Source organism: Callorhinchus milii, unplaced genomic scaffold (genome assembly GCF_018977255.1).
Source record: "Callorhinchus milii isolate IMCB2004 unplaced genomic scaffold, IMCB_Cmil_1.0 Scaffold6, whole genome shotgun sequence".
NCBI classification, from domain to species: domain Eukaryota; kingdom Metazoa; phylum Chordata; class Chondrichthyes; order Chimaeriformes; family Callorhinchidae; genus Callorhinchus; species Callorhinchus milii.
Window position 1 is genome coordinate 5,660,433 of NW_024704747.1, and position 243,793 is coordinate 5,904,225.

At 42.3% G+C, this 243,793-nt stretch overlaps 2 protein-coding genes and 1 non-coding gene across 9 annotated transcripts in view; all 3 read left to right on the plus strand.

Moving 5' to 3' along the window:
- Nucleotides 1-66,447, plus strand: part of zeb2b (zinc finger E-box binding homeobox 2b) — a 122,289-nt gene extending 55,842 nt beyond the window's left edge. For 3 of the 7 annotated variants that reach the window (XM_042336082.1, XM_042336083.1, XM_042336081.1), the window contains 9 exons: nt 31,872-32,120; nt 43,134-43,205; nt 47,408-47,596; nt 51,079-51,156; nt 53,857-54,071; nt 56,803-56,911; nt 58,218-60,226; nt 62,718-62,898; nt 64,213-66,447. In XM_042336082.1, coding sequence (XP_042192016.1) covers nt 31,872-32,120; nt 43,134-43,205; nt 47,408-47,596; nt 51,079-51,156; nt 53,857-54,071; nt 56,803-56,911; nt 58,218-60,226; nt 62,718-62,898; nt 64,213-64,790 — 3,680 coding nt within the window. In that variant the 3' untranslated portion in view covers nt 64,791-66,447. The remainder of the gene's footprint in view (nt 1-31,871; nt 32,121-43,133; nt 43,206-47,407; nt 47,597-51,078; nt 51,157-53,856; nt 54,072-56,802; nt 56,912-58,217; nt 60,227-62,717; nt 62,899-64,212) is intronic. The other 4 variants (XM_042336084.1, XM_042336086.1, XM_042336085.1 and 1 more) reach the window with 4 other exon arrangements.
- Nucleotides 66,448-76,508: 10,061 nt separating this feature from the next.
- Nucleotides 76,509-238,205, plus strand: gtdc1 (glycosyltransferase-like domain containing 1). Its single transcript, XM_042336284.1, has 10 exons — nt 76,509-76,577; nt 115,636-115,845; nt 130,918-131,085; nt 141,308-141,481; nt 207,584-207,958; nt 213,383-213,492; nt 214,147-214,291; nt 225,650-225,720; nt 227,332-227,423; nt 235,644-238,205. The coding sequence occupies exons 2-10, from the start codon at nt 115,655-115,657 to the stop codon at nt 235,725-235,727; spliced, it is 1,410 nt and encodes a 469-aa protein (XP_042192218.1). The 5' UTR covers nt 76,509-76,577; nt 115,636-115,654; the 3' UTR covers nt 235,728-238,205.
- trnav-cac lies at nt 193,733-193,805 on the plus strand. The gene has a single exon. It is a non-coding gene; the product is annotated as a tRNA-Val (tRNA).
- Nucleotides 238,206-243,793: the final 5,588 nt, after the last annotated feature.

Below are 243,793 nucleotides of genomic sequence, written 5' to 3' on the forward strand. Positions count from 1 at the left end.
TGTTATTTGCTGATGCTGAGTCGCTGGTTATTGCTGTAACGGCTTTGATGGAGAAAGGCCAAATTAACAATTACACTTATAATGCGCACGTCAGATGTTACAAGCAAGTAATTCAGTGCTCACCACGTGATCGATTTGTGGTCCTAAAAGGACCATAGATTCATTTGCGAAATACTACGGAGATCTGAACTGAAGAAAGAACCCCATCTTCTTAGCCCGCAATTAGCACTTAAGTGCTTCACTGAAGTGCAGATTGTTTTAAAAGCCTTAGACTTCATTCATTTCTGTGGCAGTCCGTGTGCTCGGAAATGACCTAACCCGGAGATGTGCGTTGAAAGGAATGTGGCTCTGTGGATGTAAGGCAAAGACAACAACAACAACTTGCATTTATATAGCGCTCTCCATGCCGGGGGGCGTCCCACAGCACTAATTAAGACAACATCCGTGAGAATAGTTTCCTTTTAAAACATGCCGCTTATGCAAAGTGCATTTGCTGTGCGCAGTTGGCTGCCGCGTTTCGCGCACAGAATGTACAGTAATTCACTTTACTTATTATCCTGTGAAGCGTTTTGAGAGGTCTCGAAGACGTGTTAAGGCGCTATATCAAATGCAAGGATTGTTATGATATATTATTGTTGATATATATCGTTGTTCGAAGAAAGGCTCGTGGAATGGGACTCGGTTTTTGATCCGTGCTTGTATCGGCGTGAACTACCAATGCCTCCTGTGCCGCTGATACTTAGTGGAGGAGCAACGATTTATCAGACGCTGAAACGTGTAAAACAAATTCTATTCTCTGACTAGCCACCAGGAAGATTCACTGGCGATGATAGTGTACACCATAATCTGATTTGAATATTTGACGACATTATGTTTACCATCGGCACATTTTTTTTAATTAAGAAAGGATTTGTGCCGTGGCAGGCTTAGTATATTTGCCTCTTTTAAGTGTCTATCCCAAATAAATGCGCAGAAAACTGTGGAAAATCAGTTACACTCTTACGAGGAGTATTTTGCTTAATTCTGTGGATTACCATAAATTTCTGGCTTGGAAGCCACATTTTTAAGAAGCCTCGCTGGGAAACAAAGCTGTCTTTTATTTTCAAGGCGAGTAACGTTTTTTGTTCTCGAAGCCACATCGTACGTAAGATTACACAGGCTGCGTTTATACTTGTTATTAACGAAGGGACAAGTCTTGAATAAATTGAAAACATTTGATATAAAGTGTTGGAGTTCTGAGGACGTTTTGTCTCATATACCTGGCTACTTTTACACTGTTTCTTTAATAATTTATTTTCATGCAACTGATGAATTATGATCGAGAAGTAAGGACACCTACAAGGGCCGTCCATCACTTTTAAATCCACAACATTCTGCATGACACACTTACTTCAGCATCTCTGTCAATAATTTATATCGTCTGCTCGTGTGTTATGGATATAATAAGATTTGAGGCAATGATATTTCCTCCCATCAGCGGATAAAGTCGTCTGCATGTTCCAGCATCACCTCACTGTCTTGAATGCAAAGTGTTCACAGCAAGGCAATGCTTTGTGAAAAAACCCAAATCTTTTCAGACTCAAAGCTCTTTTGGGATGTGAAATGCAGCTGTTCGTAAGGACTGGCTACAAGAATAATAATAATAATAATATTAATAATCCTTGCATTTGATATAGCGCCTTATCACATCTTCCAGATGTCTCAAAGTGCTTCACAGAATATATTGTAAAGTGAATTGACTGTATGTTTTGTGGGCGAAACATGGCAGCCAATTGCGCACAGCAGCGTCCCACAAACAAGTCGTGGCTTGAGTGACCAAATTATGATTTATTTATTTTTTTGAGAAGGGATTATTACCCCCGGAAAAGCAATCCGCCAATCGATAACAACCAGATTGTTACTTGCTGCTCGGTGAACAGAGGTGTGTGGATTAAGGAAATTTGCCCAACGAATCGAACTAAGATCCTCTCGCTTGCGAGGCGAGTGTTCTTAACCACTAAAGCTACTGAACTCCACAATGTAGCTTCGCCTCTCCGCGGATCCTCTCTTCCCTCCCCGTCTCTCCATAAAGGTGGAAGCAGGGATATTCTGGCATTCAGTACGTACACCAAAACAGTATTAACAGGGCTGGATAATTTGCCAGCCAGGGAGTCCTGATGTAATTTTTAATGTAGTTTTAATACAGCAATTGAAATATTAAACACTCCACTACGCAACAATCTGCCTATTGTACTCTTGTTTGCCAGTGGATTCAATCACAGCAATGTATTCTCTGTGCATTTATTTGCCTATTGTTTTTAATACTCGGCAGGAAAAGTGGTAAAAATTGATACGACTGGAGTCACAGCTCTATTGGGATATAAATCTACCACCAGAATTCCAATATACCTGGACTGGCCTTTTGTTTAATACTCATTTGATTTCCTTTAGATTTCTCCCTTCCAAATATTTACTCTCATCTTTTGAAGTTGCTCACTAGTGCTGGCCAGCAGTTTCAGTATTCATTAAATATCTTGCTAAGGCACAATTTTTCACGTACTTGTCTCAGCCGTTGATTTAACTCTGGAAATGTTGCTGCCAATCCTGATCCTATCCTGCTCTCACCACAACGCTCACTCAACAACAACAACTTGTATTTGTATGCCGCCCCTCACCCAGGGTAGCGTCCCAGAGCGCTTCCATTAGGATTACAAGATTGGACGCACAACAGTGCAAACCCTCGAATGTCCAGGCATAACGCCTCGGGACATCCTACCGACATGAAAAGCTCTAAAAATGGAATTTGTCGTTGTTGGTGGTGCAACACAGAATGCATTTACCCATCATTGAGCCACCAGGAACATTTTGCTTAAAAAAAAACAGCTTGGGAGGTTTCCCGAGTGAAGAAATTAGGAGGAGGAAATAAAAATGATAAATAGTTTCTCGCAAAATGCCTCTGAAGCTTGTGAGGTGATGCTGTCAATATTTAACGTAATCAAGTGATCAATATAAAGTCCGTCATTCACTCATTCATTCACTCATGGATGTTTGTGGGACTTTGCTGTGTGCAAATTATCTACCGCTTTTATCCGCAAGAATACAAAGTTGTTGCACTTTACAGTCTGTGTAAGTGCTTTGAGACGTCTCGATAGCGTGACAAGTTGCTGTGTCAATTGCATGGATTATTATTGGTTATAATCGTGCCATCGATTCTGTCTGTGCTTCTAAGGGTAAAAATTCTGTCAGGTAGGAGCTGTGCGATTAGAATAGAAAATCCCATTAGTGGCTAACCTAGCATTTTTCCCACTAATGCATTTTCACTACTTTTAATTTACAACTTTTCTGTCCAACACAAATAACATTTGAGTGTTGATTTTGCCTTTGGGCAGCAAAGGTGCCAGTGTTTCCAGTTCAGACCATTACTGGCTGTTCCTGGAATCGAACCTGTTGCTCTCCATCCATGGCCGGGGAATTATTGAAAAATGCTCTTTCAAAACTTTTACTGGTAGAAGATGTTTTTAAGGCTGCCTTTGGAAACATAAAAAGCTAGGTTCTATTATGCATGTGGTGTTTTACATAGGTTCTATTACCAAAGGAGCCATGGGTGATGTGTCACACTGTATCAGACAAGTGCTTTATTAAGAGGATTTTATCACTGCTGTTTCTCCATCTTGTCTGAAACCTGGGAATTAACTTTTTTTGTGTTGATATTCAGAACTAATGCATGCAAGCATTACTGGTCGGTGTTTGAATCACCTGAACCAGCTTAGCTTTTCTAGTACTTTTTCCTCCCCTGTAAAGTTTCATTGTGGAGTCCTGTAGCTTAGTGGTTAGAGCATTCGTCTCGCAAGTGAGAGGACCTGGGTTTGATTACCGGGCAGGGTGAAACGTTGGGCAAGTTTCCTTACTTCACGCGCCTCTGTTTACCTCGCAGTAAGTAGGAATCCGGGTGCTAGTCAATTGATGGATTGCTTTTCTAGGGGTAATAATCACTGTAGACCTCTGGATAAAAGTGTTTCCTGTCTGTTGTCGTGTTTTAATAATAATAATAATAATCCTTGCATTTGATATAGCACCCTATCACGTCTTCCAGATGTCTCAAAGCGCTTCATAGAATATACTGTAAAGTGAATTCATTATTATTTTGCGGGTGAAAAATAGGTGTTAATGAGGGTTATGGCCAGGTTTGTTGCAATCGAGCACCTCTAGAAGCTCATGTGGCTGTTTCTCCTCAGTGCTGGCTGTCACTGGTGCTCAGCTGAGCTACAAGTCGTTCTTCCGCTGCTCATCTCATGTACTCAAGTGCCAGTGAGCACAGCTTCCATCCCAACATCCTCTCCCGCCCATAAGAGTCAACTCCAGGCAGAACAAACTCCTTGTCCTTTTGTTCTAGGGTATCGCGTTGAAGCTGTAGCGAACGGAAGCACTTTGGTTCTGTGCTATACACAGTGGTCATGTTTATTGCAGGATCCTAGGCCTTGCACGATTCTCAAATGAAAAGTAAGTGAAAGTCAACCCTAGTCTTCTTGCGACAAGAGGTATTTTTAAAGAAAACAAATGGGGAGAAACTTGCAATCAAATTCAGCAATCAGCTGAATAGGATAATTACCATATTGAATGTCTTATGAAACATTGCAACCTTGTAAACTCATTTAAAGAAAAGTAACAGACTCTCCTCGACTTTCAAGTGTTTAGCCACCTGTTCTCAAGGTACCAGGCTATGACAGCTCTCCTGTAATTCACACAACTGGCCATTATTCACATATAGATAGGTCTAGCAGTGAATGATGCTAGGCTAGTTGACTTTGGGTCTCACAGACAAGCCTTGATCTTGTTGTTGGCTATCGCCTGTGTACTTCCAATCAGAATCGCAGAATAGCAATCATTGCAGGGAATCCTGGCTGATTTCCTAGACCCTGCTTAACACCGAGGACAGTTCTGCATGGCCAGTCACCAAGGCTCCAATCACTCAACACCCAGCACGGAGCAACGAGTCAAACCTGAAACATTCTGGTCAGTGTGGCTAAGCGTCAACCGTGTCGCGCATGTACCCACTAAAATATTTCACCCGCTCTTCTGTCTTGAAAACACTGGCTGAGGTTTGGTTGCTTGGGGGTGATGTTATTCCTCCAGTATCTCACCTAAGTGACCATTCTTCACGTCAGCCTAAATAGTGGGTGCTGGCATGCTGTCCTCACTGAAGTCTATCTTCACTTTCCAAGTGTTGGATCCAGAAAGACTGTCAATTATAGTATAGTCACAGCTGAATTCAGCTAAATCAGCACAGATTTGATCCAAGTGACCTTTTTGATCTATTTGGGTCAGTTTCACATTGAGCAAAGCTTTTAGCGAATGAGCCACCAGAGAAGCATGGCTTATCTTTTGGTGCGATGTACAGAACTATTTATTATCTTAGTGATTTCAGTGTGGTTTTGCATTCATGAGACAAAGTTTGCAATATTGCTTGCAGTAGGATAGGTTGTGAAACACTACAGACTGTATCCTCTGTGTTGTAAATAACACACAAAGTCCTTGATCTTCTCCTTGTTGAGATTGCACCTTTTCCCCTAAGTACACGTTGTATCACGATGCTCAGCCAATTTAATCATTCCTGGGGATTTCAGCAGATCATGTGGTAAATATCTGGCTTCTAGCTGAGCTTAATGGCTGGAATTGATGAGTTCCAAAAATGCTTTAAGATCTCCCTGCAATTTTGTTTATTTTATGATTAAAAACAGTCCTATACGTGTTGAAGGACCTCATTAAAGTCCAATCAATTTGCTTATTTTCCAGATTCCAGTTTGTTGAATCTCAACTCCAGGGGATGGGATTAGACAATGAATTAGTACACTGTCCTTTTCAGGTCCAGGAACTGTCTGATGATGATAATAATAATAATCCTTGCATTTGATACAGCACCTTATCATGTCTTCGAGACGTCTCTAAGCGCTTCACAGAATATACTGTAAAGTGAATTATTTTGTGGGTGAAACCCATGGTTTCACTGACTCCCCTAAAGTTTATCAGTCTGGCTTCAACTCACTCTAGCACTCGATTGACAAAGTTCCAATGAGTGCAATCCTGACCATAACTCAAGGAGGTCATGAGAAGCAAATCAAGGGAGTTGGAAATGCCACACTTTCTGGTAGACATTATCCTCCGAGGTTTAGGGTAGAGACATTTTGTTGGGCTTTTGCAGAGAAAACTACAATGCATCTAAATTATGCTGTCGCTGACCTAGGTGTGACTGGTTTCTGTGTTTTTTGGTCAGCCGGCTGTCTTGATACATGCGGAAACCCATCACCGTGCTCAAGAGCATCCAAACCAAGCTGAGATTTCCACGCATCCCACCTACACATGGAAATTCCAGAGATAGGTTGTTAGAATGGAATGTGCACTCTCTCCCTGGAGGGAGGCATCCTGCTTACTTAATTCCGGAAAGTATTAGGCACAGGTTGGCAAGAGCCAAAGCTTGGGGATCCCAGAGTGTGCGTTGGGGTAATTGCTGGAGTCTAACCAGCTAAAACCGCATAGCTTGCCATTGATATCACTGTCTGACAAACAGGAACAGAAATCCAACCTCTCACGTTGCTGGAACAAAGTTCACAGCGACAGTGGGAAAGAAATTCAGGTCCCGTTTGTCACCTCGAGTGAAACTTCACCACAGTGCAGTTGTGTGGGTGAAACGACAGGTTCACCAGTATCACTGAACTGAGATGGAAGTGGTTTTAAATAGAAGTCTTGTAAGGGTAAGCATTGTAAGAATTCAGACACCCAGCACATTTTCTTCCACTGCAAATCCATGGACCAGCCATGAAAAGTTCTCTTTATCTTGTTAAAAAATGCTGTCGTCATTCCATTCCGAGGAATGTATAGCAGGGCGACATGCAGAACAATGCAGAATGATTCTGGCCTCGAGAACTGGAATGCTCGCTTGTAATGCGGGAGCTTAGAGGTTAAGTATTCCCCAAGCATAATTGAGGCAACACAAAAGAAAGTGTGAAAAATAAATCAAGATGCCTACCTACCTTCTCTCGCTTTCTGTTGAAACAATGTAGTGCGTTCTGTGCTGGGGCTTTTTTTTTTGCCAGGGAAGATTGGGTGGGGGTTGTGAGCTGGGTGTTCTCTGGCCTTGTCCAGTTTCAGGTTGAAACAAATTGACACTGATGCAAATGGAGCTGGCACCTGGTCAACTCAGTGGGATGAGTCTTGCCACTGCAGCAATCCTGCAGGTGGTTGGTTATAGACTATGATAACCGGTGGAAAGTGATATGCACTGTTACTTCATGGATAAAATTGAACGCAGTTGCTATTCCCACCGGTCGAAGAGGGAGGAGGAGGGGGTCCTGCTTATTGATTTGTTTTTATTACTTTGCTGTTTCAGCCTGCCTGCCTTGTCGACTGCTAAACTTCTGATGGCACTTGTTACCCAGAGAAAACTGTTCTCTGTCACCTCACCGTCACATCCATCGTCCCCCCCCCGATGAACAGTTAGTTCCCCTCCCTGACGCAGCATTTTATTAGGCAATTGAAGGTGATGGTGTGCGCGGAAGGAGACACGTGGTCATACAGCTAGGACAACACGCCAGTGCAGTGCTGGGATTGCACTGCATTGCCTGTTCAGGTATTCAGGTGGATATTAAAGATCGCATAGCACGATTCACAAAGCGAGTTTCCCCTGGTGTCCTAGCCAACATCTCCCCCCCCAATAAAATAGCTCATTTGTCTCATCGTAGCTGGTGTTGGACACATGGCTGTGAGCAAAATTAACTGTGACATTCGCCTACAAAACAGAGGGTCTCTACATTTCGCAATCTGTGAAGCGCTTTGAGTCATTGCAGTCTCCTGATGTGACGAGATGCTACACCAAATCGGTCACTCAATCCACAACTGTTTGTGGGACGCTGCTGTGTGCATTTGGCTGCCACGTTTCACCCACAAAATATATAGTCAATTCGCTTTACAGTATATTCTGTGAAGGCCTTTGAGACGTCAAGAAGACGTGTTATGGCACTATATCAAATGCAAGGATTATTATTATTATAATTGTTTTCACAGACCTTTGTGTTGCGGGTGGTCTATGGAACGGTGATGGTGGGGGGAGGAGTGGGGAGAAGGGGAAGGTGTAGGTGACGGATCAGGCAACCTTGTGGAGAATGTCAAATGCAATAACTCGTCCCTCCCGAGTTATTCAGTTGCTGTTTGATTTACACGCAGTCAATGATTGATGGCACCAGGTGATATAAAAGGTACATTACCAGCGTTCACTCTGATACGTCTCAAGTGTGGGAAACTGAAGACAGGAATTTGGATGATTCAGTTCAAAATAGAGCAGGTAGCGCTCTTATTACTGAGAGTGAAATGATATTGTCAACCCTTGCCCACTGCAGAATTTGATCCATGATGTATTCAGTATGGCGTGCGCACAAGACTAAAATCCCACAGAATAATACTCATTGCAAAGCAACGACGACGACAACTTGCATTCGTATTGCATCCTTCCTGTAGGATAATGTCTTGGAGCGCTTTACACAATGACGGGGTTGGACTCTGAGCGGGGGGAGAGCGCAGATGGGTGAGGTGATCACAGGAGTATTCAAAGAGCTTAACCAATTGATCCCTGCTGTGCTCAAAGCACCTTATCACATCGTCAATGTCTCCAAACCGTTTCATAGGATTTACTGCAAAGCGTAGCGACTGTGTGCATTTGTAGACGAACGCAGCAGCCAATTTACTTACACATACCAATGCCCCACCAACAGCCATGACCAATTGCACCTTGAGGTGGTGTCACTTTGGTGTCGATGTAGTATAAATATGGCTGCGGGGCAACTTTGAAATCCAAAGTTAATCTGCGTTGCTGATCTCCACGTAACAGGAGCCCTCAGTACGGGTGTCACAACACTTTTGATTATCCTGGTCCTCTTGTATAGCTGGATTCCCCGCCTTGAAGGCGTTAGACCCACACTCAAGAGTACCACAGCCACCCAACACACCTACTGAAAGAGGAGGAGAGAGCTTAGCTAGAATCAGTTCAAATTTCCAGTCTGCTTCAGTTGGATTGGAAGTAACCCACCCAACTCAAACTAGCAGCCAGAACCCAGAGCCCTGAAATTGCTGTGTCAAAGTCAATAGTACAAGTGAGAGCTGGGCTCAGCTCCAAGATGGGTTTCGGATTTCTCGAAGAACAGGATTTTTTTTTTTTGCCATTTTACAAGAAACATGAACAGAGATGATTAAAGCTTTGGGTTCGTCTTGACCCAATCAAGATCGACTCCAGTTCTGCCTGGTGTTTTGAGACATGAGTTTGACATCTTCACAGCATAGGAAATGCCACGTGAGAGAGAGTGAGAAAGCCAGCAACATTCAGACACTCTAAGGGAACCATTTGATTTCCACAATGTAGCTGCTGTTATTTGTAACCGTTGCTCCATGTAAAAGTATTTCAGCTGGTAAAATGCTTTTTATTGCTGTGTTTCCGTGGGGTTATATTTTATTCCTCCTTCCCCGTAGGCTCGTTTTTTTTCTTTTTTTCAGAGTCTCTCCTCTCCCAACAGTAAACAAAATATTAATTTTTATCTGGCCTCAGGCTTTCCGAGGGAGATTTTCTGCACGTCTGTTTTCTTCGACTTGTAAATTCTCGAGCTGTAAGATGTCGTGTTAGTCGACTGCAGGGTTTTTGGTTCAGTCCCACACTCTTTTACAAACATGTCATCACGAATCTGCGAGAGGGAGAGCAATTCTCCCCTCTGGCATGCGTTGAAACCTGACGTAGGGCCAGGAAGGGGTTGACTCATTGTGCCATTTTTACCCTTTCTTCAAATCATATGTGCGTCTCAAGTGACAATGATTTTTTTCTCAAACGGTGGAGGGGGGGAATGTAAAATTTACGCCCTACCTCAACCATTTTTAACTTCCCCTAATTTGTCTCCTGTTTGACCATAAGAAGGAAATCTTTCAGGTTCTCCTACCTTACTGTTTAAATTATTTAACCGCAAAGAACAGAATTCTTTTCTGCCTCTCCAGATTAGAGCTTGGATTGTAAAGGCTAAAATTGCTTCATCATGCCAAACTGAAAGTGTGCATAAATTATTTAGTTAAACCTGAGAAAATCTGTCTCCTCCCGGGAACTGGTTCCCACACTGGATGCTTCAATTTCTAAAGCGTTTCTCTCTCTCTCTCTCTTTCTCTCTCTCACTCCTTCTCTGTGTTGTGTTTGTTTGTGTAATAAGAGAAATTGCAAGCAAGAGAAAAAGTGGAGTAATAACTGATTCGAGGGATTAATTTGTGGTTTACCCTTCAAAAGCAGATAAGAGTAGCGGAAAACCTGTTTGAAGGAACTTTCCTTTAATTTGTGAGAATGTTCTGTGACAGAGGACAGAATATTTGAGTGGGGAGGAGAGGAGGGGTGGGCAGTGGGGGTTGAACCTTTTTAGGAGATAAAAGTTATTAAGAAAAAAACCTGTTGATTAGATTAAGTGGCATTTGAAAGCCATGTATTTGCCACTGTGTTTCTGCCACGTGAAAGCGTGAGACAAGAAATACATCCTGTTTCTGTTCTCATGTAGTGCTTTTTACGTTTTAATTTTTACTCACGATTCATAGTATCGTAGTGATGTTTAAGGTAAATATCACCACAGAAAAAAGTGGTGCGGATGGAGTTGGGGTTGAAAGGGATGTGACCTACTACTCTGTCATATTCTTTGACATAAAAATATGTCCTGCAAGCTATAAGTAGCGGCATTCATTTCATTCCCTCCCCACCCCAAATATGCATGCGAGATATGTATGCTGTATGCATGCTAAAGAAATGTAGAAGCTATATGAATGTACTGTATTTAGATAAGGCTCCATAGAAAGCTATTTACTCCATCCTGGATTTTGTTTTAAACATGCTGTTATCATAGTGAGATGACAACCAAATCACTTCTTCCAGTATTAGGTTAAGATATCCTTCTATCACATGCATGTGAAGATTACTAGTGCAGTGGATCACTGACACAACAAATTTCCACTTGCTAACCCAGTTTCAAACACTGGCAATACTGTACTTTGCCAGCTGATTGCTGCAAACAGAATCACGCTGTCTTGTCTCTGAGCCTGAAAATAAAAAAATTAAGTATGGAAAATGTGATATGGCTTTATTCCCAGATTCACTGTTGCGTATACTCAAAACAGAACTAATAATGGTAATAATTCTTGCATTTGATGTCGTGCCTTATCACATCTTCGCGACGTCTTCACAGAGTATACTGTAAAGCGTAGTGACTATATTTTGTGGGCGAAACGCGGCAGCGAATTGCGCACGGCAGTGTCCCACAACCAGTCGTGGATTGAGTGACCAAATTAATATTATTATTATTATCTTTCCGATATATTTTCCACTTGGGGAGTGCTATCTTTCTTCCCACGCCCCTCCTCTCCCTTCCCCTTTTGACACTAAAATAATAATAATGATAATAATCCTTACATTTGATGTAGCGCCTTATCACGTCTTCGAGACGTCTCAAAGCGCTTCAGAATATACAGAATACACTGTGAAGCGAATTGACTGCATATTTTGCGGGCGAAAAATGTTCTGGACCGGCAAATTTCATGACTTCAGCTGATGGGACCGCTTTGCAGTTAGCATGTAAATTGTGGTCACATAACTATGTAGATAGAAAATGCTCGCTGGTGAAAATTGAGGCCAAGGCGAGGCCATAGAGATATATATATTTTTAAAAACCAGGGTTATTGGAATGAGCTACCTCACCGCGGTTCAAAGTGCTACAGGTCCATAATATTCTGTTTTGATAGAGTCAACTGCTGTTGTTAGTGCATGGAAGAGCAAGAGGTTAGTAGCCACAGAATGTAATTTCTTCTGATCTGACAGGACTGCGGATTGCAGCTGGTGGGTTTCCCCTCAGATTTCAGGGAATTGCTTCATGGTGACAAATGATTAGTTGTTATCTCCAACCGAATTTGATTCCTACAAGCAGCTGAGTCAGGTAGGTAGGTCTTAAAAAAAAGGGTCCGAGGGCTTTTTTTTTGACAGGAAATGAAAATGGCTTGCCAGTCGCAAGAGACCAAAAATATAATCTTCCCTTTCTTGAGATAGACTCCCCCGCGCTCTCATTTTTGGGGGCTAATTAGACACAGGTTTTACCTCATTGCTTTGTTTTTTTGGAGGTCAGTGGAGTTTCTCTCTCTCTCTCTCACACCAGGGTTGTACATTAATCCCCTCTGCAGGAAGGTGGGTGGTAGAAGGCGAATTGGAGGAAGAAAGAGGAGAGAGATGGCGGGCGGGAGGGTGGGGGTAGTGGAAGCTTCGGACAGTATATTTCACTTGCCTTAGCCCTTTGCATTTGGAACGAATCTTGTCAGTTCTGAAACTGGAAGAAAGCAAGCACACCCATATATAAACCACATTTTGTTTTTCTCCATTTTCCTTTTCAATGCAAACGCAGATGCCCTTGACGTGTGTTGCTGTTCGACTAACTCGAGGCAGTGGCTGCTTTCAATCCGGTGACTGGACAGAAACTTCTGTCGGCCGGATTCTAATTTCAGTTTCCAAAATAAAAAGAACTTCTCCACAAAATATGTAGGCAATTCACTTTACAGTAAATCCTGTGAAGGGCTTTGAGACGTCTCGAAGACGCGATAAGGCGCTATATCAAATGCAAGGATTATTATTAATTAATAATTCCCTACCTCCTCTCACCCTTTGGAAAATTGTCATCTTCTCTGTTACTTTCTCCCCCTGAGATGGTTGTCTCACAATCGCTGGGCACGTTATAAACAACACATATGTTTGCATAAAAGGATTATAGAGGCTGTTGGTTGCCCACACAGGATAGATTGATGTTTTAACTTGTGTGGCACTTTTTTTTATTGTTTAAAAAAAAGGAAAACACAGAATCTCGGCTTTCTCCAAAGCGGCAAGTGAAATGATCTGAAACTAATTTTAAAAAAAACTAGTGAAAATAGCGCTTAAATTAAAAAAAATGCAACGCTGTTTTTTGCGAGTGCTTTAATGATTGACAATGAACGCTGACAGGGTGAAGGGGCATTTGGTGAGGAAGCGAGTCGAACAGTATTTTTCATAAATAAAAACAGAAGTCGCAGGGCACACGCAGCAGGTCAGGCAGCACGTATGGAGAGAGGAAAATGAGTTAACGTCTCGTCAGAACAGTATCTTTCACGTGTTTAAAATGCAGCCCCCGATAAGCTATTTTAGAAAGAGCTACTCTCTTTGTAACTTGCCACTAGGTTCTTCTTGGTTTCCTGTGCTGAAAGAAGCAACGAGCACTCCTGTAACCACGTAAATGGTTCATTTTTCCTTTCCTCCTCTACTTTTGAGGGGGAGAGGAAGAATAAAACCTTCTAGCTGCCTGCCGGTATCAGATTAAATGCTGAGATGCAGACAGGAAAGAAAGCTGGAAGGGAAAACAAAAGACAGGGGGGTGGTGAGAGTTATCAGGTTTTCAGCGGAACTGGAAGCTTGTCGGACTCCCAATTTACAGAATCCAAACAGATTTGAGTTGACACAATCTGCAATCATTACTGCCAGAGCTCAGCTAATTAAGAAATTACCTTCAGCAATTGTTTGCCTGCTTCTTATGTGATGAGTTGGTGAATAAAGTCCTGGTGGCTTGATGTACCTAACACATTCAGACGTATTCAGCTACACTCGTAAAATACTGTATTTCGTTTTTTAGGGAGGGAAGGAAAAGGGGTGGGTGGTAGGGAATTGTGAGCAGTATTTAGTCGTGCAGTAAATGACGAGTTGGAAAGATCTAAAATATTCTGCAGTCATAATCAGTTCTATCCAAATATTTGACTTGCTTTAGGCTATCAAAACAATCCTAATCAGGGAGAGGTTTAACCCTCACTTTGCTTGTGGCGAAACCTCAACCCCTGTTCCCCGTGCTCTCTGTCCCGTCCCTGGTGGCGGATTCAGCGCGTTTCGTGAAGGCGTTTCCAGCCATGACAATCTGATCGATTGTGCTGGAATTCTCTCGGCTAAACTCCTGTTGTATTTCGAAGTAGATCTCCTCCTTGCCAGCTGATGTCCGTGATCGCATTTCTTGTCTTTTTAGCCACCGCTCCCCGAAGCTTTGGAACGCTCTCTCTCAATCCCTGCACCTTGCCCCCTCCGTCACTTCTCTTAGACCATGGCTGAAGACCTTCCTCTGCGATTGTGCTCACTCGGTCACCTCCTCCCTCCCTCCCTCCCTCCCTCCCTAACCGCCAGCTCGGGCTCCGCCACTGTTAAGCGTTCCGAGATGCTGCCCCGAGTGAAGGGCCCTGTGGAAATGCAAGTTGTTGTTGTTGGTCTTCACGCAGTCTGTTAAAATGATTCATGATAGATGCGCGTCGGGGTTAGACTGTGAACCATACCAGGTTGGCCAGGGCCTTTGCCAAGACTGAATCAGCACTCCACGTCAGTCTCTCTCGCTCTCTCTGTCGCTTTCACTTCCAAACCTGACAGCAAAATCCCTCAGCCAGAATGTAGGGCTTTAAGGTCTCTGTACGTCTCTTGTAAACCAGTGTGGGCCCTACTCACATGAGCTTTAGAATGGCTCCTGTCCAACTTTTGGGCTCAAATTACTTAAGAAAGCGTTTGCAGTCATTGCGCTTTTTTTTAATGTGCCCTTTTTTGGCACAGTCGTGGGATTGTCACTAAAATGTAGATATGTTATATAATGTATAATTTCAGGGAGTGCTGAATTATAAATCTGGATTACTCTCGATTTCCCAAATTCCAGCAGAGTTGTGGGTGATGAAAGCCGAGTGTGGCTGTTACAAATCCCAGCGTGGTCCATGTTTCAGACATTCCACACAATTAACTGTATACTTATTCCCAAACAATACTCTCAGTTGTTAACTCAGTTCAAAGTAATTTGGCCTGAGAGGCCTTTAATGCAGTCAGCAGTGTTAGGAGGAGTTCCTGTTCAGCTCAGATTTGACACCAGCACAGCCCTCGACTCTCAGGAGTGGGAATAATTTCATTTCCAGCATATCTTAGGCTTCAGGAAGAATTAGAAACCCGATACAATGCATCCAAGTACTACAAAGTTTTAAGTTGAGATGTTCGTACCCTGTTGTTAAGCATTCAGAACACTTTCGGGTTGTTGTTTTGTTTTCGGATGGGGTGGGTGGAGGGGAGGGGGAGGGGCAGAAGAGAGAGGGGAGAAAAAAAAGCTTATCCGAATCACTTCTTCAGACATTACCCATGCAAAAAGAAATGGAACCAATTGAACCAAACCTCTGTCTGCTGCTGCTCAGAACCACCTCAGACACGTTCATAATAGGCTGGTTAAAAATGTAGCAGCCCCCTTTGTGTATGTGGGTGTGTGTATGTGTATGCGCGCACCAGAGAATTGTATTTAGAGTAGTTTACAGAAACCCCAAGTGCCACCCTATACGCCATCTGTACTGGGTTTGATCTAATACCTATTCAAATCAATATTGAACTTGGGTCCTTAAATAAACAGCTTTATAGAGACAGTAGCTTTCTTTCTTGTGTCGAGGTTACACTGCAGACTCATTGTCGATCCGTGTTCCGAAACAAAACTGCCTTGTTGGGAACTTTTTCCCCCTTCCCCACACCACCCAAAAAAAAAACCTCCCCTCCCCTTATTATTTCTTGGAAACAAAGCCATTCATTTCGTCGGAATGTTTTGCCCCTAGTGAGGGCAAAGGGTTAATAAAAATGACAGCTGCTTTTTATTTGGTTTTGTGTCTCGATTCCAGCCTCGCCTGTGCACTGCTACCTCCTTCTGAATGAAAGTAGCTGCCGTTTTAATTATTTGGTGTGTGTGTGTGTGTGTGAGTACAATCTTGTGTACATGAGAGAAGAGGAGGGGGGGTGGGGGGGGGGGGGTGTAAACAGGATAAGAATGAAGTGTGAACTTTTCTTGTTTTCAGAATTGGGCCGCGAAGCAATTTTCGTGGCTTTGCTGGCGTCCTTCTCTTTGTTTTTTTTTCTCGTCGCCTCTTCTTTTCGAATAACAATAATAATAACAATCCTTGCATTCGATACAGAAATATATATGTTTCTCTTACTTCTTGCATGACAATATCAATTCCCCCCCCCCCCCCCCCCCACCCACTTCTCCGCCTCTCGTTTCGGCAGGCCATTTTATGAAAAGGAACTTTTTACGCACAGGTAAATTTCTTTCCCCCGAATGCCCTGTGACTGTGAAAGGGAGCGTACCCACATCGAGAGCAGAGAGGGTGGCAGGCAGTTGAGACTCACAACGAGTTAGATGGACAGGCGTTTGGAAATGCAGCAATGTGTTAGACAGTCTGTTAAGTCAGTGTTTGGCACAGTTCATTCCGGGGGCTGGGAGAAGAGATGGTGCATTCAAACAGAGAGAGAGAGAGAGAGAGAGAGAAGTCACAGCAAGGCAGCCTAACAGACCGTGGTCCACCTTGCATTTAGATTAACGTAACGGTTCTCTCCCCCCGCCCTCCCCCCTTTTCGTATCAGCTTAACCAGGTAGGTGAGTGTTCATTAACGGAAAGAGAGAGAGGGAGAGAGAAATCTCTTTTGAAGAGTAAAAGAAGAATAAACAAGTCAAAGCATTTGTTCTGTGTGTAATCTACACATCAATTATCCTGCTGAGCTAATTACCACTTTCCATCCACCAGGTACCTAAGCATTCACTCATATCCAGTCTTTCCGTGCGCCTGATCAAAAAAGGAGTGGATTGTGAAGATATGGGGGGTGGGTGGGGGGGGGCAGTGGAACCTGGGTTTCCTCGGCAGTCGCTCATTTAACTCATTGCACAGAGCAGGAGGATGAAAAGGAAAGCCATTTCCTGCGTCTTGTTTGATACCTGTTGGGGGGGCTGCCATTCAGGTGACAATGATGCTGTCACTGATTGGGGGGAGGAAACAGATGTGCTTTGCTCTCATTTCCATGTGAATAAAATCGCAGATAGGACTGAACACAGGGAGGGCCAGCCTCACCTGGATAGTGTTCCTCTGATCTTTTGGCCTCTCAAGACCAGAGTCTCCTGTGACCGCTACTTAAATTCACTCACACTCTTTTTCTCTCTCTCTCACTCACACACACCCCCACCCCACACACACACACCCTTTCCCTTGTTCTCCAGCTGGTGGCTCACACTTTCGAATCACAAAGCAATCAATGTAGCTTAAGGCATGGATCCCGAATATGTCTTCACACTGATTTCTTCCTTATTGTCTTTCAACTCTCGGATCGGGAATATTTCCAGGAAAAAGAGAGGGGGATGGGTGGGTAGGTAGGTAGGTAGGTAGGTAGGTTGACTTGGAACAAATTGTTTTGGAGAACTTCCACGAAGAACTGGTTTTGATAGAGTTCTGTTGTACAAGCACCACTGCCTCTTATCAGACTGTAGCAACAGAGAGAGACACACACACACACACAAACACAGCTCCTTCAGAACCAAGACAATACTGTGCTATATTAACTTTTATTTTCAACTAACGTTCATTTCAAGATCGATTGGATTGGGTCGAGGCAAAACATTGCACCATGTTCGAATTTATCCATTTTTTATTTTTCCTTCCGCAAATTAGATACTGAACTTTTCTTTCTGTCTCTCTCTCTCTCTCTCTCTCTTCCCTCTTGCAACCCCTCAAAAGCAAACAAATGGAAGTTTACTTTTAAAAGTATTGAGTTGCAGGCTTTGACCCCTGCATCCGTTTTCTTTTAATCTGGTAAGTGTATATCACCCGGAAACCTTTTCCCCAGTGCATCATTTGTACAAATGTGCAAGGCATTGAAAACATAGCGGCCTAGCCTAGCCCCGTCCAAAGCAGGCCAGGAATACTATACGCCACAGAAATTGTATTAGTTACAATAAGAAACAATAATAATATCTTTGCAAAGGGTAAATAAGGGTGGGCGGGTGCTTTTCATTCTTGACTGGCGCATGTATAATCTGCGTGGACAGGCAACGAACCTTCAGATTCCAATTAATAATAATAATAATCCTTGTATTTGATATAGAGTCTTATCACGTCTTCGAGACGTCTTAAAGCACTTCACAGGATGCACTGTAAAGTGAATCGACGACTAGTGTGAGTTTTGTGGGCGAAACGCAGCAACCAATTGCGCCACAGTTAAGGTCTCGGAGGAATGTGCAGAGAGCTCTGTCTCTCTCTTGCACCCGTTGGAACACATTTACGGTTTGACGTCTAGAGGTATGGCCCCGTGTGGCTCAATGACACCAATTGAACGCTGAATTCCTAAAACTTTTTCCCTCGAATTCCTGGAAAGTACCCGTCACGCACACAGAAAGAAGACAAGGTCCCGGAGGGGGTAGAGCCTGGCAATGGAGCCGCTGTTCACAGAAGTGTCGTTATTGCAAGCGAATTGAATGAACAATAAAGGCGTTTGCTTATTTCCTCTCCGTCACCCCCCCCACCCCACCCAATCACCTCCCATGACTCACTTGATAAAAAGCACTCGCTGCTTAGAGTTAAACTCAGACAGTCAGCCCGGCCCCGCTTTCGATCTCTGGCCTTTGCTGAGTTACCTCATTTTCAGTCGGGACGGCAGTAAAAGGCTCTTAAATTGGCCTCAGCAGACTGTGCCAGGCAGCGAGGTGATAACTGGGGCTAGGGTTCTCTCTGCTGATAGCTATCTAGTTACCCCCTGCTGGAAAGGAAAGCGTTGCTGGTGTGGATGTTGACTGAGGACACGATTGGCCTCGGCTGGTGATGTCAGTCATTATCTAGGCCCAGACGTAAAGGACGGCCGGTCGGCCAAAGGTCCTGGAGGGCGTCTGGCCATCTGTTGAACCTACAACCCCCCTCCCCCTTCCCCATCCCCAGCATGAGTCAGTAACTGTGTCGGAGCACAACAAAAATCACAGGAAAAAGACGGGTTTTCATTCGTGTAGCTCCTTATTCCCTATCCCCCACAACAATGAGGGGCAAAGTCCCAAACTCTTCTTACTTGTTCAGCGAGAGGACCTGAGTTCAATTCCAGGCAGGGCGAAACCTTGGGCAAGTTTCCTTACTCCACACGCCTAATAATAATCCCTCCAAAACAAAACAATCATAAATTGGTCATTTTCAATCCACGACTGTTTGAGGGACGCTGCTGTGCGCAATTGGCTGCCGCGTTTCGCGCACAAATATACAGTCAATTCAGTTTACAGCATATTCTGTGAAGCGCTTTGAGACGTCTAGAAGACTTGAAAAGCACTATATCAAATGCAAGGATTATTATCATTATCATTATTATTATTATTATGGTGATAAAAAGTGCCCTCCGTTCCACTGTCAGTGGCCGCACTTTCAGCCACTATGCCCCGAAACTCTGGAAAATTCTACCTCTATCCCTCCACCTTGCCCTTTCCTTCCTCCATCTTCCTTCCCCCATTCGTGAAACCCGCTCGTCACTACTTCAAAAAGATCGGACGATATCTCTGGACTAACTTGATGTCCTGACCAATAGTCCTCTGGTTATCTTAGTCATTCACTTTATGGCTATTTGTGGGATCTTGCTATGCGCAATGTGGGTACCAGGTTTAAGCCACACAAAAAAACAGTCACTACACTTGGCAGCGATTACCAGCAAAACACTAGCTTTGGCCCTAGGCCCCAAAGCTCTTCACAGATAATTGGAAGGATTTAGTATTCGTTATTTAATATGATTTTTATGGTTCAAAACGTGTATTGAGTCATGTCAGTTATGGTCGTCAATGTGATAATAATGATTAAAATGTAAAATCCTTGCATTAGACATAGCTTCACAGGATTTCAAAGCGCTTCAAAGGATTTCACGGTAAAATGTAGTGACTGTGTAATTTGCAGGGAAGTGATGCCAGTAATGCGGGTATGTTGCACAGTGCAGTCAAATCAAGAAGCTTCATTAAATAGTTCCCGAAAGGAATGCAAAACAACCTTGAATAATTCAGATTGTTTTCCAGCACTCTGTCTGTGATATTGCCACATTTCAAGGAAGGTAAATGGAATCTGTGGGAAACAAAATACTGGGGCCGCTCTCTCGTGATTTTTAATTAGGTATTGTGTTACAGATTTCAGGAAAATAAAGAGCAAAAAAAAAGCAAAAAAATTCCAGCACTTCAGTTCTTGTTTCGTTTGCATGGTAAAAGGAAGTAACTGCTATTAAATCACGGGTTGAAACATTCTTTACTTATAATTCAAATTCTGTGGAACCGTGTTGGATCGAAACACTGTTCAACATATGCTTGATGTGTTAGCGTCATGCATTAATAATAACAATAATCCTTGCATTTGATATAGCGTCTTATCACGTCTTCGAGACGTCTCAAGAGCGCTTCACAGAACACACTGTAAAGCGAATTGACTGTACATTTTGTGGACGAAATCTAAAAGAGTCTTTACTAAATATATATTTAGCCAGCGCGCCGAGTTTGCAACATGAGATTAACAAGTTATTCAGGGCGGTCAGTGCATTCGTGGAGCGCTGTAAATGAAGATTTGAAAAAAAAAGCCATTTTATTGATACAACCACACAATACATTGGGTATAAGTCGAAAGCATCCATCGATACCACTGGACTGAATGATTTACTGTGGTGTGGCAAAGTTGTCCTACATTATGTTAAAATTAAGCACTCTCCTCTCTCTCTCTCTCTCTCGATTGTCTCCCTTTTTTAGCTCTTTGACTAGTTATGAGGAGACTGTTCAAGCTTTAAGAATAGGTTGATCTTCCCTACAGCTCCCCGGTCTTTATCTTTCGCCTGCTGTTTGACCTTCCGGAGATGCATTTTAAAAAAAAACAGACTTGAGTAAACTTCTGTTTATTTTGTGCCATGGTTTCTCTGTGTGGATGGGGTACATCTCAACGTCTATTCTAGTTATCAGGCCGTTCAGTTCGATGGTAGTGATTCTGCCTCACTGGACAGTGAGTTGGAAGCACATCGGCGATTTGCCAAAATGTTTATATCTTGTAAGAAAGGCTCCCGGTATCAGTGTTGACTGCTTTTGTCTAAGCGAAAAAAATAAGTCAGGCCTCTTTTCAAGAGAAAGGGAGCTGATAACAGTAAACTGTGACTGTCTGAATGACTTTTGCCACACCCTGTGTTTAGCTGACAAGCAAGCACCAGTGTACTGCCAGTGTCAGCAAATTCCAGTACCTGAGAAAGAGATAGGGTTTAGCTGGCTGCTGTTGGCGTAGCACCCTGTTAGGAGCAGCTGAAACCTAAAGGAAAGGGAATTAAGTCCGAGTGGTGTAAGAGGTTCAGCTTTAGAGAAAGACCACGGATAAGCATTTTAACTTTCCAACCATCGTGTCAATAAACAGCTAGATTCCTACAAAGGCGTATATGATCTGCTGCAAGCGAATGTTCGCACTGGTGCTATAGTTAAGTGCTGTGGAATGGTGTGGAACCATTTGGGAGAGGTAGTAAAAGCCATTTGTTGCGACCAGTTGAGAGAAATGCTGCAGCAGGCGTGAAAAGAGCAGATGAAAGTTTGTGCGAAAGCTGTTAACTTAAACACAGACTTCAAACCCGGCTTTTTCTGGGCTCTGCGTGGTCAGAGAGAAAGCTCGTCCATCAGAAGAGCAAGAATTGAAAACAAAGCAATATAAAGAAGCCTTTTTTGCTTAACAGCACAATATCTCATTGCAGGGGCTCCACTCAACGATATCAGATCCTTTTCCTTCATGTAAACTCCCCAACGTTTATCCAAACACTCGTTCAGATTTACACGTTCATTGTAAGCAGTAGGTAGGTTATAATAATAATAATCCTTGAATTTGATACAGCTCCTTATCCATGTTATCAAGATATCTCGAAGCATTTGACATTTTGTGAAAAGTGCACTGACTTTGTATTTCTAGGCAAATGTGGCAGCCAATTTGCTCACAACAGCATCCCACAAACGGCCACAAAGTGAGCGAGTGACCAGTTTTATTCTGGGGGGATTGTTGGCCAGAACACGAGCAGAAACACACTTCTCTTTACAAATACTTTAATAAATGGGACACTTTATCCCCGACTGTTTGTGGGACACTGCTGTGCGCAATTGGCTGCCCGCGTTTCGTCCACAATATATACAGTCAATTCATTTTACAGTATATTCCGTGAAGTGCTTTGACCCGTCTCGAAGACGTGATAAGGCGCTATATCAAATCTTTAAATATAGGGATATTTAAAGTCCATCTGAACAGGCAGACTGAGTCTCAGTTTACCTCTCAACCGAAGGATGGTATCTCCATTAATGTGTCACCCCCTTCCCCCAGCACATTTGATATAGCATCTTTCACATCAGGAGGACGTCTCAAAGCACGTCACAGGATTTTACTGTGGAATGTAGTGACTGTATTTTGTAGACGGATTAAGACTGAATTTAAGATTGTTTTGCGCAATTAGGCGCAATCTTAAATTTTAAGACAAAATGGGCTTATAGGCTAAGCTTAGTTGGAATTTCTCTTCTCTCTTTATCTATATGTTAATATATATACACAAGAGTTTATTCCATAGTTTTGACTTTATTTCTCCTCTAGCCTGGGACAGAGTAGGAAAGGGGAAGAGAGAGAGATTCACAAATACACAGAACACTGTTTTCATAAGCACAGTGGTCCCCGTATTAGTGTGGATATTGGGCTCCTGTAGTAATGAGAATTTTTCCATTGCAAACACGCGGAGACCTGATAACTGCCACGTTTTCATATACACACTGACCCTCATGATTCCTGGCAGGGCGAAACGTTGGGCAAGTTTCTTTTACTCCACGTGTCTCTGTTTACCCAGCAGTATATCGGAACACGGTTGTTAGTCGATTGGCGGATCGCTTTTCCGGGGATAATAATTCCTTCAAAAAAATAAGAAGAATTGGTCACTCAATCCACGACTGTTTGCCGGACACTGTTGTGCGCATTTGCGTTTCGCCCGCAAAATATACAGTGAATTCACTTCACAGTGAAGCGCTTTGAGACGTCTCGAAGAAGCGATAAGGCGCGATATCAAATACAAGGATTATTATTAATATTGATTTGCTGATAGCGAGCGTGTGGAGTTTGAATACTCATTGCTCACATCCTTACTTTTCGTTTTGTTTCGATTTCGGGGCTTTTACCTGTTGTGCGTAATCTGCCAGCTTTCTCGCTGTTTGCACCAGTGTATCGAGGGGAGGAGTTCAACAAAAATACTGATTAAATTATGCATGGGAGCAGATAAGATACTTAATTTAGTCGCTGCCTTTTTTTAAAAGCCCCAGGAAGCTAAAAAGAGACCTTTATTTTCGCAAAAGAAATTGGCCCCTTTTGTGACAGCAAAGTACCAGCTTGCACCCAGACAAAACTGTAACAATTTTATATTCTTAGCGTTTTGTGTGTATTTGGTTAGTTACAGTAATTATGCCCAATAACTGACAGACGAATTCACGTAGGGGAAAGCAGACTGCTTTCACGCTTGGGCCCTGCTGAAGAACATCTGCTGAGAGATTTGCATATTAATTAACCCATATTAACTCTAATTATTCTGGGAAATTATCAAATAAATTGAATTTTCTAATTTTAACCTTTCCTTTGCTTGATGCGTGTTAAGGCTGATAGGATGTTGTAGCTGGCTCACCTGTGTGACAAGCGAGAGGGTTTTTTTCCCTTGCTCTCTGGACCTCAGGGAGACCTGGGAGCCTTTGTGCCTGTGTTTTTTTGGCTTCCCCTTACTTGCTGGGGCCTCAGCCCATTTGTTGTGAGATAGAACATGTGTGGATGTATGCACAGATGGCTGGGTATTACAGGGTGAGGAAAGGTGGTACCTCAGAACAGTTGAGTAAACCTTGCTCTGCCTGCCTGTTGCTTGGGAATGAACAAATAATGGGACTTTAATTCAATTAAAGTCCGGCTTCAGTCAGTGGCTCCCGACAGAAATTATTGAATTTCTCCTCCTCATTGTTCCATTTACACATCGCTGAATTTCCTGCTTTTGTGCTTGTTTTCTCTGCCACAAAAGCATCCCTCCGGTAATGTGCAGAGCATCTGTGCGTGTCTGTCTGTGTGTCTGTCTGTGTGCCTTTCACGTCTGGCACACAGTTACTTGCCGGCCCAATTTGGTGTGGGCCAGTGAGGTGAGATCGCTCCCGGATGCAGTCGACTGCATCTTTGACACTTTCGCAACAGCCCCCCCAGAAACCAAGCAGACAACGACCTCATTTCACAACTTCCAAATGCGCCCACTTCCCTCCCCTTCGCCTTCCAGCCATTCAGGTGATTAAAGATCCTTCGAAGAAAAAAAACTTTTTGTTCCCCCAAACACACACCACACACACAGACTAGGAAGTGGCTAAGCTCCATCCAATAAGGTGAATGTCGTTGCCATTACCATAGCTGATGGGCTAGAAAGAGGCACATACACATCGCCTGTTAGCTGTGCCAGACAGAGAAGGCTCTAGTTGCTAATTCCCCAGCACCAGAACTAAATAGGATTCTTAGCTGAGAGGATTACAAGGCATTTGAGCCTTTAAAGGCTGTCCCAACCAGGAGTGAACTTTGGATTTTTTTTTGCCTGTTACCTGCTGTTGCTGATGGAAGGCATGGATTTCCAAACTCTAGCTACATAAGCAGCAACAGGGTTCGTTCGTGACAAGGCATTTCCTCATGGGTCCAGCTGTCATTTCCTCAGTAAAAGGTACAGTTTGGGTTTAGCCACCTCTTGTATAAGCTGTCCGTCCATCCAGCAAAGGATGTACCCAGTGAAATTTGATTCAGTGAGGGAAAAAGGTTGAACCAAATGTGGCTGAACAATTTTCATTACTGTTACTTTTGGATGTAATGCTTTATGCCTGCAGTGAAGGGAAAGGAGCACCAACGAGCTGACTGGGCTATAAATTATTCGTCGTAATCTACGTTTGATTAAGTTATTGGAAGAGTTTCTTTTTAGGGGTTGCATTGGTTACTTTTAAGCATTTAGCACTGCTGCTAACACTAAAAGAAAATCATCTCTTGAGCCCCTGGGCAGCCTCGTGCAATTTGCACGCACATTAATCAACTTTAAGACCAGGATTGATTTGAGGTTTTGTAGGTGTAGATTATCTGATGGTTCAGGTACTGCTCCCTTTGGGAGAGTCAGAGATGCCACGGAGCACAAGTGAAGGCAAATGCGAGCCTCTCCAGAGAACAGACATACTTTTTTTAAAAAACAGTGAGGAGGCCTTTGATGTAAAAACTTCAATCTGTCCTTTCAGTGTTTAGCAGAGGACGAATATATTTCGCAAGTGCTTTTAGCATAATTTAAAGGTTGATGAGAAAAAACACTGAGATTTTTCTTGTGGTGGAAGAAGCACCAAACGCCAAAAGGATCAACAAACGATAAATAAAGGCAAGACAACTGATTTCAAATGTTTGGCCATTTAAAACAAAATCGTAATGATTAGACAACAAATAATAATAATCCTTGCATTTGATATAGCGCCTTATCACGTCTTCGAGACGTCTCAAAGCGCTTCACAGAATATACTGTAAAGTGAATTGACTGTATATTTTGTGGGTGAAATGTTGCAGTTTCCCTGCTTTACTTTTCTTCCAGCATTTATTTGGGATTTATTTAAAATCCATTCAGTTGAAGACAATTGAATGGGCTGCCTGCCCTCTCTCTCTCTCTCTCTCTCTCCTTACAAGCCTGCAATTAATTTGTTATCTTCACACTTGACATCCCCATTGCCATCTAATTTTCTCGATCGCAAGTTGGAAAACAGTTTGGCGCAGTGACGTCTTTGCTGGGTTGCCAACGTCATTGAGACGCCCTCAACCCTGCACTTGAGGCCCATGGGGGTGTCATCATTTGTCCTGCCCCATCCCTCGAAATAGCCTGGGACATCCTGGGAGTTACATGACCAAGTGACCTGCTGGGCTGACGAAAGCCCTTTCGGGCTGTTAAGCCAGCCGAGCAAAATATTTTGACAAGGCCACCTTTTTAAAAATAGGACCCAAATTTCTTGAGTTCTCAACTCCCCCAAGGAATGTCAGGCAACTGAGGATCCCAGCACTTAATAACAATAATCCTTGCATTTGATATAATGCCTCGAAACCCTCCTCTTCGACCATGCCATCGGTCACCCCCCTTCCCCTCCCCTCCCTTCTCCCACCCTGACCCCAGCTCGGGTCTGAAATGCTGTACACTGTCCAACGCCTTGGGACATCCTCCCGACGCAAAAGGCGCTATACAAATGTAATCTTGTTGTTGTTGTTGTTAACGCGTCTTCGAGACGTCTCAAACCGCTTCACAGAAGTGAAGTGAATTGACTGTACATTTTGCAGGCGACACTTCCTGTCAATCACTGTCCTGAACCTCGCTTTGGATCAGTTGTCCAGATGATCTGGTTATTGGAGCCACAGCTGGATGGTGTTGAGGGGGAGATGGAGGGAGGGAGGGGAGCGAAAGAGGGAAGAGGCACAAATCATTTAGTTTAATTATTCGATTTTTAACTGATTATTGAGTAGCACCGGTATCAAAGAAAAAATCAACAGGCCTCTCCCAAACTCAACCCAACCTTCTGGCAAAAGACTTTGGTGATGGGCAGTTAATATGGGAGAAATGTTAGGTGGAAAGCTCGATAAAGTTACTGGGTACTTTTTACTCTTGCTGAAATTTAAGTCATTAACAATTTTGAGTTGTGACTATGTCCTCAATTTCCCCTCATACACACTCTGGAAATCTCTTCCCATATCCCTCTGCCTCACCCCGACCGTTTTGATTTCCGTTTTAGTTTCAAAACTCATCTAGAAATGTATCCTATTGAGCTTTCTGCTACCTCCTCCGTAATCCTCCTGTCTTCTTCCTCTCTCGGGCTCCCACCTTCAGTCTTTGAGACCTTCTGCCTCCCTAAGTGAGACGTAAACTTCTTGTCGTTATTAGTTGTTTTAAAGATTGTTTCATATTTGTTATTTACTGACCCTGTTTCCGAGCGATCACTCCTAAAAACCTTCCTCTCTGGTATCTCTAGACTCGTGGTTGCATGAGTTAAAAGGACACAATGGGGAAGCAATTAATAATGCAAATGTTATTGATCTCTGTGGCTAGCACCTTCCAAAGAAAGTGGGAAAGGTGGGGGAAGGACGTGAATTGCTCCAACGGCCCCTTTGCCAAGTCAATTTCTGTCAATTTCACATCCTCTATCCATCATGGTTTTGTTACGCCACACACACATACACTTTAACTGAGACATAAGACAAAGAGACTGAGGTTTGATGGCTGCTCTGCTCCCTGGACTCGCTATGCTTTGCCTCAGTTTGACCCATTACTTTATGCCTGATGCTCCGTACATTTTTGGCAAATAAATCAAACCTTGTGAGGTTCGGTGAGTTCCATGTGCCGTTAAAAAGAGGCCACTGTCCCCACAAGGATGTTTTTGGCAAACCTCTTGTTTTCCAACAGAGAGAGAAGCCGTGTGCCATTTTTGTCACGGTGAAATCAATTGGAAGCGATGCAACAAAATGCCTTGATTTAGGTTGTTGCTTATTTGGCAAACACGTGGAAAATGATTTCTCTGAAACACCTTTTTGTGTAAAGGCAACCCCCAGTTATAACTCGCTGTAGGCCTGGGTACCAGGAGAAACTTCCTTCCCTTTTCAAGTAATATCATTTATTTATTTAGCGCCCACCTGAAAAGACAGGTGGGACTTTTGTTTAACATCTCAGTCAAAGGACAGCAACCACGACAATGCAGCATTCCCCCAGCACCACACTGGGGTGTCAGCCAAGACCAGAAGCCCAAAATCCTTGACACGGGTTTGAACCTGAACCCATAATTTTCTGGCCCGCGGGCAAAACTGGGCCAGGTCAGGCTGACTTGTAAAAAAAAATATTAGATGAATGTAAAATGCCATTATTGAGAATGGAATAAATCACTCTGAGGCCCCGATGGGCTCTTTTTCAAAGAAGCTTTTTCAGAATCAATCAGACGCTTCTCTCTCTCTCTCTCTCTCTGATAACCTCACTAAAGCCATTTTAGCTGATGTAGGTGTCTCGTTGGTTGTGTCTGAATCTGTACACTTGACAAGAATGTTAGTGAGAACACAGCAGTCTTAAAATGCACGGCAAGTCTGTTCTTTCATTGTAACATTTTATCTTATCGCAGTGTACGCTTTGTGTGTGTGTCTATGTGTGTGTGTGTATGAAAAAACAAAAGCAACAAGCACGCACAACCTTCAAGAAAGTATTTCGTTTTGTTCTGTTTCATGTATGCGACACGTCAGCAAGTAACAGCCGGAAGGAACGATTGAGACACGTAAAACCTGCGTCGGTTCCAGGAATCGGGAGTTTGCACCATGCTCCAAGCTTTTGAAAAAGAGATCTTTCTGCCTCCTCTCGCCCTGGGCGAGAAACACTTTGTCTTAAAATTTAAGATAACACAAAATTAGGAGGGGAAACATCTTCCAACTCAGCGTCGAGTTATAAGCTGTTTCAACTCAGTCCTGAAAAAAAGCCAGCTTCCTGATTGAAGACTGCTCCCCAATTCAGTTAAATCTTAAATCTTAAGGCAAAATGGTCTTACTGGTTAGAAGTCGGTAGAATTCTGAGCCACTTATCTACTTGATTTAATATATTTTAGATCAAGGTGCAAGGTGGATCTGGACTATATCATGACATTTTTTTTCACGCCGATGTGACTTAAATGCCACTTTATCGCACTAAAACCATGAGTTTCGGTTCTGTTGGCTGGGAAATGTTTAGGTAATTAATCTTGAGAGTTTTCGTGATGTTAAAACTGTAAATTCAAAAGAGAGAGTCATACCGTTTGAGACTTGATTCCTTTAAGAACATATTTTTTCCCTTTCTGGTAGCACTCTATAAAGCTTACCGTCAATATTTACAACCGCAGAGCAATTCTGTAGCAGGAAAAATAAATAAATAAACAAATATCACTAAATATTCCTGCAGCCCCTCACTTCAGCCAAACGCATAGTGAAGAAAAGGCTTTTCACAAAGATGTTGGGAGACATCAGCGATAAAAACTCTTTATCGGAGTATACAGTGTATTGTAAGAGCATTAAAGCAGTTTGGCGCCAACAGAAAATGTATAACATTTTTTGAAGGGTTTCCCCAAGAGTGAAGGAAAAAAGGCAAGTTTATTGCTGAAACGTCTCGCTTAGTTAGTTAGTTAGCTAGCTAGCTAGCTAGCTAGCTAGTTAGTTAGTTAGCTAGCTAGTTAGCTAGCTAGTTAGCTAGCTAGCCTTGGCCGGATCGGTTGTGAGAGTAACTGGGTCACGGCAAAGAAAAATTCTCTCCTCACAGATCCTCGTAAGATCATTGCGTTTTCAGTCTGACGTCCATTGCGGCAATTCATTTTGCTTTGTCCAGAGTCTTAATACCGGGGGCTTTGTTTATTCCAATCCAGCGATTGGACATCTCTCTCCCTGCGACTGTTTACAAAATAACTGAGGAATTCTGAGCGCACCCACTCCTTTGTAGAGCTGAACTAATACCTTGTGCCGTTGCCAACAAGCAATCTGATGACTAAATGGTGTCAACCCCCCCTACCCCAACCACACTCTTCCCTAGACCACATGTAAGGAATGACATAATTCATGACAAAAGCAATTGCGGAAAGATAGCTTAGCTTTTTTTTATATGCTTATCAACGCAAAAATAAAATAGGGAGATTAAAACCTCAGCTCATTTTTGAAATGATACCAAAAAAATTAACTTGGTACTTTTTATAGTTATTTACAGTTGTGGCGTAAAAATTTCTGTCGACTAAGCGGAATTGCTTTGGTTGTTTTGAGGTTTCTGTGGCAGAGGAGACCCACTTCTAGTTTCTCGAACTGTTGCGATTAATATTCTGGAGTTTGAGGGGTAGAGATTAATGAACAAATAATTCTCGTGTCAGATCAATTCTGTCGTCGTTATTCTGATTTGCTGATAATCATTTCGGTGCGATTCGTGTTAATGCGGGTGATGGCAAAGCTTGTTAAAAGAATACAATGACACTTAGCACCATTTTGCTAGCTGGCTCGCAGTTACTGAACACTGTGAGGCGAGGGGCAGGCTTAGTAGTTTCTGCCCTTTGCTTCGAGGAGAGAATCTTGACAGAGGCCCTTGTAAAGCTGAAATTTGTATTTATGAAGAGAACAATATTTACTGTCAACTAGGTCTTGTAGGTTGGGAAAGAATTGTTGCCCTTTGAGGGTGATATATGTTCCACTACTGCCCCAACACTGAGACATGACTTCATTGCTTGTTTAGCTTGTGCTGATATTGGTGAGCGCTGTAGCCAGTGATTAATCATTTATCGTTCTTTTCTCTGAAATATTTGAATCACACTGCAATAGGAGCGTTCACGTGTCATTCAGAAGAGAAAGCCACGGACAAGCAAAAGGCCTTAAAAGGCATGTGTTTTACGGAATAAAAGCCTTTTAATGCTTGTCCAGCCTTAGATAATTTTATTCACTCCTTCGAGACCTCTCTTTATTTCTCTTGCACCCAGAGACCAGTTTTTAGGGGTGGGTTGATAGCTTCCCAGGGCTCGGGCCTTTTGTTGTAGCCTGAGACAAATATATCCAGTGAAGCCTTGAACCCTTGTGCTATAAAGAATCTTCTGCATGTTGCTAAGAAATGGTTAAACTGCTCTCGCAAAAGAAGGGCACAGTCAATTGTGCCAAGGTATATCTGGACCACACAGCTAGAGTGAAGACCAATATCCCTTTCTAAAAAAAAATTCATTTATTTCGAAGGGCATTACCCAGCCTGAACTTGCCTAAACCCTTGTGGTCACACCTCTTGAAAAGGTTTTGTCTCACACGTCAATTGGTATTCAAACCAGGTCAGCGTTTCTGTTTGCCCAACTTTGCTGCCGTTTTCATTTTAATTTGCACCTGTTCTGCAGTTGTTCAGAAGGCAAGTGCAGACCCGCGGATTATACAAAGATCATATTATGAGCAGATATGCACAGTGTAATCTTTTTTGTCTCGGCCCAACATATGTGGAAAAAAAAATCGTCCTTGTTAAATTTTTTTTTAAAAAAACTCACACACAAGACCCTATTCCAGACACTGTGTGCAAGACGGAAATACAACGGCCTTTTGGAAAAGCGGAGTTGTAAATAGAAATGATTTCAATGTTTCATGAATTCTCGAGACGGGGGATTTTAAACCTGAAACGAGCACAATTCTGTTTCTCCCATTCCCGTATAATCTGATAGCTGGTGGGAGCCACATGAGATGGTTTCACTTGATAACCAAATAAAGAATTTCTTTATTGAGAGCTCAGGAATCAAAACAAGTTTGAAAACTGTTTGAAGTGCATTAGGATCTGGGTTTATTTTCTGCTCTCTCCCTGTTCCCAAGTTTCTTGTGAGCTTGGTTACAAAGTTTTTTGGCAGTGTTGCGTTAGTAACTGATGGTCTGTGTCTGTAGGTAAGCTAATGTCCCTATATTTATTGCTCTAATCTTTCTTGTCTCTTGGTAAAGTGGACAATTTATGTACTACCATGCGCACATGGAATGACTTGGGAAGACAGACTAATGTAGAAGGAACCACCTTCAATTCAGCTCAAAGAGCTTATTTATAAACTGTCTATTTTAAGAAATGGTTTAGTGTGCGTGTGTCTGTGTGTGTGTGTGTGCGCACATATAATAATAATAATCCTTGCATTTGATATAGCGCCTTATCACGTCTTCAAGACGTCTCAAAGCGCTTCACAGAATATACTGTAAAGTGAATTGACTGTGTATTTTTGGGGGCAATATCAGGATTTGTACAGCAAATTACATCGGTTTAGTTTAGTTGTTAAGATCAGTCGTTTAAAGCTGTCTTGTATAAGTTTTACCAATGGGCTCAAGAATTTGGTATTTCAGGGTTTGGAAGAATTAGGCTTTTCATTCAATGAAGTGATCGTTGCTCTTTTGGCTTAACGCAAAGAGTGGACATTTTTACCAAACTGAATCCTCTTGTATTTCTCTCTTGTTTCTCACAGTGTTGAACTATGAGAATGTAGTGGAAACGGGTTCAGAAACAGATGATGAGGACAAGCTCCACATTGCGGAAGATGAAAATAGTATCATCAATGCCTTGGACAAGGATTCCAGTCCGGTGACTATGGCCAATCATGATTCTTCCCCCCGTGGGAGCCAAGCAGTATTACCAAGAGAGGATGAGGAAGGTGAGAAGAGGGATAGCGGTACAGAACACACCTGGCATAACAGAGAGGCAATAGATGGAAATGGTAAGTCTTAACTTCTAGTCCTGCTTGTAGTGTTTTCAACCTAGAGAGATTACAATAAAGTAGTGTTTTGTCTTCCGTGATATTCCACACCTTATTCAATCTAATGGACTGGGTACTAAGAGAAATGTGTAACAGATGTTGCATGTGAAATATCCGTTGGGTTATCCTTTGTGAGTCCCTTCAAAAGCCAGTGTAATTCCGTGAACACCATTGGCAACTAAGCATTCCATTAGCGACCGGAAGTAAAGTTGAACCATGCAGACATTGAGGGTAGGATTCCTTGCCAACTCCAGTTTGGATTCCCAGATCTGAGTTAACTGGTCTCAGGCAGTAAGGATATTACAAACTAGCCTTAGCACCCTGGGCTAGGCAGAAGTGATTACTGTCTAACGACTCCTGCTGGAAAGTATTCCTGGCTTGAGGGCAGACAGGGTCAGGCTAGATTGTGAAGCCCTTCCACCTGAATTTCACCTTCCAGCCAATTGCGTACAGCAGTCTCCCAGAAACAGTCGTGGATTATTATTATTATAAATTATTATAATTTATTTTATTTTGACACTAGAGTTTGGGGTTTTAGTGAAACAATGTCAAAAATTCTTCATTGCTAATTCCTGGCTATACCAGATGCCGAAATGAGCGATGCAGAATGCAAGCCAGTGCCATCTCTTTTACAGAAAGCTTCCAGAGAGAGAGAGAAAGAGAGTAAGAAAACCCTCCTTAAATGTAATGCATTTGCAAATGTGATTTTTTTCGGATCATACTTTATTTAATACCAAGCATTTAGAAGCACCACCTTTCTTTCTGGGACCCTGCAGCTTTAATATTGACTTTCATTTGTTAAATGTCTGTGATTTTATTGTTAAGGTCATTGTTGACGTGTGTCTGCTTCAAGTATTCTGCATTCACAGAATGTCACACTAATAATCACACTTCAAGTAAAAGAGTAGCCCAAACCGAAATATCGGGTAACGCTACTCTAGAAGCGTTTTCTTCAAATCTAAGGCACCGTCCACTCCATTTGTGTATCTATCTGTCTGCTGAATGCACCATTTGAAGCTACGATGTCTCATCAAGATTTTTTTTTGTGTGTGACAATTTGCTGCGAGTTTTACGATTCATTGCAGCAAAAAAGCTTACTCTGTAAGTGCAGATTTGACAAAGAAACCAAAGCCAGTCACTTGGAGAGGGAACCTCACCATTGCTGTAACTTCCGAAATATATGTTCCATCCCTGCCCTCATACTGAGAAGTGATTGCTTCATTTGTACTGGTGTACATAAGACTGATCAGCAGAATGGGCAGATAGGTGGCAGACGCAGTTTAATATTGATAAGTGGCGTTCTGGGTGTTGTGTGGACTCCATTCATTGTGTATGTGCGTAGCCTCAGTGCCAGCTGGCTCTTGAGCTCAAATAGATGATTTCCGGGTATTAGATTACGATTGATATTCACAGCTAATAATAATACAATTAATCCTTGCACTATGATGTAGCATCTTTCACTTTTGGAGGATGTCCCAGGATTTACTGTGAAGTGTAGCAACTGTGTATTTTGTAGGCGAACCTGGCAGCCAATTTGCACACAACAATGTCCCACAAACAGCCGTGAAGTGACTGATCAATTTTATCTGGAGGGATTGTTGGCCAGAACACCGGGAGAAACTCCCTTTGTTTAGCTGTTTGAGTGCACGTTGCAGTATCAGGGCAGCTGGAGGAGAGATGACTGCAGCAGAATTAATTCCCCCACATCACTGCATTTTGTTTGATGCCAAACAAATCTGTTTCATCAGACATTTACTACCCAGGATTGCAGCAGAATCTGACTCACAAACTCCACTGAAGTCTCAATGCAAAATAGATCAGTTTCGTAACTAATGTGAACCTGGAGGATCGTCTGCATGTAGGAAAGTTATTGATAGAGACACAGGTCTTGTGACAACACCCAACTTCTGCTCCAAAAACATAGTTCTGTCTTGGCTTCCACGGCACTTTTCTGCTGTAGTAAACACACTGAGGTTCGCCAACGCAAGCAAATGTTTTGTTCTCTATTTCTCATGAACAGTAGGTTTGCTTGCATCAGCAAACAGTTTATGTTTGCAATACCTGGTGTAACTGGTGTCTGGTAAGGTAATTTTCCTATTTCATTCCCTTGATCAGAATTTGGTAAAATACCCTAGTGCAGGACACTTGAATTGTTAACAAAGCCCGTTTAATTGTGCTTCCCGTATAACTTTATTTAGAGCAGGGCAAAATCAGCCATACGCTTAAGATTGCAATACTGGATATAAGCTTCTGCTGTTCAATGGTTAACTCATCAACATGATCCTCCTGCAGTATTTCATGTCGTGATTTAAAGCCCTGAATGATGTGTTTGCTTTTGGCAATTGAATAATCAACAACCACACAAAGTTTCATTCTTTCACTTAAAAAAAACACCTTTTCATTTATTTCTTTTCAGTGAAAAGTTGTCACGATTCTATTTGTGACAACTTAACAAAGTTTTGATCATTTAAAGGTTAAACCGTAATAGAGAAATAACTGAGTCATAGGTAATAGAATGATAAGCACCTTTAATTAGGGCGGAAGCTGATTGTTAAAGGAAATGCACCTCCTACAGACAATTCTGCCATCCTTAAACATAATCTTTCATACTGAAGCCTGCTTACTTGCATGATGGAAATCAGTGGTTCCCAGCCGCAATGAGAATGCAAAGGGCTGATAACAAGATATGTTGACTGTACTGGTTAAAAGTTCCCGCCTGGCAGTTGAAGCTTCGAGTGAGGTAGGAGACTATGGGTTGCAGGATATAGTCTTGGGTCTCTGTTTATTGGTACATTTAGCACTGAGCTTCACTAGTGTGAAATGGTTCAACCCTTTTCTGCACATGTATGTCGTGCAGAAAAGCATGTTGAATATGGTGGGGGTATTTCCAGGCAGTAAGACTCAGCAAATGTTCAGATGATCTAGATAAATCCCCTATACAGCTTATGCATCTGTGTGAACCCCTTCACACGTCGCTGCCTCTACAAACGACACGCTAGGCTTTCCGCTGGGTGATAGTTACCGAATTTTCGGATGTGCTCATCATGGGGTAGAAATTACACCTGGGTCGAGATTTTCTGTCCTTTCTTGTTATTTCAGAGTGTGCTGGGATTTGGCAAATTGTTGAATTCAGCCACGACATTCAAGTCTTCTGTTGTAGCACTTTTTTTAAAAAAAATTATGCAACGGAAAGACTGCATTTAAGAATTTGTTAAATTTTGCAGGCTCTGAAATGCTGAGAAAATACAATATTACAACAAAAATAATAAAGAACAACTTGGTTTACATAGTACCCTTCACAAAGAATAATATCTTAGAGTGCTTATTAGAGATGATGCTAGACACCAAGATGGGTGAGAGGAGAAAGGGGGCTGTGGGTTTAGGGTGTCTTTTGAGAGAGGCTGAGGTGGTGGGGTTGAGGGAGGGAGTTTCAGAAGGTAGGGGCTTAGTGGCTAAAGGCTCGGCCTCTGATGATGGGGCAGAGGAGAGGAGACGCAAAGCAGGCCCATGTACGTTGAGCTGAGTGGTGAGCAGAAACCAAGGGATTTGTTGACGAGTGCGGGAGATAAGGAGCCTGGTGGGGACAGGGGTGAATAACATGCAAACTTTCACGTGGATAAGAATGCAGGTGGTGGCATTATAATAAATAATAGTAATAATATTATTATGAATACGTTGTTGCTTTTGGATGCCAGGGTTGGGAGGCCAGTGAAAAGAGCATTTGAGACATTTGATTCTGGAGGTGACAAAGCCAGCATTAGGGATGAAATAGGGATGGAGGAGGGAAATATGACAAAGATACAGAAAAGCAATCTTGGTGAGACCGGATGTGAGGGAGGAAAGAATGCTGAGAATCAAGCTGAACCCATTTGGGTAAGCAACCAGCTTTAACACGTGTTCAACGATGACCGAAAGTACGAAATAATCCCAAGAGTCACCAGGCAATCATTTTCAAACTAAGTCACATTCAAGGGTACTAGTTTCGTACCTTTACAGAGGTCAAAATGTGGGTGCCACAGGAAAAGAGACTGATGACTAGGTTCACTACAGCATTGCAGAAAGTGTTCACTATGATGGTGCTAGGGGTAAGAATAATCACTGCCACACTGTGTGGACCAGCTGTGGTGAAAGGATTCATTGAGACAGCCTCAGCCATACTGACACCGACAGCACTGTACACGATGATACTCACTTTATCGTTGCTGATGGTGTAGGCTACGGCAATATTAAACGTAACCCAAGACAACGGTGCACTTTGCTAACAATGTCTGGTGGCAACGACTATAGAAAGGGTTGTAAGCATAATTAATTTCCCTCAGTCCCGAAGGACCCTGCCCTACCTTGCACACTCACAAAATCCCCAAATCCCAAGATTGGGCTGGATGAAGAAAGCTCTTCAGCTACATCCAATGTCATCCTACGTTCCCCACATCACTGCATCAAGCTGCGTTTTAAATGATTATTATGCCCTGGCCTCCACCACCTTTCCTGGCAACCTGTTACAGTCACTGACTGCCCTCTATGTAAAGAAAAACTTCCTAGTCTCTGCCTGAAATTGACTCTTGACAACTCTAAACCTGTGTTCTTTTGTTCTTCTGTCATGATACCACTTGAAGTATTGATCGGGGTTTACTTTTTCGATCCCCTTTAAGATTCTATCCACCTCTACGAGGTCCCCTCTGAATCATCTTCTTTCAAGTGTGAACAATTCTAGCTTTTCTAGTCATTGCTCAAAGCTCATTCCTCTAACAGTGGGGATGATCCTGGTTGATTGCTCTTCTCTGCGTCTCGTCTTGGAGCTAGACAGCCCGCTTGTGCCGCTGTGACCAGAACTGTATGCAGTATTCAAGGTGCAGTCCGACCATAGCACTGCACAGCCCGAGAATGATGTCTGGGGATCTATACTGATCTCATTTAGCAATATAGCCCAGCATCCTGTTTGCTAATCAGCAAATGGTATCTCCAAAAGTAGGGGTCAGGCACCCGCTGTCTGGCGGTTGCCAAGTCCATTGTAGGCAACATCTTGGAGGTGCACAAGAGAATCCCAAGACTTGAGAGGGGAATTGGAAAGATTTTTAAAAGTTAACTTTACTTTAAAAACTCGTTGCTCACAGAGGGTGTAGCTGGCGTTCAGGCTTTCAGACTCAGTGGCCCCAGTCAGCTCTGAAGAAACATTCTATTTCTGCACTTATTACTTGCACCGCTCATACTTTTTGTCACTTCAGCCAGTGCATTACAAAAGCCCGAAGGGGGGTGCGAAGTTCCAGGTTACATATTGTCCTCCCGACGTGAAAGGTGCTATACAAATGTAATTTGTTGTTGTCAGTTGGCCAAATGCTTGATGTTGGCTGGGATAATTTTGATGAAAGAATGCCCCCGGTTTGATTTCATCTCTCCAAACTTTTTACAAAAAGATCTTCATCTGTGAGGCAGAAGTTACAAGAGTCTCATGGGTGTGCAGATTATAGTTGTGCTTGATATTGTACCTATAGCATTGAAACATCTTGATGCGCTTTACAGGTAATTACTGTCAAGTAATAATAATAATCCTTGCATTTCATTCGAGACGTCTCAAAGCGCTTCACAGGATATACTGTAAAGTGTAGTGACTTTATGTTTTGTGGGCGAAACGCGGCAACCAATTGCGCACAGCAGTGTCCCACAAACAGACGTGGATTGAGCGACCACATTCATTTTTTTAGTGTAGTGATTGTGCATTTGGCAGCCAACTTGTTTACGGCAAGGACTCACAAATGGCTACACGGTCAGTGAATGATCAATTTATTTATCTGGTGGATTGTTGGCCAAAACAGAGGGGGAAAACCCCCTTCTCTTTATGAATGGTGTAATGGTGGTCTTTTACATCAACCTGATCAGGCAGGTGGGACCTTGGTTTAATGTCTTATCTGAAAGACAGCACCTCTGACAATGTAGCAAACCTCAAGTACTGCATTGGAGTTTCAGCCTAGACGATGAGCTCACGCCCTGACATGAAACTTACGAGTTTCCAAATTTCTGACCGAAAACCAGAATTCCTCCAACTGAGACAAACTGACACCTGATTAATTGTTGGCCCGCCATAAAATTATAAAACCAAAAATTGCAAGTGGAGAGCTGATTATTTGCACTGATTGGAACTGGCCTCATTGTGGTTAAGCAAACAGTGTGAATAATTGGTCATCACGCAAAATACAAGTTGGCTACAGGGGTAACCCAAATATTCTTTCATCGGGAGATATATTGTCATTGTAGTATCACACTGTGCTGCCTCTCTCCCTCTCCGACGCTTTCTTTCATTCTCACTCTCTCTCACTCTGAGTCTTTTTCTCTCTGAAGTTTCCACCTCACTCTTTCTCTAACTTTCTCACTCTATCTTTGACTTTCTCTTTCGTTATCTCATTCTCTGACTCTTTCCAGTCGCTAAATTATTCACTTATGTTTGCACTGCCATTTCGCAGCAGGGCAGCGTGGGGTAAATTGTGAACCTCGTAACCTCGTAAGTACACACGTCCAATTATATAGTTGACTTCCATATCGGTACAGATAAGTGGATGCGTGGCATTGTACTGCAATATAGAGAGAGAGATGAACTGTGACTCGATTTGAGCATTGTGTATAGACCACATCTCACCAGTAAGTGCTAACAGCAACATCAAATTACATTTGTGTAGCGCGTCTAACGCTAGGAGGACGTCCCAAGGTGCTGGACAGTCAGGGATCCGCACCCAAGCTGGTGGTTGGGATAAGGAGGGGTGGAAGGCGGGGGGAAGAGGGTGACTGAAGGCACGGTCGAAGAGGAGGGTCTTGAGACGGGTCTTGAAGGAGGCAAGGGAGGGGGCGAGGCGGAGGGACTGTAGGATGGAGTTTTGGAGGGGAAGAGAGGCTGAAGGCCAGCCAATGGTGACTTCAGAGTGGTCAGGAAGCTGCATGATAAATGTAAGGGCCTGAAGTGAGGTAGAAAGCAGTGTGATCTGGAACACTGAGCGAGGCATTTAGAATTGGCACTAAAGCAATGATAGACTGGAGCCTCACATGTGGACAATCCACATGCAGTCTACACCTACACACGTGAAGGTATGCCACTGAAATACATACCAGCCACACTATGGCTGGGCAGCAATCCAGATTTTTACTAAATACAATGGGCCAGTGAAAGGTTAAGCAACACCCACAGCCAAGCTGTCAAGGCTACATTGCAGATAAAACGGTCGGTCATCAGGGAATTGTTGGTCTCTGGCACTACTCTGCTTTAACCCTTTTCCTGGCCCAAAGGCGTCTTTTGAACAGTTGACGGCAGCAGCTTGAACAGTGTCCGAGACATCCTGGGTTGATGATAAACGTTAGGCAAAGGTCCAGGCCAGGGAGGGGAAGTGCAAACTCCTTCAGTTAAGTGCGAGTGGAATGTTGACCTGCTTTTCCTGCAATTCCGAGCACAAATGCCTTTTCTTTACAACTTGGAGTGGACCAGAGGCGCACAATATCACCTCATCATTGCCTCTAAGACCATTTTGTCGTCAAAACAAAAGATTGCGCAGAATTGTGGAACGTTCCCAAATTCAGTCTTCCATCTTGAGGCTGGTTTTCCGCAGTTCTCAAGAGGAACCGGATTCCAAATTAAGAGTAGAGTTAAGAATTTTCCAGGGTTCTGCACAGTCTTACGTTTTGTTTTGGGCCAATAGGTTCAGGCCAGATGGAATTACTGGCCACTGGAGTCTCAAGGAACCCAATTTTCATTGGCCAGTGTGAGCTTGCTGAATTTGCAGTACAAAATTGGTCCGGGAATGAACTGAACCCATCTCCAGCATGGAGAGGGGAGTGAGTGAGGATGCCTTGGTGTGCCCCAAGTGAGGGCAAACAAAACAGAGCGTGATCAGCCGCAAGTCAGTCGGGTCGGGCATTTGAGGCACTGGGACTCATTAGAGGCTCAAGCAACTGTCAGTGGGGGAAAACGAACGGTCTTGCACTGAACAATTACTGGTCTGCTGGAAGCATCCTCGGCTAAACAAGGTTAAAGATGATCGAAGAGCAGAGTATTATATGTGGGGAAGGGTATTGGGAGGAGAAGGGGGAAGGAAGGGGTTGATATTTCATCATCCCCATGTTACAAAGCACGCAAAGTCGATGATGATTACTGATCTGTTTAGCCCCAACAAAGTCATCAGCAATGGATGGGTCTTCACGAAGCAATAATCTGGTGGGGCCCCTCATTCACTGCAACTCGCAAGTTGAAGCGATGAAAGAAATTGTATTTTTCTTTAAATGATCGAGTCTTACTCAGTTTTAAATCGTTTTCTTTTTGCTGAAAGGAATATTTGGAACAAGTACTGCGGGTTAATGCCCTTGGAATGCCTGTATCCTTGAGATGCCATGGGAAACATTCTCCCTCTGTTATGTAGCAACTATACAAAAAAAATTGTACTTTTCTCTCAAATACGCCTGCAAGATACGTAGTCAACGCACTTTGCAATAAATCTTGTGATAAGCTTTGAGGCGCCCTGCTGACATAAACGCTGTTATATCAAATGCAATAATTATCATTATTATTTATTGCTAAATAAACTTTAAATCCCCCCCCCCCATTGCTCTATTCTGAGGTTGAGGCTAAGAGCGGAAAAGTTTGCATTTCCATGTCCAGCATTGAAAACGGCTATAAGACAGTAGTCCCAATCGTGGGTCCCAGGTCTTGAGACTTAAAACGTTTTCTTTCAACTCATTTGGAATCTTTTCTCCCAGAAATCCTGGTGGGGAAGCCCCTTTCTGTAAGCCTTCATCCGAACGAGCGTTCCTTTAAACGTGACAAAAACCAAAAGCGGTAAAGCACGGTGCCAACCACGGCGCACAATAAAGTCTACTTGACGATTCGTTCAATTTACTGTCGAACTCCTTTTCATCCCAGGGCTGGCTGGAGGAGCCTGGTACATTGAACACTCCAAAAGTCAGCCTCCTCCCCGCATACGCATATTCGCTCTGTTGATAGGACGCCACATACTTGCATTTCATTCACCCCCGCGCCCCCCACCCCACTCTCCACCCTCCCCGCCTCAACCACTCACCACTGCACACATACGTGTTGATCTTTATGATAGGTCATTGTTTACCGCTAACGGGGCACAGGGCCCCCACACTACATAGCCGCCCTATGATCTTTCTCTGCTTCATTGCTGGCCAATTTACATCCAGCCTGTTCTATCCTCATTGCTTTGCTGGGACCCGGCATTGAGCCAGGCTCGCACTCTGTTGAAGAATTGAAACGTCTCTTTTATTTTCCCCTCTCCTGCGCTGCGATACTTTGTTAGCAGGAAATGGGTTCTCGACTGAAGAGCATAGTTGACCTGTTCGAGTTCCTTGCTGTTCCTTCCGGTTACAGCACAATAAAAGTTTTGTGTTTTGAATTGTCCTTGACACTCTTTTATCCTACAATGGGTGGACATACTGTGCTGGAAAACATGACATCATTATCACTGACAGACCCTCAAATAAATCACCTGCAAGTGTGTGTGTGTACTTCTTTTGCTTGTTCAGTCCTTCTCGTCTGCTGGTCCTTCTGTAAAATTTCATCCAAGCGTGAGAGACAATAACAGCCTTCAATTGTTTTATAAATTGGACCAAAGTCCACCACATTCCCCCCACTCCCCCCTTAAGCAGACCACATCTCTTTGATTGCAGAAAATCACAGCAACAAAGTGTATTCTTTTCATCGAAACCCTCTTCCCCCAACTTCCTCACCATAAAAAAGTATAATTGATCGTTTTGTTACGGTGTTTCAGTCTATGAAGTCTGTGAGGAATAAAAACTTTATATTGTAACGAATAGTTTGGGATTCCCCCAGACAAAGAGGTCTTTCTATTATTGGCAGTGTTGTTGTTCAGTGCACCACATTTATTATTTTCAACTTGAACATGAAGGTTATACGAAAGAAAAGGTTATATGCTTCTATTTTCTTTATTCTCTTTCACTCTTATCTCACACACTCGCTCTCAACCAGCTATCTCCCTGGTGATGAACCCAAAAAGCCATGGTTCCCTTCAGTCCATCGGCACGATTTTCTGTTTTGAATCTCTTGTTTACTTGTTTACGCAAGGCCTCTCGCTTGTTGGGAGTTTTTTTTAAAGCGAAAGGTGCCATTCAGTCTACGCAAGGGTGGCAGCAAAGGTTAACGAGAGAGAGAGAGATCTGTAAACACTTCCTATTTACGAAGTTTGGGAAGCCAACAAGATAGTGCACGGCTTCATAGCTTCACCCTTTACCTAAAAATGGCATTGAGGAAGGAAGTGAGGCAGAGATCTTGAGAATTACTGGTATTATGCAAAAATGATGTACTTTCCCTCCCCCTCCCTTCCACACACACTCTCTCCCTCCCATGCACACTCACACTCCCTCCCATGCACACTCACACTCCCTCCCATGCACACTCACACTCCCTCCCATGCACACTCACACTCCCTCCCTTGCACACACACATTCCCTCCCATGCACACACACACACACTCACTCCCTCCCATGAACACACACACACCCTCCCTCTTCAGCTGGGTTGAATGCCCTCAGATGCAAAAACATACAATGCTTGTGACTCTCTTCTATTCAAAGTCACATGAGATGAACGATAGCTCAGCACAATACTGCGGCTATATTTATAACGTGTCTCTCCTTCTCAGAAATACCTTCGCTCAGTTTCGTGTTGAGACCAAGGGTGTATTGCAAAAGGCCCAACTCTTGCTGACACCTCACTGAAGCACTGACATATTCTTTTCTTTGTTGCCCTCCTCTTTCTACCGCCCCAAACCCTCCCAGTTGTTCTTACCTCCCTTAATGATAATAATAATTCTTGCATTTGATACAGCGCCTGAAACAATCCTTCCTGACGTTTACCTTAAAAGAATTCCTTGTTTTTTCCCTGCAGCCAACAGGGTGCAAAATCATAACACCATAAATACTGAGCCTTCTTCATGTTCCCCTCCTCTTTCTTTGCAGATGAAATGAAGGAAGACTATGACACTATGGCGCCTGAAGCCACACTTCAGCCTGGTGGGGGTAACGCAACAGGTGAGGGTAACATCAGACGCTTCTCAAGTACACTCAGCTAAAGGTGCTTCACCAAATGAATATGGTTTCTATACTGAAGCCCAGCTTTATACCCCAACACTGGAGCTGAAAGGCATATGTTATCTGAGAATGATTGGTTGCCATGTTTCGCCCACAAAAATACACAATCAATCCACTTTACAATATATTCTGTGAAACGCTTTGAAACGTCTCAACGACGTGAGAAGGTGCTATATTAAGTGCAAGGATTATTATTATGATGGTAATGAATAAAATGTTCTGCTATGACTGAGACAATGATCAGAAACTTTGATCAGGTTTACCACGGACTAAAAGTACAAACCTTGAGCATTTCCCATCAAACCAACTCCTATTCTTGGTTATTTTTTAGCCTCTCTCTCTTTCACTCACTCACTCTCTCTCTCAATTCTTAGCTAAGTGAGAATGGGTTAGTTCCTTGTGTGTGGCGTGAAAGAGGCAGATGTACGAATGTTTGTGTGTCTCAACTCTTTCGCAGTCCAAATTGGTTTATCCTTCATGTAAACACCATTAAATTGAGGGAGAAAGCAAGAGAGTTACGGAGCCGAGGTTTGTTTTAACCTCAGCCTGGGCTGTTCAGAACTCTCCGAGCCGAGACCCGCGCCTGGTGATTGTAGACAGGGCTGACAACAGCACCTGCAGAAAGAAGCACACTTGTGGGCATTCCGAGAATCTTCCCTCCTGAGTCGAACCTTCCGTCAGAGCCCCGACCACAGCTGTATACAGTACATTTAAAGCACCTCTTTGTGCAGGTGGCAGCAGAAGGGGCTGGTTTCTCTCTCTCTCTCGCTCAACTCTATTTGTTTGTGTGTGTAACGCTGCATCGAGGTGTTTTCCAGAATGCAAATCAAAGCTCCAGCGCAGAACCACAGAAACGTATGTTCCAGCCTATGTTTAAAGTCAGGAGGGAACTTTACAAGTACCTCGGGTCACTTGATGACATATTTTGCTAATCTTGTAAAAACTGGTCACAGGTTTTAAAATAAACAGAAGCAACCAGCTAAGCTGTCTTAGATTTTGCAAGAACATCAAAGTCACGTATTCTTTGTTTCGGGGGGGGGGTTGGGGGGGAGGGAATCTATTTACACCAGGCTTTCTGTCTCTCATTTGTCTGCCTCCCCACCCCAGCCTCCATAAAATGGTACATTTCCTCATATCTTCAGTGAAATCACGTTCTCTTTCTACCACGTAAATAAAATCGTTTATGTTGCACCGGTCGTTTTTATTTTTAAATGAATTATTTGCTTTGAGTTTTTGTCATTTTTTTTAGGCTTTTCCCTGACACATCAGGTAGTTAAGAGTTAATCTTTCTGAAAATGGTGATTTTTGTTCAAAGGGTGAAATTTGTTGGAAGTATTTTTTTTCTTTGCAATGGTTGATTTGGTTGCAAGTTGAACAGCACAACCTTTTTTTCCCCCCAATGGATAGCACAGGGACTCCTAATGTAGGAATGAGATATAAAGCCCAGAAAGACATAGGTTTGATCCTTGCCCTGAGTCAGTGCTGAGTTGGCTAATTTCAACTGGAGCCAGTGGAGACAGAAAAGTCATCCAAAGATTCCTGTTCTGGTTTGCAATCTATCTTTTATTTTGGGGGCAGGTGGTGGTGGGGTGTGTGGTAGATAGAAATAATGGGGGCTTTAGGAAGGCAGAGTTGTTAATGAGAGGGGCAAACTGCATAGCTGTGTATCATTTCTTATGAGAATGTCACTGAGGGCAGTGAATTCTCCCTTTCAGCTCCTGCTCCTGGAATGGGCGAGAGAGTGCCCATTCCATTCCAACAATCTTATCTCTGGGATTTCCACGTGTACGGGGGAGATGCGTGGAATTCTCAGTTTGGTTTGGATACCCTTCCAAGCATGGTGATGGGTTTCGGCGTGTGTCAGACACCCAGCTGACCAAAAAGAAAATGAATGAGAATATCAGTTCAACCTCATTGAGGTCATGGTCTAGTTGTGTTCTGAACCGTTTTCAGGCGTGATTCATCTGTTGATCAGGGGCTGAAATTCTAGTCAGACTTCCGCGAAGTGACTTCTACGATGGGTGTTTACGATGCACTTCTACGATGGTTTTCATTCAGAACCCAAGATCTTCCAATTTTGCTTCGCGTTACGGAGATTCAGCTCCTCAATACGGTGGAGCATATTAGAAGCAGCAGTAACTGAGAACTACTTCTGCCTTTGCAAAACACCACGGAGCATAAAATGCAGCAATCACATCAAAATGCCAGTGTTGTGCAATCACTTCTCTTGCGAGTACGGTTATGGGGAAGGAAAGTGGTCGGCTGTGTTGACCGAGAACAGAAAATGCTGATGGGCACCTTGAGGACACAGTTACTGGTAGCCCCGAATGTTGAGCAACCTTAGACACACTTCCCTTATACCCTCTGAAACTTTGTCAACATGGGGAATCTTCATTTGTGAGGAAAGTTGATATGAGACCACTGTTTGGAACTCTCCTCCCCCAAAAGGCTGTGGATGCTGGATCCATTCAAATTTTCAAGACTGTGATGGACAGATTTTTGTTAGGTAATAATAATAATCCTTGCATTTAATATAGCGCCTTATAGGAGTCCTGTAGCTCAGTGGTTAGAGCACTCGCTTTGCAAGCGAGAGACCTGGGTTCGATTCCTGGCAGGGTGAAACCTTGGGCAAGTTTACTTGCTCCACACGCCTGATAATAATCCCTCAAAAAAAACAATAATAAATTGATCATTTCAATCCACAACTGTTTGTGCGACAATTGGCTGCTGCATTTCGCCCACAAATATACAGTCAATTCACTTTACAGTCTATTCTGTGAAACGCTTTGAGACGTCTGGAAGACGTGAAAAGCGCTATATCAAATGCAAGGATTATTATATTTATTATATTATTATTTTGTGGGTGAAATGTCTTCCCAATGTGAAAGGCACTATATATAAATGTAAGTTGTATTGTGTAAGCAGAGTATGAGCTTAATAGATTACTTTTCTACAAAAATAACAAAAAAAATCCTTACATCTGGTGTAACGCCTTTCACCATTATTATTATTATCACGTTTTCGAGTCGTCTCAAAGTGCTTCACAGGATATACTGCGAAGTGTAGTGACTTTGTTTTGTGGGCGAAATGGTAATGGTATCAAGGGATATGGGGCAAAGCGAGCAATTGGAGGTGAGGTACAGATCAGCCATGATCCAATAGAATGGGCTGAATGGCCTACTTCTGTTCCTTTGAAAGGAACAATTGCTGGAGCACTCTTCACCTCCAGACTATTTTCTCAACCTTCTCTCCTTTCCCATACTTCTGGCCCATGTGCTATTTCACCAGAATGAGTCATGAGGGCAGTATCTTCTGAGTGTTTTCCAAGCTGTGTCTGGGCTGTAATCATTAGAAGATGCTTCAGAAGTAGTATCAGGATAGTTTGCCCACTCGTCTGGACTCTTTTCCTGTGTGCAAGCGCCTGGCCTCCACTCGGCAAACTCCCGTGATAAACCGGTCACGCATCTTTGCGATGGAATCGCCAGCCCAAAAGTCTGCCTGTGGCACTCCACAGTGCAGCGGGTTGGCGCACCAAAGTTGGCGCTTAACAGAACGAAGAGAGATTCCCCCATTTGCGAGTACGGCGATGTCACAGGTGGTCAAGTTTTTACTGAAAAGGAACAAGTTTCTCTCGTGGCGAGTGTTGCGTTTTTTTTTCCGCTCTAAATAGTACCTCGGCTTCCTGTGAAAGTTTGAAACGTCGGCAAGAGAGAAAAAAAAATAATTTAAGGAAAAACCCTGAAAGATAACAAGGCCGAGGAAAACAGAAGTAAAACTTGGCATGCCAACAAGTCAGGCAGTTTAGGCTTGTAATCAGCATGTACCAATGAGGGCCTGTCATTTCCTGGCTAATGAAGGCTGTGGTTTTATTTGCTTTGTTTGTGATTATTTCAGCTATCTCCACCTAACAGTTATAGAGTTCCCATAAGAGCTAAACAGTATGGGGAAGCAAAATTCCGAGTAAAATTGCAGTCCTTCGAAGCTGTGCAATGTGACCTGAGAGATGAGAGTCACTCAATCAGCCTTGCGGCCAGAGTGGGAGTGGGGGGAGCGGGGTGGGGGTGGGGTAGAAAGGAAAGATTGGGCTCCTGGTAACTTGACATCTCCCTGACATTCTTCTGCTCTCAAATGTGTTGTTTCAGGAAAGACTGTAGATTGCACGTCAGATCTGGAGGAGTATTTTGCCAAGAGGAAGCTGGAGGATGGAGACAGCCATGCGGTCAGCATCGCCGAGTACCTGCGACGCAGTGACACAGCCATCATCTACCCAGAGGCTCCAGAGGAACTGTCAAGGCATGGAACACCAGAGGCCAACGGACAAGAGGACAATGGTGAGCCTCTCCTCTCCCACACCCATTAGCCATCAGCCTGACATTTGCAGCTGCTGCATCGTGAATTCATCGCATGCCTCAGTGTTTACCTTTTAAACTTGGGGGAGTTTTGTTACAGCTGTCAGAGGCCTGCTATCAGATATAACATTTGAAACGCGTTGCCCATGGGCTGTCAAATGAGTCATTTTAAGCACTTAATTTTTTCACGGCGACGTGTTTTGGTGCCTCACATTTGCTCTGAAAAACTCTTTTACTTTATCATTTGTTTATACTGTGAGCCCTCACTGTTTAGATCGCCCACAAAGTACGGGCAGTATAGAAGTGCTTTATTACTGTTTACTTTATTACAGTTCTACTCCACTTAAGTGTCAGCCCATTTAAAGCAGTTTCAAAAGGTGCTGAAGCCTGTACGAGGGAATTTTTCTCTTTTTTAAAAAAAAGAATAGAATTGACATTTTTTTTCCTCTGGGGACAACGTTTGATATATACAATAATAATATAATATTGATATATACGTTTGATATATATATAATAATACAATATTGATATGCACGTTTGATATACCACCCGCATTCGATCTTAATGATGAATAAAGGATGGGCCTTTCTAAGCTATGTAGGTGCAAGTCCACGTTATGTGCAAAACATTTCAATGAAAGCAGGCAGGACGATTTTTTGCAGCTACTGGTATCAAAGTTGATCACATTGCAAGTAGGCCGGAGGCAGACCGGTAGCACCATTCTTAATGGAGGGAGAGGAGACAATCAGGCTCATTGGCACTGGCTCACTCGTCTATTTGGTTAGTGGGACACAACTAGTGACTGGAAATACCTTTTTCCAAAGCTCAAGGCAGAGGTCAAATGAACTAAACGTGGGACGTCCAAGTTGGGGGTAAAATCACTTCATGAATTCTATCACTGATATGCAACATAAGCAGCGTAACCCATTTTAAACAGTCATCGCTCTCCACACCCACTTGTACAGCTTTGTTTTCTGTACACACAGCGCCTACTTAACACTTAAGATTATTCATACCTATTCCTCCTCTCACTTCTCACCTTTATAATTGTGAACCAATGTTAATCATGTCTAAATTGGTTTGCGCCTTTAAGACCCTCTTATGCACTCACTGCAGTTTCAGTCTCTCCCAACATAAATGTCATACAGCACTTACGTCTAACTAAACAGTCTGGCTACCGAAAATATAAAACGCCCATTTAAAATAAATGTCTTTTAGTACTGTGGTGTACCCACCTTCTTTTATTGATATAAGTTAATACCTCTTTTTTCTCAGAATATCATATATAAGTGAGGAGGGATGTCAACCTGCATTATTGGAAATAATCCGTCTCATAAATGAATGTATAAATGAATTTGAGTGTGTTTGCTGTACACGGAACGTAACTAGGTACTCTAGCGAGTCTATAAATTTGTGCATTGGAAAATTGCAGCCCTATCAGAACAGGGAGGAAGGTTGTGGGGGGATTGGGGGGAATGGTGCACTCATGGAGCTAAATTTAATTGAATCACTTGTTAGATGTGATAGAGAGGTTTGCGGAGATACATTTGGCTCACTGCAAGCTTGAATCACTGGAAGTTCGCAATGTGACTCACTAAATAGCAATTGAGACTTTGCTAACGACAAATTCCTGCCAGTAGCCGGTAGAACGTCACAGCCCAGTTACAACAACAACAATAACTTGCATTTATACAGCGCCCCGCATACAGGGTAGCTGTCCCAGAGAGCTTGACAGTGGCGGAGCATGACACCGAGCCGGTGTGGAGGGTGGAGATGCCCGTAGGCACGGTCGAAGTGGAAGGTCTTCAGGTTCAATCTGCAAATGGTGAAGTAGGGGGCAAGGCAAAGGATAGAGGAAAATTGTTCCACAGTTTCTGGGTGTAGTGGCTGAAAGGGCAGCCACCAATGGTGCAATGGAGGGCACGAGCGACATGCAGGAGGCCGGAGTCAGTCGAGCGGAGGCGGTGGGTAGTGGGTTGGGGAGTTAGCAGGTCGGAAAGGTAGGGAGATGCCACGGCATGAAGGGATTTGAAGACAAGTGTGAGGATCTTGAAATCAATCCGTTCGGTGATAGGAAGCCAGTGGAGCCTGGCTAGAACTAGTGTGACGGGGCTACGGAGTTTAGCTACAGGGTTCCCGTGATCTATTTCTGAGGCCCTGAAAGAGGGACAATCTATACCATTCCTGACTTGTCGACCTGAGTCGCTGTTGCTGAATCCTGTTGCTTTTTTCCAATCCACTGACGAGTGTGTGCCAACCAGAGAAGCCATGTTGCAAAACACAAATAACTTTTCAAGAGACTTTACTTATTTATTGAAACCCACCTCTTCGGCCTGGCCTACTGTCATCTCCTCATTTCCGTCTCTCATAGATACATAGGAACAGAAGACTATTCAGCCACTTGAGCCAGTTCCGCCATTTTATAAGATGCTGGCTGATCTGTACCTGAAGTCCAGTTACCTGCCCTTACCCTGTATCCCTTGATAACCCTGACCTAACAAATATCTATCCACCCCAGTCTTGAAAATTGGAATGGATCCAGCATCCACAGCCTTTTGGGGGAGAGAGTTCCAAATTTCCACTATCCTTTAGGTGAAAAACTGCCTCCTGATTTTATTCCTCAATGGTATAGTTCTAATTCAGGGTGAAACATTGGGCAAGTTTCCTTACTCCACATACCTCTGTTTACCTAGCAGTAAGCAGGAACCCGGTTGTTAGTCGATTGGCGGATCGCTTTTCCGGGGGTAATAATTCCTTCCAAAAAAATCCCAATAATAAATCAGTCGCTTCAATCCATGACTGTTTGCGGGACGCTGCTGTGCGCAATTAACTGCCACGTTTCGCCCACAAAAATGAACAGTCAATTCACTTTACAGTATATTCTGTGAAGCGCTTTCAGACATCTCAAAGACGAGATAATAAGGCACCATATCAAATGCAAGGATTGTTATATCATTATTATGATTATTATTAAGGACTGCTGCCCTCGCCATTTTCAAATCGGGCATATAGGTTTTCTTAATCACACGAAGGCCATGGAAATAAAACACGGATACATAAAGCATTTCCAGAAGCAACAGGAAACTGGTATGATAAATAGTGAAATAGTAGCTGTTGGAAGTTTTCTTTTAAGATTGCTACTACATTACATTGGGAACAGAACAGGAGAGTGATTTGACCCCACCCCCAGTGGGTAAACATAATGATCAGCAATTTTGCAAGTCTGATCATCATTAGATTAAAAGAACATCCTGCAGAAATACAGCAGTACTGTATTACGTTACATTCCAAGGCCAAAATACAAATTTCCTGGGAGTTGCCTGTTTTTCACTCCTTTCCTCTCCCTCCCCAGCAAAAAAATTGCACCCCTCCCCCAACACAAAAAATGTTCTTTGTTGTCGCACGCTGGTTTAGTCAATACTGTTTGATGGGTCAATACTCTTAGACTGTTTTTTTCAAATAAGCAGGCAAAACGAGTTTGCTGAGGAAGTCAAAGTGGAGATCAAAGCCCTCTCAAAATCTCGGGAGGACACGTTACTGGGGTGAGGTCCCTTGTGCTAGTTTATGTTGCTTATGCCCTCTGTCTCACTCACACCTCGGGTTCAGGGTGATGTGAAGTCTTTACAATACTGCATGCTTCTTAGTGAAGTCTGTCCTGGAGCGAGTTCATGGATTGGAAGGGATTAAGTTGCCAGCCCAATACAGCTAAAATCGACCCACGGATCTGTATTACACATTTACAGCAGTCTGATCTGACTTTCCTGCTTCATAGCTCCCTACATCCTATAGATAGTTCATGCGCAGAGCAGCTGCCTGACTGTGGCTGTGCATTTTTGAAGACATTGTTGGCCTCGGGGGTTTAAATGGGGGACTTTTACAAGCAGGAGGAAGAACCCACTGTGACCCCAGAGGCAATGGGGCTCGTTTATGAAAGAGCTTGATGCTGTAATCGGAAGGCAGAATTGTTGGCGTTCTGGAAGGATGAGATCAAGTGGGCCGAAGGGCCTTTTTCGATCTTGTGAGAACATGGCTGTCACTAACCCCACCCAACGCCCCCCCCTACCCAGCCTGGCAGATTAACACTTGAACTGCTCTCACATTATACATTCTCCCACAAAATATGCAGTCAATTCACTTTACAGTATATTCTTGTGAAGCGCTTTGCGACGTCTCGAAGACGTAATACGGCGCTGTATCAAATGCAAGGATTCCATTGTCACTGCCTTCCTTCTGCCCAGTTAAAGTTGATCGGAGGAAACGGGAAAGTAAATTACCAACAAACAGTGAACCTGGGAGGGTGAGAGCACTATTTGAGGGGATCGAGCAATAGACACTAGAAAAGCACGAGAGACACACATCGAGGGCAAGACAGAGGGATTGGGGGAGAGAGTTCCAAAAATTCAGGGCCTAGTGCGGCCGCTGATGGTGTAGCGGAGGGGCCGAGGGACAAGCAGGAGGCCAGAGCCAGCCGAGCGGAGGCAACAGGTAGTGGAGTGGGAGAAAGTAGGTCAGAAAGGTAGGGAAGTGCAAAGGCGTGAAGGGATTTGTAGATGAGTGAGGATGGCGAAATCGATTACAACAGCTCCGTGTTGCGACAGAACCCAAGTTGGCGTTTATTTATTGAGGGAGCTCAAAATTCCAGATGTTCATAGTTGCAAATAGGAACAGGATCACCTTTCTTTCCCACCGCTTAGATCTGCTCCCATTAGCGACTATAAATAAGTCTTCACAGTTCATGTGAAGAGGGCAATTACTCTGAAATTTAACCAGAGCAAATAACTCCCAACCATTTATTCTTGACCACGGCAAGTTTGTATTCAGGACATGACTTGAGATAGTACGCCAGGGGTTCATGTTCAAGAAGGGATCAGTCTATATTGAGAAATGAATGACCGTACTTGAGGCTTGATGAGGAGCAAACAGACGGACATTAGATTGCTGTATCTGAACATCTATTAACACTCGGGCAAATCCTAAGGCAGTCTTCAAATATACAGTACGTAGTTTGTTTGTGTGTACGTGTGTGTTTTAATGGCCCAACATTGACTTTCATTACATGAGCTTGGTATTGATTACATCTTTTAATATTCATTATTTTTCTTCTTAATGTATCTGTTTTATTGATGGAACACACAGAGACACACATGGCAGGTTCTGCCCTATCAATTCCTGCGTATTGCCAGCGTATTTGAACGACCTGGGTTTCAGTCAGTCTATCTCGACTGACTTCATATGATAAAATCACTCCTGTCACGCCCACTCCCCTGGGTTGGTGTTTTTTCCCTGCACAAGATATTTCTGGCTCTATCCACTTTCTTATTATTTTCTTGTCACCCCAGTCAGAGCCAAGTGCTTGTAGCTCCCTCTAAAGTGTTCAGCGCAATCCAAATCTCTACAGATTTCCAGTCCTGTTGAGTCTAAGCAGTGACTGATATTTTTAATAGTGGTTTTATTGCAAAATGGCTCCTCTTGAATATTTCCCTGGGAGAAAGTGCATTAGAATCGGATTGAAACCATCTTATTGCCACTCGTATTTACAGACTGCAAAGCAACTATTCACTCATCGCTCTCTCTCTCTCTCTCTCTCTCTTTCTTTGACACGGTCAGAAAATGCAAGGAGTGGAGATCGGGTTTTGATGGTTTACTCTACATGAAATTGATCTTTAAATTGTTACAAGGCTAGAGATAAAGAATCTTTGCATGAAATCGAATGCAAACTGTGAAACATTGTGGAGTGGTAAACTGTGCTCTGATCACTAACATGTCTCTCACCGGATGGAACACTGCAAATTTTTTACACCGTTAAAGTGACGCAGGTTAAATTTGCGGTTTACCTTAATCCGTTCCTTAAAATAGCGCCAGTGTTAAATTAACCAAGGGTGATAGTTTAAGAAATACATTAAAGAATACTGCAAACTTAGCCCTGAACCTGACTCTTACGGTATTAGAAGGCTGTTGACTTGTTTTTTATATAGATCAAATTCTAAGTTGACGTTCCTGAAACAGTATGAAATACAGTTATGTATATGCTTAGTCTGTGTGTGTTTGTGTGTGTGTGTGTGTGTGTGTGGAAGTGGGGGGTGGGGGGAGTGATCCTAGTGTGCAGAGGCCACTGTAATGATGGCACTTGAAGCAGCAGATTGCAGCGATTCCTGTCATACCATCCGGGCAGTCATCCCATTAAGTGCCATTGATTGCTGACCTCTTGGCCTGTGCTCTCTCTCTCCCCTCCCTGGCTGTAGACCTGCCACCTGGAACTCCAGATGCTTTCGCCCAACTGCTGACCTGCCCGTACTGCGACCGGGGCTACAAGCGCTTGACATCGCTGAAGGAGCACATTAAATACCGGCATGAGAAGAACGAAGACAACTTTGCCTGCCCTCTGTGCAACTACACATTTGCCTACCGCACCCAGCTTGAACGACATATGGCCACGCACAAGCCAGGAAGAGATCAGGTGGGACTCAGGGATGGGTATGGGTAACCCTTAGAGGATAAATATCATTTTAATTGCCAATGGCTATTAATTTTTTATGGCATTTTGAAGATGCAAATCTTTAATGGTAATAGCACTAATTTAGGTTTAAATGGTTTTTTGATGGTCTCTTCCAGGATGATTTAATGTCGTGTACTCACGATTGAATGAGCATTTTAATATCCAATTTAGAAACATTATCAGCAGCGGAACTCTTAAGTTTAGCTGAAGTTTGGGGTTTTCCCATCATTTTCAAAACCTTGTTAAAGTGGTGTTTCATTTCCGCAATACCATCGTGAACTTGCCTTTTAATTGAATGAGCTGATTTTAGCAACATTACCGGCTCAAAGTGGAAAAAAGAAGCATCACCTCTGCTCACCAGTTACTGCTGATCACCGGCTTTCACCTGCTATCCTTAGTTATCATTGTAATAATTAACTCTACCCGCCTATACTTTCCCAGTTGTTTGGTACAGTTCCACTGAACAAATATCTGAGCTATCCCAATTCAAAGATGTGTCTTAATTGCGCAAAGATTTCGATTTCAAAATCGTATCTCCTCCCCAACCCCCCCCACCCGCACCACCCCTCCAAATAAAAGTAATCTTTCACCAGATATTTATTTGAAAAGGAAGCTCGCAGCTTTGTGTATTTGTGAATGTAATGCTCTGCTCTCGCTAATATGCTCTACGGATTTAATTCCATATAATGGCTGGTGGGAAGAGGTAGGTCATACAAAACTGATCGCAGGTCTTTGGCACAATATATCCCTCTCAGTGGAACACTGACTTGGATTAAACGCTGCTAAAACATTTGTGTTATGTGTTGCAACTTCCTCTCATTTCCTCTGGGAAATGTGAAATCCTATGTATTGCAAATGGTAAGAGAAAAACATTACATCTTCCATTGTTTTCATTTTAAGGGAATGATTTAATTTAAATATTTACCTTTGCACATGACAGCTCCATTATTTTGAAAAGTTAGATAACTACCCTCTGGCGCTATATATATATTTCTTTAAAATTCCATTGCAAACTTTAAAGCATCAATACATCGTGGATTGTTTTGCTTTCCTTTGACACTTTGAACAGGCATTTTAAACGCGTTTTAAATAAAACACTTGGTGTTTTTTTTTAGCTGTTTTTTTTCTCAAATAAAGTCATCCTTCAGCCCCTCAGTTGTCAGGACTCCTCCAAAAAAAAATCCCTATTTTTAAAATGTTTTCAGAAGTTATGGTAGAGGATTTTTGGTTATGATGTGAACTTGGTTTATCTCATTAACATCTCCCACTATGATTTGCACTGACCAGACTTTTCCATAAAGGGCTCAGGTATACTCATCCTCAAACATAAACATAAATCTTCACATTCAGAATATTAGTATTCTTGTGTCTACTGATGACAAGTGAAATTGATATGGAGCACTGCAAATTTGACACCATTCTGTCAAAATCCCACTTAAGATATTTTACGTTGAGTATTGATGAAATTGAACACTGACCAAATGGCTGGACCACTATTTTATTTAAAGCTTTGGGAACGCTAAAAAATAATATATATTTTTAAAGCATATAGAAATGTATATATTATACATTATCTGTTCTTGTCACAGAGTAGCATTGTTTGAAATGTGCTTGGCTCCTTTCATCTGCACCAAACGTGTTTCCGTGTTGTGCGTTTTTTTTCCCGAAAGAATTTTCTTTTCCATATGTATTCTCCTCGTGCGTCAGCATTTTAAAAAAAAGGTCTTTCTAATTTGATCATGACACTCTCACTTAGTAATTACAAATGATTGTATCATATTAACAGAAGTGCAACTAAAGTTTGCATCAGCCCTCTAAGGATCGAGGAGAGACAAAGCAGCTGTTGATGTTTGTTTATGCAGCTCAGCAACATACGAGCACCAGTCTCTCATTGGCGCTCACTCTGCTGGCCAGGGTTTGCTTGATCTTTGAAGGTTGCTGCTGTTTGAACAAACCTCCCTGTGTCCTGTCCAACACCATCTGTCTCACCAGGAATGTGGGAAGAGTCAGTACACCCTAGCAGTTGTCACACTATTCAGCGCTGTTCCCTCGCAAAGCTTTTGTATCTCGCTACTCTTACGGAGCTGACCTCCTTACCTTGAGCATCCGCGCAGACATCGATTTCGTTTCTCGCCGGTTAATATTCATCTTTTATTTTCTGCCAGATGTTTTAAGAAAGGTCAGCCCTGTTGAGGTTTCAACTTTTGTTTCACACGGTACAGCAAAGAATTGAATATTAATCGCTTTTAACTGTTAACTCGCCGCTGTCGAGTGAGGCCGTTTCTACATTTCCCAAACGTAGCGAATGTAGAATTTGCACTTTTGATCTCCGCGCTCTTCCTGTGACATTTGACTTCAGTGTGTCAGATGGTAAGGCTCTTTTGTGGGGGGGGGTAATAACTTCTGTGGCATGTTTTTCCCTTCGTTGTTTCTGCCTTGAGGCCTGAAGTGGCCTGAACTTCTTCCAAAACCCATTCATGCCAAAGGCAAACCGATTCAGAAGCTTGTTGGTTTCAAAGAGCGTTCTGTACATAAAGGGGGGGAAAGCCAGGAAGGGGAGAGAAAGAAGAGTGAGTGGTGGGTGGGGGGGGGAGAGGAGAAACCATTTGGCTTGTCTGTGCTGTTAGCTGTGACTGTTGACAAATCTCTCTCAGCTGTGTGTAAAGCTCATTTGGGTATCTTTTCTCTTTAGCACCACATGCTGACCCATGGTGCCGGTAATCGCAAGTTCAAATGCACAGAGTGTGGCAAAGCCTTTAAGTACAAGCACCATCTGAAGGAACACCTGCGAATTCACAGTGGTAAGGAAAGGTCCCCTTTGGCACGATGGCTCCAAAAACGTTTTGACCCCCAGGAATAGTGCGAATTAACAAAATCAAGAAAATAAAATAACATTGAGTCACCGTGCATTATTTTTTGCATAATTGATGTATATCCGGCTCACTGGCTGCTCACAGACATTACAACATTTTTAATACCGTTATGATAATCATCAGCGCCTTCATCTTAGGAGGGGACGTCCCAAAACATTAACAGGATACACTGTAAAATAAAGTGCAGTGACTGCTTTACGAGACTCCTAGTTCAGGGTGATACTCCAGTGCAGTGGTAGGGGAGTGTTGCATTGTCGCAGGTGCCATCCTACGGGTAAAACGTTACACCGAGGTCCTGCCTCGGTTGCTATGTAAGTGCATGTTGTTGTTGTTGTTGTCTGCCTCTTCAGGTGGACATTAAAGATTCCGTGTTTGAGAAAAGAAAGGAGTGTATCTGACCTCCTGCCCAACAATCCCCCAGATAAAATTGCTCACTCACTGGCTGTTTGTGGAGCAATGCTGTGCACAAATTGGCTGCCATGTTCACCTACAAATCCTTAGTTACTACACTTTGCAGTAAATCCCATGTAAAGCTTTGAGACATTCTCCTGTGGTGAAAGGCGTTACATCAGATGCAAGGATTTTTTTTTCTTATTTTTGTAGAAAAGTAATATATTAAGTTGATACTCTGCTTATACAATACAACTTACATTTATATATAGTGCCTTTCACATTAGGAGGATATTTCACCCACAAAATAATAATATAATAAATATAATAATCCTTGCATTTGATATAGCGCTTTTCAAGTCTTCTCGACATCTCAAAGCGCTTCACAGAATAGACTGTAAAGTGAATTGACCGTATATTTGTGGGCGAAACGCGGCACCCAATTGCGCACAGCGGTGTCCCACAAACAGTCGTGGATTGAAAATGACCAATTTATTATTTTTTTCTATTTTGGAGGGATTATTATTAGGCGTGTGGTGTAAGGAAAGTTGCCCAAGGTTTCGCCCTGCCTGGAATTGAACCCAGGTGTCTCGCTTGCAAAGCGAGTGCTCTAACCACTGAGCTACAGGACTCCAAATATACAGTCAATTCATTTTACGGTGACGTGCTTTGAGATGTCTCAAAGACATGATAAGGCACTATAGCGAATGCAAGGATTATTATTAATATCTCAAAGTGCATGTTGTATGCTGCTCACATTTTGCTGAAATTATACAATATTTGAGGTGATCATCAAGCACACAAATATTGACGTGGGCCACCCTTTGTTTTTGGTTGTTTCCAGGTGAAAAGCCATACGAATGTCCAAACTGCAAGAAACGCTTCTCTCATTCCGGCTCCTACAGCTCCCACATCAGTAGCAAGAAGTGCATTGGCCTGATCTCGGTCAATGGACGAATGCGTACCAGCCTGAAGCCGGGTTCCTCTCCTACATCGGCCTCTTCCTCTCCCACCAACTCCGCCATCACCCAGCTGAGGCACAAGCTGGAGAACGGCAAGCCCCTGAGCGCCCCCGAGCAAGCAGGTCTACTCAAAATCAAGACTGAGCCGCTAGATTTCAATGACTACAAGGCCTTAATGGCTTCTCATGGGTTTGTGGGTGCTGGCTCTTTCTCGAATGGCGGAGTAGGAGCTAACAACCAATTGTCAGTCAACGCTTCTGTTCTAAGTTCGATGCAGCACTTAGGAGTAGGGATAGAAGCACCACTACTAAGCTTTGCTAATTCAGTAGGTAGTAACTTAAGCGAAGTCCAAAAGGTCCTGAAAATTGTCGACAACACAGTTTGCAGGCAGAAAATGGACTGCAAACCCGAAGAGATTTCAAGACTCAAAGGTTATCACGTGAAAGAGTCAGCCTCGCAAGCTTCCTTGGCTGAGGAACCAGGAGTCACCTCCCCTGTTATGCCATCTGTTGGTCTTCCAGTTGTCAGCCATAATGGTGCCACTAAAAGTATTATTGACTACACACTAGAGAAGGTGAATGAAGCCAAAGCCTGTCTCCAGAGTTTGAGCACAGAATCACAAAGGCAAGTGAGCAATTTGAAAAAAGACAGGTTACGTAGCATGGGCTGCCCTGTGTTAGATCTCGATACTGAGGAAAAGACATTCGACAACAGTAACACATCTCCCTACTCCTGCCAATTCTGCAGGGAGTGTTTTCCTGGTCCAATTCCTCTCCATCAGCATGAGCGCTACATGTGCAAGATGAATGAAGAAATCAAGGCTGTGCTTCAACCTCACGAAAGCGTGATCGCCAACAAGCCTTCGATGCTGGTTGAAAAGCAAGCCCTCATGCTGTCTTCCCTCCTTTCGGAGAAAGGTGTGACCAGCCCTGTACATGCTTACAAGGACCACATGTCTGTACTAAAAGCTTATTATGCCATGAACATGGAGCCAAATTCTGAAGAACTACTGAAAATTTCCATTGCTGTCGGCCTCCCTCAGGATTTTGTAAAAGAATGGTTTGAGCAAAGGAAGGTCTATCAGTACTCCAATTCCAGGTCCCCACCACTGGAACGGACCAGTGCTGAGATGGTGTTGGCAGCCATCAACTCTTCCATAAGTAAAGACTCTTTGTCAGCCAAGTCCCCAATGTCAGTATTGAAGCCTCATGTGGACATAACATCGCCGTTGATAGCAGAGCTACATAACAGTGTTACTAATTGTGATGCACCTCTCAGGCTTATTAAATCTCAGTTTATCAGTATTAAACCGATTGGTGATAAAATGGACCACTCAAGGAGCAACACTCCTTCTCCTTTGAATCTTTCCTCCACTTCCTCTAAGAACTCCCACAGTAGCTCGTACACTCCAAACAGCTTCTCTTCAGAAGAGCCTCAGGCTCAACCTCTGGACTTATCTTTGCCAAAACAAAAGAACGAACACAAAAGCGTTGTTGCAGGAAGACTAAGAAATAAAACCAATAGTATTATCATTGACCATAACAGTATATGCTACGCATCGGAAAACCCAGACGAGCCTTTGAACTTGACTTTCCTGAAGAAGGAATTGCCTAATTCGAACAACAACGCCCTAGAGAAAAGCACTAAGCCAGTATTCAATATAAATCCATTTAGTGCCAAACATTTGTACACAACTCTTCCACCACAGAACGCATTTCCCCCAGCCACTTTTATGCCCTCGGTGCAGTCTAGTATTCCAAGTCTTCGACCCTACCCAGGGCTAGATCAAATGAGCTTCCTTCCACACATGGCCTACACATATGCAACAGGTGCAGCTACTTTTGCAGAAATGCAGCAGAGGAGAAAATACCAGCGGAAGCAAACGTTCCAGGTAACAGCAACTGACCCCATGTGTCATGTTCTTGATATGTTCTAACCAGAGACTTAGCAAAAGGAGCTTCTAGGTGGATGCTGTGAATATGATGGATTGATGCACCCTACTGATGTCCTGCGATGCGACAACAAAACCCTTGCTGGTTACATTGCCATTTTCTTTTTTCTTCGATCTTGTAAAAATCCAGTCTTTTTGTGAATAATAGTATTTTAATCAACAGAAGAATGCTTCAATACCCCAAACCCAAATGGCGTCTTTTCATCCCTACAAATGACGTTGAATAGCCAAACCTGACAGAGTAAAGGTATTTAAAAACAACAATAGGCATTAAAAACAAAGTTCTTTATAGAGAGGAAAAAATCCGCCACTTTCAAAGAAAATCCAATCAAAACATCCCTTTATGTTCACTCTAACTTAACTGAAAACCCAAACCAAATTCTGACTGACTGATGGAATGAATGCTGACTTTACCAAGTAAGCATTGTTTACGTTCAAGGGAGAACATTTTCTGTCTAACACATGGTTACGTTTCGTAACCACAGAATATTTTGGTAATAACAACAAATTACATTTTTATAGCACCTTTCACGTCGGGAGGACGTTCCAAGGCGCTGGACAGTCAGGGATTTGGACCCGAGCTGGGGGTTGGGATCAGGAGGGCTGGAGGGCAGGGAGGATGGGTGGAGGGTGACCGAAGGCTTAACTTTATTACAAATAACACAAAAAGGGTTCTGTTGAATGAAACGTATGGCTATTTTTTTCCTTTTGTTTACTGTGCATCGAAACAGGAAAGATTATAAAGGTTAAAATGTTTCATTTCATTTCAGCAATCTACTGAGTAATAAATCAACAATCTGAGAACATTTGCCAATTGATTTTGTTTTTGCAATGTTCCGTACGAACAGTAGCGGAATGAGAGTTTTAGTGTTTTTGTTGTGAGTACCCGGTATTGAATGATAATGTATAAAAGTTATACTGCTGTGTTTATAGGTGTGTATGTCTATTAAATACAGAGAGACTCCAGCTATCCAACAAATGCAAGGTTTCTTGTCTGGTCTGCCGAGCCAGAATTTCTGGTTAAGTGTAATTACAATAATAATACTCCTTGCATTTGATCACATCTTCAAGACATCTCAAAGCGCTTTCCAGAACATACTGTAAAGTGTAGTGACAGTGTGTTTTGTGAGTGAAACGCGACAGCCAATTGTACACAGCAGTGTCCCACAAACAGGCGTGAATCGAGTGACCAAATTATTAGTATTTTTGGGGGGAGCAATTATTACCTCCCCCCGGAAAAATGATCCACCAATCGCCTAACGACTGGGTTCCTACTGACTGCTAGATAAATAGAGGCAGATGGAGTAAGGAAACTTGCCTAAGGTTTCGCTTGGTAATGCAAGTTATACAGTGCTGGAAAATGCATTTTCCGTCACTGTATATGCATTTCTGCAGCTGTGTGTAAAAAAACATAGTCATTCACCCAAGCGGACAGCGGACACCGTAGAAAGGGTGGTGAGGCAGGAAGCTGTGGGGTGATGTGGGCTGCTCAGCACAGCAATGACACATGTTAGGATAGTCGGGCTGACAGGAGTTTACACGTGGGCGGAAATTTTTAAAGATTTTTGGGGGTTTGGGGGCCGTCTGGCTAGGGCTGAATTCCGGGTACCCAGAAGTCTGGTAAACCAGGGGATTACTGTATAAAACAATAACTAATCCATACTTGTTCAGGTGCTCTTCCATTGTGACAATACAGTTGGCTTAGTTCATTAATATAATGAGTGTAACCAGTTAATTTTAACTTATTCAGGTATTAATTAATTGATGGATCTCTGCAGGTGATGTGTCATAGCACAAAAAAAAACCTGGGAAGGTGTGTGTGCAATTTTTGCACTTTACGATTCGGTTTTAACACTTCCGTTCAACTCATGCCAACTTGAATCTTGTCGTGCTATAACGCACCTCATCATGTTCGTTACAGTTAAACCAGATTCTGATTTGAGGTCCGTACATTTTGATGATAATTACGATCCCTTTTCTTGCTAGGCTTGCTTGCAGTCAGAACAAATCACAACCATTTGGGATAAAGATATTTAATATAGCCACGGCAAGTGTGTAATCAGCACTGATAATTTAGAGGAATGCTACCGGGTGATTACTGACAAGCGGATTGCATGGCAAATGCCATCAGTAACCAATATGTGTTTTTCCTGCAGTTTCCAGTTAGAAAAGGGTTATGCATTGAGGCAACTTCTTCAACAAAGGCACATGTACACACACTGAAAGCTCTGTGCGTTTAGTACATGTATAAATCTCTTTCATTTGACTCTCAGGCTTAATGCTTTTCTTTTCCAAATTTTGATCTCTGTAAATGATATGCTTTTTTTTATAGCTTTGCATTTACGTATTGTGAAATCACAAGAGACAGCTAAAGGTATTTATTTGCGCTGGAGGTTGGTAGGTTTTCTAATAAAAATGTATGTTATCTTAGGGGGAATTGCTTGATGGAACCACAGATTACATGTCAGGTTTGGATGACATGACAGATTCAGACTCCTGTCTGTCCCGAAAGAAGATCAAGAAGACTGAAAGTGGCATGTATGCTTGTGACTTGTGTGACAAAACATTCCAGAAAAGCAGTTCCCTTCTGCGACACAAATATGAGCACACAGGTATGTTCATTTCATTTTCCTCCTAGTTTTCCTATTTCTGCGTCCGTCCCTCCTGATTCTCATTCCTTCATTTCGTTTGTTCCAAAATAAAGTGTCGGACTGTTGCTTTTCCTCTCCTGTGGCGGTCCTGCTTATCTTATCCCTCTCCCGCTCACACAAAGAGGTAGTTTAAAACGTGCAGTGTTAAAAGGGGGCATCGCTGAGCAATCGTTTTATTATGAGGGGTGGTGGGTGGGGCGGGGGCGTTGGGGAATGGAAGAGAGAGAGGTTTGACATTACATCCCTGGGTGGGGTAATTCACGATATGACACATGCACTGTAATTGACATGATGACTTTGCGCTTTCCTATTTTGTCCTCCGCTCCCCACCCCCACCCTTCATCCAGCCATTCCTTTCAACGCATTCTGCATTTCCTTCACATTCCCTGTCTCTTTCCTGAGTTTTATTTTAAACGCGCGCTTACACACTTTCACCCTGTTGCATCATTCTTGGCTTCTCCCTCACCACTCCCACCCTCCCCTCTGACTCTCGCTCTCTCTCTCTCTCTCGATCTGCCCTCCATTTTGTCCTGGGGTGTTAGACTGACAGGGATTTAGCTGTCGTGTCTATTTTTGAATTCATGCTATAAAGTATTGCAGCTATGGAAGGTGTTGAAGGCATTCCAGTGCTATTTGTGGTGTGGAATTAGCCAGATGTTTGCTTGGCCAAACGTTCCAAGTTCCAAACTCTGGTCACACGTTAGCTGAAATGCCAAAGGAGATGCTCTCAATTACAGAGGCTAAAATAAAGTGTTTCTCAAGACTTGGTGTTCTGGAAGTCGTTTCGAAGTATCCCCGTTATTTTTCTATCATTCCAGCTGCAATGTGGAACCAAACAAAAATTTTTTTTACCACTATTGACTAATGCGTCCATTTCTCTCCCCCCGTTAACCCCCACGAACTAATTCGAGAGGCTTTGTGGCCAGTTGTCTTGTCGCTAAGTCACTTGTTTTTAATTAAATCTTAAATAATTTATGATTTTTTTCGAGAAAAAACTGGAGCCAGACGCTCGCTCAAAACATTTATTAGCTTAGGGGTCCGGACATGATCCGTAGTACTTCTGACAGTTTTGATTGATAGTAATTCGGAACACTTGACGACTCCTGACACATTGACAAGCGCTCGCAGATGCACCAAAAGTGTCGGGATTTATTCGAAGGCTGTTCAATCTTATTAGAGCATTTTAGCGCCATCCACTAATCCTGTGTTTCTTTTCTCTTGCTCTCTCTCTCTATCTCTCTCTTCTCTCCCCCTCTCTCTCTCTCTGGATTGTAGGAAAACGCCCACACCAGTGTCAGATTTGCAAGAAAGCTTTCAAACACAAGCACCACCTTATCGAACACTCGCGTCTGCACTCCGGCGAGAAACCGTACCAGTGCGACAAATGCGGGAAGCGTTTCTCTCACTCGGGCTCCTACTCGCAGCACATGAATCACAGGTATTCCTACTGCAAACGGGAGGCGGAGGAGAGGGAGGCCGCCGAGAGGGAGGCCCGTCAGAAGGGCCACTTAGAACCCGCGGAGCTACTGATGAACCGGGCGTACTTGCAGAGCATCACCCCGCAAGGCTACTCCGACTCGGAGGAGCGGGAGAGCGTGCCGAGAGAGTTGGAGAGCGAGCGCGAGCAAGAAAAGGAAGGCGAAGAGGACGAGGAGAAACTGGCGAGGCAGGGAGGAGGCGAAGAGGAATTCGAGGAGGAGGAAGAGGAAAGTGAAAATAAAAGCATGGATACGGATCAGGACACCATAAGAGACGAAGAGGAGAACGGCGAACACTCAATGGACGATAGCTCGGTCGACGGGAAAACGGAAACCAAATCAGAACACGAAGACAATGTGGAAGACGGCATCTAATAACTACTGCATTCTAGCTTCCTTACTTCTTCCAGTAGTATTGTTACTTGCTTGAAACACTGCTGTGTTAAGCTGTACATGCACGTGCCTGATGCTTCCTGGAAGCCTGAGTGTTGGACAGATGGGGCAGTCTGTCGGATGCAAAAAAAAAACCCGAAAAAAAATTCAGATAAAAAAGAGAGAGAGAGACAGTGTTAGGAGGAATTAGTCAAGTTTGGGGTTGTGAAGAGTTGCATTATGCAAAAAAAATGTTCAGTGTTAAGGCCTAAAAAATGTGTGGTTCCAAGCAGCCTGAATTACCCTTCTGTTAATAGTTTTTTAGCACAAAATAGCGGAGTATATCGCATTACATGCCACACATATTACTACACGAAAATCTAAAAAATAAATGTACCGTCTATGTTTCTACCTATGTATATTATCACACAGCAGTAACTTGAAGATGTAATGCCTGTGCTTCTTTCTACCCATACCTGTATTAATACACAACAGTATTTTAGTGGATTGTTTGTAGTTTGACCCCGTTTCAGGTCTGTCACTGCAACCACACAGTGTTTTAGGCCTCGGGAATTTTCTTTGAAGGATCATGAAATGATGCATGTGTGATAATTTAGACATTGAAGTCTTAAAGTGGCCCAGCTATGAAGGAGTAGAGGACGGGAAATAAGAAAGAGAGAGAAATAAGAGAGAGAAATAAGAGAGAGAAATAAGAGATAGAGAGAGGGAGGTGGTGGTGGTGGAGAAAGGTGGTTTTAAAAAGCCTTATATGCAAACCTTTTAATCTGTCTGTTCTGCAAGTGCCATCCTTGTATAGTGCTAAAAAGGTAACTAAAGTTACTTTGCACCAGCTTCAGTGTTAAACAGCTCACCCTGTTCTTTGAAGCACCCATGTCAGTATTAGATTATAGGCAGCAGTTCCTTAGTTTACATATGTTTGTGCAATTTTTCTGTACTTTTATTTTTTGTTCATTAACTTGTCAGTATTACACCAAACTTTTGCAACAATTTGCATTCATTTTATTTTAGGTCAAATAACATTTATTTATGTTGCTCATTTTATATTTCCTAATTTTATTTATTTCATACTGTTAGTGTACAGTATTATAGTTCTTCAATATATAGATATATTTTAGTAAAAGGAACATGAGGTTGATCATTTGGGCAAATTTTACGTAATGAGAAGAGCATTTATTGTGTTTTCAAACATTAATTGTGAGATGCGAATTTTCAATTTATTATTTTATTTTGTTTTCCAATTACTGGATTCCAAATTTGAGAACTTTTGATACGATCTTGTGAAAACACTGTATTTTCGACTGAAAATTCCACTTTCTTCATCTGTTTTTTAGCTAAAAAAAAAGAGGGACTGTTAAAAATACAATGTATGATACCATGACAGAAATCTTTCCTGAATTGTCTTTGTAAAAGTATTATTAAATTTTCAATTTGTAATTTTTTCTTTGAAATGACCATGCTCGAATAAAATGTAGCCAAACTAGGACCTGTATGTGCAGCTTAAGGTTCAATGGACATCACTGCAGTAAACTGATGTGCATAATAATGTATAGTGTTTCCTTCCTAACTGTAGGATTTGTCTTCAAAAGAGTTACAATTTCATCCACAGCATTGTTAACAAAAAAATATTTATTAACTTAAATTTATATTGTCGTCCTATTTATTTCAATCAATGTCCACTTTTATATTTCTCTCACCATCTCAAAATAAAACAAAATTCTATGGTTGGATTTATTTCATAAGCTTGCTGAAGGGAGAACGACAGTCTAGAATCGAGAGATAAAGAGCAGGGCGCATGGCGTGAGGGAGAGGTGCAACCCTGAACTTAGTCTAAAGGTGGCCAGAATCAAATCGCATCCATCCTTCTAATAAGGTGTAATGGGTGATCACAATACAGTATGTAGCATGGTTCCTACCATAAAACATAGAGACTTCTTTTAAGTAAGCCAACTACACTTTATTAACAAGACTTAATTTAAAAAGAAAATCAATGCCGAGCTTTTGATTATGGACAGAGTGGATTGAAACTCATCTTGTAATAAGGATTGCGTAAGCTAACAAAAAGGGACTGCTGTCATTTTAAATAAGGGCCGTAAGAGTTTTTTTTACCCACAAATAGGCCAGTGGTGCTTAAATCAGTGGGTTCGTGAAAACTAACTGAGATCTGGTTATTTATGCCCACTAAATTTCCAGTGTGCAATTAAGATACATTACACGTAATGAAGACAAATCGGAGATCAGATAATAACTAAAAGACCAATGATTGTGATTGACATGCAGTTTTTGAACTGCCAAATCATTGATTCTGCTGCGGCTTTGAAAGCTTCTTTGAGTTGATCTCAGGAATATACCAATTTATCGATTGCCGTCTTAAAGGGGAAAAAAAACATCAATTTTCCTACTAGAGCAGGTTGAGAGGAAGACTTTTAAAAGACATCCATTATAAAATCCAATTTAAAAAGATAATGTCAGGCTTGCCTGGGGATGTAAAATTCTTTTCATCCATTGAGCTCCATAGCTGTTAAGCAATACTCTAGCCTTATTATATGCTTAAACATATGATCACCACCTTAGATCAACACCCTCATATTATTCTTAATGTTCATATCAGCAGCATTCACAAGTGGTAGTTTTTAAATTTAAATCATTTGTGATGCTTTTCAACAAAAGGTATCTGTTCATGCTAATTCACCCCCTTTACCTTGGCTTAAATGTTCATCATTTCATTTTAGAAGCACTGAAGGCTCCTTCAAATGGACCCCACGCTAACCCAGGACAAAATGATCCCTTTTGAATAAAGTGTTTCCCTCATCCTTTCTTATGGCTTGAAACTGTTTGGAATTCATGAAGGGGCAAAGCACTGAGCCCTCCCCTAAAAAGAGTTAAACCTTCATTGTAAGATCACAAATTCAATCCAATTCCTGACACAAAACAGCACAGCCCCTGCATTAGACATGAAACCTGATGATACGTCTTGAATTCAAAGCCAGTGAAACAAAAGTTGTTTCAATTGCAACTCAGACAATACCTATTTAAAGCTGCATTGCATTTCACAAAGTGGTGTTTGGCATTTTTTTAAGACACAAGCCAAGATTACGCAGGCAAATTATCTGAGGTGAATCTTAGCTGTCGACCTGTCCACAGGGAACATTTTAAGAGGAAGTATCCTTAAACTATCATTAGCAATTTTTAACGTGTCACTTTGAACGTTCGGAGTCATCGGTTTCGCATGGATCAGCAACCGTGGCAGGTTTCTGCTTGTCTAAATCTGACACCATTCAGGGGATGGTAATGCCGATAATAATACTTGCATTTGACATAGCGCCTTACCACGTCTTTGCGACGTCTCACAGCGCTTCACAATATACTGTAAAGTGAATTGAGTATATTTTGTGGGCAAATTCCTAATGTCACCAGAAATGGTGATACATTAGCAAAATAGAATGACGTAAATGTTCCAAAATATTTTTCCCCGCAGGATATTAAAATATCATTTTCTTTTTTAGATATATATAAGTGAATTTGTATATTAAAAGCTGGTATGATATCATTCGAAATGAGAGCTAATATTTGACTGCAGAATAAAATATCAGTAGGAATGTGAGGCGTTTACACTGTTGGTACAGATGCTTTCTATAGGTCTCCAAAATAGCTTAGACACCACTGTCTGCAAAAATAAAAATAGACAGGATTATCGTAAGTCTGTTGGAGAGACGTTCCAAGCATTTCGATAATATTTTTATTAAATATCCACTGATGGGAAAGCATTTACAAAAAGGACAGTTGTAAAACACACGCATGTTTCATTCAAAGTGCTCATAAAGAATCAAAGTAAAGCTCCTAAACCTTTTTTGCCTGTGTGAGGTTTATTTTTTTTCATTTCGACTCCATAATTTGTTTTACGATCGATTGATTTTAAAATAACGCTGGCCTGGGAAGAATGAGCACACAGGAATCCTTGAGAATAATAATAATATAATCTCTAAGGAGAGTAAAACATAGCTCAATTGATTTCTTCCCCTCCCCTGCCCCCCCTGAAGCTGACTCTTAATACAACAGCCAAATTCCTCTTGTTACTGCCTATACTTACTATAACGTAAAATATTACGTTAAATAACCTTTGGGTCACTTTAAAAAGATAAGTTGAATTCCCCACCCAACTGTGGGAAATCACTGAACAGATAAAACATTAACCGCCTCGAAACAGATAAGCAGTTGCTCTTGCTTTCTCGTAACATACAGAAGGAGACGTTATTTATTTCCATCCTTCGCCATGTTTGTCAGCAGGACACGTATAGCAAGATTTGTGTAAGGTGTAAAAATAGAGGTCAGATTTGAAGAGTCGATCAGATTTTGTGTGGACGTGTCGGGGAGCATTTTTTGAGGGAAGCTTAGGATTGCTGTCATTAACACATTTAGCAGGAATGCAGTGAAGGGCAGAGTTTATAAATAGTGACCTAATAATAAAAGACAACAAAGAAAAATCTCCCTGTCCCATCATATTTAAAAGAACTTTGGACACTGAGCTAAGCATATGGTAACAGGCATAAAATCAATGTTTTGTCCAATTTTACAAAGGCCCAATGTGTGTTCAGTTCCACTGAACAACCAAACTACATTTGAGATCCAACCATGAAGCTTATATAATTTAAACAAATCACATGACTTTTTTTTCTGTCCGGCGTAAAAAAAGATCAATAACACATCCAGAAGAAAGCACCGAATAAATGCACCCTCCCACAAAGTGCACAAGTCAATTCACTTTACAATATATTCCGTGAGGCTCTTTGAGACGTCTCGAAGACGTGGTTAAGATCCCATATCAAATGCAAGGATTATTTTTATTTTTATTCTCTTCTGGTGTGAAGACAGAAAATATCGGGATCTGTATTTTCTGTTACAGGTAATTAGCCGGAGTGTTGCCGCCAGAAATATTGGAATTGTTATTAGAATTCCAACCTTGGATCTCAGCATATCGCCACGTCACAAGAGTTAAATTAATTTTACAGTGGGACTAATGATGTGCACCCAACTGGAACAGAAATGTTAGTGCAGGATTGATCGGCACTGAGTAATGTCTGAAACCGTGATCCAAATCATATCATGCCGGCTACTATCTCGGCCAGAAAGTTGCTGTTATTTTATATACACTGCATGCAGTCGCTGAATGCATCCAACTGTAATCAATAAAGCACAATTAATATGCACAACATTGACTAAATACTGTTAAACCACATAAGACAAGTTATAAACAGGGTCAGTTCAGTTTAATCAAATGTATAATTTCCTCTGAGAGTGACTTCCTTGATGAGAAAAGTGCTGTGTTTCAGACTCAACTGCTTTGACACTAATTTATTGATATTATAATTTGTAGGACATAAATATTTTAGCATTAATTGCACCACACGGTAAAAGCAATTTAAGAAACGTCATTAGAGCTTTGTTTCTCTCTTAAAAAAGCAGAGGAATCGGGCAAGCATTTAGGGAAGATCACTTGAATTTTCTAAGGAAAATAAAAGACTGCATTCGAAAACTTGGGAGTCTCAAGCGATAAATGGGGTCATTTCAGACTCATCAAAGAAAATTTGCTCACAGTGTTTGTTACAAGTACTGTACCGCATTCTCTCAAATCCACGAGGTGGGATTATTTTCATCAAATAGTTTCACCATAAACCAGTGGGGATTAAAATTGCAGTGAAGATCTTTTTCTCTTCCCCAGACTCAAAAAATCTCCCTGCACCGCAGTAAATACTGTGTTACTTCCTTTTAAAAGTCTGCTCAGTAAAAATAATAATAACCCTGGTCTTTGATATAGTGCCTTATCACGTCGTTGAGACGTCTCAAAGCGCTTCACAGAATATTGTAAAGTAGATTGACTGTATATTTTGCAGGCGAAACATGACAACCAATTGTGCAAAGCAGTGCCCCACAAACCGTAGTGGGTTGAGTGATCAATTTTTTTTCTTTGGAGGGATTATTACCCCTGAAAGCGATCCGCCAATCGATTAACAATCGGTAAATAGAGTCTAAAAAGTCTTTCAAGTCTTACATTCAAATGGACTTCGACAGCAAAATCATAATTCACATGGCCGATGGGTCACATAAATACCCTTGTCACTGACCTGTGCCGATGAGGATACTTTCCCGTTCAACACACCTTTATTGCGATGACACATTGTCTCAACGGTGTCTCTATGCTACCTAACGAGGTGAGCCATTTGCACACATCAAATTTAAACTGGAAATGGTATAACCAGAACTGAACATGGTTTACTATATTATAAATAGTGTTCCGTGCTGACACTATCTTCTGCTCATGTTCACCTGCAGTAATAATAAGAATAGTGATCCTTGCATTTGATGTAGCGCCTTATCACGCTGTTGAGACGTGTCAAAGGGCTTCACAGAATATACTGTAAAGTGAATTGACTGTATACATTCAAGCACAATTTATTGCTTGATTGTCAGCTCCCATATCACTAACAACTCTCTAATATAGTTTTGAAACCACCTCGATGGATTACGCAAGGGTAAAGCAAAGTTCCTGACTTAATGCTTCGAACCAATAGCTGGAAGTCAGTTGAAGGCAGTAATTCGATCTCGGGGTTCTGTTGACTTTGATAAATTGCTTGACCTTGGCTGTTGACATCATCAATTAAATTACCAACTTGAAACCCTGCCATCTATTATCTTAAAATTGAAATAGTAAATGATTCTCTTGGGGGAAATTGAGAATCCAAGAATGAACTCTTATTTCGCCAAAGAAAATGTTGCTTGTACTGAAGAATTCTATACACGACTTGGCTGATTTGGCTCATCCCCAATTCCTTTCTGCACATTTGCAGTACTAACGACTGATAGACATTGACTGTGACGAGCGCAGTGGTTCCACTTGTGTCAGTGGGGCCCTGGTGAGTGCCACATTGGTAAGGAACAGTGAGTAGCGCATACGCTCACTTATCTATGTTCTACAGCTGCCTCTGACAACCCAATGAACCTCAGTAGAGTTGTAAAAACTCAACACAGGCTTCTCTTTTCTATGGATAGCTGTGCATCAAAGATTTGGGAAGGCCAGATAAGGTGAGCGTCTAGGGGTCAGGAATCCAGCACCGTATGCACTGTCTTTGAGATTACCCATGGCAAGAGCGATCTATTAATACTGTGACCAGCAAACCATCCTGTGACTGGGAAGCAGAAAATGTAGGTGAGCGATAAATTTCATAGTGGGCAGTTAATACACGGGATGACAAGAGGATATACTGTCATTACATACTCCCTTCTCATTGAGGAGAATACACTTTATTACAAGGTTGAACCATTTCAAAGGCTTATCCATAGACATTCCCATTCATAAGGAGTCCATTTTCACTGCAGTCATTAGCAATGTTGCAGTAACTTCGATAATAACAACCAGCTTGAATAAGAGAAATAAAGTTTCTCCCTGTGTCCTGGCCAACCATCTCCCACCAAAAATAGTCATTTGCATCATACCTGTTTGCGGGACATTGCTCTGCGTAAATTAGCCACCACGTTCACCTACAAAATACACAGTCACTCCACTTCATTGTAAATCCTGTGAAACGTTTTGAGACATCCTACCGACGTGGAAGGCATTACACCAAATGCAATTATTATTTGAGTAAGACTGCGCTTCATGTCTTGAATAAATCCTCAGTAGGTACAGATACATTGCAAGAAACGAAGGAGCAAAAAGGCTGTCATTTCGGATTCTGCAATTCATTTGTACGTTGCATTCTCTCTGCAAACTTTGGAGGGTGTGGTGAAGTTCTTGGCAGGAGAATTATAATCAGAATAAGAATAATCCTTGTATTTGATACAGCGCCTTATCACGTCTTCGAGGCGTCTCAAAGCGCTTCACAGAATATACTGTAAAGTGAATTGACTGTATACTTTGTGGGCGAAACGAAGGATTAAAGGAAGAGGGGGGGAGTTTTTGTTTTGGTTTTTTGCTACGTAAAAAAAAAACAGAGAAGGCCAATCCGACGTAAAACGAATCTGCCCACAATTTCAAATAATGCGAGATGAGAAAAAAACGTCACTGCCACGGATTTCAGCAAAAACCAGGAACCCTGTCACCATCCATTCAGCAAGGAGTCTTGTTGTGCCCGCTTTGCTGGGGAAGCCACGATCCATCTCATTCAGGGTCTGCGAGTTTCTCCTGGAAGACAACAGCCTTTTGCTGTTGAATGTTAATGCAACAGGCTGCCCTGGATCAAGTGCTCTGGGACGCTGCTCTGTCTGCGTGAGGGGGTGCTACATAAATGCAAGTTGTTATTGTTAACCTTTGCGTGGGTTTATATGTGCGAACAAAAACTTTGCAAATCCCTCCAACACACACACACACACACGCACTGTTCTTTGCAGAATCTGTCAGAGGACCATTGCAAAGAGAAAAGAGGAATAAAAAAAAGGGGTGGGGGGGGGAATGGGTGGTGGGAGAAGAAAGAGAAAATAAAAGAGAGAAACGTGCAATGAAGAAAAGCAAGATGTTTTGGTTTACTGCGAGTCAATTTCACTTGTGTTGAATTCCAACAGATGGATTCGACACAATTTCATTCTTCTGCTGCGCATTTTATTTCTCTCTCGCTCCGATCTCCTTTCTTTTCTAATTTCACTTTTTATTCCGCATTTCTCTCTCTCTCTCTCTCTCTCTCTTATCCCGTTACACTATTTTCCTTCTGCCCACTCTCCTTCCTTCCTTCTCCCTTTTTGTCTTTTGTGCGCTCCCAAATTAATAATAATAATCCTTGATTTTGATGCAGCGCCTTTTCACTCCGTTGAGACGTCTCAAAGCGCTTCACAGAATATACTGTAAAGTGAACTGACTGTATATTTTATGGGCTAAACACGGCAGCCGATTTTGTCACTCAATCCACGACTGTTTGTGGGATACTGCTGTTTAATTGGCTGCCGCGTTTTGCTCACAAAATGCACAGTCACTACACTTTACTGTATATTCTGTGAAGAGCTCTGAGATGTCTCAACGACTGATAAGGTCCTGTATCAAATGCAAGGATTGTTATTATTATTATATAGTGTGATTATACGGCCAGACTACGGCACTACCTCACCCCTCACGCCGCTGAAACTCTGGTTCACGCCTTTGTCACCTCAAGGCTGGACTATGGGAACTCTCTCCTCGCCGGCCTTCCCGCCACCTCCCTCCACAAGCTGCAGGTCATTCAGAACTCTGCAGCTCGTGTACTGTCCCGCACCAGGCTTCGCGATCACATCACTCCACCCTCGCTCGCCTCCACTGGCTCCCCATCCCCCAGAGGATTGATTTCAAGATCCTCATCCTCACCTACAAGGCCATTCACGGCCTTGCTCCCTCCTACCTCTCTGACCTACTATCCCCTACCTACCTGCCCGTACCCTCCGTTCCTCCGGCTCCGGTCTGCTCCACGTCCCCCGCCCCAACCGCCCTACCATCGGTGGTCGGGCCTTCAGCCTCTCAGCCCCGAGGCTCTGGAACTCCATCCCCCAGTGCCTTCGCCGCCTCCTCCCTTTCCTCCTTCAAGGCCGGTCTCAAAACCTTTCTCTTTGACCGAGCCTTCAGCTCCCTCTCGACTCTCTTCCCCCTCCTCGCTCCCTCCCTTCCCTCCCCTCACCCTGACCATTTCCCCCCTCCTCGCTCCCTCCCTTCCCTCCCCTCACCCTGACCATTTCCCCCTCCTCGCTCCCTCCCTTCCCTCCCCTCACCCTGACCATTTCCCCCTCCTCGCTCCTTCCCTCCCCTCACCCTGACCATTTCCCCCTCCTCGCTCCTTCCCTCCCCTCACCCTGACCATTTCCCCCCTCCTCGCTCCTTCCCTCCCCTCACCCTGACCATTTCCCCCCTGCTCGGGTCATGACCCAACTGTGCAGTGCCTTGGGACGTCCTCCTGACGTGAAAGGCGCTTTATAAATGGAATCTTGTTGTTGTTGTTGTTGTTGTATATACTCCCTGGTGAGTAGATTTGAGACACAATTTATTGCAGGGATGAAGAAGCACAGTCAACTAAATCATCAGACCTTCCCATTCAGAGTCAATTTTTACTTCAGTAATGTTGCAGAAACTTTAAATAATAGACGATGAGACTGCTTGAAAAAGTGTAGTGACTGTGCATTTTGTAAGTGAAAGCGGCAGTCAATTTGCACGCAGCAATGTACTACAAACAGTCATGAAGTCATTGACCAATTTTTATCTGGAGGATTGCTGGCCAGGTTGCACTTGGAAACTTTTTCTGCATTGTTTGGGATTTGCAGCAGAGGAAGATGCACAAGCCTTAAACGTTTGAATTAGTTATAATTTTGTTAAATTAATTGCTTTATTTATTTATTTGAAGAAAGGTTGCACTTTTAAGCTGTTTGCTTTGCCCTTTCTCACCCGTCCCGGTTTGTGTTGTGGGATTTGTAGTGAGGGAGGTGCTTTGGGGGAACCAAAACCTTTAAACCAACTTTATTTTTTTTATATTTGAAGGAAAATTGCTTTTATTTAAAATTGATGGTGGTGGGATTTGTCGGGTTTGGGCCCAGGGGTGGGGGAAAGTTGCCAGGACTTTGGAAGAGAGTTTTGAAACTTTTAAACTTGTGTTTGGTTTTGTATACATGCATATAAATAAATGTAAATAAATGATTTTATTTTACATTTATAAATGTAAATAAATGATTTTATTTATTTGAATTGAAGGAAAAGATGCACTTTAAACTTCTTGGTGGCATTTGCAGGAGGCAGGGAGGCCAGAACTTCGGAGAAGGCATTTGAAACACGTGAACTTTGCAATTTGCAATCGAAAAACCTACACAAAGAGTATTTTTTATTCATTTGAACTGTTGAACTGAAAGAAAAAAAGTTGCACTTTAAAACTTTTTTCTTGTGTGGATGGTGGTGGCGGTATTTGCAGGACAGAAGAGAGAGCTTTGGAGCTTTGGAGGAGAGATTTGAAACACCAAAAAATTGCCAGTTGTAATATATAAAAAATATACATGTGGAAGTTTTTTCTAAGTTTTGCATCTTTTGCAATAAAAAAAAGTTGCGCTGTTAACTTCTTCTTGTTGCCGAAAGTGGTGGTGGAGGCATTTGCATTTGCAGGAATAGGAGACCGGAAGATCGGAGGAGTGATTCGAAGCGTGCAACATTTGCAATTGGCAAGCATATATATATATATATATTAAAAAATACATTAATAAAATAAGTGTTTTTTAAAAAAATATATGGAATTTGAACTGAAGCCAAAGTTGCACCGTTAAACTTCCTTAATGGTGACGGTGGTCGTGGTGGTGGGATTCGCAGAACCAGAGCTTTGGGAAGAAAGATCCGAAACTTTGCAAACAAAATTGCCTTTTGCAAAAGATATACCTTTATATATGCACATATATCCCTAAAAATATCACCGAGAGGTTTTTTTTTAATTGCCCCCCAAAAAAAATAATAACAATAATTATTATTATCATTACAATCGCCCCCAAAAAAAAGCAGAAAGAGAAAGACAGACAGAAAAGAAAAGAAAGGAAGGAAAGAAAGGAAAAAAAAGTTGAATGTCTTCTTGGTGATGGAGAGGAGGAGGAGGAGAGGAGGAGAGGAGGGGGCGGGGCCGAGGTGGAGAGGGGGCGGGGCCGAGGAGGAGGAGGAGGGAGGGGCGGGGCCGAGCAGCAGGAGGAGGAGGAGGTGGTGGAGGGGGCGGGGCCGAGCAAGAGGAGGGGGGCGGGGCCGGTGTGCGTCACAGAACAAAGCGATGGAACGCGGCGGCTGTCATGGTGACGGAGCAGGTACCGGTGAGGGAGGGAGGGAGTGAGGGGGTGAGGTGGCGGTGGGGTGGGGGGGGGGGTTGTGATTGACAGGCGGCCCGGGACCCGGGCAGCGCGCGCGCGCTCAGGGCGGTGCAGTGCGGTGCAGTGCAGTGCGGGGGAGGGGGAGGGGAGGAGGGGGCGCGAGGGCACCGCCGCAGCCTCTCGTTTGCAACCGCTCCTCGTGCAACACTCACACACACTCACACTCACACACACGGGGAGGTGTCTCCTGTGGCAATGCATTGCAAACCCATCCCCCCCCCCCCCCCTCCCCCATACACACCCACCCACACAGGTCACTACACTGCCCCGACCGAGGCTGCATTTGCAAAGGGCCCGCAGCACAGCCTGGGCGTTGAGTAATCCATGGCAACCCGGACTGGTGGTGCTGCTGCCGGGGGTGGGGCGGGGCGGGGTGGGTATGGATGGGTGTGGGTGGAAGGAGTGAGCCAGGAGCCAATGCATTGCGACCCCCCTCCCACCCCCAACCCCAACCCCACACACTTCCCCCAAACGCCCCCCTCCCCCTCATTGCACAAAAGGCTTAAACACTGCAAATGCTGGAAATCTGAAACACACCCAACCCCTCCCCCCCCTCCCCACCCAACCCCTCCCCCACCCCCCCCCAACCCCTCCCCCAACCCCTCCCCCAACCCCTCCCCAACCCCCTCACCCCCCCCCCCCCCAACCCCTCCCCCAACCCCCCCAGAGGGAGCGGAGAGCGGATACGCTCCTGAGGAAGGGTGGGGTTGGGGGAGGGGGGGGGGTTGGTGTCGTGGACCCCGAAACGTCGAATGTCCTGCGCTCCCTCTCCGTCTCTCCGTAGATGCTGCCGTTCCCGGCCGAGCGTTCCCCTTCCCCTCCGGGGTTTTAGTTGTAGTTTTTGCGCCTCGTTCGCATGGTGTCGGCCGTCGCGGTCGCCGGGGATCCGCTCCTCCCGATGGCGGGAGGTTTTTTTTTCTCTCTTTTTTTTTCTTCTTTTAAGCAGCGCTCGAAAGTCCGCCCATGGTTTTGGTTTTTTGGGACGTCAACGAGACGTCTCAAAGCGCTTCGCAGGGTATCCTGTAAAGTGTAGTGACTGTGCGCGGTGCGGGCGAAGCGCGGCAGCCAGTCGCGCGCAGCAGCGTCTCAAAAAACAGTGGTGGAGTGAGTGCGGCCAAATTATTGTCATGTTTTTTGAGAAGGGATTATGACCACCGGAAAGTGATCCGCCAATCGACTAACGACTGGGTTCTTACTTACTGCTCGATAAACAGGCGTGTGTGTGTCGGACATCCGGTTGAAACCCCCCCCCTCCCTTGAAGTTGCGGGTTCAAGCCCCACTTCAGGATTGCGACCTCAAACAGCCTCTTCTCTTCGGCCCGTTGGGATGGACATTAAAGATCCCGGAGTGAGACGGTGGTTTCTCCCGATCCCCTGGCCAACAAATAAAATTGGTGACTCACTTCATAGCTGTTCTCGGAGCGTTGCTGAGTGCAAATTGGCTGCCGTGTTCGCCTTCGAAGTACGCAGGCACTTTTGCGGTAAATCCTGTGAAGCGCTTTGAGATACTTCCACACTACATCAAATGCAAGGATTATTCCTGACATGTTTGAAATATGTGTGGTATGAGCATTCCCACTAATACCTATAATTGCAAGAATTATAAGAACGTCACTGTTCATACATCACCATTTGATAGATCTCTTTCCCTACATGTTAACAGAGAAATCATCGCTCTGTAAATTGCAGTTAAGGTTTTAAGATCGCTTTTAAATTTAAATTAGTACAAGCTACAAGGAATCTGATAAATCCAAAACCAAATAACATTTTGAAAGCTGTAGTTTCCGCAATAAAAACTTTGCTCGGGAGGCATATATTTGTAATTATTAGACATCTGCCTTGTCATTCTTCCAAAAATAATTTCTGGAAGAATTGAGCAGTCACCAGTTCCTGAGGATGTGGCATCTTCCACAGGTTTACTCACCACTAACGCAGATGACAGAGCAGAAATCCGAGGCACTTATTCATTCATTTGAAGTGCTCCGAGATGCGACCTCGCGTGAAGAGAGTGATATCAATGCAAGTTGTTGTTTATTGTTTGTTGAGTGACAGCCTGGACACTCGGACTTAGGCTGTTGACATTGCTTGCGGCCCCGTCCCACGTTCAGGTTTCTATAGTCCTTTGAAGGATTATAGTTTTCTGAAGAAATTGATAATCATTACAGATAACATGTACTTACTGTGCATATGTACAAGAAAATGTGGGATAAGATTTTCTTCCATAGTTAATGTTTGCTCTTAAAAACTGCAGAGATTCTGTTGTCCCTTTATGGTGTATTTCTGGATTACGTTAGAAAGTCTGATATCCACATTAATGGGGACTGACGTTTTTGTGATTATTAGGTCATTTGAAATGCAGAATACTGCATTGATCCTATTTAAAGCAAATTGCATCTTAGCCACACACACACATACACACACACTGTCTTTAGCAATCTTAGCAAATGTGCATCAATGAATACAGGATGTACATAAAGGTGAAAGGGTTCAATGTGGTTAAAACTATGAGAGAGAAATAGAATTTTACAGGGCCAAGGTTTGGGTAGATCTATCCCACTGACATTTGTGAGAGGAGCTTCAAATTATAGAATTTCTATTTTTATAAAAGTCATTTTTTAAATTCTTTCTGATGAGGTGACATCTATGCACCTTGTTTTAAAGATCACAGTGTATGCTGTGATCAGGCGCTATATCAAATGCAAGGATTATTATTGTTATTATTAGATGAAAATCAGGTTAGGAGCCGACAGCAACACATGAACAATCATTAAATTATCGACCTGCCGGGTTGGGAAGCCGGCGATCGCTGTTCTATTGCATTAGCTTTTGGAAAGTTTCGGATCTTGCCTGTGCCACACGGAGCCATTTCTGGAAGCCCCAAGTGTCACAGTTTGAATGATCAGTGCCGGATCGACATGCAGAGGTGGATTGTCCTGCTGCAGTTTAAATGGTGAAAGTTATTGTGTCAGTCATAAACCCAACACCTTGCAAAGTCAAATTCACAGCTCCGCAACCCCTTATATGTTTAATCCCAACCCAGTCCCACCCTCCCAATGACACACTTTTGATGCAGAAAATGCACAAATCTATTTCGACTGCCCTTCCCGGTTGCCTGTAACTGGATTCTGCTGTGTTTAATAATTCTAGGTCAGTGTTCTTGGGAACTCTTGACAGTTCTCTTGAGTTTTCATTTGAATTAAAATGCTGGATTTTCTTTTTCCCTGGTAACACTTTAAATTGTTATAAGCAAATGCTAGTTTGCTGAAGGATATTGCTAAGCCTTATGACTATGACTAATCACTCGGCTATTTTAAACTCAATATGACAGTGGGCTTAGTCTTACAGTAGGGACCTTTGTTTGATCTCCTGTAAATTCCCAGCATGGGCTAGAGGAGCCATATTTCTATTAAAAGACACCTGTGGTTTTAGCTTGTGAGTAAAGGTAACATCATTGCACATGACTGAATTATCATTACAGCAGATGGTAAGTGTCGGGCTGAAATGCATAGTATTAGAGTTTGTTAGAGTTTGTACTGCTATCAGAACTAATACCAAGGGGAACAAATGGGATTTTGACACAAAATTACAATGAATTTATCCCGCTCCTGTAACATCAGTCTAATAGCAGCAAAAGGGAAAGAAATGTCAAGGGAAGGCAGAACACATGTGGGAAACTACCTTGCTGAAAAGACTACCTAGAATGTGCGTGCTATCTGTCATCAACTTACTATTTGACTTAAAGCCCTGATAAGCCCTCGCTAAACTCAGATTGCGGACAAGCTATTTTACATACTTACCTGTTTTTAAGCCTTTGAATGTTCCAGCACGGCACGTGCTGCAATAAATACCCCAGTGTCATCGTTATAAAGTCAGGACCGAAGGTCTGTTAGTCCTATAAGGGAGAGAGCATCGTGACTTTGACATATCTGAATTCAGTCTAATGGCCATTGTGCACTGAGCTTCTGGGGATGTAAAAAGTGTGATACAGATAAGTGCAAATAATAATTTTTAAAAATCCTTGCCTTTGGTATAGCACCTTATCGCTTCCTCGAGACAACAACAACAACAACTTGTAACACTTCCCTCTCTCGTAGCGCTTTATAGACTATGCTGTAAAGTGGATCGACTGTATATTTTGGGAGCGAAGTAGTTAGGCGTCGGCAGGCGTGGCTTTTTAAAGCCTATAGATTGTACGAGGAAGGGGATGCTGAGCGAGCTGAGGAGTTCCATCCGCTCAAGCTCCTCAGAGAAAATCAGTTGGGGGTTTTGAAGAGAGTTGCAAAAGTCAACTTCAGCATAACACAGAGAGGAAGAGGAGAGAGATGCAGGAGTATGCATTCTGCAGTTTTAAGAGGAAAACTCCAGAATGTATACTCCCTGCATAAAGGGAAATTATAAAGCAATGAGCATAGATCAATCCAACAGAAAATAAAGGAAAAGATCACAGTGGAGCAAGGCCCCGAGACGTAATCACGAGAATAGGGTGCGTTTTTCTTGAGATTAATGGAACGCAATATTGTATGGAACGGGTGAAAGGGAGAGAATAATTTTCAAGAATGTACGTTGTAAGCACCTCTTTTTCCTCAAAGCAAAACAACTTTGGTGCATCAAGAAGGCTGAACATCTGCAAGAGTTTATTTCCATATTTGGGGGTGTGCTTTTCCTCTGCATATTTTTNGACAGATTGAGCATGTTAAACTAAAAATGTTTTCAGGTGAGGACAGGATTTGGGCTCAGCTGTGATGCCCCCCCACAGTTGAACCGCCTGCCAAAACTTGCTCTGTAGACCCACACAACTACTTGGATGAGCTTCTCTCGGCTCCAGGGATCCGTGACTTTGTGGAACCGCACATGGGCATGAATTGCTGCCTTCAGGAGAAAAGAAAAGTTGGAAAAACACCCTCTTTTGCTTCAGTATTAGACGATTATATAAGGAAATTGCAGCGAACATCAATTGATGTTTTGTAAAGGACAAGGAGTCAAATTGCTTATTAATGTAATTATTAGATGATCTGTTGATTTTTGTCACTGGTTTGAATAGTTAAAGAGTGGCATAATGCTGCAGTTTTTCAGACTGTAGTTGATGCACAAAAGCTCTGTTTACAATAAGTGAAATTGGTTGCCTCACATGATTTCACTTCAGATTGGTTTAGGAGATCTGCCTATTAATGGTGTTATGAATTGTGTCTTGCAAGTCGGAAAAAAAAATATGTCCACGTGTTGTGCGAAAAGGGAGTTAGCTGCAGTTTTTACAACAACAATATTTTGGGACAGTTTCAAAAGCTCGGACTTTATATAAAAGTTTCCTCTTTAATTAAGATTAAAGTCACCAACTTAACAACAGATTTTGAAATCTCCTGCGGAAACTGATGGGAAGTACGTGAGTTCTCAGCCGTTGTCAAAGCATTGCTTCTTGTTAATGTCCAGGTTACATGGCGTTGCTGGGGGACAATTAGAAATGATGTCCATTTAAGTTTTTCTACATTTGCCATGGTTGAGATGACGTTATATATTCCCAGATGCTATGATGATTAGCCTTTAAAGTTACAGTGCGAAAGGAAATCAGTGTGATTTGCTCTCTGGAAAGATGAAACGTTTCGTCCGATTGAAATAACACACGGAAACAAAAAAAAAGAATGATTTTGCTGTGAAGTTCAGCAACTTGCATCTTTCTCGATACAAAAGTGTTTGAAGCTTTTTTTTCTTGCCAATTTACTCCTCCAATTTTCTCCCGTCTTGTTCTGAAACTGTTTGACTCATTTTTTTTATTTCTTGGTTATGGTTCCACAGTTGCCCTCAACTGCCTGCCTCGCCCATTATCCACCGACACACACATCCTGTAGGGACCTCTGGCTGACAATCAGAATCGAGAATGGTAGCTAATTTTTCCCCTCCTTAGCTCGGAGGGGGAATGGAGTGGAGAGGGCTATTTGCCGTTCCCCTCGTGTTGCTGTAATGTTCTATTCAGTATGAACTGGAGCTAAACCTGGAACCTTCCCTACTCGTTTGACGTTTTCAAAACTGAACAAAATCTTCAACGCAATTCTTGAGGTACGGACCTGACTCCAACCGATTTCATTTCGCTTTGCCATTTTTATGCTCAAAGCTGGTTGCTCTTTATGCGGAATAGTTTTTATCTTGGAAGCTGACGACGTTGCCCTTTTAACCCCGGAAGAGTTGAGATCTATGGTGCAGTTTGGGTTGGAAGTACAGAGTACAGAAAGGCACTGAAGAGAGTATACTTTATTGCAGTGACTGACTGGCCAGTTACTTGATTACGTGCGTCTCCCAGCAAAGAGGGACTTGGGATTGACCACACTGCACAATGCTAAGTATTGGCTGCCACGTTTTGCCCACACAATTTAGTCAATCCACTTTACAATATATCCTGTAAAGGGCTTTGAGACTTTGCAAGGTTGTGATGAGGCGCTTTATCAAATGCAACGATTATTATTGTTATTATTATTATGGTTTCTTTCCCGAGATGAACCAATTGGCTGGAGAGACGAGATTTACTCTGACATGAATCTGGAGTTAGCGACCATATTGAAGCCAGCTCCAATCTGTAACTTGCACTACATGGACTCTTGAGTACATTTTATTCAAAGAGGGCAAAGAAAATGCTCTTTTTTTTACAAATAGTTTTTCCCAAAGTCCAAGACATTCCTTTTGAGAGGGATGAGTCTTAGAAAAGTGTCCTCTGAAGACTTCACATGTTTGCCTTCTGTGCATTAACACAGCAAAGCTGTGCTAGGTCAACAACAACAGCTTGCATTTATGTAGTGCCCTTCATGTGTGGTAGCGTCCCGGAGTGCTTCACAGGTCAACTACGCTATGGCACAGAAAAGGAAGGGTTAAGTGATTGCTGCTTCCAGTATGATCCTGTTGCACGGTTTCCCCAACCCGATGGGTTAACTAACCCGTCTTGTACAAGGACAATAGCCATTTGACCCATTCACAACTGATGGTGCTGGGTATTTGATATTTTCTCCCCTCTAGTTCTTGGCCCTGGGATGATGGGCTGCAGCGATTATGCTTTTACTTGCGTGTTTTTTTGTGGTATAATTTTTGAGAGTGGGGAATCCTTATGATCACTGTAGGTACGTACGATCCTTTGCGGCGGAGTGGATATTGAAGTGAAAGGATAGCACAAATAATTACAAGAAGCATTTGCAGTAAATAGAAACGTGCGTTTTATCCCTACAGTGTTTTTGTCTAGAATAGTGGTATGGCTACTCGTGCTTTCATAGACCTACAAATTAAACAAAGGGGGCCAGACTTAGTAATTAATCCCTGCTATGAAGAACATCGACTGTTTTATCAGAGGTACAGCACTATTATGGGCAGTTGGGTTGAAGGTATGCAAAAATAATCTAGATGTTGCATTAATTGTACCGAATTAGAGAATAAAGGTTGGATGGGGCTCAATTTCAAGTCAGTAACACAATCACGGTGGTTCTGAATTGAAGTCATCAGGTCTCTGAGATTGTGTTACAGCCTGTAACAAACTCATCTGTATTTTATTTATATGAAATTATACAGTCTTCTATGTTCTTTGTTATTGAGCTCATCTGTTCTTGTGATTAACGATACCAGCGTCATTAGTGCTGGTAAGTTTTGTGTCGTTATGACAGGTAATAGGAGAAGGATTTTGTCATGTGAGAACAAGAGAAGGGAGTTTCTCCTGATGTCCGAGCCAAAAACCCTCTGGATATAATTGGTCATTCACATCATGGCTATTTGTGGAACCTAGCTGTTCACAAATTGGCTGCCACGTTTGCCCACAAAAATACATAGACACTACACTTTACAGAAAATCCTGTGAAGCGCTTTGAGACGTCCTCCTGATGTGAAAGACGCTATTGCAAATGGAAGGTTGGGGCAGTTTTACTGCAGAACAATACATTTGCATTCACCGGAACAGACTCAGTCCTGTGTGCTATATAGAGCATAATGGATATCTTTAACTTACAGGACAGCAATCCAATCAAGTGGTTAAGATGATGTCAAGAACTAGGAGAGCAACAATCAGCCAAAGATTGTTTGAACCCATGGATTGGATTATCACCATACTGTACTTTACACTGTAAAATCCAATGCATAAGCTGCGTCTTAGTACAGGTATTAATCAGCTCTTGGAGTGATCGCTCTTTTGACCACCCAGAGTAGAATCTGCAAGGATAATGCTTCATTGACGTTTTATGGGGAAGTTTCTCTTTTAAAACAATAAGTTTCTTAATATTGAGAGGTAGACTATTTGGTGCAGAGGTTTTCTAGCGCATTTGAAAGAGACTAAGAGGATTAGTAACTTTACAAATTAAGACCTGAAGGGTTTATTGGATCACATGCTAGAAGCAACAGTATTACCTTGTTTTACAGAGCAGAATGTGGGCTATCTTCTATGTATCTTAAATAACAGATGGGGTGAATTATGTACGTATATGGTCTGAGTTACTTTTTGGTCATTGTACAATTCCAGTACTAATCAGCAACCTCATGCAAACCTGTGATTCATCCCTAAATTTCTGTTAATCTATATAATTCATACATGCTTTTTTTGCCCCCCCTCGAAACATGTCTGGCAGCAAATTTGGTTGATTGGGTAGATTGCAGTCATGGATAATGTGTCAGCCTGGCTCAGTTAGTAGCAGCCTCCCCTCTGAGTTAGATGGATATGGGTTCAAGCCGGGACTTGGAGCTCACATAGTCCAAGCTGACAGGCTTTGCAACCCTATCACCCCCATTCTTGCCCGACTCCCAATCACTCACAGGATACAGTTCAAGATCCTGGTCCTCACCTTCAAAGCCCTCCACGGTCTTGCTCCCCCCTATCTCCATAACCTCCTAACTGCCTACCAACCTGCCCGCTCCCTCTGCTCAGCAGGCTCCAGCCTGCTTCACGTCCCGCACCTTGCCCGCCCCACCATTGGGGGTGGGCCTTCAGGCTCTCTGCCCCTACCCTCCGTAGTTCCTCCGCCTCGCCCCCTCCCTTGCCTCCTTCAAGATCCATCTCAAGACCGTCCTCTTCGACCGTGCCTTCGGTCACCCTCCTACCCCTACGCTCCCCGCCCTCCACACTACCTGATCCCAACCACCAGCTCAGGTGCGGATCCCTGACTGTCCAATGCCTTGTGACGTCCTCCTGGTGTGAAAGGCGCTGTACACATGTAACTTGTTGTCATTGTTATTGTTGACATTCCAATGCAGTGTGCGTTGTTGGAGGTGGTATCCTTTGGATGAGACGTTAAACAGCCAGAAGGTAAATGACCAATTTAACTGGAGGATTATTGGCAGAACACCAGGAAAAACTCCCTTCTCTTTTCTGATAGTGTTGTGTGTTTTTTTTAATGTCCACCTGAACAGGCAGATGGAACCTTGGCTTAGCGTCTGCTAGGAGTTTAGCACAGGTTACGGTATTTTGCTCTTCAAAATGCCATCATTAACTCTACGAACGTTTGATTGGAATTGTTCCCTTATTGGGTATTTCAGAGACCTTGACTACTGTAAAAGTGAAAGGAAACAGATGGAGACAATTGGGCACTTATCTGTTTGAAAGAAAGGCCAGGGCAGAAATAGAAGAGATTCTCACCGCATTTTAGTCACTGGAAGATCTAATAACAATTTAGCAAAATACAGAGATTCACACCTTGTTCGATATATAGTACAGGATTGTCCACAGAGTCCTCTTAATTCCCCCGGTTACAAAACAGCCATATAAGACTGTGGAGGACCTGAAACAAGCTGTCAGAGATGCATTTTGTCTCATCACTTCATCCATGTTATGTAAGTGTCACATCGAACATGGCGACGGATCATTATCTTCCACGAAAATAATGGCGCTCACACCAATCCTCTGGATGTCCAGGGAATCAATGTTAAACACTTGTGGTGAATACGATTAAGCGCTTCTAAATATCATGATCATCATTCTTCCACGTGTTTCAGTTGCACTGTAGAAAAAAAAGGGGGCAACGGCACAACTGAGCAGATAGTAATAGGCAGATACTTTGCTCCAATATCTCCACAAAGTTTTTGTTTGGTCAATCTCTCCTGGTTGAGCAAAAGAAAACTATGTGGAAGACTAAAGTATTTTGCTAGGCATCTCCTTACGAATGAATTAACCTATCCTGTAGCTTAGTGGTTAGAGCGCTCATCTCGTAAGCTAGAAGACCTGGGTTTGATTCCCGGGCAGGGCAAAACCTTAGCGAAGATTCCTTGCTCCACACACACGCCTCTGTTTACCTAGCAGTAAGTAGGAACCCGCTTGTTATTCGATTGGTGGATTGCTTTCCGGGGGTAATAATCCCCCCAAAATAGTTATGGTTTGGTCACTCAATCCACGACTGTATGTGGGGACACTGCTGTGCGCAATTGGCTGCCACGTTTCGCCCATGAAATATACAGTCGCTACACTTTGCAGTGTCGTGACTTTGAGATGTCTTGAGTACGTGGTGGGGCTCTATATCAAAGGCAGGGATTATTATTATTTTGTAAAATGGAATTGAAGCAATGTGAAGGTTTGTGGGTTGATTTCTGCACAGCATTTCCTATATTAACTACATTTCCATTTTGTGCAAAAATAATAACAATCCTTGCATCTGATATAGCACTCTTCACTTCGGGAGGACATTTCAAAGCACTTTCACTGCAGTGTTTTAACAAAACGTTTAAAAATAGTCTTCTCGATTTTAAAGTTGGCGTCTGCAAGGGAAAGTGAAAGTACGGGACATCCAATAGAGACAATTTCCCCATTACAATAACCATGTGGTAGAATGCATTGCCTCTGAAATAAAATGTGTTATTTATAGCTCCCCAGAAGATTCTGAGTCATTAGTGTTAGGTAATGTTTCCCCAAAACTCTCAGGGTAAACTACTCATTTTGCTAAATAATTATTAGTACATTGGAGTTCCCAGCACTTCATTGTAACTTGCCCTTCACTATAATACTGTTTCTTATGGCTCCCACAGGGCACATTATGACAAATGATTGCTGTATTAGTATTCAGCAAATAAACTGAAACATTTTAATAGTGCCATGTTTTTGGATGCAATGAAACATGATACTACGTCTGAGTTTTGATTTCTATTAAGTAAATTTCTGAATCACCTTTGCAATAATATTGTGCTACATCCTGTGCTCTGCATAGGCAAATGCACTTTTTTTTATTGAGCTTCCTCCAAACAAGGTTTTACTGAGTCTTGCCAGGTGTGTGTAAGCTATTAGGACTGGAAGCTGTTTCGGCTATTAGCAAAGATTGTTTGTGGGACATTGCTGTGTGCAAATTGGCTGCGCTGTTCGCCGACAACATACACAGTCCCAAATTTACATTTATATAACGCCTTTCACTTCAGGAGGACGACTCAAGGTGCTTGTTTAACAGTCCATCAGCTGGGAGTAAGGGGAGGTGGGTGGGAGCCGAGGGCGAAAGATGACAGAAGACGCTACATCAAACAAAGCCATATCACTTTACAGAATGTTCCATTGGTGCTATATCAACAGAATCAATGTTGTAAGACATCTTCTGCCTCCCCCTCACACCCAAATAGTTCTGCACTAATCTTAGTGTGTGAAATTAGAACAATCTGATATTCAGTCTTTGGTGAATCAACCGACTGTTGTTAATAGTAACGGGAAGGAAGTTGTTAGTTTTTTTCTGATTGTTTCGAGGCCCTTCTAAAAACCTCTAAACAGAAATTACAGTAGTTTGAGTTAAGGCAAAGAACAAATTTAGTGGCTCTAGGTTAGTTTGGACCTGTGGCATAAATAATAATAATAATCCATGAATTTGATATAGTGCCTTATCACGTCTTCGAGACGTCTCAACACCCTTCACAGAATATACTGTAAAGTGAATTGACTGTATATTTTGTGGGTGAAATTCCTTCAAATAAATAGCATTAGTGTAGGGATACCGGGAATGGTGGGGGTTTCATTTGATTTCACTTACTCTGCTGAACTCCGTAATTGTGGAAGTGATCAGGTGGGAGAAAGAGAGAATATTTTGGGGTTTTTTTTGGGGGGAAGGGGGTGTAGTTTTGGTTTTTGAACTTCCACATACATGGGCTGGAAGTAAGACAGGTCCAGGAAGAGTGGTCGACTGAGATTCAAACACAAAACAAAGGGAAGATGTGGAAATGAAAAGGTAGCATACCTTCACAACTTCATTGACAACTGTTGTCATCTTAAACAGTAATAACAGACTGGCTGCTGTCTTCGTATTTCTTTAAGGTCCTGTTTATCCTTGGAATAATTGGTTGATTTATTGTTGTCATGACCGGCACTACCTACCACCACCTCCGCAACATTGCAAGACTCCACCACTACCTCACCCCTCAGAGGATTGAGTTCAAGATCCTCATCCTCACTTTCAGGGCCCCCTCCTACCTCTCTGACCTGCTGACTCCCTACCAACATGCCTGCTCCCTCCGTTCCATCGGTGGCCGGGGTTTCAGCCTCTCTGCCCTCATACTCTGGAACTCCATCCCACGGTCCCTTCGCCTCGCTTCCTCCCTTGCCTCCTTCAAGGCCATTCTCAAGACCCTCCTCTTCGATTGTGCCTTCAGTCGTCCTCCCACCTCTCTGCCTTCCCTCATCCCTCCCTCACCCCTCCCCAGCATTGCAATGCTCGGGTTCTGACCCCTGACTGTCCAGCACCTTGGGATGTCCTCCCGACGTGAAAGGCACTCTGTCAATGTAATTTTGTGTTGTTGTCCAGAGGCAGGCCTATATTCCATCAGCAGCTCTCAACAATGATCCCTGACACATTGCAATGCAAAGATAGTTTGGGGACTTGGAGATTCTGAAGCAGGAGACGTGTTGAGCTGTTGAAAGTGTTCGACTACAAAATACAGTCCCTCCACTTTACAGTATATCCTGTGAAGCTCTTTGAAATGTCCTCCCGATATGAAAGGCGCTCTAATATATGTAAGGATTATTATTATTATTATTTATGTTAATATGATGCATTCCATTTATTAATAAGATACAATGAGCTGCCGGCTAAATTGGCCTTTGATTACGGAGGGAATAGGGTTGATCACTTGGTAATCTTGCCTTTTAATAAGGAAGAATTTTGCAATAAAGACAGAGGATACCTACACAGCAGAAATGAGTATAAATAAACTCATTCAGTTTTAATTGAAAGCACTGTAGGACAACAACAACATGCATTCATATAGTGTTCGTCACTCAGGGTAGCATCCCGGAGAGCTGCAAATAATACTGATATTGAAACAACCATCCTATCATAAAATGTGACAGAAAGTATTATAGCTGTAGTGTACTACCACTGACGCTGTTGCCTTCAATGACACTCCATCATCACCTGATAAGAAGCATGAATTTTGAGTAGGGTGTATTCAGTTCTATAATTCCCCTGAACTTTCCGGATATGTAACTACTTACTAGTATATAGCACTCCGAGCCCATCAAGACAAGTGAGCTTGAGTGAGTGATAGTCTGAAGATATAAACCATGTGATTTTTACTGTTGGATATATCAAACTACTCTAGCAAATTGACTTACTACAGCATTTGCACAGAAGCTGAAGGGACTCAAACTATGTAGTGTCTTTTTTTTATTCACAGAAGCATTGTTGCAGAAATCTCCTTGCCAAGTGCTTATTAAAAAAAACAACTTCACTCTATCTCCACTTGTCCCGACTCGTGATAAAATTCAGGACTGTTTTTAATTAAACAGTCAGGGAACTGATTTTAATCTGTCCTTCGGATGAGACGTTAGGTTCTTTCAAAGATCCCCCGTTAAAGATCCCATGGCACAATTCGAAAAGAGAAGGGAGTTTCTTCCCGTGCTCTGGTCAGTGATTCCCCTCCACAACCCCCCCCCCCCCAAATAAACAAAATGGTCATTAATTTCAGGTTTGTTGAACTTAGGCAAGTTTCCTTACTCCTTACTTAGGAACCTGGCTGTTAGTTGATTAGAGGATCACTTTCCAGAGGTAATAATCCCTTCCCCTCAAAAAAAAATAATTTGGTCACTCCATCCATGACTGCTTGTGGGACACTGCAATTGGCTGCCATGTGTTTCGCCCACAAAATATAGAGTGAATTCACTTTACAGTATATTCTGTGAAGCGTTTGAGATGTTTTGACTTGATAAGGCGCTATATCAAATGGTTTTGACTATAAATACACAGTCACAACACTTTAACAGAAGTGCTTTGAGGTGTCCTCCTGGCGTGAAAGGTGCTGTACCAAATGCAAGGATTATTAAGATTAATTCTATTTGTAAAGATATTAGATTTATTTTTAGTGAAACAAAGGGTGTTGATGCGTTCCTTTTTTGCCTCAATAGTCAAAAGATTTCCCCATCAAGAGATCAACAGCACGTTTATAGTTCTGTTGTCAGTCCCTATGAAGATTGAGAGGAACTTTTAAGTGAACTTTCTTCTTTTGGCACTACGATGTCCTTGTGCATTAGTGCTAGGAACATAGGGTGAGATGCTGGAGACGTTTGCTGTTTGTGTCAATGCACTCACTCATTGCATCAATGAATCGAATAAATGCAACAGTGCATCAGTCACATACATTACCTTCATCAAACAAATTCAGCCCTCAAGCTACTTGTGTGTAGGGTTGGATGAAAGCGGGCACCGCAACTGATAAAGAGCCTTGTTCCACGGTCTCCAGTGCTGGAGTGCTTTTAGTGAATGCGGAGTCTTGTAGCTCAGTGGTCACAGCACTCACTTTGCAAGTGAGAGACCTGGGTTCGATTCCCGGCAGGGTGAATCCTTGGGCAAGTTTCCTTACTCCACACGCCTGATAATAATCCCTCAAGAAAAAACAATAATAAATTGGTCACTTCAATCCACGACTGTTTGTGGGACACTGCTGTGCGCCATTGGCTGCCACATTTCACCCACAAATATACAGTCAATTCACTTTACAGTATATTCTGTGAAGTGCTTTGAGACATCTATAAATGTAATTTTTGTTGCTGTGGTCTAGAAGACGTGAAAAGTGCTGTATCAAATGCAAGGATTATTATTACTATATAAAATATTAGCAAAGTCTTTGAATTTTAATTTGACAATAATAAAGCAGTGTTTGATGTTGCAGAGCGGTAGGACAAACAGCTGGATAAAAACGCCAGGGAACCAATCCACACATTCGGATGGAGATGGAGATGGAAAACGGTTCTTTTTATATTAGAAGGAGAAAAACTAAAAAGAAATTGAACATAATTAAGCTGCTTTAAAATGAGAAATAGGCTTCAATCGTTAAATTTCGTTGAACGCACTCGGGCTTCAGAGGAAGTGTATTTGCCGCAGTGCTTCAGCTAATACTTTGGGAGTCCAAACCAACTTTAATGGTAAAGCATAAACGTTTTTTTAAAAAAAACTATCGAACTATTTATGTAGTGGTGCATTGGTGTAGTGCGAGATCTTATATCTGTCATTGCAGCCCAACAATAACAAGAATTTGCATTTATATAGAGTCCTTCACAGTGGCGGAGCAGGACGCCGAGCTGGGGGGAGGAGGAGGTGACCGTAGGCACGGTCGAAGTGGAAGGTCATCTGGCCGACCCGAAGATGGGGAAGGAAGTAGCAAGGCGGAGGGAGAGAGGGAGAGCTTTCCAGAGTTTCGGAGCGTAGTGGCTGAAAGTGTGGCCACCGATGGTGGAACGGAGGGCATGAGGGAGTAAGCTGATTGGAGAGGTAGGGAGGTGCCAGGGCATGAAGCATTTACACTTATATAGTGCTTTTCTCATCAGGAGGATGTCACAAAGTGCATTTGTGTAAGTTTAACTGACGATGATCATTATCTGGCATTGTCACCGTGCTTCATCAGCAAAGGCCTTTCGGTGCAGTTAATCGTGTCCTTTCAGAATGCCAATTTTTTTCACCATTTTCACTTAGCTTCTCTGGTTTCTAGCTGTGCTGTAATGCAAGCTGGAGTTGAGCAGGCTGGTGAAGAGAGAGTTGATGGCAAGTTGTTGAACACCGAATTCATTTCATAACTGAGAGAGACTGAATACGCTGTGAACATCGCAGGCATTGCAGAAACATTACACCCCAGCTCGGGTGCCCATCCAGCATGTGAAACAATTTGAGATGTCCTCCCAATGTGAAAGATGTGATAAAAATGTAGCTTGTCCCTCGTGCCTTGCGTTTTGCTCACAAAATATACAGTCAATTCACTTTACAGTATATTCTGTGAAGCGCTTTGAGATGTCTAGAAGCCTTGATAAGGCGCTATATTAAATGCAAGGATTATTATTATTATTATTACTATTCTTCCTCCTACCTTCACTGCTCAAAATGGGTGAAATTTTGTTTTTATCTTCCTGCCAAGAATAGTTGGTTTATCAAAATATAAATAGACAAAGTGGTAGTCTCGAAGAGACTTCCTCATAGTGATAATAATAATCTTTAGATGAAAGTTATAACCCACCAAGCTTTCTTCGTATAGTGTTTAATGATATATTCAGCTACCAAATACTCAAAACCTTTCACAGGAGTAGATTGTAAAGTTGATTGACTTGAGTATTTTGTGGCCAAATATAGCATTAAACGCTATAAGAAGAAAGCTCGGTAGGTTATAACTTTCATCTAAACACGAAGGATAGATTACACGTTCGAGATCATTCTCACTTTTATTTGTAATAAATACGGTGGAGCCTGTGGGTGTAGTTTTGGGTGGATTTAATTTTTTTCCGACAGCAAAATATACCCTAGTTGGCGATGGGCATTTGACAAGTAGTTAATGATAGGTTAATAAGAGCGATGTAAATGTTTTTCCACAGTTAATTGCTGGCATGTGGCACACACATTGGGGCAGAAATATGCGATATTTCATGACAGATGCAATGTGATAAATTGTTGTAAAAAGTTACCAATTTCACCCCTATATATAAAAATATAATCCAACATTTTATTTTAGCAACATTATGACCAGCAATAAATACATTATTCGAGTAAGATTGCATGACGGACATTTGTGTGTGAGGTATTTAGATAACAAACTTTAAATGCAGGCATTTAAACGCTTTAAATGCTTATCACAGACCATTAACCAAAACCATCCCCTTCCCACCTGCCTTTAAGACAACACTGTGTGTAACATAATTGTAGCGTATCTAACAAAGTAGTTATAGTTAGTACAGGGTGAATTATACGGGCTGGGGCTTTGCCTTATGCAAATCTATTGCTTACAAAAAAAGAACCTGTTGAGAAGTTTCAGTTTGCGGCAATAATCTGTAAAAATGATATGAGGTTTTTTTTTTAAAAAAAAAGGCCCGTTTTTATTCCTGGGTCGGAATATGAAGTGTGAGTCGTGTAAGTTTTTAATTGCTGGTCGCTCCGGTGCCTCGCTCAGGAAAAGCAATGTGCACTTTTTATAGACTTGGGTCTGTACTGGATAAGGTGCCGCGAGACAAAGGGACGCTGCAGAAGTGACTTGAAGTGCTGATAATGTTGTTGGGGTGGTATGTCTTTGTGGTAGACGAGCTATCTGTAAATTGCAGCTTGCAACGTCATTGGAGACTGTTGGCAAAACAAAGTTAATTTTGACTCACCTTCTGCTTCCTACGAGACTGATGGGCTGCAGTTTGACATGTTGTTGGGACAAGATATTGTTTTCTTGGAAAGCCAACTGTTGAGTCCAGACCTTTTTGACACTGCACACAGTGTTGTTGTGAAATAATTTGCGGATTCCCCTCTCCGTCCCCCCGTTGCCCCCACACTCCAATCATCCTCCCCCATCACCCACATGTCTACAAGTATTATCAGGGCTTGATGCTTGAAGAAATAATAAACCGTCGTGCAAAAGAAAATTGTATGTGTAAACATGACTTGAGGATCATTGAATATATTTTACAGGGGTCCTGTAGCTCAGTGGTTAGAGCATAAGCGAGAGGACCTGAGTTCGATTCCCGGGCAGGGTGAAACTTTGGGCAAGTTTCCTTACTCCACATGCCTCTGTTTACCCAGTAGTAAGTAGGAACCCGGATGTTAGACGATTGGCGGATCGTTTTCTCGGGGGTAATAATCCCTTCAGAAAAAATAATAATAATAATTTGGTCACTCAATCCACGACCATTTGTGGGACACTGTTGTGCGCAATTGGCAGCCAATGTTCTGTATTCTGTGCTCCTCCTTCCACACGCTGCAGATCACCCAGAACTCTGCAGCCCGTGTCCTCTCCCGCACCATGCTCCGTGACCCTATCACCCCCATCCACGCCCGACTCCACTGGCTCCCCATCACGCAGAGGATACAGTTCAAGATCCTGATCCTCATCTTCAAAGCCCTCCACGGTCTTGCTCTCCCCTACCTCTCCGACTTCCTAACTCCCTACCAACCTGTTCGCTCCCTCCGCTCAGCGGGCTCTGGCCTGCTTCACCTCCCCTGCCTTGCTCGCCCCATTATTGGCGGGCGGGCCTTCTGCCACTGTGCACCCACCCTCTGGAACTCCATCCCTCAGTCCCTCCGTCTCGCCCCCTCCCTCGCCACCTTCAAGACCCACCTCAAGACCCTCCTCTTTGACTGTGCTTTCGATCTCCCTGCTTCCCCCTGCCCTCCCCTTCCCCCACCCCGACCCTCAGCTCGAGTCCGAAACTCTGCCTGCCCAGCGCCTTGGGACGTCCTCCCGACGTGAAAGGCGCTATACAAATGTAATTTTGTTGTTGTGTTGTGTTTCGCCCACAAAATATACAGTCAATTCACTTTACAGTATATTCTGTGAAACACTTTGCGACGTCTAGAAGACGTGATAAGGCACTATATCAAATGCAAGGATTATTACTATTATATCACTTTGTCTTTTAATACATTAAGTTGTTTAGGATTAAGATGGGGGAGGGAAGGGGTGTTGGGGAAAGTCAGCGATTCAATGAAAAAAATACATTTAAGGAAGAAGAAATTAAATACTCGATTCATTTCAATCGAGATGGATACCAGTTGAGTCCTATTCTCTCTTTCTCCCCATAAAAAAGTCTTGTATGTAAATGCTGTGTATCAGCTTCACCACAGAGTTCTGTGTATCTTCAATCTGCTCAAAGTGGATGCAATCTGCTGATATCAATTAAGAAGAGGCTCCCAGGTCTGTATCAGCTTCTCACCATAGGTGTCGGATTGTTGGGTGTGTTTTTTTACACACTGGTCACAGGCATGTTTATCCCCTCTTGATTAATTGCTCTCTCCCTGAAGTGTTGCTACGTTCAGACAAAAAATGAACCTGCGAAGGTTGCAAAACAACTTTTCTTGCAACGAGAACAGATAAGGACCTGTGGTAGGAAGCTTCAGAATCAGGCCAAGAGAATGGAGGAGGAACAAAGCGGTGCAGGGTTGAGCATATCAATCTATATCAAGAACAACTTGCATTTATATAGTGCCCTTTGCGCAGGATAGCGTCTCGTAGCGCAATAGGATGTTTCTGCACAGGTGGAGGCCATTTGGCTGATTGTGTGCCTGTGCTGGCTCTCTGTAAGATTGGTCGTTTCGTCCCACTGCCCTTCCGGCCTTTTCCTTTTATATTTTTCCTTTTCAAATATTTGTCCAAATGACCAGGTCCCTTTTAAGTGCTGTTACCAAGTCTGCTTCAACCATCGTTTTTGATAGGGCATTCTAATGTCCTGATAAACCTCTGCGTGTTTTTTTTTAAATCCTCCAAAATTCTCCCATTTTTGGGGGGCCAAAATTAGTGAATAACCCACTTAAAGGCTCGCTCCCGTGGAGTTTCTTTAGACTTTTTTTCACAAGATAAAATCACCATTTAAGAAACATGACAGAATAAGGTTTTCAAGCCAATTAATCAGTTGTTAAAACTTGCAGGTGTTTGCCCTCCACTTTAGTGGATTGGACCAAGTGCCTCTTGTCTGTTTACCTTAGCACAAATGTTGACCACAAACTTTTTATAGCATGTGTCAACCACACGGAACGCTTCAGAGCATGTTTGAGCACTCTAGGAAATTTCCTGATGTGGTTAGAAGACTGGGCAGTCTATTTGGCCTTGGGAATTGGCCACAATTTCATATTTTAAGACACACTGAAATTGGAAAGTCTTTAAATCTTTCCCAATGGTACTCAGTGCCTGTCTCGGAGGTGGTAGCTTGGTAATGTTGCTAAATACGTAACAAAGACAACAATAATATAATAATCATTGAATTACTCAATTCAGCACCTTGGGATGTCTTCCAGATGTGAAAGGCATTTACAAATGTAATTTGTTGTTGTTTGTGGGACATTGCTACGCACATATTGGCGGCCACAAAATGTCGAGTCAATTCGCTTTGCCAGTATATTCTGTGAAGTGCTTTGGGACATCTCAACGACGCGATAAGACACTATATCAAATGCGAGGAGTACTATAAGTTCATAAATCCCCTCCCCTCCCACCATTTTGCTTTTAGTGGCAGCTGTCCACATTCCTCGTGCAGGAACTGATTCAGGGATAAGGAAATTCCAGTCACTGTTCAGTTGAATTATTTTGATGGCATTGGCTTCTAATGGGATTTCTTCCATTGCAATCACGCATCGTGAAGTTACCTGGAAACGCAGTGGAATTCCGGGCCTTTGCAACAGGTCAGACCTTTCGTCTGTTTGGCTATGGATTGGCTGTATGGTTGGAATAACCCAAGATGAGGGAAAAATTGTTAATAACTGAGAAGTGTGCGCGTGTGTGTATGCGCGTGTAGGGGGGAAGGGAGGCTAGGGATACAATACAAAATGACATTTGTGCAGCGCCTTTCACGTCGGGAGGATGTCCCAAGGTGCTGGGGATGAGATTGAGTTGGAACAGAAGTCAAACGGAAAGGTCAACATTCTGAGGTGTAACTACTTGTGGGCTGAACCAGTAATACTCCTGCTTATACGCTGCACACTTTTGCTGAGATGGCATTTAGTCCAAGCTGAATGCAATCTCCGAGGGTTTACACTGTGGACTGCCAGCATTTATTTCGTGTGCTGGGTGGTATTAAATCACCCACCTGACGCATGAGTTGTCCTTTCCTACAGAAATTGGCAGGAGATTTGCACCGGCTGTTTACACCAGCTGGATACGAATCTCCCGGCTTTCTCGCCTCGGGCCAAATCCAGGGTCAAGAAGTTTGGGGTTTTATTTGGAAATCCAATTGGAGTAAATGGCTGTGTACCATGGCCAAGGCGATATACAGTGTGATTCGGGTGCAAATAAGAAACCAGTGTGAATTTCCAGCTCAGCTGTAAACCATGCTTCTCATTACAGTGCGACCAGATATATAATCCTGCTGATTTCTATTGTTTAATATGTACAATAGTGCCTTTGAGGCATTATGAGACTGCCACTCACCCCAATCTGCAAGAGCAAAGCTCGAGTGGGTTTCTACAGTCAACAGGCGCCCCCTCTCCCCCCCTTCCCCCATTTGAATTACAGCCTTTTGTCCCCAGATATTTGTTATTTATATAATCTAGACCTTTGGGGATATAAAGCTTTATTCTATTGAGCAATAATGATGGGAATGCGGTCCACAAACTCAGTAAATTGTTTATAAAAATGCCTGAGAAGAGTTGTGCAGAGCCAGTAACATTCCTTAAAAAGGTCTTGGGCACTTTTCTTTGAGACTTTGTGGGAGCCTGTAAAAATGCTAAATTGGACGTCGCTGTGGATTTTGAATAAAATGGGAAAGAGAAGTTGCAGAGGAGTGGAACTGGCTGTTTTACAGTAAGAGCTAGAAAGGTTATGATGTGGACGAACGACTTTTAACGCTTTTGACACTGGCCTGGAGGATAATTCTGATTATTTGACAGTGAGGTTTAATCATTATAAAATCTACACCGACTCTTTATTTTCTGGTGATCAACTAGATTATCACTCAATACATTTACTCTGACTACGTCACAGCAAATCCTTCAGCAGAAAGGCACACAGGGGATGAACGACACACAGTACTTGGTCATAGTAGTTCCCCATAAAATTTGCTGTCTCCCCAAATGGTATTAAAAGTCAAAAAATCCCATAGTATATTTTATATATATATATATATAAAAAAAACTCACAGTTCAGATGATGCTTGTAATCCACAAGACCTGGGTTCCATTCCTGAGCAGGGCGAAACCTTAGGCAAGTTTCCTTACTCCACACGCCTCTGTTTGCCGAGCAGTAAGTAGAAATCTGGTTGTAAGTCGATTGGCGGATCACTTTATGGGGGTAATAATCCCTTCGCAAAAATTTGTTTTAAATGATAATAATTTTGCTCATTCAATCCATGACTGTTTGTGGGACACTGCTGTGTGCAATTGGCTGCTGTGTTTCACCCACAAAATACACAGTTAATTAATTCACTTTACACTATATTCTGTGAGGCGCTTTGAGACGTCTCAACGACGTGAAAAGGCGCTATATCAAATATAACGATTATTATTATTATTTTCTTTAATTTATACTTTCCTCTCTCACAGGTCACCAAGTTTATTCAGTGAGTAGTTGAGCTATGTAGACAGTGAAGGTCCCAGGTTGAACTGCGTGTTGAAATAGTTGGTTGTTTCCCTGGACCAAATTTGGCCTCGACATCGGGATAGAAAGAGGAAATCTCAGCCAAGCTTTCCTCTCCCAAGTGCTAGGCTTTTGGAAGATAAGAACATAAGAAGGAATGCTAGACGAAAAAAGACTCAGGTCCATCTAGATCGCCTTCCACCTTCCTGGCGGTCGCCTGCACATATGTCCCGAAATACCTATGTGCTATATCCCATAATGTTATTTTCTAAAAGAAAAGATGAACAGGCGTGGATGGGTATTGGGGTAACTGCAGTTCAGCTTGGCTCAGGTACTCTTACAGCCCGATGGCACTCATTGTCAAGGGTCCCTCAGTCAGTGAGGTGAGTGCTCACCTGTAGAACCATAACCCTTGCAGAAGGAAAAAGTGAGTCAAAATGTGGTCAGAAGAGGAAAAGAGAAACAAACAGGGCAAGACAGAGAAATTAATACAATGCAACTCTTCTCACATCAGCAATGCAGAGTTACGTTCTGAAGTGTCCACTCATCTCTCCGAGGTCAACAACCAATCTCAATGTTTCTGCAGCATCTACACTAATCTCTTTAATCACAAAGTTGTGCTGAACGGAAATGCATTAACCCTTAGAGCACCATCAGGCTACATTGCAGCCAGGGCTATTTTTACTCTGTGTTTAACTGGGTGATAAACACAAGGGCGATCTGGTTTGTGGTCCTAATTCCTACTCCTCTTGCAAGGTAGCGCTGTAAGCGAAATGGACCATAAGACACAGGCTTTAATTCATGATGGTTCCCGGGGCACAAGGGTTTGTTAAGTAAATAAAATGCAAATAAAGTGAAACCTGTGAAATTGAGTTTGTCAAAAGTTTGTACTAAAAAATATCAAGAGGGCCAGATTGGGACCCAAGCCTAACACTTAAACTCTGTTACCAGCGCCTTGGGATGTCCTCCCAACCTGAAAGGCACTGTACAAATGTAATTTTGTTGTTGCTGTTATTATCGCTTTATGTGAAAGTTCTTTTTGAAACAACAAAACCTCTGAAGATTATTTCAACTTAATGTATAATGCAGCTAGCTTTACCCCATACGTTTTGCATGTTTAACTTGAGATAGAACATAAGAATTTTCTAGGCAAAATAAGACCAGGGACCATCTAGTTCGCCTTCCGCCATCCTGGCAGTCACTTGACATGTCGTGTCCCAAACTATAGTATCCTGAGATACTATTTCCTAGAAAATATAAGTTAACCCCAGCTGACGTACACCCTTCACATGTACGTGAATTATTTAGGGACATTACTGTGTTACTGTGTTCATTAATTTTAGAGAAAAATATTGATGTATATAAACGTTCTGAACAAGCTGGTTGGAAACCTGCCTTGTTGACCTCATTGAAGGCATTTTGGATGCTACGCTGATCCTCCTTGTAATGTACAATGGCAAAATGGCCTGGAAATGGAGGAGAGAAGTCCTGGGGAGCAAGAAAGTGAAAATATTCCAGTTCCTGAGCAAGGGGGCGGTCTACAGTGCCCTAGTTCCAGATGGTATCAGGCATAGGTTGGCAAGAGCCAAGGTTTGGGGACCCCAGAGTGTGTATTGGGGTACTGCTGATGACAGTACAGTCTGGCTGACTCATCGGCAGGACTTGGAAGGGCAGTCCGGTCACTGCGGGAAGGGACTCTTCCCACACAGCTCCCATTAATCCTACAAGCCACTGCCCTAACAGGTAGAGTGGTCCTAGCTGGACAAACAGTGGAAGAGCTTGCCGGACAGCAGTCTCAATAGCAAGCTGTGCAGTTAGACTGCAGAGCTTTCTGGAGTCTAACCAGCTATGCTGGTTTGACTTCACAAGTACCTCAACGCACACTCTGGGGTCCTCAAGCCTCGGCTCTTGCCAAGCTGCACCTAATACTGTCTGGAATTAGGTACGCAAGATGCGTCCCTCCAAGGGAGACCCAGGATCTGACCCCTAATTTCTGGAGTGACAATGATGACGTGACTAATGCAAGATCCAAGTGCCAGAAATATCAACATTTTGTTGCTCAAACAGGTGCCACCCAGTTGGTGGGGCTTTCTTGTGCACATGATAGTCCATAGGACATCCAGCACCTTGGGCGTCCGCCCGATGTGAAAGGCGCTATACAAACGTAATTTTCTAATGTATTGTAGATCTGGTTCATAAGTGGCCAGTAGCATGGAGAACAACACCAACAAATTAGATTTCTATGGTGCCTTTGACGTCAGGAGGACATCCCGAGGTGCTGGACACTCAGGGATCCGCACCCGAGCTGCTGGTGGGGATCAGAAGGAGTGGAGGGCGGGGAGGATAGCGTTAGGAGGATGACCGAAGGCATGGTAGAAGAGGAGGGTCCAGAGGGTGGGGGCCTCATTGAGAAGTCAATGAAGTGCACTGTTGACCTCATTCGTCATCAGAGCCTCACTACGGATTAAGTCTTTACAAATGTAATTTGTTGTGGTTGTTATTGAGATGTGAATTAACAAAAATTCCCGCGTACTGTATTGTATGATCTAATTCCTTCTGATCAAGGGATCTCGACATCTTTTCCACTTGGCAGCATGACCTTCCCCACGGGCTTAAGTGAAAGGTTGGGTTTACAAGCATTTTGCTAAGACATCCAAAAAGTCGCCTGAGAGAGTATGTGTGGGATGATCATGAAGATCATGGAGAAAATATCTCAAATGCGGTTTGGCTCTTCAGTGACTGAGGTAGACTGCGCCTACCCACAGCCAATAAAAGAGGTTTGGCTTCTTACACAGGCTACTATTTTCCTACTATTTCAATCGTAATTCTTGAAATTGGTGACAAACACTTGTTTTTAATAATAATACATTTGGTTAAGCTCCTTTCACATCAGGAGGACGTCTCAAAGTGCTTCACGGGATATGCTATAAAGTGCATTGACTGTTTTGTGGGCAAATGTGGCAGCCAACTTGGATATGTCCTACAAACAGACCCACAATGTCCCTCAAACTGCATGAAGTGAATAGCCAGTTTTATTTGCGAGATTGTTAGCTAGAGTACCGGGAAAAACTCTTCTCTTTTCAGATAGTGCCATGTGATCTTTCAAGTCCACCTGAATAGGCTTTAGTTTTATTGTCTCATCCGAAGGACAGCATCTCCAACGATGCAGCATACCCCCAACACTGTACTTGAGTGTCATCTTAGACTTTATTCATTCCAAGTCCCACAAACTTTTGACTCAAGAGGCGAGAATGCGACCAACTGAGCCAGGCTGACAAACATATAATCATAATAATAATTCTTGTATTTTGATATGGTGCCTCAGCATGTCATTGAGCTGTCTCAAAACGATTCACAGGATTCACAGGACACACTGTAAAGTGTAGCGACTGTGTGTTTTGTGGGCGAAACGTGGCAGCCAATTGTGCACAGCAATCTCCCACAAACAGTCGTGGATTGAGTGACCGCATTATTATTATTATTTTGGTGGGATTATTACCGCCGGAAAGCAATCCACCAAGCGACTAACGAGAGGTTTCATATATGACAGAATATGACAGAAGAACACTCTAAAAGTACGGTTGGCAAGCTGTCCGTTATAGAAGGAACAAGCGGAGAATGTTGATCACGGATTGCAGTAAAAAAAATGCAAGCATTTCCTAAGGCAGGGAGTATGATTGAGATTTGTTTAAGGGCACTGCCACAACAAGCCGAGTTGTCCTTGAATGCAGTTGCCAGGCATGGCACTTCCACTTCCTCCCAGCAACTTGTAGATGATCTGCAAGTTCAATGACTGGTCACCGTGATCCTATTGACAGAAATGTCACAGACATTGACTCTCATAGCTGCAAGAAAGCGCACAATGAAAACTAACGAACGTAAAAAAAAACTACCGTCAAGAAGAACACATGGAAAGTAAAACCAGCCCAGACACCCGAGAAAGCGCAAGCCATCCACCGTGCCAGAACCCGCAACTGACTGCTTTTGCGTTGCTCCAATAATTTCCACTAAAATCTTTCCCTGTATTTATCTGTTTCCGCCCACCCTGCAGCCTTCACTTTACATCAAAAATGTTTCCGTTTGTTATAATGTAGGTGCAATATTTTCTTTTTCGTTTCTCTCCCTCGAAGGCAGCGACTGGTCGAGCGATGTGGTTTTATGGGTTTCACGTAACCCTACTCAAATGCCTATAATTCACGTTAGCCTCGACTGATTGTGGACAAGCTATTCCCCTGTAGGAAAGGGGTAAAGTTTCCAAAATACACAGTGACTACACTTTACAGTGTACTCTGTGAAGCGCTTCGAGACTTCTCAACAAACATGATAAGGCGCTATATCAAATTCAAGGATTATCATTATGCCCGATCCTGTCTTTACAACAACAACAACAAAATTGCATTTGTATAGCGGCTTTCACATCGGGAGGACGTCCCAAGGTGTTGGACAGTCAGTGTTTCAGACCCGAACTGGGGGTCAGGATTGGGGAGGTTAGAGGACAGGGGGGAGAAGCAGAGTGATCGATAGCCACGGTCGAAGAGGAGCGTCTTGAGATGGGTCTTGAAGGAGGCAAGGGAAGGGGTGAGGCGGAGGGATGGAGTTCCAGAGCGTAGGGGAGAGTGGCAGAAGGCCCGCCTGCCAATGTCAGGCAGGTGAGGCGGGGGACGTGAAGCAGGCTGGAGCCCGCTGAGTTAAGACAGCGGGCAAGATGATAGGGGGTTAGGGAGTCACAGAGGTAAGAGGGAGCAAGGCCATGGAGGGCTTTAAAGGTGAGGACCAGGGTCTTGAACTGTATCTTCTGTGTGATGGGAAGCTAGTGGAATCGGCCGAGGATGGGGTTGAGAGGGTGACAGAGCCTGCTGCGGGAGAGGACTATTTCTGGATGATCTGGAGCCATCATCATTTCTGGATGATCTGGAGCCTATCGAGGGAAGTAATTGGGGAAGCCAACAAGAAGGGAGTTTACATAGTCAAGCCTGGATGTTATGAATACGTGTATGAGGGTTTCGGTGGCCTGCGGTGTGAGACGGTGTCAGAGCCGGGCGATGTTGCAGAGGTAGGGGAAGGCAGAGCGGGTCATGGCACAGATGTAGGCTAGAAAGGATAGTTGAGGGTCAAACAAGAAGCCAAGGTTCCAGACTTGCTTAGTAAGTTGGAGTGTGTATCCACGGATGGTGATGCTGTCAGCGCCTGATGTCCACTTTATTAAAGAGTTGCTAAATAGTGCTCAACTCCCTGCCTGAGACGTACCGTCCTTCAAATGAGATGCTAAACTGCGGACCTGTTTGCCAGTTCATGTGGCTGTTAATGATCTTGTGACACCATTTAGAAAAAAGAAGGGCCTTAATCCTAGTGAACTGCCAACAGTCCTCCAGATAAATTATCTCTCTCTCCCTTCCTGTTTTTGAGACCTTACTGTGTGCAAAGTGGCTGCAGTGGTTGCATATAGTCACTACATTTAAACGCAGTTACCCTTGAAATACTTTGAGATGTTAACAGGACTCTTATCAAATGTATGAGTTATTCTCTTTTTATACATATTATATCAGTAAGAAACCAATTTTGACTGATATCATGTCTCGATAAATTTCCACTTAAACTATACAATTTTAATATTTTATTTTATGTGCAATTTTATAGTTTAGCGGAGGTTGGTATGTTTGAAATGTTCAGTTCGTTAAAGTGTCTCAAAATAATATAGCTGCTTGCAATAGCTGTTCACAACTCGTGGTCAAGGACAAAGTAAGTGTGAGCACTTTTTCTCTCCTGAAGTTTATTGTATGTTGCTACGGTCTAAGCAGAGGGGTGTGTGTGTGTGTTGCGTGTGTGTGTGTGTGTGTGCCACGAAGAGATTTGCTTCTTGTAAGGTTCTGACTGTGTGAACTCAAGGAGTGAAACATCAACGCTATTCTCGGAAGCCAACTAAGAAACTCTAACCTTTGAAACGTGTGTGGACACCACCTGCCCACACTATGACCGTGGGGTCACAACCCACACAATATGTTACCCATGACACAATTGAAGTATGAAAACCCTTGCGGGGTGGGAACTTGCTCGAACAGGTGATTGTTTTTTTCGGAAATAAAACAGCTAGTAATTTGGCTCCCAGCAGCTAAGGCGTTTTTTTTTTCTTTCTCAGATAAAATTCACAGATTTGAAAGTAAGCTGCTATCAATATGACTAATGACCAAACTAGAAAATGATTTATCAGAGTGACAGAAATTAGCCATTTATCTCTCAGAGGTGTTTTGTTTAAACGTTACTGGGATGTGATTCCATGCCATGGAATTAGCGTATTTAGATGGAAGGTAAGATATGGTCAGTAACAAAATTACTTGTTTCATTTAATATAACAAAACAAGAAATATCCACGTGTTGCTTGCGTGACATCTGGTGTGAGTAAACTATCCAGGTCTTTCCAAGAAGTGATATAACATTTCACAAGCTTTGTAACTTTTTTAAAATACATACGTAACAGCTAAATTTTTCCTCCCCCATCAGTCGTCTTTGTGTGTTTCCCCCCCCCCCCTCCTCACCCTCCACTGTAAAGTGTCCCGATCGACTTTCACTCACTACAGGAAAAATAATGTAAGCAAATCTTTCCGATACACAATGCACATTCAGCGATAACGAAAACACGTGCGCGTGAAGGCCTCTGTTGTGTTCTGTGACTCCTTTCGGCTGGAGTTAAAACTGTTTGGCGCAAAGATTAGCATGGTTTAAAAAAAGAGACAAGCCCTCACCACCAATAGGTACAGACACACTTTCTTGTTCATTATCACCGTTAGATCCTGTCCCGTCATTCCTGTTCTGGAAAGACAAACCAATTGCTCTTACAACATTTAATTTTTTAATATTAAAATAAATGCTGTCTGATCCGCTAAAACTGTGGAGCAAAATGCTTTTCGAATGGTGTTGAACCTTACAATGACAGCTGGAGAAGCAGCAGTGGAACCTTTACACCAAGCCATGCAAGGGGACACGATTAATATTCGTTATATTTGTTCCGCGTGTGTGTAACAGGGATTTTTACAGCGCTGTGATGGACAATCACAGCATTGATATTGATTCCAACGAGATGTAATGTGTGATAATTACAGTGGATTCCACTGCACGTATTATCTCTTTGTCACTTTTTATAAAGTCTCCGTTCCTGGCAGTTGAGATCCCCCACGTTATTTTTTTCCCCCCCTCCATCGGATGATCTTTGTCGTTCACATGTCATCTCCTTCTCAAACCAAAAAAAAAGTTCCTTGCCAGACTTGATATATTCAGGCGCTGGTGGGTGAGGATGGTACGTAAATGTCAAAATTTGTTTTTAAACATAGCAGCAATCCCTTAGGCATCAGGCAAAAGGGGACAAGTCCATTATTGCAATTCAAGGGCTCTTACTACGGTCTTAAAAATTTGATTGATTCGTTCGTTCTTTCAGAATTATTTCCTTCGACGTTTTTGTTCCATTTTAAGTGCATTATTTTACTCCGGATTCACTGCTGGGTGATTCAGAATGGGGGATGCTGTCGCTATTTTTTTTGGAAAAAAAATGTCCAGCAAGCGTCCAGCTGACCACTTCTCTGTAACCATGATACCTATGATAACAATGATACTTTGAGATGCCTCGACGATGTGATAAGGCGCTATATCAAATATAAGCATTATTATTATTATTATTACCCAGCAAGTGGGTTTGGTGGAGTGATTTATGTAATCTGTGTGCACGGGGGGTGGGGGAGCAGGGATTATGGCACATTCCTCCCGTTCACTGCTGTTTATTTAATTATTTGATAAACTTTGTAAACTCACCGATTGCTGACAAAATGTGAGCGGTGATGTTTCAGACAGTGCCTGTCCTGGCTGGTGTCATACTCTTTACCTGCTCAGCCACCCCACGCTCTTAGCCCACCAAAAGAGCACTCTTACATCCCCCATAGGAACACTCCTTGCCCTCCTCCCAAAGCAACACTCTTCCTCTGGAGACGGTGAGAGAGATAGGAATTGAACCAGGCAAGGGCAGGCCCGCAAAGATTGAGTAAAGCGGAGAGGCGGTGTATGAGGACGACAGTGTCGAAGGCAGCAGAGAGGTCGAGGAGGACAAGGAGGCAGAGGGAGCCCTGATCACAGATGTTCAGAATGTCATTAGTGACTTTGACCAGGGCTGTTTCTGTGCTGTCGGCAGTGTGGAAACCGGATTGGAGGGGTTCAAAGAGGGAATGGCGAGAGAGAAGGGAGTGGAGCTGGGATGCAACTACTCGTTCCAGGACCTTGGAGAGGAATGGGAGGTTAGAGATGGGACGGTAGCTGGAGAGGAGGGTTGGATCCAGGGAAGGTTTTTTCAGGATGGAGTTGATGACGGCTGTTTTTAGGGGGGCGGGAACTGAACCAGTGGACAGGGAGAGGTTGATGACATCGGACAGGAGGAGGGGGGGGCAGAAAGTGGAGCTGGGAGACGAGGAGAGAGGTGGGGATGGGATCGAGGGAGCAGGTGGTGGGTTTGAGTTTAGTGCAGTTGATGCAGTTTACAGGGATTTTCAAAAGGCATTTGATAAAGTGCCACATAAGAGACTTGTAAGCAAAATAAAAGCCCACGGTATTAAAGGGACAGTGGCAGCATGGATACAGAACTGACTAGGAGGCAGAAAGCAGAGAGTGGTGGTGAACGGTTGTTTTTCTGATGGGAGGCAAGTGTGCAGTGGTGTCCCCCAGGGGACGGTATTGGGACCACTGCTATTTTTGATCTATGTAAATGACCTGGACTTAGGTATAGGGAGTACAGTTTCCAAATTTACAGATGATACTAAGCTAGGAAAAGCAGCAACAACAACAACAACAACAAGATTGCATTTATAGAGCGCCTTTCACGTCGGGAGGACGCCCCAAGGCGCTGGACAGTTGGGTCGGGACCCGAGCAGGGGGGAAATGGTCAGGGTGAGGGGAGGGAAGGGAGGGAGCGAGGAGGGGGTAGAGAGTCGAGAGGGGAGCTGAAGGCATGGTTGAAGAGAAAGGTCTTGAGACCGGCCTTGAAGGGAGGAGGCGGCGAAGGCACTGGGGGATACAGTTCCAGAGCCTAGCGGCTGAGAGGCTGAAGGCCCGGCCACCGATGGTAGGGCGGTTGGGGCGGGGGATGTGGAGCAGACCGGAGCCAGAGGAATGGAGGGTACGGGCAGGTAGGTAGGGGGATAGTAGGTCGGAGAGTTGAGGGTAGAGGAGGAAAGGTAGAGTTGGGTGTCATCCGCATACATGTGGAAGTTAACCCCATGTCTGCGGATGATGTCACCACAGGGGGAGCATATAGAGGGTGAAGAGGAGGGGACCGAGGACAGAGCCCTGAGGGAAACCGCACGAGACAGTGCGGGGGCCGGAGGAAAAGCCGTTTGCAGGGACAAAATGAAGAGGGTGGGAGAGGTATGACCTAAACCACTCAAGGACAGGGCCTTGAAGGTTGAGGTGGGAGGACAAGCGGTGGAGGAGGATAGAGTGGTCGACCGTATTGAATGCGGCCGATAGGTCGAGGAGGACGAGGAGGCAGAGGGAGCCCTGGTCACAGATGGTCAAGATGTCATTGATGACCTTGACCAGGGCGGTCAAGCAAACAGTAGCAGACTGCATATGGACATAGACAGACTGATAAAATGGGCAGACACATGGCAGATGAAGTTTAATATGGAGAAATGCGAGGTGATGCATTTTGTGAGGAAGAATGAGGAGAGGCAATATAAGCTGATGGTACAATCTTAAAGGGGCTGAAGGAACAGAGAGACCTGGGGTTTCATAAAAGTAAATCTTTGAAAGTGGCAGGACAGGTAGATAAAACTGTTAAAAAAGCATACGGGATACTAGGCTTTATAAATAGGGGCAAAGAATGCAAAAGTCAGAAAGTTATGATGAATCTTTATAAAACACTGGTTAGATCTCAGCGAGAGACTGTGTTCAGTTCTGGGCCCCACATTTTAGGAAGGATGTCAAGGCATTGGAGAGGGTGCAAAGGAAATTTACCAGGAAGGTAGCAGTAATGAAGGACTTCAGTTATCAGTAGAGGCGAGAGAAGCCAGGATTATTCTCCTTGGAGCAGAGAAGGTTAAGAGGAGACTTAATTTTTTTCAAAATTATGAGGGGATTCGATAGGGTGAAAAAGGAGAAACTATTTCCACTGGCGGGTGGGTCGGTAACCTGAGGACAGATTTAAAATAGTTGTTAAAAGAAACAGAGGGGGAGGTGAGGAGAAATTATTTCACACAGCAAGTTGTTCGGATCTGGAATGCATTGCCTGAAAGGGTGGTGGAAGCCGATTCAATTCAAGTTTTAAGAGAGAATTATTATTTAGATAATTATTTGGGGAGGACAAGTTTGCAGGGCTATGAGGAGAGAACGGGGGAGTGGGATTGATTTGGATAGCTCTTTTCAAAGAACTGGCGCAGACACAATCGGTCGAATGTCCTCCTTCTGTGCTGTGTAATTCTATGGTTCTGTGATTCTATGGTTAACAACAACAACAAGATTAATTTGTATAGCGCCTTTCACGTCGGGAGGACATTCCAAGTTTTTAACTTGCAGGCTGGCTCCCCGAAAGAGCTCAGGTAAAGTGGGGGGTGGGGGGGGGGGGGGGCAGTTCATGGGAGGGCCTCAATTCATGGGGGCGGGTTACCAAAAAAAATTCACACATTTAAAAATAAACTTAAATTTCTGAACCAGATGATGGTAAACTTCAGGAGTCATTCACAGGGGAATTTGGGAAATTTCTTACTTTCACATATACCTAGTGGGCCCTTGGCCTCTTGATCTGTCGTTAAATTCTCTGCCCCTGAACAACATCTCCTGACATTCTGTTACTCCCGCCCCGAAGTTCAAATGCAGAGTTTGGTCAAGTTGAAAAATATAAAGGCCATAGACTACATTCAATAAGGCTGAGAAATGACAGGTGCACAGAACAACAGGAAATAGCAAGCACGTACACTTAGAAAGGAGTTCCGTTTCGCCAAGGTGGGAGAAAGAAAAAAGTATTTGCATGTGTGTACTCACTGAGCATTTACTAATTACTTCCAGTCAACATGAAACTATTCTCGACAGAATGAGATAAATATTAGTCTTATCAGCCAACTTTCTTTAACTTGAAGTTTGGAACACCCAGAGTCTGTTCTTACAGCTTAAGCTGAGTGTGACACAGAGCTGCAGTGTAGATTGTACTACTTTCTACCTTGCGGTACAAATGGCAGTGTTACTGGGGTAGTTTTGTGCAATAGATAACAGATAAGTTTCTTCCTCCCATATCAAAGCATATCCTACGTTGATTATGCAATCTGCTGCAGTGCTCTATGTATATTAAAGAAAGCCACTTGCTTAAAACGCAGTGACTTTGTAAGTTTGGAGTCTGGAGGCGTGCATAGGAAAAATGATGGGCTATTGGGATCCTTTGCAATAGACTTTATTGTGTCAGGAGTCCATTGTCTCTATCACCCAAACAATTAGAATCCCGAAGCCTTTAATTGTGTACCTGGATTATCAGAACTTCAAGATGTAATGGAAGATTTTCAAAGAATGATTAACCAGTATGTACCATCACAGCTCTTCATATTTCCCCTAACTGCAATAAACCGATCCCCTCACCACCCAGCTCATCACAATGTTTTGCACCGTGCATTTCTTTTAACAGTTTAGTAAATCTTCTGAAATTGAAATGTTAATATTTAAATGGCAATTCTTCACAGATTATTGACTTAGCAGGAATTACTATATCTGTAAGACTGCAGACTAAAGTAGATAATAAAAAGATAATTAGGAGTCTTTGTAAAAGCAGAATAATCATGATTGTGTCCTTGTTTTAATTGCTGTGACAATGACTGAAGTATTCTATTGTCTGTTGTTTTAATTTTATTACCTCTTAATCTATTTCAGTTGCTGTGCATCTTGTTTACTCACATCAAATCTCTCTGCACTAGAAAGAGCAGTGGCAGTGTTAATGAACATCTTATAAACATTTCCATATGTCCACCAGCCCCCCCCCCCCCCCCCCCCACCCACCTAAGCCATTCATGTCTTGACCGCTAACTTGTTTTCAGGGTAATCTCTTAAGGTTTTATTTTCATATCTGAAGATCTCAACCACCTTGCATGACTTCTAAAAGGATGTTCTTCATGTTTCAAATGAATAGTTCCCTTTGCACATCATACTGTTCAACAGTCACATCTTTTATCTCTACAAGAAAATTAAGTTTCGTGATTATGTTAGCAATTAAGGAGCAAGCAATTATATACCCAGTGACTGTCTTGAAATCTTCTCATGAAATGCAAAATGGAGGTGTGGTGTTGTGTAATCTTATCCTTTTTTTTTGTTCTTTCCAATTTTTTCACAACATACCTTTTTTGTGTTTTGCACAGTCAAGTTTGACATCTCTTCTGTTAGTGTTTGGCAATTAATAAGCTTGTTGGGAAAGACTGATGTTATATGAAAGACTGAACCTGTATTCGGTCCGAAACACTGACCGTCCAGCGAATTGGGACGTCCTTCCGACGTGAAAGCCGCTACACAAATTTTATTTTGTTGTTGTATTGGTCCTGCCCCAGTGCAGTATAGAGATTATAGAGACTAACCCTTGCCTCTGTTGGGTAATTTTTGACTTGGCGTTTTGCAGTGTCCAGGAGCTTGCTATTTAAGGCACTTTTGTTGACATTGAGATTCAGAAAGTAAAACCCAGAACAATACCTTCAGATATGCTAAGGCAGGAAGGAGAACACAAGGACACAGGTTCAGGGTTGTGAGGAGATATGGTAGACTGGAACAGGCTGCCAGGAAGGATGGTTCAGGTCAGGACGCTGGATTCATTTAAGAAAGGGCTTTTTTGCTGTAAGAAGGGAAGCACGGTGTGTATTCTGGAAGGTTGAGATCAAATAGGTCGAATGGTCTTCAACCAAACCAATCTTATGATAAGGTGCATGTGGTGAAGCTGCATTATTAGAAAAAGCTCAATAATACAATACCAATAATGGGGGTGGGGGGGAGCACAAAGCTATACCATTAGCAACTGCTAGTAGAAGCACTTTGAGACATCTCGAAGACATGATAAGGCCCGATATCAAATGCAAGGATTATTATTATATTATTGGAGCAGTGATGATGAAATCCCACTCGGGTTGCTACAGATGATAATACAATGCAATGGAAGCACATCAACGGTGCATCAAAGCGTCAACTTTTAATTCAAGTAAATCGTGTCTTGTAATTGCTGTCCCACTTTTCTCATGAACCAGAATTCACCAAAGGAATACATTAGATTGATTTGTAGCTACGATCCCTATTGGGTGGGCAGGAGTCAAGTACAGCATTTGTTTCACAATCGGAGGACAAGAGTCTCTGGATAGGCACTCTCTCTCTCGCAATACTGGGACCTTTCTTTAATATGTAAATCTTCAGCTGTGCAAAATCATGTGCTTTTTGTTTTATGAAATTTCAGCCTGGGGCAGTGGTAATGATGCTTCTTCAGAGAATTGCAACCGAGAAGCAAGTGGTTTTGAGCGGAGTAGTATCACATGAACCCACGTCTTATCAACATGAAGAGCTGCACTGTAATTGATTTCTCATGATACACATTATTTTATTAAACCCGGATGACACGGGGAAAAAAAACAAACACTAAAGCGAAGTTCTGAACACTAATCCGTTTCGCAGCGGGGCCGAGATATGTGTGCATTTCAGCAATGCAAGGCCAGCCCAGTGGCACTGACATACTGCCTTTCTGAAGCTCCTGGGTAATACTAACAAGCAACCGGCCCAAACCATCCACATCCTTTACTAATCTAATTGGAATTCTTTCCCCCAATCCCCCTGCCTTGCCCTCTCCTTCCCTTCTTTTAGAAGAACCTTCCTATTCGACCGTGCTTACACTCGGCCTCAGGCTCCTCCACTCCTCTTAACACCAATCTAGAACGCACAGTAAATGACAAATTTCAAGTGCTCTGAGATGCTGCCCAGTGTAAAGGGCGCTATATAAATACAAGTTGTTGTTATTATCTGTTAAGATTTTAAAAGACCAAAACCAAAGCTTTCTCACCCCCTTCCCTCTTACCTTTGCCTGCGGGCTTAACAAGAGTGTTACCTGGTTACATGCAAGCAGTGGTGGTAACGCACAGATAACATATCCAAATCTGAAATGCTCCTAATATTGTTAAGACCATAAAACCATCTCAAAGGTGGCTTTTCAGAAGGTTTCACTAATGAATAGAGGTTATATTTTGGTTTTGAAGGCTGGATTTCAAAGGTAACTGATTTTATCATACATACAATTTTTTATTTTTTTATCTCCTTCGTAGAGAAACCTCGTCAAACAGACTGAACATAAAAACCTCTAGCATTGCGCTAGTCACCTGTTAATCTTGTTCAACCAAAGCAATTCATGAAGTGTTGAAATTCAAATGAGATTTTTTATGAAGAATCAAGTACTGGATAAATAAACAATTGTGCAAATGTGATAGGGATGTTTTTTATTTGGTCCATAGCTAGGCTGACACGAAGAGAGATGGGCTCCCCTTAAAATCTGTCATTTACTGTGCACTTTAGATTGCTGTTGGAGGAGTAACAATGAAGTTAAAGGATGATGATTATTAAAGAGATGGTATCTTTTTCTAATTTTACCCATCAATTTCAGATTGATGGTGAGCCTTGTTTTTTTTAATAACAGGCCTTCACAAAGTGTTTCCTGTTGATTCTTTTTGAAATGCAATTGCAGGGCAGCAAAATAAATGTTTGCAGTCCTATAAAAATGATGGTGAGCAATGTTCATAATTTCACAACCTTTAGCTAAATTATGAAATTCATCCGTTGTCCTATGAGTCAACTTGGGTACTATATGGTATCTTAAATAATGTAGCATGATTAATTTAAGTAGTACATCGAGGGAATTCAAATGACTAAAGTAGATTTTAGGTGCATTCGCTTATCGTCAAACACACCTGCAAGTTCATTATTGTTTTTTATGAGGTGAGATAGGACAGTAATCTAATAACGCATTACTCTGGAACTATTGCATTTAAGGAAATGGACCATAGCATGATTGTGCCTTTTAGAGTATCAATCACTTTTTTACAGCAAAGTAACAATCCAAGTATATTTGTCAAAATGGTATCCTTTAACGTAAAACCTTGTGAAGGAGGGAAGTCATCAGTTTAAAGGCCAGTTGGCTCAAACGTTCAGTTCACAAGGAGAGCTTTATTACAAACATCATATTGTCTTAATGTTTTGGCCAGGGTTGCCAATAGTGACGCCAATAGTTATCAGCTTCAAGGGGGCACCTGTTTTACCAGTTGTTTTTTTTCTTAGTCCCAACTGTACCGATTTGTAAAGGGATTTGAATTTGGATTAAGCAGACACCTGTCCTCAACAGCCAGCTTTTAGCCAGTCCCGGGCTGCGATTACAAAATGCAGGTTTTAGTATGATTTCCAGCTGTAAATTGTGACTGAAGACCATTAAATCGTCTTGAATTGTCTGGCACCACTCCAGTGCATCAGTCGGTCACATGTGCTCGGAATCTCTGTGAGCACTCAGCGATGCAAGTCAAAATGTTTCCTCACCTATGTCATTTTGTGGTCATTATTTTTTTCCTATATCCTGCATTTAGAAGAATGAGAAAATGCTGTGGCTCGCGCTCCACACTATCCTGATTGACAGTGTTGGACAAAGGCTTAGAGGAGGACAGGCCTGTTGTGTACAGCCGTACCTTCGAACAATAATAATCCTTGCATTTGACATAGCGCCTTATCAAGTTGTCGAGACGTCTCAAAGCGCTTCACTGCAAAGTAAATTCACTATATTTTGGGGGCAAAACGTGACAAACAGCAGTGTCCCACAAACAGTCGTTGATTGAGTGACCAAATTATTTATTATTAGTTATTTATTTATTTGATTTTGGAGGGATTATTACCCTTGGAAAGCGATCTGTCAATCGACTAACAACTGGGTTCCTACTTACTGCTAGGTAAACAGAGGTGCGCGGAGTAAGGAGACTTGCCTAAGGTTTCGCCCTGCCCGGGACCAAACCTAGCTTCTCTCACTTGCGAGCCGAGTGCTCTAAACAATATGCGACGGGATTCCTACAGTAACTGTAGTGACTGGTATTTTGTCGGTGAATGCAGTAGGTAATTTGTGCACAGCGGTGTCCCTCCCACAAACCGCCATGAAGTAAATGACCATTTTTTATCTAGTGGTTGGAGGGGTTTTAGTGGCCAGGACACTGGGAGAAACTCACTTCTGTTTTTGAGTTGTGCCATGGGATTTTAATACCCATCTGAACAGGCAAACAAACGGGAACTTTGATTTAACATCTCTATTTTTTCTATGTGCACTGCATTCTTCTGACAACATCAACTTGTACCACATTCTAACACACTCCCTAAACAGCAAACCAGTGCAAGAATGCTTTCCAATGTTTTGGTGCATTAACACCTAACCTTCTTATGTGTCATACTGTTTTGGATTTTTTTAAATGTAAGTTTGCTTTCATTTTGTTCCACGAAAAAAAATGCTATTTTGATTTTTTGCCCTGACTTGCCGCTAACAATAACAGTTTTATTTCACTCCTAGGTACTTGTGGCATGAGTGGATGAGTGCAACTATGAGTGTCTTGATGATTGAAGCCTTCTACGGAGGTTCCCACAAACAGCTGCTTGACCTACTTCAAGAGGAGATCGAGGGATGTGCTGTCTTCACCTTGGCAGCGAAGAAATGGCATTGGAGAGCACGCACTGCTGCACTTTACTTCATGGAGACGGTACCTCCCAGTGACAATTATAGGTAAGAGAGCGCAGGGAAGGGCGAAGTAGAGCTTGGGAGACGAGTCATAGCTCCCTCTCCCCCTCCCCATAACTTAATTGCTTTGTAAGTGGTTGTTATTTAGGTGGGGAAATCCCTATACAATGTTAAGGCTTTTATTGACTCAATTTTGCGTGTCAATATTATGCCAAATGTGGTGTCACACTGTTGCATTCTCCAACACCCTCCCAGTTCGAATCTTTCCATTGTGGAATGAGTATTAAAACGCGATGAAAGCTGTTGCTTTGCAACGTGCCGTTTGATTTAGAAACTGGAGAGAGCGTCATCGACCAGTTACGAGGAATTGTGATTACATTGAACATCCTGTCAGGCTGACTGAGCCTATTTCTGTGGCTTTTTATCAATTTGTTTTAATATAGTGAGTGCCAATGACATCATAGGGGAACTGGCTTGGAGGTTTATTGAGACTGACCTTGTCAGAGGCCTGAATTAATATATGCAGTGGAAATGACAAGATCACCGAAGACCCCTGGGTTAATGACTAAATCTCCACTGATGTTAATTTAGCCTCCACACGCTGTAGGGCTAAGTAATTCCTACAAGTTAGTTCCCCTGATGATGTAATGTGTAATCAGCGTTCCCTGTTTGGGTCGTTTTTGTGAAGAAAGAAGGCTTTACAGAAACGAGGAGGGTGGGTGGGGACAAGACCACAATTCTTTCCAATGCTTTCTGTGTTTCGCCAACAAAATATATGGGCACTTCACTTTATAGTATATTCTGTGGAGCACTTTGAGACGTCTTGAAGACGTGATGAGGTGCTATGTCAAGTGCAAGGATTATTGTTATTATTATTATTATTATATTCTGGCAATCGATTATGGACTTGCATAGAGTTACACAGAGTGATGGGGCACGGAAACAGACCATTCAGCCCAACCAGTCTGTGCCAGTGGTTATATTCTACAGAGCCTACCCACCTCCATCCCTCCTATTCCCTTCCCTTATATCCGTCGATTCCCTAATTATCAATTGTGACATATTCATTGGAGGTGTAATCCCTGTGGTTGTCATCACACATCAATAGCATGACAAGCACTGGCCGCCCAGTGTTTAACAGGAGAGAGAGAGAGAGAGACCCACTGAAAGACAGGCAAGTCTGATCCCTGACCTCCGCATTGTATATTTTGTTCCGAAAACGAAATGCAACTTCAAGGCTGTAATCACTTGTAGGTGCCATTGTTCTCCACATTTAGCTAATTCATTTATAAATCCAATATTGATGGTGACATTTGCTCTTTAAATTTCATTTTAGACTACTCTTTTCCAGGCACTTCTTATTAACCTACACCTGGAGCTAATTTAAGTTTACGTTATCCAGATGTGGCTCTCTGAGGAGTTAGAGGGCTTTTTTTTAGTTTATTTTATTGCAGTGCCTGAGTCCCATTTCATTTGTTAAGTTTGTTCTGGGAGTTCTATGAACATAGAAATTGTTCTGGGCTTCAGGAAGATTATTTAATTTTATTTAGTACCAGCCGGGATTACAGTAGGATCGGAAAACAGAAAACATTTTTTGCAGATGTTGCAACAGAAACGTCTCTTTGTTTAAAATAGATTTTAAAAGCTATGAAGGAAATTAGAGGAGGTGATGTGTTTGCATCATGTGAGTTTATTTTCTGTCCGTCACCCTTCCTGCCGACATCAAACATCAGAAAGGGAATTCGAACATCGCTTGCGTTCACTCTTTCTGCCCTACCTTGGATCACACAGATTGCCCTAAGGCAGAGGCAATCTGTTCCCAAGTCTTGGAAATGTTGTTTTAACTGATCATTGAGACACACACACACATGCAAGAGTGCCATGAGTTACCTTGCCATTCCATTTCCCCTCCCTCCCATTGATGAACTGCTCCTTACCCCCAATTCCCGGCTTTCCCCAGTGGCCTGGTTAAAATTAGGAACTAGTTGCCGTGCAGTCATGTCCTCTGCCTCTTTGATAGCCTGGCTTCCTGAGGTCCTGGGCAACAATCCTCTAGGTAAATTGGCCATTCGCGTCATGGCTTTTCACGGGGCCTTGTTGTGCACAGAACACTACTGCAATTGCCAGCAAACACACAGTTCACTATAATTTGCAATAACTCGCGAGCATTTAAGATGTTTCAATGTTACAGGACTGTGTCTCTGAGGGTTATTAAATTGAGACTTTCAGCTTCCAAGACGAGTTAAGGAAAGTGGGTTTGCAGTGTGTTGTGTGAGTGTGTATGTATAGGAAGTTTCTCCAAATCCCTCCACATGCATACAGACTCATACTGCACACTGCACACTACACACCCACACACGAACATCGTTCGTTTATAAAGTGAGATTCCAGCGCTGTAAAATGTTTATAGAAGCGACACGATGGGGATTTGTGGTGTGTTTCTGTAATTCAGCTAGCTGTGTCTGTTTTATACCACAGGTGTTATGTTTTCACATTGTGGCCTGTTAAAAATCCTCATGAATAGTTTCTTTAAGAAATTAATTTTATTAGTGGAGCAGAGCCCAAGGTGCTGGTTGCCTTGTACAGTGGGATAATGATCTGCTGCTTGACTCTGGCTACACGTTTTCAGTGTGACCAAGTGTGGGGGGTTGGGGGAGACATTCAAATAGTTTATGTTGATAGCCTTTGGAGACACTAATACATTTCAGTACATGTATTGGTTGCTGCAGCTGATGTGTGACTCACTGTGCATCGCAGAGCAGGCCCTGCTTTGTTTAAACTTAGCGCCTCTGTCACCCAAAAGTTCCCCCTGCAACACATGCGATTTCTTTCATCTGACCTCTTGAGCTACATCTATCCCACAGTCCCTTTGCCTCGCTTCCTCCCTTGCTTCCTTCAAGGCAAGTCTCAAGTCCCTCCTCTTCCACCTTCCCTGCCCTCCACCCTCCCTTATCCCAATTTCCCACTCCCACCCTGCTCGGATCCAAATCCCTAAATGTCCAGCGCCTTGGGATGTCCTCCCGACATGAAAGGCCCTATCCAAATGTAATTTTGTATTGTATTGTATCTGCATAGATGGCAATCTATGGCTCATAACCAGTATCCCCTCATAGACTTTCCCTCAAGTCCCTTTCACTTTTTAAGCAGGAGCTTTTCAGTTATGCGAGAGCATCTAACGTGCCAAATACTATTTCCAGGAGTGTTACATAAAACGCAGTGTGTGTTTCCAGTAAAACCCTCTGATCTGATCAAGTCATCTAATCCTACTGTAATGATAACCTACCATTATAATATTGTAATTCATAAAGCTTCCTTTCTCCATACCTTGTCAAATGGAGACAGAAGGAATGACTGGACAGCCATCGATGTGGGGATAATAATAACAATAATAATGTTTGAATTTGATGTTCAATACAATTTACATTTATGTAGTGCCTTTCATGTCAGGAGGACGTCTCAAAGTGCTTCAGACAGCTGTCTGGGAACTTGAGCTGGGGGAGAGGCTGGGAGGGAAAGTTAACCAAAAATGTGGTCGAAGAGGTAAGCCTTAAGGCATGCAGAATAAAGTTCCTTTCACGTCAGGAGGGGGGTCTCAGCAAGCTTCACTGATTCACTGTAAAGTGTAGTGACTGTGTGTCTTGTAAGAAATAATAGAACATGCAAGCTTGATTTTGTAAAGCTTTTGAGAAAAGTTGCCAATTTTTGCCAACCACAAAATGCACAGTCAATCCACTTCATAGTATATCTATTTTATAGTATAGTGTATGAAGCCCTTTGAGACGTCTCGACTACATAAGCCGCTATACAAAATGCAAGGGTTATTACTTTTTTAGCTACTTCCCCAGCCCAGGTCACTGAGTCCAATTGTGGCAAACCAACTATAATTGCCCTGGTTGAGAACAGTACAGGAGTATTATATACAGTTAAAGTTATCTAAAGTTTAAGTCAGGAGGGACCTTCTGGGTGTGTGAGTGCCTCGCATCTGCAGGAACAGTTGCTAGGAGGAATTTTCCCGTGTAGGATTGCACCAGCATTCTAATCGTGGAGGCTGAATGTCTTTCAAAGAATGTCTGTAGCAGGTAATACCGTTCCCAAAAATCCGCCCACATTCAACAACGTGACTCGCTTTTTCCTCCTCCTCCTCCCCTCCCCCTGTTGACTTCTTTCCTAAGGAGACCATGCACGAGATATTAAAAGCGATGAAAAAAATATTTTTTTGAAAAAAACAATGCGTTTCAATCCAAAATAATGACTCAAGCAGTTTTAGGTTGAATTGCAGGTTGTGAAACCTTGTCAAATGAGGTGGCAGCAACACAAGTGTAGGCCGGAGGGGAAATCCCTGCACTCCTAGCGCTGTGATCGCTTATCAATGCCCTGCCCAGAATTAGGAGGAATGGAATCAGTCTCATCCCATGTTTCCGTCAGATGTTAAGAACATTCCTTGCGTTTGATAATGCATCGAGACTTCTCGAAGCACTTCACAAGGGAAGTTGCTGTTGAGTGTCGATTGAGTGCATTTGAAGGCGAAATTTGAATGTGAAGTGGTATTAAGTAGAAATTGAGACCACGCTAATGGGCTGTGTATAGGTGTCAGCCTGGCTCAATTAGTAGCGCTCTCTCCTCTGACTCAGAAGGTTGTTGGTTCAAGCCTCCACGTCTGGCCTTAAGCTCCGAGTCTTCAGCTGACACTTGCTTGTAACGTCCTGCATTGTCGGAGGAGCTGTCCTTCAGATGCAACATTGACCCTAAGGTTTTGCCCTGCCTGGGAATCGATCCCAGGTTCTGTCACTTGCGGGCGAGTGCTCTAACTGTCACTTGCGGGCAGGACTCCACAGTAAATCCTGTGAAGCTCTTTGAGTCGTTTCGAAGAGTGTTCGAGTACAGTTTAGAAACTTCTTTGTACATTGACAGATTCCATGCTCTCTCTAGAGACCCTTTGCTGCTTGGAGTCACTTTGAGCTGCACAGGTACTGCACGCTTCATTCACCTCAGCCTTGGAAGCAGATTTGCAGTCGAGTAAGAACACATGGCACAAACCTTGCAAAAATTATGGAGAAATTTCCGCTACAGAAATACCAGAAAACCACCAGGTTTAATAATGATTTCCTGTCATGAAATAGTTTTGTCACATGTGCTTGCCCATTGACTTGGCAGATCGGCTTTTTTTAACATGTTGCACAGTGAAACCGCGATTGGATTCATCTCGGGCAAATTGATAGGTATCCGTGCAATCACAGTTTTAGTATTGTGCTTCTTACACAGTCACATACTGTTGCCTCAGTGGCTTCTGAAATGATTTAAACTGAAGAGCTCGGTGGAGTTGTGAGGGATGGGGAGGGGGCGTGGGTTTCCTGGGGACAGTCTCGGGTCTGTTTTGCATACACTACTTGTATTTGTTTGTTTTATTGCTAAGAAGAGAATTAGGAAGGTATGATTAATAGGGGGAAATTTTGCAAACTACCTGTTTCCTTTGAAATCACGATCGGCATTTGCAAATACTTTTATGACCGATTTTTCTCTTCTTGTGATGTGTAAATTTAATGGAAATTCTGAGTGAAAACCCGGGTGGGAGAAGCCACGTACCTAGAATGTGGAGATGATGGTGCACAGTGTTTCAGATGCAGGTCAGATCCCCCACAGTACCTAGCTGTCCAAACCACCTCAGAATTTCCAGCATCATAATAAACTAAATATTTGCAATTTTCTCACAGCGCCTTATCACATTGAAACATCTCGAAGCACTTCCCATAATGAGTTAATCATCTCTGCGTTTCCACAGCAGTTATTGTGTGTGTCCTGAGGTGGTTTCGTTCACTCCCTGATTGAATCTGACTGTGGTGGAAAATGGTCCATCCCCCAATTACCGCACACACCTTGTAAGAAAACAGAAGCTACTTTTACTCCTCATGCTGACTTCAATGGAAAATGCTTTTCATGTGAACACAAACATATCTTGAAGGTGCTCTGTTGTAAAACTCTCACCAAAGATTCATTTGGGACTGAGGGAGAAGGGAATAGAGGGGTATAGGTGAAGGGAATAGGATTGATGTGAGCTCATGTGGAGTATAAAGACCACTGTGGACTATTTGGGATGAGTGGACTATTTTCTTTCTGTATCACTTTATAATAATAATCCTTGCATTTGATATAGTGCCTTATCAAGTCTTCGAGATGTCTCAAAGCACTTCACAGAATATATTTTGTGGGCAAAATGCGGCAGCCAATCGTGCACAACGGTGTCTCATAGACAGCCATGGATTAAGTGATCAATTTATTATTTTTTTTTGAAGGAATTATTACCCCAGGAAAAGCGATCCGTCAATCATCTAACAACCGGGTTCCTACTTACTGCTGGGTGAACAGCGTGTGGAGTAAGGAAACTTTCCCAACATTTCACCCTGCTGGGAATCAAACTCAGGTCTCTTGCTTGCGAGGCAATGCTCTAACCACTGAGCTACAGGACTCCACGTTGGACTCCCATGTTACTTTGTGCAATTAATACTGTACAGGACTGGGAAAGCCCAACGCGCTCTGTCTAACCATTCTCAAAGTCGATCTGACTGGTCTCACAGACTTGGATGTCGAATCTTTGATACATTGATTCAGAAATGTGATGACCTGAATCTCACAGCGGTTCCTTTCCCGAGATCGCTCCATGGAAAGGATAGGCTTAAGGCAAGTTTTGAAGGGGACGCAGCAAGTGAGTCAGTGGGATGGGGTTCCAGAGAGGGAGGGCATAATGGCTGAATGCTCATCCACTGCTGATGGGGTGGATTGGATGGGGGACATGAAACTGGCTGGGGTTTTCTGAGTGAGACGGAGGCCATAGGATTGAGGGGGTGGCAAAGGTAGGATGGTTGAGGCAATGGAGGGGTTTGAAAGTGAGGACAAGGAACTTGTCGGTAGGAACTGGTGAGTCCAACAAGGAAAGATCAGTCTTGGATGTGATAAAGGCGTGAATGAGGGTCTTGGCAGGTTGGGAAGATGGAGTCGGGCGACCGTGTGGAGGTGAGGAAAAGCTGAACGAATGAGAGCCTGGACGAAGGAGAATTAGGAGTCGAACAAGACACTGAGGTTCCGCACAATAACACACATGGGTTTACTTAGAAAGATATATTGTTATCCTGTAAAAATACATCAAAGGTGGGCTGAGACCAGGTTAGTGATTGGAAAGTGGAGCAGAAGAGGAGAGAAGGTAAATAGCAGGTTTTAAGATTAGGGTTGATAGAAGTCCTTGTCAACTAAAAAAAACATTTGGAGTTATTGGATGCAGCGATAAGCACTCTACTCTGAAGGAATCCTTGTGAAATCAGCTTGGTAGGTGAGATTGTCTGTTTCTGGCTGAAATCGACCGCATGTTACTGTGGAAAAGGGTGGGAAAAAAAACAGAATGATAATAATATGAGGCGGGGTGGTGGTGGGGGGGTGTGTGAATCATGAACCGAGTGAAATTGGTTAAATGTTTTAAAATTAAAATTGTGTTTCATTTGTTTTGTCGTTTGTGATTTGTGCAGTGATAACCGAGTGACGTTTGAGTAACTGTATTACAGTAACAATGTTTGTGCCATCACTGAAGCATGTGAAGTGAAAACGAGCAAAACTGTGGTTTCTATTGACCCTGAGGGCTAACACTCGGTTTAGCTCCAGGTTGGATTGCAAAAGGAAGCTTCAGAGATATTGGTCACTGAGTTCAAGAGGCTGATGTCTGCTCTGTGCAGACAGAATGATCATCTTGATCCTCCCAAGGAGTCATGGTAACGATCTTAAAATACACGTCTCGTGATTGCGTGGGAGGAAAAGCCTTTTCATTCCCTTTCAACCTACAAAGATGGGTTTGGCGCTCAAAGAGTTAAAATGGTTGCCGACTTCTTAAATTCCTCCTGATTCCAGGTAAAAACCTTCCTCCGAAGCTGACAAACAAATCTGTAGTGAGTAGAATATCTGGCTCCTTTATTGCTTGCAGGTTGACCTTTTAATAGAATTTTTCATCTGTTTTTATTCAGCCTGGTCTATTACTTGGCAGTGGTTTCTTTTGTACGTGGTGCTTAATGGTAGTTAAACTCTAAGCGATACAGGAAATGCAAATCATCCTTACACTGAAGATGTACGGTGACGTGATTCTGTGGCAGTACGTATGGCTCATGGTTTCACCACATTAAAGAGCCTTTTTAAAAGAAAGGGAACAGATGAAAGCTTTTGTGAATTTAGTTAGAACTCCACTGAAGGTTCAAAGCTTATAGATTTGAATTCTTCAGCGAGCCGCAAAGCTTCATATTTGCGATATTTATAGCTATTTGTTCTTTTCAGCCTTGTGAAGTTTTACGAGGCCCTATTACGTTAATGTGCATTTAATTTACTTACACCTTTTAAGCACTCGTCTAAAAAGGTCTGTCGCCAGGATGCACAGCCAAATCTACATATGGTCTGATTTTCTATTGAGGAAATTCCTGACAAAAGCAAATCTTAGCCGAGTTCCCAACTTCGTCTGATTGCAGGGTAAGTGGGAATCCACATATAATGAACTGGGATACAGTAAAAATGTCTTTATTAAGGGCAGGGCAAAAAAAATCCAATCTACCAAATTGCAAATCATCCAACTGCGAGACTGGTCAGTGAAGTATCTTCCCGCCGCGAAAATGACAGCATTGGTTTTCCACTGTTTGGCCACTATGCCCCGAAACTCTGGAACACTCTTCCTCTCGCCCTCCGTCTTGCCCCTTCCTTCCCCATCTTCAGATCGTGCCTGAAGATCATCTTTTTCGACCGTACTTACGGTCAGCTCCCCTCTCCCTGGCTCGGCATCGTGCTCCGCTACTGTCAAGCGCTCTGGGACGCTATCCTGCGTGAAGGGCACTAAACAGATGCAAATAGTTGTTCTTGTTTAGTCCACGAGGAGAGATAGGGATGTGCATCCGATCCATGATTCCATATGAATGCTTCCAATTATAAACCGTGTAGAGCCTAGTTTCTCAGAGATCAGTGTTGAGCCATTTTGTGCTTCTTGACATCTGTCCACCAGGAACTGGCGTGACATTGCCTTGAGTTTTACAGCTGTCAAAGAGAGGAGACTTTTGTTCCATCAGCTCGGGTTGAGTTTGCCAGTCAGTATCCTTGTTTAACCATTCTGTTGTTCAGTTCGAAAAAATAACAGGGCTTTTTTGGTGCCGATTTTCTTTGATAGATGTTTTTCTGTTTGGGTGGGATGTCCTCACGACATGAAAGGCTCTATACAAATGTAAACTTGTTGTTGTTTTGAGGAGGTGTCATTTTACAATCAACACAAATTTACATTTATATAGCGCTTTTATATAGTGTCAGATGGATGTTCCAAAGTGTTTGGCACTGCTGGCTGGGTACCCAAGGTGGGTCTGGGAGCTGAGGGAGGTGGGGAAGGGGAAAGATGACCGAAAGCACAGTCAAAGATACTGACCGATACCGTTATGTTTAATGATTATAAAAAGGATCACTCCTGGACAGATGCTGTCTGCAGCGGCATCTGTAAACTGCTGCAAAGTGCTCTTGTGACATTTTCCAATGTGAAGAGAGTGAGGGCCAAAAGCATTTTTAAAACATCATTGGCTTCTCATCGCCTCTTCCTTCCCTTGTCTGATGTGAGTTCACAAGATCATAAGACAGAAGAAGGCCCTTAGACCCACTTGATCTCATCCTTCCACAATACCCACCCTCCCTTGTTGGAAGGCACGGGGTGTTTAAGCCGTTTCTGGGCGTTTTAGAAAGAAGCAAAAGTTGCCACCGGTGCTTTGAGAGTCATTTTGAGGGCAGCCGTTTGCGCTCAGTGATAGTCATGACAGAGGGGGGGAAAAAACATAGGGTGTGTTTTATTACTGCTGACACAAGCCCTTGATTCACATAAAACATTAAGAGCAGGGAGGAAGGAGTGAACCTCTGCCGTGCTGTGAGCAAAAGCCCTGAAAAACACTCGATGAGCATCTGAAAATGGGGCCGGTGATCAAACCGCCCACCCCAAAATATGTCCCCTCTGCCGGCCATGACAAAGTACACCAGGACTCGGCCGGAATCTCCAGGGCCCTGGGTAGAGCAAGCACTCCCCAGCGCCAGCCAGCATCAAACCGGCTTTTGTTCTGTGTTGTGTTTTGTTTTAAATAAAGAAGTTCACGTGCTTTGCTGCGACCGTGCTCAGTGCTTCGTTGTGCGTCCAAAGATTGGAGTCCTGTAGCTCAGTGGTTAGAGCACTCGCTTTGCAAGTGAGAGACCTGAGTTCAATTCCAGGCAGAGGGCGAAACCTTGGGCAAGTTTCCTTACTCCACACAGAGCCTAATAATAATCCCTCCAAAAAACAATAATAAATTGGTCATTTTCAATCTACGACTGTTTGTGGGACATTGCTGTGCGCAATTGGCTGCCGCGTTCGCCCACAAATATACAGTCAATTCACTTTACAGTGTGTTCTGTGAAGCGCTTTGGGACGTCCTCCCGACGTGAAAAGCACTATATCAAATGCAAGGATTATTATTATTATTATTATTGTGAGGGTGCAAGGAGGGTAAAATGAGCAAAGTAACCACATCTCCACCTCCTTTCAACCCCCCCCCTCACCTCCCCTCCTCTCTCTCTCTCTCTCTCCCCAGTTGCAGATCCTCTGACCTATTAGAAAACAAATTCCACAGTCACATATCTGTGGACAACAGTTTGCAACAAAATTACCGAGCGGCAAATTCTCTGAATATCGATTGCCTGCGTGTTGTATTTTTGGCCTCGTCTCTTAATGCCACATTTTTCTTTAATACAGTATGTATGAGTTAGGAGAAACAATCGCGACAGTCTGTTTTCTCTTTGTTGTTGTTGTTCCGTCGTTTGCAGTGTGCTGTTGGGTCAGCCTCACATCCCGAAGAAGCGGCGAAATGTACAAGAGTTGAAGTTCAGGAGATGAGGCAGATTTTCGTGACTGGTGTGTAAAAAATACAGTTCCACTATCATAACTGGTTGTGCTCTGTATTTCACCAAAGCCAATAACTAGCACACAACCAGCTGTGTGTTTGTGTCTGTGTGTGTGTGTATGTGTGTGTGTCTGGGTGGGGATGTGGGCGGTGGGTGTGTTCTTTGTGGGACGTTGCTGTCCGCAAATTGACTACCGCATTCGACTACAAACAAACACAGAAACTACATTTTACTGTAAATCTTGTGAAGCTCTTAGAGATGTCCTCCTGATGTGAAAGGCGCTATATCAAATGCAGGCGTATTTATTTATATTTATTCAAGAATATGTGACTCCGCAATCCTAGACCGCATTTGCACCGTCGCCTCAGACTGCAGATAAAATTTTGTATACTGCACTCCCAGAACTTGTTTGAAGTAACAGCAGTTTAAGCAGTAAAAGTTTAAGGAGCGTGTTTTTGTTTTAGGTACATATTTCTGGAAGTGTTCATATCATTGTGGGAGAGAGGGGAGACTCTGACATTGGGATAGGACTGAATTAACATTCGTGTTGATCTCATTGTGAACAAGGGTGCTTCAACCTCAACTGAGCATTTTAATTCAGTTCTGTACGAACGTGTTCACAAACTCCAGGTAACTCGTGAAGAAGTTTGTACGGAACTGAATTAAAATACACAGTCACCGAAGTCGGGAGTCCTCCCACTCAGCTCCTGTTAACCCTTTTTATTGAGGGGAAAGCTTGCCAGACAGTGATATCAATGGCAAGCTATGCGGTTTTAGCTGGTTACCAGTTACCCCCCAACTCAGTCACTCTGGGGTCCCCAAGCCTTGGCTCTTACCAACCTGCGCCTAATACTTTCTGGAATTTAGGTAATCAGGATGTGTCCCTCCAGGGAGAGAGAGCGCATTGCATTCCAACAATCTGTCTCTGGGGTTTCCATGTGTAGGTGGGATGCGTGGAAATCTCAGCTTGGTTTGGGTACTCTTAAGCAGGATGATGAGTTTTTGCATGTGTCATACTAATATTGTTAGTTAAACAACAGACAATATCAAGAGAGACCAATATAGGATATAAAAATGATTCATTTTAAATACTGACTGTGCCACCTGCTCTTTAAATACTGCGTAGGACTGATTTAGTAAAGGACTGTGGTGGCAAAGAGTAATTAATACAGTATTGAAAAGCTTTCATGATGGAATAATTCCTGTTGCAGAAAACAAGTTGGCAACATTTGTGTCTATCCTGACTTTAATGGAATTCCAATTTATTAGTGTTGTGCTTGTTTGCCGAAGCTTAACCAGTAATGAAAGCCAAACAGTTTACACAGGAGAGGGCACAAAATGGCGACATCTTGTCTTAATTCCAAATATTGTGCCGTTTTGAGTACAAATTCTTCTTCATAAACAAATGATATTATAAATTCCATAATTCTTCAGTCCAATCCTTACTTAAGAGGAAGTTGTTACATTTTACTTTTGGGTAAGAATTCGATTCAGCGTTTTTGGTGACGTCAGCCATTAATAGGATTTCGTATTACAATTTCGCCTCGGCAAACTAATTTTTACCCTGTATCGAATGCAAGGGATGTGGGCCGAAAGAAACTTTGTGCAGTAAATTCAGGGCTGGGCAGTCTAGATCCTACTGCTCTCTGAGTGACACATATGCACAGCGACAAACTGCACTAGAAAACACACAGACACACATACACATTTTAAGACACTTATCTGAAGAGAACTTGAGCAAAACATTGTGACTCTGAGTCATTTGTCCTCTCTGCAAAACTAGTAAAAAGAAGTGGCTTTCTGTCACAAATCAGCAGTAAGATGCTTAATGCAACTTACTGAATCCTTAAGACACGATAGTACAACTGGCTTTATCGGAGATGCATATGTCCAATGGCACGTAGCTCCTGATGTGCAACCACATTTAATGGGCCACACAGAAGAGTTATTGGTGTGTCGTGTGTAATTAATTTGGTCAGTTGTTTGAACTTACAGTAGTATCACACCAGGGTCTATGTGCTTTTTCTTTTCTGTTACGAGTGCATAATTTCAGTATTTGAAATACTTTTTTTCATAAAACATTAAACTTAATAGAAACAGGGGACCTTAACACCAGAGCTGATGGCACTTGTGTTTAAGGAAACAACTATGAGCAACAACAGGATAGGTCAAAGCTCTTCAAGAACAACAACAACATATTACGTATGTATAGCGCCTTTCACGTCAGGAGGACATCCCAAAGAGCTGCTTCAGCCTTGAAATCTCACAGGTGTCACTATGTAGTGCTCTGGGACCCTACCCTTCGTGAGGGGTGCTATACAAATGCACGTTGTTGTTGGTGGTGTTGTTATGTAAAGGCATATAAATGCTAAATGAAATAAAGAAATTAAATCCAGAACAGTACTTGCACATAAGCCAAAGCAAGATGATGCATGTTTAGTGTTGTGAAAGGCAGTTTTAGGACAGACACCAGGTGGTATTTCTGTAAACAGAGAGTAATTGACAGCTGGAACAGGTTACTAGAAAGGGTGGTTGGATGGAGGATACCAGACTCTTTTAAGAAACAGATTGATGCTGTGATGGTGATGACAATGATAGGGTGGGTACTTTCTCAAAGGATGAGATCATCTGGGCCAAAGGGCCTCATTGATTCCAAACCTCCCTTATGATCCTCTGAGTATAAAAAAAGGAGTTGCATTTAACTTGTTTGTGTCGTCCAGGAAGAGGATGGGAGATGAACACGAACCTAATGCTGATTTGTGGTAATAATAATCCTTGCATTTGATATGGTCTTATCACATTGTTGAGATGTCTCAAAGCGGTTCACAGAATATACTGTAAAGTGGATTGACTGTATTTGTGATGCTGGGAATCAGGAATTCTGGATTCAAATGCAGCTCATAAAAAGATACACTTTTATTCATGTTGGAGTAGTTACTGGGTTAATATATATAATATATTTAGACAGAAGAATAACCATAGCAATACCCAGATGTGATGGCACATCTCAAGAAATTCTTGCCCTGTCAGAAATTGTTGATCGATCTGGGTACTGACACAATGCTCCTAAGGCCAAAACTATCTTTGTTTTTTAACATCACCATTTCTCCACACATCTGCCTGTTCAGGTGGACGTTAAAGATAATCATCATCATATTAATAATAATCCTTGCATTTGCTATAGGGTATTATCATGTCATTGAGACATATCAAAGCCCTTTACATATTTTGTGGGTGAAATGCGGCAGTCAATTACGCACAGCAGAAGATCCCATGGCACTATTTGAAAAGAGAGAAGGGAGTTTCTCTCTCCTGGTGTCCTGGCCAACAATCCCCCAGATAAAATTGGTTATTCACTTCATGTCTGTCTGTGGGATATTACTGTATGCAAATTGTCAGTTGCATTTGCCTACAAAATGCACAATCACTACACTTTAGTGTAAATCCTGCAAAGCGCTTTGAGGCATCCTCCCGAGTGTGAACGGCACTGTATCAAACGTAAGAATTATTATTTCCATTACTCACATCAGCACCTGATCTCGAAAAAAAAGCCTTTCATAAAGAACAAACCCTATATTTCCCAGTCGTGATCATTAACCCCTGCCACTTATAGCACATTGAGGATAAATTCAGTTTGGGTATTTACAAAATAGCTGCAGCCAAATAAACTTCTAGGGTAACACGAGAGCCATTAGCCAACGGATTGCTGTGCAGGTTGCCAAAAGAAACATTTTTGGATATCCATTTCACTCGTTTTAAAAAAAATTGCGATCATTCAATACCAGGACCCTGCAAGAAAGAGAAAAAAATTAATGAGACGAGCAACCCAAAGTATTCCCCATTCAATCTTATCTTTATTCCACTTGTCCTTCAGATATTGCTTTCCTTGCCTCTTTCAATAAAATCATCTTGTTTCCCTTTTTATGCTGCTGCTTACAGTAACGGAGCTCAAAAGACCAATGTGAACGCCAACTCTTTTTAGTTGGAGTTCATAGCATTTGCTTTTGCAGATCAAAACTTGCACTGCAGCTTACATGGTATTAATGCTCAGCTTCAGATGTAGCCCTGTAGGGGTTTGGGTCTTTTTTCCTTTGGTGTGGGGGAAGCGGGGAGTGGGGGTGGGGGGATGATGGCGGGTGATGGATATCCTATGGAGTATGCTCAATGTTTGTGAACACTGCTGTCCTTGTTTTCCAGGGTTCTGTTCACAAGCTCGGTCCTTAACCTGGCTGAACTGGTTGCCCTCCGACCCGACCTTGCCAAATTGAAAAAGGTCCTGTACTTCCATGAGAACCAGTTGGTATATCCTGTCCGGAAAAGCCAAGAAAGAGACTTTCAGTATGGATACAACCAAGTGATTTCATGGTAGGTAGTTTGTGCATTGTTGGTTCCTTCAATCTTTTTTTTTACCCAACCTCCCCCTTAACAAAATAACAATAAATTGGTCACTCAGTGCATAGGTTTGTGAGACACTGCTATGAGCAATTGGCTGCCGTGTTTTGCCCACAAAATATACAGTCAATTCACTTTACATTGTATTCTGTGAAGCACTTTGAGGCGTCTCAACAATATGATAAGGTACTATAGCAAATGCAAGGATTATTATTGACAATTTAGCTTCAAAATCTTCTAACAAACCTTGTAATATGGTGGATCAGATAAAATGCTACATCCTCACAGAGGGCAGAGTGAATCTTGCCACAGAGTAATATTTTTGTTCTTATATCCTGCATGACCAAGCAACTGATGTTTGGGTGTGTGTGTTGACACAAATATATAAATGATATTGATGGAACCTGCTTGCATTCCAGACAGGTGAATATATTTATAAAAGAAATAAAACTGCTTTCACATTGAGTTTGTGCCTTAAGCTTGTGCCTTAAACATTTTTTAAGCTTGATTTAAACACCAGTCTGCTCTCAACGTGGAGCCTGCAGTATGAGATTAATGGTTAAACTCAGCAAGCTACATTCCCCTGTCACTCCTGGGTATACAAAATACTGCACGAGTTGTGTGACATATGCATGATACAGATATTTTAGATGTTTTCACAATGTTCTGAATCCTGGATATAGGCCAAGTGGAGACAATAAGGAATACACTTGTCCACATAACAATAGTCACTATTGTTCAATGGAAGTCTTTGAGTGAAACACATTTTAATGCATTATTATCAAATACAAGTGTTTGTGATTATTCATGGTGAGATGCTATAGTGGACCAACTCCTGATTGGTGAAAATTTCATGTTATCACTGCGATCCATGAAGGACTGTGATGTCCTTCACCCACAAAATATACAGTCAATCCACTTTATAGTACAATCTGTGAAGCGCTTTGAGACGTCTCAAAGACGTGATAAGGCACTATATCAAATGTAAAGATTATTATTATTCTCATAACATGATATTGAGGTTTAATTTGCAGCGATCTGTCCATGATATCGTTAATATAAACTCTTGAGTTGCATGTAGGGAATCTTGCCGGTAAACCGGATTGTGTCACAGCAAATGTTTTCCCTGAATATTGTTGAAACAAGCAAGGTGGAGCCTAGGGAGTCCATGATGGACCTTCTCATCTGATGGAGCCCAGCTTGCTCTGAAATATGAGCTTCTTGCTCAGATGGCTGGATTGTGCGGTCCAACTTGGAAAAACTGAAGGGGTGAGAAAGGTGTAGAGGAGACTAAGTGCGGGGCTGTATCCTATTCTGAAGTTGCATTTTTTCTGTCAAACAAATGTAGAACAACACTGCAAGAATGCATTGTAAGGTACAGTAAAACTCCCATACGTATTAACTTTATGAACTGTAAAATCACCTAGGTCGTACTTGCATCCGAGTCCCATTCAGTTTTCTATCAATTAACCATCTCCCAACTCGTAGCGCCACTCCCTTATCCTCCATTAACTCCTGCACTATCCAGCTACATTGAATTGCAGGACCTCCTGATCCATTGACACGTGTGTGCACTTGCCAGTTGTAGTGATGAACTACTGCATGCGCATTATTGTGCATTAGTGATGAATCAGATTTGATATGACTTACACAGGTTTGCCTGCCACTCGGACTTTGTTGAAGTCATATTAAATGTTGTGGTCCCGACTGATATGACTTATGTGAATTTTAGATGAATTGGTCACTCAATCCACGACTGTTAATGGGACACTGCTATGTGCAATGGGCTGCCGTGTTTCGCCCACAAAATATCCAGTCAATTCACTTTACAGTGTATTCAGTGAAGTGCTTTGAGATGTCTCAAAGCCGTGATAAGGCGCTATATCAAATGCAAGGATTATTTATTATTATTTATATCGTGCCCCCAGACTAGTCACTCGGGGCAGGGAATCCAACTCAGCTCCTATTAACCCTGCACTCCAAAGCCTTAATGGGTAGGGTGGTCCTGGACAAGCAGTAGGAACGCTCGCCGGATATCAATATTTGTGGCAAGCCATGTGGTTTTAGTGGGCTAGACTCCAGCAGTTACCCCAACGCACACTCTTGGCTCTTGCCAACCTGCGCCTAATACTTTCGGAATTAGGTAAGCAGGATGCATCCCTCCGGGGAGAGAGTGCGCAATCCATTCCAACAATCTACCTCTGAAATTTCCACGTGGAGGTGGGATGCAGGGGAATCCTCAGTTTGGTTTGGATGGTATTAAGCATGGCGTTGGGTTTCTGCACGTGTCAGACACCCGGCTGACCAAAAAAAAAAGCACTTCCCACGTGAAAGGTGCCATACTAAAATGTAACAATTATAATGTTCACATACGTACACTTTTTCCTCGGCTGTGACTCATTTTATGACACGATTATGATGCCCTCGCTGTGACCCTGAGTGAGATCAGCAAACTCAGCACCTCATCGCACCCCATCAATTGCTGCGTAGCTCGGGAGATCTCTATGTGGCTCAGTTCCACACTCTGCGGCTCGTTTGCCAACCGGGCCACTAAGGGAGCAAAAAGCTAATCGATGCGGCATTTTGTTTTGCGCTTTACAGAGAGGCAATCGATGCACAATTATAACAAAATCAGTACTTTGTAGCAGAAGTCTACCTCTGCGTCCATCAGATAGATTTCTGGAACCGTTCTGTGTGCCGTACATGAACGGTTTGAAGCTTTGCGGTGTGCCCTGTAAAACTGATAACATTGTAACCGGTTCTCATATACGGGCCATGATCCCAACAGCAATGGGATTAAATCAGGAAAGTGAATGTGCTCATTGTTTTGCATCATGTCTCTGCTACTTTTGAGTACGTTTGTGGAGGGATTATGGGCACAGCTGCCACTTTCTGTTAAACCTGCACAGCAGGACTGTGGCGCCCCGTGATAAATGCTGGCTACCTCTCTTCACTTTCTCAGTTTTGTTGCGGCAAAAATAATAATATACTGTAATGATAACGTTTGTATTTGACATCGTGCCTTTCACGTCAGGAGGACATCTCGAACCTCTTCGCAGGATCCACTCAGTCTAAAGCGTTATGACGGCATTTTTTTGTAGGCTAAAACGGCTCAACCTAATCACCCTCGGTTTGATAAAACTGGTGCATTTGTTTATGGTAATCTGATTTAGGATGCGGAGTTTTGCACATCATAGGTTCCGGGATTTGAGCAATTATCCGCTCCACACCTGTGCAGCCCACTTAAAATACAATACGATTTACATTTATATAGAGCCTTTCACGTCGAGAGGACGTCTCAAAGCACTAAAAATAAGGTCACTATTTATTTAACGTACCTTGTTTCAATCTGCTGGTAAAATCTCTTGTCATGGCTATTAGTATTAATCTGGCCCCAATTTCCTTTGTAAATGCTATTAATTTGCTTTTTAAATGCTATTAATCTGAAATGCTGTACACTGTCCAGCACCTTGGGACGTCCTCCCGACGTGAAGGGCGCTATACAAATGTAATCTTGTTGTTGTTGTTGTTGTCAATTTATCCAAGCACTTTTTTTACACAGTTTCAGTGCATTGAATAATAAATTGTTCACTTCAATCCACGGCTGTTTGTGGGACACTGCTGTGGCCACGAAATATAGTCAATTTACTTTACAGTATATTCTCAAAGACGTGATCAGGTGCTACATCAAACGTTAGGATTATTATTATTATTATTGTTCCATTATTAGCCTCTGATCATGCATTGCACCTCCCTTTTTCCACCCCCATTATTTTACATCTTAACTGCCACTATACTGTCAGAAGCTGTTTACGTCCATACCCGCATGTCCATTCCGCCCCCAGAGGTATATGTTTACCTGGTTCAGCTCCAGAGTACTTACTTTGGCACCCGGGTTGGTCAGGCAGTGAGGTAATGGTAATGGTGAAAGTTTGCTTCAATATGTACTAAGTTTTCTTACACAGATCACGTGAATACCCTTGAGAAGTCATGTAGAGGAACAAATGCGTAGCAAATGGTGAACTTATTTTTATCCAGTTTGGTATGAGCAATAACATCTTGCATTTCTAAAGTGCCTTTCACTTATTTAAATATCGCAAAGTTTCCTTTACAGAGACAGGGTGTGAACCCGAGCAGGTGGGAGATTGGGGGAGTTAATGGAAGGTAAATGACTGAAGACGCAGTCGGGGAGCTAGGTCTTTACAAAGGTTGCAAGGTGGAGGGATTTATACACACACATATATACATATATATATATAGAGACAGAGTTCTAGAAAGCGGGGGTCAAGGTGAAGGCACACCCTTTGACACATAATTCCAGTGCCTGCAACTCATGAGCCATCTTGAAAGTTCTGATTCATGTTGGAGGAAACAGATCTGTTTGTTCCCTTTTTTTTTGCCACCTTGAACTTTTAACCGTGGAACTTGTGTGCTGACGTTGTACTTTCAATCAGTAATGACTCATTGTTTCTAACTTTCCTGAATTCCTTTTTTTTTTGTGTGCGTTTATTCCTCAAGCCAAGCAAGGGATGTTCATTCCGTGGAATGGAACACTTTGGCAGTACTGAGGACAACGATAACTTGCATTTATATAGCACCCTTCACGTGGGGCAATGCTCGAGTCCTCCCTGGCCTGCCATAGCATATGTTGGTTGCAAATGTTACTACTTCTCCCACAAAATATACAGTCACTACACTTTACAGTATATTCTTGACTGTGGCGGAGCACGATGCCAAGCCGGGGGAAGGGGAGGTGACCTTAGGCACGGTCGAAGAGGAAGGTCTTCAGGCACAACCTGAAAATGGGGAAGGAGCGGGCCAAGGCGGAGGGTTAGAGGGAGAGTGTTCCAGAGTTTCGGGGCGTAGTTGGCTGAAAGCAGGGCCACCGATGGTGAAACGGAGGGCATGAGGGACAGGCGGAAGGCTGGAGCCAGTTTAGCAGAAGTAGCAGGTAGTCAGTTGGAGAGTTAGCAGGTAGGAAAGGGCATAAAGGGGTTTGTTTAGTGGGGATACCATGTTGAGCCAAAAAATGTGTTTGAATACAGACAACTACCGACTGGTAAAAGTTGTGCTCACTTATGAACATCCCTGAGCTCAGCATTCATACTTATTAGGAGTTGGGTTTAGATTGGCCAAATTCTTGAGCTCTCTGGTGGCTCAGTGCATAGTGTGGCAGCAAGCCTTACCAACCACCAAGGTTCCAGATTTAAATCCTGATAATAATAATCATCCTTGCATTTGGTATAGCACCTTATCACGTCTTTGTCTCAAAGTGCTTCACAGAATATACTGTAAAGTGAATTGACTGTATATTTTGTGGGGAAATGTGGCAACCTATTGAGCACAGCAGTGTCCCACAAACAGTCGTGGATTGAGTGACCAAATATCTATTATTATTATTTTGTTTGAAGGAATTATTACCCAGGGAAAAGCGATCCGCCAATGAACTAACAACTGGGTTCCAACTTATTGCTAGGTAAACAGAGGCATGTGAAGTAAAGAAACTTGCCCGACCTTTCATCCTGCTGGGAATCGAATTTCTTTCGCTTGCGAGGTGAGTGCTCTAACCGCTGAGCTACTGGACTCCACGAGATCTATGCTGGGTTAGGGCGTCTCAGCTCGGTCAGGAGTAGAGATGCTATAAGTTGGGCTCAGCATTCCACCTCTACAGAGGTGTTTCTTGTTACACAATATCTATGGATGACAGATGAAGACAAGACGGAGCTCGGTCTTGATGGTCGAAAATCCCTCCATCACTCACTGACCAGTCTCTTAATTGATGAAGGGGTACTTGTATGACTGTTTGTGCCACAGAAATATATTCATGCAGCAGTCACCGTCTATCAAACAGGAAGGATAGGAAGAAAAGATGATAGAATCATAGAAACTTACAGCACAGAAGGAGGCCATTTGGCCCATTGTGGCTGTGCCGGCTCTTTGGAAGAGTTACCCAATCACTCTCACTCCCCTGCTCTTCCCCATAACCTTGCAAATGTTTCCTTTACAAGTACCTATCTAATTCCCCCTTGAAAGTTGTTATTGAATCTGTTTCCACCACCATTTCAGGCAGTGCATTCCAGACCAGAGGGTGGGCGGAAAATAATGAAAGAGGCTGCTTAAACTCAGTTTCAACTTGGAACCTTTCACCAATCTGGGTTGAACCTAGATCCTAGTATCGGCAGAACACACCACATCATAATCTTTTACTGTTTTTCCCTTTAATTAATGTTTCTTGCACTACAGCTAAGATTACATCAACCCGCAGTTGGTGCTTGCACCTAGAATCATAGAATCTTACAGCACAGAAGGAGGCCATTTGGCCCATCGTGCTGTGCCGGCTCTTTGAAAGCCCCACTCCCCCCTTCCTATTTCACACAGGACAGGTGCTGTAGAGCTTTTTGATGAGTTGCATTGCAAACTGGCACCACTGGAATGCAGGTCAGACCCTGAATCTGCCTGAACACAGTACAACCGATAATCATGCCTTACGCAGGCTTATGGCTTCAAATCCTGGTGAAGCACTTTGAGACATCTCAATAACCCAATAAGGCGCTATATCAAATGCAAATATTATTGTATTATTATCGTACAAACATAATGGCTAAAACTGCTTCAGTATCGTGTGTTTGAGCATTCAGCTTCAATGTATCAAACTGTTTTCCCATTCGCTTTTTCGTTTGGAATTCTTTATCAAAGTAAAACTGTCAAATGCTAAATCCTAAGGCAAATCTAACATTTGCCCGAATTATCAGTCTGTTAATCTGCAACACACTGAACACAGTCATCCATTGCCACACATCACCTGGAGACGGTAGCTCATTTCCGAAGGCTATTCACTTCGGTTTGTGTGCATTTAGTTCTGAAACCATTGTTTTCTATTTTCGTTCCGAATGAATAGCTGAATGAACACTGAATTGCTCAAGGGTTTGAAAATGTGTTACTTTCACCTGCGGTTCAGAGAAACCCTGGACCAAAATGTTAGGCTACTTGGCAAACTGGTAATGCATTTATCAGGATTCAATTATATTGTATAACAAAGGAAGTTTCAGATTTGGCTCCTAACACCAGAAAACCTGTCAAGAAGCAGTTTATCTCCTGGCATAATCTCTTGACCAGCTGTGATTAAAAAGGAATTAAATGTAAAAGAAAGGACAGTTCACAGGAAGTCTATATTAAAATTCTTCTTCCATCTTTTCTTCAATCCCAGTGTTTGTTGCTGTCACAGTCCCACTTAAGAAGTTCAAAATAATGTAGCATTGTGTTGCTTTGCAGCTCGAGCCATTGAGTGGAGCTGCTGTGAGCAACAACTTACATTTATATATCGCCCTTCACATGGAACAGCATCGCGTGAGAAGTGCTTAACAGTGGCGGAGCCTGACCCCAAGCAGTGGGATGGAAGAGGTGAATTGTAAGCATGGTCGAAGAGGAAGTTTCTTCAGTTGTGATCTAAAAGAGGGGAAGGAGCGAGCAAGATGGAAGGATTGGAGGAGAGAGCTCCAAATCTTTGGGGCCTGGTGGCTGAAAGTGTGGTTGCCGATGGTGGAGCAGAGGGGATGAGGGACAAGCAGGAAGAGGTCAGAGCCAGCCGAGCGGAGGCAGTGGGTAGTGGAATGGGGAAAAGCAGGTCAGAAAGGTAGGGAGGTGCCAGGGCTTGAAGGGATTTGTGAACTGCCATGAAGCATTTCTGTAATGTTCCATTGATATCCTTCATGTAGGATAATGCCTCAGAGCACTTCACAATGATCAGATCAGTCACTGAGCAAGGGAAAAGGGGAAGGGACCATAGATGCATAGATGTCTTTTTTCAGGGAGGACTTAAAGACAGATAGAAAGTGGGGTGGGGTGGGGGTGCAGGGTGGGTCGAGATAGCGGGGTAGTTGGAGGGACTTCCAGAAGTATGTTCGCGTTGGGGGTGGGTGGGTAAGACGGAAGTGAAATGAAAGGGGGAAGACGGGAGAGAGCAGCCCTGTTCATAAATTAATCCATTGCAGGAATGATCTGCAGTTAGAAGTTGTTCTGCAATATTTAGCAATAAGTGCTGAAGTTGCCACAGGGGGAATGTTTTGGAGGTGTTGCTGAGCCTAGCACCGAGGGAGGTAAATTGGCCCTGCACAGTGAGAACAGAATCACCCCCAGACAAGTGACAATTGTTACTGGCGTTACTACACCTCAGTCACCCCTTCCCAGCTGGTTCCCTTGGTGGATGCCTATCAGCAGTAACAAAAATTACTATGTTAAAAATCGATATATTAAGCAGTTTTTTGTAATGGTATTTTTTCTTTTCTGCACATTCACGCTAGGCTTTCTGTGCAGTCGATATAATGTTTAATTTACAGGACAGCCCACGAATAAAGGAACGTTCGAAAATGCAATGCAATTCAGCACATTTTGTCACAGTTATTATAGGCTCATCGCCAGCACCAAGTTGTTTTAGGCCGTAAGAGGAAGTCCCTCTTGACAGCATTAACCTATATTTCTGTTTGTAGTGCTGCCTTGTTTGTTTAATCAATAATGCTTCATTCAGATCTGAGTAGCAATGAATGAATAAGATGGGAATAGAATTGTTAATTAACTATAATTTTTTTTAAGCAGAATTGTAAAATAATTACCGGAAATTGACGGACACAGTGTTCACAAACATTAAACAAGAAGCAGGAATTGCAGCCGTGTTGGGAAGCTTCTGTATGATGGGAGTTGGCTTGTGATCTTCAGCTGGGTTTAAGCACCATTCAGAAAGAAGGGTAGTGCAGACTCCCATAAAGAGGAAACCGGAGCTTGTCGGTGTTGAGGGAGAGAATAATAATTTTAATAATAATCCTTGCATTTGATATAGCGCTTTATCGTGTCTTTGAGATGTCTCGAAGCGCTTCAGAGAATACACTGTGAAGTGAACTGACTGTGTATTTTGTAGGCGAAACATGGCAGCCAATTGCGCAAAGTGGTATCCCACAAACAGTCATGGCCAAATTATATTATTTTTTGAAGGAAATTATTATCCCCGGAAAAGCGATCTGCCAATCGACTAATAACTCGGTTCCTATTTACTGCGAGGTCAACAGGTGCGTGGAGTAAGGAAACTTGCCCAACGTTTTGCCCTGCCAGGAATCGAACCCAGGTCCTTTTGCTTGCGAGGCGAGTGCTCTAACCACTGAGCTGCAGATCTGTGCAATGGGACCATTATGTAGTCGTGCCACGACATTGTAATGGCATTGTCCCTGCAGGCACATTTAACAGTGATTGAACTGGCATGGGTTCAGCAGCACAGGTGAACCCAGAGCAGAACTCTTTCTTCTACTTCAATGTCAATCTGAACACTGCCCCCAAACTGCACTCTGAATGCTCGCAAAGCACATTCAGATGGCTTTCAGCAGCCAATGTGAACTGAGCGTCACAGTCACATTGATAGCTTTCAAACGATCAGTGTGTAGTTAAGGGATTAAAAACAATTATATTATCTATTTGTGGCTATCACGGGTGATGATAATAATAATTTGCATTCATATAGTGCCTTTCACGTAACAATAAACGCCTCCAAGTGCTTTGCAAAACTATAATTGATGGGAGATGAAAGTAAATGTTATATAGACAAACACGGCTGCTAATCTGCACAAGCAATGCCCCATAAACAACAATAAGATGAACAGCTAATTGATTTGAATTTGGGGGTAAATTTGAATTAGGAGGGAACATTAACTGGAACGCACTGCCTAAAAGGACGGTGGAAGCGTATTCAATAATAAGTTTCAAAAGGGAATTGGATGGATACTTGAAAGGGAAAAAATTACAAGGCTATGGGGCAAGAGTGGGGGAGTGGGACAAATTCAATAGCTCTTTCAAAGAGCCAGCACAGGCACGATTGACCAAATGGCTTCCTTCTGTGTTGTAAAATTCTATGATTCCATGATTCTAAACCACAATAAACTGGGAGAAGGACTCAATGCTTCTTTGAAATATCAATGGCAGGAAGATCCCTCTGAGCACATTTGTGACACGAGGCAGAAAGACCTTACGACACACGTCATATCCCGGAATTAGGTAAGCAGGGTAAGATGCATCCCTCCGGGGAAAGAGTGCGTGTTCCATTCCCGACACGGGAAGTCTTGCTCTCACTGCAAATCAGTACTTTGAGAGTCCGTTCATCAGAATACGATGAGAAATACTTTTCTTGCAATTTCAACGCTCATTTTGTTTTCAGCTTGGTGGCTGACATGGTGGTGTTCAACTCCGAGTTCAACATGGAATCATTCCTCACATCCATAGGCTCTTTCATGAAGCTAATCCCTGATCACAGACCCAAGGAGCTCGAGCAACTCATCAGACCTAAGTGCCAAGTGTTGTATTTTCCCATCAGATTCCCTGATGTTACCAGGTCAGTAACTGGAACAAGCTGATATTTAAAGTTCACTAAAGACCTAACATTGAGTCTAATGATCTTTTGGCCTCCAGTGTTTACAGGCTCATTTTCATATGGTAGTTTTGCTCTGCCCTGAACAGGAAACTCATCCAGCGTGAGTAAGTGGGTTGGATAAATATGTTGTGTTATTAGTAAGGCAGTGGACAGACATGCCTACAGTGTTTTTATTATAAGCTGTAGTCTGTGTTTTAGAGAAACGCATTTATTGTTTTCGGTTGTCAGTTGGAAGAACATTTCATCATATCGGGCGAAACTGTAATGCAATAGGAAATATAATTATAGCGCATGAGAAACTGTCCTGAATATTTACTTGTGTTGCCTGAAGTACATTTTCGCTACACCATGTCATCTGAGATCAAGTATTACAAATAAAGCCTATAGGCGTTGCCATTGGCACAGCAGAACATTTCAGAAACCGATGACTGAATGATCCAAATTCATTAAGTAGAGAGAATGACATCATTGATAGTTCAATGTTTGGGGTGCTTTGGTCCCGAGCCAAATTAGGTTATTTTGTAAAATCTCTGCATTTGGCATGATGTATGCTACCAGTGGCTGGAACTTGTACTCGACAACTTCGACCAACACTGCAGCGCTGAAACTAAAGTTCTGGAATTAACTGTAGCTTCCTGTTGGCAACATTTACATCTCTGAGGCCTGGATTCTCTGAGAGCTGGGTTCCTGGCTTGGAGTAGCGTTTTTTTGTCTTCACGTTTAAGATTGTACAGAATTCGTCTAGATTCTGCAACGTGCCCCTAATTTGCAAGCCTGGTCGGTTTTAAGAACTTTCGAAAAAATGAATCCAAATTTCAGACAGAATTGAAGAATTCTCCACAATCTTAAATTTCAAGACAAAATACTTTGACCGGCCAAGAATAGGTTACCTTTTATGAATTTTTTTTAGGTATATATACCTATGTATGTACATAAATATATATAATAATCTTATAGCACTTTATCATGTCTTCGATACGTCTCAAAGTGATTCACAGACTGTAAATTGAATTGACTGTATATTTTGTGGGTGAAACGCAGCAGCCAATTGCGCACAGCAGTGTTCAACAAACAGTTGTGGATTGACGTGACCGATTTTTTTAAAGGAATTATTACCCCAGGAAAAGCGATACACCAATTGACTGACAACCAGGTTCCGACTTACTGTTAGGTAAACGGAGGTGTGTGGAGTAAGGAAACTTGCCCAACATTTCGCCCTGCCGGGAATTGAACCCAGGTCTATTGCTCGCGAGGCGAGTGCTCTAACCACTGAGTTACAGGACTCCACGACAATACATACTATATTATATACAGTGTATTTATATGCACGATATACATGTGAAGATTTCTGACTGCTGTCTAATCCAAACTAATCCGATCCGTTTCACCTCATTGCGATTTTCATTTTGTAATCTTTTTTCTGTACACACACAGTAATTGTTGTAATCTTATACCTGGTGGGAGATCATCCACAGCTGTGACAGGCATTGACAGCTAATCCAAAACTTGAAGTGGGCAAATTAAACTGTTGATGCACTCGCATTCACACACACACACAATTCTTTTTCCTTCCCCCTGAAAAATACACACCAACTTTTCAAAAATGAGAACCGGGTACATTACGTTTTGTAAATGACATTCTGATAGACCACATTAATATTCGATTTTTTTCTTCATAGGTACAAAAAAACATTAAATGCTCATTCTGACAGTCTATCATTTGTCACCATCAGTACAATAAAGATTATAATGTGGGTTCACTTTCAACTCACTCTTTTATTCCATGCGTGAGCACGACATGCTATTTAAACAGCATTTGTGATAACAGTATAGAAGAGCTCATTTATCTCACTGTGAACAGTAAAGTATTATTAGCCCGGTTTGTTTTAGTAATTATAAGCCGCTTAAGTCATTACAGTACAGTAATGGAATTCATTTGATTGTACATATCAAAAACTAGATTGTGGCTCATTAGCATATTTTCTATTATCAAATGACATTCATCTACACCTGCAGAAACATTCAACCCATAAGGTGACATCGGTCAAAATTACAGTTTCCTTTCAGAAAACATTTTTTTTATCAGTTCATTTTAGCTTTCTTGATGTCGATATCTGTGTAAAAGAGATTAACATTGAAACAATTGAATCAGAGATGAATATTCGTCTCAAGCTTTATTATTTGTAATAATAAAAAGTTAGCATGCCAGATGTTGAAGGCACTTATGTTTGAGGAAAGGAAATTAAACCAGGCTTCAGGTCTGTGAACTCGCGGAGCAACATCCGTGGAATGTGATTTTAAACCCGGGCAATTTCTGAGCAGAACGGGCAAATCCCACAGGTTTAGTGTTAAGACTGTCATTACAAATGCCATGTGCTCCATTTACAGCTTGATAGATCAGAAAGTCACCCCTACATCTTTCATTCCCCTAAAGGTTTCCAACTCGCATACAGAAGTCTCGGAACTGCACCCACATCACCTCCCTCCTCCTCCCATCCCCATTCCATCCTCCAACCAAAGTTCATTCAACTGATCTTAATTAATGCCAGCCTTGCAGCTACTAACATTTCATTTAAAATGATCGAGCAAGTAAAACTGATGGACAACATCTAAAGCCATAGCATTGCAGTTATTATTATTAATAATATTATTAATAATAATTATTATTAATAACAGGCAGAGGGCGAAACCTTGGGAAAGTTTCCTTACTCACACAGAGCCTAATAATAATCCCTCCAAAACCAAAAACAATAATTAAAAAATTGGTCATTTTCAATCCACGACTGTTTGTGGGACATTGCTGTGCGCAATTGGCTGTCGCGTTCGCCCACAAATATACAGTCAATTCACTTTACAGTGTGTTCTGTGAAGCGCTTTGGGACGTCCTCCCGACGTGAAAAGCGCTATATCAAATGCAAGATTATTATTATTATTATTATTATTATCTGGTTGTCATTTTAGGATGACAGCAGTGTGTGTCCACAGGGTCGTATTCGAGTTCGCCTTTCCCTCTACATTGGGTAGTGTTAGGATTCAGATCATAAGAGCTAATTGTTCTCTTATGATCTGAAATTAATAAACATCCCAAGCAACTCAAAAAGGAAAGCGCAGGCTGGTGTTTTAACAGCTACTTCTCCTCCTGGGTCCTCACCTCTCAAAACAGTTAGTATTCTGTCCCTGGCCCACATAACAGCTGTCACTCTGACCAGCTCCCTCCCCACTGCCATGTCTGGCTCCAAGAAGTCTGAAGCAGAAACATTTAGTGATCTGCAATCCCAGCATAACCCCTCTGTGTCTAATTGAACTCCTGGAATACAATCCAACGTGAACCAATGCAGCAGGTGCACACCGAGTCCCCCACTCAACGCAACTTTACAGCGAGAAAAGTTGGAGAGGCAGACCGACCGACAGTTGCGGTGCATGTAGAATAAGCTGGCAGCGAGTTATATAACTAAGGCTGTAACTGGTAGTGAGGTACCAGACAGAATCCAAATGGAGCCGATTTTAGTGCCGTTGATGAGGATGGCAAGAATATCTTTATGAATAGCAGTAGATCTCCAAAATTGAACTGCTCTCTTTAATGTATGTATAATAATACTACTAAAATGGCATGATCCTTGCATGCGATATAGCGCCTTATTCGAGATGTCTCAAAACGCCTCACAGAATATACTGTAAAGTGGAGTAACTGTGTATTTTGTGGGTGAAATGTAACAGTCAATTGCGCACAGCAGTGTCCCACAAACAACTGTGGACTGAGTGACCAAATTATTATTATTATATTTATTTTGGGGTGGGGAGAGGCGGGGAGGGAGTAATATCGACATTACTGATAGCATATGTTTTTTGAAAACTGTTATTTGAGATTACTTTCTTGTGACTGACTAGCACCTGTGTGCTGCAGAGATTGTATACGATATGTGAAAGGACAGAGGACATGTGCATGAGTGAAGCGGGGATAAAAGATAATAATAATAATCCTTCCATTTGATATAGCACCTTATCGCGTCTTCTAGAGTGAATTGGCTGTATGTTTTGTTGGCGCAACGAGGCAGCCAATTGCGCACAGCAGTGTCCCACAAATAGTCGTGAATTAAGTGAACAAATTATTAATTTTTTTTGAAGGAATTATTACCCCCGAAAAAACGATCTGTCAATCGACTAACAGCCGGGTTCCTACTTACTATTAGGTAAACAGAGGCGTGTGGAATAAGGAAACATGCCCAACATTTCGCTCTGTCTTATGGATGGTGTACACAGTCGCCTACCTTAAGCTGTTATTATTATCCTACATGGAATCTCCGTAAGATTCCTTTGCATACAGTTTTAGAGTTGCCATGAAAACTGAGAATCGATTGGGATTGTCCAAAGATACATTCAGCTGCTTTACCTGAGTAACTAATACGAGCTTCAACAGAGTCTGGCTCAGTGGTAGCACTCTCTCCTCTGAGTCAGAAGGTTGTGGGTTCAAGCCACAAGTTGAGCCTTGGTATCACACTGCTTAAGATGACACTCCAGTGCAGTGCTGGGAGTGTGTTCCACTGTTAGAGGTGCCGTCCTTCGGATGATACATTAAACCGGGGCCCCATCTGCCTGTTCAGGTGGACGTTAAAGATCCTGTGGCACTATTCAAAAAGGGTAGGTGTGGGAATGTAAAAGGACTAAAATACGTAGAGTACAGAGTGTCTAGACTATGATAAGAATAAAGTTGTTTTTTAAGCAACAATGTAGATAAATTAGAGCAGAACCAGTGTCCTTGTCCTGTCCTGTCTGCAAATGTATAATTAAACTTGTGATGACTGAATATTGCTTGTCAATCAACAGCAAGAATTGTTTTGAGACATGAGGTGATAACAAATAATCATGTATATAAACTGATGGGACTGCCCCATTGGTAAGGGAGAGTACCGACTCTTCTGAGAGACGTGCTATTGTATTGCCTCTCGCTTTCCCTCTCCTTGCTGCAAGTGTTAAATAAACTATATTTCGGAGCTAACTCTGTTTGTGAGTGTTCGTTTAATCCTCGCTATAGCGACTACATCCTGGGTTCAACACAGGGAGTTTCTCCCGGGGTCCTAGCCAACAATCTCCCAAATAAAAAATTGGTCACTTACTTCCTGACTGTTTTGCGGAACACTGTGCATGACTGTCCGCAATTTGGCTGCCACGTTTCCCCCACAAAATTCATGGTCAATCCACTTTACAGTATATCCTGTGAAGCGCTTTGAGACGTCTCGACGACATGATAAGGCGCTATATCAAATGCAAGGGTTATTATTAGATCACAAGGATATTCCCTCACTCTCAAAAGAAAGAATGGGGGTAAAATTTGCAACCTTTCATAATTTGTTCCTTGTGCTTATTCAGCAATGGGTTAAGAAACACCACAAATTATACCTCAAGAAAAACTGGCCACTCCGCTTCCTGGGTTTTTAACTATTGGTGTTGTTTCTAAAGTTTTTTCTTGTGAAAAACATAAGTAAGCTTATTTCTGAATCCAAAATACAATTGCTATTTGCAAAGCATTAAACTTACTTTGCCATGAGGATTCCTGGAACAAATAAAATATTGGCCCTCGAAGTGGGAACCATTTCCAACTAACAAAGCAAAAATAAAAATCATGACTTTCAACACCGTATCTGATTACTAGAAACATCGTGCCCTCACGCTATTTTATCTATGTCTCACACTCACTCACACACAAGACAGGATACAATAAACCGTCCTTGTTTTGCTATAATGTGGTTGTCCAAAGAGATGCTGAATTAGATAACATGGAAATAAATGTACACAGAATTTTTAAAGTCAAAGAACGGAACCATAATAATTTTATGAGCTCTCTTTTTTGTTCAAATGCAATAATTGAGCATTAACCAGGGAATGGTCATTTGGGGGTCTGAGGAATGTTGCTACAGATGCTATGGATTCTGCCTCTTGTATTTGGACTATCCAAATCCAGAGCGCAGATAGTCCAAATAGATATGCTCAGGATATTGTTGGGCCACATCTTGTGAAGCAACTCTGGACTGCCCTGCAATATAAACGTGGCATTCGAATCATATTATTGTGATTAGATCATATCAGCATTAGGTATACATTTCCATATTCAGTGTAATGTGAACTGATGGAATACTATTTGAATGAACTCAGCACCACAGTATCTGCCATGTGAGAAGATGTAGCTTTCAATCGACTGCCACCAACTCTTTGCTGGCCATTCACCTCTGTGACACTGCCTCAGACGTGACTCGATGGCAATAAACACTTTTTTTTACAATGCGTGTTATTCAGTTAGTAATATATATATAAAAGCAACCAATGGTTGGGAGTGAGTTACAAACTAATTCAGCCTTTGGGTCCAGATAATGATAAACAACTGGAATGTCAGTCTCAAGCTCAATGAAGTAATGCAAATACCTCAGTGTAATTGCAGCCTTATAACTAGTATTAAGTGCCTACTATTCTATATTTCTAAGTATACTGTTCTCATCCCTCATCAAGAAACAAAATCTCAGTCCCACAGAAAGGGATTAAGTGTGTCAGCCTGGCTCATATGGTAGAACTCCCAAGACTGGGTTCAAGCCCCACTTTAGGATTTTAGCATGACTTGAGTGGAGTCCTGTAGCGCATTTGTGGAGTCCTGTAGCTCAGTGGTTAGAGTACTCGCTTTGCAAGCGGGAGACCTGTGTTTGATTCCCGGCAGGGTGAAACCTTGGGCAAGTTTCCTTACTCCACATGCCTGATAATAATCCCTCAAGAAAAAAAAACAATAATAAATTGGTCGCTTCAATCCACGACTGTTTGTGGGACACTGCTGTGCGTAATCGGTTGCTGCATTTCGCCCATAAATATACAGTCAATTCACTTGCATATGACAAATTCAAGGATTATTATTATTATTATTATATATTGTTTAGAACACTCGACTCGCAAGTGAGGTGACCCAGGTTCAATTCCCAAGTGGGGCGAAACCTTAGTGCACACCTCTCTGTTTACCTAACGGTAAGTAGGAACACGGTTGTTGGTCGATTGGCCGACTACCTTTTTGGGGGTAGTAATCCCTTCAAATGAATAAGGGAATAAACAAATAAATTATTTTGTCACTCAATCCATGACTGTTTGTGGGACACTGTGCAATTGGCTGCCATGATTCACCCACAAAATATCCAGTCAATTCACTTTACAGCACATTCTGTGAAGTAATAATATTCTATTATTATTGCTAGATTCTAAGTGTACCGTACTTGTCAGTCAAACATTCTTGGGAGCAAATCTCAGTCACACACAAAGGGATTAAGTGCGATATTTACACGTCTCCAGTTGTTACGAGGAATGCTTTCTTCTCTTTGGTGAAGTATTGACGCTACAGTGCCTGATAATTTTATCTTCTTACTTCTGAATAAGGCAATTGTAAAATAAAACACCCGAGAAGGGGTAAAAGTTCACATTTTTCTCAGCTTAAATTAGTTTTGCTGATGCTTTTGTTACATTCACCTACAAAACACAGTCGCTACAGTTTACAGTAGATCCCATGAAGGCATGTTGAGACCTCTGCCTGATGTGAAAGGCGTTGTATCAAATGCTAGGATAGGATTTTGAAATGCTTCAATTGAGGAAGTTAATAATAGCCAGAAATTCCCGGTTTGTCTCCTGACCGCGATGACCTCCACCATTTTGGCTGGTAGGTGATCGGTGGGAATTAGGAGCAATGTGCAAAGCTCAGTTTTGTTGTTCTGAAAATGGCCAATATTTTCAATTATTGATCTCCCCCTGGAAGTGAATGTTTGAAGCTAAGCTTGTTAGGAACACAATTCTATTAACCCTCCTTCCCTCTCCCAAAGCCACTTTAATTAATATCAGTTGGCTAGGTTTGCTGTAAATTTGACCGTACTGTTATTTCACTAATACATCTTCACATACATAGCTTGATAGCAGATGTGATTTGATGTGGTATCACATGGAATATACTCACAAAATATACAATCAATTCACTTTACAGTATATTCCGTGAAGCGCTTTCAGACGTCTCAAAGACTTGATAAGGCGCTATACCAAATGCAAGGATTATTATTATTATTATATGATAAGATGTTGTGTGTTTGACGTGTAATTTTAGATCTCAGAACTTGCTGCTGTGGAAGAGTTCTTGGCCGGTCAATGGGGATTGAGATTGTGGGAAAGCCTGTCCTTAACCACGTAGGAGCTCCTCTCAACTGTTTCCAGTTTCTGGCTGGGATCCACCAGTCAGACTAATGGGGAGAAAGGACAAATAAAATCGGTCACTCATTTCCTGGCTGTTTGTGGGACATTGCTGTGTGCCAATTGACTGCATGCGTTTGCCTAAAAATGCACAGTCAATCCAGTTCAATACAAAATTACATCTGTATAGTGCCTTTCATGTTGGGAGGATGTCCCAAGCGCTGGAATAATAATCGTTGCATTTGATATAGCACCTTGTCACGTTTTCGAGACATCTCAAAGCGCTTCACAGAATATACTGTAACTGTAAAATACACTTCACAGTAAAATTTCTTTGAGAAGTATCGATGACGTGATACTGCACGATATCAAATGCAAAGATTATTATTATTATTTGCACTCTTAAACAGCAATCCATGATTTTATTTATAAATAGCATCTTTTGGTGCAAAGAAAACGATTGAATCAAGAACGTGATTCCTCTTGCCGGTGTAGAACTGAGATGAAGTGGACATGTGTGTGATCCAGCATTAAATGTAAATGTACCAAACCGCTTTCCAACCTTTCCATTATACAGAATTCCTCACCCAGGCATAATATGTACATGTATAATTCTGAACCAAGCATAAAATGGACCCAATTATTCATTTTTTTTATTGCTCAGCACATTGAATACTGTCAGTCCAGAATTTGTCAGTCACGTTTCACACACCAATAAATTCTTGCAAAAGATTATAATTTGTACAATAAAGTGTTTGAATTCAGATTCACTTGCAGCCTGAGCGATTAAGTGGGCTTCGAAGCAAATGTTACAAATTAGTTAGTTTTCTTTGCATAAACGGTCCATAGGAATTTGATCAAACCATGACATTTCTTTGCACACTCGTTATGTCTTTATCGGGAATCAAGCCCATTAGCCTTCACCATTAATAATGAAGCAAAATAGCAGGATGTTAAGTGAGCATGTTAGTATGAATGACTTTGTGGAAATTCAGTTTTTGCCAGGTAATATTTATGTCACTCCAACCCAGTTAGCTTCAGTTTGTATCTCAAAGGACTAACAGTACCTATGACAATAGACCTTCAAACATTGGCTGAAGAGAATGTTTTTTTTCTTCATCTTCTATCCATGTGGACAAAGCTATTTATCAGTCAAAAATTTGAAACTTTGACAAAGTATAACCTTTTTGACAAAAAGTTCTGCTGACAGATGATTCACACTCTTATCAGAAACAAAAAGAATAAGTCTAGAACCGAGAGTAATTTCTATCCCTTCCTTGGAAAATGTTCCTTTGAAGAGTTGGTGAATCAAGGGGAATAGGAGAAGCATAACGAAGGCAGTTTCTGATAAGAGTGTGAATCATCTGTCAGCAGGACATTTTGTCAAGAAGATTTTTTTATTAGATTATACTTTGTCACAAAGTTTCACATTTAGACTGTTAAACAGCTTTGTCTACATGGATTGTCCACATTATTATGATTTTTTTTTGAAGCAATTCCGCCAATCGACTAACAACCAGGTTCATACTTCATACTTACTGCCGGGTAAACAGAGGCCTGTGGAAACTTTTCGCCCTGCCGGGAATCAAACCCAAGTCCTCATGCTTCCGAAGTGAGTGCTCTAAGCACAAAGTTCCAGGACTCCATATTAGGCACAGGTTGGCAAGAGCCAAGGCTTGGGGACACCAGAATGTGCGTTGGGGTAACTGCTGGAGTCAAACCAGCTAAAACCGCATAGTTTGCCATTGATATCACTGTCTGGCAAACGTTCCCGCTGCTTTTCCAACTAGGACTACCCTCCCTGTTAGGGCTTTGGCTTGCAGGGTTAACAGAGATGAGTGGGATGATTCCCTGCCCCCAGTGACTGGTCTCCCCTTCCAAGTCCTGCCGATGGAAGCCAGAGACAGACGAAGAAATGCTGGAAATACACAGCCGGTAGAGAAGCATCTGAAGGAGAAGGTTATGTTAACATGGTCAGACAAGGCTCTTCAACACTCTTTCTGATATAATCTGACCCACTGTTTGTTTCCAGTGTATGTATTTTTTTTTGCTTGACATCCCGGTTAATGACTGCTGGAAGATGACTACAACATTGGCTGGCCAATTTGAAATGGGATTTGAACACCAGTTGTTTTGAGGTTGCCTTTGGCTTTCAGCCACTGGATATTTTCAGATTCAATACAATTTAATTTAATTTGGGCCATAAACCACCTAATAATAGGTTTGGACTGGGGAAAGGGTTACACCGATGGTGGCATTAATATCACTCAGTTGAAAGAGCCTTCAGTAAAATAGATTGTAATTTTAAACCTGTTGGATGAGCAATTAGCTCTAGTTCTAGTTCTAATTCGGATTGTGAATAATGAGAAGACGTTTTAACAAGGTCTTCAGAAGGGGAAAATAAAGTGCTCCAAAGAATAATTTAAACACCAAAGGCTTTTTGTTTGCTAGCTGTCCCATTGTTGCTGTATGTCGTGCTGTAGTGAATGAAGGTAATTCCAGGCTCCGTGTTAAAAACTGCAAAGTTCTTGCGCTTTATTCTTCTTTGTGGCAGTGGTTGCTGACGTATAATTTTTGTGCTAAACAGTAACGCAGTTTTAAGAGATGGAAATGTACTTATTCTTTAGGGTTAATGTACAGAAAGTTTAAATTTCCGTCATTTTCTTAGTCTCGTTGCCTCTCGAGCCACAGAGATTGGGTTCATGAAGGTTTACAATAAACAGCAGCTTGGATTTGTTTAGCATCTTTCACACAGAGCAGCATCTTGGAGCGCTTTACAGTGGTAAATCCTGACACTGAGCTGGGGTGAGGGAGGAGGTGACCGTAAGCACACTCGAAGAGGAAAGCTTTCAGTTGTGATATAAAAGAGGGGAAGGAGGGGGCAAGGATTGGGGGAGATAGTTCCAAAACTTCGGGGCTCAGTGGTTCGAAGCGCGGAAGTAGTGGAGGGGATGAGGAACAACCAGGAGGTCAGTGCCAGCTGGGTGGAGGCAGTGTGCTGTTGTGTGGGGAGAAAGCAGGTCAGAAAGGTAGAGAGGTGCTTGAGCGTGAAGGGATTTATAGACAAGTGTTTATAAGCATCCTCAGAGCAAATGATGGGCAAATGTTTCGGGTGCGACCCTTCATTAGAAGCAAAGCTAGGTCACTCCTGGAATGTGATTCTATTTTTTTTTCTTTTCAGAATTGCAATTGAATATTTCTAGCATTTCCTGTTTTTGATCATGGAGTCATTGTAAACTGCAAGTTTCAGTCACATTTCAGTTTTGATATTGCTGACAGGAGTGAATTCTGATGCCGTTCCCCATTAGCACTGCCTCGTCTTGCAGAGAAAATAGTTCCATTTATTCCTTCACATTATTTGAAAAAAATAAAATAACACTGCACGTTATAATATATTACTTTTGTACTCTTAACTTTGAAGGTTCACTGAAAAAATTTTTTTCACTCAAGCCACGACTGTTTGTGGAACATTGCAGTGTGCAATAGGCATTTCGCCCACAAAATACACAATGTATTCGGTGAAGTGCTTTGAGACCTCTCAACGAAGTGATAAGGCACTATTATTCTTATTCTTCTTCTTCTTATTAATAATAATAATCTTCTGAGGATTTACAATTTGGCAGATTAATAAACACAACCTTAATTTTGAAGCCCATTTTCTTTCAGTAAATACAATCTCCAGAAAACTGATGACTGAATTCAACAGTTTGCCAGATCCTGGATGCTCTAAAATGCTACATCAATAGAGGAAAATCGGATCCAGGTGGAATTTCTCCCTCAATTATGTATATGTGTGTACATGTGTGTATGGCAGGCAGATTTGAGAGAGTTATTTGATTTGCTTTTAAGTTTCAGAATATTTGTTTTACTACAAAACAAAAACCCTCTGGAACATCTCCAGGACCTTTTATTAGCAAATACAGTCAAATATATGGACACGTTGGGCTAACATCAGAGGGTGCGTGGAAGTGGTTGAAAGTAAATGACAGAAAGTTATTTCATAACACAGATAACTGAGGAATAGCTGTGGGAAGAGGCCATTTGGCCTACTTTAGTGCTGGCTCATTCACTCGGGGAATCCTTTCAGTCACAACTGGAACTTTCCACACCAACGCATTAGAACAACAACAACTTGCATTTATGTCGCTTGCCCCTCAAGCAGGTTAGTGTCGCAGAACATTTAGAGCCAGCAATTTGCATCCCAATTTATTCCCTATCTTCTATGTTCACTCTTAACTCGAGTGTTACCGTTTTTTCTTTAAACACATCCTAAGAAGTAACGTTAAAACCTTGCCGATTATTTCCTGAGAAAAAAAAATATTCCGCAAATAAACGTTAGGTTTAGGTTTTGGTAGAACTTTTATTGAAATTGCTTCAGTTGTTCCACAATGTGCATTCGTTTTTGGGCAGTTGACTTGTAGAAAAGTAGCACTTTTTTTGTAAGAATTCTGAAAAAAATATCATGAGTAAATGGTACTTCCTGCAATTGTATTTACTGTGTTTCACCTTTAAAAGATGAGAGCTTACTGCGGGCGGTCTTAATTTACTTACTTGCTGAAGTGCGTGTGAGGAGAGATGTGGAGTGTTATAGCACCATCAAATCAACGTGCTTTCAAACTTATTTGCACACAATAATGAAAACAGCTGTTGAGGAACTTTAAAGCTCCAGTTTTTTTTTAATTTTGCAACTAATCCACGCACTTTGCACAGCAGTTCCGTGTTCATTCATGTCTTCTCTTTAATGACATGGTAATAAAATGGAGAAGATAATGGATGTAGTGTTGTATAATAGGCAGGGCTTCATTTGTTTATACCGATAGAAGTCCACATAAAGCCCATATGTTGTTTTAAAGTATTTAAACAGTGACGGTAATAATTGGTGTTCATTTCTGATGAACATAGCAGGGTTATTTCATTACAATGTGCGCAAATTAAGACTCGAGCTGCAAATTGTGTTGAATCAGTCAGTTTTTGGTCCTGTGCACTTTTAGCCCCTGTGAAAAGGTGATTTAAAGTGTTCCTACTAGCTGCTGATTTGCTTTGCTTTGTTCAAATCTTAGGAGGAAAGTACCTGGATTGGCTTTTGTGGGAGTGGCCCAACCGGCGGCCCACATCTGGCCCTCCACTCCCTCTATTTCATTTGACTCACTCCCTCCGTTATGTTATCTTATGCTTACGCAAGGGAAACACAAAAATATTGCTTTCATGGCTCACGGACGGACGTTTCTCAAATGATGCATACCGCCCTCAGCGGCCAAAAAGTAGGACCACTCTGGTCGGGTGGAATAGAGCAAATTGTTATTTCTTGTAATCTGCCAAAAATGTTTTTTAAAAAAAATTCAGGTTGAGTAACTCCCCTGTTTTTCTGTTGCATCTTTCGTGGGGATGGACAGGGCAGAACGGGCAGTTGCAGGCATCTGAACACTAGACAGGACATTAGCAAACACATTAAACCCCTAGTTCTGCCCCTCAGTGCAACTAATCTGGAGGTAGGCAGTGACGAAAGTTCTTCATCCCAGGATTTAAAGACAGAAAGAGTGGGGGGCGAGATGGATGGGTAGAGGCAGGGAGTTCCTGAGGTTAGAGGCGTAGGATCTGGTAATTATCACATTGCGGCCTCTTTAATTAAATGCAAAAACACCCACTTTCGGCACAGTGGTCGAAGCCTCAAAGCGCCATCATTGCCGTGTCTGTCCGTGAAATGCAGAGTGGTGAGTGACGCTTGCAATCACCGATGATAATTATGACATCGCAGATCACATTTTCTTTTCGCCCACAGTGTTTATCAACCCTAAACACAGCGATTACTCAACACATCAATGATTGGCGTTCCTCAGCAAAAAAAAATCACTCTTTCTCAGCCGCTTCACACAAAATAAATGCATGGGTTTTAGATCAATCTGTACAGATATCTCGGTTCAACCAAGATTACTGTGGGTTTGCTGATTTCCCCCACATAAGCACATAAGAAATGCGAGACGAAAAAAAAGACCAAGGTCCAACTAGTTCGGCTTCTACATTCCTGGTGATCGCATGCACGTATGTCCTGAACTACCTATGTACTGTAACCCATAATGTTATTTCCTAACATTACAGTAAATAAATGGCCCAGTTTTACTTAAAGTTACCAGTTTCATAAAGAAGTAACTCGAAGCTCACAGGACGAGTTAATCAGAACGTATATGGAACCAAAGTCTGACAAATTCCTTCTGCCACTGAAACCCTTCTCCCCCTCCCTCCGCTCCTCCATTCTCCACCCAACCCCTAACGATTCACCAGACTGAATGTCATCAAAGGAAAAGTTTCCTCTCAGTCGCTGACTCATCTCTGATAACTCATTTACTCAAAGTAACTTTAATGGATTCACTCCAGGTATCATCTGCAGATCTGCTGAAGTGTTTACACTAGAGCTTTTTTTTCGAATTTTGAAATCCAGCTGTAAAAGCACAAAAGGACTACATTGCTGTGATACCGAGCCATCATACTGGTGTCTGCTTTTGCTTGGCAACACGCAGAGAGGTTCAAAGGCTCGATGTGGCTGGCATCACATCAGGCCTGTGTTTACATTAGACCATTTAGACCAAACTCACAGCCACAGCGAGTGAGTTTCTGTATCAGGAAAGGAAGGAGGCTTGTACAGTTCTACAAATGGTCACTCCGGGCCGGGCTGTGTGCCTGATTCACGGTTCATTTGGGCCTTGATAGAGTTTATGAATGTGGGTTGGAACATTGGTAGGGAAGCAGTCACATGACAATGCCATGTTGTCAAGATGATAAGTATATTAAGCTCCAGACCATTCTGAACTCTGTAGCCCACATCCTCTCCCGCACCTGGCTCCATGATCCCCATCACTCCCATCCTCGCCTGCTCCACTGGCTTTCTATCCTCCAGTGGATCAACTTCAAGATCCTCATCCTTCACTGTGAACCTCTCCATGGTCTTGCCTTTGGGATGTCCTCCCAACATGAAAGGCGCTATGCAAATGTGATTTTGTTGTTGTTGAGCTCAATGATTTCCTGTGACTCTCTCTCCCTTACCCACTCTCTCTGGTTCATCAACTTGGGACTGCTTAGAATCATACAATATACAATTTCTTGCATTTGATTTTGCACCTTATCACGTCATTGAGACGTCTCAAAGCCCTTCACCGAATATACTGTAAAGTGAATTGACTGTTTATTTTGTGGGCGAAACGTGGCAGCCAATTGCGCACAGCAGCGCCCCACAAACTGTCATGGATTGAGTGACCACATTATTATTATTTTATTATTTAGTTATTTTTGAAAGGATTATTACCCCTGTAAAGGCAATCTGACAATCGACTAACAACTGGGTTCCTACTTACTGCTTGGTAACCAGAGGCGTGTGGAGTAAGAAAACTTGCCTAAGGTTTAGCCCTGCCCGAGAATCAAACCCAGGTCCTTTCACTTGCGAGGCGAGTACTCTAACCAATATGCTACTTAATGCTTCATGCCCACCACCTGCTCCACCCCACCCCACTATCAACAGACAGACCTTTAGACACTTTATCCAGCTTTCAAAATCTGTCTTATCAACTGCTCTGTTAGCCACTTGCCTCTGCTCTTCACGCTCTGAAATAACATTGGGCCGTGTTGAAATCTATCGAGCTCCAAACACAGCATCAAAGTCTGTGCAGGGAGAAGAGGAGGGAGAAATTGATTTTAAGAAACTAAATCATTGAAGTCTTGTTTAATTACCTCAGTATGTCTTAGGTTAAGCGATGTTCACATCACAGCTCATGTTTCTTATTTTACCCCAAAGATTCTCTTACAATCCAACTCTCCGAGTGCATAAATTGGCCCTTCCAGTTGACTCAGAGTTTAAGAACAGCGATCGAATAAAGAGGGTTGAATGATTTTAACTTTCCAATGCGTTTGATTTAATTTCAAGTACAGGGTCATCAGTAAAACTGCTATTAGTTTATAGTTAAAATAATTGGCGATGTTCATGCTAAGTAAAATATCTTTAGACAGCTGTCACTGCAGTTTTTTTTGTTTGCCCCCTTCTTACTTAATAATTCGTTCCCCGTCCATTTTAAAATTGCCCAATGACTATAATGGTTGCTACGGAATGTATCTCAGCACTTTTTACTGCCAATAAAATGTGATGTCTGTCTCTCGCTTGGCCTGTTTGTTAGAAATCGGTAGCTGAGAAAGCAGATAGGTTTCTAACTGCAGACGGCAGTGTGCACAGTCAGTGAGACATTAAACCAGGGTCCCCATCTGCCTGTTCTGGTTGTTCAAGTGCATGTTTAAGATCCCACGGCAGTATTTTGAACAAGGTAGGGAGTTCTCTTGCTATCGTCGCCAGTAGAGTCTCATAGAAATTTCAGCACTGGGGAAGCCATTTGGCCCATCATGTATGTGCTGTGCTAACTCCCCATCAAAGCTGTCTGCTTTAATCCCATTTCCCAATTGGGTTGTAGAGCGAAATATTCCTCCTTCATCCAAATCCACCACACAAAAGCTAACAAGAGTAATTGGTGAGTCATTGTACGGCTTACAGTGAGTTGTAGCTGGTGTAGATTAGCTCCTGTGCTTGCCTGCCTTGTGTGAAGAGTCTTAAGGGATGTTTTGATAGGAATTGCAATATCAATAAGTATTACTGTTTTTATTACTTGATCAGAAGAAGTGTGATCTGAAGGAAAATAAGGTGCACGGAGATGATGATTGCTTAAGTTAGTAGCTTGGGATTTTGTGATTAGAGTTGCATTTCCCCATTGTAAACACATACCAATATGGTTCGAAGCTATTATCATGCAGTGGAATTTCTGACCTTCCTGTTTTGATTTACTATAAAGTGAAGTGACTGTATTTTATGGGCAAATGCAACAGCCAATTCATGCAGTCTCACAAACAGCCATGAAGTCAATGACCAATTGTATTTGTGGGATTGTTGGCCAGTGACAACAGGAGAAATTCCTTCCTCTTTTCAATAGCGCCATGGGATCTTTCATGTCCCATGGCAGACGGGGCCTTGGTTTAACATCTCATCCGAAGGACAGCACCTCCAACAGTGCATCTCCTCCCTCCCACAAGGCACAGCATTGGTGTGTCAGCCTAGACAGTGAGTTCAAAGTCCCCTTTTAAGGCTGGATTTCATTTAAATTCATTATTTTGCAGTCTGTGCAAAAAGTCTGTACTTAACCGACGATTATTCACCAACGTCACTCAGACATTGTGGGTTTAATTCCAACATAGCCATGCAGACAAATGTAGACGTGCGCCTGGCCCTTTAACAGTCTTGCCCCGAATTGACCCCTTGTGATTATTATTTCCTCCTGTGCCGCAAATACCCTGCTCAGTGCCAGCTCCTCGTTCTTTCCATTATATTTTTGCCATTTGCTGCTGCGAAGCCCGATGTGGTCGGCAAAAGACTTGACTCAAAGAATTTTAGTTTTGTACTTCTATTTAAAGTGAGTAGAATTCTCCAGACGCAGCACGAGACGGCCAGAACGAAATAATGTTTGGCAAATGGTCAGCTCTTGTCTCCCAAGAGGGTGACAGTCAGTCTCTGGTTATTTCAATGGATCTGCACGAGCTGCAACTAGAACCTTTTCCAAGCCTGGACCAGTCTTTTCTTTGCATAAGGTTTTTCACCCCCTACATTTGAACTGTCCTGGGCAAGGCTGTAGTGAGCTGACTCTATCTGATATGTGTCTGAAACCGAAGAGTGTTTCTCCTCCGAGTCCCGCACGTCGGACTCCCCTTCGGTGCTGTTTGGCCCAGTCGCAGTTGACAGGTTCACGCCTCTCTGAACTATGCAGGGAATGAGAACGAAAGACCGATGAATGTGGATGGAATATCTCAAAGGGCATAGTTTCCACTCTAATCATGCTGGTCTGGTGCCAGTCCAAAAGGGAAGCAAAAAGCCCAAAAATAAAGGACAAATCATATTCTAAGTTGGTGCACCAGTTGTCGGCATCGGTGTCACATGGATAATATGGGGCTGAATACAGCTCCGCCATTGCCACTGAAAGTATGCTTGCAAGAGGGTGAGAAGGACTAGCAGGAAGCAGCTATCGTCGATTCCCAGAATGAAAATCGTTGGTGGTAGAACAGTAAGATACCCTCTCCTGATTCACAAGCACGTACTCCATTGTGAACTGCCTCTGCTACCTCCAAAGAGAAGGAAAGTGCCCAAACTATTGAGACTTCAAGACCATAATAATCATCCATGTGACCCCTGCCACATTACCACCAGCACTGTGGTGATTACCAACTTCCAACACTTGTGACCTTGGCCATTTGCACCATTTGCTACATTCCCTGCGTCGTACGTCATTTCAGGCAATACAGTGTGTTCGCTTGAAACCAACAGGCTGGAGCTTGAGGAACTCTAAACCCAGATTCTTAGAACTGGCTCAGCACAGATGCTGAGCCCACGAGAACAGGCTTCCGAAAGTCTTCAGTAGGGTCACCTCACTTCCATTTTCTGTTGTAACTCGGTCATCGGGCTTTGCAATTAAAAAAAGGACTTTGAAAGGAAGGGTGGTGCGGAAACTCACTTGTATTGTCAATAATCTGGGCTGTTCAAAATCTTTTCACAAGATGAAAGCAGCTTTATCACTGAGGTCATTTATAACCCACATGATTGCTGCTTCACATGTAGAGAAAATTAAAAGAGCAATCTGAATACTCGATGTCCATACTAGTTTGAATTAGTTTCTACATATTAAAACAGTATTAAAATATATCCGCTTATGGCCGAGCACTTTTTAATTCCATAAATTATGCATTTTTGAAAAAAAAGTTGTTGAAGAAGAAGACAGGGTTTGCACTGAGATGGATTGTGGCCTGCCAAATAAATCCTGCGCGCACTTAACCTATACGGTTAAGTTCTGAGCTTCATTTGAAAATATGCTAATAATTATGATCACATGAGCACATAGAGTGCCTAATATATCCATTGGAACTTTTGGACCTTTGGCCAACTTCTTTTATAGTTACTGTGGGAAGTGCTACTGGATAAGGAGCATTTGAAAAATAAGTACCATTTGGGAGAGATTGTAGAATCAAACACTATTTTGGATTTTGTTGACTATTTCAGCCAGTAATCTGGATGTGTGGATGCCAGAAGGGTCTCGTTGACAGGCTGATCTTTTATCTCTGTTCCTCCAGAGGATCACAAGAGAACAATAATAATAATAATAATAATCCTTGCATTTGATATAGCGCTTTTCACGTCTTCTAGACGTCCCAAAGCACTTCACAGAATATACTGTAAAGTGAATTGACTGTATATTTGTGGGCGAACGCGGCAGCCAATTGCGCACAGCATTGTCCCACAAACAGTCATGGATTGAAAATGACCAATTTATTATTGTTTTGTTTTTTTGGAGGGATTATTATTAGGCGTGTGGAGTAAGGAAACTTGCCCAAGGTAAGGAAACTACAATTGCCTGGGAACCCAATGAACCAAATTGTTTTGGCTCTGTCCAAGAAAATCTGATTCTGGCTTAAGTGGTTTATAAAGACTTATTACACTGCGGTCTAATGTGCAGTGATTTCTAATGGAGTTCCTTTTTTAAGGAGTCCTGTTGCTTAGTGGTTAGAGCACTCGCCTCGCAATCCAGAGGAAGTAAAGTATCTCAAAAATTGGTCTTGATAGTAAGGAAACCATAGTAAAGTGATAATGGGATAAATAAAATAAGGTTGTCATTCCTTGCATTTTTCACTTTCAAACATGCTTACATTGACACCACCATAAGTAACTCATAATATGTAATATTCCTTATATTTGATATTGAACCTCTAACAGTGAAATGTCACACGGCACTTTACAATTAATTGTAATCAAGTGCATCGCATGACTATTTGTAGGCAAACACAGCAGCCGATTTGCACACAGCAAGTTCCTACAAACAAATATGAAGAAAATGAGCAATTTATCTGAAGGATTGTTGGTCAGGACACCAGGAGAAACTGCCCTTTTTGAATAATGTCATGAGATCTTTGATCTAAAGAGGCAGAAAAAAATCGTTTAAAAAATCAGCCAAAGGACAGCATCTCTGACAATCTCCCAGAACTGTACTTAGGCGCACTGGGACACTCCCCCATGTGAAGGGTGCTATATAAATGCAAGTTGTTGTTGAAGTGTTAGCCTGGAACATAAGCCCAAATCCTGACACAGGGCTTGAACTTCTGATTAATTCTGATATATCTGCTGTTGAAAGATAGGTTGGAAAATAGCTTGCTCTGCTTTGACTTGACCTTAACACCAAGCCTCTACATCAAGTGTTTTCTCAGAAGCATCATAATTGCTACCATTAGAATGATTAACCGATCAGAACATCCTCTTAGGACAGAATCAACCAATGGCAATCTTGGCACGTTTCTTGTCTGATATCAGCTTCGAAGTAAATTTAGGAAATCTGAATTGAACTTGTGTCAAAGAATTGTAGTTAACAGAGGACACATTAAAAACTCAACCGGGAAGGTCTTGCTATGTCCTTTCCTTAAGAAAGAGGGAATCTGCAACCTTTCCCGTCTTTGGAGTTCTTCAGACAGTTTGTCACGTTTGCGATCCAGATTAACTTAGAATCATAGAATCTTACAGGACAGAAGGAGGCCATTCGGCCCATCGTGCCTGTGCCAGCTCTTTGAAAGAGTTATCCAAACTAGTCCCAATCTCCCCCACTCTTATCCATAGCCCTTCAATTTTTTTTCCCGTTTCTAGTAACTATCCAATTCTCTTTTGAAAGCTACTATTGAATCTGCCTCCACCACCCTTTCAGCAGCGATTCCAGATTACTGCCGCTGGGATTTCTAGAATGCTTATTCTTGTCCCAAAAAAAACATTAAAGCAAACCCTGACTTCTTCAGGCAGATCTTTCCATTGGTGGTCCAAACAGGACAATGTGCTGAGGGTGATCTGGCTGCAGCAGGATGGGTAATGCATCAGAGAAATAACTGGCTTCAAAGTATTTGGCTCCCAGCATAAGGCAAATTCCCACTTAAAAACACCAGGCCTAAGGGCTATGTGACCAGTCCTCAAACACTTTCAGGAACAGATGCACGTTTGCTGATTGCAGATATGGTCTGATGACACAAGCTGGAGGGAAGCAAAAATACCTTGCAGTCTCTGTTTCGATGTGTGTGGTGTGGTTGTTTTGGAACAAGCCACCTTTCGATTTGTTACAGGAAAGGACAATGGCCAATGAATGCCCAAAACAATCTCGTTATATCAAATTGCAAAGAGAACGTGAACTAAATGCCTCCCAAATCTTCATTTTGTGGACTTCCAGATCATTGTGTTAAACTAGATATCTGAACTTCACTGATGACCTATAGCACTTTACATTATGTAGCTCCTTGCATGTCAGAAGGAAACTTTAACTTTTTTAAACGAATGTCTTTAACTTTAAAGTGCTTCACCCAACATGCTGGGCTACTCTTATTAGGTTACCCTGCTCTCCCTGCCCTCCACACCGCTTGATCCCAACCCCCAACTCAGGTCCAAATCCCTGACTGTCCAGTGCTTTGGGACTTCATCACGAAGTGAAAGGTGCAATACAAATGCAATTTGTTGTTTTTGTTAAAATTCACAATCTTGCAGGTTTTGGAAAATTCTTAAACTGGGGCTCGATTTTAGAAGCCTTTTTTCTGGAGTTTTTTTTGAAGCACCTCACACAGGAAACAGGTGCCTAAATTAAGCTTGTATTTGAAGACTTTTGCCCAAATCTGTGCGACCTTAAATTTTAATATAATGGTCTCATGGTTTAGACTACAAGAAATAGCAGGCCTCACATCTTCAGACTCTTCAAGGACATGGGAGAAATGATGGGCAATAATGGGTAATATTTTTAGTAGGAGTCCAGTGAATTTGGAAGTCCTAGTTCTGTTGGCTTAAAATTTCTGCCCACAAAAATATACAGTGAATTCACTTGACAGTATATCCTGTGAAGGGTTTTGAGACATCTTGACAATGTGATAAGGTGCTATTTCAAATGCAAGGATTATTATTAGTATAAAACCTGCAGTGAGAAAAATGCCATGGTTTTAGCCACAGGGCGACCTGTAATGAAAGTCCCAGGTTCTCCTGCATGACCCTGAGCAAAAGAGATGCCCTTGTTTGAGGCTGCACCATAGCTGCACGTCATTTGTGACCTTCTCTGCCATCTCCATCTGCCACATTGGAGAGAGTGACCCAAGACTGGAATGGAACCTTTTGAAAGGAATAACTGGTGGCTGCCCTCTTAGCAATGCTGAGAGTCGATTCCTTCACTTGAGGAAAAGGAGCCAAAGGCTAACCCAGCATGAGCATGAGCTGTATAAAGGATACTATCAATGCTCAGCTCAAGTGCACAGGGGCCATAAGGGATTGGCAGCGTGCATTTAGAAACCAATCCACTGAAATTCTTTGAGGAACTATCTCAAGTAGTGACTGAGGGCCATCCAGTGGAGATATGATATTTGGATTCAAAAAGATTTTTTTAAAAAAAACTAATTTTAAGGATTATTGAATTGAAGGCAAATTGGTTAACAGGATTAATATCCAGTTTGATGACAGCAAGTGGAAGATGGTGATGAATGGATAAAGCTCTACCAGGGGTGGGTGTGGTGAAGTGAAGAGTATATGATTAGTAGATTTTAGCAGGGATGTGTTCTGGTCGTCCCCGCTGTTTGCTCTCCTCATAAATCTAGAATCTAGAATGAATGTAACATTTGCCGATGAAACCAAGCCATGGGTTCAATTGACAAACAGAAGGTAGACAAAGTGGCAAATGGATTTAAATGTAGATAAATGTGAAGACTTGCAAATTGGAATGGAAATAATATTAAACACCTCCACACATAAGTGGATGTATGAAACAGACTCCCTTCAAAAGCAGTTGAGGCTGAGTCAATTAATGCCTTTGAAAAGAAGCCTGATAAATATGTGTTTGGAAGTTACAAAAAATGGTGTGAACTCCAGGTCTCTTTGCTGTTTTGGGGGAAGAGGGAGCAGGCCTGGCTTGAACAGTGGAGATATAATGATCTGAGGAAGAAAAAGCAGGCTTGAGGATCAAATGGCTTCCTCTTGTTTGTTCCATGCTTTCTCATTGAGAGATGAAAAAAGCTGGATCTACTTCTGCCAAGAGTTGGGTAAACAGTGTTATTTCTGTCCATAATCCAAAATCCCCAAACTCTGGCTTCCTATGTGTCCCTTGGCCTATCCACGCCATTGTTGGTGGCTGAAGGTTCAGGTTCCATACCCTAACCTCTGGAACTTTCCCTCCCTTCCTCTATCCCTCTGTCTTGCCCCCTACTATCTGTCTTCAATACCATCTTAAAACCTACCTCTTTGACTAAGATAATGGTCACCACCCCACCTCCCTATTCCACTACTTGGTATTTTTCATTGTAAACTGCTCCGAGGCTTTATCTTATGTGGAGGGCAGCATATAAATGTAAGCTGAACACAGTTTTCTGGTGCCAGTATCATGGGCAAAATTCTGTGCTGTATGTGGGCATCCATTGTCATTGCGGTTCTTTTTGGTACTTTGGTGAAAAATAAAATTGACTCCATTTTAGTCTGTTCGCATGCTGAGAGACTTCAGATATCCATGCTGAGATCTACTTGGAGACCAAAGTGGGGTTAAGTTGATTCAGCGAAGCTGCCAGTTGAATCATTCTCCGTTCACTTACCAAGCATTACTGCCTTTGTTTAACTCCCTCCAGTTTGGCAGAAGGGTTTTATCTTGGGTATCAGCTCGTAGACCAGACATTTCAAGCTAAGCAGGTCTTCTTGCCCCATGCGGTTTGCATAGTTGACCCCTGACTCATAGCGAAAGTAAGGGCTGAGTGAAGATCATTCACTGAAGAGGAAGAAACCTCCTTCTTTTCATGGCTTTGCTTAGAGCATCCTACCAGGGTAATAATAATACCTTCAAAAATTTTTAAAAATAATAAATTGGTCACTTCAATCCACGACTGTTTGTGGGACGCTGCTGTGCACAATTGGCTGCCGCGTTTCGCCCACAAATATACGGTCAATTCACTTTACAGCATATTCTGTGCAGCGCTTTGAGAAGTCTCGAAGATGTGATAAGGCGCTATATCAATTGCAAGGATTATTATTATTACATTATTATTCCTTTCCAGAGCTGCTGCCCAGATGACAATAGGGAGTGGGCAAGCTGCCCACAGATGTTGTGCAGAGTTCCGAGTTTCATCAGTATAGCAACCAATATGCATGTACCTCATATCTGTTTAGTTGCTACACTAGCGAGAAGCCATATATTTCACTCAAAGTGGGATTTCATTGCATTTCAGTGTTCTGGAGGGCCATTTGTTTGCCTGTCAGTTGAAGCGCTTTGAGTTAAAGGATAAGTCATCTGTACTATACCTTTCCCATGTCCCCCTTGGGCGTCTCTCACAGCATGCTTAAAGAAATCAAAAAATATCAGCAGCCAAGTAAAATGCTCTGTGCAGCCATTCCTAGTGCATTTCTTTGAAGTGCATATGCTCCACTGACGTTAGGTGTGGTGTCTTCCTGGAGCTCCCCAGCTAGCTGCCACTAAGTGCTTTCAGAATGAGAAAGGGGAGAAGAAAGGGCAGAAAATTGGCACAATGAACGAAAGTGGTGCGTACATCTGTTGTTGTTAGTTACCAAACAGCTCTCTGCAAATGTTGCTAACAGTCGGTTAGCTGAACCCACGCAGCGCAAGTGAGGGTTCACAACGAGGCTTTGCACATACTGACTGGGATGAAATTCCAGCATATTGCCGAGGGAGTGCTGCATTATTGGAGAAAATGTATTTTGGATGAGATGTTAAACCGAGGTCCTGTCTGCTGGTTAGATAGAAGTTAGAGGTTCCATGGCACTATTAGAAAAGTGAAGGAAGATTTTCCCTGTATCCCGTCCAATAATCTCCCCAGATACAATTGATCATTCACTTAATGGCTGATTGTGAGACATTGTGCTCTCTGCCAATTGGTTGCTACGTTTGTCTACAAAATACACACACAGTAAATCCTATGAAGCACTTTGAGACATCCTCCTTACATGAAAGGCGTTATCTGAAATGTGAGGATTATTATTATTATTATGACTTTCAGTCTTAAAATTCTGCTTTGAAAAACAAAACGCTCAGAATAATTTTGAATGGTCGATATCGACTTTGGTGGAACACAGCTTGCTAGAGATCTATGGAGAAGTCTGGTGAAAAGAAATGCAAAGTGAAGCCTTAAAGTTAACTTGCCCTTCATTGCTAGTCACTTGTTTTATATTCAAAAACCCGACCAAAGTTCTTGTTGAGCCTGCCTTAAATTTGGATCTGAATCAATGGATGATTTCCCTGATTTTGTCTTTCCCCCCAACCCCATCTGAAGTGGAATTTCTTTATTTTTTTCAACAAAAATGTGGTCTAAATGTGTTTGTGATGTTATCCAGTGTATGATTGCTAGGTTTTGTCTGAATTTGGCCCAAGCCATTGCTATTACTTGTAGGATTCAATTCTGGGGTGGGGCGAAACCTTAGGCAAGTTTTCTTACTCCACTCCTCTGTTTGCCTAGCAGTTAAGCTAGTTGATTGGGGGATGGCTTTCACTGTACAATATATTCTGTGAAGTGCTTTAAGATGTCTTGAAGACGTGATAAGGGGCTTTATGAAATGCAAGGATTATTATTATTATCCAGTGGTGTCCAACGTCCTCCCGACGCGAAAGGCCCTTTACAAATGTAATTTTGTTGTTGTTGTTATAGAGAGTCAAAATAACCCCCTTTGTTATGATAGTGATTGTGCGCAAGAAAGCCAGAGGCTTGTAACATGTTTGGGAGAGAAGCAAGGAGGTGTAGAGGGCAGAACTTGGATGCGAAGGAATCCCTCAAGAAATATTGAAATATACAGTCTGCATAATGTGAATCAGCTGCCTTTATGATTTGTAAGTATAGCATTTCTTTTTCTAGACACAGAGCATGTTTTGTCCCACAATAAGTACATTGTATTAACACGTTGTGGGAAATTAGTAATACACTCCATCTGCAATGGTCCATAAACTCCCAAATGTGATAAGTTCAGAATTAAATTAACTCGCTTCCCGCAAGTTGTGTTTTGATTCATTTATTTGCAATATTTTAAGTGTTTCCACGGAAGGCTATAGAATCCATGTTCATTCCACTTTTTTTTGAAAAAAAAGGTGACCTTGAATGATTCCTGTGATACTTTGGAATTTGTGATATTTTATTCAGCAAATAAATCACAAGTCAAGCATGTTGTGTACAGCACAGTGTACAAAGCACACGACTGCCTCCTCCACATACTTCTTTTGTTTGGAATGCGAAGCACAATGAATGCACCAATACTGTACATGAACTTGATTTTCAAAAGCCATTTTATAATAATAATCCTTGAATTTGATATAGTGTCTTATTACGTCGTTGAGATGTCCCAAAACGCTTCACAAAATTCACTGTAAAATGGATTGATTGTGTATTTCGTGGGCGAAGTACATGGGAGTTGTTTTTTGAAGGGATTGTTATCCCTGAAAAGCGATCCACCAATCGAGTAACAACCGGGTTCCTACTTACTGCTAAGTAAACGGAGGCGTGCGGTGCAAGGAAACTTGCCCAACATTTCGCCCTACCTGGAATCAAACCCAGGTCTCCCGCTTGCAAGGCGAGTGCTCTAACCAATACGCTACAGGACTCCGCAATCCAGTATGTCCTCCACATTTTGAAGGTACTCACAGCTCCCGAATGGCATATAATCTGTAATAGATCTAGCATATGACGAAGATTTGGTTATCTCTCCAGATACCACGACTAATGTGGTATGCGGCTGTGAGCAAATGCTAACAACTTTATCATTGTTCAGATGTGCTCTTACACAGAATCAAAAATATGTCACAAATGTACATAATATTCAAACCTTTTTCAAGGTCCATTCTTCCTGTCAACATTTGCAAAATAGATATGATGACACAGCTGAAGTACATCTGCATTTACCAGGCAGAACAGTGGGCCTCATAGATGAAGTATTATTACACTATTCTGCGAAGTTATATCAAGTGCACTATTATTATAAATATTACACTGTTGGTCATTGGTTTATCTTAGAAAAACTTGCACTGAAAGGCAAGCACTTTTACACTTACACTTTTGGGCAAAAGCGTTATTTGAATCCCATTGACTTGAAATCCTTATTCGGAAGTGTATGCAGCATTGTGGCTTTAAGTGGGCAATATTATGCTTCAAAATTACTTGCGTTTGAAGCTATGCAAGAGTGTAACATGGGAAAAATGCTTTAGTGGTCTTAAAGGACAACTAAACCAAAATTATAACTGTGGGTGAGATGAAAGATTACATATCGGCAAAGGAAATTTTTCTTCCTTTGTTTTCAGCAGCGGAATCTTGCTAGTCCCAGAAACGTGATGTTGTAATGACTGAAGAGTTACCGTTGCATTGTCTCAAATGCCAATGTTTTTTCACTCTTGACTTGTTTTCAACGTACGACTGCATAGAATGTATTAACAAATGTGTGCATGTGGGAATGGGTGTGGGTGGATGGGTGGGTGGGGTCGGATAATTGAGTGAAAAGTGAGATGTTTCAGCAAAGATCACAAGATTTGTTTGGATGAAGAAGGCCCTTTGGCCCATTTAATCTCATGCTTCCAGAATAACCACCCTACCATGCTGCCTCTCACAGCATCAAGAGCCTTTTAAACCAGTCCAGTGTCCTGGCCTCAACCACCCGTCTGTTCCAGCTGTTAATAACCCTCATATAACACATTCAATAATTATTGAACACGTCACTCAATCTGTTGTGAATTGTTGCATTATTCCCAGCTGTTCCTAAAGGCTGGATGTAGGAATGAACACCAGGTTTAGCACTATGGTTTGTTCTTAACTCTGGTTTCAGTGTCATCTTGGTTGCACTAAGCAAATACAGACACAATGGGCCAAATGGCCTCCTTCTGTGCTGAAAGATTCTATGATGCTTGCAGGCTTGATGTGCCTCCTATGTTCAGGAGAGATTTTGTGATGCAGAATTGTTTGCAGGACGCTTTTATTTATATTACCCTTACTGAAAATGCTTGTACACTGGAAGACACAATCAAACTAGTTTGCGAACTTTTAAATCATGCATCGATCTAGCTCTTTATCACTTTGTTGATAAGTCTCAATAAGTGTGGGGATGGGGGCAGAGGGGGTAGAATCACAAATCAGACTCCACTGTTTTTAAGTGCAAATACAAGGCCAATACATTGTTGAAACTCTAATGCTGTGATCGGTATTGGAGATATTCATAATGCAGCAAATTATGCAATGTGCCCTCAACGCTCAGCACGAAAGCACAAGTATCTCAGGCAGCTCTGTTTTTTTACAGATTCCATAAAATCTAATTGAATTTGCGTATTATTATGGAGGGAGGAAAGAAAACAACAAACAGCTAGGAGTTATACTGCCATAACACAATCAAGGATATCAGATGACTTGCATAAGCTACTCGAGGTTTCTTATCATGGTTTATGACATCTGAATTCCCTCAGTTGTGCTATAGTCTCATAACTCACTTCTAGTTATCCAGTCTTCTGTGCACAATATAGCTATGGGTTTATTGAAAACATGACTTACAATGGAACCATTTAGTCCAGATTCTAAATGCAATCTACTTCTATTAAGGTCCCATTTTTATTCAATGAAATTACAGTATAATGCCACTTTTTTATAATTTCAAACAGACTATCTAATACTTGGCAAGAAAGCATTTGAATCTCTCTTGCCAAGATGTGAATCTTTTAAATGAAAATTGTAGAATTCCCCATTGTCATTACAGATTTGTAATAGCGTGCAGGGCTAATCTCACATCAACAATCATTCTTTTTAAAATCAGCAAGTTCTTTGAACTAGTCCATATTGACTAACATGATACAAACACTCAGTTCTCACTGGGGACTTCAAACTGATGAAGCTCAATTTGTATTGATGTACCTGTACACACTTAAGCCAAAATGAGGTTCAGATCAATGCGATGGAAACCTACCTTCTGCCTTTTCAGAAGGAACATTTCCTTGTTCGTCTTTGTAAAGAGAAATAGTTCTGACAGTTACATGTTAAATTAGACTGTAATTTGCACAGGGAAACTGGTTTGAATTAGTCTGAAACGAAAATTAGTATCAGATATTTAGAGAGAAAAGACACTTAATCAGTGTAATTTGATTTAACGCATTCAAATCTATCTAGTTGCATCCAGATGCCAAACTGCAATTCTGTAGAACTTTCGCAATCCATCAGGGGTGTTTAGCAGCACTCAATCACACCTCGTCCAGGTGATGGAAAAGTGTTTATCCTAAGTCTTGACAATTGCTATAGCAGACCTCTCACTCTGAATTGCAGGTGTTTCATTACAGAACTGCCAAATTTTCCCCCTTGTACCCCCCTCCCCCCCACCACATTGCAAATCAACAGTCATTTGGCGGCTGGTTTTTCATTAAATTAAGGGTACCTCCCTTCAAAAAAGGCAAGAAAAATTAGGAATATTCACCATTTGTGGTCTATGCTATCAAACGGAAATCAATGACATCTTGTGACATCTTTTCCCTCAAATCCCAATCCTTCTATGGAGCATAAAGATTTCCCCTTCTCCTCCCACTGCCCAGTCCTCCTCGATCTGTGTAACGCGACCTTGAAATGACATGTCACAGAAATGAAATGACAAATCGGTGGTTCCAGTGAGTAGACAAATAGAAAAGGTGGAGCCGGTCGGAGCTTGGGTGAAAGATTAAAACTGCTGTGGTCTTGCCCGCATCTGCGAGCCAATATGGAATTGTGTTCGGGGGTTGAGGGGGTTGGGATGAGGCTGTCATCTTTAATTGATATTTCAGTGCTGTTGATTTATCGTTAGCACTACATCTATCTGCAGAGCAAAAACGAGATAAGTTTGTGTTGTCAAAACATATTGTTTGCACTGTACTGTAAAATCCCATGGCACACCGCATTAAAAGAAAACATACCGAACCAGCAAGCACAAAATCCTCAGTTGTTCGGTATCACGCTGTTTTTCCAATATTTCTCTCGTAGCCGGACTTGAAAAAGAATTATGCAAGAGCTTTCTGAGTCAGAACTGCGCCATTTGTTCATTCACTGTGAATGCGGTGATTGAAACATTGCTTCTAAAAAGCTTTGCATCTGTCAAGACAGCGGCAACAAATTACCAGGAAATAGCCCCTGTCACTGATGTTCCCAGGATGTGATTATGTGATTACTCCTGTCCTTCTGCACGTTTGCTACAACACGGGTTGCCTTTGCACATCTCGAAGCGTAACTGTGCTGCCTTCTTAGGTATCCTTCATGGATACCTAAGCACCTAACAGAAGTGAACTTCTGTTAACAGGAGCCAGAACTGCACTGAACAATAATAACAATCATAACCATAGAATAGAACCCTAGAACCTTACAGCGCAGAGGGAGGCCATTCGGCCCATCGTGCCTGTACCGACTCTTTGAGAGAGAAAATCCTTCCATTTGATACATCGCCTATTCACGTCATCGGGACATCTCAAGCGCTTCACAGGATAATGCTGGGTATCGTGTGGATGAAACACAGCAGGCAGTTTTTGTGCACAGCCAATAACCCACAAACAGCCATGGAATGAATGACCAATTTTTATTCGGGGGATTTGTTGGCCGGGACACCAGGAGGAACTCCCTACTCTTTTCAAATTGTGCTGTGGGATTTTTAATGTCCACTTGGATAGACAGGTGGGACCTCAGTTTAATGTTTTATCTGAAGGATGGCACTTCTGATAATGCAACACACCCCAGCACTGCATTGAAGTGTTAGCTTAGACCATGTGATTCCAAGTCCTGACGTAGGGCTTGAACCCACAATCTTCCGATTCAAAGGTGAGATCCCTGAGCCAGGCTGGACGATGAGTTGTCAACTGGGATTTGCATGACAGATTTGACACTGAATTCACGCTGGGGTTGGCACAGAGCGGGCTGCTCAATTGGAGTCCTGTAGCTCAGTGGTTAGAGCACTCGCCTTGCAAGTGAGAACACCTGGGTTCGAGTCCCGGGCAGGGCGAAACCTTGGGCAAGTTTTGTTACTCCACATGCCTCTGTTTACCAAGCAGTAAATAGGAATCACGTTGTTATTCGATTGGCGGATCGCTTTCCCAGGGGCAATAATCCCTTCAAAAAAAAATATGGTCACTCAATCCACGACTGGGATTCTGCTGTGCACGATTGGTTGCCACGCTTTGCTCACAAAATGTACAGTGAATTCACTTTATAGTCTATTCTGTGAAGCGCTTTGATACGTTGCGAAGACGTGATAAGGCTCTATATCAAATGCAAGGATCGCCGGGACCACTCCCCTCCAGTAGGGTCAGACTTTTAAGCAAATCCTTTCCTCCCCCGCCACCCGCCCCCCACTACCCCCAACCTCTCCAGCATTCCATCAGTGTGATTTCTGCCGCTTTCACCAACATCTCAAACAGCTGCTCTTCCTGCTCCCACCACTACTACAGAAGCATCCCAAATTGAATTAAAGCAGCTCGATTTTAAACGTTAGAAACGACTGGGAACCGCCAAAATAAATACAGCACTAGACTAGACTTTTATTTTACATTCCTTACGCTGTGGTACGTTTTTCTAGCAAGTTTTTTTTCCGATTTCCTTGGCACTCCTACGGAGATAGTGATAAAGCACACAGACGAGGGAAGCTTAGCAGCGCGTCCTTCAGGCCTCGCTTTGCAATGTAAGAAGCTGCTGTTAATGTAACGGAACGTTGATACAAAACCAGAGGGTTTTTATGGTTTCGAAAGTTACCGCACAAAAATATTGGGGTAAAGTATGTAGCGTTTCCGTGCGTTTCGCCCACAGAATATACAGTCAATTCACTTTACAGTATATTCTGTGAAGCGCTTTGAGAGGTCTCAAAGATAAGGCGCTATATCAATTGCAAGGATTATTATTATTACTACTACTACTATTATTATTATTATTATTATTATTTCTTGTGTTAATTAACATAACAAGGGTTTTGTAAAACTCTGCTAAGTTTACTTCTCTGTTCCTTCACCCTTTGTCTCAAAAGCACAATGGTGCAGAGGAAGGTTCAGAGTAAAGCTGTGGGGTGTGAAATGTTTTTTTCACAGGTGACCTGCCCTTATTGCTGATGACTAAGACGCTGTTGGGTCACGTTAGGTCAAGCCACAAGCGGAATAGTTTTCATATCTTATACCATGAAGAAATGGCATTCTATTTATGCCATAAATGCATCAACCGCTTTAACATTTTGAACTTGCATGGTCTACTCTGACACCCAGTGCAGTGCAGAGGGTTGATTCACTGCGTTGTTGAAGGTGCTGTACTTTGGGTCACGTGTTAAAAACGAAACCAAAAATATGTTGAACAATAGGAATTCTGCTCTGACGTGATTATCTACCAGAGAGGAGTTTCCACAAGTCAGCATGATGCACTTGACATATATTAGATCACCAGAGGGAGTTCCTAGTAAAACATGTTCTTAATATTCAGTGAGTACAATTCAGTGTAATATAAAGTTGCTTTAGTAGTCGATGTATTTACCACAATGATTTGGGATGTTGCCTATTTACCCAAAGATAGCTCGTCGCAGATCTAACAAGGAGTTTAAGAGGAACTTCATCATACAGAATGTGGAATTCACTCCCGGAAGCTGTGGTTGAAGCAAAAAGCATCAACAATTTCAGAGTAAACCTGATGTACACATGAGGGAGAAGTATTCTGCTCACAAAATACACAGTCACTCCACTTTACACTATGTCCTGTGAAGTGCTTCGAAACGTCTCGATGACATGATAAGGCGCTACATGAAATGCAAATGCAAGGATCATTACTGGAATAGAGGGGAATAACAGGGGCTGTGTGGAATATACGCACCCACATGTTTCTGTGCCATATGACTCTCGGTAACCCTGTGGTGGTGTGTGTGTGTTAGGTGAGGACAGACTGGAGTTTGACTGTGTGTGCTCCGACCACAGAATAACCTGTTGATCACTCAATGCCAAGCCTCTCACTTGCAGAACAGCCACTTGGACGAGATGCTGGAGAGGCCTGGGCTCGTGAATTGTAACCCGGTGTGACTCACCTCCTTCATAAGAAGAGAATTAAAGAGAAAACCTGAAAGGAAGTGTGAAAATTAGGTATTTTTGTTTCTGAGTAGCTCTGGTGACCTTGACTTGCCCAATGTTGCTATGCTTGCTGAGTGCCAGGTGGATGTGAAACCAAAGTGCCTGTGGTCACAGTGCAACTCCAATCTTTTTTTTACAGCGCCCAAAGGATATTCAGAAATGTTTCAGGCAAGAACTGATTCTGATTCTGCACGTATTTTTTTTCAAGTAATTTACTTTTAGTAATTTACTAACCTTCAGTCAGGTTTCCGTGCTGCTCATAGCACAGAAACTGCCCTGGTCAAGGTCACCAATGATATCCTGACTATCTGTGACCAGGGCTCCCTCTGTCTCCTCGTCCTCCTTGACCTATCGGCAGCATTCGATACGGTCGACCACGCTATCCTACTCCACCGCTTGTCCTCCCACCTCAACCTTCAAGGCACTGTCCTTGAATGGTTTAGCTCTTACCTTTCCCACCGTCTTCACTTCGTCTCAACGAATGGCTTCTCCTCCACCCCCCGTACTGTCTCATGTGGTGTCCCTCAGGGCTCTGTCCTCGGTCCCCTCCTCTTCACCCTCTATATGCTCCCCCTCGGTGACATCATCCGCAAACATGGGGTTAACTTCCACATGTATGCGGATGACACCCAACTCTACCTTTCCTCCTCTACTCTCAACTCCACGACCACCGATGTCCTGACAGCCTGCCTGTCCGACATCGAGTCCTGGACGAGAGACAACTTTCTTCAGCTCAACGTGCGAAAAACCGAGGCCCTCCTGATTGGCTCACGTCAGCGCCTCCGCACCTCAGGCGCTGACACCATCAGCATCCAAGGCTGCACTCTCCACCTCTCAAAGCCAGTCAGGAACCTCGGCGTTTTGTTTGACCCTGAGCTGTCCTTTCTCCCTCACATCCGCACCACAACTGGCACCGCCTTCCATCACCTCCGGAATATCGCCAGACTACGGCACTACCTCACCCCTCACGCTGCTGAAACCCTGGTTCACGCCTTTGTCACCTCAAGGCTGGACTATGGGAACTCTCTCCTCGCCGGCCTTCCCGCCACCTCCCTCCACAAGCTGCAGGTCATTCAGAACTCTGCAGCTCGTGTACTGTCCCGCACCAGGCTTCGGGACCACATCACTCCTACCCTCGCTCGCCTCCACTGGCTCCCCATCCCCCAGAGGATTGATTTCAAGATCCTCATCCTCACCTACAAGGCCATTCACGGCCTTGCTCCCTCCTACCTCTCCAACCTACTATCCCCCTACCTACCTGCCCGTACCCTCCGTTCCTCTGGCTCCGGTCTGCTCCACGTCCCCCGCCCCAACCGCCCTACTATCGGTGGTCGGGCCTTCAGCCTCTCAGCCCTGAGGCTCTGGAACTCCATCCCCCAGTGCCTTCGCCTTGCTTCCTCCCTTTCCTCCTTCAAGGCCGGTCTCAAAACCTTTCTCTTTGACCGAGCCTTCAGCTCCCCTCTCGACTCTCTTCCTCCTCCTCGCTCCCTCCCTTCCCTCCCCTCACCCTGACCATTTCCCCCCTCCTCTCTCCCTCCCTTCCCTCCCCTCACCCTGACCATTTCCCCCTGCTCGGGTCATGACCCAACTGTGCAGCGCCTTGGGACGTCCTCCTGACGTGAAAGGCGCTCTATAAATGGAATCTTGTTGTTTTAAACACTTGTTACATGATATCTGGGTTGGTCAAATAACCCCAAAAAACGTAACTTCTTCCCTCTGCCTCCCTTTCCCCCTCCCTCCCGGAATTTGGGTGACTCATAACAGTGGGAAGATTTCTTGCGAATCCGTCGACAGACAATTGGCACAGGTTTTGTCTCCGCAGCTGTTTTTTTTCTAAAAACGAAGGGCAGGAGACAGTAAGACTATGTGACGTGGGCATCAATACGTCATTCACATTGTGGTATCATTTTCTGCCGTTTTGAAACACGCAACTGGGTTATACGTGTTAAGAGGCAGAAAATTATTTATTTCACAGGAGAATTTAGTTTAATATCTTATAATAATAATCCTTACATTTGACATGAGGGCTTTACCACGTCTTCTAGAGGTGTCTCAAAAAGCTTCACAGAATATGCTGTAAAGTGTAGTGACTGTATATTTTGCTTATCCAACCGTAGAAGTTGAACCTGACAGCGGGATTTATAAAGTGTTACTTTAAATACTGCTCCCACCCTCAACCCCCCCCCCCTCCCGAAAGACTGAATGTTCGAGTTTATGAAACGCTGTAATTGAAAGGTCTTCCTTTTGAAGTGTTTCTTCTCGTCAGAAAGAGAGGTTGTTGGTCGGCAAAAGCTTGCTGTCTTGCCACTGAGTGCCAAGCTTTTTCTGAGCTGATCGGGCCAGGGTCAGTGAAAACCTGGGCGGATGCTAATTTGTCGGCTTACTTTGATGAAGCGTTCCCCAAATGTACATTGTTGAACGTTTTTTTAAGGTGGGAGTTCTCTTTGGTGAACTCCCGCCATATTGGTGATCCGGGCTTCTGTTGGCAAAGCTGTGTGCGGACTGTGATTCAGAGCAACCGTAAAAGGGAGGCACTGATAGGGAACTGAGAGCAGGTCGTGGGTCTGACATTTCGGTTGGAGAATTGCAAGTGTCCTGGGAGTGGGGTAGGGGGGAGTGGGTGGGAGGGTTAAATATTTACTTTGTTCAGAAAAGAATGGGGATGGTGGGGGAAATGTGAGATGTTTGATGTGATAACTATCACTGGTGCTAATTATTACAGGCTGCATCTGCCTCTCCCTCACCCCCGCACACACACACACACACCCCCCATTGTTTCTTTTCAAATAAATATATCATACAGGCTTGTCAACTACACAGTCTTGAGCCATGCTGAACGGCACTCCTGTTAAAAAAAAATTAGTCACTCAATCCAGGACTGTGTGTGCACATTTGGCAAGATATACAGTCAATTCACTTTACAGTGTATCCTGTGAAGCGCTTTGAGACGTCTCGAACACGTGATAAGGCGCTATATCAAATGCAAGGATTATTATTGTTATTATTATTATGCAATGAGTGAGTTTCAGGCTCTGCTTGGCTGGATATAGAGATCAGATCCCCCTGTAAACAGTGCCTTAGAGTTTACATGAATCGGCCTACTCCAAGCCTATCAGCGGCTCAGAGTGCCCGCGCTCCCAGTATGTAGCAGCCACCCCTGTCACCCCTCTCGAGAGTGTTCGCTCATTCACCCCCTAGCGATGAAGTGCACCATCTCCCAGCCGTGAGAGGATGTATGGGCGCCAACCATTCTCTTCCTGCCCTGTGCTTTTCTTTCTGGGAGAATGCGAGCTCGGGAGCCTTGCCTTGCCCTGGAGCGAATGGTACTTCAGACAGCTCAGCTGGGCCTGAGCAGTGAGGAGCACCATTTGCCGGTGCTTTAAGATAGAATGTTCTTGTGTTCCCAGGTATAAAGCACTCTCGAGTGAGGCAGACCCTGAATGTGCACTCCACTCCACTTCTTCGTCAAAGTGTATAGCTTTTTCAAAGCCTAAGTTCCCCTACCCTATTCATGTCTGCGGATCCCTGGCCATTGAGTATAATGACCTCTATGTGTGACGCTGAATAGCATTTCACAGTAACATCACAGACCCCTGACAATGGTAAGGATAGGTTTGGTTTAACTCTATTATTTTGCCGTCCACGGTTCCCCAATGGACACTTAGGTAGCAAATGACACCTTTGTAAACACACATCTATTCATTGTTCTTCTAAATAGGTCCGTTTAACCCCTCGTAACCACTGAAACACAAGCCCAGCGAACGTAAGTGTTCTACTTCCAAATTAAAGACCTCTAATTTTCTCCTGTTATTGTGAATAAAACAAAAAAAAAGACCTGTTGAGTTGTTTTCACCACACTAAGTACCGTACTTCTCAAGTATATAGCCCTGGGAGAAGTGTTTAATTGTATAAAATTATCTCTCCTAGTTCTCGGAGCGCCGTGTTGATGAGAGAGTTTCAGGGCTGTAAAAAGAGGCTTTTCTGCTGTACTCGCAGGTATTGCTAATCTCGGGTGACATTCGCACACAGACAATACCAAAATGCTCCCCTCTAGTAAGTAGGCAGCTGTGCTATTCACTTTGGAGTGAAATTTCCAGCGTTTCATAAACTAGTCTGTCTGATTTATGAAATGCTGCAAATTTCACCTTTATTTTCCTGAGTCCCCCTCCCTGTCCTCTCCTGGAGGTTGTTTGACACTTTTGTTTCCCCATTGGGAATCTGATTGTAGCACTGTCCATTCAGCCCTCTACTAGTGACCATTATTCCTTCACGAGCCTTAATACTATGAATCCCAGTTTGCTAAAATATTGCAAATTACACTCCAGCGTAGAACATTGTAAGTGAGAACTGCAACTATAAATGCTCGCCAGATTTGGACAACCACAATATTTATATAGCACGCGGTAGCATCTCAGAGTGCTTAAAGACAAATTTGGGAATGATATGAACCATTATCTAATGCACAGAAAACTCCACTTAAAATCCTAATTACACAGAAAGCCAATTGCTGAAATGTCGGGTGTGTCTCCTTTGAAATGTGAGAAAGATTTGAAGTCAACAAGTACGTTTGCTCAAGACTGAGAGAAAACATTTCCTCCTATTACCTGCAGGTCAGGCAGCATCTACAGGGAGAGGAAAGTGAGTTAATATTTCAGGTTGATGACCTTTCTATGATGAAACGTTAACTCACTTTTCTCTCTCCATTCATGCTGCCTGACCTGCTGTGTGTTCCCAACGACTTCTGTTTTCATTTCAGATTTCCAGCATCTGCAGTATTTTGCCTTTTGTTTCCTCCTGTTATATTTTTGGTTACAACTGACACATTCCTTTATTTTCGAATGCACAGTAACTGGAGTGAAAACTTTTTTTTAGACTGGGCGCGTTGAAATCCTATTTGCGAATTAACCTTGCTCTGTACGAGTTGTACTGTGGTAGAGGCTGGGTAATCTGGCTTTGAATTGTGCCCAGGCTTTTCCCAGATGGAGAGTTACTGAGCTTGTCTGGATTGTGTGGTGTTGAGCCAAACACACAGAAAGGAGGCGGAAAATACCTACCACAGCCGGAAAATACCTCCTATAAAAACATAATAATCCTTTCATTTGATGCAGCTCCTTTAACATCAGGAGGATGTTTCAAAGCACTTCACAGGATTTGCTCTAAAGTGTAGTGACTGCAATTTTGTAGGTGAATGCAGCAACCAATTTGCGCACAGCAATGCACCAGGCAAAGAGCTATGAAGTGAATAACCTATTTTACCTGGAGGAGTAAAATTCCCTTCCCTTTTCCGATAGTATCACAGGATCTTAAACCTCAAGTCACGACATAAGGCTTGAACTGGCAAGGTTCCAACCTAAGGCAAGAATGAGTCCAACTAAGCCAAGCTGACACCTGTTGTTTGCTTTCTCCTAACGACAATGCCCTGGCTGTGTTTTGGACTGAGTAAAAGTGTCGAAAGCTGAACCCTGTATTTTACCATTCTCTGGGGCCAGATACCTACAGTAAGAAGGCACCATTCCCTTCAGTGTCGTGGACACGTTTCGACCCTTAAGCTGTGCAGTTGAGTTCAGGATGGTTGCATTCATATCGTAGCACCACTTTACAGTGGCGGAACTTAGAGTGGGCCTCAACAATATCCACTGAAGCGGATTAAAGCGCCCGGGACGCTAGCCCACGTGAAGGGCGCTATATAAATGCGAGTTGTTGTTATTAAAGCTCTCAATATAGTGAGTGCAGGAATTTGGGTGCAAGTCGAAAAAAAATGCAGCACACAAAACAAGGTAAAATTAAGATACTTCTTAAAGTTGAGAATTCCAGGTCAGTGAATTTGCCCATTTCTGGAATGGAACTTATTAAACTTCCTGCTGTTGTCTTTTTTGAGTCAATTCCCTTTTAAAAGGAGCATTACATCTTAATTGGCTTTGTTGGTGGTAAAATAAATGGTACCTCCAGCTCTGTTCCAGGCATGTTAATTTTTATAATGCTGCCAGAAACAATTATACACGAAATGGGGAGTGGAAATCTTTTGATACTGATTTCTAGCAGAGCAGGATTGACCTTCAAACAAGATCTGCTATTTGCAACGTGGATTAAATTCACCAATTTGTTAATAATAATAATAATCCTTGCATTTGGTATAGTGTCTTATCATGTCTTCGAGACATCTCAAAGCGCTTCACAGAATATACTGTAACGTGAATTGACTGCATATTTTGTGGCCAAAACACGGCAGACAATTGTGCACAGCAGTGTCCCACAAACAGTCGTGGATTGAGTGACCCAATTTATTATTATTATTTTTTTGAAGGAATTATTACCCTCGGAAAAGCGACGCGCCAATCGACTAACAACCGGCTTCCTTTAACTACTGCGGGGTAAACCAAGAGGTGTGGAGTAAAGAAACTTGCCCAACGTGTTGCCCTGCCCAGGAAAATCTAGCCCAGGTCCTCTCGCTTGCGAGGCGAATGCACTATCCAATATGCTGCAGGACTCCACAAATTCCTATTGCCTCTTACCTGCAGCTGCGTTTTAGGTCAGGCGGACGTCTCAAAGTGCTTCACAGGGTTTCCTGTAAAGTGTAGTGATTATGAGGCTTTCTGCTTCTCCAACATGTGTAATATGCACCACTTCAATTCTGTCCTGGTTTGTTCTTGGGGAGCTAATGAAATAGTGTTTCACTGAGAGTACCACCTGCAAGTGAAGCCATAAATTTGGGACCCAGATAAACTTAGCATTGCATCGGAAAAAAATTGAAAAAGAATACGTTGCATTGTAGACATTTTGTAGAAATTACAACACAGAAAGAAGCCATTTGGCCCATAGAGCCCAGGCTAATGGTATCTCCTCCCTCGACAGCAATGTACTGTACCTAATTCTCTGCTTTTTCCTCCATTTGCTGTGTGCAACTTAGCTGCCCTAGTGCCTACAAAATACACGGTCACTGCACTTTACAGTAAATCCTGCGAAGCACATGGAGACCATTAAAAAAAATGGTCACTCAATCCGCGACTGTTTGTGGGACACTGATGTGCGCAATTGGCTGCTATGTTTCTCCCACAAAATGCACAGTAGCTTCTGTGAAGCACTTTGAAATGTCTCAAAGACATGAAAAGGCACTATATCAAATGCAAGGACTATTATTATTATTGTTATTATCCTCCTGACATGAAAGGCTCTATATTAGATGCAAGGGATATTATTTTTATTATCCTTTCAAATCGTTTTTTTTTCAAATGCATATATAATTTTCTTTTAAATGTTGTTATGATGTTTGCTTCAATAGCCACTTGTAACAAAGCATTCCATGTCCTAATAACCCTCTGAATGAAACAAAATATAGCATCCTCCTTAATTCTTCCAATGTCATTTCTATGCTTATGTCCCCTTGTTACCAATTCAGCCACCAGTGGGAATAATCTTTCACTATTTACCCTCTATTTTCGAGGCATTGCTGTACCTGCACTGGCACAAAATGTCTCCTGGTTGCTATTAACCTAGATTTTTGTTTGCATTAGCATCAACACGTTGTTATTCAGACATTCTAATCTCACATCTGTGTAGCGTTCCCTCAATGAAGTGCACAGCAAGCAGACCCAAGTCACTGGAAACTCGACCAAAGAATACCAATATTGTCAAATAGCTGACAGACAAAGCCAAGCAGCCTTCAGTGATAACTAAACAACACTCTGTGCTGTACCTGAGTGGTCTTGCAGTACTGTTGCAGGGTTTAAATATTACTTAATGTATTTTATTCACTGTTCTGCAGTTATTTTTCATTTGCCGTTTAGGAGGGAAAGGGTCATCAAGACCTGACCTCCTAGTACTGTTAATTATGGGAGTGTTGGTTGCTTTGTTTGAGGTGAAGTCCTTTGTATGTGGTTCCGTCCTTTGTCACTGGATCTGTCTGTCTTCGCCAGGCAGATTCTGAAGATCCCTTAACACTCTCCGAAAAAGAGAGGGAAGCTTCTCCCCCTGATGCCCTGGCCAACAATCTTCCAGATCAATAATAAAAATAATAATCCTTGCATTTGATATAGTGCCTTATTACGTCTTCGAGACGTCTCAAAGCGCTTCACAGAATAGAATGTAAAGTGAATTGTCCGTACATTTTGTCGGTGGAAACGGCAGCCAGTTGCGCACAGCAGTGTCCCACAAACAGTAATAATAATAATCCTTGCATTTGACATAGCGCTTTTCACGTCTTCTAGACGTCCCAAAGCGCTTCACAGAATATACTGTAGTGGATTGATTGACCAAATTAAATGGTCGTTCCCCATGTGGCTGTTTGTGGGACCTGTATCTGGGCAAAATGGCTGCTACTTTGGGCTAGAAATTTAGTCGGTCGAATTAGTAACAATTTCCTGTGAATCACTTTGATTTGTTTCAACCTGAAAAGGCGTTGCAAAATTGTGTGTCTGTTCCTCCTTGGCAATCGTGCTTTAAAACCCAACCAAATTCTATGATAAACGAGCTAATAATATTGCAGGTATAAATATTTTCAGCCCTCTTATTAGAAGAGCAATCTTGGTTTAAAAATCGCAATCTTTACGGGGGAGATGTTAAATGGTACATTATGTGCACTGTGAACTCTGAAGGAGGCAGAAATCACCAACAAAGCACTGGAGTAAATGGTAATAAGCAGAATTAAGGCACGGAGAGCTTCTGTTTACAGTAGGAACCAGTAGATGTGAAATAGAGAATAATGGGTACCTGGGAGTGATTACAAGGCAGTAATCTAATCGAGCGCTTCAAATGACATCATAAACCATCAGGGTGAAGCTCAAGTGGTTTATAAGAGTCATCTGAACCCCGCGATTCGATTACGCCTTTCAAATTGCTCCCTGGGATCTGTTGTTGTTTATAATATATATCGCTTTAATTTCAGGTGGGAATTTTTGTCTGTCATTTATTTTTTGTATGTGGGGGGCGGGGTGGAGGGGGATAAATCAGGTTTCTTTTGTTGCTGCCAACATCAGGTGACCCAAAAATAAGTGATGTTGCCATTCGGGTTATTGATGCGTTATACTTCTGACGATTAGGGACAAAACTGTGTTCATTTCCAGCCAGTTTACCATCAGTTGGTTCCTGGAAATGATTGTAGATGGTATGAACTGTGTTGCTTTGATTATGAGCAGCAAATACTCCGCCCCCCACCCCCAAAATGGTTTAACCGAAACGTATTCGAGAGTGGCTTTTGATAAACTCATTCGGGTAAATGCACGTAAAGCAGATTCAGGTCAATATCTCTTCCAGAAAAAAGAGGAGGGAGTTTCTCCATCTGTCCTGGCCAACAATACCCCAGATACAATAGGTCATTCACATCCTGGCTGTGTGTGAGACATTGTTGTGTGCAAATTGGCTTCCATGTTTGTGTCCAATTATATATAGTCACTACACATTTCAGTGAATGCTTTGAAGAGCTTTGAGCCACACACACAAGCACGTGAAAGGTTCTAGACCAAATGCAAGGATTTTTATATTATTATCTTTCCAACTTCTATCCATGAAGAGGAGCTTCACAATGTTACACTCTCCTGTGTACTGTGAGACTCAGTGTGTGTAGCTGGCAATGTACCTTTGAACACTTGCATGTAAATGATGAAAGGATGATGAAGAATGTCTGTGTAGAAATGCTGGCAGGCATCTGAGTGTGTCCGAGAGCACTTTTGTGGGTAAAGAGCTAATCAAAGCATGGCTGCAGACAGGATGGAATCCGATTCTCTTCCAGTCTGCACATGGAATATGATTGAGATTGATTTGAACTAGAAACTGATGTGCTTTCCTTTGCATGAACAACTCTAAGGCAGTTTACAGATACCGAGGTTTTATTTACAGCGCTTGGACATTTGGTTGTACAGTACATTAAAATTTACATTTATACAGCGCAGTTCACTTCAGGAGAATGCTTCAAAGTGTTTCTCACTGCTGTACAGTCACCCCAGCCATTGGGGTGGGAACTGAGGAAGGTGTGAAGGGGATAGATGACAGAAAGCATGGTCAGTGAGGTAAGTCTTGAGGTGTGCTTTGAACTTGGGGAGGGAGAGGGGGAGTCGGAAGGACTACAGATGGTGTTCCAGCGAGGGGGGGCAGTATGGCAGAGAGTAACTGAGAAACGTTTAACATTTGACACATTATTGGCCTAGTACAGTACCGGTGCTGTTGGTGCTTATTCCTGTAATGGTGATGTGGCAAGCTGGTGATACACTGTGAGAGGACGTGGGGAGGACAAAAAAAACTTTTCCTCCAGCTCTAATAATCTCCCTTTAAAGGTCAAGCTCGTGAGCTGAAATGATTTACAGGACATCAAGGCTATCATCACATCTGCTGCAGCAGATTGTTAGGAGCCTCTGATGGACTGGTGGGCAGTGTTCTGGGAGGTGCAGCACTGGGCTATGCAGACCAGAGCATCACAAGTTTGACTGGTATTTCTAATCAGAATCCTTGCATTTGACTTGGCGTCTTTCACATCGGGAGGACGTGTCAAAGCACTTTGCAGAAGTTACCGTAAAATGCAGAGAATGTGCATTGTTTTAGGCAAACGGGGCCACCAATTTACACACAGCGATGTTCCACAAACAGCTGTTGAATTGAATGATGAATCTTATCTGGGGAATTATTGGCCAGGACACCAGGAGCAACTCGTTTCTCTTTTCGAATAGTGCTATGGGATCTTGAACGTCCACCTGAACAGGCAGACTGACCTCTGAATGATGACACCTCCAACAATGCAGCACAACTCCAACCCCATGAGGGGTAATAATCCCTTCAAAAATGAGATGACCCTTAAGGAACCCCTTCAACCGTGGTCTCGTCTCTCACTTTCAGATAAATATCGAGAGATTTCATTCAACCGGCTGGTAATCTCAGTGAATATGAGCCTTTTTTTTTCAAATTGGCGAATCAGTGAACAGATTACTGAGAATAAAGTTTAAATGATGAATAAACAAAAATGATTGGAAGGAAATAATTGCAGGAAATCCCTGTGTTTTTAATTACAGGAAACCCTTTATTTTTTAATATGAACCTGCGCAAGTTTATAGTTGGTGGATACTGTTTAATGCTGCATTTCCCCAAACAATGAGATATTTTAATAAATACAAAAAAAGTCTAATTTTCCATTAATAAATTGATCCCGAAAAGTGTTTCATGATTGAATTCCATTCCGTTGCAGAGGTCTTGGGTTCTGAAGTCAGCTAAACTGACTGGAATTTTTTCGGGGGTGGATGTAGGGGGAACTATTGTTTAAAAAGACCATTGAGCAGACTTTCAAATGTTCATATCCATGCAGTGAAGTGGAATGAAATCTGGATTTTTCTCCCCTTCTGGATTAATTTATTAGTGAGAGTGCTGCTGAATTTAATGTGTATTAAAGTGTTTATTTCTGGAGAAGGATGCAGCACCTGCAAACACACAGACACACACATCCAAATAATAATAATAATAATCCTTGCATTTGATATAGCACCTTATCGTCAGCTTGCTGCAACATCTCAAAGCGCTTCACAGGATATACTGTAAAGTGTATTGACTGTGTATTCTATGGGCAAACAAAAAAGACACACACAATCATGTGAACAATATATATCAGTCATTTCTTGAGAATCTCTACTCCAAGCTCCACACCCTGTACACAAGCCTTCCAGGATTTTCCTTTTGCCCAAGTTTGCCTTGCCCTCCTCATATGGGATTGGTTGTTTGACCCATTGGTCTGAACACTCATTGCTCTCTCTATGTCGTATGTTCCTGACCAGTTCCTTCTCTCATGTATGTTCATTGCGATTTGTGGAACTCTGTTCCCTTCACATTTTTACCTTGCTCTCTGTATTATTGTTCACATTTCCCACAATACTGCATAACAGTGTTCATCCTTTGCTTTGCCCACAAAATATACAGTGAATTCATTTTACGGTATATTCCATGAAGCGCTTTGAGACGTCTCAACGACGTGATAACAACAACAACAACTTGGATTTATATAGCGCCCTCCACGCCGGACGGTGTCTCAGAGCACTTCACAGTAACGGATCCCGGGGCTGAGCCAGGGGGAGGGGGAGGAAGGTGATCAAAGGCGCGGTCGAAGAGAAAGGTCTTCAGCAGAGACCTGAAAATAGGAAGAGAGGGAACGAGGTGAAGGGAGTAAGGAAGGGAATTCCAGAGCCTTAGGGCACAGTGGCTGAAGACACGGCCACCGAGGGTGGAGCGGAGGACTTGGGTGACGAGGAGGAGGCCAGCCCCGGAGGAATGAAGGCAACGGGAACTGTTTTGAGGAGAGAGGAGGTCAGAGAGATCGGGGGGTGCAGAGGAGTTGAGGGATTTGAATACAACTGTGAGGATCTTGAAGTCGTTCCTCTCTGGGATAGGCAGCCAGTGCAGTCTGGCAAGGACTGGGGCGATCGGAGAGTGGAGTTTGGTGTGGGTGTGAATGCGGGCGGCAGTGTTTTGAACGATCTGGATTTTGTGGATGGTAGTGGATGGGAGACCGGCGAGGAGGGCGTTAGAATAGTCCAGCCGAGAGGTGACAAGGCATGGACTACGGTTTCAGCGGCTTTCGGAGAGAGCTATTGGCGGAGACAGGCGATGCGTCAGAGATGGAAGAAGACGGTGCTGGTGAGGGACCGGATGTGGGGGAGGAAGGATAATTGGGGGTCGAACCTGACGCCTAGGTTGCGAACGGGTTCGGAGAGTTTAGACGTTGACGAGAGCCAAAGAGTATGGCTTCCATCTTGTCAAAGTTTAGATGAAGGAAGTTTGCACTCATCCAGCCCCTGAGATCTGATAGGCAGGCTGACAGAATATCAGGGGCTGGGGGTTGCAAAGAGAGGTGGAAAAATAGAGTTGGGTGTCGTCCGCGTACATGTGGAAATGTACGCCATGTCTGCGGATGACATCCCCAAGAGGGAGCATGTAGGTCAGAAAGAGGAGGGGGCCAAGGGTGGATCCTTGGGGTACTCCGCAGGTAACCGGGTGAGAGCGGGAGGAGAAGCCGTTTGTGCAGATGTACTGCTGGGGGTTTGTGAGATAGGACTCGAACCAGGCGAGTGCGGTCCCACTGAGGTGGATGACGGAGGAAAGACGGTGGAGGAGGATGGCGTGATCGACTCTGCCAGGAGGACAAGGAGGCAGAGGGAGCCCTGGTCACAGATAGAGAGGATGTTGTTTGTGACTTTCACAAGCGCAGTCTCTGTACTGTGGGCGGAAACCGGACTGGAGGGGTTCGAAGAGGGAGTGGGAGGAGAGGTGTGCGCGGAGTTGATTGGCAACAATGCGTTCTAGGACTTTTGCGAGGAAGGGCAGGTTAGAAATAGGGTGGTAGTGGCTGGGGTTTGAGGGATATAGGAAAGGTTTTTTGAAGAAGGGGTTAATGACAGCAGTTTTGAAGGGGGCAGGGACTGATCCGGAGGAGAGGGACTGGTTGATGACGTCAGCCAGTAGTGGGCAGAGGAGGGGGAGCTGGGTGACCAGCAAATTGGTGGGGAGGGGGTCGAGGCAGCAGGTGGTGGGTTTCATGGAGGTGATGGTGGGTGAGAGGGAGGAGGGAGAGATGGGGAGGAAGGAATGTAGGATGGGGGTGGTGGTAGGAGCAAATTATAGGGAGGGTGAGGGGGCAGAGAGAGCGTGGTGGTGGGTGACAACACGAGGTGGATGAGGCTGCCTGGCGGATGTTAAGTATTTTAGAAGAGAAGACGTCCATGACCTCCGGTGGACTGTCAGGCCAGTTTTCTGCCATCTGCGCTCAAGCAGCCGGGTTTGGGTTTTTAGGCGGAGGAGATGGTTGATAAGTCGCTATATCAAATGTAAAGATTATTATTATTATGATTACTTTGGTGCTTCTGGTGCATTCTGGTCCAGACCTGCTGCCAGGCTGCTGCCAATCATACAATGCTGTGCCCAGCATGTCTTTAGCATGTCTTTGACGGGCAGCCTTCTATAACAAATATCAGTCATTACATGCCCGTATCCACCGAGACTTTTTGGGCCTCATCTGAAATTCACTGAATTCTGAACATGCCATTCGACCCCTTTTCACACCCAATCCTCTCCCCCAAAGCTGTGTTTACAATACAATACAACATTACATTTGTAAAGTGCCTTTCACGTCGGGAGGACGTCCCAAGTCACTGTCCGTCATACAGTGCTGTGACAGTGTTTGCCAACTTGTCAACTGTTCTATTGCTTGGTGGCTGAGTAAGAGCTCCTCATGGCAGGTTGGCGAGAGGCACCTTCTCAGTTGGACTAACCAGCAGTGTTGGAGACCCCAGGAGCTGGTTGACCAGCTGGCCAGTGAGATTTCCCAAGTTTTTCATTGAAAAACGGAGGACTGTGGTCAAAGAAAAAGGGAATATCTGGCTCTGAGAAAATAAGCCAAGCCCACTCTCCCACCCCTCCCCTCGTCTACCTCCCAGAAGTAAAGTGACTGGAATTGTCACCGGCAATGCAAATGAGTACCCTGAAATTTAACTTGGCTTGACCTTATTCAGATTTTAAGATGCAATGCAATGACTTCATTGCATGTCTTGTCTGTAGGCTGGAAGCCGAATGACTTTGGAGCATAAATCCTTTGTGTTTATACTGTGACAGTGTATGCAGATTTTTAAAAAAAATGCGTAGTCTCTTTGTAAACACAAGTATGTGCCAGTGGAATCACTAGAAGGGAGACAGATCTGTTTGTTTTTACACTTGAAGTATACATGAAATAAACTGTCCTCTACTTAATCACCACCTAGTTTTACCACATTTGCATATATTTGCATATTAATTGGACTCCAGATTAGAATTGGTTTTGTAATTTTAATTAAGTGTTCACAAAGGTAAAAGATTAAAAATGTTTAAAACATATTCAGACATAAATATCGGCAAGCCTTGTTTGATATTTTGCAAAACCAATCAGTTTAGAAAATTTCTTTTTTATGATAATTTTTTTATCATTTTGACAGATTATCGAGAAGTAGACTGCGAAAAATGTTAATTTATTTTTTTCTTTTCTGATAATTTTCAGAAGGAAAAGCATTTCACACTTAAGCACAACAAAGATCTATTGTTTTAACTGAATGCGACAGTTACAATGGTTGAATTTTATACCTAAATTAGTTGGAAATATTTCTCAAAATGAGTGCTCCGAGACGCTGCTCTGCATGAAGGGCACTACTTAAATGCAAGTAGTTGTTGTTGTTGTTGTTGTTATTATTGTTGTTGCTATTGTTGTTGTGATTAACATGCACTTGCACTTTGAGCAAACATCTCAAAGCACTTTACAAAGATACTTTACATCTGTTTGCGTATGTATGTTTATTCCTCACAAGTGATAAATAGTTGGTTCCTTCCACTAATACAACACGTGAATGACTGCTGGTGAATTGGGAACTTGAAACGAGGAAATGGGATGTCAACAAATGCCTATAAAAGTGGACCTTTCAGAAAATCCCTGTTCGAATCTAGTTTCTTGGTCTTCGTAGTGTAGCTTTGCTGCTGTGAGAGTGACTGAATGCTGGTAAATATTTGGAGCTGACTGAACACAGTCCTTGCAGTCCTTGCAAACACATCCTCCAACTCCTGCCGTACTACTTATTTGCGAATCCCTCTCCTTGATTTACGGCTTTGCAACATGGGGGCGGGGGGGGGGGGTCCCAAGTGAAATTTGCGTCCAGGTGTTTGAGAAATGGGCTGACCACACTCGACTGAGGACATTTTGCAGTAAGACTGCAGCATCCGAGTTTTGATACTGAAACTTTCACAGGATTACAGTGCTCCGAGATGCCAGATTGCAAAAATACCCGGCGCTACATGGAATGAACCAAAGGTTCCCAGAATGCAAAATGTTACAGCCCTGAATTATTGCAGATGTAATCTAGCCTCTGAAAATATGTAGAGCCGAATAAGTAAGCCATTTGGCTCAGCTTTTAACATACTCACTTCTGAGTTCAAGCCCCATGTTGGGGCTTTTAGATCATCTTCTAGGCTGTGTCTTCATTGTAGTATAGGGGGAGTATTGATTTTACAAAGATGCCATCTTTCAGATAAGATAAGATAACCAAGGTCCCGTCTGCCTGCTTAGGTGGATGTTAATGTTCCCATGAGACTATTTGAAAAGAGAATGGAGTTTGTCCATTCAAGTCTCAGTGTGGCTCAATTGGACGCACTCTCATCCAGAAAAGAAAAGGGGTTTCTCCTGGAGTCCTGGCCAATAATCCCCCAGATGAAATTGGTCATTTGCTTCATGGCTATTTGTGGAACATAGCTGTACGCAAATTTGCTGACAGGTACGTAGTCACTACATTGCACTTACAGTAAACTCCTTGAAGTACAGGTACTTTGAAATATTTTCACCACATGATATAAAACTATATCAAATGCAAGGCGCTTTTTTTTTTTGCCCTGGCCAACAATCCTCCCACTAAATTCAGTGGCTTTTTGTGGGACCTTTCTGTGCATAATTGGCTGCTACGTTTGCCTACAGAACACATTCGGCGACAACTACCTGTGAAGCGCTTTGAGACAGTTCGACATCATAGGCGCTACATCAAATGAAAAAATTATTATAATTGTTAGAATTATCACTGGTGATGAGTTGAGATATTGCGAGGATTAATTAAGCTGGAAATCCAGCGTCGAGGCTGCAATTGTGAATCCTGTCCCTCCAGCTTGTCCTCGCTTCAGAAGGACATTTAATTGGAATGCCCAAACACTTTGGGCAGTAGCAGAACAATTGTTCTTCAGGAGGGGGAGGAGGAACTAGTTTTGATCGCCGACATTGAAGAACAAAGCATTTTTCACCATCAGCATCGTATTGACAGGCCCTGAGAGTTGTCCCCTTTTTGCCAAGTCCATAACTAGATCTTAGAAGCAGCCTTGGCTGCAGCCTAACGACATACAGTATTGTACTTCAAAGGGACCTCTGGGATCATATGAAATGCTGTGCTACAAAGCTTGTGAATTTCAACCTTGCAGCAACCAATATGCCGTCCACATGTCGTGTGATCTCCAGGACTTTGACATTAGCGAGGTAGAGGTTTTAGATTGGCTCAAGGGGCTGCAAACCAATAGATCCCCTAGAGGCCGTTGAATTATACACTGTGATAGTAATTAGAGAGGCGAGGAAGCAGATTTATGAAGCACTGTCGGTCATTTTGAGGGAGTCAGTGAACACTGGAGAGGTTCCTGACCTGCTGGGAACAAGAAACATGGTTCCCGTATTCAAGATCAGAGGTAGAGAGATATCTGACAATGATAACAACAACAACTTGATTTATGCAGCGCCCTTCATGCCAGGCAGCGTCTCGGAGAGCTTAACAGTAGTGGAGCCTGACTCAGAGCCGGGATTCGGTGTCAGACAATAATATCTTGCATTACTATTGCGCCTCTCATTAAAAAAAGAGTGAGGACACTGAGTAAGGAAGTAAGGGAATTAAACACATTGACTAAATGCACGTCAAGGAGAATTGTTATTTTTAGGGGGGGTTTAAGGGCCAAGTGGCTTTGGTAGAGGGTTCCACAGGACATAGAGAGGGTAGGGGAAGAGTGAAGGATACTTGCTGGAATGTAGTGCTCGAGAAAATTGCCTATGGAGGCTGGAGACACACAGACAGTGGAGAGATTTGAAGAGTGGTCCGAAGATCTTCAACCTTATCCTCTGAAGAATGGGAGTCAATAGAACTTGGCAAAGATGAAGGTAATAGGTGTATGGAGCACATTCGGCAGGATTTCAGACCAGTTAAACCTTCTGGAAAATGGAATTCCGGAGACCAGCGAGGAGAGTGTTGTAAAAATCTATCCATGAGTTAAAAAAAATGGATAAGATGATTTTAGCGGAAGGGGAGAGGGTGAGGTAAAGGCACAACCTTTGGTCTTTGAGGCGAGTATGCCACCATCTGGGCCAGGCTGACACAAGGACATAATACATTATTATGTTGAACGCAATAGAGAATGTAAATAAGGAACAATGGTTCCAGGGCTGTAGACCTGATACCTGAAAGTCTGTCGCAGGAGTCTGATATTAGGTGTCTTTTTTTAAATGCAACTTAACCAGCTCTTTTATTGAATTAACAAATGACCCCTGATGTCAATTTGTGCACATTTATCAGTAGTTTGGTGCCATGGACTAGTGCCCAATAGGAACTAAGCTGTGTGTATCCAATCTCATTTCATTTGGAAACCTTATACGTGCCAGAAGAGAATTTCATCGAATTGGTCTGACTGCATTCGATCACAGTCAGGAGTTCTATCCTATTGCACCATTCAATCTCCCTTAAAAATCTTCTTTTTTTTCCCAGAATGGCACTCAAAAGGCTTTATTTTTCTTCATTATTAATTGTGGTGAGAGGTGGGGGAGCGCTGAAAATCCACATTGTTGATGTAACGTGAAATCAATCTCTTTTACTGGTAGAATCCATTGGCAGAGCAAGGTCTGGCTAACCCTGTTAAAGTTTGGAAGGTGTTTTTCATAAACTTCCACATGATAAACCAAGTTATTTGTACAAGAGAACTGTTCCCCATTCATTTGTCAAATTCGGAGCTCTGCTGAGTGCAATCTGATTTAGATTTGTACAGACTGTACAGGGAAATGGGTACAGAAAAGAGTTTGATGCAGACTATAAATAAGCATGGTTATTATAGACAGATCTAGACAGATCTATCTGTATGGAGTGCTTAAGGTCTCTGATGTACCATAAAAATTGTAGAAACAAGGTAAAGACTTTCTCCATTTTGTTACATTAGGGTCTCTGTCTTGGGAAGCGTTCAGTGGAAAATGTAAAGCTAGTAAATATTTTTATAGCTTGGGAAAACTTATATTGAATTTTTTAAAACTGATTTGTTCCATCAGTAGGTCAATAAAAATTAAACCCTTTCAATCTGTTGCCTTAATTTGCATTGTATTCAGAGAGCTCCATGATTGCGAAGTCCTGTAGCTCAGTGGTGAGAGCACTCGCCTCACAAGCGAGAGGACCTGGGTTCGATTCCCAGCGGGGCGAAACATTGGGCAAGTTTCATTACTAGCAGAAAGTAGGTACCTGGTTGTTAGTTGATTGGCGGATCACCGTTCCGGGAGGTAATAAAAAAAATTGGTCAGTCAATCCATGACTGTTTGTGGGACACTGCTGTGCGCAATTGGCTGTCACGTTTCGCCCACAAAACATACAGTCAATTCTCTTTACAATATATTCTGTGAAGCACTTTGAGATGCTAAGAGGCTATATCAAATGCAAGGATTATTATTACATTTAATTATGTTTATTCCCCGAGTGAAAGAAACTGCATAACTCGAAAGCCAACATGTTTCATTCCTAAGTGGGATAAACAGAGTGGAGATAAAATCAACATGGATCAGAAATAAAAACAGCCGAAAGTGCGCAGCAGGCAAAATAGAGAATTTAGCGATGCTGCATTTATAATTCTAGTTCCATAACTTCTGCGTGTACAATTAAAACAAAGCGGAGTTTGCTTAATGTGAGTGGAGGTTAGGTATGGTCGCTTTTTTCTAGTGTGGTTTGTGGTGTGGTTTCCTGGAATGCTGAGAGGGATTGGTTATCCCAATGCTGAAATGCTGACGCTTGATAAGTGGTAACATCAGTGAGGGAGGAGTATGCAGGTGGTATATTGTGGCTGCTCAGGACTTTGCTTAACATATAAGAACATAAGAATTTGCTAGGAGGACCAATGTCCATCTAGTTCGCCTTCCACCATCCTGGCAGTCGCCTGACATGTCGTGTCCCGAAATATTAGTTTCCAGCAGAAATCCAGCTAATTTGTTCTTGAAACAAACAACATTTTCTACTCCACTGTCATCCCTAGGGAGCCTGTTCCATAAGTTTACTTCATTGCGTGTCGGTTCTCTTTGTGTTAGGTTGTGTTTGTGTGTGTGTTCGTTGTGAGGGGTTTTAGAAGTTTTATTTTGTGTGTGAGTTCGGTTATATAGCTGTGAGTTGTTTATCGCACTGATGATACTGCACAATGTGTTTTGTTTGTTTTGGGGCACTGTGGCCAGACAGTTGTCATGGCTACAGCAAAGCTTCACTTATAGCCAGTCTGAGCTCACAGCGTTTTCTAATGATTTTAATCTCCGAGCAACTCGCGTTAAAGTGGTTCTGGTCATGTTATTCTCTCCCGCACGTGAAACTATTTACTTGAACGTACATGGCTTTGCGCATGTACAGTGAACCTCACATAAGTCATATCAGTTGGGACCACACCGGGTAAAACCTTAGACAAATAATAGCCCCCCCCCTTCCCGCACCCCCAAATTTTTTTTCGAATAGTGTCATAGGATCTTTAACGTTTACCTGAACAGGCAGACAAGACCTTGATTTGATGTCTCAGCCACAGAACGGCACCTCTAACAACACAGCGCTTTCCCAGCACTGTATTGGAAAGTCAATCTAGACCGTCAGCTCAAAGTCGTGACGTGTGGTTGGAACCAACAAGTTTCAGAGGTGAGAAAATGCCATCAATTCAGGCTGAGATCAGCAAATAAATCTTTCTGCGTATTCCTCTCTCCCCTTAGACCATGAGGACTGGCTACAATTTTAACACAGTCCCTCAGTACAATGAGCCCGAGTAGCTTGTAAAAGCAGGGAGGTGGTATGAAATGTAATATAGTAATTATTTTCTCTGGTGCATTTGGAAGTTCTTGCACAACATTTGGAAGCACTTTCTTTACCAATTTCCCATCGCTCTTAAAGGCTGACGAATGCATTTTGCTTCTCCGTTTCAACAAGGGAACGTCGAGCTTGTGCTTGTATGACAAACACACAGTGAGGAGAGAATCGTTGAAAACCCATTCAAATAAAACACACACAATGCCTATTCAGTTTTATGTTCACCTGGAATGTTGTGTAAAAGAAAGCACGCAAAAATGCATTGCTTCATCTGTCTAATACGCACAACCTGTACTGGCTATAGTATGTAAGGCCCCTCTCTATGAGGAGTCTATATTTTTAGCCTTTTTTTTTAGTTGGTGGGAAAAACGTTCATGACACTCTGTTACATGCAATCCTGAACTCCTTCAATCATCAATAAATCCACTTTAAAAATATTGTTGGCACAGCCAGCAGCTGTAATGTGGTTTTCATTCATCGTACAATGACATCAGTATCTTTCCGTTCATTTTATTAAAAGAAATTGCGGAGATCGCCATTTGGTGCCAGAAAAACATCCCAAGCCCCAAAAGTAATCTGTCATGGAGCCAGATGGAGTACTTTTTTTTGATCAGCAATAATAATAGTTTGACATGGCAGAACAGTCGAGACTCTAAAAGGTATTATTTTTCAAGGTACTCTTCCAGGTACAGCTGGACTACTGTGCTCATTGCTAGATTTACCTACCTTGTTTCCTTCTGTGCGGAACATAGGTGTGTTGGACCAATGTCAAATTTAAGTGTTGTGTTAGCAGTGCTCTTCAAAATCAATGGGCTTTGCGCATGTACAGTGAACCTCACATAAGTCGTATCAGTCGGGACTACACCTGGCAAAACTTAAGACAAGTAATAAGTCCCCCCTCTCCCCCACCCCAAAAAAGTAATTTGATCAGTCAATCCACAACTGTTTGTGGGACACTGCTGTGCACAATTGACTGCCGCATTTCACCCACAAAACAGACAGTCACCACACTTTACAGTATATCCTGTGAAGCGCTTTGAGACGTCTCGAACAACAACAACAACAAGATTTCATTTATAGTGCACCTTTCATGTCGGGAGGACGTCTCAAGGCGCTGGACAGTTGGGTCAGAAGGGGAAATGGTCAGGGTGAGGAGAGGGAAGGGAGGGAGCGAGGAGGGTGTAGAGAGTCGAGAGGGGAGCTGAAGGCATGGTCGAAGAGAAAAGTCTTGAGACCAGCCTTGAAGGAGGAAAGGGGGAGGCGGCGAAGGCACTGGAGGATGAAGTTCCAGAGCCTCGGGGCTAAGAGGCTGAAGGCCCGGCCACCGATGGTAGGGCGGTTGGGGCGGGGGCTGTGGAGCAGACCGGAGCCAGAGGAACGGAGGGTACGGGCAGGTAAGTAGGGGGATAGTAGGTCGGAGAGGTAGGAGGGAGCAAGGCCGTGAATGACCTTGTAGGTGAGGATGAGGATCTTGAATTCGATCCTCTGGGGGATGGGGAGCCAGTGGAGGCGAGCGAGGGTGGGAGTGATGTGGTCCCGAAGCCTGGTGCGGGACAGTACACGAGCTGCAGAGTTCTGAAGACATGATCAGGTGCTATACCAAATGCAAGGATTATTATTATTACATTTAATATGACATGCAAAGTATGAGTTGTGTCAAACTTGCATAGAACATGAACCTTTGAACGGGACTTGGGCAGATATAAGAGTTGAGGGATTATACGATTTATACAGATCAGACTTTTACAGCGCGAGTTTTACTGTAATGTGTACATTGAAGTGAAGTGTTATTTTGGGTCGTTACCGAAGTGGACTGTGGATTATTGGAAAGAAAGTTTATTCAGTTGGGATGGGTGGGAGGGAGGAGGGAAGGGGTGGATTTGTTAGCGGCTCAAAAGTGCACATAGATACGTAGAGGAATAGAACAGCTGCACAAGCTCACATTTTGCTTTTTAACCAGATGTTTGCTTTTAAAAATATATATCTATAAAAGAGCTCCCAGTAAACTCTGGGAGTTTTTTCGACTACTTGGATATCAAAGGCAAGTAGAGTACATTGAAAAAATCCTAGGGTTTTTTTTGAGGGAAAAAATTTGCAGTCATTAGATTGGCATTAACCCTTCTTGGTGCGAGGCAAAGCCACGTTACTTTACAAGATTAATGGCCCTTTGCAGCCGAACTGCGTTTATTTTACTGCACGTTCTGTGTTTTCTTAGCTTCTGATCATTCCATATTCTCATGCATATGATCACCTGGCAGTGTAAAAGCAAGCGGAGGGCAAAGCACCGCTCACTGAAATGTTGGCAGGAAAGTAAAAAGAGCTTCTGTTCAAAAAGATGCAGAATCACTGATGAAAGTTTATGCTTGTAGCTGAATTGCCACCCTCGTCATTTATGAAATCCCATACTGTGAGTGATAATTATCCATTATGGAGGGTAAAGTCACTGAATTCTCTGTGCTCATTTATAGCTGTGGATTTTGAGGTAATGTACTGTAAAAGATGCACCTTGTCTGTTAAGTGCACCAAACACAAAGTTATTCTTTCAATAATTTCCGTCCCAAAATATGAATTTAACTTGTCATCAATCAGAGCAACATTTCTGGTGAAGGTGTATACTAATATAATAATATGTAAATTATGATTCCTCAAATTTGTATTTATAATTTTCTATTGATTTCCTGCCCTAACGCTCCCCCCTCACCCACCACACACACACAAACACACACACACATTCCCTCCGCTATCTATTTGCATTATTACAAAACCAATTCAGAGTCTGTTTAAGTCTATGGCACGTGCAAAATGGCAAGCAGATGGCAATGCTGTTGGGTGCACAGAGAAAAGCGGGTAGCAGTGGGAGCCGACAGATAGGGTTATGCTATCAAAGGCATTTTGAGCAAATACAGGATAGTGCCAGTTAAAAGGTTAAGTGGATAAATAACCAAGATGTAGCATTTGGTGAGATGCAGAAGAATACACAATACAATGCCAAACACAGCAAGCTTGTTCAAGAAGGGGATATATTTAGGGGATATCAAATGCTGTCAGTGGGTTACATGATGATATGTCAAAGAAATGGTCCTAAATTGGCACATACGAGAGTAAAGCTCAAATAGTTTAAGAGAATCGAAACAACCTTGAAGTGTAATTATTTTCAGCTATTTGTTCTTTCTCATAAATGACAAACACTGAAGTGTTTTGTTGTGGTGAGCAGGCAATAAGGTTATTGTGAAGTCGGATCTGAAGGTGTGGTATAAACCTTGAGGGTGAAATTTCAATGTCCTCTATATGTCAAGAGTGGGTTAAAGGGTTACATCTATGACCACAGCCCCGATGTTTCTGAACTCTTCAGTAGCTCTGCAATGCACTGCCTGAAAGGGTGGTGGATGCAGATTCAAGAGCAGCTTACAAAAGGGAATTGGATAGGTACATGAAAGAGAAAAAATTACAGGGTTATGGGTTAAAGCAGGGGACCTGGATAGTTCTTTCAAAGAGCTGGCATAGGCACGATGGGTCGAATGGCCTTCTCCTGTCCTGTAAGATTCTATGGTTCTATGATATATAGTTAGTGGGTGTTTGTGTACTAGAGTGTGTTGTGCACATGTGTGCTTTCACAGCTGTCCCCACAATAGCCATTGAGAGTTTGCTTTGCACCTTTACACCACTGATAAGCTGCTTTATCTTGTACTGAACAGTTAAACCAGAGGATACGACCTGCGATTGAAGGGGGTGGGTAAATTCAGATCAAACCTATGGAAACACTACATCAGTAACTGAGTAGTAAACTTATGGAACAGACTCCCAAGGGAGATAGTGGAAGCCGAAAATGTGATTTGTCTCAGGAACAAATTAGATAGATTTCTGCGAGAAAATAATATCTCAGGATACAGTATAGAGTTTGGCACACGACACATCAAGCAACTGCCAAGAAAGCAAACTAGATGGACCTTGGTCTTCTTTCGCCTAGCAAAAAATAATTCTTATGTTCTTATGGTTGTGGAAATTGACCATGACCCAGATCGACCTTATTGTTGGCCCTATAATCGCCCCAGTATAATCTCTGCCGTCCTCGTAGAATAATCTTAACTTTATCAATCGTGTAGCATTGTCAATGTGAATTCAGCTCAGTTAGCAGAAGTGGATTGAGTCAATGACAGCCCAGAATTAGTTCTCCCACTGAGTCCATTTGTGTATGTATATGTCCAACAATTAAGAAAACGTGTATGATAATATCAAAAGATGCACTCGGGCAAACACCCAGCCAGGAGGTTAAAAACATTCAATAAAGCTATTGAAAAGCATGAAATTGGATAAGTTTATATACACAGTTCACTATGATGGCCACTCAGCAGTTGTATTCTCTTGATCTGAGCTTTTTGTTTCTGGTCTTTAACCACGCTTTTGGTTCTTTATCTTTGTAAGGCGTTACATATCATCGGAGAGAATTGGTGGTAGGATACAAGAGAGAAAATAAGAAGGATAGAGTCAGCACAAACCATCTAGAAAGTGTTCAGGCAGTTCCAGGGCTGAATGGATTTGCTAGGTCCTCTTGCACTTCACAAATGGAGAACAGATCCTTCGATTGGCTTTAACTCAGAACATAGCAGTGATAAAGGAGATAATAATACTACTAATAATGATAATAATAATCCTTGCATTTGATATAGCGCTTTTCACGTCTTCTAGACGTCTCAAAGCGCTTCACTGAATAGACTGTAAAGTGAATTGACTGTATATTTGTGGGCAAAACGAGGCAGCCAATTGCGCACAGCAGTGTCTCACAAACAGTCGTGGATTGAAATTACCAATTTTTTTTTGTGTACTGGAGCCTGAATTTACTCAGAGGGTAATAAACAACTGGAACAGGTGAGATCAGGTGGGTTAAAGGGTTACATCTAAGACCACAGCCCCCGATGTAAACCGAGCAAACTGATCTTGTGGGGGCATCAAAGTAGGAGTTTGGCTACTAAATTTCTAACCCATGTCCAGTAGGTTATTTGTTTTTAAAGAGCTTTGAGATGCTGCTCTGCATGAAGGGCACTATACAAATTCAAGTTGTTGTTGTTGTTTTTACTCAGTACAATGGTGCTGACCACTAAAATATCAAATGCTTTTTACATATCTCACACGGAAAAAACATGAAAAGTGCCTCCAGTGTTTAATAACATGCAGATTTTTACTGACTCAATAAATATAGTCGCATGAAAGCAGGACGGCCGAGCTTTGTTGATGTAGAATCTTATGACTGGAGCCACACAAACTTTTGGAACACTGTAAGATCTCGTATGTAATTTAATTTCTTCTGTGCCTCAGATCCATCAGTATCAGAACTGCAGGAGCAACAGTTGTCATCTCTCATAAAATATCTGTATTGTTCCTCTTGCTATTTTACTCTTGTATATTTTTCTGAATGGCCTTACTGGTTCAATAGGGACGCAAACCAAAGGTCAATATTGCATTAAGATACACAGGTAAATCAGGGTCTTGTTTTACCCTCACTGTCATCCAGGGCACAGTGAGACCAATGTTAGGTGCTCTATCTGAACTCTACTAATCTAGTACAGATTGAAGATTGAACCGAGGACCTTTCTTAGCTGTATAGCCTAGTTTCTTATCAGGCGATGTGTTTGCTGTCTCTATGCAAAATGCACAGAGGAACGCAAATCCAGATTATCTGCCCTGGGTGGTATTATATTATGGGTTAAGAATGTTATTTGTCACCTCTCGGCTGGACTATTCTAATGCCTGCCTCGCTGGCCTCCCATCCACTACCATCCATAAAATCCAGATTATTCAAAACTCTTGCCGGCCACATTCTCACCCGCACCAAGCTCCGCACCCCGATTACCCCAGTCCTTGTCAGACTGCACTGGCTGCCTGTCCCAAAGAGGATTGACTTCAAGATCCTCACTATTGTCTTCAAATCCTTCCACTCCTCTGCACCCCCCCCCCCACCTCTCTGACTTCCTCTCTCCTCAAAACAGTACCCGTTGCCTTTGTTCCTCCGGGTCTGGCCTCCTCCTTGTCCCCCAAGTCCTCCGTTCCACCCTCGGTGGCTGTGCCTTCAGCCACTACGCCCCGAGGCTCTGGAACTCCCTTCCTCACTCCCTTCGCCTCGCTCTCTCTCTTCCTATTTTCAGGTCTTTGCTGAAGACCGTTCTCTTCGACTGCACCTTTGGTCACCTTCCTCCCCCTCCCGCTGGCTCGGCCCCGGGATCCGTTACTGTGAAGCGCTCTGAGACACCGTCTGGCTTGGAGGGCGCTATATAAATCCAAGTTGTTGTTGTATTCCTTAAGTATAGCTTTCATCTCCTCTTTGTTCCGTTTTGATTCAGCACAAAGAATTTTGCCTCAATCTGAAATACCGATTCCCTTTCATGATTTTTAAATCTTTAATCATGCCCCACATCTTAGTCTTTTAGAATGTACAGAGTGCCTTACGATCTCTTCAACGGTCTCTTCAAGGCTAATTGATTTCATACCCATTTCCACCTTGACTGCGTTTTTCAGGGATCTTTCCAAAATAGCTCAATCTTGTACTGCAGTAAGTTTGGTGACCACAACCGGACACACTTCTCCAAGTGGTTTAGCATCACTTGTTCTAAAACCATAGCAGATATTTTGGGATACACTATTTATATAGCTTAGTATTCCAGGTATTTGGTGCCAAGCAATGCGATAGCCCTTAAACTTGTGGGCATCCAGCACAATGAATATTGTTTTTCCTGTGCTCCTTATATATTTATTGTATTTAACTGTTGCAATCATGGTTTGCTCTTTTTACCCTGTGTGCCTTTTCTCAGTCACAAAAACAATTTGAGTATTTCTTCAATGTGAAAGGCCCTGTAGAAATGCAAGTTGTGTGTACTTTGGTACCTCTCGGAGCAGTTTTAAGGATTCTTGATTTGATATCCTTCTCCTTTGATCAACCTGCTCTGACGCATGACTTGATGTCGTCCTCGAACTTAAGACATTCTACTTACAATACCTTTGTTGAAGTCATTAATAAATATTCAGGAGCAATCCCAGAGGGATGTTGCGGGTCACAGCTGCCGTATTATCCAGCCAATTGATAATCCAATTTTTAACTTCATTTTGGATCCCTCGAGCTTTCAAGCCAGGGACTCGTTGGTTATGTTTTGTTTTGTGATTTAGGTGGCAGAACAGAGTACAGCTGAGTGGAAAAAGCAGATGTCTCACATTTGACCCCTTTGGTTGTCGAGAGCACAGAAAGTGTTGGAGAAATGTTTTATTGACGCACACTAAAAGGCAGGTTAGAGGTTTCCTAGAGCCTTGCGGCTGGTTCCGTCAGATCCCTAGCTCTGCAAGTGACCGGTAATTGTACCCTTGAACTTCTGCACAAGAAAGAAACCGGAATTCCAGGTACTTCCATTCTCTGGTGACTTCTATGTGCAGGAAAAACCACATTGAATATTGAAGTGGAGCTCTTGCCGTCCTGCTGTAATGGTGCAAGTCACATGCAAAGAATCTCTAAATCCTTGCAAAAAAATATTGACCTTGACCGCAAAATGACTTGAGTGCAATGAAAGGAGTCACATTCCAGAGCTTGTTAATGGAGCCCAACTCGCATAGTATTATATTGATGCATTTTAGTATAAATGTAAACAGGGTCTGATCGTTTGAGCCAGCACAATAAATATTAATGATACATTGTTCATCGCTTGGCAAAAAGTATTTGTGACTTGCCTAAATAGATGTCACTTTAAAAAAAAATTCCAAAAGAAAGTGAAACGTTCGGTGAAGATTGAGGATTGGGTTTGTGAAGAGATACGGTTGAAATGCAGCAAGATAGCTGAGAAATTAATTGAAGGTCTGCCGTTTGGAAGATCCATAGGCAGAGTGACGCAAAACATGATTGAAACATTAAGGCATTCCTTGCTCAAAATTACCCCACCCCTGGCTAGTTTCCTTATCCTGGTTTAGATTCCAGATTTTTTTCCCCATAAATAAAACTCCAGGGAAAAATAGCCAGAGACCTCACTGTGTATCTCTTTCCAAATAGTCAAACAAACACCTTGTGCAATAAAATCAGCCCAATTTGCCAGACAAGTATCAAAGGTTAGTATATTTGTGGAGTCCTGTAGCTCAGTGGTTAGAGCACTCGCTTTGCAAGTGAGAGACCTGAGTTCAATTCCAGGCAGAGGGCGAAACCTTGGGCAAGTTTCCTTACTCCACACAGAGCCTAATAATAATCCCTCCAAAAACAAAACAATAATAAATTGGTCATATTCAATCTACGACTGTTTGTGAGACATTGCTGTGCGCAATTGGCTGCCGCGTTCGCCCACAAATATACAGTCAATTCACTTTACAGTGTGTTCTGTGAAGCGCTTTGGGACGTCCTCCTGACGTGAAAAGCGCTATATCAAATGCAAGGATTATTATTATTATTATTATTTATATATGGGGGGCGGAGAGGTAGAAATGCGGTATGCATTTTGTTTATATATGTGGTTGACTGTATGTTTGGGTAACTGTAACTGGACAAGGAGTGAGACCCTTGTATCAATAACACTGCTTTCAATAACAAGCTTTGTAATTTTAGCCGGTTGAACTCCCAACAACTACCCCAACACACACTCTGGTGTCCTCCAAGCTTTTGGCTCTTGCCATCCTGCACCTAATACTCTCCAGAATTAGGAAAGCAGTGTGCATTGCTCTGGAGAGACAGTACGCATTCCAATACAGATGCAGAGACATTTCCATGCCATACATATATGGTCCTCTGTCTGGTTCGTAGAATCTTAAGCATGGTGATGGGTTTCCACCTATCTGAAGAGGTCTGATTCCTGCAAAAATGTGTCTGAAGTGAACCATTCTGATTCTAATTTATTCAGTAAGATGAATCCAGCGTTTATTGCGTGAGTCTTTTCAGGGCAGAAATGTTGGAAGTCCAACTTTGGGGAATTTTTTTTATTAAAAAAAATGCTGACTAACCAATCCTTCATGAAAACGGTTTACTGTCAATTTGCTGACCCACAGCTGATTGCTTGATGGATTTCAGTAAGACTTGAGAAGGGGGTTTGTAAGCTTTTCAGGAGAGAATTGCAATGAGGAGTTCTGCGTTCTGAGCTGTGAATTGCTGCACGTAGTCAAAGTGATGGTGTGCAGTAATGACACTGTTGAAAAGCATATTTTATGTATGTGGTGTGGCGGGGTGGCGGGGATGTATATATATATATACGCAATTGTTATCGATGTTCTTCAGTTATATGATATATGCGTGTGTGTGTGTGCGTGTGAAAGTGCGTGTGCAAGAAATAACGGCTTGCAATCCACAAATTTTGAACGAGGTCTCTTCTGCATTCTTCTCAGTACTAAAATTGTTTTTTTTCTTGATATCCCTGATGTATAATTACTATCAATGCTTTTGCATCAGGCATTCTTCATGTAAAATATTTAACAAGATCATATTGCTGCAATGATTTGGCACCAGGCAGTGAACCTGCTTGAACGCTTGATAACTGTTGCGGTGTACAATGTACGTTTGAAAATGCCTGAAAAATCGCATGTTCAGATATACTGAAAATCCTTTCTCGACAATTATTGCAAAAGCAATTAACATTACCAATACTTGATGATAATTTTCTTTGCCTGCAATAGAAATGTTATATGAAATGCTAGAATTTTAGAAAACATAAGCTTTTCTCTGTTCATGTAGTTTTAACAATTGAAGCCATTTACCATCCCCAGTGACTTAGTCACGAAAGCAACAGACTTGACTTAAGATCCTCAGTGCATTCACTCAGTTCTTCGGTGTTTCAAGGCTGATAAAATGAACCCTAAAAAAAAACTTGGAGGAAACTTTCCATTACAGTCCGTAACCTCTTAAATATCAAACGTTCAAAGAATTGTCATTGGCTGTAACCCCCGTTTGCTTGTTTGGGTCAATCTGTCTTCCTCTTTAAAATATTTTAAATTTCATATTGAACTCCGCGGTTAGCGAGCATTTGTTTGGTGCTGCCTTGGAGCGATTGCTGAGGCCGACAGTCACACTGTTTATGCTGCACATCTGCTCTGTCATACAGCTTGAACCAGTCAAGAGTTTCTCCCTCCTTTGGGTGAAACTGCTGTGTTTATATCAAAGTGGGTGGAGCGAAGGGAGTTCACAAACACAGGGAGAGAGAAAAGCATATCAACAGTGACTAAAACCAAAGCAGCGCCAGCTCTCCCGCTTCTTTTCAAACAGCTTTCCAAGTAGCTTTGATGCAACTTAAGCCAGGAATACAGGAACATTCATCTCATCGAGCCTACTCCCTCCGTTTACTATTTTATTAGCTTCCTCCAGTTCAAAAAAGGAGCGAAAAAGTTCATTACAAACTAAATGCACTCCGGCACACTATACACACACCCACACACACACCAGGTGCTGACAACACACTTTGAGACGTCTCAAAGACGTGGTAAGGCGCTATATCAAATGCAAAGATTATTATTATATTATTAATTGCTTCTTTACTAACTTTCTACCTACTTTCTGACTGAAACTGGGTCTCGCACCCTCAAAAGCGGTTTGTGAAGGAACATAGACAGTGTCTGCTGTGAACTTGTGGAACCCGACAAAAGCCATTGACAAACACACCACCAATTTCGAAACGACCAGCTTTTTTTAAAAAAAAAACAAGTTTATCAACGTTTGTCCCGAATGAAGAGAATTAAACCTTTTGACTGCTCTCCTCCCCACTTCTCCCTTCCCTTCCCTACCCATCCCTCCCTCCCTCCCTGTCTTATACACATCCGCAAATCTGGAAGATTGTGAATGACTCCTTATTCCATACACATTGCAGATAAAGGACTGCCACATTATTTATTGTAACGATGACACAGTGCAGACTTTTCCCTAAGTACCTTTTCCAGTAATATATAAATGTTGGGACTAATCCTAAAAAGAGAGTGTGCAGCTGTCTAACCAAACATTTCTCCAGAAAATGCATTCTTTTTAATACCAGCAAACAGAGCTATATGACAAACCAACCTGTTTTGCATCTCAAGTGAAATAGTTTGTGTATCACATTACAATCCACTGCTTGAATACAGTCAAAAAACATAAGCAGATTTTTCCACATAATCAGTTCAGCAGAAATGCCAGTCCATTAAATTCTTTTATGCAGTTTCCCCTTATCCTACAGAATTTCATCTGCTGGATGCAAGCCTGGCGGTAATCTTTAACAGAGTGTTTTAAATATGAGACTCTTCCATCTCTGTGGACAAGGATGCTGAAATGAAAAGATTAACACGACGGAGCTTTGCTGTTATTAACACGCTCCATAACAACAAACCGTTCTGCGTTAACTCCTTGTGAAGTGGACTGGGATGTCTGTGGTCCTCTCACAAAGTAGCGCCAGCCTTGGACTTTCCAAACTTCTCCGGGAGGTGCTATTCACACAGCTTTAGTCCGGGGACAGTACATTATAGTCAAATGCTATATGGCCTACAATTGAAGTGGTGGGTGGGGGGGGTGATAAATTCAAAACATATCTGCGCAAACACTATTTCAGTGAGCGAATAGTAAGTGTATGGAACAGGCTTCTGAGGGAGACGGTGGAAGCAGAAAGTGTTAATTCATTCAAAAGCAAATTTATAAGTTTATTTTAGGAAATAATATCTTGGGATACAGTATATAGTTTGGGACACGACACATGAATGCGACTGCATTCAGTTCGCCCGAAGGCGAACTGGAGGGTGTTTTTTTCGTCAAACAATTCTTATGTTTTTATGCTCCCAATGATGTTTATCTTATCTTGTTTAGAGGTTGGGATTGTTGGTGTGTGCATATGTGTGTGTGTGTGTAATATTCCATAGTAATTTCCTTTAATCCCCCCACCCCGAACCTAGAAATGACAATGATCCGTAGGTATAGTCTGTTATGAGGAACTTTTTCCAATAACAGATCTGATGTGATAATTATCTCATCTAATCGGATTGGTTTTGAAACTAGGCATTTTTCACCCCGTTGCCTACCCTGGTGTCTTGCTCGCTGTTTGTGCAATGCTCCGTTTCAGCTTCGCTGCTTGTATGACAATCACATTGCAATCTAACCTCTCGTTAAAATCCCTGATTGTCCAGCGCCTTGGGACGACCTCCCGATGTGAAAGGAGCTATACAAATATAATTTGTTGTTGTTGCTGTTACAGATTCCTGCCAGCACATAAAACTCGCCACAGTCAGCAGGCAACAGGTCTTCAAGGTGACGAAACAGCGAAGGGTCCGTTTGTGTTACGAAACAGTGAAGAGGGAGATGGATTGATGGAGGAAAGGCTTTCAAGTCTGGAACCTGGATATGTTGAGAAACAGCTCGTCAGGAAACACGACAGACTATTAATCCAGGCAGAACCACTGACAGAGCCAAACTGTATCAAACAGACTGAAGATCCAATTGCTTATCATGAAGAAAGAGATAAGGAACATATGGCCTTTAACCCCTGCAGCATGATGGGTGGGAATTTGGAAGGAAAGAGCAATGTGGCAGCCGAGGATAAGCCTTTACATATTGTCTGGCCTCACAGGTGGTGAGTACTTTCCGAGCGGTAACCTTGCCACATCGCTAACTTTGCAAAGCATGTCCCAGATATCATCGCCGACAAAGCTGTATCTTGTAATCTCTTCTAAACCAAGTAGAAATCGACTGCCCAGATAATCACCACAAACATACACTCTTAGAGTTCATCTTTGAGTGCTATGGGAAGGAAGTAAATTGGGATTAAGGGAAATGGTGGGGGGGGTTGAGAGAAGGAGTGGGGGGGTGGTGAAACTGCTCGTTAATCTTCCAGTGGTGAACATGAACTTTGTTTCAGTTATCTCCTAGTTTGTTTAATCTGCATGTGGCCTGATTAGAGTTGGCTTCATCCGAGATTATGAGCTGTTTTTGAAGAGATGCTCAGAGAATCAGTGGGTCAGATTTTCATGGAGCAACTGTTTACAGGTGAAGCAATAAGTACACACACCGGCAAAGTAAATCGTCTTTACACGGATTTGACTTCCAGTACATTAAAACTCCAGAAGCTTTCATAGCTGATCTGCAGCAGCCGGTATCTAAAGGGATTTTCATCTTTGACTGCAGAGCCTTAAGAAACAAAATGTGACATTTCTGGTGACATAGCATAAAGCCTTAGCGGGGGATAAATTGTCATGGAATTAGTTTAGAAATCACGCCATAATGTGATTTCATTTTTTAAAAAAAAAATTAAGTCAGTATTTCCATATTTCACTTCTTCTAAAAATAATTAAATGTATTTAGCTGCCAAACGTTTCCACTTATACCTGCAGCCCCTGGATCACTGATGTATATATAAGTGCGCACGTAGTATTTAGGACAGAATTTTTAATCACAACAAACATAGATCCGCAGCAAGCAGCAATTCCAGCACGAGATTAATACACTCTTAAATAACAGCGGTGATTGAGAGGGTTGTGGAAGCATAGCTTCTGTTTAGGGCATCCTTTGAAATCAGAGGGGGGTATAGCAATGCTTTGAGGAACATGCAGTTTGGAAACAAGCACAAATCTAATATACAGCACGAGTTATTCATTTCCCCAGCTTTGCCCTAGTGCTCCCGTCTCCCATACGGCTCGTGTACGTGGATGGGGAGATATTAACATATGGGGAAAAACTGTACATTGACATTTAATATAGTTCTACAAACCAAAAGTCGTAATAAAACGATGGTAGCTCACTGCTCCGTCGGTGTACATTTCTGATAAAAAGTCAGCGAGGTTAATGTACTTTACCTTCGAGAATTTAGAGCGAAAACAAGCAGAGAGCAGAAAAAAATGACAAAAACATCAAGCCAAGCTGTTTGTTGCCATTACCTAAGTGAGCTATGTCAGCTTTCTGGCCCACATCTGATAGATATTTGTTGTATAGAGAGCAAAAAATATCAAACTCTAATACTATTGTGTGCACATAACCATCTGTCACCGGTAGCCTGGAGATGAGAGGAAGATTATGAGGAATAAACATTGAGCTGCAGAGCATTGGTAAAGCCTTCAGGCAAAAACTCTTGTGGGGACATCAAAGACATTCTAATTCCAAGGCAGTCAAGGATTACAGTTTGTAACCTATGCTGACAACAGATAAATGGCAGGCAATATTGTGCTTGAGCTGTTGGGGGATGCATGGAGTATTGATGATGATGTTATCTTGCAGGATGGACTCTGTTGGGATAATTTCATGATAAAACACTTTTTCAAATGTCACCAGGTTCCCTGCGTTTTCTAGCTGGTTACTTTAATGTCAGGTTTGTTAATTAAGGGATACAAGGGACCAGAAAGGAGGTGTGTGTATCTGTGTGTGTGTGTGGGGGGGTGGGGGGGGGGGTTGGGTTGCAGTGGAGGGGTTTAGAGGAGAGAGGTAAAAACATAGGTAAAGGTAGATACACAAAGTTGAAGTACACAGACATTTTTAAAAAATGTTAGAAAATATTCCTCGTCACACATAAATCTATGAACTACTTCTATGTGTTCTTTTTAAACACGTCCGATCCCATCTCCTTGAAAATGACCCGTTTTTTGGTATCGCTATTATTCCTCTTTATATTCTGTCATTTCTTAATTTCCACCTCCTCCTACCTCTCCGCCCCTCATCACCCCACCCTCCCCACCGATTCCACTCGTGGGACCAATAGAGCATTATTCAAAAGGTGAGGAGAGGCAAACACAGACAATGTTACCATTTCCATGGCAACAGATTTATTTATTAGGACCTGAGATGGCATGTGTTAATGTGCCACATACCTGCTGATCGCCAAACTCCCTCTATTTCAGCTTCAGTTGACAATTAAGTCCTGGACAGATACAGCCAGGGGTTAATGTTACTCATTAGAAGAACTAGGTCATTACTGGGAAATCAAGGCACTTAAGACAGCATGGGGGAAAAATACTAAATTCAGCATCTTGGTAGATGCAGCTCATACATTAATTAACCTCGCTTTCCTTGGTGAAAAAATTCTGTTATCAGACACGTGCACTGCCATACACCAATTAATTGCAAAAGCTAGTTTACCATCATCCCTTCAGTTGTTTTTTTCTTCCTGCACGGGAGTTCCATTATTTCCTGGAAAATTCTAATGTCTATATGATGAGTTAAAAAGGGTATTAAAATTAAGAAGGGAATCATCATGGAAATCAGCTTTACCACAAGGGAATGGGCAAATAAGAGCCTCTGAAATTAAAATAAATAAGCTCTGTTAATACCACACCTTAGGAGCCTAATATGAACCCCGCAGAAATGGTATAGTTAGAGGTGCTGCTTTAGATTATTATTAAAATGTAACAGAGACATTTGACCTTCAGCGAAAAGCTATTGTAGTCTAAATCCACAGTCCTTGTAAACGCTGATGTTCTTGCTCTATAAAAAATAATTAGTTTTGTATTTTCTGAAGCAGATTAGGCTCCGAGTTTGATCTTTTAACCTTCCATTGGGCATGATAGCATTTTGTTTACCATCCTTCGCCACGACCACGAATGCAATAAATATGAGTTTTCACTTTGGTTTACGAAAGAAAAGTCTGCAGGTTTTTTTTTGGAAGTGGGGTGGGAGGGCGGGGAGGGGGAGACGATGCTACCCAAGGTTGCAGTATTTAAGGACTTCAAAACGTTTGAGATGGATTTTGAAATGGCGGACAGTCCAGGAGATAGAAAAAATGCACTCTGAAGGGTAAATGTGAATTTCGCATGTTCCAGGACAAGTGCTAGGATAAAAAGTTAATACTGTTCCGATTGTGGTTTTGATCAATGTTGCGGTAGAGAGCTGTGTAATAAAACTGTGAATCCATCTTGCACTAATTAGCGCTTGACTTTCAAAAAAAAATCTATTGAAACCCTTATTTGTAATTCAAATCGGAGGTGTTTTACTCGAGCATTTCCCTCTTAAGGAAACGGTCGCGAGAACGAAGAGGCAATAAATACAGTGTCATTGCTCTGAAATTATACTTTAATTCATTGTATTTTAGTCCACATCAGACAACTCCGAGCTGTCTGCATTTTGCCTTTGCCCTCTGTACAGACTGGAGGCAGCAAACTTCTTCGGGGAGCCGGTGGGGCTTTATTTTCACCGAAATGAATGGCAGTCACCCGCCCCTCGGGACAAACTGCTGTTAACATGTTTTACTGCCTCCACCTAATAGTGAATCATGTGTTGGTTTGTGAAGGGATGTGTAGCCCGGTTATGTAGATCAGCTTTGATATAGCACTCAGCGTCTGCATCTGTCAAATACTGATACAGAACCAGGCTTTCACCATCTTCCTGGTTAGTAAATGTACGAATGGTTAACTTGAGGGAGAGAGTTCCAAAGTTTCAGGGGGTAGCGACTCGCTGAAAGCCCGGCCACCGATGGTGGAGCGGAGGGGACGAGGGACAAGCAGGAGGCCAGAACCAGCCGAGCGGAGGCAGCGGGTGGCGGGTGGGGAGTAAGTAGGTCAGAGAGGTAGGGGGCTACCAGGGTACGAAGCAATTTGTAGGTGAGCGAAAGGATCTTGAAGTTGGTCCATCTGTGATAGGGAGTCAGTGCAGCCTGTCGAGGACTAGTGTGATAGGGGTCTGGAGTTTGGAGCAGGTGAGTCCCTGGACGGAGGAGTAAACATACGAATGTACAAAACAGATAAACAAAGACCTTAAACAGGGAAAGGCTGATAATTCACATTAGTTTCATATTTCAATATGTTATTGAATTTTAATTACTTTTAAATTTTTTTTGTCTTTCTATCATTTTTTTGGGGGGAAGTGGGGTTGGTGGAGAACCTCTGGTGGAGGTTTTGCTGTGGGTTTTGGGGAGGGTATTTTTATTTACAACAGCATGTGGCATTTATCGAGCACCCTTCAGTAGAAGTGCTTTACATTGCCTGGTGAGGTGTGTGGGTGTGAGGGGGGGTTAGTCGCTGAGCAAGGAAGTCGGAGATGTGACCATAGGCAGAGATTAAGTGGTACATCATGAGGTGAGAAGATAGATAAAGAAGGGGTGAGACGGAAAGGTAGAGGGAGAGAGTTCCAGAGGTTAGGAGCGTGGGATCTGAAGGCTTGGCCACCAATGGTGGAACAAAGCTGTTGGGGGAGAGGATATGTGAACACAGCAAGCCTCAGTTAGCCGAGCAGAGGGGCAAAGGAAGGGCAGGTGGAAAACATTAAATGAGGCTGACTTCATCAGGTGAACCAGCTGGGATAAGGTGCTGAGCCCTAGGTACGAGGGAATAAACAATAACAATAACTCTTGCATTTGATTTAGCACCTTATCACGTCATTGAGACGTCTCAAAGTGCTTCACAGAATGGGAAATACGTGGACACGCAGTCATTAACCCCCAGTGCTTCAGTAATTCTCATCTCAACTGCATGTTAATCACTCCAGTTCACAGCGCAAAGCTCAACAGCTCCTCTGGGTCAATTCCTCCCCACACCCAGCCGCTGCCACTGGTATTAGGATCAACAAATTGGCGTTTCAAGGTTTAAAGGTTTGGTTTAAAAATCTATTAACATAAAATTGACATAAAAATCAACTAAAATTCATGCTATTCTTAAGAGTCGCTCAGGTTAAGTGGAATTATGTTGTTTTCTCTTTGACCGAGCCTTCAGCTCCCCTCTCGACTCTCTTCCCCCTTCTCGCTCCCTCCCATCCCTCCCCTACCATTTCCCCCCTCCTCGCTCCCTCCCCTCACCCTGACCATTTCCCCCCCTGCTCGGGTCATGACCCAACTGTGCAGCTCCTTGGGACGTCCTCCTGACGTGAAAGGCGCTTTATAAATGAAATCTTGTTGTTGTTGTTTTATGTGACCGGGGCTACACAGTATTAAATGCAGTTTGTTGAGTTAAAGGACTATAAGACTGGATGAAAAAGGAGGTGGTGGGGGGGGGGCAGGAGATATGCATCACGATCTAGCAATCACTGTCTGACTTAACTTGCAAAGCCCACTCACAAGCCTGAACTCTGTTTCTGTTTCAAGGGAACATGACAAAGACCCCGAGGTCTTCTTCAAGACTCTGCTGAAGCTGAAGGAAAAGGGACTAAGCTTTCAAGTGTCTGTTCTTGGCGAGACCTTTAATGAGGTGCCAGGTAATGCTGCATTCAAGAGAGAGGTGGGAAATAGCCCAGTCCTGCTGATTTTACCCTCCCACTCCCCCCTAGAAAAAAAAACATCCTCTCTGTGTTGCAAGCCCCTTCGTTAGTCTCAGAGCCCTCTTTGTTGTTGTTGAGCACTTTTTTTCCTCCCTTCTAAATGCCTGGAGTGAGCATCATTCATGGATCATTACTTTCCAAAGAAATTTAAGCATGGAATGCCATTTAATTTTTCCGAATGCAGTCCGTCATTAGGAAACTTAGCTGTCAGAGTGATGCCATTTTTGGTGTGATGTTTTTGTTGCCTCATTTCTTTTAATTTTATCTCCATTAGCTTAATTCTTTTTTAATATTTTCATTTAACGAACTTTACAGTCCATTTTGTTTCACTGTCTGCTAAGCGAGTTTTATGAAGCAGACAGTTGGCTTTTTCATAGAGGGGAGGATGGTGAGGCGGGTCTTGCTTCTGTCAGCGTTTGCACCTCAGCATTCGGTTCTGCTTGCTTGCCTTGATTATACAAGCAAACAACTCGGAGAACTTCTATAAAATAAGCAAAAGCTAATTAACCTGAACTTCAGACGAAGCAAAGCTGACATATGAGTTAATTTTTGCACCATATTGAATCGTTGAATAATTTTTTCTCATTAAAGACATCTTTGCCAAAGCCAGAAGGGAATTGGGTTCCTCTGTTTCGCACTGGGGCTACCAAGCCAGGAAAGACAACTACCTCAAAGTCCTGTGCATGGCAGACATTGTCATCTCAACAGCGAGACATGAATTCTTTGGAGTGGCAATGTGAGTATTCTTTATTAGTTAATGCTAATTACTGTCAACTGAAATGCAGATACTCCCCCAAATATTCAAGACTACACTGATTTGCCTAGAAATCAATTTGCCAGTGTCCCTGTTTCTTTGAAATTAAAACAACTGTCACACAGTACGCCATTGCAAATGTAATGTTAGAGAGAGAGAAAGACAGAGAGAGAGAGAGCGCCATGATGATTAAAAGAAGCTGAAAATTAATTCTTATTCTCCGTCACAAGAGTTATTTATTTTGTAACATTTATGGGCCCCGCTGTATCTCTTCTGTGAATCTTTTCTAGGTGTCACAGGCAATGCAACATAAAATATGAGTTACAATAACTCAGAGTAAGGATCGTTTTAATCTGATCTACTTAGGGTAACAACATTAGCATTTTCACTTAATTAAAACATCCTTAATACAGCATTGGGTTTTAATCATGCCTTTTTTATTTACCCTCCTTTTTTGTGCCATTAATAATTAACGTTTCCTTTTATTTAAGGAGAACAAAATAATTATGGAGGGCCATACTCCCATGCCTTCAGAAGGTTTAAAAAGCAAGGTGCTAGCAATAATTAGCGCAATTGAAACTGAAATCGGGTCTCGCAAGTCTGTGTCATCTGCATTACATTTAAAAGCACAGTAACTCCACCTATCAGAAACATTACTGCCACAGAATGTGACTGACTGCCATAGCGGCTCTGCAGTAAAATAATTCAGTGCAGAAAAATTATCAGCTAATTATACATAGGATCAGAATCCCAATAACTATTTGCAAATAAATTATAGGAATTGAAAGGAATAGATCTCTGTATTAAGATTCATAGATTTAGCGCTCTTGGAAATAAAAGGTCACATTTTTGCCTCCTTGAGTGTAGATCAATTTTAGCCCCTATTTCACATAAAATTAGCTGTACATTAAGCAACACAGCTTCTGCCCAGGTAGAACCATGGCCTTTGTGTAAAAGCTACCAGTGCTGTTGAATAGGATAAAACATAAAGAATTGAGCGTTTGTGCAGTATTGATTTAAAACATAATAAGGGTAATTCTTTTTGTGCAGCACATGGGAGGCGCAGAGTCTGAAATAAATAATCCTTGCAGTTGATATAGCGCCCTATCACTTCGTCAAGATGACTCCAAGCACTTCACAGGATATACTGTACTGTAAAGTGGATTTGTGGATGCACAACAATGTCCCACGAACAGCTATGATGTGAATGACCAATTTTATTTGGGGGATTTTCTGAACAGGATGTCGGGAGAAACTCCCTTCTCTTTTTGAATAGTACTAAGGGATCTTTAATGTCCCCTGAAAAGGGCAGATGGGACTTTGTTTTAATGTCTCATCTGAAGGACGGCACCTCCAACAATGCTACACACCCTCAGCACTGCATTGGGGTATCAGCTTAGGCTAGGGATTCCAAGTCCTTAATGTGGGGCTCGAACCCACAACCTTCAGACTCAGAAACGAGTGTGCTACCACTGAGCAAGGCTGACCCACAAATTTCTTCTTAATGACTTTTCACCCTTATCAATGATTACTGTTATAGATACGGTTGACGATTGCTATTTACATGCTTCCAACTGGAATTAAACCCAGATAACAATAAAATCCCAAATGCCAACAAAGTACATGGTCGCTGCTCACTACAGTAAATCCTGTGAAGAGCTTTGAGATGTTCTGACGACGGGATAAGGTGCTAATTCAAATGCAAGGATTATTATCATTTATCTTTATTTGTCCGGTAGTTCAGTGGTTAGAGCACTTGCTTTGCAAGCAAGAGACCTGGGTTTGATTCCCGGCAGGGTGAAACCTTGGGCAAGTTTCGTTATTCCACATGCCTGATAATAATTCCTCAAAAAAAATCAATAATAAATTGGTCATTTCAATCCACGACTGTTTGTGGAACACTGCTGTACGCAATTGGCCGCATTTGGCCACAAATATACAGTCAATTCACTTTACAGGCTATTCTGTGAAGCGCTTTGAGACGTCTAGAAGACGTGGAAAGCGTCATATCAAATGCAAGGATTATTATTATCATCTTTAAAAATGGTATGGAATACCAGGTTACTTCTCCCCAGTCAGTCTCCCAGGCAGTCTGTTTTCCAGTTAACTTCCTGTCTGTTTTGCCCCTTGGTCCACCTGTTTGCTGGGCCATATTCAGATCAAGGGCTACATTTGTACCTGAGGCAGTATAACAGGACGACAATGCTAAATATTCATCGAGCAATCGTGTGGCCCAAATAAAACGTTTTAGAATTCTAATTCGGATAAGATATTTGTAAACATGACCTGGATGTGCCTGATGCACAAGGAAACCCATCAGCATGTTTAGCCAAACTATAGCAGTAGAACCCCATTACCCCATTATCACGTGCCTCTTAGTTACAACGTGGATTATTTTCTAACTGGATTGCAATGTGGAGCCTGGTATTTTACAAAATATCCAAACGAACAGAAAGCAGGCCAGCCATGTGATTAGTGATATCACTGTGCGGACACATTGACTGGCAATTGTACCTCCCTTACAAGGCTAGCCTTGACTATCAAGTTATAATAGGCTTCTATTTCACATGGATGATTTTTAAACCCACTGATTTTGTGTTATGTATTTTCTATAAAGAATACACCAATCAAAGTGGTTCTTTGCATTCCCTCAGTGTGAGTTGCATCTCATTGTCGTCCACATGTCACGTGCTTTGTGGATCTGTCATTTTTAAAATGCTTTTGGCAGATATTTTGTTCAGATGATTCTTATTTCACATTGGTATTTTATACAGTGTGACTGCTCTGAAAGAACATTATGGGAAACGCACTTGCAGGAGAAGAAGGAATTCATGCATTAAACTTTAAAGAGTGCCAACAAAATAATTAATCAGTAGAAAGTACTTTCACACGTTGAGATGCATTTCAGTTTTGCAGTTTGTCACAATGGTCTGTTCTCTGCCTGTTCTTCAAAGTCACAGAGATTACTTCCCAAATGATTCCCTGAAATTCCGCCCAGTCTTACAGCCTGTTTTGTCTTGAAAAAACATATAATATCTGCATATAAAACATATAAAACAGTAAGACTGTTTTGTCTTGAAAATTGTAAGTTCAGGTAGGAAAATTCTTCAGTTCAATCTTAATTTGGAAGCCAGTATTTTTAAAGAACTATGGAAAACCAGCTTCCAAATCAAGATTGGATTTAAGAATTTTGCATAATTCTAGAGCAAAACATAAATTGTGTAAAATCCTGTAAAAGGTTTGCGACGTCTCGACGACATGATAAGGGATAATATCAAATGTAAGGATTATTATTATTACAAATTTCAAAGCAAAATGTCCTTAAGCATTTACGATTGGATGGAATTTTGAACCTTGAAAGCTACATGACCTACAGAGATATTATTTCTGTCACTGCCCTTCAACTCAAAACAAAACCTAGGAAAGAAGGTTAAGGTTTTTATTGTTGATCATATTCAGCTTCATTGATGACTCATCTTGTTTGCTGATGCAAATTGGTTGCTGCATTCACTAAACCTCAAAGCAAATCTACAATTGTTTTGGGACATTTTGATGTAATCGAAGGCAGGTATTATATTTCTTTATCAGTTCGAAATGACTTTGAGGGATGTGAGCCTGAGATCAATTGGTAAAATATAGGATGGAGTAAAGATGTGGAATTTTCATAGACCTTCCTCCGAAGAGTTGGACAGAATTTGCAAAGGGACCATGGCTGAGTGGAATTTTATGTTAATAATAATATAGCTTGTTGGGCTAAATGGCCTTTCCTCGCTCTCCCCCTCCACTCCCCCCAAATTTTTTTACATTTTAAAATGTAATACTTGCTTTTGATACAGCGCCGTACCTTGTAAGAAGGTTTCAAAGCATTTCAGACTTTAACTTATTTTAAAGTGTAGTGATTGTTTATGCAATGCTAAGTCAAATGCTGGAACTTGTTTGACTGACTCAGCCGCCCAGCTGGGAGGGTAAAGTGCTTTGAGACGTCTCCCTGACCATGTATATTACAACATATTGTATTTATACAGTGTCTGGCACTTCTAGAGGACGTCCCAAGGCGCAATGAGGGTTTTGCACCCGAGCTCCCAGGTTGGGATCGGAGAGGGATGGAGAGCAAGGAGGGTGGAGGAGGGAAGATGACCGAAGGCATGGTGGAAAAGAAAGGTCTTCAGACTGGCCCTGAAGGCCGCAAATGGGGGGGGGGGAATGAGGTGGAGGGGCTCCGGGATGGAGTTCCATCCATGGGGCAGAAGCACTGAAGGCCTGACTCCGATGGTGGAGCAGGCAGGGCAGTGCCTGTGGAGCAGAGGGAGCGGACAAGTTGGTGAAGGTTTAACAGGTCGCAGAGTTCGGGAGGAGCACGACCACGGAGGGCCTTAAAGGTATAAATGTAAATTGTAAGGCATTGTATTGGAATTGCAAGTATAGAAATCCTAAGCGTAAGAAGCACACCTGTGAGTATACTCAGTTGTTGGAGTAGGGAAACTAAATGGCCAAGTTGGCCAACTGATCTTTTGATCAATGTTGTCAATTGGCATCATTGTACGCAACCACCCATTGACTGAGGCTCTGTTGTCAATCAGTGTGACGCAGACTTTAGAATTTCTAACTGGGCTCATCCCAAATCACGTTCATGTTTGTTCAGAAACTGTCTCATCTCCTCATCAAAAAAAAACCGCACATCTCGGGAGCTGATTGAAGTTGGTGGAAATTCTGCTCCGCAACACAACGCCTGCTTGGAAAAAGAGTTAACAAGCAATCGGAACACAGAAAGATCAAAGTCGGCAGATAAAAAGATCCGATAATAATTTAATATACCGTCACATCTGATTCCATTAAAAAAAAGGTTGCTTATAATTAAATAACTGCGATTCTGCTTATAAAGTCAAGGATGTTCGTGTGTATTTTGATGGACTTCGATGTTTCCTTGTTATCAGGAGTATTTGTTCTCCTGCAGTTATTCATAGAGTAACATGTTGAGTATAACACAAGTGCTTGTTCGACATGGGGTTCATGAGATTAGTGCACTATTTGTTAATGGAATTTGACTGACTGTCCCCAAGTAGAGACATGTTTGAAATCACATCACAATGTGATTTGATATACAAGATGATATTAAAAAGTAATGTGTGACAAATGTAAAGATGTTGCCTGATCAGACAGGAGTGGGAACAAGCTTTTAAGTGTCACCTCTGAAACTTGTTTCCAAAAGTAGGATATTGATGCTCTGACAACAGGTTCACTTTCAAAAAGAAACGCCCTTAACCCCTTCAGTGGCGGTGACAATCTACAGTGAATATCTGACAATCGACACAAAACCAGAGATTTGTTACAGTTTGATTACCCTTTCCACACATTGTAAGTCACTGCTACAAGAAAACCGTGGTATGTCTCCACATGCTGTAACACAGATTTAAGAGTGCCGTAGACTAGTGGTAAGCGAGAGGACCTGGGTTCGATTCCCGGGCAGGGCCAAACCTTAGGACGTTCTCCTGACGTGAAAGGCGCTTTATAAATGGAATCTTGTTGTTGTTGTTGTAGGCAAGTTTCCTTACTCCACACGCCTCTGTTTACATAGCAGCAAGTAGGAACCTGGTTGTTAGTTGATTGTCGGATCGCTTTCTGGGGGTAATAAATCCCTTCAGAAAAAAATTGGTTACTCAATCCACGACTGTTTGTGGGACACTGCTGTGCACATTTGGCTGCCACGTTTTGCTCATAAACACACAGTCAATCCACTTTACAATATATACCTTAAACCGCTTTGAGACATCTCAATGGTGTGACAAGGTGCCTTATCAAATGCAAGATTATTATTATAGGTAGTTAACAATAATCACACAGCCCTTTACTGGATATAGCTTTTAATGCTTAATCTTCTGAGCCACACTTTTCCACACTATGAGCCACACTCTCCCCCCGTCACTCCCACCATCGCCACCCACCATATAGGATCCTCTTTGCTTCCGACCCCAATGATTCAAAAAGCACTGTCGTTTAGGAAACATACTGCTGTTGTAAAGAAGCACCATTTTGGTGCCCACAAAATACTCAGTCAATGCATTTTACAGTATATCCTGTCATTTTTTGATCACTTATATTATTATTTTTCTCAGAAAGTAGTTCAGCAAAAGCAAAGTGTGGCATCAGGATACTACAGAACTTTACACTGTTTCAGGATCAGTTGATTATCACTGGTTAGTAACTACAGTCTCGCAGACAATCACGTAGTAGTTGCTTAAAAGAAAAACATTACCAACTTGTATTTAGTGTACCTTAAACGTGCGACAGTTATGAGTATTATAATACAGTAGTTGTAAAAAGGCTTTTGATGTACAGGCTTATCCTTTTTATATTTTTATCAATAATTAATTATTTTCTAGGTAACAGAGCGATAATAGAGATCCCAGCTATTCACTACATACTTAAACATTTCAAACCACAAATCCTCCCATATACATGAAATATCTGTTGATGAGAAATGCAAGCTGCTTCCCAAGGGCTTATTGCTGGGGAATTGCAGATGGATAATTTTTCCCAACTGCACTAGTGAAGAACGACAGACCTATCAAAGCTAAGATCCTTAATGGAGTATACAACCTTTGACCCCGTTTAAACTTTAAAGAATGAGAATTGAGCACTCTGCCAGGATTATATGACTTTGTTCTATCCTGTTTTGAGAATGCCTCGTTCTTTGCTTTCAGCTTCAAGAGGCCCCGAAATTCTCATGGCCTTAGCCTTGAGGCCATTGTCTTCTTTTTTTAAAAAAAAACACGCAATAAATGAGACCGAGCAAAAGTTTGGAATATCCTGACTTTGTTTGAAAGTCGGCACTCTGCCGTACTTAAAAAAGATCAACAGCTTCCAAACTGAGGTTGAATTTAAGGATTATTCAAAATTCCACACGACCAAACTTAAATGTGTGACAATGGTCCTTATCTCTCAGATCTCCTGATACCCCATTCCTCTGCTCGACCCCTCCTCTCGGCTAAATTGAGTTTGCTTCATGTCTCCCTCCCTCTCCTCGCCACCATTGGCGGCTGAGATCTCAGATTCTATGGCCCTAATCTGTGGAACTGCCTCCAGCTCACTCCTCTTTCTGTCTTCAAATCCCTCCTTAAAACCTACCTCTTCAACTGTGCCAATGGTCACCTCCCCCCTTCCCTCTCCCTGGCGTGACATCTGATCCATCTTAGTATGCATTCCGAGATGTTAGCCGACATGAACGGTCCTATATGAATGCAAGTTGTTGTTGTTGGTGGTGGTGTTGTAATTTGCTGCTCAGTGGTTAGAGCACTCGCCTCGCAAGCGAGAGACCTGGATTCTAATCCCAGCAGAGCGAATGTTGGGCAAGTTTCCTTACTCCAGATGCCTCTGTTTACATAGCAGTAAGTAGGAGCCTGGTTGTTAATTAATTGACTTTTCTGGGGATAATAATCCCTCAAAAAAACAATAATATTTTGGTCATTCAATCCATGACTGTTTGTGGGACACTGATGGCTGCCGCATTTAACCTACAAATATACAACCAATTCACTTTAGAGAATATTCTGTGAAGTGCTTTGAGACGTCTTGAAGACGTAAAAAGGGCTATATCAAATGTGAGGATTGTTATTATTTATACCATGTAAGGTTTTCAGGCCTAAAGATCCTAAAACTCTTACAATTTGTTCACTCTTTTTAAAAGCGTCTTGTTTGGATGCTCTTAAGCGATAGGTTTCCGCGTGTGTCAGACATCTCTCTTTAGATAGTGGCGGTAATATTGTGTAAAATTTGTTCAATGTAAGAGAATGTGGTTTGCTAATGTGGGATCAAGTACAAACATGCATAGCAACAGGAAGGTCTTAATCGGAACCTGAGAATCCATTTGGAGTTTCCTGCTCAAGAATTTTTTTTNAACACCCACGCTGACACACAGAGTTTCTCGATGATCAAGTACAAAGAGACATTGGAAAACATGCATCAACAGTGTCAGAGGGATTCATTCTTTATTGTGAAGATTGTCATTTTTCCCTTTGCCTGATCTCCTCACTGATGGTCCTTGAGGGTAAAAGTTCCCCACCAAATGAAGACAATGTATTCAGATTGAGAGGGACCTGGCCAGTGATTTAATCCCAGATCTATTCAGACTGCACTGTTTTATCACATCACCTGATTCCTGTATTAAATGACTGTCTCGTGTCCACTTCCTGGGATTCGCTCCATAAAATATAGTCAATTCATTCTACAGTATATTGTGTGAAGAGCTTTGAGGTGTCTCAACGTGATAAGGCGCTGTATCAAATGCAAGGAATATTATTATTAATATTATTCATTGTGATATTATGTTTATGCTTGTTGCCACAATCTGAAAAGGTTAGGGAATGTGAGGCTGAGGAGAGAGGTGAATTTTACACTTGCATCTAGATTTACTCTTCTGTTGTCAGAGCATTCAGATCCTTGGCAAATTGTGAAATTCGGTGCTAACTTTGAATCGCGTTCATTGTAGTTCTTCATAAGAATAAGAAAGAAATTGACTGACCAGCATTTCCTTCTGTTCACGGAGCCAAACAAACAAAAGGCGAGAACCTAGAAAAGAGGGGCTCAGCTTGTTCCAATATCAACAACAACAACAGCAGCACACTACATTTGTATAGTGCCTTTCACGACGGGAGGACGTCCCAAGGTGCTGGATGGTCAGGGTGGGGGTTGGGATCAACAGGGGTGGAGGACAGGGAGAGTAGGGGTACGAGGGTGGCCGAAGGCTCGGTCGAAGAGCAGGGTCTTGAAACTGGTCTTGAAGGAGGGGAGGGAGGGGGGGCGAGGTGAAGGGACTGGGGAACGGAGATCCAGAGGGTGGGGGCAGAGAGGCTGAAGGCCTGACCGCCAATGGTGGTGCGGGCCGGGCGGGGGACGTGGAGAAGGCCGATACCTGCACCGGTGTGTTTGGTTTGTATCTGCCGTGCAAACCAAAGATGCGTTTAATGGGGCATTTCAAAGTTCAGGATTGTCATGCTCCGGTGCTGTAAATGTGATACACAATTCCGAGGAATTGCATTAGGGTTATTCTACCCAGCAGCTTGACGCAGGAGTAACTGTACTGCTTCCCTGTTATATAATAGCTGCAATCGCAATCCAGAAACCAATACGCATCACAGTGTAACACATCAGCTCGAAAATTCTCATTCTACTTGTTAATATGAGTCCAATCCTGATGTGTGTGTAAGTTTGTGAGGCCAGATAAGGGACATTGTAGATTTCACCACCTATGAGTTGGTAGACTTCCTGGCCAATACCACAGAGTATATTCCTTTAGCGCCAGCTTCCAGGACTGAGAGCAATGCCAATCCCACGTTTCTCCAAGGATTATTATTTCATGGATTTGCTGTGTACAGCCGCAAAGTGGCTGACGTCTGTGATTTCTCCAGGCATGTAAGAAAATGAATTCATGCATTTCTTTGTGCAGGGGACAGATAATAAAAATAACAATAATGATAATAATAATCCTTGCATTTGGTATAAGGCCTTATCACATCTTCTAGACGTCTCGAAGTGCTTCACTGAATATACTGTAAAGTGAATTGACTGTATACTTTGTGGGCGAAACTTTGTGGATGTAAAGGGGTAACTTTAAATTGAAAGTACTTCTAAACTTCACTGCCCCCCCCCCCACCCAAGACAAAATAAAAGGACAGTGCCTTTTATTGTTACCTATCAAGCCAGTGTCCATTGACCGAGTAAGTCGAAATTCACATTGTAAAGGAACAGTGTACCTATGTAGGTTTTAATATTCTCACTTAATTTAATTTAAGCAGTAATGAGATTTTATGTTTTAAGTGGGAAATTGGTTAGTACAGAGCCAGCTTGCCTTCTTATAGATTATTACATTATTGTTATTATTAGATAAATATTTCTCAGTTTGGAATGGGCGTTTTTGTGTAAGTAGCAAAAAAGCATTCAAGAAGCAAGAGTAGAAATGGGCTTTACGACAACTTAAATGTTTTTTAACATAGAAAAGTCCACACAGACTTCTCAAGGAGCTTTTGCTAACAGGTTTTAACAATTAAACTTTGTCAACATCATCAGACTGTAACAGAATCACTCCATATTGAATCGAAAATATATTTACTATCGGACATTATCGTTGGAATAGATAATAATGGATTACTTGAAGTAAATTCATAGAGTAAAAAAGGATGTATCTAATGAGGAGTAATTACAATATGGTAAAATAATGACAATAATAATAATTATTATTGCATTTGATCTTGTCCCTTATCACGTCATCAAAATGTCTCAAAGTGCTTCATAGCATATACTGTAAAGTCAATTGACTATGTTTTATGGGCGAAACGCGGCAGCCAATTGCGCACAGCAGGGTCCCACAAACAGTCGTGGATTGAATGAGCAAATTATTATTATTTTTTAAAATTTATTTTAATTTAATTTAGAAAATCTCAATTGACCATGGTGATGGGTTTCTGCTGACATCAAGCACGTGGGGAACAAAAGGAAAAGCTCCAGTAGGGTAGCAAGCTATCAGCACAGTCGTGTTGATAAATGTTCTCCTTTTGTTCCTGCAAACATTTTACCTTTCTATTAATTTTTATTGTTTCACAAATATGCTGAAATAACAGTGTTGATTTTGAACCAATATTTTGCGACGAGACAAACGGTGCAGCATGTGAAAAGGATATAGTTCAAAGTTATTTTTGAACACAATTATGCTATCACTCCGCAAATATTGCTGCATAAAAGAATGCTTTGACCGTTTTTTAAAAAATGTTTATTTAATACAAATCAGAGTCATTTGTAGATAATGGAAGGATTGACGTTCCTCGGTTAAAATATTTGCAGCACATCAACCACATTTATTTCTGAGGAACGATTAGTTTTGCACCACAAGCTAACCACAGTCATTGAACACCACCAGCAACTGACATACCAACATTTTTTTGAACAGTCTAATTCAACATACCAGGGTTTTTCTTAGGGTTAAGCATCCCTCCCTCATGTTAACATGCAATCAAACTGGGGGAGAGGGGGAGGCTTTGCTACAAACTGCCTCTTGTGGATGAAAGTCCGTGCCAATGAGGGACTTGCTAAGAGATGCCACTGAGCCCACAAAATATACAATCACTATCACTACACGTTACAGTATATTCTGCGAAGCACTTTGAGGCTTCTCGAAGACGTGATAAGATGCTATATCAAATGCAAGGATTATTATTATTATTATTAAGGTATGACTGGAGGTGTTTTGAGACCAGGCATTATAATAATGTAAACATTACCTTAGAGTGTGTGCTTTTGTTTCCTCCTCTTGTTCTTGAGCCAAACTGACAAAATGTTTTCAATTGTTAGGTTAGAAGCTGTTCACTGTGGATGCTACCCGTTGTGCCCTAAAGCCTTGGTGTATCCAGAGATCTTTCCAGGTAAATTAATCAAGTTCAAATTAGTGGTTCCGTGTTGCCAATAGTTTTACATTTTGGAAATGGTAAAGTATTATTATAGCTATGTGAGCTGTGCATTATTCAAGGATGTTTTCGCTTACGAGAAATCTGCTCTGCTGTTTCTCATTTTCTACGAGGATCTGTTGCCCTTTTAAAAAAAACAGAATTAAAAAAATGACTATGGGGTCGATAATGCGCCACGTCTAAACTATATGTAAATAGAGCCCGTATTATGGGCCGTGCGTAAATGCATACGCACAGAGGGAATTACAAGGTGCCCTTGATAATGCCATTGCCACCAGTGAAAAATAATTGGTTAAACTATGAGAAACAATGACAATTCTTTTTCTTCAGAAGGTGGTTTACACATGGTATACACATGGCAGTTAATAGACACCCATGTTGTAATTTGGTGAGATTTTACAAGCACCCCGCACCTAGTTTATATTGGCAGGTTTGTGTTGGTTTTAATCCAGCATACACTGAGCTCCAATATGAGCTTGGCAGTAACGAATGCTGCCAAACTGTGCATTCCAGTTTCCACCATGAAAAGATCTCCCCTTTAAGGACCTGGGTTCAGGCCAGTATGAAATCAGAGGCACAGCAGTAAACCATGGCTGAAATATCCACGCCAAGATAATTTATCCCGGCATTCCTCATTTCTCTTTGGTGTCTCGAGGCACCAACAGCAAGTTGATGTCTGTTTTAAGATGCAACCCTGGCAGAGTATTGCCAGACAGGATGTTGTGCAGACTTTAAAAGCAGATTTGTTGCTTATTGCAGGCATGGATTTGGTCATGGCATAGACTCGACCTGGTGTGGTAGGGGATACAAATGAAGGATACAACAACAACAACAAGTTGCATTTCTGTTGCACCCTTCACATAGGATAATGATTTGGAGCACTTTAAAGTGACAGGGTCAGACACCAAATAGGGAAGGGAGAGCGTTGAAGAAGTAGCTTTCAAGGGAGATTTTTTTTAGGTCAGCCGGGTGTCTGACACATGCGGAAACCCATCACCGTGCTTAAGAGTATCCAAACCAAGCTGAGATTCCCACGCATCCCACCTACACATGGAAATCCCAGAGATAGATTGTCGGAACGGAATGCACACTCACTCCCAGGAGGAAGGCATCCTGCTTACCTAATTCCGGAAAGTATTAGGCAAAGGTTGGCAAACAGCCAAGGCTTGGGGACCCCAGTGTGTGCGTTGGGGTAATTGCCAAAGTCTAACCAACTAAACCCACGTAGCTTGTCAGGGGTTGAACTTGACAGAATTCACTTCAGTTTGAGATCTTGGTTGGATCTGTGCTATTATTTTAATGGGCCTAATTTTCCCAAACAAGTACAAATTCATCCCAAAGGCGTCAGAGTGGAGAACCGCCGTACGTTGCTTCCATACACCCCTATTGTCTCATTCACTTTAAGCAGGCAAGGTTACTGTACTCGGAGCAAGCCCAGCACCATCATGCTTAAATAATGTAAAACATGAGAGGCACAGAACAATATGTGATGTTAATCAGTAAAGGGGCTAAGTCTAAGTGGCTGCTTTGAGGTTAGTTTCATTAAAAATGCATCTGATTCCTTTGCAGCTGAATATCTCTACTCCACACCTGAACAGCTTCTTAAAAGGCTTCAGAATTTCTGCAAGCAACCAGATCTTGTAAGGAAGAAGGTTATCAAGGTAGTTTATTTAATTAACAGAGAAAGCCCAGACAGCCATTTGTTTTTTCAAAGGTTACTTTTACAAGCTGCTACCCTTTGAATTAGTGGTGCAATGAACAACTCAGCCACTGCCTCAGTTTCCCTTTTGTGTTTTTTTGTAAAAGCATAAATTAAGAGAGACCGAACCAAACATTTATGACACCCTGATCACAAACGGTTCACTTTTACCCAGAGGCTTTTGTGTTTATTTATGTGTTGCGTTTTTGTCAGAGGGCGGGGAAAAAAAATTAAGCAGACCCAAAGAATCTTTAAAGCATTGAGATATTTCCTGGCCTGTTTATTTAGATGAGGCTGAGAAGTGTGTGAACAGGAAAAGCCACACTTTTTTAGTGCTGTGTAGCTAGGGTAAACGGGAACGGGCTGCCGATCTTGATTTCATTGATGTGCTTTTACTGGTAGCAAATGGCTCCAGTTCAGACGGTTTACATTTGCAAGGTGTGTGAAAGAAATCCACTTTGCTTTTATTGTCGCTTGTTAAACTTGCTCAGTAACCTCCAGGTTGCTCCAACTCCTCTACTCAGCAGATGCTTTTCTAACCCGAGGCTCTCTGAGCTCATCGGTGGATTATAATAATAATAATTCCTGCATTATACGTATTGCCTTATCACGTCAACGAGGCGTCTCAAAGCGCTTCACAGAATATACTGTAAAGTGAATTCACTGTCTATTTTTGTGGGCGAAACATGGCAGCCAATTCCGCACAGCAGTGTCCCACAAACAGTCGTGGACCGAGTGACCAAATTACTATTTTTTTTGAATGGATTATTATTCCAGGGAAAAGCGATCCGTCAATCGACTGACAGCCGGGTTCCTACTTACTGCTAGGTAAACTACTAGAAGCGTGTGGAGTAAAGAAAGGTTTCGCCCCGCCTGGCAATGGCATGACACTTGCTTTGGCAGCTAAACGGACAAGGCAGTGGGTTCATTTCAAGTCGGGATTGATGTCCTCCATCTCCATTACTTCCAATAAAATAAGTTACACCAGCACGTGGAAAAGGCAAGTGTGTCTGGAAATTTAAAATGGTACTTTGTTACGAGCATGTTTTTTCAGGGTAGAGCCGGGAGAAAGAGGATGGATGGAAAGGGGTTGGGGAAGGAATTGGAGGATAAAGTCCTGGCTCTCACACGCTCTGTAAGTAGGTGGGAGGCAAGACTTGCAATTGGAGAGAGGATTGGAGAATTTAGTCTCAGAGCTAGTAAGAGTGTAGAGTTGGGAGAGGGATGGGAGGCAAGTGGTTTGTAAACTAACCATTTTGTCTGTTCCTGATCATGACTGACAATATATTCTACTGCATTTTGTAGGAAGTAATAGTTTCCCTAATTGTAAGTTGAAATTCTACAAGCACAGGCTCTTGTTTGCACCATGTGCTCTTTGCACCATGTGCACTAAAGTCAAATGTATTCCAAAAGGTCTGGGGAAACAGGAACAAAACCTGGATGAGTCTCTTTTCTGATTATCTTTGGGTATTTTATTAATTACAATAGCTGCAGCAATAATTAATAGACAACTTTTTTTACTGGGCTTGTATAGCATCACTTAATTTCAGCGGATACTTAAATGAAATTTTAGCGTAAAAAGAATCCCATTAGTTTTAACTTTGTAAAATGGTAAACCCCCGTCATTTAGGTCAAAAATGTGTGAAACAAAAACTCAATTTAACACACAATTTCAAACTCATTATCTTTCAATGTCTATTAACTTGGCAATGGTTCAGATGCCAGCTCATAATACTTCAAAATGCTGAGCGGACAATTCTTCTGTCGCTCATCATTCCTGTGCACAGCATTCTGCACATTCTTTTGGTCGGGTCTAAGCTTTAAAGGGGAAGTGTTGCCAATTCTGCAGCTGTATCCGTTATTCAAACCTGTGCACATTAATTATCCAGTGATCTACCACTTTCACAGTTCAAACAGCTTGGCTGAACGAATGATAAGGCAACTTTTTTTTTCCAGAAGAGTGGGGTGAAAATCGTGATGTTTCATCATTATCACGTGAGAGGCAAATATCAGCCCAGTTGTTTTTCAGGACAGATCTTCCCACTCACATTCATGTTTCAATGCAATACAATATACAATGACATTTGTATAATGCCTTTCACGTCAGGAGGACGTCCCAAGGTGCTGAATATACACACGCCTCAGTATATATTTTTCAGCAGGGTGATCAATCACCTCTCTCCGCTGCCTTTCACTGCCTACATGTGACTTTTTCAACATTTACCCCGAAATCTGTGACTTTTACTAAATTTCCGTGATTTTTGATTATTGGTGCGTCAGTCTGACTCGGTGAGTAGCACTCTCGCCTCTGAGTCAGAAGGTTCAAACCCCACGTCACAACTTTGAACTCATGCAGTCTCGCCTGATGCTCCAATGCAGTCCCAGGGGTGTACTGCAGTGTTGGGGTGCCGTCTTTTAATGAGACGTTAAACCGAGGTCCCGTCTGCCTATTCAGGGGGACGTAAAAGATCCCACGGCACTACTCGAAAACAAAAGCGAATTTCACCTGGGGTCCTGGCCAACAATCCACCAAATAAAAGTAACCTTTCACTTTATGTTTGTAGAACATTGGTGTATGCAAAATTGGCTGCTGCATTTGGCTATGAAATACAATGTCACTACAATTTACAGGGAATCCTGTAAAGCACTTTGAGACAACCTCTCGTTGTGAAAGGCGCTGTATAAAATGGAAGACTGATTATTGCTATTTACTGGGAGTGATAAATTCCACTCCCCAACACGGATCTCCTTCACCTTCATGAACACAAAAGATTTCACATATATTAGCTATATCACTTTATATATATAAAAATTGCATTCAAATTATTTTCCTACCTGGCTAAAACTCTGTTGCATAAGAACATAAGAGATGCTAGGCGAAAAAAAGGCCAAGGTCCATCTAGTTCGCCTTCCATCTTACTGAGGATCGCATGTACATATGTCCCAACTTAGTGCTGTATCATATTATGTTATTTCCTAAAAGAAAAATAAGAACATAATTTAAAAGAGTATTTGCTTCTGATGGCTGTTGTGCTAGAATCTTAACTGCAGAATTAAAGAAATGAACAGAGGTGCAACAAAAGCACCAGGAACCTAAGGACATTAGCTGAGGGTTAGGATTCTGCTACTTCATAGTAGGCGAATTTCTGCCTGCACGGTTACTTGTTTTGCTGCATCTCACAGGACAGTACTTCCAGCATATTGAGCTGCTCGGCAAATGTTTCAGCAGATTATAATTAAAAGAGCAAATGGTGACCCCCATTGGGACATGGCTCAGAGGGCAATAGTATTATGTTCTATCACATTGTGAAAGACCTTACCAGTGAATCAGTAAGCAGCAGCGAAACCCACTGTCCAGGTCTCCAAGTGGTTCGCTGACACGAGTTACTGAGGAGTCACAGGCATTTGCTTCGTGAACAGGGAGGTAGAGAATTGAAACAGAATTGTTTCAGCCTGAATCATGTTCTAAACTCTGCTGAAGCAGACTCTGTAAATAATTTTAAGCGGGAAGTGGATAAGGTGCTTTAAAAAGAATAGTGGGGAGCGTGGGAAGCAAGTGGGAGTGAGGAGTTAGACTAGGTAGTTCATGTCACGTGGAGGAAAGCACCAGTGCGTAAACACGATAGGCTAATGTGCTGGTTCGGTTCTAATTCTTGTATTCTTGGGTTAGGGTTCTGTATTAATAAGACAAAGCTTGGAACATCATCGCTCACCATAATTACTCGCTTTGACTCCTTGCGTACCAAAATTCATTCTCCCAGAACTCCTGGCTTGAGACTTGAGGCTACTGAATTGACGTAGGAAGACAGGACCAGGAGGAGCCATTCAGCCCATCGATCTTATTCCACAGGTTTATTAGATCTTAGCAGATCTGTTGCTCCCAACGCCACACCAATATTTCTTAATACCTTTGCTACCCAAGGATCTATCCATCTCTATTTCAGATAACCATATTGATTCCAATTCTACAGCTTTCTGGGGCAGAGATTCCACATCCTCACTATCCTCCGTATTCATAAACAATATTTTCATGGCATACATTCTTGACTTCAGTTCTAACCGTCTTAGTGCTGACTTTAAGGCTATGTCCCTTGCAATGGTTCCCTCTCCAGGAATGAAGAGCAGTCCAATATCTAATCTGTCAATTCCTTTATTTGAAAAACCTCATTGAAATTATCCCTGAACCTTTTCTTGCACTAAGGACTATAGCCATAGTTAGGGTTACTCTCTCATAACTGAATGCTTTCAGCCCAGGTATTCATCTAACCTTAAACTTATCAAATCATTCCATTGACGTTCAGGTTGGGGCTTCAAAGGACTGTTTCCATTCTAGAATGAAAGACTTTGGCCATTGTCTTAGGAACGATATGCTTGAATATTTCACCTCTAACTGTGTTTTCCTCCGAACGTGAGCAATTAAAAGACTTGCTGTAACATGTTAGAGATTTCTAAGGGATGAGTTTGGATATTAATGATAATAATAATCCTTACACTTGATATAGCTTCTTTCACATCAAGAGGATGTCTCAAAACACTTCACAGGGTATTGATAAAGTGTAGAAACTGTGGATTTTGTAGGCAACTGTATGTACTATGTACTCTTAAGTGAAAGAGTACATAGCGTACAAACTAGCTTCAACCATTCTGCTTCATGTATTCAGAAACGTGTTTGGGATGCAACAGAAAAATCAATAGCAGATGACTGAGAGTTAGTTACATGGCTGTACCAAACCCAAGAGATTTTGGCGGTATCGTATGATGTGAATATATTGTTTATGAACTTCTGAGAGTACATTGCACACTTGAACACACTGCTGGCTGTTTGCTATTCTTTATATTCAATCCAGTCTTCAGTTGATTTTCTATTTTTGCGTCTTTCTTTTGTTGTTCATATCTTCTATCACCACAGGCTGTTTTTTATGATTATTGGTATGTGACTTTACATCATGTGACAGGAAGAAGGGCGTTTTACAAGATTATAACACGGCGGGGGAGGGGGGAGATTTCTACTGGGAAATAATACATACAGTCTGCTCTGAAGACCGGAAGAATGTCTCAATGAAAAATAATATACTTTATTTCACTGAGTTGTGACTTTTCTTCATATGTAACATATTGGATAATAAATGGTTGCCAATGCGTTACAAGGCAGCAATTTCATCATGTGGATCTTAGGACATCGCTTAGGCCATCTCACTGAACTACTGGGTGCAACTCACTGCTCCTTCGGGCTTGCACACAAACAATAGGAGGCAGATACAGGAGAAAGGGTAATAAAAGCTGATCGCAGCACAGGAACTGAGGGGACCTGATTGCATATAATAATAATGACCCTTACATTTGATATAGCACCTTTCATGTTGGGAGCAGATCTCAAAGTGCTTCACTGGATTTCTGGTGCAGTGGCTGTATATTTTGCAGGTTGAACATGGCAGCCAGTTTTGCGCAAAGCAATGTCCCGCAAAGAGCCATGAAAATGACTGACCAATTTTATTTGGGAGAAATAGTCTTGAAATAAAATAGTGGGGGAGTGAGGGTTTTGGGAAAGCAAAGTTTAAACTTCTGTTGTACTGCAATTAATGCTGAATATGCTTCTAACACATCCAATTTGTTAATTCTTAAACGTATGTTCGCGATGTGAATTTATTCCTCGGCCCCAGTAAATATACCACAGTAAAGCAGAAGTTCTAGCTATCAATTAGAAGAATTAAGAGGGATTCCTGACATTCCCCCCAAAATCAGATAGTTTCCTTTAATAAATTAACTTAAGAGCAAACAGTTTTCTTCTCTTATTAGTTTTACATTAGTCCTGAAGTTGTCATTGGTGTTACCAATATTATTTTGTATTTTTGACCTCTGTTTGCATTCAGTTCAATGGACTATAATAACGACCTTGCATTTAATAGGATGCTCTATCGTGTAAGAGAAAAGCCTGAAAGCACTTTAGAGGGTTTTACTGTAAAGTATAATGATTGTCTATTTGTCAGCAAATGCAGCAGCCAATTTGTGCACAGCAATGACTCATAACCAGCCATGAAGTGAATGCCCAATTTTATCTGGAGAATTCTGGTACACCGCGAGAAACCCCCTTTCTCTTTTTTGAATAATTAACTTATACCTAAACAGTTTACCTCAGTTTAGCATCTCATCTCATCCCAAGTACAGGTGATATTGATGTTCTCAGTGCCTATAATTTTTGCCAGGTATTTTTACTTTATGTAATACATTAGTTAAGATCCAAATCCTTGGTAATTTTGTATGTAATACTAATACTACTAATAATAATCCTTGCATTCAATATAGTGCTTTATCATGTCTTTGAGACGTCTCAAAGCACTTCACAGAATATGCTGTAAAGTGAATTGACTGTATATTTTGTGGGCAAAATGCAGCAGCCAAATGCACACAGCAGCGGCCCACAAACAGTCATGGATTGAGTGACCAAATTTTTTTAAAGGAATTATTACCCCTGGAAAAGCGATCTGCCAATCGACTAACAACCAGGTTCCTACTTACTGCTAGGTAAACAGAGGCGCGTGGAGTAAGGAAACTTGGCCTATATTTGGCCCGGCTGGGAATCAAACCCAGGTCTCTCGCTTGCGAGGGGAGTGCTCTAACCACTGAGCTACATGTACCAGTGCGAAATGTTTCACTTCCCTCAACAGAAACCTTCATGCCTCTCTTTGAGCAAGATTGCCAATTTAGTCCCAATTACTGCCAAGTTTTTGGTCGTTTTGTGATTTTGCACCCACTGGAAATTTGGACTATGACAGCCCTAAATCATTTCACATATGAGCTGTACAGTCAAAGGGGAGATATTAATCCTATCAATTTGACCTGGACTCAGAGGTGAAAGGGCAGTTTACTAACCCACCCTGCTCCACAAATATACTCCAATATGTATTCCAAGAATAGCATATACTCCTGAGATTATATTGTGAAGGACGTTTATCTCATCGGTTGCAACAGTTGAGTCGTTAGTTTAAGGTAGATCTTATTGATCAGCTCTTACATTGGAAAGCAACAGGAGGAACTTAACAAAAAGTTCAGGATTAAATAAAGAATTCTCCACTGGTCGTCATTTTGACAATCAACTACATCTACCATTCCTGGCTCTGACTATGGTGATAGTAAAATTATAATAAGTCTCGCATTTCATCTAGCGGTTTTAATGTCAGGAGTATGCCTCAAGGTGCTTCACCTGATTTCCTGTAAAGTGCACTGACTGTATTTTGTATCATGGAATGTATCAGCCAGGTTGCACACAGCAATCATAACAATAATAATCTTTGCATTTGATTTAGTGGCTTATGTCTTTGAGACGTTTCAAAGCGCTTCACAGAATACACTGCAAAGTGAATTGACTGTATATTTTGCGTTGCCGTTTCACATTTCTTTCTTTCATTTGATTTCTGCATTTTGATACTCCGCTGTTCTGCTGTGGTCAAAGGGAGAGTGAGGGCTGTGTACAGGGACTTGCAAATACTGGTTTATATCAGTTGACAATGGGGGACATGTTCCACAGTGCAGAATAACTCCCTGAGGTGGTGGACTGTATTACCACAAAGCTATCCTAGCTTGCAGCCCAAGTATAAGAGTCAAAACATGACTATGATCAATTGAGGGCTGCGCTTGAATCCCGGGATTCAGGTTAGAAGTATCACCACTTTGCTATTAGAGCTCTCAATTCACATACAATGAAGTGGATAAGGAAAATTGACACCCAAAGAGGGGCGAGGTAAGAAGTTTGGCTGTCTGTGCCTATTCAGGTAAATGTTAAAGTTCCCGTGGTACTTACTCGAAACGTCCTGGCCAGTAATCCGCTAAATAAAATTGGACAATGCTGTGCGCAAATTGACTGCTGTGTCCAGCTACAAAATTCACAGTTCACTTCGCTCTGCAGTACTTCCTGTGAAGCGCTTGAAGACGTCCTCCTTAGGTGAAAGGCAGGATATCAAATCTAAGGATTATTATATTTTATTATCACTAAGTGCCAGAATTTGCATTGTCATTAAGCCGTGGCTATTTAAAAGGCCGATGTAGATGAAAAAAGTACTGTATAATGCAGCTAAAATATGGATTTTTTTCACACGCACTTTCCCTTTCTTTCGTACTTCAAAGATGCAGACATATAAAAGGAAATGTCTTTGTTCTCAAAAGTTTCCTCTTTTCTTTTGTCTAGGTTGACACGGCCCGGTTTTCCTGGTTAGCACTTCGTGGGAAATTCAGGTCTCTGCTCACAGCAGAAGCTCGAGAAGATTTGTGACAGATGGGTTCAAGTCACAAACTTGCAGCCTAAGGCAGAATCTGTGGAAGTTTCCACAGTGTGCCCATATTTACCTGATCAGAGAGAAAGAAAAAAAAATCTGCAGAGGAAGCTGAGGCTGGCTGCCTGTCATAGCTGACACAAAGCCATCTGCCACAAACCTGTGGCAGCTTCAGATCTCCGTTCCCTGCCACCACCCCAACCCAAATTAAATACAGATTCATATAGAAGTTACGACGGTTAAACATGTCCCTGTTTCACATGCAGGAGACTATCTGCTCAGAAATATGTGGCCTGTTGTGTAACCACATTCATGTATCCCATATGTGGTGCCACATTGAATTTCCGGTCGAATCTGTTTTTATCCTTTGTACTGTATGACATGGTGCCTAAATACTTTCTTCTCGCGGACTTGATGGCAGCCAAGCTACAGCTTCAAAAGCTCTCACTTGGCTGCGTTTCTACCTAGGTTGCCAGGTTATCGTTGGAGTCCTGTCATGTCCTCAAAGGGCCACAGGGTCTGAAAGGAGGATCAGAGTGCTAGTGGACTAATTGGGCAGCCATCCATGAATTGTTCTCAGGCAAAGACTGCACTTTGTATTTCCCTTTTTCTTTGCAAATTAATCACTGCGGTGCAGGGATTTTTTTTTAAGCAAAGGTATTAATACGAAGTCTGGCAGGTATTCCCTTGATCTGCTGTCTTACGTTTGCAATTAATTAATCTTAACGAAAGCTGAAAGATAAACAGCTGTAATTGAAACTAGTATTGAGAATATGCTACGTGGTGCCATCTATCTGAAAAAAGGAGAGCCGAGATGCTTTTCTCTGTTTCCGCCACCCTTTCAGACAGTGAAACAAGTAGCCACTATCGAAATCTACCTCCAATGGACCGACTCGTATCAGATTGTAGCTGCAAGCAGATGCTGCTTCGAGAAGTGAATCAAAAACACAATTAAAGAACAAAGGTTTTGTCGGAGTAAATATTAAATGAATGTCCAGAAATTTCAGCATAGACACTGAAGATTAATTAATACATGCCTGCAGAGAGCAAACAGAGCCCTCTTACTTCTCTGATACCTCACAGCTGTGTCACAACGCAAAGGTATTTTTTTTCTCTCTCCCTTTTAAATCATACAGTAGTTCTGTTTGAGGTCATAGGCAAAGCTTTCTTCTCAGCATCTCCTCTGTGATAGTGTGTCTCTGTCGCTTACAGCAATGTTTTTTGGCTTTTAGATAGATTTGGCTTTTTACTCTGGAAAGCTGATGGTATGACACCAGGCCAGGAAAATATAAGCAGCAGTTAAAAAAAAAGCCTTGGCAAGATAGGGCTTAATGAATCTATCTACTTAATTTTTTTGTTTTAAAAAATGTTTTATGAATAATGTTGTTTGTTAGGAGGAGAATGTGCTTAACTGTGGCATTAATAGACTTTGCAGAGGTTACTCAAGCCCCTGGGTACATCACAAAACTGTCCTCCTACACGATAGAGCATGCAGCTGCAATTTAGCCCCAGGCACACCTAGCCACAGTCACTATCTAATGCATTTTACATTTGTGCAGATGAAAAAAGGAGGACTTTGCACTCTTTGTTCCTTTGTACCTCTCATCAGCTGCCACATGGAAAGTGTAGTGTAGGTTTTTCTTTGTCTTTAATCTGTAATTAGGAATTCTGTGTATAGTCTCTTCATTGTGGTTGCCATCGGAGTTGACAAATATTACTAAGGGATCATGGTAGTCAAGTGTAAGGAATAGAATAATACATCATGCCAGCGCTGGGAAGTTTGGGGAGGAGCTTTCTCTGCTTCTAAATTCCCACTTAAATGGGACCACTGTGTGCTTGCGGGAAATAAACCCTGCTTTATTTTCAGAGACGCAAAAACAAAAGGCACAAAATTGTGCCGGGCATTAAATTCTTTCACCTGGTTACTATGACAAAATAACAAGGCATTAATGCAATTTTTTCATCATGACTGAAAGTGTCAGACTGATTCAGATGTGCACATTACAGTGCTAAGTCTGCACACCCACGACTTACGAGGTTGTGGGGGCGGGGAGGGGGTAAGCGCGAGAGGAGGAAGACAGAGTGGCAGTAGCTCCTTCTGACTCTATAATGGCGGGTTCGGTGTCATTAACCCCTTGAGGTCAATCATCCAATTATTGCTTGAATGTCAGTTGTTCCAAAGTGTTAAAAGTATATGAAAAAACACCTCTCGCAAACAAGAAATGTCATAGTCGGGCCTGAAATGCATCTTAAACGGTCTCCCGCTTGCCACTGGCTGATACAGTTGTTTCGCTCGTACAGCCAAGGAGTTTATTTTAGAATCTGCAGACCCATATTTTCGGCTTGTAAATTTTTTTTTGGGGGGGTGGGGGAGGGGTTGTCAGCCGAGTGTCTGACACACGCGGAAACCCATCACCGTGCTTCAGAGTATTCAAACTTGTAAAATCACTTCTCGAAATTAAAAATTAATCCCCAAACATGTTGGTCATACGCTCCTTTTATTTCTGAGAAAGAAAAGTTCCTCAGAGTATTTGTGATGAATTGCAAAGTGCCTTCTCCCTTCTCTTGCCTTCCCCTCTCTCAACACTCCCCTTCCCTCCCCCCCACCCAACCCACCCCCCCACTTTATCCATCCAGTTTCCTTAAAAGATGCATTCTGTCTGACGCATTCATAGTAACCTGAGCCCAGTTACTGGGTGATTGAAACAATTTTATTTCCGTTACGTAAATGCAGCTGAGCAACAACTTATGTTGTGTTACTAAATCTCCATCCAATGCAAAGAACAACTAAAAAAAAATTAGGTTTTGCATTAAAAGGTACTAAGTGGATCAAGCGATTTGAGCCACCATACATACCCCTTCCATCAATCAAATCAGTTTTGGTGAATCCTTTGTTCTCTGTGTAACAGGCCTCAATCTAAGACTCCTTTGTGTTCGGTTTATAACGTTACATTACAAAGGGGTTTTAAGATTTTCCTGCCGTCTTTTCTTCAGCTGAAGCTTTTGATCTTAAACCTGCTGTGCCTGGTGAAATCCTCACCAATTCTTGAGCACCCCCACATTATTGGAATTTGAATGGACCCACCTGAAGGATTTAACTCTCCGTACAGCATTAGTTGTCCTCCAGCCTCCGTCTATTGTTCCTGTGGACAGAAGGGGGTCTCAGGGAACCTATTGTGCATCTCTTGAGTGACCAAAGGTGCCCTCTGTGTGAGTTATATTCCTCTGGAAATAAACAACTGTGAAGAAAGGAAAACCTGTATACCTTATTTCCTGCTATCTGCATTTAGAGCTAAGGAGCTGAGGGGGTCAACTTAACTCACCAGTCTACCTTAATATCTTCAGTCATAAGATGCATAGAAACTCACTGAAGGACTCTTAAACTTTCATTGCATGCATTCTCCCCTATGGTGAAGTGTTACGGATCACATTTAAGAGTGAACCTCCCCTTTCAATTTTATGGCCTCTTTTTGACATGTTCGTTTCAAAGCTACGTTTTTGGCAAGTTTGTTTGTTAAGTTCCACTATTTCATTGCAAGTAATTGGTATTAAGATCTTCAGGTTGTAGGAAAAAAGGCTTGGTGTTCAAAAAGTTTTGCAAAACGTGAACGTTTGAGACTCATTAGCTAAACTAAACGAGGGAAAAACTGGCAAGGGAAAGCTGCATGGGAGTAATCTCAGCAATGAAATTGGTATAGTTAACATTGGAAGTTCTCGATTCAGCATTCAAATCCTTTTCTTCATCCTAATATTACTTGATAACTTTGTTCTGTGCAGTCTAACAAGGGGAGAACAGTAGGTGCACTAGCCTTTCTAGTTCAGCCTAACACAGTCACGATGCTGACAACCTGCCTTGAAAGGCATGCTGTGGTCAGGATGAGTTTGGTCTTTGGATCAGAAGGGCTGCCACTCATAGTCACTGTGTGATCAGTACTCGCAAGGTACATTGGAAGCAAAAGTGTCAGCTCAAAACCATTCTACTTTTCCCATATCTACAGGTCATCCCTTTAAAAAAAATTTTAAAAAATTGGTCACTAAATCCAAGATTGTTTGTGGGACAATTGGCTGCCGCGTTTCGCCCACAAAATATACAGTCAATTCACTTTACAGTATATTCTGTGACACATCTCGAAGACATGATAAGGCGCTATATCAAATGCAAGGATTATTATTATTAAGCACCGGCATGGACTTGTTGAACCACATGGACTATTTCCGTGCTGTAATGTTTTAATCTAACATGAACCCTTTGTGGTATAGGATTGTCAGATTTCATTTGGATGGGAAGGGGTTAAACTGACAAACATTAAGAAGATTGGCATTCTTTCATTGCCTATAAATTACTCTTTATATGGGACAAAGATTAAAAGCATAAGATGAACTGCACAAACTCTCAGTATAATCCTGAAAGAGGCATCCACCCAACATTTAGAAACTTTCCAAATTATCTTTATAAGACATACGACGAGCTTGAAAGAACATAAGATTTGCTCAACGAAAGAAGACCAAGGTTCATCCAGTTTGCTTTCCACCTTCCTGGCAGTTGTATGCACATGTCATGTCCCAAACTATACACCGTCTTCCATAATATTATTTCCTAAACTAAATCTATCTCATTTGCTTTTGAAAGAATCAACAATTTCTGCTTCCACCGTCTCCCTCGGGAGCCTGTTCCATACATTTTCTGTTTGACATTGTTCTGTGATTTTCTGAGCTCAAAAAGTTGAAGGGAGCAAATTAACGCACATGGGCACAAAATGACATGGTTGCTGAAAGACTCAGGGTTACTGATCGCACTTCTACGAATGCTAATTTGGTGAGGCAGTACACACAGTGCTAGAGCCCCACTCCTGGCAGTTATGTGGAGGTGGTGGTTTCAGCAGAAGTGCGATCAATGCAAACCGATACAGCCTAAACCTAGTCTGAAGTAAGTCATACTGAACTCACTTTAAAAGCACTGAGATCTTCTGTTAAACTACTTGAGAACTTTGTAGCGACACAGAGCAAAACATAGCAAATACCTAATTTCAGTCTTCCCTTTCCATATCGCTGTGCGGACAGGAGGAAAGCAGTTTAGCTTCCCACTGTATAAATATTATGTCAGATGGAGGAGGTAATAAACCTGAGATGGGTTACACACACACATACACACAGCCCAAGTGTGAAAATGACTGAAGCATCACAGGTTAATGGCTGTACGTCTCCTAATGTTCATTTTCCTCATTAGTTCAGTAACTGGTTCAAGCCATTTCCTTCACTGTCACCAGCATTTTATTGTCCAAATCAAATTATGTTGAAAGTACCATGCCAAAACGTAATCCTTTGGAACAGTTTGATTTTTTTTCCAAGAAAAGAGGTGAGTCACGCTATTTTGCATCAGTAAGAGATGTGACCATTAACTCAGTATACTTTTTTTTGCTGTCATGTCATTTCAACCATGTGTGTTAATTCATCTCCTACAAGTTGTTGGGTTCAGTAACTCCTGCAAGCTAGTTCCTCTGATAATAATATCAGTATTCACTGCTTAAAATATTTTTTTAAGCACTTGATGTAAATGGTGATGGCATAGAGTGGGATGTGATGTGATGTGGGTCCAAACACTCCCATGGTCCCCAAGCTACTGAATTCTAGATCTGCTTGTCCACAATGTGCAGAAACACCAGATTGGGATCAGACAATTTGCACACTACCTGGGGATAATGAAAGAGAACCGAAGGGAGACAGCTCTTCCACACGCACGTCTTAGAGGCAAGTTCAGAGTTATGTCCTATGTGCCTTGGGACATCCTCCCAACCTGAAAGGCGTTATACAAATGTATTTTTGTATTGTATTGTATGTCAGCTACCACAAAGATACAGATCCCCCTATGCACCCACACAAACACAAGCTCCACAGACAAAGTTGACTCCAGCAAGTTCAAGGGAAAAAATATCTGGTGCGGCAAAAAGTTAGAATTACAATTCTGATTTATGTTTTTCAAAAAGATGAAACATACCCATTGATCAGCTTCGCTTATTTGAAGTTTTAAAGTAACAAGCTATCTTTGCAATGAAGACTTTGGGGTAATACAATCTTATGTTAAATAAGCAACAACAAATTACATTTGTATAGAGCCTTTCACGTCGGGAGGACGTCCCAAGGCGCTGAAATATCACAAGTAAATACCCATTAGGAAGTATTTTCATTGCAGAATTCATTTTTTTTAGTTAAACTTGATAATGACTTTAGTACATTTGTGCAGAATTCTTATCTTTTACTGCATGGAATGAAAAATATCAAACTGGCAACAGATTCCTTATAAAGCTCCTATCTCAAGCATTTCAAACAAGAAGGTATGGCCCATAAGTGGTAGTGTTGCTGTATTATTTCAACTCAGTCACTATACTTTAGAGTAAATCCTGTAAAGTGCTTTAAAATGTTTTGATGAGGTGATAAGTCACCATATGAAATTCAACAATTATTATGCTTGTTATTATTCACTTGTGCATCAATATGTTTGTTAGGATTCCAGTGTGAAACGTAAAATTGTGATATACTGTGAACTACCCGCCAACCATCTTTATTGATGCTAAATAATGTGCTTTATGAGCAGCAAAGTTCACCAAGATCTTTGCTGTCTGCAAGCAAGAAAATAAGCATGGCCTTTAGCGCTGTGTTTTGCAATCAATACAATTTGGCACTTGTGTCACAGTCTGTAAATCAAGCACAGATGAAACCTGCAATTCATTTTTTTTTCTTTCAAACTCAGTTTAACTAGCGCATTAAAATGAACATTTAAAAGGCCAGGTTTCTCAGTAAAACTTTGTGATCTCTCCCTTTCCCTTCAAGTCGACTCTTATATAAACTGACCGACGAACCATTTTGATTTTAATTTGTGTATCGTTTCCAATGAATACTGTATTATACAATACAACACAACACAATTTGATAAGCGTAGGACTCTGTCTCTTTCCCAAGGATTGCCAAAGTAAACATACCGCAGTAGTTTTGCAATGTGGTCTCCTTCTGATAATTGGAGGCTAACTGATATGCCTCTGATATGGGTTAACCAAAACAGGCAGTGTCCTCAATAGTGAGGCCACAAATGTATTGAGAATACAAATCCTGTCCCATTTACTGTTGAATTGCAGATCCGACTGCACTGTTTACCTAGCAGTAAGTAGGAACCCGATTGTTAGTCGATTGGCCAATCGTTTTTAATAATCCTTCAAAAAACAAGATAATAATGGTAATTTGGTCACTCAATCTATGTTCGTGGGAGTTTCGCCTGCAAAATGCACAGGTCAATTCACTTTACGGTATATGCTGCGAAGGGACATCTCGAAGACGTGAGCGGGCGCTATATCAAATGCAAGGGTGTTTCATGCAAGCAGTTAAAAAACAACACGAAAATAAAAACAGATTCCAAATACCAGCTTCCAAAGAAGCAACGTGTTTATTATATAAAGCAGCTGACTGCAATTCCATTGTTATTGGTCACATTTGGTACCAAGGCAGACACGCACACCAAACAGTGTGCCTCTTAACCCCACTGTTGAATCCCGCTCTCTCGTATTTTTTTAAAAAAAGGCTGAGGTTAAACATTAAGCGCTCGCAGTGAAAGGACACCTGTATTTGCTGGTCACATTATGCACAAACTGAAAACGCTTTACAGCTGGCCACATTAGCATAATTAAATCCACATCAATTAGAAAAGCTCAATCAGTCTATTCTGGCCTTCTCATGCAGATAGTGGCATTTGTCTAAGGTGATAAATAACAAAGACTTTCAGAGTTGAAGACTTCATAGCTGAAAGGAAGAGTAATAGGATTTGTATATTGTCCTGATGTTTCACCTTAAAGCTAGTGGAAGTGATTAGCACTCGCCGTTCTATTGAAAGAAGTACAGTTGCATTTTGCATTCCAATTACACTGGTACACACAGGAGTCAGCGCTGCAGATGTGCATTTTACAATGTGCCATTGCCGCAATTACTCTTTTTAACCACAAATAAGGAGGGTAAACAAAGCCTGGCTTTGTGGCTTTGGACCCCCCCCACCCCTTTGCACAGGGAAACCCTGATGACC

Coding starts and splice junctions, on each gene's coding strand:
- gtdc1 (XM_042336284.1), top strand. CDS start 115,655: ATGAGTGCAACTATGAGTGTCTTGATGATTGAAGCCTTCTACGGAGGT. Junction 131,086..141,307: donor TACAACCAAGTGATTTCATG/GTAGGTAGTTTG, acceptor TTTTGTTTTCAG/CTTGGTGGCTGACATGGTGG. Junction 214,292..225,649: donor GAATTCTTTGGAGTGGCAAT/GTGAGTATTCTT, acceptor TTCAATTGTTAG/GTTAGAAGCTGTTCACTGTG.